Source organism: Semicossyphus pulcher, unplaced genomic scaffold (genome assembly GCF_022749685.1).
Source record: "Semicossyphus pulcher isolate SPU_LCO1_2020_fin unplaced genomic scaffold, fSemPul1.0.p SCAF_27, whole genome shotgun sequence".
NCBI lineage: Eukaryota > Metazoa > Chordata > Actinopteri > Labriformes > Labridae > Semicossyphus > Semicossyphus pulcher.
The window spans coordinates 2593089-2858906 of NW_027211701.1; the positions used below are offsets into that span (position 1 = coordinate 2593089).

Genomic DNA, 265818 nt, shown 5'->3' on the forward strand with positions numbered 1-265818 from the left:
TACAACTTTGTCAACTGTTCGGTGCTAAGCAGGTGGTTTAAAGTGTGTTTATCACAACTTTTTACTGAAAACACCTTCCTGCTGTTTGACTCAGTGCACAGACTATACAAGAAGTGAATGTAGCCACTGTAATATCTAGAATACGTTTTTTGGTCTCCTGTTTTAAAGCCTCATGTTGGCATTATGGCCGTAGCAGTCTTGGATTTTTGGTTCCAGATGATCAGATTGGAATAAGAGGGTGGAGCTGGAGAGGAACGAGGGGTTTGAAAGCAAAGTTATTAACAACAGCAGTAACTTCTTAAAGACCCCCTCCAGTGAAAATCCAGTGTTAAATCTTGTAAACATCTCCATGTGGTGTTCTTCATGCTACAAGGCATATCGGGGACAACATGAGCAGTCATCTCCATGGCTGGGCTTGTCTGCTTTTAAACTGCAGTGTACCAAGGACAGGCTGAACAACACGTGTTCAGATTGGCAGGTTTGAGACGTCACAAACCTAAGGAGCAAATCCCGTTAATGGACGGTGTGACGCTATGCATATCACTATGTACAACCCATGGCGACCACTTCGGTGATGTGCGAGCGAGCTGTAACCATCATCATAACTTTTGCAAACTCACTACTGACTACTAATGTTAACATTACTACTACTAATTACTACATTTCAAGCTAGCAGCACATTACTAGCTGACTGATAGTCATGCTGTCGCAGTTTTAACAGTAAAATTGTAACAAGTTAGAGCAATACATAAAATACATTGCCATTCTGATACGTCCACTTGTATGCAACCCTGTCCAATTTGCCCCTCTTCTTCTTCTGACTCTCTTTCCGGTTCGAACATGTATGGCTAAATTACCCCTGTATTACCACTTGCCATTTTGTAGCGTACAGAAGGTAGAACGTAGCAATCAGCTTTCTGAGTTTGATGGGCAGAGTCGAAGGTGAGCTACAGACTTACAACATAGGGGGTGGATAGAAATGTGCATAGTAGGTGGGGACTATGCAGATTCAGGAATTTTTAATGAGGGAGAAGGAGGAGATGCCTTGGTAGGATTTTTAGAAGGTAATTGAACATATTTTTCAAAAGACTTGAAACTGGAGATTGAGACCATAAACTTATTGGGAAATGTTTAGTGAGGGAATAAATTAAGAGAGAAGTAGGGTCTATAATATCAAACTTCTTTTTGCAAACAGTGGAGTCCCCCCCTGCTGGCCATTACAAAGAATACAAGTTGAAGTCACCCCTGCAGCTACGTTGACTTCTTACATAGTCTGTGGTAGACGGCTAGAAAACTAACATCAAAAAGAGGCTAAATGCTACAAGGCTAAATGTAGCGTCTATGTTTATGGGTTATTGTATTGTTTTAATATTAACTTCGGTTTGAAATATCTATTATGATTAGAGTTAACACATGAAACTCTTTCTTTTTCTCATATGCTGTAGGTGTCCGACAGCCCGCTGCATTCTCAGGGAAATGGGTTGTACCGCTCACAGCTGTCACTCAGACACAATGAGACCATCATGAGGTCCAGTGACTCAGGAGCATTTTCTATTGAACAATACACCTAACGCAGCAGACTGAGGAAGATGTTTGGTTTGGGGTTCTCTTAAAATTGTACGTAAACCATTGAATTGTTGCATTTTTACCCTGATGAATGTCAAAATAACTAAAGACAATGACAAATAAATATAAAAAGCACGAGTGTCTTTGCATGGCAGCACTACGGCAAGTGTTATTGGCTCATGATTTATCAAGAACTACGCTGAGGCAAATGGTAGTCACACCAGATACTGACTGGTTTTCTGACCCCCCCCCCCTTAGACACAATGAAGCATCAAAAACAGACCAAGCAGATGATGAGGGGAGAAGGAAGCTGATTTAATAAAGAAAGCAACACCATGTGTGTCCTCTCAAGTTCCTAATGGCGCCTCCAGTGATACCTCACATTATGATGATAGCCCTTTCCCACCAAAATTAGCAAGTTGAAGCAAGTTTTTCAGACCCACTAAAAAATGCAGATCGCTCTTTTCCCATTGCCATTGGCGTATACTCCTGTCGCTCTCTTTTCTGCTGCGTCACCGTCTGACATGCACCGGAAGATGTTACGGTGGTTAGGTCTTTATTGTATCTATTACTCATTCAGTCTATTTATCAAACTCAGCAGCGACAAATTTGGATCAATGCCGATCGGAGCGATAATAATCGGCGATTATTATTCAGGTCTACTGCAGACTCATTTGACCCGGGTCTGAATGCCGATTGTAACCTTTCCCACTTAAGGCTTAAGAGAAAATAAGGATGGTATATTGTACATAAAGATAGAGAAACGACACAGACAGGGTTCAGTAAAATGATCATGGAGGTCGGAAATTAGATTATTTTAAGTTCCTGTAAAAAAACGCATTCCTGTATGTGACTTTTTCTTTACTTCCTTTGGATTTTGAAACATCTTTAAGTTCTAGTTGAAACTTTTCAAATTTAAAAGGGTTTCAAACAAGACGTCAGCATGTTACAATACCATGTTGCTGTTTCATTTTCATCATCATAAAACACTTGTTTTGGATCATACCACTACTATTATGCTATAGCCTGGCTGCTTTTCAGTCTGTACTCTATATGACAATCATAAAATTGAATAAAGATTTTTGTGCTTGATAGATTTTCTTCAGATGCTGGTGTCAGATTCATGAAAAGCCTTCATCCCAGAGAGCATTTCTTGAGATGACAGCAAAAACATCATGTGAAAGCTGTCTGTAATCAATTAGCAAGCTCAAAAACTCGGAACACTCCGAATGATTTGATTTACATCACATTCTTTTGGTCACCTATGTGAGAAACATGTATGCCTCAACTGCAGCCCGGGAGAACAGAAAGTAGGTCAGCCACGCCTCCTGCCACACACACTGAAACACAAGGGGGGGTGGCAACAGGAGGAACACCGAGGAACATACAAAGACACCAAAACACAAAAACACCTATAGTAAACCTGCAGCTATTTTTGTTTGCCTTATTTTGTTTACTTCAATGTATTTTAATTTATATGTATATTCATATTTATATTTATGTTATACCTCGAACTGACGACCTCGTCTCTATTGTTGAAATATACTGTACATTCAATTTGTACACAAAGTTTTGGAGGAAAAAAGGGCTGTGACTTTGTGCGCATGCCTAATGATGGAGCTGACTCATCCTGGTCGTCAATGGGGGCGCTAATGCGCCAAAAAGTCGCCTGTCTTCTATTACGTCCTCAAAAATGTTTTAATCACTTTGAACCCAGAAGGCAGGACTATTCAGCGGTCGACAACTGACCTGAAACAATGAGTGGAAGAGGCAGGGGTGGGATTTATAGATGAGTCCTTTCCCTGCACTCTCTTTATTCTGCTGTTATGGCTCCCCTCAGACCTGCTCCTTATGCTGCTAAATTCCGACACTTATGAGTAAGCCTTAAATACACTGGTGATGGTGACGCACCCCCTCGTGATTTTGTAGCAGAGGAACTATTGTTTCAGACAAATTGGCTCAGTGCCAAAGACATTTACTCTTTCATTTTGTTACCAAACAAGAAAGATTATGAGTTGGTTTTCTGTCAAGAAGCTCCCCTCCGCCGTTTCTTGGAAGTAGTGTCAAAAAAATCACAAGACCCGAGATGGAAGGAGCGGTTAATTGAATCCTCCATAGAAATTGATGTCACCACAACTGTGGTCAAATTCTGGACAGGCAGAATCCCGGATGAGGACGTTGAACTTTACCTGAAAAGGTACTGTGACATTCTTCAGCCTCCATTCAAACCAGTGGACAGATTTGGGATTTGGTATGGGGTGAGGAAATTCAAAGTCAGAATGAAAAAAGACAGCAACGGCCACCTCGTCCAAATACCCAACTCCATATCACTCGGTCCTTACAACGGCAGATTTTTATCGACTGTGTTTCCACTGACCTCCAAAACAACCATGACCCTCAACAAACTATGTTCTAAACTTATTTGGGGAACAAATCGTGAAGTCACCAAAAGATTGTTAATGTATAAAAGTAAAGAACATGGAGGTTTGGGATCACCTGACCTTAACATCCTATTGAAAATCCTTTTTGTTAAAAATGTGACTAATGCACTGAGTAAAGGTGCTGCATGGTCTGGTGGAAATAAAAAGCTTTGGAGTAAATTAAATGCAGGAGCCAGAAGTAATGTCCCATATTATAAGTTGATTTTTGGTGATTTTATAACTACATTTAAATATCTAAATATAAATTGGACTGGCTCATTCACCAAAGACACATATAAAGTAAAAAATGGCCAGCGTGGGTTTTAATGTGATTAATGATTTCAAAGCTGTCATGTATGGATTGTTTACTGAATCAATAACTGACAATGAGAGACGCCTCTTTTGGCTCGTCATGTGTGTGATACACACCACAATATGGAAAACTAGAGCAGTATGTCGGCCAGGTCTCCTCCCCAGAGCGGTCCCACTGAGCCAGACCCACCCAGTCAGGCTGCCGAGAGCGAGCACGTGCCCTCTGCCACACTTGAGGCAATAACACATTAAAAGAAATGAACGCAACCCTAAAAAAGCCTTAATAAAATGTTTAAATGACTAAATGTTGTCCATTGTCAGTGTTTAGTATGCCTAGCCAATTTCACCTAGGATACTTCATCACATTACTGATTAAATACTGCAGTGCGTTTGCAAAAGTTTAAGGTAAACTTTACATTTTAAAAGCGATTAATGAGGTCCTGTCTCCTCCGTGTAGCCCCCAGTGGAGGCTGTGCTGCCACGGTTCCCTGGGCATTGGCTCCTCTGGTTGCACCGGCACATCAAAAGGCACTCCATTTACTAATGTAATGTTGTGCAAAACTGAACAGGCCAAAATAATGTCGCACACTTTCTCTGGGGTATACAGCAGCATTCCCCCGGCTGGTCCAAGACAGAGCCACCTGCCCTTGAGCAACCCGAAGCAGCGCTCCACTGTGACCCGTGTGCGTGTGTGCGCGCACTGTTGAACCTGCGCTCAAAAACAATTGCACAATTTTACCATAGGCTATTTTGAGTTCATTTGCAAAAACAGATTTCTGCTTGCATTTATTATTTCAAATTTTGATGTGCAATAATTAGTTGTCATGTTTAGGCTATTTAGCTAAGTTAAGTTAAGTTTTTAAGTTTGATAAGTTTTCCTTTCAGACTCAGCCAGATTTTGCTGTGCTGCACCGCAAATCCACAGACTCAGATTTGCGTACACAATGTCAGACCTGACGTGAGATCTGATCGTAGCTTCCACTCACGTCCAAATTGATAAATGCTGAGGCATGCGTGGAAATGGTTGTACGCACAGTTTTCTGCTGTACGTTCGTTTGATAAATGAGGGCCATGGTGTGTATCATGGTATGGTTGATGAGTACAGTGACATATTGCAGAATAAATAACAATTACACATGTGAAGTAATTGTACGGTATGGATGAGGTAATACAAATGCAGAAGTATATGTACCAAAATATGATATTGTACTATAATAATATGATACAGCAGATATGCATACATAGAAAAACTGCAAAGTAGCTGCCATGTAGTGACTGGTGGATGAGTTTTAGAGTGTTGTGATCAGACAGTGATGCTGATGATTTAAAGCCTGAAGGGGGAGGAGACTTAACATACATAAACAAAGCGACACTTCAACAGTACTTTCTCACAATGATACAATGATTTAGACTGAAAAAAATAGTAAAAAAAATAAAATACAGCAAAAAACTATAGTAAAAAGCAGCTTCATACAGAAGCATTTTAAAGAGGGATTTCAAATGGATCGCCTATTCAGAATGGGTTCAGTCAGAATTAAAACTGTGTGAACCATCCCAGACAGCTATCGTTGAATTATCAGTGTGCTCTCTCATTATTCGATAACTTAATCATTTATTTGTTTATTTAATTAATTATTGTGTTGTTATTACAGTGTTGTAGTTAGTTCTCTTATTTACGCTGAAGAAATGTCCACAGACACAGTGAACAGCTCTGACAGGAAGCCTGGCCTCAGCCATCATCAGTGTGTTTGCTGGGACCCGAAGAAGTTGATTTAATCACAAACTGATCATCAGCTCATTGTTGTTTTTACTCGGAGTCCCTGAACAAACATGTGGGCCAGCAGGAAAACCACTTTTCACGGAGCTCTGAGGGATTTTAAATCATTTTAGGAGATAAATGAGCGCAAAAAGCCGCTGAGCAGTGCTGCTCACGGCGGTGAATATGTGAGGTTTGGAGGCTCCACAAAGAAAAGGCAGTGAGCAGCAGAGCTCAACATGACTTCAATATGAAGAGACACAAGTCCGCTATCTGCTGCTTCACTGTCAGCCCTCAGCGCGGCTCCCACATTTAGTTTGGACTCTTTTATCGGGGAAGAGAAAACACAAGAGGCTCGGCATCCACACGACTCAGAGGAGGCACGCGATGGGTTGAGTCTCCACGGTTCTCATAGTATGGTTAAGTACAGCCTCCTGCGCATGACATTCTAACAGTTCAGTCACTCCGTGTTGTAAACGACGCTCCGAGAAAACAATGGCAGAAGAAGCTCCAGCTCCCGCCGCCGCTCCCGCCGCCCCGGCTAAAGTGGCCAAGAAGAAGGTCACCAAGCCGAAGACGGGCGGCCCCACCGTCAGCGAGCTCATCGTTACAATTGTGGCCGCGTTCAAGGAGCGGGGCGGCATGTCCGCGGCCGCCATCAAGAAGGCTCTGGCTGCCGGAGGCTACGATGTGGAGAAGAACAAGGCCCGCGTCAAGATCGCCATCAAGACCCTGGTGATCAAGGGGGTTCTGGTCCAGACCAAGGGCACCGGGGCCTCCGGCTCTTTCAAGATTAGCAAGACGGCTGAGGTGAAGGCCAAGAAGCCGGTCAAGAAAGCCGCTCCTAAAGCCAACAAGCCCGCAGCCAAGAAACCCGCCGCCAAGAAACCCGCAGCGGCCAAGAAGGCCAAGGCAGCGACAGCTAGGAAGGCAGTAGCCGCTAAGAAGTCCCCGAAGAAGGCCAAGCCCGCAGCAGTCAAAAAAGCGGCTAAGAAAGAAGCTAAGAGCCCCAAGAAGGCCACCAAGAGCAAGAAGGTGCCAAAAAAGACCCCTGCAGCCAAGAAAGCACCCGCAAAGAAGACTCCCAAGCCCAAAACCAAGAAGGCAGCACCCAAGAAGAAGTGAGCTGTCAGCGCCTGAACAAACACAAAAGGCTCTTTTAAGAGCCACACACAAGTTCATCTGAGTGAATTCCTGCTTCTTGATATCTGTTTTGATGCTTCAACGATGTGAAAACGGTAAAATGTTTCCCTTCTACTCTCGTCCTCGGGTGGTGTACATAGTGTAATTTTAACATAATCGATGCATTTTATTGTCTTGCACGTTTTTTAATCAATCACTTGTTTTAAACCCGTCCTTTACTTTGAGCTGTTGTAACAAGTGAAAAACTCCAAACAGGGGATCAATACAGTCTCTTATCTTATCTCCCTGGGTATGTTTTTACTATGAATCTATTTTTTATTAATTACCCTTCTGAGTGCCTCAGGTTCTTTCAGTAACCTTTAACTTGGATCCCCAAACTGAAGAGCACCAGAGAGATAACTTTTTTTCCACAACCTTTTTTTTTTTTTTTTTACACCCATGCAGCACTCCATGCATTGCTTTTTGCAAAGCATAAAGTCCCTCTTGTTTGGGAGAGCAATGAAGGAGTATACATCGGATGGGTTTATCCAGCATGATTGAAAAAGAATCACTTCACCTACATAGTCTCCCCATCGTTGGTAAATGTCAGCCGAACCCAATCTTGACCGAATTTAGAGGCATATTTCGGCAAACTGGATAGAGGAGCCATGCCGGCTTGCTGCCCAGTTTCCGTCTGCCAGATGGGATACAGGTGGGGCGCTTGTGGATGTCGTTTTGATAGCATCTTCTTCACTTGGTAACTGCATACGCTGAAGAAAAAAATGGGAGCAGACCTCCTGTCACACAGGTATACCTTACATACGGATGCAGGAGAGGCGAACCCTGTATGAAAAAGAACCTTACAAGAGACAAACCCTAAATCATGTTTGTTGCTAAACCACTTTCTTATGCTCTTGCTAAAATGTACACGATTCGTCATGAACATTTGGTACCACTTCATCAGTGAATTTGCACATTGACATCTCGGTACACTGTAATGCCACATTAAAACACTTGAACCACTGTATCTGCACATTAACAACCTATACACTGTAATTGCACAGTAAACTGAAGCATCACGCTCAGTGGTTACTGCGTCCTTCAGAGTTGTAGATTTCTGTTGTTTTTGGATGTTTTTAAGACTTTGTATCCAAAGGTTTGTGTCAAAGGGGAGTGATGCACATTTTGTATGAAGTGATACGGTGCATGGAAGAGGGAACTGGAGAAAATCAGAGCACACCCATTGATCGGAGGGAAAAACACCTCCTCTAATTAATTGGCAAAACATTGAGTTAGCAACCCAAACGGAGGTAGAGAGTACATGATCAGCTGAAAGGTGACAGTATGAAATCCCTTGTGATGAATTTGACATACAATCGCTGCATGAAATAAAAATACTTCATGAAAATGTATGATTAAATTACAAACACTACGAACTTATAACATAATATAGACAGGCAGCTTGGTATTTACTTAAAGGGATAACACACATGTATGTATGTCAATTAATTCTTCTACAAAGACAAAGTATTTGATGCGTGAGAGAAACTCATCACATCCACAACAGTCTGGAGCAAAAGCAGCATGAACTGTTGTTTAGTAGTTATATTCTATGAAATGCGAATCCCTTTACCTTGAAAGTTTTGTTGGTCATAATTATTTTAAATACGTGTTTTATTAGTTTCCTCCTTCATTTATTATTGTTCTCGAGTCTTAAAGTCAACTTTCTCAGAGGCAACTTTTCCTGGAAACAGAAACTTTTACAATAAACCCAACACTCCACCCACTGAGAGGCTCAACCAATCACAGGCGGGGGATGACACAGTTTTCAATTTGCATGCAGTCCCTATTAAACGAGTCGGCTCATGCATTCGTCTATCTGTGTTGCACTGTTGCATCTGAACACCGACATGTCAGACCAACTTAAAACATCACCAGTGTTGTCAACTCCTCAGTGAGGAAAGTAGCTATTGGCTGTCCTACAAGTCACTAGAAGTCGCTAAATGATGTCATCGCCTAATTTGCATGATTTTATAAATTAACTTACTTCTTTTGATTCTTGGTTTGTTTGTTTTCTATTTTGCCATTGAAATAGGCCATCGCTTCTCAAGATAACTTCATGACTAATGCTTTGTCTAGACCCCCATTACATAAATCAATTTTGTCCTGTATTGTTAAATGTTAGAATATCAAAATTTAGAAAATCATTTACATTTACATCCCACTCTGTAAGCCAGGGCGGGATTTGCGCACGCGCGATTCATTTGCAGTGTGGCGCGGAGTGATGTGGGTCTCCTCTCCGCTCTGACTGCAGCTGGGACTGCTGCATGAGGCTTCTGTGCGACTGACTGCCTGTGAGTGCTTTGGGACGGGGGTTCACAGTAACACCTGCTGCTCATTGAGGACAGTAACTGCAGAACGATACGTGCTTTCAAGTCAGAGTCTCCAAAACACCAGAAAAGTCTTCAATAACACAAGAAAAAGTCGCTAGTTTTTTTCACTAGTTGCTTTTGACAAAAAAAAAGCCGCCAAGAGGATTTGGAAAGTCGCCAGATTTAGCGAGAAAGTCTCCAAGTTGGCAACATTGAACAGCACCCAAGAAGGGATCAAAGAAAGCCGTCTCTAAGGGCGCTACCAAGAGTGGCAAGAAGAAGAGAAGGCCCAGGAGGGAGAGCTACGCCATCTACGTGTACAAGGTCCTGATGCAGGTCCACCCCGACCCCAGGATCTCCTCTAAGGCCATGGAGATCATGAACTCCTTTGTCAGCGACATCTTTGAGTGCATTGCCGATGAGGCCTCCCGTCTGGCTCACTACACCGTGTCTGAGGGAACCAAGGCGGTGACCAAGTACACCAGCTCCAAGTAAACTGCTGCTGTCCATTTAAACACAGCGGCTCTTTTAAGGGCCACCCAATTTAACTGAAGCTCAATTGTCCTTTAATATATTCTGTTATTTATTTTGTTTTATTTGATTGTAAAGTAGGATTTTCCTATGCTCCTTTTACAGGGCTAACAGCACAGCTCATTTGAACTTTAAGCCCCTGTGTAGCTTCCCATATGAATTCCCATCTATTTGTCAAGTCATGACTGCTAAATGAGGCAAAATGAATAAATGCTAAATTAAATGTCTTCAATCAAATCCATCAATCGAATTTCATTTGTATAGCGCCAAATCATAACCAGAGTTATCTTGAGACACTTTACAGAAAGAGCAGGTCTAGACCGACTCTTTGTTATGTTATTTAAAGAGAGGCCCAACATGAATCACCATGAGTAGCACTTAGCAATATTCGGCACATTGGCAGAAAAACTTCCTTTTAACAGGCAGAAACCTCGAGAAGAACCAGACTCATGTTGAACAGCCACCTGCCTCGACTGGATGGGCCGAAAATGGGATAAAAGGAGAAGCAGGATAGAGACAGGCAAAGAGAGCAACAACAACATATGTTCTTGTTACCACAACAACAACAACAACAACAACAACAACAACAACAACAACAACATCATATGTCCTTGTTACATGAACAACAACAGACACATACTTATGGTTACAATGCCAATAATAGTGGTAGACTAGGGTGAAGATTGGCTAAATAAATAAATAAATAAATAAATTAGCGAGAGAAGCAGAGTAATGATAAAGGCTGAGGTAATCGTAATTGTAACAGTTGAAGTCAACAGGTCTACTATTAGCATTAGCAGCAGCAATAAAGCCGCAAAGCTAATGTAGCACCTATGCTAGCTTACAATTATCCTCAAACATGCCATGAGCTTAATAAACCAAGCACTGTCATCTACTGCAGAAAAGCATAGGAGCATACTTATGAACCATTAGTTGTTTATTAAATCCTCATGAAATTTAATTGAGAAGCTAATTGGGAAATGCATCGGAAATCAGAGACGATGTGAATATTATAATTAATTGTACTTCCTTAATTGTTCCTAATGGGGGACTGTGTTTTACATTCTGGTGAGTAACAATAGAGACCAGAGTTGTCTTTCATTTAGAATCATTAACTCTGGGCTATACCCTACATAAAATATTAACTGTTTTACTTTCTATGTAGACCTTCTTTACACCATGTGTCCTGAGTGATTTGATGACAAGTGGAAGTACAGGTGTACAGCTCCCAGGATGCATTGAGATCGGATCAGTTAGAACACATTCAGTGTGATCTGGGACACATTTGTCTACATTGGTCTGACAGTGTGTACACATCTTGGGCTTCATTAAAGACGGCCTGGACTACAGTCTGAAGTTCATACACTAACTGATGAACAACACAATTGTAGGGGAACATTAGGTTTTTATTTCATGTCTTCACTTGAGTGCACAGTCAGCTGCTCCCTCTCTCAGTGAATCTGCATCAGCTGTCATTAAGGCCACGTGTTTGATAAAGTGTGGAGAAGATCTGATCACAAGTGGACACTGAAAGAGCATGTTAATGCCACGTGTGAACAGCCTCCTGGTTTCTACACGATTAGATTTGGATGACAAGGAAGCGTCTATAAGTGAGGAGTTGACATTGGGTTTAAACTGCTCACAGGCATGATTCATTGTTTTCCTTTCAAATTAATTAATTGTGAAACAGTTACAAGCTTATGGTGGTGGTTTATTAATGGGCTTTTGAAATGAGTCCTAAATCAATAGCTCCTAAACCTCCTTGTTTTTTACGTTTAAATAACAAAGCTCTTTTAGTGACTTCTCTGGTGGTTCCCCATACCATATTTACACTGTTTGTTTAGTCGAATGATCATTTTGTGAGAAAGAGGAAAAATGTTGGCCAGGAAAAGGAGTTTGGATAAGATGAACGTTTTAACAAGATTAATTCTTGTTTTGTAATTAGTACTTTTGTTCTCCCACTTCTTTACTTCTTCTTTCACCACACACACTTTATTCTCCCAGTTTCTTTCACTACATTCTCTGTTACAGAAGGTAAGACCAAGTATTTTAATTTCTTGTTTCACATTAATATTTATGTTTTGTACGTCTTCATCTGAGCCGATCCAAACTCCTTCTGTCTTATCCTGATTTAATTTGGCACCTGAGGCCTGTTCATACAAGTTTAAATGATTAGTTAAAACATCCATTTCCTGTTGATTTTTTATGATGATTGTGATGTCATCGGCGTAAGCCATGGCTGTGACCTTGTGCATGTGTCCTACCCTGGAGCCAGTTAAAAGGCTGTCATTATTCATCTTGTTTATTAAAGGACAGATAGCCAAGATGTAAAGGGCGGCGCTCAAGGGACAGCCCTGCTTCACACCTCTCTCTACTTGAAACGTTTCTGTTAAAACACCGTTAACATAAATACACACACTTGATTTAACATACAGACATTTAACCATGTTTATGAAAGCGTCTGGAAAACCATACGCTCTCATGACAGCCCAGAGATAATCTCTGGAGATGTAGTCGAAGGCTTTCCTTTGATCAAGTCTGATTATATAAAATCCTTTAGTTTCTTCTGGTTGGTTTATAATTTCTCTTAAAATACAGAGATTATCGCACATCAGCCTTCCTTTTATTGCACATGTTTGTTCTACATCTATAATTTCATCTAGGATATCATTTAATCTATTCATAATTATTTTAGCAAATATTTTATAATCCGTGTTCATAATGGTTAAATGTCTATAATTATTTATGTCAGTATCATCACCTTTTTTATATAATAAACACATAATACCTTGATAAAATGAATCACCCATAGAACCACTGTGGAGGCCTTCGTTGAACACAGAGGTGAGGAGGTTTATGACTCCATCAAGGTTCAGCTGATGAAATTCGGCAGGAAGGCCGTCAGGACCGGGACACTTCCCCGTGTTTAGCTGTTGGATGGCCTGCAGCACTTCGTCTGTCCTGATCTCTCCCAGGAGGGGAGTAAAGTTTAAGGAGTCGTGAGAGGAGATAGACTTTAAGAAGGACTCCACAGTGGCTGGATCGGTATCGATCTTATAACTATCTGCACATAAATCTCTAATAGTTTCTCTTTTCATCTTTTCATTAAAAACATTTTCACCTTCTTGTTTTTTTATAGAGTTTATGAATTTGCTTACACGTAAATTCCGTCAATACGTGTCTTTGTCTTGTTATCAAACCTTGTAAAATCTGTTCCGAAGGGATACACACTTCTGAATACATCAATAAGTTTAGTTTCTTCACACATTTCTTTTAAAAGTTTCCCTTCAGGTCATAATTTAAAAGGTACATCACTAATTCTGTCGGTTTCCTCAGTCACAGTATTAAAATCTCCACAAAGGATGAACTTATAACCAACAAATAACAGTTCTTTAAGTCCTTTAAATAATCTCATTTTGTTCGTTTCTCTGGTGCGGTGTAAACATTTATAATTCGGTATTTCTCACCACGATAAAAGCAATCAATCATCAGCAGTCTACCTGGAATGACTTCTCTCTTTCTGAAAATTTCAACGTCATGATTTTTGAAAAATATTCCTACTCCATCAGCACTGTTTTCTCCTATTGATACAACACATTTACCTTGGAACCACAGGTCACAAACATTTCCAACATCATCATATGTTTTTAGTCTTAATTCCTGGACACACAAGACATCAAAATCAGTTTTCAATAAATAATTGATTTTCTGCACTCTGTTTCCAGCTGACTGAACACCCGAGCATTCCAGGTAGCGATTTTTTGGGAGGCTGATGATGATAAGTGGTGACACAGCTATGGAGAACAGTTATCATTTAGACGTTTTGCTTCTCTGTTACGACTGAGCGGGTTTCTTTTTCTTCTTCTTTTTTTTAACCATTTCAAAGGGAGTCTCATTTTGTGTGTCAGGGACAGGAAATTCAGGTGTCGGAGAGAACGATCCAGAGTTGGAGTCGGATAGGTTGGACTCTGAATCGTATGGAGGAGGACGTGGGGTGCTGGCTCTCTGGCCAGCTGTTAACTTTTCAGAGCTGACGTCAGAGCTCGGGGTTTCACTTGCACTTTCATAATGTATGTTTTCATTTTCATCTTCAAAACTCTCAGCAATACTGTAAATGTCATCAGCATCGCTATCAATGGTTAAAGAACCCTCACCTGGAGACGAAGAGAGGTCATCAGGAGGTGGAGCTGGGGGCCGCGGCAGGGAAGCTGGCAGGGGCTGGTTGCTGCTTTGATCTTGACTTGTTGCCTTGTGACCCAACGTGCCACATCTCCAGCACTCGACAGTGGAGCATTGTTTAACCTAGTGGTCGTCAGAGATTAGGTCGGCGGTACATGATTCTCCCGTTATAGGGGCCCAAGAAATAGAGTTTGGAATTTGATTGACTTGTCCGTTTGAGTCTCTGTGTATTTTGACTTTAAATTTGCGCATGCCATACCAGATTCCGAACTTGTCAACAGGTTTAATGACTTAGAGGATTTCGCAGTATCTGCGCAGGTACAGTTCGATGTTGTGGTCAGGGATTCTGCCGGTCAAGAATTTTTTGGAGGCTTGAACCTCCAAGAAGCGGCGAAGCGGAGCTTCCTGAAGAAAACACAATTCAAAGTCTCTCTTGTTTGGGAGAGCAATGAAAGAGTACACATCGAAGGTGTTTATCCAGCATGATTGAAAGAGCAATTCTTCACCAACATAATCATGGTTGGGAGGATCCCCGTCGCCGGTATATTTCAGCCGAACCCAGAATTAATTTAGAGACAGTTGAGAGTTTTCTGTATTTTGATATAAGATTGACATGGAGATAGCATGTAGGCAATGTAGTCAATAAATGCCAAAAAGTTATGAATGTCATGAGATGTCTTGCAGGCTTGACACAGGGAGCTGATTTTGTATCTCTAAAATATGTAGCTTTAATAAGATCTTGATTGAAGTATGGAAGCATTAGATATGGATCTCAGCAGCAACATCTGTTTCAAAAGATCTCAATAGTATACACAATCTGGCTCTAAGAGTGCGCCTGGGTGCAGTTATGTCTTCACCAGCGTGTGCTCTCCAAGTGGAAGCAGGCAAAATGCCCCTGGCGCTACGAAGGAAACAGCTAGCAGCAAATTACTGGGTCAGCCTAAGAGGACAGGATTAGAGCCATAAAACAAAGAAGGTGCTGCAGACATGCTGGGAGAGGGAGAAGAAGAAAAAAGAAAGCATTGGCTGGACAGGGGAAAGAATAGCAAGAGACATGGGAGTCTTTGAGAGAGAGTTTTGTCAAACTGTGGTGTGGCCTGAGAGACCTCTGGGAGTATTGGAAAGTCCAGTAGTTGATTTTAAACACTAAACAATAAGAATATTCAGATTTAGGCCCAGAACACTGCAATTATAAGGAGAAGAAATATACTGACAGAATACAAATTGTTGTGCCAAAACTCAAGTTGAAAATGAGTAAGAGAACTTTAGATTATGTATGTTTGCAGTAGAACTGTATGCAACAGTGATGGCAGTGTAATGGAGTGAACACATTCATTCAAGGAAAATAGTTATATGAATTGATTCAGTAACAGCGCATCAAGACAGGGACAGTCAAATGTCACCAGGAGTTGCTTTATGAAATAGTGTTACAAACACAAGACTATCAAGACAAGGGAAGAATGTAAGGTTCATGTGGGTCCCAGCACACTCAGGGATACCAGGAAATGGGCAGACAAAATTGCAAAAGAAGCAGGAAGAAACGTAATTGTTGAAATCAATATCAAATCATAAAAAAACAGAGGGGAAAGGCACAATTTTGAGAGAAGTTAACCAGCAGTGGCAACAACAATGGAATAATAAAACTAAGGGCAGACATTTACATTCAATACAAACCAGTGTTGGTATATCAACAGATAGGGGGACAAGGCGGAGAGAACAGTGTCAAAAGTATTTTTGAAAGTGGAGACAGTTCACAAGGAAGAAAGTGGATTCTACTTTTTTGGATATTATACTTTTCAAGGGCGACTGGACTTGATAAGCGGATTTAAACGGTTAGAAAATGAAGAAAAGTAAAACCTGAAGGTGGCAGTAATGCAACGTTATGGATGTCGGCTGCCGTAAAACACCAAAGAAGAAGAATAGAAGCCGAACATGAAACTTCAGGGGTAAAAGAGACGAATCAAAGGTAACATCTGTGTGACTGTTGTATGTCTGTGTCTGAATGATTGTTTCATTGTAGCACACCGGCGTTAAAGCTTTCGGTACAGATGTACAAACAGCGGGTTCTGTCCGGCTTCCTCCTGCTAACTGTGTGTTATGCTAACTAGCACAGACACCATGCTAGGCTGCTATCTTGACCCGGGCTGTGGTGCTTTACATTATATATCCTCACTCGCGCCTCTTCCTTGTGTCTTAGATCCTCAGATCAAGGATGAGAGAGTGAGAAGTGAGGCAGAGACATAAGGACGGAGGAGAAGAAGAAGAAGATGCTAAATGAGAACATTTTGGTTCCACAACGTCTGGGCATACCTTTATACTTCAGACTCAGCTACGTATATTCTGTATGAGAGTATTAACACATTAAAGCTGTCATGGCACAAATATAAAAAAAGATAACATGAACAATGTTTAGTGCAGCATTGAACAGGTATCGACACAGTCACTTACATTAGACATCGTTTTAAACGGATTTGCAGGTTGGAGTTCCCTTAAACTGTGCAGCAAGATAACGTAGAAACTGAATTCAAGAGTTTTTGACAGTTACTTGTGGATACGTGTTTGTCATCTGTGCACGTCAGTGCTCTGGCATCATAAAAACGAGCTCTGAGCTCGCCTTTGCAACCACAGCCACACACAGCGGAACATCACAAGTTAATTCAAACTTTAGCTGACCAGTTAATGTGATCTTTTACACCACAGATGACTCATGCTTTAGATGTATTGAGTTTTAGTTATTGTGAAGCTTTTACCGATTTGACTCTCCTCTCTATTTACTCGATGTTTCCGTGGCATTACGGTATTTTTAAGAAAACAGAAGCATAGACGAGTTTGTAGCGATCGGCGATGGCGAGTGTAAGGTTCACTATTGTTATGTAATGTTGTCCACAGAAAAAATAATGTTCCAGCAAACTGTGTGTCTTACAATGTCTCAAAAGACACCGATTAATTGAGATAAAGCTGCGAAATGCAATCGAGTCGTTTATTTCCTCGTTTGTGGACAACGGACTCATAAGCCACGCCCACACACATCTGTGACCGCCACCAGTTTATTCAACACCAGTTAAACTGTGACAATTGTTACAGCTGTGCCGGTGTCTATCAGAACGGTAGAACCCTTATCTTGAGAAGCCCAGAGGCGTCGTTAGGATCTTGAAACATTGGGGGCTAAGCCCTGTCCAGAAACCTTTAGATTTCCCCCATAATTGAAAGATGTGAGACTCGGTAATGTGCTCTACCAAGAGGTTCCGATCTGGTGCGCTGGCTGGTGTTTACAACATGAAGTAAAACAACAAGTGATGCATTTATAAGACGTTCACTTTGAAATTATAAGTATCTCACACAAAGCACTTATTCCCTCTCATCATCCTTACCACAGCTCCTTCACTAATCTGAATCTAAGACATTGTGGTGCCAAAGAACACTGACTCAAGCTAATGTCTGCTTTCTAACAGAGAACAGAGGCTTTATTCAGCCCTGCATGTCCCACAGTTAGATGGGCAAACAGATGTGTAGAGCCAAAGTGATCACTTGGTAAGGGTTATTTATGGCACTGAACCAAAAACACAACATGAGGAAAACAAAATGAGTAGACTATGTTGAGGTGTATCTGCGGTATATCTGTTTCTGAGCAGCAGTGTGAGTCGTCTCTACTGACCCCAGGATTGTGTGGATGTGTGGGCTAGTTTTATTTGTGCTTCAGAACGAAAACAGCTGTGAAAATGTCTTGAGTTGTTTGAGAATGACTGGGGTAGAAAACACTCATCTAAAGGGTGAACATTTGTGGCTGTAACCCTGGATGCCCAGGTCTAACGACGCCATTGGAGAAGCCATAAATATTTTTAATTAACAAGACAAGATGTGTAAAGTATCATAACCATAACTTTTTACCTTCTGAACAGTGTAGAAATGTAATTTTAAACCTCCCAACCTCTATTTTAATGGTCTTATATAAACACATTTTAGAGTTTACTTAATTATTTACCCAAGTTGCTGGGTTTTGCTGCTGAATGCTTTTTGGTTACATATAATAACTGATTTTTGATTATTTCTTTGCAAATGATTCCTGGTTCCCTGCTTACTTTCATGCAAGTCTTTCATGGAAACATTTCCTCCAGTTGACCGACCCGAGCAGTTTCTGTCAGAGCAGGAAGGAAGCAGAGATGAGGGTTTCCACCAGTCACCTGCAGCAGCTCACCATCTTCACCACCGTGCTGACCGGTGGAGGGATCGGCACCATGTACTACCTTCAGCAGAGTGAGTACAGACGAGCACTGTGTGTTTATATTTGTGTTTGCTTATGTTAGTTTTTCTTTGCTTCTGGGAACTGTTGAGGTTTGAGTTAAGTTTTGAAATAATTCTGTCTAAACTTGGTTGAAATTGGTGACGAGAATGAAGGTTTACTTCCACCGTGAGACACCAATGCAGCTCATTTTAACTGCTCTTCGTCATTACACATAAGTGCACATGTCTAAAACAGTCCAAATGTGTATTATTAATATCTAACAAATTATTTTGTACCTCTTTTTTGCACCTTTCTGTGCGTGAACTAGAGAGATTCAGCGAGTCAGACTATCACCGACTGGCTCTGCAGAAGTTAGAAGATTGTCCGCTGGCCATGGAGAGTCTGGGGGCTCCGCCTTTAAAGGTCCACAACATCCATCTGAGTGACAGACACAACCGAGTAGATCCGCACACTTCACAGGTACTGTGGTCTACAGAGCAGTCCCTCCAGGATGCTTTTCCCGACCTCAACTTTACTGCAAATTTGACCGGTCATCCTATTTCTTTGCACGTGTGAAGTCTTGTATGTCACCAAACTGGCGTCTTTCATATTCAAAATATTGATCCCCTGAGGTCTGTAATGTTGTATAAACATCTGAGGGCATCTTTTCCTGTAATACTTACTTGTTATTGATGTTTGTACTATGTTTTTGGACTATTTGATATCAGCAATGACACAGTGTAATAATTATCCTCCTTCCTATTATCAGCAGCTGAAATAAAGCGAGCGGTGTAGTGTGTGGATTCTCTTTGCACATATAGACAGCATTGAATATGCACATGCGGTGCAAAATGAGCATTTCATGGCTATTGACTTCAGTATTTCTCAGTTTTTACACATTTTATTTGGCGTCTTGTCACAGAAATTGACCGGACGTGATGTCAGAAGACAAACAGCTCGCTCAGCCAATAGATGGCTTCATTGGAGCGTTTGTCCCAGTCGCTCACAGTGGACGTGTTACCCAAAAATAAAAAGCCTCAAAACATTTTTTTAAAAAGCTGCCATGGCAGCAACACTCACAGGAAATGCTGTGACATCCTGGAGGGACCGATAAAGTCAGCTGTTGTTCTGTGACTATTTGTAACTTTAAGCTGCCACGTTTGACTCACTGCAAATGTTAGTCTGACTCTTTGGCCTTGGACTTGTCCTAAAATTGTGCATGTGATCATCGCTGCTCGGAAACACAGGAAGCAATGTTTTAGTCTCACCTTACTGTTCTTTGATTCAGTGACTCGACCAATGTCTGAGTTCTCTTCAGGTAAAATGTCGATAAAAGTTCGGAGTAAATTCCCTAAAATGTTTCCTTAGATGTCTTGAAGTGGTTAGTTTCGCTGCGTTCAAAATTGAAAAATTGAAATTGAAAACCGCTGAAAAGTTTGTCTAAAGTCTGTGGCAGCTGAAAGCTGCAGACACCAAACAGACGTGCAGCAACTTGGGAAAAGTGTGTGACACTGGGAAAAAAAGGGGAATCGTTTTCTAATATTAGAAAAATGGACACAAAAAAGATGCAACAGGGTTTCACGTCACAAAAGATTTTTTTATATTTAATCTTAATATTTGGACTTCTACTTTCCCACAAGCGCACGAATGCAGTCACTAAATAAACAAATGAGGGAGCAAGAGAGAGGGATTCATAAAATATAATATAAATATAAATATAAAACTCTGAGTAGTCCTCTGCATGCAATTCAAAGAGCGGGATCGTGTGGAGGCACAGATCAAGAGATCGCTATAAATACCTTTCTATTGCATCAAAGGTTCGCAAGAGCTCAGCTGCCTCCTGATTCCTGAGCTGAAGAAACCCAAACAAACCTCAGTGGAGAGAGGTTCATGTAATCACTGAGTTTAAGGCTTGAGAAGTCTCGTGAGATTTTAGTGGCATTCAGATGATCAACATCTCTACCACACAGTCATGTACTTTAAGATCTTCCTGCACTTTAACAGTCTGAATGTTTGTTGTGTTGCAGATAAAGATTCCTGTGACCGGGTCAAAAAATGGAGGTTATCTGTTTACGTCGTCAGTCAGAGACCCCGATACAAAGAGGTGAGTACTTCCTGCTCTGTGTAGAGTTCAGTACCTTTCAGTTCAGTGTGTTGTTAAATAGTTATGTGTTATGTAAATGATTGTGTGAGGGGACTTAACTGTGCCCCTTGAAAATACAGTTATGACTTAGACACTTTATTTGGTATAAAAGAGCAACTTGTGCACAGATGAGATCAGAGAAACCAACAGGAGAGAGGTTCACCCACATGATGCACCTTCTGTAGATAATTGCATTTACAATCTATTAGCTATCACATTTCCTATTGTAATACTGTAGTGTACCTGTAAAGTAAAATCAGACTTGGCTGTTCAAAGCTTCAACTATTTGTTCCTGTTTCACAAATAAAAAGTTTTCCAGCTTAGCATTTAATATTCCACTTCTGTCTCAGTGTTTCAAAACATGTCGTTTCTAAATTTTAACATATAATTTAACTAGCTGAAGGATTGGAGTCAGCTAGGGAGCTAAAGTCTTCAGCAGCCCAGCTGGCAGCCCACAAACAGTGTTTGAGTAACACCGAGTTTAAATGTGAAACTGCTTTATGCATTTTTTTATTTAGAATCATCAGGTCGATTTGTTTTGCAGAGGAGGAGACCTCGGATCATTCGGCTCCCAATAAAAACCTTGTGAATGATGAACACTGAAGAATAGTAGACACATTTTTTCATTGTACTTTCACATTTGAAACAGAGCAACACTTTCATTCCCATGTTGTGCTAAATTTTGTATCAAACTTAGAATTAAAGGTATAATAAGGTTTTTAAGGATATAAGGATTTTTCCTTGCATTTTGTCAACACATTCAAACTGGGCCCCTCCTCCTGGGCTCTTTGTCACCAGAAGCTCACTCTCAGGCTGTGTTCGAAATGCTGTACTACATACTACATACTGCATACTGCATACTACATACTGCATACTCCATACTGCGTTGGCGGTAGTATGTAGTATGGAGGAGCTTTTCAAATTCATTTTGCAGTATGCTACGCCAGGCGGAAGTAAACCTTAGCTGTAAACCCCTTCTGCTGGAATGCTGCTGCTGTCCGTCATTTCACCTGCTGCTGTGACATTCCAGCGCTTTGCATTGTGGGTACAGTAGGCAAGGTAGACTGGTCTGATGCATACTGGAGATTTTTTCCGAATCATTAGGACATCCGGGTATTTTTGGCGTACTGCACATTTTGCTTTTGTTTGCATACTACAGACTACACTTTGGCCAAATCAGTACTAATGCTAGTATAGTATGACATTTCGAACACAGCATCACTATCTTTTGCGAGAACACGCCCAACCTGCCAAGCTAACACCGACAGCATCATGGTTACCTTTGCGCAAGCATGCTAACTGCCGGTTTGTCCTACCCGGTTTGAGCCATCTATCTGTCCAACAGAAAGAAGGCCAACTCTGCATCGCTCTTTTGCCATGTTTGCCGGTCTGAATGGGGCCTAGTTGCTCATTTGAACCACTCCCACACTCACCTGTACGCTATGATTGGGAATAGATGCAGAGGGAAGGGTCTCACAAGGGTCTGCACACACCCTCACCAACACACATGTATTGAGGCCTAGAAGTGATGATTTATATTATATTAAATTTGTGAAAGTCTATATTTTATTTTTCTAGGAAAATCCTACTTATTATACCTTTTAAAAATCAGGTTCTTTACCTGAATGTGGTGCACCATGGGTAATCTCAGTGTGCCTTTGGGAGTTGGGTGGATAGGGTGTCTCTGTACAGCGTCTCTCTTACGGATGTCCTACTTGAAGCTGGAGGATGGGGAGCAGCTCGTTCTTCCTCTCAGCCTTCACACACTCATCATGCTGCACTTTGTGCTGTTTTTCCAGCTGCTTGAACAAGTTAGTCATGTTGCTTTGCGGCTCCCCTGGAGGAGTGGCTGTTAGTTTAGGGAGCGCTTGATTTGATCTGCATTGAGTCTTCTACGCGCGGAGCATTTTAAACGTCAACATCACCGTCAGTCATGTTTGTTTAATTGTGAGAAGGCAAAATCGTGGTCAGGATTCATATTCGATTAACTGTGCAGCTCTAATTGGAATTATTGACATTAGGGGGAATCTTGTAAACTGTGCAAACTGAGTCTCAAAGTGCCCTTCAGTGTTGATCATTTACAAGGTTTGAATGTGAAGCAGAATCTTCCAGAGAGGCTTCCTCTCCAAAACCGGCCGACCTGATATTAAAACTGCTAAAAACACTGAATAAAGAATCTTTATACTGAAAAGTTGTGTTTCTTAGTATGTTGCTTTACTTTGAAAAAATAAACACTAGTCCAAGCTTACTTATTAAATGGCAAATGAGATTGACAAAATTCTGAGTCGGGTACAGCCTTAGGTTTTTCAAAATGCAACTTTGGATGTGTTGAAGGCATCCCTGAGCTGGGTTTGTCCCTCCCTGCAGGTGGAGTCTGAAGCAGGCGGTTCTGAGGCTCCGGGAAGGACAGATCATCGACCTGCTGAATCCTCCGTCACCTGCAGCAACTCTGCGTACAGAGGACTCACAGGGGCTGGACACAGGCCACTGGCACTGACTGACTCTGTGCAGTAATGAGAACAATATGATGGGAAGTCGTCCTGCTATATGTGTGTCTGTCAAAGGACAAATCCAGCTCCAGTACCTTGTTAAAGAGACACTCATGTTGCACAGCTCTGTGAGGCTTCAGACTGATCTGGATTGTTGCTGTTTGATTAAATAATGTGATTTTGACTTGTTGCACTGACTTCAGTACATTTCCTTTCAGAGTTTCAGATCAAAAGCAATTTGCCGTCTAACATTTTGGTTTGCTTATCCAGGTTAAAAGCAAGTTTACAACTTACCTCCTAGACATAAATACATATTTCAAACAAAGCAACAAAGAGAGGTAGGGAGAGTGTGTTTGTGTGACTTTGACCGCAACTTCCTATTTCCTGTGCAGGTGTAGATGACGGAAATGGGCCCAATCCCAATCTCCACCCTAAAGCCTAAGCACTGAACACTCACAGACTTTAATGGTGTCAGGCGTGCAGTGTGTGAGTGCGTGAGGGTTTGAGAACTGCATAAAAATGAGGAATAGAACACACTATCATGCCATCACACGTTGCCTAGAAACCAGATGGGCCATTAAATCTAATAAGTAAAAAAGTCGACCTGCAGCATGTGTTTGTGTGTCTTACAGTCAACAAGCCTGTGCCTCACAAACTTTCTTGGACAAATTTATAAAAGATGACATTTGAAATGCAATATGTGTAACTTGTATTCACATATACATGCTATACTTCTCTAAAAACATTTCAAATCCATTTCTGTTTTGGGGTTTTTTAAGCACAACATAACATCCAGTGACGTCAAATAACTGTCGGATATTGAAAGCTGAAGTAATCCTGGAAAAAGGGGCAAAAGCTCTGACTCAAAGCACTTCTTCTGACACTACAGCAAAAGAACTCCAGGCAGCCTGTTTGGACTTAGGTGTTAAAGGGGTCTAACCTGTTGATGATCCCATTATTGTGAACTTTCAGGTCTCTTTCTGATTAAACATTTGAGACAATAATGACTTAAAGCAATACATAGAAAATAGCTTCATGGGTCCTGAGAGTGACCATGTCAAGTCTTAGAGGTTTTAAGGTTAACAGGCGAGATGTCTCTTCCTGCTTTGAATTTACGACTTCCCACTCCTTCATGTCTGCCTTAATCGTGTAACACAGAAAGTAACATAAGCTAGAACCAGTATTGCCAAATATTTACTCGTGTACACGTCTCTACCATCACATGGCATAGACTGTGATATTGCTCAACCTCGCTGCTGGTTATGACAACAACACAAGGATATGACAGTTATAACGACCAGATAAAGAGATATTAAATTTGTGTGTTTGAGGCAACCACAGAAGAGGCGGGGATGTAAGGCTCGAGCGATTATACTAAAGAAGAGGATGAAGACTGACAGAGAGAGAGAGAGAGAGTAATGAAGGTCGGCAGCAGTTCGGCTCTCTTCAAGGTGAAGTAATTTCACCTGAGATAGGAGGTTCGAGTGCTTGTGCATTCAATCTTGACTCAGGTGTGACACTCAGTGTGATTTTACTTGCGACAGCGTGGACTTATAAGCTAAAGACAAGTGTTACACGTCCAGGTGCATTAGACAGTTTACTAGCTGATGGGAAACAAAATGTACTTTAACCAAATTTAACAGAGTTTAACCAAAATTAAATGTTTAATTCTAAATACCAGGTATTGTGGAGTACTAGGTTTTGAGCAATGTGTCTGTTTAATTAAATGTAGATTCTCGAGAAAAAAAAAGTCGTCTACAACAATCAAAATGAAACATTTCCTTATCCGGGATGTAAATCATAGGGGTAACTTTTACGATTGTGTTTTTTTAACGCGCCCCCAGTCACAAACCACAATCTGTCATTGACCTCTGCTACTTTCTCGAGTATTAATTATAATCAGTGTAACCCAGTACTTCTCAGTCTTTTTCGTACTGTATTGTGCAACAACAGATAAGTGTTTCTGAGAGTACATCACAGAATGAAAAACTTACTTCATCTAATAATAATTTGAAACATTTAATTAGAATTATAGAATAGATTAAGTTAATTAAGAAACTTCGATAACATTAAGTTCCACTAAGGTAACAATACAGAGATCAGAGACGACACCTGTCTAAAGAGCCTATGAATTGACTGAGGGGCCATGGGGCAAACTTTATTGTAAAACAGTAGATTATTATCGCGCTTAGTCTATGTCCGCATTTTTTTCTGTGGGTGACATATCGTGTTTTTGATCAGATAAGAACAGTTCCCTACCTTAAATTTCCTGTATTTGTGCATGTTGTACATTTTAATCAACAGGAATTTTTGGGGTAGAATAAACCGATCTGCTGGTAGCTTTAATAAAACTAACAGACGACGACAACAACAACAACAACAACAACAACAACAACAACAACAACAACAACAACAACAACAACAACAACAACAACAACAACAACAACATACACATTTACTTTGAATTAAGGTTCACTGTTGGTCATAGTTCAACCACATGTCTTCCTCTTGCTCGATCCGTCACGAGACAGCAAGGTTGCCATGGAAACAGGAGCTTTCACAGTAAGACCACCGCCAACCCAGAGAGCAGCTCAACCAATCACAAGCAGGGAACGACACAGTTTCTTTTGCATACAGCCTGTATAAACACAGTCGCTCCACCCCTGCGTCAACATCGTTACTAACGAGAATCGCTTCAGAATCATGCCTGAACCAGCGAAGACAGCGCCCAAGAAGGGCTCAAAGAAAGCCGTCGCTAAGAGCGTCAGCAAGAGCGGCAAGAAGAGGAGAAAGACCAGGAAGGAGAGCTACGCCATCTACGTGTACAAGGTCCTGAAGCAGGTCCACCCCGACACCGGGATCTCCTCTAAGGCCATGGGCATCATGAACTCCTTTGTGAGCGACATCTTTGAGCGCATCGCCGGTGAGGCCTCCCGTCTGGCTCACTACAACAAGCGCTCCACCATCACCTCCAGGGAGATCCAGACCGCCGTCCGCCTGCTGCTGCCCGGCGAGCTGGCCAAGCACGCCGTGTCTGAGGGAACCAAGGCGGTGACCAAGTACACCAGCTCCAAGTAAACTGCTGTAATCTATCTGAACACAACGGCTCTTTTAAGAGCCACCCACTTTAACGGAAGCTCATTTTGTCCTGTAGTGCGTTTGTGTTGACATCGCACCGTTCTTTGCTGTATTGTGCTGGTGGGGCTAACAAGCTTTACAAGCTCTGTGGTTGGGCTTGAACTGGACAGGCTGGAGTCAGTGAGTGAGAGGAGGATGAAGGACGAAACTAGAGTAATTTTGGACAACTCCTCTCGTCTTCTCCATGATAAGCTGTGGCAGACGGGCAGCTTGCTCAGCCACTGCATCATTCCACCAAGCTAAAGAGCACTTTGTAATGTTGTAATAGTCTATAGTCATATACTATACTGCACATTCTAAGCTTAGGCCAAAAGGCAACAGAACTTTGTAGTTCTTCAAGATGTGTCGGTTCTGAACTGACTGGTGGATGGAGCTAGAAATATAAGCCTATAAGACTTAATTTAAATTGTTTTTGTTAAAAACGTATCAGCTGCCATCTTAAGAAATGCTCTCTGGGTTGGTGATCGCTCCTTGTGGCAGAAGAGAAGGGGCAGATCAAGAAGTGGCCCCTTCTACAAGCTGCTGCACGGAGATTTTACATCTGATCACCAACACTTACAGATCAGTTGGCGTGGTACACCCAGTAAAAATATATTTAATATTATAAATGATTATACATATGGGGGATTGATAGAATATAAAAATATAACTGATAATTACACTAAGGTGATGTAAATTATATATATATCAGAGCATTAGAGATGTATGCTGGCTTATTTCTGTTGGTAGACTTCCTGTGAGAGCTGTGGTATCTTGGAGTTGCTATGTTACAACAACAAAATTATCCACTGATGAAACTCAAGAACACCACCTTATCGAGTGCTACAGATCACAGGGAGTCTGGAGCAAACTGAAAAGTATTGGGTTAGTGTTTGATTGGGTATTGGGTTAATGTATGTTATGTTTCTGTCATGTATGTTTGTTGGAGGAAAAATTCTCAACCAAACAAAGAGAACTGTTCCCGACTATCATAAGTGTTGTTTGTTATCATTTATGGAAAACACGGGGTGTGTGTGTGTGTGTGTGTGTGTGTGTGTGTGTGTGTGTGTGTGTGTGTGTGTGTGTGTGTGTGTGTGTGTGTGTGTGTGTGTGTGTGTGTGTGACCACCATACATCAGACTGTTTTTGGCTCCGATACTGTCATGAAACAACTCCTTGCAGACCTCCGGAGGAGGAGAACTCGAGATAAGGCTCAGCGCCTCCCCTGGCACAACTTTTAAGGGACATGAACTATTATTCGCACTATCTGCACTTTTATCATGATTGACCGTATGTTTTTGTATTTATGTTTTGTACTTGATTTGTAAACTGTAACAAATGTAACTTAATCTGTAACATTTAATCTTCAATAAAAGTATTTTTTTTAAAAAGAAAAATAAGCCTCTGTAGGACATTAGTACGCAAATAGATATGTAATCAAGAGTGAATCGTTGACCTAGTATCACTGAGAGTCATTAGCACCCTCTGGAGTTGACGGGCTCACATGAACCTGACTGTGAGAGTTGTTTGGGCAGAGAATTCAACACTGCATTGAAAGTGGGTTATAGGTGGTGTCTTAGACACTTCTAGATTTCATGGTCGTGGTCGTGTGCATGCTGACTGCCTGTCATGACTTTCTCAGACATCTGAATAGATCGGAACCATTGTTGAACTTATTATCAACACCTGTGCTTTCCCCCCTGTAAGAAGTCAAAATGTCCGCTGTGAAAAAAGCCTGTTACATTAGTATTATCATTATTATTGATAGCACCTATTTTATATTCTACTATATTATAGGCCTACTAGTATTCCATATTATTGCAATTTTACATCATTTTGCTTTGTTCGTTCTCCCTTAATATTCCATATCATGCTACATTATAGACAAATGCTTACTGTAATATACCATACTGTATTTTATTGCCACTTTTATAATGCACTTTATATTGTACTACGTTATACCTTATACCCCAGAACATACTGTTTTAATTCACACTGCCTAATGTTGCTGCTATTAACCATACTTGTCACTTTATGTTGTCACTTTTGCGTACCAGCTGTATACATCTCATTCTGTTCTTATTTCTATATGTATTTGCCTTCTTGCTACTTTGTCTTTTAGCTGCTGCAGCACCCGAATTTCCCTCCTGGGGATCAATAAAGAATCATCTTTTGATAGCATAGTGAGGATTTATTTGAATCTCATGTACATTGGTGAAGACCAGCTTACATAAGCTGCAGTAGTAGACATCAGCAAGTCATCTATCACAAAGGTTCAGGTTAGTAAGCACTAGCATGTGAATTAGCTCAATACACTAACCAAGCAGTTATGAAATTGTTTTATGGTGTTCAATACAGCTGGGATTCGATCTGTGCTTGGCTCAAACATGCAATATGAAATGTGCAAGTTGTCCTTCTGTTGTGTTGAGCTAAAGTAAATATACGTATTTTGTAGCTAATTAAACAAAATTGTAGATGCCCTCAAGTTGGTAATAATAATAATAATAATAATAATAATGAAATGAAGTAAGGTTGATTTCCCCTTTTCACTGCGTACAAGCCCAAATGAATCACAAACAAATCTAATGTTAAGAGAGAGGGGGAGAGCGAGCTGTATAGAGGCCAGACAGAGGTGTTCCCTCTGATGCGGGCCATTTTACTGGCCTCTTATATTGACAATTATTCATTTCAGGCTGATTTTAAATACAATGTTTTAATCCATTAGAGGCGTACATATACTCAGGCATCCCCAGGATTCACACAGCCTCATGAAGAAAGGCCATAATAGAACACAGTATCTAAAATAGTGGAGCTTTTTCATTAGGCCTATGTTCTGTATGTTTTGTTCTGTTGTTGTTGTTGTTGTTGTTGTTGTTGTTGTTGTCCCAATTCTGTAGAATGGCAATATATTTAATAATTAATTTCAAGCAGATATCACATTTCCAATTAAAAGGCTAATAATTAAAAGACCTAATTAAGCATTTGTATTGTTTTCTCACTGCACTGACCCTGTTCTCATGAGCTACTGGCCTGGTTATCCAGACTGTCAGTTCAGACCAAACAGAGTAAAGTAGGAATCATGTCTTCAGTCAGAGTGAGGTGACAAACTGATTTACACTGAACACACACTGGTCCAGACTGCTAAACAAAAGATCACATGATGCCCGTTTTTTTCAGACACTGAATATCTGGTCAATGTCTGACTGATTATATACCTTGCCTCCAATAACGGTCAAACTTCATGTGACATATCTGCAGCCTGATAACCCTGCTTGTCCTGAAAAAAAACAGAAGATAAGGGAGAAGATTGTGGTTGAAGGTAGTGAATACTTATTACATTAAAGATACAGGAAAGATGGCGCAGAGGGATACGGTTAAATGCAGCATTTATGGACTAAGTAGATGATCACGAGGGCTCGCTGTTGTGGAAGTTCTTAGTAAATCATTTGAGCTTGTCTTAATTTCATGATCAAACTTCAACTTCTCCTAAAAACGTGAATGTAGGAATTATCTCTTCAGTAAGAGTGAGGTGGCTCTTAAAAGAGCCGTTGTGGTTCGTTCGTGCAGCAGCAGACGACAGTTTAAGCTCGCTCTCCGCGGATGCGGCGGGCCAGCTGGATGTCTTTGGGCATGATGGTGACCCTCTTGGCGTGGATGGCGCACAGGTTGGTGTCCTCAAACAGGCCGACCAGGTAAGCCTCGCTGGACTCCTGCAGAGCCATGACAGCGGAGCTCTGGAAGCGCAGGTCGGTCTTGAAGTCCTGAGCGATCTCTCTGACCAGGCGCTGGAAGGGCAGCTTGCGGATCAGCAGCTCCGTGGACTTCTGGTAGCGACGGATCTCTCTCAGAGCCACGGTACCGGGCCTATAACGGTGAGGCTTCTTCACGCCGCCGGTGGCCGGGGCGCTCTTGCGGGCAGCCTTGGTAGCCAGCTGCTTCCTGGGGGCTTTGCCTCCGGTGGATTTACGAGCGGTCTGCTTGGTTCTTGCCATCGTCTCTTCTTTCTTTGAACAAGAGAAAAGTGTAGCAGAGAGAGGAGACGCGCTGCTCTTAAACTGGAGGAGCGGCTGTGAAAGGGTGACGCTGATTCAGACCTCCGGCCCCTGATTGGTGATGGGCTGCTGCTGGAGCTCAGCCCCGCCTGGAGGAGCGACTCACCACCTCAATCTCCGCCGCTTATTGGAGGAAAAAAATTACCGAAACTGGGCGCAGCCCCCCTCTCTGCTCCGCTGGAAGCCTCTCTTCTGGTTGGTCCGGCAGGAACCCTCCCGCGCTCCGCGACTTATAAAGGAGGGTTTTGTCCGTCGGAGGCATCATTTCTCTGAGTCCCGACTCTAGAAAGCTGACTGAACCATGAGCGGAAGAGGCAAGACCACCGGTAAAGCCAGAGCTAAGGCAAAGACCCGCTCATCCCGTGCCGGGCTCCAGTTCCCAGTCGGCCGTGTTCACAGGCTGCTGCGCAAAGGTAACTATGCCCAGCGTGTGGGTGCCGGCGCCCCCGTCTACCTGGCGGCTGTGCTGGAGTATCTGACCGCTGAGATTCTCGAGTTGGCCGGAAACGCTGCCCGCGACAACAAGAAGACCCGTATCATCCCCCGTCACCTGCAGCTGGCTGTCCGCAACGACGAGGAGCTCAACAAGCTGCTGGGCGGAGTGACCATCGCTCAGGGCGGCGTGCTGCCCAACATCCAGGCTGTCCTGCTCCCCAAGAAGACCGAGAAGGCCGCCAAGAAGTAGAAACCCACAACCGACTTTAAAACACACAACGGCTCTTTTAAGAGCCACACACACCGACAATGAAGAGCAGAGTTTCTCATGTGGAAAGTACAATTTGTAATTACACCAGTCATGTTCAAAGTTAAAATACATTGAATACCATAGAATTACGTTATAAAGATTCTAAGTAATGAAACTCTCTTGTAAAAATATATATATATATATATATATATATATATATATATATGCCCAGATTGTTGTCGGCGTCTGATGACGTAGTTATACAGTCAAATAAATGATTCGTATTCCAATATGAAGATTAGAGATGGCAGCTATCTACACTGCAGTAACCCGGATCTTCAGATCTCATTCAACTGCAAGATTCTTTCAATATACTCGTTGACCAGGTCGTTCAGTTTACCCGTAACTCACTCACTCCTCAGTCTCACTCCTTCATGAAAGATGTGTGTGTAAATAGAGAAGATGAAGATTTCCAGTGTTTAAAAAGAAGCTTCTTAAATATAACTGATGAGAAAAGAATAACCCAGCTTTGTGGATACCATACAGCGTCCTGGGAGGTTATGTGAAAAATGCAAATGGATGGAATGAAATTAATTTTAACCCCAGTGCTTCTGATAACTTATCCTATATTTCATACCAAACTTTATTAATTTGATTACATTCCCAAAATGAATGAATCAGTGAATCTGTTAATCCACATTTCAAACCCCTGAAACACTCCTATCATATTTATGTATTTTATCTCTTGTACAGTATGTTCTGTAAATATTTTTATTCTGAATTAACCGCAAGTTCTCATTGACTGTAATGTCTCTTGTAATATTCCAACACTCCCTCCATCTTAAATTAATGTCATTCCTATCCAAATCGATGGGTCGATCCATAAACGTATTCTAGATAAGTTATTACCTGTTTGTGATTCATATATGGTTTCATCTAGTTCAGGTGGATGGGTTCTGGAGAGGTGAAGTCTGCCCCTCCCATTAGTTCTATTTGTCTATATATAATTATTATTATCGTTATTATTATTATTATTATTATTATTATTATTGAGCATTTCTATATTGATCCCGGTTTGGGGGTAGGAAGGGTAGAGGGAAATTGGCAGGTATTTCTATTTTTTTTTTTTTTTTTAGAAAAACATGGACACGCAGGTTTAGGCAAAATGGGTGAAGAAGTGGAGTTTGAAGACCCTATAAAGGCAGTGGGCCTTCAAGTATCTGTACTTAATGTTTTGTTGTTTGTATGTCTTTTGTTAAATGTAAGCTCGACAATCTTATTTAAACGAGTAGAAGAACCACTTAGTTTTCTGTATAAACTGTATCGAGACACCTATATGATTGTATCTAATCTCAGTGTATGGTAGTGAATTTAGGACAGGGAAATTCTGACTCCCCATCTGTATTAATCAATTCAATACAGTGTATCACATGGAATGTACATGGTTTACACAATGGTATAAAAAAACACAAGGTCTTGGTACTTTAGCCTGTTTTTGACAATGCTTGTAACTGTTTCAGAATTAATTCATTAGAAAGGAAAACAATGAATCGTGCCTGTGAGCAGTTTAAACCCAAAACATGTAGATCAACATTGTTAGCTCCTCGCTAATAGATGCTTCTTTGTCATCCAAATCCAACAATGTCAAAACCAGGTGGGAGCCCCGGACTATGAACATAAGTGAAGTAGTGATATAAAAACCTAATGTTCCTCTACAGTTGTGTTGTCTATCAGTAAGAGCATGAATACACACTGCCAGACGAATGTTAACAAATGTGTCCCAGATCACCCTGAATGTGAGTGATCTCAATGCGTCCTGAGAGATTACTAAGGACACATGGTGTAAACAAGGCCTAAGTATACTGTCAATTTCACAATGAACACATTTTATCATTTTATAACTGAAAATGTAGCACTCCATTTTAGTTATTTATGCTCTAAAGCAAGGCATGACGTGGGAAGCATACAGGAGCTGAAATATAAATTTTTGGGCAGTATGCTCTACAACAAGGAGTGCTAAATAATTTCTGTTCTGGTAGAGATACTAATGAATGACATGCAATAACGAAAGTAACAGGCTACACCACAGGACAATTGTGCTTCAGCTAAAGTAGGTGGCTCTTAAAAGAGCCGTTGTGTTTAGGTGGACAGCAAAGAGCCGTTTACTTAGAGCTAGTGTACTTGGTCACCGCCTTGGTTCCCTCAGACACGGCGTGCTTGGCCAGCTCACCGGGCAGCAGCAGGCGGACGGCGGTCTGGATCTCCCTGGAGGTGATGGTGGAGCGCTTGTTGTAGTGAGCCAGACGGGAGGCCTCACCGGCGATGCGCTCAAAGATGTCGCTCACAAAGGAGTTCATGATGCCCATGGCCTTAGAGGAGATGCCTGTGTCGGGGTGGACCTGCTTCAGGACCTTGTACACGTAGATGGCGTAGCTTTCCTTCCTGGGTCTTCTCCTCTTCTTGCCGCTCTTGGTGGCGCTCTTAGAGACCGCTTTCTTTGAGCCCTTCTTCGGCGCAGTTTTTGCTGGATCTGGCATGCTTGCAGTTTGATGCGACAACGGTAAAGGAGTCTGTGAGCCGACTGGTTTAGTAGGGACGGCATGCAAATTAATGTGTTTCATCCCCCGCCTACGATTGGTTGAGCCGGTCACTGGGTGGTGCGCTGAGTTTACTGCAGAAGTTTCTGTTAGCATGAAAAGTTGCCTCCGAGAAAGTTGAAAGTCTCGAGACCAGTAATGAATAGAGGAGGAAACTAATAAAACACGTATTTAAAATAATAATGACAAACAAAACTCATATTTCATATTCATATTACATTCAATGTAAACGAATTTACATTTTATAGAATATAACTTGTAAACAACAATTCATGCTGCTTTTGCTGCAACCTGTTATGAGTTTCTCTCACACATCAAATACTTGACGTCTTTGTAGAAGAATTAAATATTGGTGTACACATACATGTGTGTTATCCCTTTAAGTAAGTACCAAGCTGCCTGTTTGTTTATATTATATTATTGGGTCATAGTGTTTGTAATTTTATCATCAATTTCCATAAAGTATAATTTATATTTCATACAGCGATGTCAGATTCATCACAAGGGATTTCATACTGTCACTGCCATACGGCCTCCGTTTGGGTTGCTAACTCAATGTTTTGCCAATAAATTAGAGGAGATGTTTCTCCCTCTGATCAATGGGTGAGCTCTGATTTTCTACAGTTCCCCTTCCATCCACCGTCATTTGCATTTCAAGTAAAATGCACATCAGTCCTCTTTGACACGAACCTTTGGATACAAAGTCATAAACATCCAAAACCAACAGAAATCTACAACTCTGAAGGATGCTAGTTAATCAGGAATAACTAAAAAAGAAAGTGGTCAGTATGATCGATTGACAGATAACTAATTAATTTAAGATCCAGCTGTCTGTCTTTAGGAACTCATTATCTCCAAAATAGTCCTTCATTAGGTATTATTACAGAAGACCTTATTAACTAATCAGCTGGTCTGTACATTGTTTGTTATGAGTTTCTCATAATGGATCAGTAACACTAGTTTATTTTTTAATTCCAGGTAGCAACTGTAAATGAATACTCAATATGGGCAGCTCATTGTGCAAAATTGCAGATTATGTTCAGTAAACTTTCTCAACACAAATTAAACACACTAGTTTCCCTCACTGTCTTTTTAATCATATCTCCATTTAAAACACGTTTTAACAATAATGGTAAATTTTGCCTGTATGCCTCTTACGAAGCCACATCTTCATACTGACATGAGCACATTTGATGAAACATTTCATCTGTTTGCAGTAGGCCTGATCGTTGTCGATTAAAGTGAGTGCTGACATAAATCAATCTTCAAAGAGGTTGATGTTTAATATGTATCATGTTGATCTCCTTTGCGCCAGAGCCAAAAGTGCATGTTCATATCTGATTCATCACAACATACGAGAGCGACTGCACATAGAGCATGCTTAAAATCAGGACACAATATTCCGTCATAACAATGTTTCCTGATATTCTCGTGGTTACACATTGATGCATCGAAACACAAATGTATTTTCTTGGCAGCTGTTGCGTCGTTCAGATTTCAGGAAAGGACCATTACACTTATATAGGATAAACACACCTATTTATTGAAATTGTTGAGAAAATATGATGCTTGTACAAGGACCTTTTCTGTTTGGCTCACTCCAGTCAGCACGCTGTTATCTGCACTCAACCGCCCAAAAAAGGATGCCCTTTCCTAATACAATAGTAGTTTTATAGGCTATGTGATATGCAAATTAGCAGTCGCAGCTAAGCTTTATTTTATTGGTCAAAACAGTTGGAGAGAAACGACGGTTTAAACTTCGTCCTCTCTTCGTTGGTGCACGGGCAAGTCCTTGCCCCTTGGCACAAGATCCATCCAACCAGAAGGGTCCTCGAGCTGTAAGAAGACCCTCTCTACCTGCATCTACACTCATCTGTCTCAAACTCCTTGACCTTCAAAGATGTAACTTCTCTCATTGCCTGCTCTGTCTTTGTCTCCCTAATAAGGAGCTATCTTTCCTGTTATTACTTTCTGCAGTCTCGTTATCAGTGTCTCCCAGGCAACCGTGTCAACTGTGTTCAATCACAAATCTGTTCCTCAACAGGATGTCTGCCTTCACTCAAAGGTGAAGGCCTTTTTGTGTAAGCGGCCTGGCTTAAACTCTCATATGTATTAATCCATCGTAACACGGGACTAATAATTACAACCTTCACATTATTCAACAAGTCACCTCATTCTGTAGGTTTTGTGGGCATATTTACAGAGGTGCTAACACAGCGCTCAAGGGGGTACATTTTAAAGTTTTCCAACCTAACACAGCTCAGACCATTTTACATCCCCTATGCTGAGCAGAGGACTATACCTGTATCTTTGCATTAAATCTGAAAGATTTCCCTATATTCATAGTGATTAAAGCTTGGGCTTATATAGTGGGGGGCTCCAACAGCTTTACTTTCACAGTTAAATTACAGGACCAATGTAAAGCACATACCAATACATTAAGTTCAAGATAAACATTTCATTGTCTAAGCTGGAACAGTAGTTTTGGCAAGAAAGTGGAATATGGGACATCTGCTCTTTTTGCACTTGTGTGTGTCGTAGATCAGACCGGAGATGCGCTTCACTCCACCACGGCGAGCCAGACGGCGGATAGCGGGCTTGATGATTCCGTGGATGTTATTACGGAGGACTTTATGGTGACGCTTAGCGCCTCCTTTACCAAGCCCTTTCCCGCTTTTTATTTTTTTTATTATTTTTTTTTTTCAAAGACTCCGATGCCTCACAGTTATTGTATCACTCATTGACTGCTTTTTAAAGTCACTCGAGATCATTTTCTGTCGAAGCACGACTTTCGCTGTAGTTTTCCATATTGTGGTGTTTATCACACACATGACGAGCCAAAAAAGGCGCCTCTCATTGTCAGTTATTGATTCAGTAAATAATCCATACACGACAGCTTTGAAATCATTAATCACGTTAAAACCCATGCTGGCCATTTTTAACCTCACCTGTTGAGTGCGGTGGCAGTGGAGCAGCAGGTGTTCTACACCTCGTCCTCATCACAGTGAATCATGGGACACTTTTTTGTTGTGACGAAGCAGCTCCACTGAACCACCGCCCTCACAGGAAGTCTGTTCACAGAGATCAGCCACGCTCTGTCACGGAGACTCTCACTAAATATTTTGTCTTGGATATTTTTATTGATCTGATTGCATTCACTGGGACGTACATTTTTATATTCAATTAAGCCTCCATTTGTCATGAGTTTCTAGTTTAGTTCTGGTTGTCTTGTATTTTGGTGTTCAGTTATTATTTCTTGTTTTACCTCATCACCTTGTCATGAATTCTCATCGTTTAGTTTTGTATTTAGTTTATTCTGTGTTCTTGTCAATTTAGTCTTGTTAAGTTAAGTATTCCACTTGTGTCACTTTGGTTCGATCATTTCCTGTTTTACTTTGTCACCTTGTCTTGTGGTCCACTTCCTGCCTTTGTGTTTCCCACTTGTTCTATTTCATCCCTGCTGACCTCCAGAGGCGGTGCTTAAAGCACTGAATATTCCCTTCGCGCATGCGCAGTTCGAGTATGTATACCAACAATGTCACTAGTGACCCCTGGATGACCCGAGAAAGGTTATATTTTCCGGTGACGTCCAGGGTTCTGTTCCTTTTTTTCTTCTCGCGTGCAGTTTGCATGTACTCCAGAGCATTAGCCGAAGCTAATCGTATGAAACTTACTAAGAAAAGGAATAACAACTTGGATTACTCAATAACAGTTGCTAGTAGCCTTGGGACCGTGTCGGTCAGAGCAATGAAGTGTTTCGCCCTCCAAGGGCTGCGACGGCCGTCTAGCCCTCTTCGGGAAACGGTTTGTTTGTTTTCTTTGTTTGTACCTGACACCGGTGTGGTGGCCTACACTCCCCTCCACGGATGTAAGGTACGTGTGTTTGCTTAATGAAATTCCTGGCAAATGGCTATGTTTCGCTGAAGCTAATTAGCCAAAGTTAAGTTGTGTTACAACCCTCGACGGTGAAGTCAGCTTTGTGCTTCCCGCTCCCGGTAACGGTGGGTATTTTGTTTATACTCTATAAGCCTCTGCGGTTTAGGCGGCGTGCTCATCTCTTCCTCCCGCTGAGGGTACGTATTATTACCCTAGCCAGCCGTGGCTTCACAGTGCTGGGTGAACGGGTGCATTATTTTTGTTCTTGCTAAATTTACTGCAATCTCCGCCGGTGTAGGCGACGTACGTGCCATCTTCTCCTGGCTTACAGTGCCGGAATTGCTTGGTTAGCCACAGCTAGCCGGTTACAGTGTACCGTTAGCTACTCTCTAACCCTAGATTATAATGAGAGGCTAAATTTCCTGTGGCATCCGCGCTAAGGCTGACTGGAATTAAACGTGCGTAAAGTTAAAGGAGCAATAACATAAACCTCTGCTGTTGTAGGCGGCGTCCGCACCCCCTTCCCTCAGCTTACTGTTATATTTGTCTAGTTCACGGTCGCATCTGAACCGACATCCAATCACTCCCACCTGTGCTGTTCAGGCGGCGTTTTACGCCCCCCTTCCCTCAGCTTAGGTAGCATCCGCCACACAATGGATGACTGTCATTATTGTGCTGGCTGCGGGGCTTCTCTTCAGGCTGATGATGGCCATGACCTCTGCCCGATGTGCCTCGGCCCTGACCACCTGCGAGAGGCTCTCTCAGAGAACCCATGCATGAACTGCAGTGATGACCAGAGGGACAGCGTCTCCCTAGCCTCTGAACCGGGCTGAAAGCGCCTTCTTCAGGCGCAGGCGGGCCTCCACTGCATTTGCTGTTCCCCCCTCCGAGAAATAGCTTAGGGAGCTACATGCCTGTTGGAGAGATACTGGGGCTCACTCCCGCCTGTCAGCTGATGGTCGAGCCCTGGCTGCCATGCATGATGCTGCAAGAGTGGGTCTTGATGGGATGCCAGCTGTGGAGCCTACCATCGCATCCCTCATTGTGTCTCCAGACGAGGCACTGCGGCCAGCTGTCAGGTGCCCTTGACGTCAGTGTTGGGTCACGGATGATCTCCTCACCAGGGCTTATAATGCCGGAGCGCGTGCCGGCCGCATCGGCAACTCATTGGCTCACCTCATGTTTGCCCTCTCTGCTTCACTGCACGGGGGCAGAGTCGAGGCTTCCTCCATCAGCCTCAGCGATGCATCTTTGCAGGCTTTTGCTTTGATGTCAAGGGAACTTGGAAGGATGATGTCCTTCCTGGTTCAAACTTGCCGCCAGGTATGGCTCGCTCAGTCACCCCTGACGGAGGCTTGTAGCAGTGCCCCCAGGAGCATTCCAGTGGCACCGGGGGAGCTGTTTGGTTCAGCAGCGCTAGAGGCGCTGGAGCGAACAGTTCAAGCTCGACAGACTAGGCAGCAGCTTTCGAGCCTCAGTAGAAGCATGCCTCCCCCCAGGCCTAGGGGCCCCTCGTCTGCCCCTCGAGCCCAACCACCACCACCACGGACTCAGAGGCCGGCCAGGGACTTTCGTGCCGGGGACTTTCGGGGCACTGGCCACTTGTCCCATAGACCACCTCGGGCCCCGGATCCTATCCGCCGCCCCTCCAGGGCTTCTAGGTGCCGGGGTGGCCGAGACTGAGGTCTCGGGGCCGGCTGTTGGGTATTTTTCCCACCAGCAGCTCAGGTATTGGGCTGCTCACTCTTCGGACCCCTGGGTGGTTTCCACCTTAACCCACGGGTACAAGATACAGTTCCGGTTCAGGCGGCTTTGCATATCAAGGCCGCCACTGGCAGTTCAGGGTACTCCCATTTAGGCTCTCCCGGTCTCCGAGAGTGTTCACCAGGTGTATGACGGCAGCTCTGGCACCTCTACAGTCTAAGGGCATGAAGATTCTGCCGTATCTGGACGACTGGCCGATCTGTGCCCCATCTCAGGCTCAGGCAGTCCGGGACACAGCTCATCTTCTCTCCCATGTTGCCAAGCTGGGCCTCAGGGTGAACCTGGATAAAAGTTGTTTAAACCCCTCCCAGACCACGACCTTCATCGGTGTTGCCTTGGACACGACAACCTTGAGGGAATGTCCTTCCCCTCACCGTGTGGACGACATTCTGCGCCTCCTTCTATCTTTTCAGAGGGGCAGGTTACTGCCCTATGTCACTTTCTCCTAGATGCTCCTAGTGTCACAGCAATGCATCCTGGCCCTGGCACCGTGGAGGGACAGGTCTTACATGTCCAGGGGCATCCCTATGGGCTCAGGCCTGTCCCGACGGAAGGTTGTCACCACAGATGCCTGCCCCTCAGGATGGGGTTCAGTGTGGCAAAGCAGGATAGCTCAGGGACAGTGGTCGGGGCGACACTGCACCGAGCACATAAATGTACTAGAGCTGAGAGCTGTGCATCTCACTCTCCAGCACTTCCTGCCTTACCTGAGTGGAAGGCATGTGCTCATACGGTCGGACAACACCTCGACAGTCTTCCATATCAACCATCAGGGCGGAACCAAGTCTGCACAGCTGCTGCAGGTATCCCAGGACCTCCTGACTTGGGAACCCCCCAGTCTGGCCAGCCTGCGGGCAATGTACTTACCGAGAGATCAGAATCAGCTTGCCGATTCCCTCTCCCGTCACAAGCCTCCACCCGGGGAGTGGCGCCTCCACCCAGAAGTGGCGCACACAATCTGGGGCCTCTTCGGCCGAGCAGAGGTGGATCTCTTTGCCTCAGAGATGTCGACCCACTGCCCCCTCTGGTTTTCCCTGGCAGAGGCAACCAGCCCCCTGGGCCAAGACGCACTGGCCTGAAGGTCTTCTGTATGCTTTTTCCGCCGCTTCCTCTGATTTGGCCAACACTTCAGAGAGTACTTCAAGAGGTTCTAAGGATGTTACTAGTGGCCCCATTCTGGCCAGCAAGGACATGGTTCCCTCTGCTGCACAGACTCTGTTGCAACACGCCGTGGTGCCTCCCCAAACGGATAGACCTGCTGTCTCAACTGGGTGGTCGGATCTGGCATCCCAACCCTCAGCGTCTCAAACTGTGGGTTTGGCCACTGGAGGGCCCGATCCGCTGCTGAGCAGCTGCGTGGACCATGTCAGGCAGACCATCATGAACACCAGAGCACCATCCACCCGTCTGCAGTATGACAACAGGTGGAAACTTTTCTCTGACTGGTGTATCGGCCGGAGGGAAGACCCAGTCCTCTACTCTGTGCCTACTGTCCTGGAGTTCCTACAGTCCCTCCTGGATGATGGGCAGTCTCCTTCTACTCTTAGAGTGTATGTGGCGGCAATATCATGTAGACACACTAGAATCGACAATGGCACAGTAGGGGGTCACAATCTAGTGTCACTCTTTCTTAGGGGGGCTCGAAGGTTGCATCCCCCGAGAGTTCCAAGAACTCCACCATGAGACCTACCTCTGGTGCTGGACGCCCTTTGCCAGCCTCCTTTTGAGCCCTTGGCACGGGCAGAATTGAAGTGGGTGTCATGTAAGACCGCATTCCTACTGGCCATTATTTCAGCTAAGCACGTCAGCGAGTTACACGCCCTGTCAGTAAGTACCTCATGCCTGAGGTGGAATTCGGTCGGTTCAGGTGTCACTCTGTGGTCGAACACAGCATTCCTTCCGAAAGTGCTGGCACGTTCACACCTCAACCAGCCTTAACGGCTGGCACAGTTTAGCCCCCCACCAGGAAAAGGCAGAGACAAGCCGGAACTGCTGTGCCCAGTCCAGTCCCTGAGAGCCTATATTGCAGCTACCGCTGGCATTCGGCAGTCAGAGCAGCTTTTTCTCTGCCATGGCGGCCCTAATAAGGGTTACGCTCTCTCAAAACAGCACCTCTCCCACTGGATTGTGGATGTGATTGGGCATGCATATGGGACTAGTAATCGTCCCCTGCCACCCAGCGTCAACTGCCACTCTACTAGCAACGTTTCCACGTCGTGGGCTGCCCTGAGGGAAGTACCCCTGGAAGCTATATGTGCCGCTGCCTCATGGGCATCGCCGAACACATTCTCCAGGTTCTACAGTGTAAATGTGGCCACTCCCCATCCACTGGGGGTGAACCTCCTGCCGAAGTCCTACAATCCTGCTCAATGAGGTAGGTAAGCAGGAGGATTCCTTGTGACTTTGCTAGTATAAGTCATTCAGTGCTTTAAGCACCGCCTCTGGCGGTCAGCAGGGATGAAATGAATGAATCTGCATCCCGCAAGAAGATTCTGTAGGAACAGAACCCTGGCCGTCACCGGAAAATATAACCGGGTCATCCAGGGGTCACTAGTGACATTGTTGGTATACATACTCGAACTGCGCATGTGCGAAGGGAATATTCAGTGCTTTAAGCATGGCCTCTGACGGTGATTCGGGATTCATAGAACCATAGTTACATCTGTAACTTTAGTTTGATTATGTGCCTTGCCCTGATTGTTTTCACCTGCCCCTTGATTGTCTCAGCTGTGTCTGATTAGCCTCACCTCCTAAGTTTATTTAGCCTCTTTGCTCCTTGTCTCGGTGGTGGTTCATTGTCTTTGGCTGTGTCCGAAACCACATACTAACGTACTGCCTACTACATACTCAAACAGTATGTACTGCATACTTCCTACTAACCTGACTATTAGGATGCCATTCGCATCATACTCAGAGCCGTCTTCTCCGTATCACGTGACTTAATCGTTTACGTATGTCCGGTCTGTTCTCCGGTCCATCTCCGCCATAGTAGAAGCTGAATAGCCGCAATGCACTTTGGGGTGGTTGAGTACAACCAGTGAGCTCCCGTCTCATACTCAAACATCCGGGCAGATCTAGTATACATCCGGGCATTTCTCACATACACAAAATTGCATACTATGAGATGGGAATGCACGACATACTCAATTTTACATCACGGTTAGTATGATTAGTATGATTAGTATGATAGTATGCGGTTTCGGACACACTCTTTGTCTGTGAAAACCCTACTTATGTCTTCCTGTGTTTGCCTATGTATTATTTAGGATTTTGAAATACCCGGCTCGTTGTGTTTTCGCCTGTTTTTGTTGGATCTTCAGTTGGATTTTTGTTTTATTAAATCATTTACGTCTGCATCAGGGTCCTCAACTTTTTGGGAACAATGAACCTTGACACCATTAACATTATCATTAATCACTTTATATGTATCTTTGGTGGATGAGCCAGTCCAATTTATGTTTAGATATTTAAATGTAGTCATAAAATCACCAAAAATCAACTTATAATATGGGACATTACTTCTGGCTCTTGCATTTAATTTATTCCAAAGCTTTTTGTTTCCACCAGACCATGCAGCACCTTTACTCAGTGCATTAGTCACATTTTTAATAAAAGTGATTTTCAATAGGATATTAAGGTCAGGTGATCCCAAACCTCCATGTTCTTTACTTTTATACATTAACAATCTTTTGTTGACTTCACGATTTGTTCCCCAAATAAGTTTAGCGCAGAGTTTGTTGAGGGTCATGGTTGTTTTGGAGGTCAGTGGAAACACAGTCGATAAAAATAAAAGTTTTGACACCAGGTGGGTTTTAACTATGTTTACACGATCTTTATAACAGGTGTTTTTATTTTCCCATTTCTGCACCTCCTCTTTAATCTCACTTTCTTTCTTACTCCAGTTTAATTGGCAGCAGTCCTTTCCATCCAGCCAAATACCAAGAACTTTAATTTCTTTCTTTACATGAATATTAATATTCTTCTTATTTTGTTCTGACCAGATCCACACGGCTTCACTTTTATCCTGGTTTAATTTGGCAAAATGATAAAACGTGTCACATAGTACACCGTTCCTAAAACCCGTATTAAACACTGAAGTTAAGAGGTCGGTGATGTCATCACAGGCCAGTTTATAAAACTCAGCGGACAGGCCGTCTGGACCTGGAGACTTACTGCTGTTTAACTGGTTGATGGCTGTGACGACTTCATCTCTCCTAAAATCACCTGACAGTGCAGTAAAGGTACACGGATCATAGGGCGTGATTACGTCTAAAACGGAACTGATGGCGTCATCATCGGGAGCTATTCTCCCATACATGGAGGAGCAGCTCTCGGCGACGGCACATCGTTTCTCCCTCTCATTAAAACACAGTTTTCCACTGAGATCTTTGACACATTTAATGAAGCTGCCGCTTGTTTTGTTCTGACTGACAGAGACAGTGTGAGTAACATTTCCCCTGTCATCACTTCCAATTAGCTTCTGCATATTAAATAATAACTCCGTATTTATTAGGTCTATTTGACTCTTCAGTTCACTCAACATATCATCCTCTAGTTCTGTACGATGTTTATTACATTTCAGCTCTATCTTTTTATATTATCATTATACTCAATGTTTTTAATCCTACTTAACTCGCGACATTTGAAATGAAAAAAATCTTTAACTCTGCTTTTCATTAATTCCCACAGTTCAATATCGGATCTTACAAGAACTCTTAAATCTATTATTTTACTCATTTCGATTTTTAATTCATTCAATAGGTCAGTATTATTTAAGAGCCACACACCTTTTACTCAAAGAGTGACTTTCTGTTCTTATTTTTTTCATATTTAATATACCTGCTTGAAGTGTTATTTTCAGCACACTGTTTTTATCTTCACATCAGTCCGATGAACAAACAAACCACAGCTTCACAATCATTTTCTAATGTTAATTTCTGACGTTACGAACACCAGGCCTGATTATTTCTTTAATCGTTGACACTTTCTAACTGTGTCAAAGTTTGATTCATGGATGCGTTTCCTTCTGCCAGTTTTATTCTTAGATTTCCCATGAGTGTTTTTGTGGCATAAGCAGGAATGTTTAAAAGGGGACACGTGTTGTCTTTCATTCTTAAAGACTTTTAAAAAGTTACTTTAACATTTTGTCATATCAATATTTTTCCCCTCAAAGAGAAATACCTTCTGTCTTTGAACAATCGCGACGTTTTAATTTACGTGACATTTATCATAATCAATCGTGATTAGAAAATATATTTCCTGATTTGTGAGGACTGTAACACAATGATCCATTACTTTTAGTATGTTTGTACGTTCAGGAAGTAACATTCAGCTGTAGTTGACCTTTGTACTGAAATCAAAGCTCATACGGTTTATGATTTGTGTATAGTTGATATAATGCAGTTATTTTAACAAAATGTAAATCTAATTCCATAGACCAGGGGTTCCCAAACTTTTCCATGCCAAGGCCCCCCAAACAGCATTAGCTTCTGGCTGGGGACCCCCAAACCCACAGACAACAGAGAGTGGGACAGCGTAGATTTTTTTGGCAGCATCCTCACCAAGCAATTCTTGGACAATGTCTTTGGTAGCTGGTAGAATCAAATCCTCTCCAATTGTGTGAGGTTTTTTAGCACGAGCAATGTGGTATGAGGCTAAAAATGATGCCTTCAGGGCCCGCTCGGGCACGGTAGCTTGCTGTGTGAATGCAGCAGATTGCCTGACCAAATGCTCTTCTTTACGTCTGAAGAAGTCTACTGTTTTATCGGCCTCTGCCGGATGTTTTTGCATCAAGTGACACTGAAGTTCCGAAGGTTTTAAACACTCGTTTGAGAGGGTCTCCAGACAGAGGACGCATTTTGGGCAATCATGGCCATTTTTCTGTATTGCTGTAAAGCCATACTTAATGTATGCTGCCTCATGAGAGTGAGTTCTGCTGAGTTCTTAGGTTTTTTTGCAGCAAAGTCCTCCATGGCAGGGCTGTTGGTCTGCTCCTTCGGTCTATTTGTTATCAAAAACCTGTCCATTTTGTGCTAGCTAGCTACACGCAAGCTTGAGGAGCAGAGCAGCTTGATAACAATCGCCAGGTCTACACAGATTATGACGTCGTCATGCCGAATTTGCAGCTGAATTTGAGAATCCGAGATTAAGGCGGTTTACGTGTTGTACGGTTCAGGACAAATGGTTATTAAAAAAAAAAAAAAAATGTTTTTCCTTTTTTTTCCTCCAATTTTCTGAGGCCCCCCTAGCGCCCCCTGGCGGCCCCCACTTTGAAAACCACTGCCATAGACATAGTCTTCTTGTTGTCGCGGGCAGCATTTACGGCAAACTCCAGGATCTCAGCGGTCAAGTACTCCAGCACAGCCGCCAGGTAGACGGGGGCGCCGGCACCCACACGCTCGGCATAGTTACCTTTGCGTAGCAGCCTGTGAACACGGCCGACTGGGAACTGGAGCCCGGCATGGGAGGAGCGGGTCTTTGCCTTAGCTCTGGCTTTACCGGTGGACTTTTATTGAAAACAACACAGATTAAGTTACATTAGTTTACAGTTTGCTATCAAGTACAATACATAAATACAAAAAAAACATACAGTCAAAACAAAGTGCAGATAGTGCGAAAAATAGTTTGTTTTCCTTAAAGGTTCAGAATGTGCCAGGGGAGGCGCTGAGCCTTATCTAGAGTTCTCCTCCTCCGGAGGTCTGCAAGTATTGTTTCACGACAGTTTTGGAGCCAACAAAAGTCTGATGTATGGTGGTCAAACATCTTGTTTTCCATAAATGATAACAAATAATACTGATGATGGTTTGGTAAAGTTCTCTTTGTTTGGTTGGGAATTCTTCCTCCAACAACCCATACATAACAGATACATACGATACATTAAACACTAAACCAATACCTTTCAGTTTGCTCCAGACTTCCTGTGATCTGTAGCACTCGATGAGAAGATGTTCCTGAGTTTCATCATTGTGGCAATAAATCATGGGGCATTTTTTTGTCGTCACATAGCAGCTTCAAGATACCACAGCTCTCACAGGAAGTCTGCCAACAGAAAACAGCTTACATCTCTAATGCTCTCTGATATATTTTTATTTTTTAAGATTTTTATCACCTCAGTGTAATTATTATCAGTTATACTTTTATACTCTATCAACCCCCCATATTTATAATTATTTATAATTTTAAATATATTTTTACTGGGTGTACCACTCCAACTGATCTGTAAGTGTTGATCGATAGCTCCTAAACCTCCTTGTTTTTTACATTTAAATAACAAAGCTCTTTTAGTGACTTCTCTGGTGGTTCCCCATACCATATTTACACTGTTTGTTTAGTCGAATGATCATTTTGTGAGAAGGAGGAAAAATGTTGGCCAGGAAAAGGAGTTTGGATAAGATGAACGTTTTAACAAGATGAATTCTTGTTTTGTAATTAGTAATTTTGTTCTCCCACTTCTTTATTTCTTCTTTCACCACACACACTTTATTCTCCCAGTTTCTTTCACTACATTCTCTGTTACAGAAGGTAAGACCAAGTATTTTAATTTCTTGTTTAACTTTAATATTTATGTTTTGTACGTCTTCATCTGAGCCGATCCAAACTCTTATCCTGATTTAATTTGGCACCTGAGGCCTGTTCATACAAGTTTAAATGATTAGTTAAAACATCCATTTCCTGTTGATTTTTTATGATGACTGTGATGTCATCTGTGTAAGCCATGGCTGTGACCTTGTGCATGTGTCCTACCCTGGAGCCAGTTAAAAGGCTGTCATTATTCATCTTGTTTATTAAAGGACAGATAGCCAAGATGTAAAGGGCGGCGCTCAAGGGACAGCCCTGCTTCACACCTCTCTCTACTTGAAACGTTTCTGTTAAAACACCGTTAACATTAATACACACACTTGATTTAACATACAGACATTTAACCATGTTTATGAAAGCGTCTGGAAAACCATACGCTCTCATGACAGCCCAGAGATAATCTCTGGAGATGTAGTCGAAGGCTTTCCTTTGATCAAGTCTGATTATATAAAATCCTTTAGTTTCTTCTGGTTGGTTTATAATTTCTCTTAAAATACAGAGATTATCGCACATCAGCCTTCCTTTTATTGCACATGTTTGTTCTACATCTATAATTTCATCTAGGATATCATTTAATCTATTCATAATTATTTTAGCAAATATTTTATAATCACTGTTCATAATGGTTAAATGTCTATAATTATTTATGTCAGTATCATCACCTTTTTTATATAATAAACACATAATACCTTGATAAAATGAATCACCCATAGAACCACTGTGGAGGCCTTCGTTGAACACAGAGGTGAGGAGGTTTATGACTCCATCAAGGTTCAGCTGATAAAATTCGGCAGGAAGGCCGTCAGGACCGGGACACTTCCCCGTGTTTAGCTGTTGGATGGCCTGCAGCACTTCGTCTGTCCTGATCTCTCCCAGGAGGGGAGTAAAGTTTAAGGAGTCGTGAGAGGAGATAGACTTTAAGAAGGACTCCACAGTGGCTGGATCGGTATCGATCTTCTTATAACTAACTGCACATAAATCTCTAATAGTTTCTCTTTTCATCTTTTCATTAAAAACATTTTCACCTTCCTGGTTTTTTATAGAGTTTATGAATTTGCTTTTAAGCTGCTTTTGTTCAGCGTTCAGAGCGTGGATTAGATTTCCTCTGTCGTCTACTTCTGATTGTTTATAAATATGATATAATAACTCATTATTCAATTTATCTAATTCTGTCTTTAAATTGGGCATAGTTTCTTCTTTAAACTTGAAAAAATCTTTAATTCTATATTTTAATGTTTCCCATAGTTTCATATCAGATTTGACAAGAACTTTTAAATCTATAATTTTATTGATTTCTTCTTTTAGCTCTGATATTATTTCTTTTTCTTTTAAGACCTGTGTGTTGAGCTTCCAGGAGCCTCTTTCTGTTTGGGTCACACAGGATATGGATGCTTTGACCAATAAATGGTACGAGAAATTATTTAATATCGTTTGATAATTGTTTTAAAATGAGAAGATGCGTAAATTCTTTCAATACGTGCCTTTGTCTTGTTATCAAACCTTGTAAAATCTGTTCCGAAGGGATACACACTTCTGAATACATCAATAAGTTTAGTTTCTTCACACATTTCTTTTAAAAGTTTCCCTTCAGGTCGTAATTTAAAAGGTACATCACTAATTCTGTCGGTTTCCTCAGTCACAGTATTAAAATCTCCACAAAGGATGAACTTATAACCAACAAATAACAGTTCTTTAAGTCCTTTAAATAATCTCATTTTGTTCGTTTCTCTGGTGCGGTGTAAACATTTATAATTCGGTATTTCTCACCACGATAAAAGCAATCAATCATCAGCAGTCTACCTGGAATGAATGGAATGGAATGTTTTCTCCTATTGATACAACACATTTACCTTTGAACCACAGGTCACAAACATTTCCAAATCAGTTTTCAATAAATAATTGATTTTCTGCACTCTGTTTCCAGCTGACTGAACACCCGAGCATTCCAGGAAGCAATTTTTAGGAAGCTCATAATGAGACATAAGTGGTGACACAGCTATGGAGAACTTTTTTTATTGAGACGTTTTGCTTCTCTGTCATATTGCGACTGAGCGGGTCTCTTTTTCTTCTTCATTTTTTTAACCATTTCAAAGGGAGTCTCACTTCGTGTGTCAGGGACAGGAAATTCAGGTGTCGGAGAAGGCTGCTGCTTCCCCTGCTGCAGCTGCTTGGAAGATGGTCGGAAAACAGGCTGCTGGTTCCCCTGCTGTCGCTGTTGCTGGGAGGTTGGCAGGGGCTCAGGTTGCTGCTGCTGCTGCTGTTGTCGCTGCTGCTGCTGCTGCTGCTGCTGCTTGAAGATAGGCAGGGGCTCAGGCTGCTGCTGCTGCTGCTGTTGTCGCTGCTGCTGCTGCTGCTGCTGCTGCTGCTTGAAGATAGGCAGGGGCTCAGGCTGCTGCCACCACTGTTGCTGGGAGGCTGGCAGGGGCTCAGGCTGCTGCTGCTGCTGCTGCTTGGACCCTGGCAGGGGCTCAGGCTGCTGCCTCTGCTGTTGTTTCTGCTGCTGATGAGAGGCTGGCAGGGGCTCAGGCTGCTGCTGCTGCCTGGAGATTGGCAAGGAGCCAGGCTGCTGCTGGTTGGGGGCTGGCAGGGAGGCATGTTGATTTGTCTGGGAGGCTGGTTGCTGCTTTGATCTTGACTTGTTGGCATAGCTGAAGAAAGTGTGGCCTTTTTCGCCAGACAGGCTGCACTGACACTCCATGGTGCACTCGTTTGCCTTGTGGCCCAACGTGCCACATCTCCAGCAGTTGACAGTGGGGCATTGTTTAACCTGGTGGTCGGTAGAGTGGCAAATGAAACATCGGACTGACTGGCCGGGGTACATGATTCTCCCGTTATAGGGGCCCAGAGAAATAGAGTTTGGAATTTGATTGATTTGTCCGTTTGAGTCTCTGTGCATTTTGACTTTAAATTTGCGCACGCTGTACCAGATTCCAAACTTGTCAACAGGTTTAATGACTTGGAGGATTTCGCAGTATCTGCGCAGGTACAGTTTGACGTCGTGGTCTGTCACGGTTACGAGTTAAACAAAAAGGTGAGGACCCAGATGCAGACTGAAATAATGGATTTAATAAACAAAAGGCAAAAATGCAAAAACAAAATCTAAAATCCAACAAAAGACAAAAAGGAAAATCAAAAGGCAGAGCAAAAAACTTACAACAAAACCAGGAACAGGTAATCCAAGAGACACGAGGGGTCAGGGGAAGCACAAAGAATATCCAGGGACATAGACTAACTCCAGAGAAGGACGACACAGGATAGACGACATAGACTCTTGCACGATGGATGACAAAGACTCACGCACAGTGGATGATACAGCATAGACGACAATGAACTGGCAACAAGGCAGGGGAGCACAAAGACTAAATAAACTTAGGAGGTGAGGCTAATCAGACACAGGTGAGACAATAAAGGGAGCAGGTGAAAACAATAAGGGCAGGGCACATAATCAAACAGGCGGGAAAACACACAAAGGCAGGAAGTAAAGCAAGACAAAACATACATAGGGCAAGAACTACAAAATAAAACAGGAAACACTAAAAACCAAACTCAGGACTGTGATAGCAGAACTCAAGCAGAAAATCTCTAGACAATGAAACACAAATGAATTACATAACTAAACAAGACCAGAACACAATATATTAAATACAAAATTAAACAAACTCATGACAGTGGTCAGAGATTCTGCCGGTCCAGAATTTTACAATCAATGTGTTGATCTCGAGTTGAATGGATGATTCAATAGACCAAGCTTTCCATTTAGTTTCAGAGTTTTTGGAGGCTTGAACCTCCAAGAAGCGGCGAAGCGGAGCTTCCTGAAGGAAACACAATTCAAAGTCTCTCTTGTTTGGGAGAGCAATGAAAGAGTACACATCGAAGGTGTTTATCCAGCATGATTGAAAAAGCAATTCTTCACCAACATAATCACGGTTGGGAGGATCCCCATCGTCGGTATATTTCAGCCGAACCCAGAATTGCCCGAATTTAGAGGCATAGGTCGGTGTACTGTTTTGCCTTTTCCACTCATGGTTAATGTCTGCTTTCTAGAGTCGGGACTCAGAGAAATTACAACACTCTTTCCTGTACCTATCATCATCATCATCATCATCATCATCATCATCATCAAAATAAATGGCTCAAGCTGCGCCCTTACTGCTGACTTCACTACCCACGGGACCCTGGAAACTGCAGTTCCAGCTCGGACTATGGGTGCCAGGTCCGGAGTCTAATTTTAACAAGTATTACAGTCTCTTATTCAGCAGATGTGCACGTTTATAAATAAATGAATAAATAAGTGAAATAATAGATATAATTTAGAATTGGATAAAATAAATATTCACGTCTGCAATTTGACAATTCAAAGAATATATGAGGGCCCGGCCAGGCTCAGCCCAAACGAGCAACTTGGAGCCGCCGCCTTGTGGGCCCACAACCTGCAAGGATAGGCATAGGGGTTGGGTGCATTGCAAACCGGGCAGCAGGCAAAGGCGGGGGCCTTGGCGTGCTGATAGGCAGCATAGACTGGTTGTTGGCACGTGGAATGTCACTTCTCTGGTGGGGAGGAACCAGAGCTGGTGCGGGAGGTGGAGCGTTACCAACTAGAGATAGTTGGGCTCACCTCCACGCACAGCTCTGGCTCTGGAACCAATATCCTGGAGAGGGGCTGGACTCTCGCCTTTTCCGGAGTTGCCCAGGGTGAGAGGCGTCGGGCAGGTGTGGGGATACTCACAAGCCCCCGGCTGAGCGCCGCTGTGTTGGAGTTCTCCCCGGTGAACGAGATGGTTGCCTCTGTGCGACTGCAAGTTGCGGAGAGGAAGGCTCTGACTGTTGTTTGTGCCTATGCACTGAACAGCAGTTCAAAGAACGTGGCCTTCTTGGAGTCACTGGGTGGGGTCCTGGAAGGGGTCCTGGAAGGGGTCCCATCTGGGGAGTCCATAGTTCTACTGGGGGACTTTAACGATCATGTGGGCTATGATGGAGAAACCTGGAGGGGGGTGATTGGGGGGAACGGCCTGCCCGATCTGAGCTCGAGTGGTGTCTGGTTATTGGACTTCTGTGCTCGTCATGGATTGGCCATAACAAACGCCATGTTCGAACATAGGGCTGCTCATAAGTGTACCTGGTACCAAAGCACCCTAGGCTGTACATCAATGATCAACGTTGTGGTTGTTTCATCAGACCTGCGGCCGCATGTTTTGGTCACTCAGGTGAAGAGAGGAGCAGAGCTGTCAACTGATCACCACCTGGTGGTGAGTTGGATCAGCTGGCGGGGGAGGCTGAGGGACAGACCTGGTAAACCGAAACGTGTAGTGAGGGTGAACTGGGAACGTCTGGTGGAGGCCCCTGTGCGCGAGGTCTTCAACTCCCACTTCCGGAAGAATTTCTCTTGCATCCTGGGGGAAGTTGGGGACATGGAATCTGAATGGGCCGTGTTCAAAGCCTCCATTGTGGAAGCGGCTACAAGGAGTTGTGGCCAGAAGGCTGTCGGTGCCTGTCGTGGCGGCAACCTGAGAACCCATTGGTGGACACCGACGGAGAGGGAAGCCGTCAGGCTGAAGAAGGAGGCCTTTCGGACTTGGTTAGCCCAGGGGTCTCCAGAGGCAGCAGATGGGTACCGAGTGGCCAGAAGTGCTGCAGCTTCTGTGGTTGCGGGAGCAAAAACCGGGGTGTGGGAGGAGTTCGGAAGGCTATGGAGAAGGACTTTCGATTGGCCGCAAAGAAGTTCTGGCAAACCGTTAGACGACTCAGGAAGGGGAAGCTGGGATTGGCTCAAGCTGTTTTTAGCCGGGGTCGAGAACTGCTGACCCGGACTGAGGATATGTCGAGCGGTGGAAGGAACACTTTGAGGAACTCCTGAACCCAGCCAAAACGTCCCCTAATGAGGCAGAGTCTGAAGGTCCAGGGTAAGCCTTATCTATATCCGTGGCAGAGGTCGCTGAGGTATTCAAGAAGCTCCTCGGTGGCAAGGCGCCAGGTGTAGATGAGATTCGCCCTGAGATGCTAAAGGCTCTGGACGTTGTTGGGCTGTCATGGCTGGCACGCCTCTTCAATGTCGCATGGAGGTCTGGGACAGTACCTGTGGAATGGCAGACCGGGGTGGTGGTTCCCATTTTTATAAAGGGGGACCAGAGGGTGTGTCCCAACTATCGGAGTATGACACTACTCAGCCTCCCGGGTAAAGTTTATTCCAGGGTGCTTGAAAGGAGGCTCCGGCCGATTGTCGAACCTCGGATACAGGAGGAACAATGCGGATTCCGACCTGGCCGCAGCCAGGGGGAGGAGGCGCAGCCAGTGGGAGGAGGGTTTCCAGTTTGGGGAGTCTGCTTTTTGCAGATGATGTTGTCCTGTTGGCTTAAACAAGCTGGGACCTCCAGCAGGCACTGGGGCGGTTTGCAGCCGAGTGTGACACGGTTGGGATGAGAGTCAGCACCTACAAGTCTGAGGCCATGGTTCTCTGCCGGAAACAGGTGGATTGCCCCCTCCGGGTGGGGAGTGAGTCTTAGCCTCAAGTGAAGGAGTTCAAGTATCTCAGGGTCTTGTTCACGAGTGAGGGTAAAATGGATCGTGAGATTGACAGGCGGATCAGTGCAGCATCAGCAGTAATGCAGGCATTGTACCAGACTGTGGTGGTGAAGAGGGAGCTGGGCCTTGTCAGATCTTGTCAGAAGCCTTTGCTGAATTCTGTTGAACATGTGCTAACTGCCCTTCTTCTTGCATCTTTAGAATGATTTTAGTAGTTGACTTAACTTCAGCTTACGAGCTCTAAGTTTCTTCTTACTTTAAGCCTTATAGAATTTGGCACGTTTAGGCAAGGATGTTGTTGCACAAAAAAAATGCTGAAGACAAGCTGTCTTGCTTCAGAAGAATCACATCTTGCTCTGTAGCTGCCATACAATAAATTAATTTTACTAATTATAATAATATAATATTATTTTTTTATTATAATATTATTATTATTTAAATAATACGTTAAAATAATACAATAATAAATAAAATAAAATAAATGTATGTTCTGTCATGTATTGCAATGGCACCACCTGTTGCAAAAGAACTCAAACAGGAAGTGCACTTTGTTTAGAGGAAACAGGAAGTGTGCACCCTATAAAAGGAACAGGAAGTTGGAGGTTCTTTCTTTTGTCCTCATCTGCAGCTTCACATGTACCAACTCCTGGAAAAGGCTCAACAACCTGACTTGAGTCGCTTAAGACGGCAACGGATGTGAGTTCTTTTATTGTTGATTGCAAGGTGGCTTGCCCTTAGTTGTTCTTCAGAATGTGTTTGCAGAATGTGCTATTTTTTGTGTTCTTTATTGTAACATGTGGCTTAGCATCTAACCTAGCGTTAATCTTAACATGTCGCTAATGCTAGGTTTAGCAGTAGCTTAGCTCAGCATGTAGCTCAGCATTTAGCTCAGCATATAGCTCTGCATTTAGCTTAGCATGTAGCATTAGCATGTAGCTTAGCATGTCGCTAGGTTTAGCTCATAGCTTAGGCTCTGCGTTTTGGCTTAGATTTTGGTTAGCATTAGCTTAGCATGTTATGTTGTATTACAAGCAAAGTTGTTAAATTATGTGATGTTATTTATAGCACCTTGGTAATCAGTGCATTTTCTTTGTTATAGTTTTCACTCCAAATTCAACTGAATGAATAGACAACATGAACCAAATACCTGACTCACTCATCTTTTGAATGGAGTTTGGCTGACTGTCAAACTGCGTAGCCACACACGTAGGGAGGACAGTTACATACATAAATTGCTATGCGTATCATCCCTCAATGTCTTTCGCTTGAATCGCGCTTGCTATTTAGCTAACTCTGCAAAAAATGCTGTCGCTCACATCTGCGGTTCTGGTTCATGCTATGTGATGAATAGGATGTCATTCCTTTCTACTCTAATGACTTATGGACTCTTCAGATTCACTCTAGTTTTTACTGACGTAGCCTTTTAGTTGGTTTTTGGGGGTTTTACAATACGTGGCTTGCAGATGAAAGGCTGCTCTATGAGCCCTACCAAATGCTTACCTGCTTTGGGGCGCCAGATCAACCAGGAAACAAATTCTGTTGTCCTACGACATCTCTTCAGAGATAATCATTAAAGGCCTCTCAAAAATACCAATAATGAATGGTCTTATATGATTAACTTGGTTCTCTGTTCTGTTTTAAATAACATCCTGCAAACTGCTTTCATCCTGAGCCTTGAAACTTTGTAGCTAAAGCTTTCTGAATTTTCCTTTGAATCCTGCCAACTTCAAATGCTAAGTACCACGCTTGTAGAAGGTATTTAGTTTTGCATACAGCCTTAAAGGTGCATCCTCTACACAGTGTTAAAGACTACTTTTCATTATCACTGGTGCATCACTTATTTCAAGGTTAAGGCAGGATTGTTTTACTCTATACATTAGTATTAGTAATACTAGTTGGAAGCACTTCTTTGGTATGGCATTCTAAGGGTTTCTCAGGGGTGGGGCATATATGACCAGGTCTTTCTTTCAATCCTCAGCATGATCTCACCTTTCTCGATTTAAACCAGAAGAGCACTTGGACACTTCTGAAACACTTAATGTCTTGTCAAGTTCTTTCAAGAATTGCCACTATGCAGGGTCCGAGGCCCACACTTAGCACCTTCACTAAGTAGTATACTCCTCATGTAGGCGCCATACTCATGGGGAATGGCGGGTTGCCTAGGCCAGCACATAACAGTTCACTAGGTAGTATATTCCTCATGTGGCCGTGGTGCTTATGGGGAATGGCCACAAGGCGGGGTGCCTAGGCCAGCACATAGAAGATCCTCCCAGCTTTAGCGTCAGGCTCCGCAAATGTGCAATTTTGGTGGGTTTAAGATATTATCTCATCACTCCTCTATTTCTGCATGTAAAATAAATCAGCGAGGAGTGATGAGGTCGGAGCCTAGACGCCAACACAAGCTATGCTCTGCTGCAGTAAACATTTCAAACTATAACAACGTGAGTTGTCTGCCTGAAATGTGTTTCATGGTTCTGAGAGGACTTGTTGTTATGAGCTGTGAGTGTGAATAATGATGGTGGAGTGATTTGAGTGCTGAGCTCTGACATGGAGAAGAGTCATGGACAGTTAGAGATCCTCATCTCACCTCTGAGCTTTGGTCTGGCTGTCATGTTCCCCACACAGAGTGGTTTTAGAGGGAGGGGCTCCCTCCTCTCTGTCCTCACACTGACTCATAGCAGAGCCCCCACCTTCACACAAACACAACAACATGCTCATTCATTACAACCAGCTTTACATCACAGAGACACACACTGCTCTCTACCACAGTGTCATTCCTGATTCTACCACCAGATGGCACCAAAGGAAGAAATGATTCAAAGATTTCCACTGTGGATAAATGGAGAAGAATATATTCCTTTTTATACAGCTGTACTTTTTGTCCACTAGAGAGCTCATATGGATTCATTTATAGTTCACTTCTGTTCAAAGTGAGGACATGCAAAATCTTCCAGTTTAACATGTGGCAGGAGAAAGAAAATACTCACCAGGTGACTTCAGATCCACGTTCTACCTTCACCTGTAGAGGAAACACAAAGAGAGAAACTGCTGCTGATCATTTTTCAGAAGTTCTTCTTCAACAATCTGAGGACGCTGTCACACTCCAATAACTTCACAGTCAAAGTCTAGAAACATGAACATGACAATAACTCAGTGTAACCTACAACCAGAGTCCAGGACAGCCACGCAGCCAGAACCTGCCAAGACTGACTATCAGGACATTAAATAAAAAACGAGCCAGAAATACACAAATTAAGTTCATCTTCTACCAGTGTGTTTTACCAAATGTGTTTCTTTGTCTCAAAAGAAACACAAATAGCCTGAGTTTGTCCAGCAACAAACTGCTTTTAAATAAAGGAAGGATTAAGTTTTTGCAGTAAAAGGTCAGAGGTCGGACGATAGATGCTGAATATTTAAAGCTGAAAATAAGGTTTAAACTCACTGTTGACTTTTACCAATTATTATCAAGCCCACCATCTTTGAGTGTTAGAGCAGAAGTTTGATTTGTTTCATGTTTGGATTAATTAAACCTCGATGTTACACATTAACTACATCAACTACAATGAAAAGACAGAATAAGAGTGAACAAGTTAAATCTGAACAATCACATAATGTAGACATGTTGTGATGAAGATGCTCCATTATTCCACAAACATCGTGTGCTTGATAACAGTTTATATAATGTAACATGTATTTTATATTAATAAACTATTAACATGTTGATGATGTTGGTTTGTTGTGTTTGTGTTACTGCAGCTGTCAGCTGGTTAACAAACAGAAAATTATATATTAAAATGATTTCAACTGTTTTTCTCAGGAAATTTTATTGTTTTATAATGTTCACAAAACTCTTACTGTAAAATATTTAATAACTTTTTATTACCTGTTATTCAGTAACCACACCACCTGTGAACAGGTTCAAACTCGTTCTGCAGTACAGTGGACAGTTAACGTCTCTCTGAGGCTGTTAAAATGTGTGCGTTTCAAAGGGCCTGAATGGGGGACTTCCGGTGGGCACGCAGACAAAATGGCAGGCTGACCTAACGCTCTCCCCAAATCCCAGGCTATTTCCCCAGATTCAAGTGCTTTGATACGGCAATTAGTGGTTATACTAAAGAAGGGGACAAAACCAGCAAAGCTGAAAGAAAAATGAACGAAAGGTCTGGAAAACATGATAGAGTATTCGCGGAGAGTGACGACGACGCTAATGCTAGCCCCGCTAGCCCGGTCGGACCTGATCCGGCTGAAGCTAGCATGCTAGCTAGCATTCACACTGAAATCAAAGCGATGCGCTCCGATGTAAAGAACGAGTTGCACTCATTCCAGTCTACGCTGAGAGAGGACGTGAAGAGGGAGCTAAGTGAACTTCGAGATGAGATTAATCTGGCCCTGGGAGATATCCGGGGGGACTTGAAAAGCACAACGACGAGAGTCGAGGAAGCTGAACAGCGTGTGGCCGAGCTGGAGGAGCGCAACCTCGACCTTGAGGACTCGCTCCGACAAATGCAGCAGAAACAAGAATGTATGCAAACAAAAATGACAGACATGGAGGCTCGGTCACGGCGAAACAATATCCGCATCTATGGAATAGCTGAAGGTGAGGAAGGAAATAACATGATGGACTTTGTGGTTAAACTACTGAAGTCAGAGCTGGCCACTCCCGGCGAGCTCGACCTGAAAATACAGCGCTGCCACAGAGCTCTGGGTCCGCGACCAGCACGGGAAGCTCCGCCGCGTTCCATAGTAATAAACTTTCAAGAGTATAAAACTAAAGAACTGATCCTGTCGTCTGCTTGGAAGAAGAAAGAGGTCTTTTTCAAAGGCACAAGAGTTTACTTTGACCATGATTATCCGACAGAGATAGTTAAGAAAAGAAGAGAGTATGCAGAAATAAGGAGAGTGCTCAAGGATAAGGGGATGCGGTTCCAGACCCCCCCGCCTGCCAAGCTCAAGGTGTTTTTCGAGGGTGGACCCAGGATTTACAGCGACGCAAGAGAAGCCGCTGACGACCTGCGGAAAAGGGGTTTTCCCATTGACAACAACGAGCCCGGACCAGCTCCAGCACCTCGCACCATAGCGTGGGAGAGAGCCGGGGACAAGCATCGTCAACGAGCATCCCACCCGGAGCAGATACGAGAGAAGCTGTGCGCTTTTCGCCACAATCCCCAGGAGACCTGACCCCAATGCCAGGGTCTGAATGTGTCTGATCCCCCACGGCATCGTCAGGTGAATTGATAATTAGTAAATGACTCTTAACAACTGTTTTCCTCTCCCCACCTCCCCCTTTTGTTTATGTTTCTCCCTCCCACGTTGACTTGAAGTCTGACTTTTAGCTTGAGATAAGCAAATTTGTTGATAAAGGGAGAGTGGACTGGTGGAAGCCTGCCATAGTAGAATACTATGTCAACTGAAGTAACTTTTGTAACTTCAAAGAGGGGCCCTTTTGCTAAATCAGGCTTTCCCCTCAGCTTTAAAGAGCATGTAAGTTCACTTGTTGTGGAAGCCAACTTGTTCTGTACATATTTTAGTTTCTACCCATGTTCAAGGGTAAGGTGTTACAGGTTGCAACAGGCCATTATTGACAAAAAGAAACAAAGCAAATGGACTATTAGGAATATAAGATAATAACACTTAATGTGAATGGGTTACATAATCCAGTAAAAAGGAGCAAAGTTATTGCTAAAATTAAAAGGGAAAACATTCATGTGGCTTTTTGGCAAGAGACACATCTCTCTAACTCAGAACATGAAAAATTAAAAAAGATGGGGTTTACTAACACGTTTTACTCCTCTCACAAATCTGGACGTAAAAGGGGAGTAGCAATTTTACTCTCAAACAAGATACACTTCCAATTAACTGCTCAAATTAAAGACAAGGAGGGTCGCTATATCTTAGTCAAAGGCAAGATTGACCACAAAGAAGTTACCCTGTTAAATATATATATACCACCAGGGCATGACAGATCATTTATTAAAATAATATTTGATTTATTAACCCAAGAGTCATCAGGAACATTAATCTGTGGGGGTGACTTAAACATGCAATTGCAACCCAAACTTGACACAACAAATTTACACAAAAGGAGAAACCAAAACTCAGTATTCATGCGGAAAATGCTAAGGGAATTTGGTATGATAGACATATGGAGGGATCTACACCCTACAGAAAAGCAATTTACCTACTACTCCCCTTGCCACGCAGAATATTCCAGATTGGATTATTTTTTTATCCCAGCTGCAGATAGACATAGAATAAGTGAATGTAAGATAGGTGTTAGAGATGTCTCAGACCATTCAGGAGTATACCTCTCTCTGCATCTAAATAACAAAAGGAAGAATACTCTATGGAGGCTCAATACTAGCTTGTTGAATGATAGAGTTTGTAAGGAATATATAAAAGAAGAATTAAAAGAATACTTGCAAAATAATGATAATGGAACAGTATCACCAAATGTCCTGTGGGATGCCTGGAAGGCCGTACTTAGGGGTAAACTTATAGCCTTTGCAGCCCACAGGAAAAAGGAGAAACATAAACATTTAGTGGAGCTTCAGGCAAAACTGAAAAACCTGGAAACTCAACATTCGACTCGAAGAGATCCACAAATTTGGGCCCAACTAAAGTGTACTAAACAAGAAATAAATCAGATTTATGATGAAGAAAATGAGAAAAAAATGAGGTTTACTAGGCAAAAATATTATGAAACCGGCCCAAAGGCGATGAAACTCCTGTCTTGGAGACTACGTAAGCAACAAGCAGAAAGAGCTGTTTACAAAATAAGAAACCCAAAAAACAACAAAGTCTGCCAAAAGCTAGAAGAAATTCAACAAGCCTTTGAAACCTACTACAAGGACTTATATACTCAACCTGACAAAGCTGATGACTCTGTAATTGACGAGTTCTTAAAATCTCTGGATCTTCCATCAATAGGAGAACATCAGAATAATGCATTCACAGCTGAAATTACAACTGCAGAACTGACTGGTGCTGTTTCCCGCTTAAAGACCAACAAAACACCAGGGTCAGATGGATTTGTTAGTGAATGGTACAAAACATTCAAACTTGAGTTAATGCCTCTTCTTCTCAGATGCTTTAACCTCACCCTTAAGGAAGGCCAGATGCCCCAATCATGGAGCGAGGCAGTAATATCAATTATACCTAAGGAAGGCAAGGATAAGGGAGAATGTAGTCCTTATAGGCCGATATCCATTTTGAATACGGACTATAAGCTATTTGCCTCAATTATGGCCAAAAGGATAGAAAACATAGTCTCTGAAATGATAGATCCAGACCAAACAGGGTTTGTCCGAGAAAGACGAACACAGGACAATATAAAACGAACACTCCATTTGGTCGGCTATGTGATTAAGGGAAATATTAGCACAACACTGATTAGTCTAGATGCTGAGAAAGCGTTTGATTCGGTTGGATGGGGCTTCCTCTACCAAGTGCTGCAACGTTTTGGCTTTAATGAAAAATCTGTTCAGTGTATTGGATCACTTTACTCGAATCCCACCGCCAGAATAAGAATTAATGGCCACCTAACTCAACCCATCAAGCTAGAGAGAGGTTGTCGCCAGGGCTGTCCACTAAGCCCCGCCCTCTTTGCGCTCTTCATAGAGCCCCTAGCTCAGGCAATTAGGGAAGATCCAGAGATTAAAGGCATTTCAATTGGAGACGATGAATACAAGATAAGTCTATTTGCAGACGACATTTTGCTCACTTTGACTGACGTACAGAGAAGTGCACCTAAATTGATGTCCCTTTTGAGACTGTTTGGCTCATATTCTGGGTATAAATTGAATACACACAAGACTCAGATACTCACATATAATCTCACGCCGAATATTGACTTGAAAAGCAGATTTGATTTTAAATGGGACGCCCCTGCTATTAAATATCTGGGGGTCTGGATTCCAAAAGACATCTCCAAAATATATAAGACAAATTATGATCCAGTTATTAAAACAATTAAAGCAGATCTAGATAGATGGACTGTACTGCCTCTAGACATGTCCAATAGAATTGAAACGATAAAAATGAATGTCCTCCCCCGACTCCTGTACCTATTCCAGTCACTTTCTGTAGAGGTCCCCCCTAAGGACTTTAGGGAATGGAATAGAATGATATCAAGATTTGTCTGGAACAGTAAGAAACCTCGAATTAAATATAAGACCTTGCAGCTAGCTAAAGACGAGGGTGGACTTTCTCTACCATGTGTGGAGGACTATTACATTGCTGCCCAGCTAAGACCTCTAGCTTGCTGGTGTAATCCAAACTATTCCGCTAAATGGAAAGATTTGGAGTTAAAGCAATCTGAAACACCAGCACAGTCTTTTTTAGGTAATTGTCAACACCGTGATGATCCTCAGCTGGAAAAATTAAATTGCTGGACCAGGGCTGCCCTTAAGGTGTGGTTTAACACCTGTAAAAAACTTCATCTCGAAAAACATGCAAAAATATTGAAATGGGTGACACACGACTCAGAGTTTATACCATCAGGTCTAGATAAACGATTCAAGCAGTGGGCACATAATGGTATTACAGCTTACTGTACCATAGCTGATAAGGATGGCCTACAGTCTTTTACCCATATCTCTGAATCAAACAGACTGGGAAGAGAGGATATGTTCAGATATTTCCAGGTCAGAGACTACTTCAACAAGGAAATCAAGCAAACAGACAACAGGGATTCAAATCTGATCAGTATATTTACGGACGCATATAAGGCTAAAGATAGCAAACATTTAATATCACAGATTTATAAAAAACTACAAAACTCAAAGAACCATTCTACTCTTCAGGTTAAGCAAAAATGGGAGGGGGAGGCTGACCTGGAGATATCTGAAGATGATTGGAGAACTGTCTGGGCAGGCCAAGTTAAAACCACCAACTCCAGAGCCTGGCGTGAATTCTGCTGGAAGAACTTAATAAGATTTTTTCTCACTCCTAAATTGAAATCTAAGCAGCAGGGTTGCCAGGGACAGGGCAAATGTTGGCGACAATGTGGACAGACCATGGCTGACCACTTCCATATATTTTGGGCCTGCCCCCTTATTCAACCATACTGGCACGATTTTGCTGGAGAAATTCATTCTATCTTTGGTTTGAGAGTTGATTTTTCTTTTATTACACTGTATTTGGGTAAAATCCCAGTTGGTCTTATGGCCCAGGACAACTATCTTTATAAAGTGCTCTTGGCTGCAAGCAAGAAGGCCATTACGTGGAAACGGCTACAGACAAATCTACCATCAAGGAAGGACTGGATCACCATTGTTAACGAAATACAATGCATGGAAAGATTGACCTTTACCCTAAGACTACGGACTGAACAGTACACAAAGTACTGGGAAAGGTGGACTTCATATTCTCTAAAACTCATTGCCTGTGTGAATATTCACTCCATTTTGCATTACTGTATGGCCTATTACATATGTCAACCTGTCTGTTCATTAATACTCTGTCTATGTTTGTTCTTTCTTTGTTTTTGTTTCTGTGTTTGTCTTTTACAGTTGGAAAAAAGAACTGAAAACTTAATAAAAATAAAGTTTCAAAAAAAACAAAGGGCCTGAATGGAGTGACCTTTGACACTGTCATGAAACTTCTGTTAGCACGGCTAACGGCTAACAGAAGCTACAATTAGCAGCGGTTACTTTAGCCAAGCTATCAGTTGATCAGGAGCCGTGTCTCAACAAAAGTTGTGAATTTTTGCTCATGTTTTAAAGTTGTCAGTAGAACATGACCAACAGAGACGCTCCGCTCCAGCAGCGTTTAACATAAGAAAGTCTGAGAAGTAATACATTCACTGTCTCGTCTCCCCCTCTCTCCTGTTAATAATTAACCTGTCACATCAAGCGCCCACTACAGGCCTGGAGCACTTCTGTTGTGAGGGCTGTATTTGCAGCGTTTTTCTTTGCATGTGTTTTCTGGGTTTGTGTGTTTTTGAATTTACATCGTTTCTGTATTTGCAGCGTGTTTGATGTTAATGTATTTGTTTTGGCTTTTTGCAGCAGGTTTTTTTATTTGCAGCGCGTTTCCGTTGTTGCATTTGTTTTGGACTTTTGCATGTGTTTTTGAATTTACATAGTTTCTGAGTTTGCAGCTCGTTTCTTCTAATCGAAATCGTTTGGGCTATTGCAGCGCGTTTGCCCTTGCCAGCCACCGTAGCTGAAAGTGCCTACAAAGGACCATCAAAAATGTTTAATGTAATTAATAGGAGTGAATGTTATAGTGCAATCTTTCCTGAAAACTAATTATTTCATCAAATGTTTTACAAGTTTGTTCTTTGAAAACACGTTGCACAAATTCACAGACGTTAAATATTTATATTTCTGTTATTCTTAAAGAGCGTCTGTGCATCATGTTTCTACATGTCATGTGTCTATGTGTCTAGTCGTGTCATATTTTCTGTGCTCTTGTTCTGAGTTTTACCCTTCAGTCAGTGTTTGATGATGAGAGTGTTAGAGCAGAAGTTTGATTTGTTTCATGTTTGGATGAATTAAACCTCGATGTTACACATTAACTACATCAACTACAATGAAAAGACAGAATAAGAGTGAACAAGTTAAATCTGAACAATCACATAATGTAGACATGTTGTGATGAAGATGCTCCATTATTCCACAAACATCGTGTGCTTGATAACAGTTTATATAATGTAACATGTATTTTATATTAATAAACTATTAACATGTTGATGATGTTGGTTTGTTGTGTTTGTGTTACTGCAGCTGTCAGCTGGTTAACAAACAGAAAATTATATATTAAAATGATTTCAACTGTTTTTCTCAGGAACTATTATTGTTTTCAAATGTTCACAGAACTCTTACTGTAAAATATTTAATAACTTTCTATAACCTGTTAATCAGTAACCACACCACCTGTGAACAGGTTCAAACTCGTTCTGCAGTACAGTGGACAGTTAACGTCTCTCTGAGGTGTGTTTGATGTGTCAGTTTCAAAGGGACTGAATGGAGTGACCTTTGACACTTTCATGAAACTTCTTAAACAGTAAAACTTCTTTGCACACAATTCCAAAAATCGTGTGAGCGCAGTTTTTACTGCATGCGTCATGCAAAGACCTGAGAAACAGAAGGACAAACCTTGACTCAGCAGCCTTTCCTGCCTGTCCATTCACGCAGAAAGAACTAAGGCCCTGGATGTCCTGAAGATGATGGACTCACTGACACTAAACCAACAACAGAAGCATTGTCCTTCTGTAGGAACGCTTCATGAGTTTTTCTGTAGTTGTAATAAACATTAATCCATTAAATGTGATGCGCAGCAGGGTACGTGTTTTTGTTTTAAGATTGTGATATTCATTTTGGTTTTTCGTCTGTGTGTGTGTGTGTGTGTGTGTGTGTGTGTGTGTGTGTGTGTGTGTGTGTGTGTGTGTGTGTGTGTGTGTGTGTGTGTGTGTGTGTGTGTGTGTGTGTGTGTGTGTGTGTGTGTGTGCAGATAATAGACGTAGGCGGTTTACACACACCGGCTGCACTTTGGACAGGCTATTATTTCATTAATTGTATTTCTGACATTGTGATAGATGTTTAATCCATTACATTTAATGCAAAGCGGGACACAGGTATTTTTTTTTTTAACAATGCAAATCTGATCAGCAAGATCGTGATGTTCATTTCAGTCCAAGTGTGTGCACAGTTAACGGGCTGTTTGCACTTCTTGTTGCGGCTGCACTTCTTCTCATTATTCATTTTATTCCTGACGTTGTGATAACCATTTCGTCTGAAACATTACCGATGCACAGCTGTCTGATTTTGCACAAGACATGCACTTGTCATGTTGGATGTATTGTGTTGTTGCTGCTGGGTGCTGTCCGGTGCTGCAGGAGGATGAAGTCTTCACCTTGACATGTGAAACTTTTCTGTCCTTTAGTCAGTTGTTTTAAGCTCTTAGCTATTTTGTTGAATATTCTTAGGACAAATTCAGTTAAAGACTACATATATATCGAATGTGCTTTGTACCAGAGCTGTTGTTATTGAAAACAACAAACTTGCTTATAAAGTCACTTTAATGTCACGAGAGGCGTTTATTTTCTTAGCACCCCGGCGTATTGGCACCCCCTTGGCTCCGGTGGAGAAAAAGTCCAGGCTCCGTGCCTGATCATACAGGTGTTTTTATTTTTCTGGTCAAAAATTGGCTTCAGTTAACAGTCATCTCGAGATTTTCTTATTTCTCCTACAGTTTTGTTCTTTCTACCAACTCAGCCCACAGAGCAACACAATGCAACAGTACATCCACCATCTCTACTGTTCTCAGATCAGTTTAACAGCCGCTCACACAAACATAAAAACTGTTGGTTACGTTACCTTCTGACGGAGAAAATAATCTGCATGAAGCCGATGAGTGAAGGTGAAATTAAAAAGCAGCTTCAACATGAAACCAAGCAGAGAAAGAACAAACATGTAAGTGACAGCAGGAGGTTTCCAAAGGTCTGTAGATTCACATACAGCCCCGCCTCTCTCTGCTCATCTTCACACTGAAGTGTTCTTTAAGGAAATGTGATCACAGAGCAGCCCTGAACTTTGGAACAAACCACCTGGAATAACTGCAGTCAAACTTTAAGAGACTGTATAAAACTTTACCAGTTAGATTATAAAGGTCTTCAATTACACTTTTATACTCACTTTTTTTTTTTACAACAAGGAAATAAAACGTAGAATGATGACCTTGTTTTTCTCTTTTTGTTTAACGTGACATACAGATCAACAACATATCTGTCGTGAACTGGAAAGATATTAAAAGCATAAAATGTCTTTTTCACACAGTCGTACACAGTGTGTTTACAATAACAGTGTGTTTACAATAACAGTGTGTGCATTTTATGTATGTGTTCTCTTGCATGTGTTCATGAGGACGGTGTGTTTATCAATCAATCAAGCAATCAAATTGTATTTGTATAGCCCTAAATCATAGTCATGAAGTTATCTCGAGACACTTTACAAAAAGAGCAGGGGGTACACTACGAAGCTGGTTCACTTCTTACCGGGGTAGATCACCATGGTAACTTGAGCTGAACACCTAACCTGCTCCGGAGCAGGTTATGTCCCAGATAAGAGATTTACCTGATCTAAGCACCACCTGCTGACCAATCAGGTCTCTTGATTCAGGAGCTCTGTGAGCAGATCGTGAGAGGGAGGAGAGAGAGAGAGAGAGCGGTAAAACACTTCCTCTTTACCGCATGAGTTTATGAAATATATTCATTGTGCTTTACTGATATACATCTACAACAGAGACTGAAAAAACACTGAAGCCTGAAGTACTTTTGTACTCATAAGATATGACAGTAAGCATTCATACTGCTTTAAATTGTGTTTTATAGGCTGTTTATTTTTGTGTCATTAACGCAATGAAAAAACATTTGTGCAACGTACTAATCTAATGTAACAGGCTACACGAGTGTTATAATATATGGTGCTCTAATGAGGGAGCAGTGATAGCTACTATTATATTTGCACATTCACACAGTCTGCTTCATTTATTTTGTTTAGCTGTTTGTCCTTCCTGCATCCAGCAGCTGCAGCTGAGCAGATTTCAGTCTGGATTATGTGAAACTTCTTCTTCTTCTTTCTAAAATCAGAGTTCGCTCTGAGTTTGTAAAATATGCCGATCAGCTGACGGCTGACTTGCCCGTGTTTAGATTGGTCATTTGCTCCAAACGACGCCCCTTTAATGTGAACGCGCTCATAGAAACCCTGGGTTGACTTATTGAGTTGATAACCAGCGTCGTGTGACCGTTGAGCACTATTGCCTTTGTCAGGTTAAGTGAAGCCAGATCAGGAAAAGAGACTCTGGGTATGTTGAACTCGCTTCGTAGTATAGGCACCAGGTCTAGACCGTACTCTTTGTTATTTAAAGAGAGAGGCCCAACATGAATCACCATGAGTAGCACTTAGCAACATTCAGCACATTGGCAGAAAAGCTTCCTTTTAACAGGCAGAAACCTCGAGCAGAACCAGACTAATGTTGAACAGACATCTTGACTGGATGGGCCGAAAAATGGGATAGAAGGAGATGCAGGATAGAGATAGGCGAAGAGAGCAACAACAACAGATGTTCTTGCTACATCAACAACAGCAGGCAATACATACTTATGGTTACAATGCCAATAATAGTGGTACACTAGTGTAAAGATTAGAAAGAACAGCAGAGTCATGATGAAAGGCTGATAATAATAAATTAGCAAGATAAGTAAAGTAGTGAAAAAGGCTGTAATAATAGTAATTGTAACAGTTGAAGTCAACAGGTCTACTATTAGCATTAGCAACAACAATAATGATACTGAGACTGATGTTTATAGTTGTTTATGAGGACAGTGTGTGTAAAGACCGTATGTATCAGCACCTTAAACGTTACATCCCTTTAAACTGTGTGTATATTTACTTAACAAAGGTCTGGTCATGTCAGACTTTTAAAGGTGCAGAGATTAAACTCTGCTGGAGCTGGTGCGGGAGGTGGAGCGTTACCAACTATATATAGTTGGGCTCACTTCCACGCACAGCTCTGGTTCTGGAACAAATATCCTGGAGAGGGGCTGAACTCTTGCCTTTTCCGGAGTTGCCCAGGAAGAGAGGTGCCGGGCGGGTGTGGGGATACTCACAAGCCCCCGGCTGAGTGCTGCTGTGTTGGAGTTTTCCCCAGAGAACGAGAGGGTCGCCTCTCTGCGACTGCAAGTTGCTGAGAGGAGGGCTCTGACTGTGGTTTGTGCTTATGCACCAAACAGCAGTTTGGAGTACGCGGCCTTCTTGGAGTCACTGGGCGGGGTCCTGGAAGGGGTCCCATCTGGGGACGCCTTAGTTCTCCCGAGGGACTTTGACACTCATGTGGGCAATGATGGAGAAACCTGGAGGGGGTGATTGGGAGGAACGGCCAGCTGGATCTGAACGCGAGGGGTGTCTTGTTATTGGACTTCTGTGCTCGTCATAACAAACACCATGTTCGAACATAGGTTTGGTGTACCTGGTACCAGAGCACCCTAGGCTGTAGATCAATGATCGACTTTGTGGTCGTTTCAGCAGACCTGCGGACGTATGTTTTGGACACACTGGTGAAGAGAGGAGCAGAGCTATCAACTGATCACCACCTGGTGGTGAGTTGGATCAGATGGCGGGGGAGGCTGCCAGACAGACCTGGTAAACCTAAACGTGTAGTGAGGGTGAGCTGGGAACGTCTGGCGGAGGCCCCTGTCCGCGAGGTCTTCAACTCCCACCTCCGGAAGAATTTCTCTTGCATCCCAGGTGACGTTGGGGACATGGAATCGGAATGGGCCATGTGCGAAGCCTCCATTGTGGAAGCGGCTACAAGGAGTTGTGGCCAGAAGGCTGTCGGTGTCTGTCGTGGCAGCAACCTGAGAACTCGTTGGTGGGCACCTAGGAGGAGGCCTTTCGGGCTTGGCTAGCACAGGGGTCTCCAGAGGCCTGCGTATATTGTCGGGCGGTGGAAGGAACACTTTGAAGAACTCCTGAACCCAGCCAAAACATCCTCTGATGAGGAGGCAGAGTCTGAATGTCCAGGGGAAGCCTTATCTATATCCGTGGCAGAGGTCGCTGAGGTATTCAAGAAGCATCTCAGTGGCAAGGCGCCAGGTGTAGATGAGATTCGCCCTGAGATGCTAAAGGCTCTGGATATAGTTGGGCTGTCGTGGCCGACACGCCTCTTCAATGTCGCGTGGAGGTCTGGAACAGTACCTGTAGAGTGGCAGACCGGGGTGGTGGTTCCCATTTTCAAAAAGGGGGACGGGAGGGTGTGTCCCAACTATCGTGGTATAACACAACTCAGCCTCCCGGGTGGGGGGGCATGGGAGTTTGCTTATTCAGTCTACATCTGCTTTGTGGACTTGGAGAGGGCCTATGATCGTGTCCCCTGGGGGGTCCTGTGGGGGGTACTGCGGGAGTATGGGGCACCAGGGCCATTGGTACGAGCCATCCGGTCACTGTATAACCAAAGTGAGAGCTGTGTCCGCATCCTCGGCACAAAGTGACATGTTCCCGGTGCGTGTGGGCCTCTGTCAGGGCTGTCCCTTGTCACCGATTCTGTTTGTGATTTTCATGGACAGGATCTCAAGGTGCAGCCGGAGGGAGGAGGGTTTCCAGTTTGGGGACCTCAGGATTTCATCTCTGCTTTTTGAAAATGATGTTGTCCTGTTGGCTTCATCAAACTGGGACCTCCAGCAGGCATTGGGGCGGTTTGCAGTCGAGTGTGATGCGGTTGGCATGAGAGTCAGCACCTCCAAGTCTGAGGGCATGGCTCTCTGCCTAAAAACGGTGGATTGCCCCCTCCGGGTCGGGAGTGAGTCACTGCCTCAAGCAAAGGAGTTTAAGTATCTCGGGGTCTTGTTCACGAATGAGGGTAAAATGGATCGTGAGATTGAAAGGCGAATCGATGCAGCATCAGCAGCAATGCAGGCGTTGTACCGGACCGTTGTGATGAAGAGGGAGCTGAGCCTGAAGGCAAATCTTTCGATTTACCAGTCGATCTACATTCGAACCCTCACCTGTGGTCATGAGATTTTGGTAGTGACCGAAAAGAACCGATGAGATTGTGGCCGAAATGAGTTTTCTTCAGAGGGTGTCTGGGCTCAGCCTTAGAGATAGGGTAAGGAGCTCGGAGATCTGGGGGGAGCTCGGAGTAGAGTAGCCTCTCCTTCGCATTGAAAGGAGCCAGTTGAGGTGGTTCGGGCATCTGGTTAGGATGCCTCCCGGGTGCCTCCCTTTGGAGGTTTTCCGGGCTTGTCCAACTGGGAGGAGACCCCGGGGCAGACCCAGAGCCCGCTGGAGGGATTATATATCCCGTCTGGCCTGGGAACGCCTCGGAATCCCCCAGGAGGAACTGGAAAATGTTGCTGGGGAGAGGGACGCCTGTGTCAGCTTGCTGAGGCTGCTGCCCCCGCGACCCGGCCCCGGATAAGCAGGAGATAATGGATGGATGGATGGACTTATTGATTAATCATTCAGCTCTGAATTAGTTTTTAAATTCTGGTTCAAACAGACTTTTTAAATGAACATTAAGTTGAACACCAACATCTAACATCTGATAACTGAATAGAATTATGATGAACAGGAAATGACTGCAAATAAAACATTACCATCACAAGAGATCCAGTGAGAACACGTAACATAAATGTATATATTTTATACATTATACACATATATAAAGTATAAAAGTTATATATTATAATATATGATATATTATTAAGATCAGGAGGTTCACAGAAGATTAATAAACAAAAACAAAATATTTAATTTATTTACAATTACAGCAACAATTTAACGTTTCTCCATCAACAGAGTTTCACTTTTAAAAAAAAAAGGTTTACTTCAGAATCAGAATCAGAAATACTTTATTAATCCTCGGGGGGAAATTCGGGCTTCACAGTTGCTCTGACGAGAAGCATAGAGAAATACTGTATATGGCATAAAATAGAAGTTAGAAAAATGTCAAATATGTGTATTATATAAACAGTAAACAAGAGATAAGATAAAGATTAAATGCTGAGATGTAACTCAAGCTTTACTTACTAACTCATGAGTTAAAGCAGAAAATCAGTGTTTGTTAATGTGTCATTAAATCAGCCCGTATGTTCCCTCTGAGCTTTGTCAGGCTGACGTGTTCACACAGGCAGACCCACTCAGCTGACTGGCTCTTATTTTAGTCTTCATGTCGACCTCCTTCCTCTCTTCTCTCCGTTCATCGCCAACATTCACACTGAAGCCGAGTGAGGGAGCTTTTATTTTGAAATTTCCTCTTGCTCATGTTGCTGTTGAAGAGTTTGTTGTCATGAAAACAATGTTACAGGATGAAAACAAAAATAAATTCACATTTCAAATTCATATTTAAATCACCACAGATCCACTTCTCAGCATTAGACTGCTTATTTTATAGAATGCACATATTTGACATTTCTTCTTACTTCTGTTTTATGACATATATTTCTCAACGCTTTCTCTGTGTCAGAGCAAACGTAACACCATAATATCCTCTCGGGGATTAATAAAGTATTTCTGATTCTGATAAATATAAAACCGTTCTGCTGTGCTCGTTTGACTCAAAACAGAAGCTCCACAATAGATATAGATAGATATTTATATCTGTGAGGGGAATTCTCCTCCTGAAGATAATTTGTGAAGAACAAGCAAACTCAATGTTATGAATCAAGTCTCTTTACATACATTTTACATGCAGCATGGAGAGAAGTACAGCAGTTCTCTCCCTTGCTGTTACAGTGTTCAAGCTTATATACAACATCAACAACCCCCTACCCCATCCCCACATGGTACTTCAATCGGTCACCTGGCCTTCATCAGCAAGATAAGATGATCCTTCTCTGCTCTCCAGGGGAAACCAGGGGAAACCAAGTAAACGTCATAAACTAAATTGCCACCCCATATAAATTTAAATTTAGAAGAGTTACCCCCTTGATGATCCCTGGAAAATTCCCACATTCCCTCCTTTTGACACAAAGTGTAAACAATCATTATTGGGAATTAAATTTCACATCACACACCATGTTATAGGGTAATCAAGTTAAAATTTCATGAATTTGCAAAAAATACAAAACAAAATCAAAACCACAATACACCAGAGGAAATTACAATTATGCTACAAATAATACCATAGGAAATGTACATTAACAATAACAACATATAACTTGAACAGTTCTTCTTTATCAATTTATATTTGTCTTCTTCTCGGGTCTCCGGACCCTGCGGTGGTGACATGCCAATGCCACTTCCCTCTGTGCCCTCTTACACCCTTAGTAACATTAGTCCTTTTCCGCCCTCCTTTGATGGGTCGGGTGTATGCGTATCAGTATAAATGAAATCAGTTTGGCTTTTGAATGCAAGTGGATCAGTTTGCAGTGTGGTGGGTGTACGTATATGAGGACGTTTGAAGTCCAATCCTTATTTGTCTGAGAGTAATAAAACTTTCTTAAGTCAGTCAATGCTGTTTCTGTCAAGTCAAGTCAGTTTTTTTTCCCATGAGTCATGTCATACATGGGTCAGGAGATCTCCACAAAATCAAAAGTCCATGGACGGCAATAGCCTGCTATGCCTAAAAAGAAAAGGTAACACACTGATCACGCAACAAACTGCAGCAACAACACTGTGTCAGCTTGATGATACTCTTGTGTAGGGAAAACACACCAAGAGGTCATCAACATACTGAACAAGTGTGCTGCCACACAATGGCTTTCAATATACAACACCTAGCATTGAATGTGGACGCAAACCAGAACTGTGAGTCAGGACCAACAGGAATGCTAAATATGCATTTGCCAAATCAATCACAGAAAACCACATGTGTTTGCTAACACCTGTGAAAGACAAGGATGTGAATTAGGGCATTCCACAATGGCACATTGATAAGCTACTTATAAACATGTTTATAAGTGTCACTGATGCTTGTGTGTGTGTATTCTGCTCAATGCTCTGACCTGCCTCCACTGTCTCCTATGGCTGTGTCAACAGCAATCCTGGGAGTGAACAACAAGTCCAATCATGTGACATGTGGCCAAAACCTTTACATCTGTACCACCTCAGCTTGCAGCCATACTTTCCTTGAAGTCTTTGATGTGGACCCCATCTCCTTCTGTCTCTCAGCATGCAGGACGTGTGTCCTAACAGTTGCTGCCATGGACTGTCCACCAACACTTCTGGATCCCAGTGGCTGTGTGCTTCTCCTCCTGTTGGCCTTGGCTTGAGATTTAGACACATCATCATGAGCAGTTGTTTGCACAGTCCCTTTGTCCCTTAGCTCCGCAACCAATAATCAAACAATCAAATGAAGTTTGGACAGGTCAGGTCATACTGTTGCCCCTTCCCCCTCCTGCTCAGGCTCATCATGAGTCTGATCAGCTGTTGGGGGATGTGTCTCGTTACCAGGAGGCCTGCAGGAATGGAAACAGCATATGGAGGCAGGAGAGCCCTATCTCTTACCCTACATTTGCTTTTCTCGCTCTGTTTTCTACATACCCTTTCATCTTCCATCTTTTGCTTTACCATCACACCAGCTACTGACTTAGCTTCCCTTATTTCTGCCCACTTTTGGAAACCTTGCCAATCCATCTGTTTCTTCCCCACTTTCTTTCCCTGTTCTCTTTCTTCTAAACATGCTCTACATCTTCTTTAACAATCATTACTCAATGTGCCTATTAAAGGAAAAAACCCTGTGTTATATAGTGCCAGAGTGAAACATCCTCAACCACATTTTTCCCCATTTGTCTACAATCAATTTAACAGGACCTGAAAGAAGGTCAGGTAACTGACTCAGTAGGACAGATATGCTTGCACATCCAATGGGCTTATCATCCATACAAGTATGGTTGGATCTTATCAAGCATACACTACCTTTGGGTAACTTATTCAGCCAGGTGGTTTGTACGACACATTCGTTCCGAGCAACGCACCCCTGTAGTACACATGAATATGTACTAGACACTGAATGAACAACCACAAAGTTTATTCTTTATATATTTCTTTGATTTTTCAATCTTACGCCCATTTTATCGCATGTGCTATACCCTTATAATGTGTTAAATTACTGTAATATCATTATGTTTCAACCAAACATATTTAACTTCTGTGAGGATTATCTAAAACTCCTCCACCCTTTTACCCTTTTTTTTGCTTTTCTTGATTCCCCTTGTCAGTTCTAACAACCTTTTTTCCGGAATTACATAGAACTGGTCTACAATAAGCATAAACATGATCTGTCATTGCGATGTTGCAACTCTCTCTCTCTATGGCTTTGAAAGTACCGTCAGTCAGTCAGACACATACAGACTCATGTGTAGGGCTGACCCCGGTGGTCAGCCAAAAATACACAGATGCATTTTGTGATGGTGACATTGTCTACACAGCTTTTTATATAGCTGTAGCTGAGCTTCAGGACTCCTGCGGTTTCTGCACTCCCTTAACAAAAAAAAGGTCTGTGTTTTTTGATGATAATAAAGAAAATGTTGACACTATCAGGAAGTAGGGGCCTTTATGTTTCTCAATGAGCAACATTTCTCTCTTGATTTGAATGTACAGTAAAACAATCTCGGTAACAGTATCTTATGATTTAAAGAAAAGGTATTTCATAGATAATTTAACTTAAAAAAAAAAAAAAAAAAAGAGGAGAGCAGAGCAAGAAAGTTTCAAATAAATGATGCAGATTGCATAAATGTGAAATAACAAAGCCCTAGATAAATTAAGAGAAACCAGAAGAACATGAATGTTGGATAATATAATCTTAAAGTTTAAAAACCTCACATGGTATTTTTATTATTTCCATCGTCAAGAACGATCTTTCATGTCCAGAATAAATGTTTGCTTTCATAGTTTATTTCTCAAAGGCTGCATCTGAACACAGTAATTCATGATCATTTAAAGACAAACAAACACAAAGTAGAAAAAAGGGAATCCTGCATCAAAGCTTTTCATGGTAACAGTCTCTCTATTTTGGTACCTTTTGGAAAGTAAGAACTCCTTCATGATGAGTTACCACAGCAGACGGATATGGTTCTATTTAGAAATTGGAGGCACCTGCAGTGTCTGAACTTTTGTTGTCTGTCCATACCTGAGCATGTCAGGTCTCCAGTGTGGATCCTCCAGTCCAGCAGACAGCAGCTTCACTCCTTGTTCTCCAGGATGATTGTAGCTCAGGTCAAGATCTCTCAGATGGGAGGGCTTGGAGTTCAGAGCTGAGACCAGAGACGCACAGCCTTCCTCTGTGATCAGACAGCCTGACAGACTGGAGATAAAATCATGTCATTAAAATTTTTTTTTACTGATTTTGAAAGAAAAGAATATCAACTGTGGTTCAATCAGCCTCATACTGACCTGAGAGTTTCCAGCAGACAATGTTCACTCTGCAGTCCAGCAGACAGCAGCTTCACTCCTGAATCCTGCAGGTCGTTGTTACTCAGGTCCAGCTCTCTCAGACTAGAGGACTGGGAGCTAAGGACTGAGGACAGAGCTTCACAGCTTCTCTCTGACAGATTACAGCCACTCAGCCTGAAGAAGAATCAACAGAGAGCAATCACAAACAATGTTGAATGTTTAATGAAAACCTTCATTGAACTTGTTTAGTTAGGCATGTACACACAGAGCTTTGTTGGAGGCCTTGACCACTGGCAGCAGCCTCAGAAGAGCCTCCTCTGAAGCAGAATATTTCTTCAGGTCAAACACGTCCAGATCTTTTTCTGATGACAGTAAGATGAAGACCAGAGCTGACCACTGAGCAGGAGACAGTTTATCTGTGGAGAGACATCCTGATCTCAGGGACTGTTGGATCTGCTCCACTAGAGAACGATCATTCAGTTCATTCAGACAGTGGAACAGATTGATGCTTTTCTCTGTGGAGAGATTCTCACTGATCTTTGTCTTGATGTACTGGACTGTTGTTTGATTGGTCTGTGAGGTACTTCCTGTGTGTGTCAGCAGACCTCTCATGAGAGTCTGATTGTTCTGCAGTAAAAGACCCAGGAGGAAGCGGAGGAACAAGTCCAGGTGTCCATTTGGACTCTGTAAGGCCTTATCCACAGCACTCTGGGAGAAGTGTGTCTCTGCAGAGTCATGATGAATTATTTGTTCTTCTGACATCAGGTTGACACCAGAGTTGATGAACGTCAGATGGATATGAAGAGCAGCCAGAAACTCCTGAACGCTCAGATGGACGAAGCAGAACACCTTGTCCTGGTACAGTCCTCTCTCCTCTTTAAAGATCTGTGTGAACACTCCTGAGTACACTGAGGCTGCTCTGATATCGATGCCACACTCTGTCAGGTCTGACTCATAGAAGATCAGGTTTCCTTTCTGCAGCTGCTCAAAAGCCAGTTTTCCCAGAGACTCAATCATCTTCCTGCTCTCTGGACTCCAGTGTTGACCTGTCTCTCCTCCTCCTCCATATTTGATGTTCTTCAGTTTGGACTGAACCACCAGGAAGTGGATGTACATCTCAGTCAGGGTCTTGGGCAGCTCTCCTCCCCCTCTGGTCTTCAACACATCCTCCAGAACTGTCGCAGTGATCCAGCAGAAGACTGGGATGTGGCACATGATGTGGAGGCTTCGTGATGTCTTGATGTGGGAGAGGATTCTGCTGGCCTGCTCCTCATCTCTGAATCTCTTCCTGAAGTACTCCTCCTTCTGAGGGTCAGTGAACCCTCTGACCTCTGTCACCATGTCGACACACTCAGGAGGGATCTGATTGGCTGCTGCAGGTCGTGTGGTTATCCAGAGGTGAGCAGAGGGAAGCAGGTTCTTTCTGATGAGGTTTGTCAGCAGCACATCCACTGAGCTGGACTCTGTGACATCAGTCAGGATGTCATTGTTGTGGAAGTCCAGAGGAAGTCGACACTCATCCAGACCGTCAAAGATGAACACAACCTGGAACTCTTCAAACCTGCAGATTCCTGCTTCTTTGGTTTCAGTGAAGAAGTGATGAACAAGTTCCACCAAGCTGAACTTTTTCTCTTTCAGCACATTCAGCTCTCTGAAGGTGAATGGAAATGTGAACTGTATGTCCTGGTTGGCTTTGTCTTCAGCCCAGTCCAGAGTGAACTTCTGTGTTAAGACAGTTTTCCCAATGCCAGCCACTCCCTTTGTCATCACTGTTCTGATTGGTCGATCTCTTCCAGGTGAGGCTTTAAAGATGTCTTCTTGTCTGATGGTTGTTTCTAGTCTGTCTGGTTTCCTGGATGCTGATTCAATCTGTCTGACCTCATGTTCATCATTGACCTCTCCAGTCCCTCCCTCTGTGATGTAGAGCTCTGTGTAGATCTGATTCAGAAGGGTTGGGTTTCCTGCTTTAGCAATCCCCTCAAACACACACTGGAACTTCTCCTTCAGGTTAGACTTGAGCTCACGCTGACAAACTGCAGGAAAAGTTCCTGAAAGAACAAACAAGAAATGTAATTAATAAGTTGAAGCTATAATCAATCTGATGATTTTAAACTTAAACACATCAGGGTGGTGTTTATTTCCCTCCTCTCTGAAATCTATTCAGCACATCAGGTGTGAACAGTTTCTCACAGTTCATAGATCTGATAAAATGTGTGCATCATATTAACAGCAGAGTTTTAAATGTGACCCTCTCCCATGTTGCCTCCATTTCCTCTTTCCATCATGTTAAATGTGTTAAAATCCTCTTACTGCTCTGCAGACAGTCAGCCAGCTCCTCCTGCTTCATTCTCCTCAGGAAGTGCAGTGTGATCTTCACAAATGCCTCTCTGCTGCTCCTCCTCTGCTCCTCCTCCTCACTGTCCAACACCTCCTCATCCTCCCTCTGACTCTCTAAGCATTCTGGGTAATCTGGACTCAGACCCCTCTTGATCTTCTTCAGCTCGTTCTTCACAAAACTGACAATGTTCTCCTCCAGCAGCTGGAACAGAACAAGAAGTGAACTTTGACTTGTAGAAGTCAACATCAGATCATCAGTGACAGACAGAAAGCCTGCTGGTCTGCAGAGTGCAGCATGGAGACTGGATCACAATGGTAGTTCAATATTTAGTCTGTGGATGGTCCTGTCTCCTAGAAATGAAGTTGATATAAAATGAGATTCATGTTGGAGAAATATCCTGGTCTGGTTTCACACAGAAAAGATCTGCAGTGACTTTGGACACGACGTGTTTATTAGAATGAAGCTGAAACCACAAACTGTCATTAACATGAACCAAAGTGTTTCTGTTGTTTCAAACACAAACTGGACTCAGTCTGTGAACTCTGCTCTCTGCTGCCAAAGTCTGTGTGAGACCACCATCCACCACGACCTCTGACCTCTGACCTCTGACTCTGTGCTGCTCAGCAATGTAACGCTTCATTCAGTCAATAAAACACTGACTGTGAACATCATTCAGACAGAGATGATGTTTGCAGTGTAATCAGGAAACAATTCAGTAACATAAAAATGTCATTTGAAGTCAACTTTGATTCTCAGTAGTAGCTGTGTTTGTTCATTTACACACCATAAATATGGAGTCCAGCTGTGTTTGATGCTGCTGGGCAGACTGACCAATGGGAACCTCTGATCTCTGCTGCTGAACTCTGTGGAACAAATATAATATAATATACTGTATATAATATAAAGACACAGTGTTACATGTGATAGATTCTATCAAGTGGATCCTGTTAGATCCTCCTACAAACACAGGACACACATGAAGGTACATGCTCAGTACAGTTATTGATGTGTAAAATAGTTTCCTGCTGTTGGATCCTGATAGAAACACAAACACTGATAAATGTTCAGGTTCAGACATAAAACACTGCTGACATGTTGCATTTTAAAGGGTTTTTTTAAACATATTTTTTAAAAGTTTTCTTTTAAGAACAATTGAAAGAAAATGATCAAACAGACATACATACAAAGTAGAGATGAGAACAAAAAGAAATAAACCTAAATATACTAAAAGGGTATGTGGTGTCTCTCCCCACCACTGTTGCTTCACCACCAGCAGAGGCCACCAGAGAGCAGGGCGGAGCCGGCACCAGCTGGGCACGATTTGTAATCAGACTTACCTACACTGACAGCTCACCCAAACCTGGAGGTGGCCCAGCTGAAGACAATTAGTGATAAGAGGCTGCTGGGAGAAGAGGAGAGGAGGAACAGACAGAAGCAGAGAAGCAGGGGAACTGAAAGGACTGGAAGAAAGTAAGGAGAAGAAACCCTGAAAGTGAAATGCTGTTGATCCTTCTCTTGTCATCTCCCCATCTCTACAGGAGGACCACCGCCCGACAAAGACAGGAAAGTGACTACCCCGATTAGGGAAGAACCTTAGTTTGTTTGCTCCCCTGCCCTTTTCCCTTGGATTAATAAACGCCTGTGACTTTTTTTGTTAAACAAACCCTGTGTGCCAGTCTGGTTTCTCCTCCATTGCTACAGGGTAGTTACACAAAAAAAGGAATTCAGACTTATTTCTACATGAAGGGTTTCAAAGACAGATGGATTAAGGGTGATATATCGATGTGACTTATCTCTTGTGAGAATGCATTTAGCTGGGTGGGGAGTTAAGCTTAACTTTAATATAGTCTACAAATGGTTTCCATGTTTTCAAAAAGTTATCAGAGGAGCACATGCAAAGTAAATCTAAAAAAACGCTTTGCACATCTGTTTCAAAACAGGTGTGTAGGAGAGGAACAGGTCAAACAAAAACAGTGTAAACTCCCACAGACTGTCTAACTTGCAGAAATTATATTTATTTGCAACGTTTCAGTACTAGACCTTCATCAGGCAAACAATTTGTCAAAAAGGGCAGGACAACTTAAATCGGGAGTGGCTACAAGCCTGCAACCAGTCCAACTCATCCTATCAGGTCAGAGTCGGTCAACACAAAAATTGAATAATAAATCCATTGCTGAGTTTAAAGACAGCAAAGAGTCATCTAAACGAAACAGAAAAAATGTCTCCTATTTTTTATATGCATACATTCAAAGTAAAGGGACATTTTGGGTCCTCGAGGTAAACATACACCTGATTATAAATGTGCATTTTCTATATGTAACCATGACGATGGTCGAAAAAGTGTGTAAATAACTGAAAATAAACGGGAGCTCTTGGGACTTACGACTGCATCATATCAAGGCATGTTTTAAATTCTTACCTTTGACAATCAGAGTTATTTACATCTTTGAAATAAATAGGTCGCCCCATAGACCGGTCACTCTTGAAGGACACACAGCTGGGCTCAGGTCCAGGAGAATCTGGTCTCTCATGTTCGATACTGAAAGAATCACAAACTCTGATGAACGTTCATAAACACTGAAAATCTTCCAGAATTATTGTTGCTGAAATGTATTAAAGTTTTAATGCTGATAATAAAAAAACTGAGATAAATTATTACTTCTCATCCTTAGTCTGCTGGCCATCTTTGAAATAAATAGGTCGACCCATAGACCGGTCACTCTTCAGTGACACACAGCTGGGCCCAGGTCCAGGTTCAGGTCCAGGTCCAGCAGAGTCTGGTCTGAGCTGCTGCTCTGGCCTTCAACACAACACACACAGAGCTGTGAGTGTGAATAATGATGGTGGAGCGATTTGAGTGCTGAGCTCTGACATGGAGAAGAGTCATGGACAGTTAGAGATCCTCATCTCACCTCTGAGCTTTGGTCTGGCTGTCATGTTCCCCACACAGAGTGGTTTTAGAGGGAGGGGCTCCCTCCTCTCTGTCCTCACACTGACTCATAGCAGAGCCCCCACCTTCACACAAACACAACAACATGCTCATTCATTACAACCAGCTTTACATCACAGAGACACACACTGCTCTCTACCACAGTGTCATTCCTGATTCTACCACCAGATGGCACCAAAGGAAGAAATGATTCAAAGATTTCCACTGTGGATAAATGGAGAAGAATATATTCCTTTTTATACAGCTGTACTTTTTGTCCACTAGAGAGCTCATATGGATTCATTTATAGTTCACTTCTGTTCAAAGTGAGGACATGCAAAATCTTCCAGTTTAACATGTGGCAGGAGAAAGAAAATACTCACCAGGTGACTTCAGATCCACGTTCTACCTTCACCTGTAGAGGAAACACAAAGAGAGAAACTGCTGCTGATCATTTTTCAGAAGTTCTTCTTCAACAATCTGAGGATGCTGTCACACTCCAATAACTTGACATTAAATCAGTGTAACCTACAACCAGAGTCCAGGACAGTCCAGTCAGGACATGAATGAATAAACTCAGAGGGACACAGGATAATATCTGATTTCACTGCAGTTCATACTTAATTACATCTTTCTCTTGTCTCATTTGTTCTAAAAGGAACAAAACACATCTGGAGATTTTATATAAAAAAGAAACACGGTCATAAAAACAAACTGTCCCATCATCAAAATCATTTTCTGTCAGCTTTAACTCAACACAAAATCACTAAACAAAGATAAAGTAGGTGTGGTGGAGTTATTAAATGAAGGATGAACATGTTTTCTAACCTTTGATAAAAACATATTTGAAAGATCTTTACAAACTCAGCTAAGAGCCTGTTGACTGACCGTTTGATAACAGACTGAAGTTATTCATCTACTACCTGTTTGTTTCTATGTCTCAAATGAAACACTTAGCTGAAAGGTCAGAGGTCAGATGGTCAGGTTTAAACTCACTGTTAACTTTTACATATTTGTATCCAGGACCACCATATTTCTTCATCTGAGCCAAGAGCTGAAAGTGCCTAAAATATTTTATATATTTGTGCAGTGTCATAATCAAAATGTTTAAAAAGACTTTAATCTATTGATACATATATTACATGTTCAGTTACATGTAAAGTTTTTTGCTAGCGGTCAGTAAAATGGGTAACGCTTCATAATACGGCCCGCAACTTACCGTGTAGTCCCATGTATCAGTGCTTAAATGTAGGTATGGTGGAACAAGGGAGTAACAGTTAGGAATGTTAGAGGCAAAGAGAAAAAGGTTATACTGTAAGTATTCTGTCAGTACTACACTGTAAGAAAGGATACCCTATATCTACTCAATATGGCAACAGATTGCAAACAATATTATTATTTTATTTATTCCTAATTATTTATTATTGTACCTACACTTTAAGTACCCTTAACATCATGTTATATTTTATCCTCCTTACTCTTACTCTGTAATTACCCAGTAATAGACAGGAAATAAAGGAGCGCAGTAAACACTGTCAAACATTACAGGGCCTATGCCCATTGTTATAATAACAGACCCAAGACTAGATGATTGGCACCTGGCACTCCCACCACAACAGGGCCCCAAGTCGCTAACTAGACTCTTCTCCTCAGTAGTCTCCCGGTGGTGGAACGAGCTACCAAACTCCACTCGGTCCGCAGAGTCCCTTTCACCTTCAAGAAGAAGCTAAAGACCCAGCTCTTTATGAACACCTCTGACCTTAAAGGATAACTTGGGGATTTTTCAACCTAGACCCTATTTTCCCATGTGTTTGTGTGTAAGTGACGAGTGGAGACAACAACATTGAATCGATCAAGTATTCAGGGAGGGAGCACCGGCCGGCAGCCGTGAAATGAGATACAAAGTAACTAAACGGGGCACCGGGCATACGCCAACACACAGCCACTAAAAGCGCTTGTTTTTGCTACTGACAGGCTCAGATCGTTATAATAAGTGTCTGACAACATTTTGTGTTTGTTGTGTTGGAGTACAGAAAGCGTCTTCTCGTCTGACTGCTGACTAGGATTTTCACGATGATGATTATGACTACACTGATCTTGTTGATGTTGCTGATCATTATTATAAAAAAAACCATTGTAACATTGTAACATTGTAACCCGTGAGTACCAAGTACTTATAGAATAATGAGTATAAATAATTTCTCATCTCTTTAAATTACACTGTAGGTACCCAGTACTGACAAAACACTTACAGTATAACCTTTTTCTCTTTGCCTCTAACATTCCTAACTGTTACTCTCTTGTTCCACCATAACTATGTGTAAGCACTGATACATGCGACGATATTACATTACAGGTCACAGATACTTACTTTAGATTACGGCCCACAACTTACAGCATCATTACTGCAGAGTTATGTTGTAATCTTTCGTACTAACGGTGCACCAGTAGCTTACAGTACGTACCAATACATGTGGGTAGGTACTGGGGAACAAACTGTGAAGTTATGGAATAAGGGTGTAAAGGACCTCAATACACAGTGCAGTATGTGTTTAATTCATGTGTTCATAATATGTAATTCATGGTTTTATTTTGATATTTGTGATTTTATTTTGGTATATTTCCTGTTATACCGGAAGTGAAGTGAAGCGGCGCAGTAGTGTAAACATAGACAAGGAGACAAGGAGAAAACGGGAGAGATAAAGTGATACACAAGTAAGACAAACCGATGAAAGTGTAAAGATAAATGAAACAGTATTAAGGACGAACGGGGAGAGAAAGGAAGGAGTTTAGCGCCAGTCGAGAGGGCAACAAGGTAACCATTTCATTTGTAATTGGTAAATTTGAGTTTAAAATGGTATCTTCCTGGTGCTAACAGTAATGTATTGTCTTCCTTTCTGCTTGTTTAATTTCTGTTTTAGCTCTTACGTTGGTCCAGGTATGTTGTTAAGAAGATTATCGCAAATAAACAGCATTAGACCATCAGTCCAGGCTTGCTTAATTCGGCTGGGAGCTACAAAGCGGGTAACAGCTCTGGATCTTATACTGTAGAGAAGAACTTATACTGTAGTTATTTAGCATTAGTTATTCTAGCTACCTATTCTATTATGATGAATAGCCTAATTACTATGTATGACCCAATGAGCAATAATCTGGACCTTTGGGAGGAACTGATACTGTAGTTATTATTTAACTACTGGGTACATTCTGTCGTGGACGATGGAGTGATGACTTCTGCATCACTTAATAAATCTGATGTGATTTTATTTCAAAATGTCCTTATTAGTGACAAAAAGGCAAACTACACTGTTCCTATTCCAAACTGAAAACCATTTGTACATTGTAAGTTAAATGTGCTCTAAGGTGCATCAAATATCAAAGTCAGTATATATTATGGTTATGGATGAATAAGAAGTTATTTAGCTGATAAAACATTTAACTGGATGATAATCAGTGTTTTTAAGGGTGTAAAGACTTTTCAAACACAGTCGGAGGTGAAGTCCCCCAAAAGGATAAAGGAACAATGCTCTATGGTCAGACTGTACCCTGTTATAGTCATAGAAAAGGTACTGTACCCAGTAGTTCCAAAGTAACTACAGTGTTAGTTCTTTGTAAGGTTACTCCCCTGCTCCATAACGTCACATCTTGTTCCCCAGTACCTACATATATGTGTTGGTATACTGTACCGGTACTGTACTTACTGTACTGGTCCACCATTAGTACAAAAGATTACACCGTAACTCCCGAGAAATGACGCTGTGCATTGTGGGCTGTAATCTAAAGCATCACTGTAATATCTCTAATTAGCTGCCTGCTCTCTCCCTCTCCCCACACAGCAGCAGACTAACCTACAAAAGTGTTTCCCAAACCTCTGTTGGAGCATGCGCCCCTCGTCCAGCATGTTGTCCATCCAGCCCTGCTTTACCACAGCTGTCTCAAATCAGTGCAGCTCTGAGCTCAGCACACCAGGTTAGCTAAGGCTGTTTCTCAGGTGGAGCAGGGTTGGATGGGATGAAACACATTTCGGTCAGGGGGTAGGCTGCTCCAGGAGCGCTTCGGGAAACACTGACCCAGAAGAACAGTAGAGGGAGTCAGCAGGCAGAGTTGGCAGCAAAGTTATCAGACTCTTCATTTCTATTGCAGACAAGAAACAAAAACAAAACGCAAAGTAGCCGACTTTATTGTGGGAATCAAAATGTTAGCCTAAAGTAAGGGATAGTTGGACAGTGAAGATTCTTAGTGCAAATTGTATTATTGATTCAAGGTTTTACTGGTAATGATCTTTTGGCAACATCAGAGAGCTGACAGAGCCGGCTCCCTGAAAAGAGCCAAAGTGGCCGTTACTAGCCTCTGATATGTTGTGTTCAATTCAGCTAACATCAGTCATGTTAGTCATTGGCCTCACCCTCGTGTGTAGAAGTGTGGTTCACTGCATGTAGTGTGCATTTCCTGAAGTCTGACGTGACGTGCTCTTATCATGACGTGTGTTTTTGCGTCTCTTGGTGGTGGTGTGTGAAACAAAGAAGAAGTGTTGCCAATTCTGGCGCCCCCAGCGGTGGTTGCTCTCCTCAAGTAAACCTAGAATCCCTGTTTTCAGTGACGTGGTGTATTACTAAAGATTGTCATTTTACGTCATTCTTTGTGATTGGTTGTGATTCTGACACTTCTCACACCTCTTATGGGTTTCTGACAGCCTTTCTGCCGGCCTACACACAGACGCAAAATTATTACATTATCAAACGTCCTATCAGGAGAATACGAGTACAAGCAGGGAAGAGGCAGGAGGAGAGACAGCTGGAGCTGCAGAGAGTGAAGTGAGCAGAGAGAACAGTGAAAACATAACCCAAATGTAAATGACTGACGGTTTGAAAATGCTGTCATATTCCCCTGAAATGAAAATCAGTCTCAGCAGACAGTGACCGAAGCATTTATGTTCAAATGCTGATATCTTTGGCTCCAGGTAGACCTGCATTAAAACATCTTGATAGTTCATCTTCAAGGCATCTCTGTGCTCATCAACATTGTTGCTGTCACTACATTCAGGAGGAGGACAGCACAGCAGAGCAGGGAGAGTCCAGTGGGACAGGGCCAAGTGAGATGCAGGGAATGGAAATATGACAGAAAGCTGGTAAGTGCAGGATAAGTGAAGTAGTCGAGGCTTCAGGCCCATTGTAGTTTAAGAAGTATGATCTCAGTTGCTCGGGTAAAAAAGCAGGACATTTGTTTTAAAATACAATTTTTATTGTGGGGAAGGACCCCACACCTCCCGCCACTGATGTATCTGTCCAAGTTTGCTCCCCATTCTGAAAGATAACCAGGCACCCATGGAGCTGTGGCCGGGTCAGTGTTCAATATTCATGTCTTTGTGTTGACTGTTGACTCGTTGCCCGCCCAGGTGTCACCCTGCCGTCTCACCAGGTGTGTGTTCATGTTTGTCTGGCTGCTGTTGAACTTTATCTCTTTTCTACAGAGAAAACAAACGGACAGACTTTTGTAAAGTTTCCAAATGACTTCATTCTGGATTTTAGATGTGGAGCTCTGTGAATCGCTCTGTGTTTACAGACATCCCAACACTAACGCTACTGTAATAAGAGGTCAAAGGTCAGCGTCAGAGTCTTGTGAGATCAAAGACGCTGAGCACAGTGTGCAGGATCAGCAGCAGCTCTTCAGTAAAACGATTTATAACTTTATAATGGGGCCATCGCCGGCTCGTCTTAACTTGTAACCCACCCAGAGCTCTGCGTACCGATGTAGTCGCATCTTTAACGTTAAAAAGTTGTTACTGATTCATATCAGAGAATCTTTACAGCCTTAGTGAATATATTTTAGTAGAAACTGTAATATATAAACCAGGGATGTTAATAATTAACCATTTAACCTTTAATACTATCAGTTAAACCTTTAAAGATAATAACTAAATAAAAATATATTAAGGACGACCAACTTTGCCTTCATGTTACACCTCAGTGTTTCCCACACAGACGGCTGCACTGCTGTATTTATGGCTGCACAAGTAAATTCTAACATATTTCAACCTTTTTAAATGTGTACCCATAAAACACATCAGAGATCGATTAAGTAGTTAACTATCTCCCCTCACTTCTTCCTGTCACCAGCAGAGAGAAACAGAAGGAGGGGCCTGAAGCACCGTGTGTATGAAGAGAGGAGAGGGGCAGCAGGTGTGTGTTGTCACATATGACTGAAAATGGGATGTTGTCAGTTGTCTTACTTTGTGTCTGAGGGTCCAGGTTCATTACTGAAGTTTCCAGCTTCTTCTTTGGACCGCTCACTCTTCAGAGACAGACAGCTGGACACAGGAGATGCTGCTCTGTCCTCTTCTGCTCTGAAGTCAGTGTGAAAGGTCAAACAGAAACACTCACTCACACAGTATAATAACATACTAATCCAACTGTTCAGTTCAGCTCCTCTACAGTTCACAGGGAGAAAAGTGACTCTGAGACTTTAGAAGTGAAATCATAAAAATGTTGGATTAACACTCACCCTCCTTCAGCCTTCAGATTTCCTCTCCTGCTCTGAACTCTTGCCTCTAAACGGAGTCTGAACTGACTGACTAAACACCTGTCCCACAGGTTCTACCTGTTCTCATGAGGCTGGATCACATGGTCACATGTTGCTCCTCCCTCCTCCATTTACAGGAAATCAGCTGGCTGTGTCTCTGTGTGAGTGTGTGTGCTGTGTGAATAAAATAAAACGTGTGGTTCCTGGTTTGGATCCTTTTTGGACTCTTTGGTGTGACAGAGCATTTAGTGAGGGTTGAATCTCCTCTGTGGAAAACTCTCAGGTTTCTCCTCATCAGGCTCACCTCAGAGCTGCCTGCAGTGAGGAAGAGTTTCCTTTGAGCCACGGCAGAGGTCGCTACATCCACGGAGGGAGAAAGACTGGAGGGCGGATTCTGGAGAGACAGAAACAGAGAACAGAGAGAGAGATGGATAAAGATGACTCTGAGCGAGAAGAGAAACATGATGAACATGTCAGGAGAAGTCATATCTGTAAAACCTGTTCAGGTAAAAAAGTTACCTGTTTTACACTCAGATAGAAGAAAATCAGCTTCTTGGATCCGTTCGCAGCAAAGAAATCCTCAATCAGACTGAACTAACCGTGGGTGAAGTTTCAAATCTGAGAGTAGGCTGTATGAGTGCCTTCACAGAGCACCAGTGTAAGAAACATGAGGAGTTTTTTACTGTAAATTATGCTAAACTATTCCACAGGTATCACAGAGTGAAATATGACGCTCCCAAACCCCCTTAATCCAAACATTGAGCACTGACTGGAGGAGAAGAGGTCAAAGGTCGTGTCTCTGAGTATGCAGATTTCTGTGATGTGACCTCATCCCATACACCTGGGGGAATCAGGTGCTTAAGATGCTGAACAGTGGGGGCGCTGGTTTGGCTCAGTTGGTAGAGCAGGTGCCCCATGTATAGAGGCTACAGTCCTCGTCGCACTGATCGCAAGCTCGACTCCCGGTCTGCCGATCCATTTGGTGCATGTCGTCCCCCACTCTCTGCTCCCCACATTTCCTGTCTCTCTTCAGCTATCCTATGAATAAAGGCAAAAAGCCAAAAAAATAATCTTAAAAAAAAAAAAAAAGATACTGAACAGTGTTTCCAGAGGTTTTATTTCTGATCCTGGTGATCAAAGCAAAGACGAGTTCACTCGATCAGCAGGGAAATGAATGAACCAGAAACAGACGTTACATCGCTCGTTCAAAGCCACCAGACTCCATTGAAGAAAACTGTCCTTCTACCTTGCAGTATAAGCGAGTTGCTGGTCTCCCGCTACATTAATCAGTTCGTTTTTTTGTGTTGTTTGTCGCACAAATATTCAGTGGACCCAAACTAACACCTTTGAAACACTAAAGTCAAACACTAACACAAAAAAATAATTTAACAAGGCAGAAGTTGACCGGACGCTTGTGTGGTCTGTGAGGCAAAATCACATGTGTTTTAAATGGAGTCTGGTGTGTTTGCAGAGAGCGATGTAACGTCTGTTACTGGTTAAAAAAATCTTCTTCCTCTGTAACAAAAAGGTCTATCTCTGCAGGGATCCTTTCTGTGATGATATCAGACACTTAGAACAACAATCTGAGCCTGTCAGTGGAAACAACAAGAACTTTAAGTGTTCGTACTTTGATCGCATAATATGTTAAAGCTTTTATTTTTAAATGTTTTTCTGTTGAAGAGTTTGTTGCCATGAAAACGACGTTACAGGATAAAAACAAAATTGAATATAAAATGGTTCTGAATCGACGTCTGCTGTGCTCGTTTGACTCATAACAGAAGCTCCACAGGAGAAGAAGTAATAATATTTTTATTATTCATATTTCAAAGAGCATATTTACAGCACATTTCATGAGACATTGACTCCTAGTTCTTCCAAATAAAGTAAAAAATAAAAAGGACAAAGATCAAACATGAACACGACACACAATGTAACATGTCGACGTGCAAAAATACACACACACAGAAAGTAATGGAAACTAAACTTAAACAGGGTCAAGTTGGCTACCAGTGAGTATTTAATAGTGAATAGTGATTTTATGTGTATGAATATAATTTTGTTCTCTTTTGTAATAAAGTAATATTTAGAGCAGGATGACCCGCACAGGGACAGTTGATTGACAGCTTGAGAGAAAGAATAAGAGAAATATAATAAAGGAAAAAATTGTAACGTATAAAGAAACAAATTAAATAATTAAATCAGAATTTCATCCACAAAATAGATAAACGTATTTTTTAAAAGTTGTAAATGATTTTATACATACGAATGAAATTAAACAAAAATGCTTTGATAATTATTTTCTATTTTTTTTATTTGTCTTTATATTCCTTCGGCTTTTATTCTTTTGATTTCCATTTGTATTTCCACATATTTTAATAACTTATTTTTCTTTCAATCACACCTCCTTATTATTCCACATTTATCTTATTTCACAGATTCATTATCTTATGGCTCTCTTATGTCTTCACATTATGAAACTCTAAAGAGCGATTTAATCACAGTAATAGTTCAAGTAAAAGTGTGTTTATAAGGGTTAGTGTGTGTGAGGAACACAAATGTTCACATTTGTTCTCTGACTTTTTTATATCAACTTTACTCTGCACATTTTTATTACAGACCTTCAAACAAACTTCTCTTCATGTGTTTCATGGTTCTGAGAGGACTTGTTGTTATGATTGAAGTTAAGTGTGTTTCTGCTCACAGCTCTTGTCTAATGTGCACACTGAGCTGGGTACACACTGTAATGTAAGTTTAATGTGTCTGTAAACACATGTTTATGAAACGCTGTAAATAAGGTCATTGTGTTTAATAGTAAGGGTGGACATCTTCATTTAGAGACAAATGTGTAAATCTCAGGAAGTTTGCTGAGCTTTTATTTTGGTAGTTCATTAGAGTTACTTCCTCTTTGTGTCAGGATTGTTCAGTGGAAAACATTTGTGACATTAAAAACACAATCAGCCAAATATGAACCAAAGTGAAGCCTCGTCCAGCAACATTTAGACCACAGGACTGAAAGGAGACTCTCCCTCCTGCAGAGAACACAGACACACTGAGGAACCATGAGACCAGGACATGAACCCAGGATAAAGAGGTTCAGTGAATGTGGTGTTGAAGGTGTGGAGGTGGATCAGTGTGTCAGACGAGACTCTGTAGAAGGACAGAGTGCCAGCAGGACAGTCCACATACACTGCTACTCTGTGAGAGACAGAGGAGGAGGAGAGAGGGAGGACTGTTTCTCTGTTATTATGACGGACAAAGTAACCATGATCATCAGAGCAGAACAGACTCCAGGACTGATCATTCTCTCCAAACACACAGTCATGACTGCCTCCTTTCCTTCTGACTCCTCTGTAACTCACTGATATATAAACCTCTCCTCTCCACTCGACCTCCCAGTAACAGTGACCAGTCAGACCATTACTACACAGCAGCTGAGGCCAGTAGTCAAATCTGTCTGGATGATCAGGATATGACTGATCCTCTCTCACACGTGTCACCTTCCTGTTGTTGTCAGACAGTTGGAGCTCTCTGTGTGCTGTGTTTGAGTCCAGAGTGAGTTCACAGAAATCTGATGGAGAGAAAAAAACACAACACAGCAGCAGTTTATCATCAGACACACCTGAAGGGTTTATTCTTTGTTAACTGACAGTCTGCTGTTTGGTCATCATGAGTCAAACTGATTCCACACTTACACTTCTTCACACCAGGCTTTAACCTCTGCTCTCCACCATGGTCCACCCTGGAGGAAGAAACACAGTCAGAATGATTTTCTATCCAACATGAGTCCTAACTGCTGTTCATCATGAAGCAGTGTTCCTCAGTTTGTCACTGTGACAGAGAAACAGGCTGAAACTCATCTGTGTCAACTGTCTGCATCAGTCTGTCACTTTATCTGAGAGAAGAAGAAGAAGAAGAAGAAGAAGAAGAAGAAGAAGAAGAAGAAGAAGAAGAAGAAGAATACAGTGTGATCTACAGATATTAGATTAATGTTCACAGGCAAGTTTAAACAGTTTTTATTGTGTAATGTATGTTTTTAAATCAGAGTGTCATGTGATGTACGGCTCGTCAAACCTTTAACAAATCTGGTTTGGGGCCTCACAAATCAAACTGACTAGAACAGAATATGTTTATTGTCATTGTACAGATACAACGAAATGATGAGGCACTGCCTGAGTGGAGCTGAAATATAAGATAAAAACCTTCAAATAAAGCTCAAGTTCAAATCACACACACAAGTTTAAAACATGCACACACAGTCCCTTCGTATACACAGACAGTGCAGCAGATACAGGTTTTGCACTTGTCTGAGATTCTGAAGTCACAGTGTTGTACAATGGTTTGTCTATGATGCCTTTAGTGCTGTGTTCAGTGTGGTGATGGCTTTGGGGTAAAAACTGTTCATGAGTCTGTTGGTGCGTGCTTTGATTGATCTGCAGCTCTTCCCTGAGGGCAGGGGGTCAGACAGGTGATGGGCAGGGTGAGACGGGTCTTTCAGGATGCAGGACGTCTTCTGTAGACAACGAGAGGTGTAGATGTCATCCAGGGCAGACAAACGTGTGTTTGTGACTTTCTGGGCTGTGTTGATGATCTTCTGCAGGGCCTTCCTGTCAGCCACAGAGCTGCTGTCGTACCACACCAGGATCCCATGTGTCAGTATGCTCTCAATGGAGCCGTGGTAGAAGGACACCAGCAGCCGCTCTGTGAGGAAGTCCTTTATCCAGAGGCAGATGTTTTTGTTGAAGCCGAGATCAGACAGCTCGGAGATCAGTCTGCTGGAGATGATTGTATTAATGCAGAACTGTAGTCTACAGACAGCAGCCGTGCACATGCTCCTCATTGTTCTAAGTGGAGCAGTACAGTGTGGAGGGCAGGAGAGATGGTGTCATCTGTTGACCTGATCTGCAGCCTTGATGTGCTTGAGGACCGATCTCTGCAGGCACTTCATGATAACAGGTGTTAATGCTGTTGGCCTGTAGTCATTTAGGCAGGTTATTGCTGTGTGCTTTGGAACTGGCACTATTGTGGCTGTCTTTAAACATGTAGGGACAGAGCACTGTGCCAGAGATGGTTGAAGTGTTTGTGAATACCTCAGTTAACTCAGCAGCACAGTCTCTGAGAACCCGACCTGGAACACTCAGGACAGTGTGTGTGTGTGTGTGTGTGTGTGTGTGTGTGTGACCTCAGCAGTCTGTAAGATGAGTTTTGTGATGGTGACATTGTCTACACAGCTTTTTATATAAAACAGAACAGTTCATGTGTCAGTCTCAACGTCCTCATCTTTAAATAGAGTCTCGTCTGTGCGGTTAAAGCAGTCCTGTAGCCGAGCTTCAGGAAGTAAGAGCCTTTGTGTTCCTCAATGAGCAACATTTCTCTCTTGATTTAAATGTACAGTAAAACAATCTCGGTAACAGTATCTTATGATTTAAAGAAAAGGTGTTTCATAGATAATATAGATAATAAAATGTGACATAATAAAGCCCTACATACATAAACTAAGAGAAACCAGAAGAACATGAATGTTGGATAATAAAATCTTAAAGTTTAAAAACCTCACATGGTATTTTTATTATTTCCATGGTCAAGAACGATCTTTCATGTCCAGAATAAATGTTTGCTTTCATAGTTTATTTCTCAAAGGCTGCATCTGAACACAGTAATTCATGATCATTTAAAGACCAACAAACACAAAGTAGAAAAAAGGGAATCCTGCATCAAAGCTTTTCATGGTAACAGTCTCTCTATTTTGGTACCTTTTGGAAAGTAAGAACTCCTTCATGATGAGTTACCACAGCAGAAGCACTGTTATATTTTTGGTGAACGGTGAACTGAACGGATCAATTTACAACATGAGCGTAGTTCACTCTGGAGGCAGTGAACGACCGCTCACCTTCAGAGCTAAAGTCGGACTTACGGCACCCAAGATGCATCTTCATTTCTCTCTGCTCCGCCCGCATTTACCGTCACTCTGCCGCTCTCGCTCTCTCTCTCTCTCTCTCTCTCTTACTTGCTTGACCACTCACTCACTGCACATCTCCCTACATAAATTACAACTCCTTTTTTTAATAGAGGGCAGGGTAAGAAGTTGGCCTCTGAAGCACCTTCTCAAAAACTGTCGATTTATGCTTTGATGTAGATATATTGAACGTTCTGTTGTTTAAGTAGCTTGCACTACTCGTCTAATCCCACAGCGTTTTATGAGATGAGACAGACAGAAAGGAGAGACAGCACAAATGATGGAGAGAAGAGAGAGTAGCAGATGATGAGTGGTAGAAGCACTACAAAGCATAAACTCTGTCTAAAAATGTGCAGTGAGTGTCTATGAACAAATAAAAAACATTTTAATGTCACAATAAACTTACAGTTTTTTTTACCCTCATAAATGTTTAATGATAGCAGTGGAGGTACTCATTTTAAAGTTGTCAGTGATTACTTTATGTGCTAATAAAGAGTGCATACCATCGCATCAAAATCTTTTTGTTTTTATCAACAAACACCCCCCCGACGCCCCTACTGGGGTCGAAGGCCCCACAATATCATCATATCCTCACAAATTGTAGAAAGCTCGATCTTCAATATATATTTCTGATCTGTGTTGCAAAATATCATGAAAATATTAAAATGATTCTGTCTATCAGAACAAACTGATATTATAACTTTTGAGGTGTGGGGTGCCAAATCCAAAACTGGCCAAAATGGCAGATCATTACTTCAGCTGAAAAAGAGCTCGGTGCAGCTAAAAAAAAACAATACAAAGTGAAAATGAACTAGTTCATTTTAATCTGTGTGAACTGAACTTTGAGCGCGCTCTTTTAAGTGTGAACTTGCAATACACTAAGCAAAAGAATATATATACAGTATCTATTTTAATTAGAGGCACCTGCAGTGTCTGAACTCTTGTTGTCTGTCCATACCTGAGCGTGTCAAGTCTCCGGTGTGGATCCTCAAGTCCAGCAGACAGCAGCTTCACTCCTTGTTCTCCTGGGTGATTGAAGCTCAGGTCAAGCTCTCTCAGATGGGAGGGGTTGGAGCTCAGAGCTGAGGCCAGAGACGCACAGCCTTCCTCTGTGATCAGACAGCCTGACAGACTGGAAATAAAATCATGTAATTAAAAAAATCTGACTGATTTTTAAAGAACAATATATCAAGTGTCGTTCAATCAGCCTCATACTGACCTGAGAGTTTCCAGTGTGCAATGTTCACTCTGCAGTCCAGCAGACAGCAGCTTCACTCCTGAATCCTGCAGGTCGTTGTTACTCAGGTCCAGCTCTCTCAGACTAGAGGACTGGGAGCTAAGGACTGAGGACAGAGCTTCACAGCTTCTCTCTGACAGATTACAGCCACTCAGTCTGAAGAAGAATTAGTGATTAGTGACTGATTTTTTTTACTTTCCTGACTTACTTTGATCTTATCTGATGACCTGAATAATAGTGGACTCATGAGGAACTTTATCTTTCCATGTCACTAACAATTACTTAAAGCTCAAACGAGGAATTTTTCGCTGTTTATGAAACAGACTGCAATTAAATCTAATTACTCTGTGTGACCTCAAAAAGCAAACAAGACCATCAGCAACAAGTTGATATAAAAGCTGAAACCGCTGACCGGGGTAGGTGTAAGACGAGGCAATTAATTGCATGCTGCCTTTGTTTCCAATTTACAGGGCACATATTCAAATTGAGTGATGCATATGACTGTTAAAGAAAGTAAGGGGACATTTTTTGTTAAAGGAAACACTTCTTACACATGTACAGGACTAAATCAGCAAAGAGATAAGAGGTACAGCTTTGTCCACAGGGGGCGCTAAAATCAACACAAACCAGAAATACCTCACAGCAGCTTTAAGTAAAATGTGTTGAGTGATACTTAACAATCAGCCTCATACTGACCTGAGAGTTTCCAGCAGACAATGTTCACTCTGCAGTCCAGCAGACAGCAGCTTCACTCCTGAATCCTGCAGGTTGTTGTTACTCAGGTCCAGCTCTCTCAGGCTAGAGGACTGGGAGCTAAGGACTGAGGACAGAGCTTCACAGCTTCTCTCTGACTGATTACAGCCACTCAGCCTGAAGAAGAATCAACAGAGAGCAATCACAAACAATGTTTGTTTTTTCTGAATAAAGAAAAGCTTCTTTAAACTTGTATAGTTAGGTGTGTACACACAGAGCTTTGTTGGAGGCCTTGACCACTGGCAGCAGCCTCAGAAGACCCTCCTCTGAAGCAGAATATTTCTTCAGGTCAAACACGTCCAGATCTTTTTCTGATGACAGTAAGATGAAGACCAGAGCTGACCACTGAGCAGGAGACAGTTTATCTGTGGAGAGACATCCTGATCTCAGGGACTGTTGGATCTGCTCCACTAGAGAACGATCATTCAGTTCATTCAGACAGTGGAACAGATTGATGCTTTTCTCTGTGGAGAGATTCTCACTGATCTTTGTCTTGATGTACTGGACTGTTGTTTGATTGGTCTGTGAGGTACTTCCTGTCTGTGTCAGCAGACCTCTCATGAGAGTCTGATTGTTCTGCAGTAAAAGACCCAGGAGGAAGCGGAGGAACAAGTCCAGGTGTCCATTTGGACTCTGTAAGGCCTTATCCACAGCACTCTGGTAGAAGTGTGTCTCTGCAGAGTCATGATGAATTGTTTGTTCTTCTGACATCAGATTGACACCAGAGTTGATGAACGTCAGATGGACATGAAGAGCAGCCAGAAACTCCTGAACACTCAGATGGACGAAGCAGAACACCTTGTCCTGGTACAGTCCTCTCTCCTCTTTAAAGACCTGTGTGAACACTCCTGAGTACACTGAGGCTGCTCTGATATCGATGCCACACTCTGTCAGGTCTGACTCATAGAAGATCAGGTTTCCTTTCTGCAGCTGCTCAAAAGCCAGTTTTCCCAGAGACTCAATCATCTTCCTGCTCTCTGGACTCCAGTGTTGATCCGTCTCAGCTCCTCCATCATACTTGATGTTCTTCAGTTTGGACTGAACCACCAGGAAGTGGATGTACATCTCAGTCAGGGTCTTGGGCAGCTCTCCTCCCCCTCTGGTCTTCAACACATCCTCCAGAACTGTCGCAGTGATCCAGCAGAAGACTGGGATGTGGCACATGATGTGGAGGCTTCGTGATGTCTTGATGTGGGAGATGATTCTGCTGGCCTGCTCCTCATCTCTGAATCTCTTCCTGAAGTACTCCTCCTTCTGTGGGTCAGTGAACCCTCTGACCTCTGTCACCATGTCGACACAATAAGGAGGGATCTGACTGGCTGCTGCAGGTCGTGTGGTTATCCAGAGGCGAGCAGAGGGAAGCAGGTTCTTCCTGATGAGGTTTGTCAGCAGCACATCCACTGAGCTGGACTCTGTGACATCAGTCAGGATCTCATTGTTGTGGAAGTCCAGAGGAAGTCGACACTCATCCAGACCGTCAAAGATGAACACAACCTGGAACTCTTCAAACCTGCAGATTCCTGCTTCTTTGGTTTCAGTGAAGAAGTGATGAACAAGTTCCACCAAGCTGAACTTTTTCTCTTTCAGCACATTCAGCTCTCTGAAGGTGAATGGAAATGTGAACTGTATGTCCTGGTTGTCTTTGTCTTCAGCCCAGTCCAGAGTGAACTTCTGTGTTAAGACAGTTTTCCCAATGCCAGCCACTCCCTTTGTCATCACTGTTCTGATTGGTCCATCTCTTCCAGGTGAGGCTCTAAAGATGTCTTCTTGTCTGATGGTTGTTTCTGGTCTGTGTGGTTTCCTGGATGCTGATTCAATCTGTCTGACCTCATGTTCATCATTGACCCCTCCAGTCCCTCCCTCTGTGATGTAGAGCTCTGTGTAGATCTGATTCAGAAGGGTTGGGTTTCCTGCTTTAGCAATCCCCTCAAACACACACTGGAACTTCTCCTTCAGGTTAGACTTCAGTTTACGTCTGTACTCTGCAGCAACAGCTCCTGAAAGAACAAACAGGAAATGTGATCAATAAGTTGAAGCTATAATCAATCAGATGATTTTAAACTTAAACACATCAGGGTGGTGTTTATTTCCCTCCTCTCTGAAATCTCTTCAGCACATCAGGTGTGAACAGTTTCTCACAGTTCATAGATCTGATTAAATGTGTGCATCATATTAACAGCAGAGTTTTAAATGTGACCCTCTCCCATGTTGCCTCCATTTCCTCTTTCCATCATGTTAAATGTGTTAAAATCCTCTTACTGCTCTGCAGACAGTCAGCCAGCTCCTCCTGCTTCATTCTCCTCAGGAAGTGCAGTGTGATCTTCACAAATGCCTCTCTGCTGCTCCTCCTCTGCTCTTCCTCCTCACTGTCCAACACCTCCTCATCCTCCCTCTGACTCTCTAAGCATTCTGGGTAATCTGGACTCAGACCCCTCTTGATCTCCTTCAGCTCGTTCTTCACGAAACTGACAATGTTCTCCTCCAGCAGCTGGAACAGAACAAGAAGTGAACTTTGACTTGTAGAAGTCAACATCAGATCATCAGTGACAGACAGAAAGCCTGCTGGTCTGCAGAGTGCAGCATGGAGACTGGATCACAATGGTAGTTCAGTATTTAGTCTGTGGATGGTCCTGTCTCCTAGAAATGAAGTTGATATAAAATGAGATTCATGTTGGAGAAATATCCTGGTCTGGTTTCACACAGAAAAGATCTGCAGTGACTTTGGACACGATGTGTTTATTAGAATGAAGCTGAAACCACAAACTGTCATTAACATGAACCAAAGTGTTTCTGTTGTTTCAAACACAAACTGGACTCAGTCTGTGAACTCTGCTCTCTGCTGCCAAAGTCTGTGTGACACCACCATCCACCACGACCTCTGACCTCTGACTCTGTGCTGCTCAGCAATGTAACGCTTCATTCAGTCAATAAAACACTGACTGTGAACATAATTCAGACAGAGATGATGTTTGCAGTGTAATCAGGAAACAATTCAGTAACATACAAATGTCATTTGAAGTCAACTTTGATTCTCAGTAGTAGCTGTGTTTGTTCATTTACACACCATAAATATGGAGTCCAGCTGTGTTTGATGCTGCTGGGCAGACTGACCAATGGGAACCTCTGATCTCTGCTGCTGAACTCTGTGGAACAAATATAATATAATATACTGTATATAATATAAAGACACAGTGTTACATGTGATAGATTCTATCAAGTGGATCCTGTTAGATCCTCCTACAAACACAGGACACACATGAAGGTACATGCTCAGTACAGTTATTAATGTGTAAAATAGTTTCCTGCTGTTGGATCCTGATAGAAACACAAACACTGATAAATGTTCAGGTTCAGACATAAAACACTGCTGACATGTTGGATTTTAAAGGTTTTAATACAGAACAACAGAAACATGTTCTGTTTTAAATTCTTACCTTTGACAATCAGAGTTATTTACATCTTTGAAATAAATAAGTTGATCCATAGACCGGTCACTCTTGAAGGACACACAGCTGGGCTCAGGTCCAGGAGAATCTGGTCTCTCATGTTCGATACTGAAAGAATCACAAACTCTGATGAACGTTCATAAACACTGAAAATCTTCCAGAATTATTGCTGCTGAAAATTATTAAAGTTTAAATACTGATAACAACAAACTGTGAGATAAATGATTACTTTTGATCCTCAGACTGCTGGCCATCTTTGAAATAAATACGTTGATCCATAGACTGGTCACTCTTTAAGGACACACAGCTGGGCTCAGGTCCAGATTCAGGTCCAGGTTCATATCTTCACACAGAAACAGGAAGTAGAAAAGTCCTTCAGAGTGACACTTTTAACTTTTGTATAAAATAAGTCTCATATTAAGAGAGTTTGATGACAGTGACAATGATATCAAACCTTTTAGATTCTTACATTTTATTAGCAGACTGTTGTCCATCTTTAAAGTCACAAGATTCAAACATTAACAGGAGTTTCTTGACAGACAACTTGCTCGGTCCAGGTTCAGGTCCAGGTCCAGGTCCAGCAGAGTCTGGTCTGAGCTGCTGCTCTGGCCTTCAACACAACACACACAGAGCTGTGAGTGTGAATAATGATGGTGGAGTGATTTGAGTGCTGAGCTCTGACATGGAGAAGAGTCATGGACAGTTAGAGATCCTCATCTCACCTCTGAGCTTTGGTCTGGCTGTCATGTTCCCCACACAGAGTGGTTTTAGAGGGAGGGGCTCCCTCCTCTCTGTCCTCACACTGACTCATAGCAGAGCCCCCACCTTCACACAAACACAACAACATGCTCATTCATTACAACCAGCTTTACATCACAGAGACACACACTGCTCTCTACCACAGTGTCATTCCTGATTCTACCACCAGATGGCACCAAAGGAAGAAATGATTCAAAGATTTCCACTGTGGATAAATGGAGAAGAATATATTCCTTTTTATACAGCTGTACTTTTTGTCCACTAGAGAGCTCATATGGATTCATTTATAGTTCACTTCTGTTCAAAGTGAGGACATGCAAAATCTTCCAGTTTAACATGTGGCAGGAGAAAGAAAATACTCACCAGGTGACTTCAGATCCACGTTCTACCTTCACCTGTAGAGGAAACACAAAGAGAGAAACTGCTGCTGATCATTTTTCATAAGTTCTTCTTCAACAATCTGAGGACGCTGTCACACTCCAATAACTTGACATTAAATCAGTGTAACCTACAACCAGAGTCCAGGACAGTCCAGTCAGGACATGAATGAATAAACTCAGAGGGACACAGGATAATATCTGATTTCACTGCAGTTCATACTTAATTACATCTTTCTCTTGTCTCATTTGTTCTAAAAGGAACAAAACACATCTGGAGATTTTATATAAAAAAGAAACACGGTCATAAAAACAAACTGTCCCATCATCAAAATCATTTTCTGTCAGCTTTAACTCAACACAAAATCAATAAAAAAAGATAAAGTAGGTGTGGTGGAGTTATTAAATGAAGGATGAACATTTTTTCTAACCTTTGATAAAAACATTTTTGTAAGATCAAACTCAGCTAAGAGCCTGTTGACTGACCGTTTGATAACAGACTGAATCTTTGAATCAGTTTAACTTTATTGATCAATAAAACTTAAATCGTCTTTAACACTCAGAGACATGATAGTACTCTAAATAATTTATTGATTATATTGATGCAATATTATTTATAAATCTGAGAGCAGACGGAAGTTGTTTTCAGCTTTCGTCACATAACTATTTTCTCTTTTATCTCAGAGGAGATTAGACAGCAAAGAAAACAACCAGAAATACACAAGTTAAGTTCATCTTCTACCAGTGTGTTTCACCAGATATGTTTCTATGTCTCAAAGGAAGCAAATACCCTGAGTCTGTCCGGCACCAAAAGTCTTTTAAATAAAGGAAGGATTCAGTTTTGTGCTCTGAAAGGTCAGATGATAGATGTTGGACATTTAAAGCTAAAACAAGGTTTAAACTCTGTTGACTTTTTATCTGAGACCACCATCTTTGTTCAGCCTTCACCAGCAGCTGAAAGTGCCTAAAAAGGACCATCATACATGTTTCATGTATTTAATAAGAGTGGATATTATAGTGCAATAGTGTCTGAAAACTGTTTCACAAGTTTGTTCTGTAAAAACATGTTGAGACGCTGCACAAATTCATAGATGATACATATTTATATTTCTGTTATTCTTAAAGAGCGTCTGTGCATCATGTTTCTACATGTCATGTGTCTGCTCTTTTATAGTCGCTATAGTCGTGTCATATTTTCTGTGCTCTTGTTCTGAGTTTTACCCTTCAGTCAGTGTTTGATGATGAGAGTGTTAGAGCAGAAGTTTGATTTGTTTCATGTTTGGATGAATTAAACCTCGATGTTACAGTTTAACTACATCAACTACAATGAAAAGACAGAATAAGAGTGAACAAGTTAAATCTGAACAATCACATAATGTAGACATGTTGTGATGAAGATGCTCCATTATTCCACAAACATCGTGTGCTTGATAACAGTTTATATAATGTAACATGTATTTTATATTAATAAACTATTAACATGTTGATGATGTTGGTTTGTTGTGTTTGTGTTTCAGCAGCTGTCAGCTGGTTAACAGACAGAAAACTGTTTTTCTCAGACACTGTTTTTGTTTTCAAATGTTCACAGAACTTTGACTGCAAAATGTTTCATCACTTTTTATTACCTGTGAATCAGTAACTACACCACCTGTGAACAGGTTCAAACTCTGTCTGCAGTGGACAGTTAACGTCTCTCTGAGGTGTGTTTGATGAGTCAGTTTCAAAGGGCCTGAATGAAGTGACCTTTGACACTGAAATTTGTTGAACCAGTGGTTCTCATAGTGGGGTCCTGGGACCCCTGGGGTCCATGAACCATAGCCTGGATGTCCTCGAAATAATTAAAATAAGTTTATAATAAATGATCAAATTGTTCTGTATCATTACAAACTGCATGTTTACAGGTGAGGACCATTTGTGCCAATCAAACAAGCATATTGTGTCCCGCCCACGTTAGCTTTGGACCAATAGAAACTGACATGATTGTGACACATCACGTCGATCTGTCATGAATCACTCGACTCACTCAGGTCGCAGCGAACCGTTCCTGCGGCTGTCTGCTGCTGTTAATTTTCTGAAAGCTTTTAAGATCAATCACTTGAAAAGTATAAATGCTGTCAAGTTAAGTCCACAACAATGAGATTAAAATGGGCCTCTGTTTTAAAGTATATAAGAGGTATTAACATGATTCAAAGTGAAATGTTTTTCTGTTTATCTCTATGAAACAGGTCTGAAGTATTTATGTTGACAAGTTTTACAATACAAATAGTTCCAACGGCATCTCAGAGTGCAAGTGGTGGAAAGCACAGCTTGATCGGTGTTACGATTATGACGGGGTCCTTGGAAAGTGTTCTGCCCTGTAAGGGGTCCCAGGCCCCAAAAGTTTGAGAACCCCTGTGTTCAACAATAAAACTTCACACACAATTCCAAACAACAAAAAGTTTCACAAAAACAATCTTTTTGAAAAGTTTGAGATAATTATTGTAAAATCTGTCGATATAGAGTCATGTTTCTGATCAAACAGCACAGTCAGTGTTGTGATGGAAACATGACGTGATACTCGATAATGAGTAGTCGCTATCCTTGCTAGCTAGTAGGTGTTGCTAAAGCAACTGAAGCAGATTGTTACTGTTTAAATGGACTGTACTTATATATCTTGCAACCACTCAAACACACTACATGTCACATTTGCCCACTCACACACACATTCACACACTGATGGCAATGGCCTGAGTGCCAATCTCCAATCAGATCTATGCACATTCAGACCCGATGGCTACGCCACCAGGAGCAATTTGGGTTCAGTGTCTTGCCCAAAGACACTTCGTCATGTGACTATAGCAGTCAGGGATCGAACCCCCAACCTTCTGATTGAGAGACAACCAACTCTACCACTGAGCCACAGCCGGCCCGTTTAATGTTCAACAAAATGACGACAAATAAAACAACTATCTTCTTTGAATGGTCACCTTTTAACAAAACTAACAAGCATATTTTTAATCTCTTTATTTAAATGTAGTAAATGATATTGCACTGTGAACCTTCACCACTAACATTCAATTAATCAATGTCGTATTTTATGATGTTACCAAACAAAATATAATTAAATATATTGAAAAATCAATAATCCTGTTTGTAATTCAATGAGAAAAAACAAAACTGCACCAGCTTAAAGTCGAGGCCTAAAATCAACCACAGAGTTAGTTTAATATCCAAACAACTCAAACACTCTCAGTGAAAGTCAACATTTCTGTTCTGTTCTGCACTGTGTTGCATTACGTCATACAGGTGTTCATGTTTTTGACTGACCAACAAACCAAATTCTAGCTTCAATTAAAGTAAGAGTTTCTTGTTTCCTCTGATGTTTTGTTCGTTCCACCAGTTCAACACAACACATCACTGCTTCCACCATCTCTACTGTTCTCAGGTCAGTTTAACAGCCGCTCACACAAACATGAAAACTGTTGGTTACGTTACCTTCTGATGGAGAAAATAATCTGCATGAAGCCGATGAGTGACGGTGAAATTAAAAAGCAGCTTCAAGCAGGAAACCAAGCAGAGAAAGAACAAACATGTAAGTGACAGCAGGAGGTTTCCAAAGGTCTGTAGATTCACATACAGCCCCGACTCTCTGTGCTCATCTTCACACTGAAGTGTTCTTTAAGGAAATGTGATCACAGAGCAGCTCTGAACTTTGGAACAACTGCAGTCAAACATTAATAGACACTATAAAACTTTATCAGCTAGATTATAAAGGTCTTAATTTACAGTTTCATGCTCAGTCTTTTATTTTACAACCAGGAAATAAAACGTAGAAAGATGGACTTTATTACTTCAGTCTAATTATTAATAATTAGAATTTATCCTTGTTTTTCTCATTGTTATTGTTCGTTATAACGTATCTGTGTTAAACTGGACGGACAATAATGGTGTTTTAAAAAGAGACAGTGTGTGTGTAAAAACTGTATGTATGAAGTAAGTCTGTTCATGAAGACAGTGTGTGCAAAGACTGTGGCCGAAGTAGTTCTGGATCCGTCACATTGACGATCACCTCAAAGCTCTTATCACTGCTCGGAGGAGAACCATATAGTGAAAACAATGGAGACTTCATCCAGATCCCTCATCCAGATACCCATCTGTTGAATATGCTTTATATTTAATAGCCTGAAGTTTAATCTATGAAACATGTTTTGATGTCTTTTAATATTTTAAGTGCATGTTTGTTGTGCATCAATGATGAAGATTCAGGGAAGTGTTACAGGTCATTAATTTCCTGTAGGATCCGACAGTAAACTTCACCTTTCAGTCTGACATTTGCAAAAGAAAAACAAACAAACTTAAAACTGCTTTCCCTTCCTGTACAGATGTGTCATGTGCTGGGTCTTTTCAGATAAGGTCCTGATGAGTTTTTATAAGGTTGAAAATCCCATCTGATGATGTCATTTTCCAGATCTGCTATCTTTGTTACATATGAATATGTATTTCACATATGTATTTCTGATTCTGCTTGTGTAAAATAAAAAATTTGAAATCTGGGTTTTCATAATTCTGTGTGTGTAACATCAAATATGTTGTCTTGCTTGAGTAAGATAAGATTAAGATGAGATAGTACTTTATTGAAATTCGGTTGTTGCAACAGTACAAAGACAAGCAAGAAGCAAGTAGCAAGAAGGCAAGTACAAATAGAAACAGGAATAGATAGAAATAAAATTACATAAGATACAACTGATACACAAAAGGAAGAGCGTACTAAATGAAGAGTTGAACAATTCATACCCAATAATTTAACTACATGTCAGCCAGAGTTCCTTTGCACAGCATTATTTCTAATACTTCCCTGGTTTTTAAAATGTAGACCATCAAAATCTAAGTTTGGCTTTCTCGATGAATTCTCTGAGCTGTCGCCCAAGGTCTCCACAGATTATGATTATTATTATAGGTGATTTTAATACACATGTCGAAAATCAGACAGACCCAGATGCTAGAAACATCATAAGCATACTGGAGGTGTAACCAGGTAGTCTGAGCAGTGATTAAAAAGACAAAGCCATGAGACCAAAACGAGCCTGTTAGAATAACTACTCAGTTATAATGGTCCATTGGCGCTCCCTAGTGGCGTAATTAAGAGAGTGAAGTGATATACCTGTGACGGGGTTTCCTCTCGCTTCTTTATCCAGAGAGAGAGTACAGACACGAGCACGACAGTAGCGTTAGCAGGTAGCTCTCGTGAGGGAAATAAAATTGATTCATGGCTTAAATTAAAGTACAACCTATTAACAGTAGATGAGTACAGATTCTCGGAAACTGGAAAACAAAGTTATCCAACAGCCACGGAGCTGCCGACCCATCCCAGCGGCGAGTGTATTAAATATCCCGGTGAGTTAGCTGCTAGCTAATGTAAACAGCTAATTAGCATTATTGGTGTTGCTAAATTAGGAGAACTGTACCTCTTTTATATGTTAAAAACCAGTCGGGTTAAGCTTATGACCAGATGCAAGTACAAAAAAATATTGTCTAATGTGAAATTATTGATGTTTATGCACTTCAAAAAGTTAAGTTAGTGGTTTATCAACAGTTAATTTTCTGTCCTTTTGTTATGGCTGTTATGCTTTATAGCCATTAATCTGTGCAGATAACAACAAGTTAAGTTAAAATGTGTAGACCGAATGTTTTGGCGTGTGTAGCTCTTACAATGAATGTGGTTAGTAACAATATTATATTACACTTTAACATGTACAACTCAGTGATCGCTCTGCACGTTTTGTGTAGGCTGTTTTTTTGTGTGTGTTGCTGCAGACATAAGTGGATTGCTCAGGTCTCTGCCATCACTGCCTCCTTGTCTCCATCTCCATTATCTCCATCTTCTCACCGCGCACTGGATCTTCACAGCAGTCATCATCTTCAGTTCTCATCTCCAACACTCATCAGACAACAATGGACAGTTTCTTGCTATGGGTGGTAGGAACTCGATTGTGTCTCTTAAAAAAACATTTCATGGAACAGTTCTGAACAAACATTAAAAGTCACATATTACAGGAAAAACACGTTTTTCCTTGCCCATATATAGATATATTTTTTTTGTCATCCTTCAGCCTAGCAAACCTCAGAATGTGGAAAGCAAAAGTTGCTGGGTTTTTTCCACAGCCTACCTACTGGGAAAGCATGTCCTTAAACACGCCGTTTTGATTTGGCTTCCCTTTCTATCTAGGAAGGGGAGTCATTTGCTTAATGCCCACCTCCACAGTGGATAACAACGCCCACTCCCCTCTGCTGTCTGTGCACGACAGCCGCCATTGTTGTTCTTCGCTGCCGCAGACTCTGAGATGTTGGAGGTTAGCGCGAGACACGCCAACTGTTCTGTTATTGGCTGCAGGAACCAACCATGTCTTTATGCCCTCTCAGCATCGGAGGATAAAAAGAAACAGTGGTTAGTGTTTAGAATGTTCAAGCTGCAGCTGCTGTTAACTTGTTCGTCTGTGCTAACCACTTTACGTCAGACTGCTTCAACAACGAGGGTCAGTACAAGGCTGGCTTTGCCTCCAAACTGACCCTTAAAGATGGATCCATACCAACTGTACTTGACCCAACAACAGCTGTGCAATCGGTAAGTGTCCCCACTTTGTGATGATATTTACGGTTAATTCCAAGTAACATGTCGCACTTTGCTAACAAGTGTTAGTTTATTAGAGGCATTGTTTGGTTAGATTTTTATGTAGTCTAAGGCGCTTTGTTGATAAATTAGCTGCCTTGTGTGGAGAGAAAGAGAAACCGATATTAACGGGTATTTTATGGTGATTAACCTATTAACCAGCGAGCGGGTCACAAAAAGAGCAGGTCTAGACCGGCTTTTTGTTATATATACAGTGATGTGTATATGTTTTTGTTCATGCGCCCGTACGCCTGCACTTCACCCCGGCTCTGAAGCTGTGTGAGCGGTGGAGACGGCACGGTGGTCCCTGGGACCTTATATTTAATTGTATTTAGGCTCATGAAATGTACCCGTATTCACGAATATGCAGTATATTACTACAGACATTCCTGTAAACTTATGTTGCGACGTCTGCTGTAATAACCATCTGTTTACTCCATGTTTATGTGCATTGTCCCGGCTTGTCTCTGGCAGAGCTCTGCTTTGCGACACAGCTGCTGCTGAACGGGGAGACACTTTCTGTTTGTTGCGGGCATCCAAAGTACTGATAACACAGTTGTATTTTAATTTTAATTTTGGTTGAGAGCTGGTGTGTTATCCATCTGTACACTTACAAGTCACTTACAGACTTGTACATTTCATTAGAGTAGAACATGAATTATGATTGATATGATATGATTTAATATTATGATGATCATTAATTACGGGCCTAACACTTCCATATGTCTTCTGTTCTTTCAGGGACCCCTGCTTTCTATAAGCTGGTGAACAGAGTCTTGAAAGATGTGGCAAAGCTGAGCCCTCACCCTCAGACCTCATCGCTCCACAGCGTTATTCTTCGCTTTGCTCCCAAGAATGTGGTTTTCCCATTTATTGGAATGCTGTGCAGGTAAATAAGAAACACGTCTGTCTGAATCTTAATCAATGTGTTTTTCTAATGTGTTGTTATTATCAGTAATTTACTTTTCTTTATTTCCCCAGTAGCCCTGTATTTCAATATAAATGATAACCGCCCCTGTTACTGTTGGCATTATATCTGCACAAAGTTTTCTGAGTGATATCGTTTCTCGTATTATAAATCTTTAGCGAAAGCGGAAGACTTTTATTTTGAAAGCCTCAGTGGGGATGCAGGATGCTCGAGCGTAACGTTGATAGATATGATGCTAGCTGGTTTGATCAAAGGCAGAAGCTAAAGCAAAGCTACTTTCCTGGCATGCAGCCAACGAGGTAATTTGAGTGTATTTCCTTTCGTTTATTGGTATTTTCTTTATCACGTTCGCTTAGTGTGAGCTGACGTGTTGTATGCTTAATAATGTGTATTTGTTTTATTAGTTTTCACGGTTGGTGGTGGAGACCGAGTCTTCATTAAACCCGTCAAAAGAAAACCCACTTGTGTCTGATTGTGTTGGGAGGGGACGTGAAGATTCGCCCTTTAAAGCCCCCAAAAGACAGCTGAAGGTGAACCGCTCCCCAAGAAGGGCGTGTGCACAGCCAAGCCAGTCAAAAGCAGACCTTCAGTATGTTTACCAACACACATTTTTAATGCACACACAAAACTTTGCAAATATAAAATTAACATACATATTTAAATGTCAGGACAATTAATAAAATCTAATACGAAATAATCTATAAAACAATTAAACATTTTGGTATTTGACGGTGTTGGTACACGCCTGAATGTGATGCATTCTTTTGTAATGGATGATATAGTGACATTTGTTTGTGTTGCTGTGGTTACGTAGATGATTTGATGGACCTCATCTTCTCTCAGACCTTCCTGGATCCTGCACCTTGTTGAAAAGAAGGCCTGTGCGCTCAGTTTGAGAAGCCAGCCGAGGAGGAATCTTTATACCAGGTTTATTGTTCTTGTGTGTGTAAAAAGTCTCCCTTTTGAAAATCCTGCTTTAGCCGTTGCTGCAACACTTCAGCCGCTGCCTCCTCCTCCTGTTCGGGATCAGATTCACGATCAGTCATGTACGGTCTTACTAGATTTCCTCCCGCAAGTGGTTTGCCAGAAGTGGCCGCCATGTTTGTAGTGTTTTCTGCGTCTGCGACCTCCCCCGGAACCCAAGCGATCAGGTAGCCAGTCAGAGCAGCGCCTCATTGCAGGCTCTCTCAGAGCCAGGATGTGTGTGTTTTTTTGGAACAGAATTCATAACCGTGTTTATTGGAGTAGTATGTGTATGCAGAGCCGGAGGCTGCAGATGCAGGACCGCAATTCTGGGAGCGCATTTTATCAACATGGCTGACAACCGTAGTGTGAGTATTGTATGTGAATCAAATTATTTGTTCAATGTCATAAAAAAAATATTTTATGTTGAATTTGACAGCGAAATTAATGTTTTACTGTGATTCGTTCAATATGATATGACTATATTTACTACTATGATCAGTCTGAAAGGCACTACAAACATTCATCTGATAGCTAATGATAGCTTGGTGGAAACAAACTGTTTGGTGGGAAAGGGGAATTTGCTACTTCTAATGAAACTGAAGTGTGAAGACCAACTAAGTGATGACTTAATTACTATGAAAAATAATTTTAGTCTGTGCATTTAAATACACTTAAAAAGAGGATGAAAGCAATAGTCTGGATGATGTGGGAAAAACATTACGTTTTCATTAAAGCCTGTTTTTATTGTATTGATGTCTTACCATTTTAGTTAAGTTTAAATATGCTCATAATTTGACTGCTTACTGTCTGTTTACCCCACAATTAGTATTATCAGACAGTTTACTTCATTTTTAATAGGATTTATGTCGGCCTTTTCTGCAGGTCTACAGCCTGTTAGATCATGTCATTTACTGTTTAGCTGAGACTATATGAAGTGATTTTGTGGACTCAAATTACCAATACAATCTTGATAAGCTATCTACCAATAGTAGTTCAATTAAGAAGTAGTAATGTTTTTGAAGTGTAACTGATATTTCTGTTATCCCAGCATTGATTATGTTGTCTTTTTACTGCTCTAGTGAAGTGGAGGAATTCTATAGGCAATTAAGGAAGGGGAAGCATTAAATGGTAGGTAGTGCTGTTTCCTACTTCACAATTTGAACTTTGAAGATTAATGGGTCTGGAAAAGTCAGACATCAATAACATGTTCTTTCTGTTCCTTCCTTTCGGTCTCTGCGTCTTTGTCTCTCTGCCTGTTTGTTGGGGTGACAGAGAAGAATGCCTGATGTCCTCACTGACCACCTGTCATGCTCAGTGTGTATTTTATGACCTTTTGTTTTTCTGTTCAGAAAAATGTTTTTCATTGTTTGTTCTGTTTTTGTACTTTAATAAAGATTCTATTTCAATATCTCAAGAATCTGTGTATGTTATATTTACATTTATACAAACAATATATATTTGGGTGTAAAAACGTCTTTATTTGCTTTTACAGTTGTCCAATAGGGGGCACTGTCGCAAAAACACAAGGGTCCTAGAAATGCTGTCCCAGAATTACGGTCCTGAATCTGCAGCCTCCGGCTCTGCAGACACATAGTATTGGGGTTAAATGGCGGAGAGCAACAGTTTTCCAACACATTGCAGATTAATCACGTTAAATCCTGTGTTTCATTATGTTTTGTTTTTCTTCAAAGTCAACCAGAGTTTATCCTCAATAAACTGTTTCAGTTTTTGCTGCCGATATCTTCGTGCATGCTTTATGAAAAGTGTGTGTGTGTGTGTGTGTGTGTGTGTGTGTGTGTGTGTGTGTGTGTGTGTGAGATCCCAATTCATTCACAAGAGCACATTCACAAGATACACTCTGATGCACTCCAAACCTGCAGAGGACGACCACACACAAAAGAGGTTGGTGGAACCAAAACTCTCTGCAAGTGCTCAGAGGGACCATATTCACCTGCGCACTCACTGGAAAGGCATGGCATGAAATGTTTGGATGTAGCTCAGTTAGCCCTTTCACCTGCTCCTGGAAACAAGGCAGGACCACAGCTCCTGATCAATCAGAAGACGCAACTGGTAGGAAAGAACAACTTTGAATGTGGATGATGTGTTGAAGTTGTGCTTCTCCATGACTGTTTGGTTGAATTAGTGAGTAAAATGCAGTTTAAGTTGGATAATTTTGGTTATGCTAATTTAAGTTTATGTACTTTGTTGAAACTTTATGTGAACTTAATAGTTAAGCATGATGTTACTTTAAGTATTGTTACCTTAATCATTAACTGGTTTGAGGTCCTAGGTTAATTTGAATGACTTTGTTTGTTTTGATAATCAAGTAACGGTAACATTTATTCTTTAGGAGAACTTTGAGGCAAAATGTTTATTGGAATTTATTTGAGACTAATGCACGTCTTTTCTGTTTGTCTTGAAGGTTATCAACCTATTCTATTCTATTCTATTCTATTCCATCATTCATTATGTCCATTGAAACCATCAAACCCCAAACAATCTTCAAGATAAGATCAAAATAAAGTCAAAGAATAAGAAGAATTGAGTTGTCCTTTGCATCATTCAACAGTTGATCAAGTAGTTTTCAAGTTTGGGCAGAGTTGTGGTCACAAAAACACACAAAACTTGACAGTGTGTGTGTGTGTGTGACTCAGGTGGCTAAATGAAGATGTCTGATGAACCATTTCACTGCTTTTACACCGTCTTTGTAGGTTTAGGTTTTTAGAAAATGACGTCTCTGTTAGGAAGCAGAGTGTCGAGGTCGTGTCCAGTCTTCTTCTCTCCACATAACAAAGGAAGCTCCTTGTGGTTAAAAGTTTGGACCGGTGTTATTCAACTTGTGTAAATGATATCACACTTCACTGTACAATCACATTTTCCATCTTTATGCCTTTACCTTTACATTTTATCAATGTTCCTCGTTGAACCTCGTTGTGTTCTTTCCTTATAGCTCCCCCTGGGCTTCTAAGATGATGATGTTGATGATTACCATAATTACGATGAGGAAGATGACATGACAAACATGAGGACGAGCTAATACAACGATTACAACATGTACAGATTTGGAAGAGATCAAGTGGAACTTATGACACGTCACTGAAAGAATAAGGTTCTTTTTTAGTTTAATACAATTCAAAACTTTTCCAGCTTTTCTAGTTTATTTGTTGAAATGTTTTAGTCATAAAATCATTTAAGTATGAAATAAAATAAGAAACGAGCTGAGCTGCATGGACATGAACAGGCCAATTATCGCATAATAGTTAATGTTGCAACCTTCTGCATTTTACACAACGAGACAAGTCAGCTGTTCTACACAGACTCCAAGTTAATCCCCTCCTGAGACCCAAATTAAACTTTGAGAATTTCACTGAAGATAAATTAAGTCTTTGTGATGAAACAAACATGTTACAGTGAACATTTGTCAACAACACTTTGTTTATATTTTACAGGACGTTCATTATTTTTCATATTTATTGTTTCCTTCAGCATCAGATCAAAACCCTGCTGCAACATCAGCACCATCTAAAACAATCATGGAGCTAATTGAAATCACAAGTGAGTTAGTTTGAACAGTGTGAACCTTTCTGACAGCATTCGGACAATTTCCCACTTTTAGCAGTTTCACTGGTGCTTAGCAGACACACTGGATATCAACTAGGAACACAGGTTCGTTCTCAGGAAAAAGAATGACCTCATTACAACAGGCGTCACTCACTTTGACAACGGATACAAACTTATTTCTCAAACATGTGTACCCTGATCCAGGTGTCACAATGTTTTTTAGCCACACGAGCTAAACTTGTGTCCGTCAGTCCAAAATGTTTGAAGCCAAAGTTTCAGAATTTCCACGGGAGGTACCGAACATAACACCACGTCAGCTGAATCCCCACCAGCCTTAGCAGTGTTTTTGGTCCTGTGTCCTACACTCTCCACTGCACCACACTCTGCTTCTTCATTTCCTCATCATCTGAACGCTCAGAGTCTCCATCCACAATCCTGAGCAAAATGTTGTCTGTGTCAGTCAAATTCCTGTCGCCTGTGATTCCGTGAACTTCATATAAAAACAGATTGTTAGTACAAATGTTCACCACGGAGGACATCAGAAAAGTTATGGGGTTAAACTTTTGTGCATTTGAGTAGAAAGCTTTGCTTTGTCAGTCAGTTGAAACCCTTTCCTGTCTAAAACACATCAACTATGTGCTGTAGAAACATCATACATGTGTATTTTTCACTATTTACCTCTTGCTCCAGTAAAATGTGGCTGCTGAGATGGCAGCCAGTTTGAAAAGGCAGAACTCCTGTTGTGAATGACACACCCCAACAAATGATAGCTCATTGGAAAGGCCAGGATGTCCTCTACATGGCACAACAGGTTTCAGCACAATAGCTTTTAAGGGTGTAGAAATGTCCTTTGGACACTCATGTGCCCCACAGAGGACAACAATGTATTGCTGGCTCTCAGGAGGATATAGTAAGATCATGTAAAGTACATCTCCATCACAGCTCTCGGTGCCTTTTTAGTGTTATAAAAAAAAGTCCTAATATCCACTCTTTCATTACCAAACTCATGTAGATGAATGGAAGTTGTGGGTTTCCTGATGGAATAGACTTTATTATTGTCTGTGAAGGTTCTCAGTCCTCCTGGTCATGGCAATCCGAAGCTTCATCCAAAAGGCAACTGGACTCGGTCGAAGCTCTTGAAGACGTTTCACCTCTCATCAGAAAGGCTTCTTCAGTTCTGAACTGACTGGTGGACGGAGCTAGAAATATAAGCCTCTGTAGGTCATTAGTGTGCTAATAGATGTGTAATCAGGGGAGAGTCGTTAACCTGGGCTGTTGACCTAATGGCAACGAGCGTCGTGAGCACCCTCTGGTGTTGACGGGTGGTCACATGATCCTGAGTGTGAGTGTGATCTCCGCTGTTTGGGCAGAGAATTCAACACTGCGTTGTAAGTGGGTGATAGGTGGTGTTTTAGGCCACCACCTCTGTTAAGGGAGAGAGATGGCTTCTTTGACGCCTCTTTCAAACCAGGACCAGAACCTTGCTGTCTTCAAAGGAGTGTGCTTTGTCCTTTAGATGTAGGTGGACAGCTGAGCTGCTCTCCTATGCTGGGCCGTGTGTTGAAGTGTACAGGAATATTGTGTTTGTTTAAAATCCTCCTGAGTTTCTCAGATTCTGCAGACAGGTCGGGAATAACAACGCTGTGGCGTTTGTTCTCTTCCTTCCTGTCGGAGTTGTGTTTCAGGAACATCTCAAGGATCAGGAACATCTGACAGCTCTGTGTGTTCTTGCTCTCTCTCACTCTGTTTGTGTTGCGGGTCAGCCGAGCCCTCCTGCTCCCAGTTTGCCACACCTCTGAGCCGAGATCTCACACTCCTCACACCTGAGACTCACCTGTCATCAGTGGAGCTGAGGATGTAATAAATCCCAGTGTTGAGGGCTGGCAAGATGGCGGCGTGACAAGTTGAACTTTTACGAGCTCTCAGCACAAAACCTAAAGTAGCTGCTTTTTTAACGTAGTTACTGAAGTTTTGTTGGTGAAGTCAAAAAACGAAAGCTCTGTTTTTTCATCCAGACCCGAGTTTTGAACCTGCGCCACGAAAAAATGCCAAAATCTGCTCGAAGAAGTGATGTTAGCAAGGAGAAGGAAAGGACGTTAGCGTCTTTACTAGCGACCATGACTATGGCAACGGGATGGATTGCAACCTACAGTTGGCATGTGATGAAGAATTCCCACCGCTGCCTGTAACGCCAAGTAAGCCTCCACCTGCCAAGAAATCCACTATTTCCCAAATCCACACTGCCGACAGTGCTTTTAAGTCTGATGATGCTGTCCGCACGCTGGCTAACCTTATTAACTCCAGAAGTGACGTGCTTGAGAAAATGATGGACACTGTCCGCACTGAGATAAAAGTTATTAATGAGAAGATGGTTCTGCATGGCTTGTGTGGCAGACTTGGAGAGCTACGGTCGACGGTGGAATTTGAGGCTTTACGGTGTGCCAGAGGCGGAAAAAGAAAACGTGCGCACAGAGGTGATAAATGTGTGCCAAAAAGTGCTACCCTCTGAAAGGGAAAAGCTGCCCGACGCCATAGATGTTCATCGAGTGGGAAAACGGTGCCAAGACGACCCGAAGCCCCGCGGCGTTATCATCAGGTTCGTCTCCTGGCGTCTCGAGGAGGATATATGGCTTTTCTTCAAACCGCAGGACTGCGCTTCACTGAGGACTTGATGAAGGAGGACAGAGAAAATAGACAAAATCTGTGGCCAAAGATCAGAAGAGCACGAGGTGAAGGAACGACAGCCTACTTTGTGGGAGGAAGAGGATTCGTCAATGGTTCAGAAATCCATCCATGAGCAGGACCACAATCTTGGTTCTCTGTTTTCTCAGGTTCATTTAAGGTATTGAATTAATCTGGAAGATGCATACATGTTCCTATTAAGAGGAACTCAATATTATTTTTACTTCCTCATTCTCTAAAGAAATGTGGCACAAGAATGTTTATTTGAGGGAGAAAATGGAAGTTTTTCATTTAGTAATAGTTTTATATAAATGTTTTTCTCATTACTTCCAGAATGAGGATACAACCGACTTAACTTTTGTTAAAGTGTTAAGCCAGTTTGCCGAGTTATGTTATACTGGTGCTGAGCTCGTTGAGGTGCTTCTAGTTCTTTAGAGCTCAAAGTTTACACAAAGCATAATCTTTGCGTGTTTACTACTGTTTGTCTTAATATGTCAACTTTATCATTTGTATCACTTAATGCTCGGGGGTTACGCAACAATATTAAACGTAAAGCTTTAATTCTTTTTGCTGTTTAGGTCAGATTTTTTTTATGTACAAGAATCTCACTCTGTTTTAGATGATGCCAACGTTTGGAAATCTCAATGGGGTAATTCCATATGGCTCTCTCATGGTGCAGAACGCTCAGCTGGGGTGGCTACCTTAAAGAACAGGTTTAATGGGAATGTGCTACTTACAGAATGTGATCCAGCTGGTCATTTTATCTGCCAAGCGATTCAGTTCAATGATCTAATTCTCATAATAACCAATAGTGATGGATTCAACACAAAAAAGGAGAATGATAATCTTATCTTATCAACAGAGAACACATTGTTACGTTGGTTAGATACATTTCCAAATGCCACTCTGTTGTTAGGAGGTGACTTTAATATTATTCTGGATAGCACTATTGATAAATGGCCTCCTGGTCTAACGAAGAGAACAAACACCAATCTCAAAGCATTCATGGATAGGTTTAATCTTGAATATATCTGGAGAGAAAAGCATCCCAATAATAGAGCATTTACATGGAGTAATAAAACAGGCTCCAATCAATCAAGAATTGATTTTTGGCTGATTTCAAAGAGCTTTAACAGAAATGATATTGATGTGGAGATATGCCCCACCCCTCTTACAGATCATAAGGCTATACATATTAAGATGAATCTATCCACCTCTAAAACATGTGCTGCTCGTCTGTATATTGGACACTTAATAACTCTTTATTATTTAATGATGTGGTGAAAAAAGAGGTGACAGATCTGATTTCATATTTTTGGTCGAAAGCTAGAAAAGAAAAACAATTTGGTATTAACTGGGAACTTCTCAAGTTTGAGGTCGGTACATTTCTCAGAAAATTCGGTAGTGATAAAGCTAAATCCAGAAGAGCTGAAGAAATAAATGTGGTAACAAGGATCACTTTCTTATCTCACAGAGCCCCAGATACATTATCAGAACAGGAGAAACTACAACTGTCTCATTTGCAAATTAAACTAGATGAACTTAACAAACAAAAGGCAAAGGGTGCTTTTATCAGGTCCAGAACGAGATGGCTGGAAGAAGGTGAACAAAAGTCCCACTATTTTTTGAATCTAGAAAAACATCACTCCAGTATGAATAATATTAATAAGCTATATAGATCTGAGTTTTGCCAGGCATCAGTGGACGCCTTTTTGAACTCTCTAACAGTCAAAACTATTGGCGAAAAGGAAAGGCAGGTATGTGATCATTCTTTCACACTTGAGGAGGTTAAGAATGCAATGAATCTTTTGAAAGACAATAAGTCACCCGGTACTGATGGACTAGTTTCAGAATTTTACAAGTCTTTTGCTGATGAACTGGCCCCTTTTTTATTTGAAGTCTTTTTAGAAAGCATAGAAAAAGAACATCTCCCAACCACCGTGACTCAAGGATTGACAACTTTAATTCCCAAACCAACAAAGACACTTAATTTATTGATAATTGGCGGCCAATATCTTTGCTCAACAATGATTACAAGATATATGCTCTAATATTGGCCAAGAGACTTAAGATGGTTCTGGACTCAATCATTGAAGAAACGCAGTCAGGGTTCAGGCCCAAAAGACGCATAATAAACAACATTAAGCTAGTAATGGACATTTTGGATTACTCAGAAATGATTCATGACGATGGCTTTATTTTATTTTTAGACTTCTACAAGGCCTTCGACACAGTGGAGCATCAGTTTATTTTACAATCTTTGAAGACATTTGGCTTGGGTGAATATTTCTCTTCAGCTATAAAAACACTTAATATTAATAGTAATAGTTCCATTAAACTATTGGGAGGTACATCCCCTAGATTTAACCTGTCTAGAGGCATTAGGCAAGGTTGTCCTGCCTCCCCATATCTCTTTCTGATAGTGGCTCAGCTCTTGGCAGACCATATCAAATCTAGTGCGGTAAAAGGTATTTCTCTTCTTGGTAAAGAATGAATCATAACTCAGCTGGCGGACGACACCACACTATTTTGACAAAATGAAAACCAAGTATCTGTCGCCATTAAAGTAATCGGGGAGTTCTCAAAGGCGTCTGGTCTGTGCTTGAATATTAAAAAATGTGAACTTATGGCGATCAAAGAATGCGCTAAATCTGCACTTTACAACATTTAGTTAAAAAATGAGATGCAGTACTTAGGAATTCAAATCACTAAAAATCAATACAGGAGAAGCACCTTAAACTTTAATCCTATTATACAAAAAACTCAAAGAAAACTAAACCAGTGGCTCTTAAGGGATTTGTCACTAAGAGGTAGAATCTTACTTACTAAGGCAGAGGGAATCTCTCCACTGACATATGCAGCTTTGGCTCTGCATCTTGACCACAGACTACTAAAAGAGATTGACAAAATGCTGTTCAACTTTGGATGGAAAAATAGGACCCATTACTTAAAGACAACAGTTCTGATGAATTCATATGAAAATGGTGGGCTTAACTTTTTGGATTTTCACTGACGCATACATGTTTTCCTTGTTTGTAACTATAACATTGAAAAGATTCCTGTTAAAATGTCTGCTTTTCATCGCCAGGCCTTCTTATCATGGTCTCTAATCTACAAACACAACTTTTCACCTCACAACTGTTTTATATGGAATAACAAGGACATTTTGTATAAACATAAATCCCTCTTTGTGGAATATTGGTTTCAAAACAATATTATGTTGGTTGATCAGTTATTTAGTAGGGAGGGTCTTCTTTCTACATGTGAAGAGTTTCTCTCAGAATATAAGATCCCTGTAACACCTGGGGATTATGCCAAAGTGTTTGGGGCCATACCCTCTGGAGTGTGTATGCTCTTTAAATGTCCACCGAGGCTTGATGACCAACCACTTCCCTTGTTATCTCCAACAGACACGCCAATAGGGAAAGTGTGTTTGTCCAGACATCCTATTAATAACAATAAGTCTGTAAGAGCAATGTTTCAAAAACATGTCACAACTTGACCCTGTGTCATTTCATACTGGAATAGATCTGTGGATGGTGTGGCATGGAAGAAGGCTTGGTTTATACCAAATCAATATTTGATTACGAACAAAGTCAAGGAAATGTCCTTTAAACTCATTCATACATTTTATCCAGCTAAAAATTATATTAGAAATAGATTTCAGATAGATATTGATGTGAATTGTAGTTTTTGTAAAGAATTCCCTGAAACTGTTGTGCATCTATTTTGGTATTGCCCGACTGTTAAGCTGCTCTGGCAAAAACTTTGTGGCTTCATCCAGGATAGAATTGATGGACATTTTGCTTTGTATTGGAAGAATGTATTGTTTGGTCTCGTGGTAAATGATACCCACAATAACACCTGTGTGTACATGATAAATCTTATTATTATAATGGCCAAATTTCACATCCATAAATACAAATTCACAGGTAAAAAAACATGCTTCATTGCCTTTTGTAACGAGTTCAAGCAATACATCCAGTCAATTAAAGACTCTGAGAAACCCAAAGCAATTAAAAGTGTTTCAGCTCGTGATACTTTAAAAACATTGACATAGACTGTGACCCCCCCAGCATAATCTGAGATATTTTTGGGATCTTTGTTTTTTGTTTATGTCCTTTACTTTCTCTTTTCTTTATTCTGCTTTAAAGGCAGATAATATATACTTTCATAATATCTGTATACTTCATTTCCTGTTCGTTAATTGCTGGTCCCTGTATTGTTTACAGATAAACTTGTGAATGTTTTTCTTTTTTGTTATAAATAAAGTTCCAAAAACAAACACAAAGAATCCCAGAGTTTCTGCCTTTAACTTGTGCTTCAGACGCCAAGCTGTACGGTGCTACTTGTTGTATCTGTGCCTGTTGAAATCCTGTTCTGTAGATGTTTTATGTATTCTTTTAACTACACCTCCTTATTATTCCACATGTATCTTATTTCACAGATTCATTATCTTATGGCTCTCTTATGTCTTCACATTATGAAACTCTAAAGAGCGATTTAATCACAGTAATAGTTCAAGTAAAAGTGTGTTTATAAGGGTTAGTGTGTGTGAGGAACACAAATGTTCACATTTGTTCTCTGACTTTTTTATATCAACTTTACTCTGCACATTTTTATTACAGACCTTCAAACAAACTTCTCTTCATGTGTTTCATGGTTCTGAGAGGACTTGTTGTTATGATTGAAGTTAAGTGTGTTTCTGCTCACAGCTCTTGTCTAATGTGCACACTGAGTTGGGTACACACTGTAATGTAAGTTGAATGTGTCTGTAAACACATGTGTATGAAATGCTGTAAATAAGCTCATTGTGTTTAATAGTAAGGGTGGACATCTTCATTTAGAGACAAATGTGTAAATCTCAGGAAGTTTGCTGAGCTTTTATTTTGGTAGTTCATTAGAGTTACTTCCTCTTTGTGTCAGGATTGTTCAGTGGAAAACATTTGTGACATTAAAAACACAATCAGCCAAATATGAACCAAAGTGAAGCCTCGTCCAGGAACATTTAGACCACAGGACTGAAAGGAGACTCTCCCTCCTGCAGAGAACACAGAGACACTGAGGAACCATGAGACCAGGACATAAACCCAGGATAAAGAGGTTCAGTGAATGTGGTGTTGAAGGTGTGGAGGTGGATCAGTGTGTCAGAGGAGACTCTGTAGAAGGACAGAGTGCCAGCAGGACAGTCCACATACACTGCTACTCTGTGAGAGACAGAGGGGGAGGAGAGAGGGAGGACTGTTTTTCTGTTATTGTGACGGACAAAGTAACCACCATCATAGCAGCTCAGACTCCAGGACTGATCATTCCCTCCAAACACACAGTCATTACTGATTCCTTTCCTTCTGACTCCTCTGTAACTCACTGATATAAAAACATGTCCTCTCCACTCGACCTCCCAGTAACAGCGACCAGTCAGACCATTACTACACAGCAGCTGAGGCCAGTAGTCAAATCTGTCTGGATGATCAGGATATGACTGATCCTCTCCCACATATGTCACCTTCCTGTTGTTGTCAGACAGTCTGAGGTTTCTGTGTGCTGTGTTTGAGTCCAGAGTGAGTTCACAGAAATCTGATGGAGAGAAAAAGACACAACACAGCAGCAGTTTATCATCAGACACACCTGAAGGGTTTATTCTTTGTTAACTGACAGTCTGCTGTTTGGTCATCATGAGTCAAACTGATTCCACACTTACACTTCTTCACACCAGGCTTTAACCTCTGCTCTCCACCATGGTCCACCCTGGAGGAAGAAACACAGTCAGAATGATTTTCTATCCAACATGAGTCCTAACTGATGTTCAACATGAAGCAGTGTTCCTCAGTTTGTCACTGTGACAGAGAAACAGGCTGAAACTCATCTGTGTCAACTGTCTGCATCAGTCTGTCACTTTATCTGAGAGAAGAAGAAGAAGAAGAAGAAGAAGAAGAAGAAGAAGAAGAAGAAGACAGTGTGATCTACAGATATTAGATTAATGTTCACAGGCAAGTTTAAACAGTTTTTATTGTGTAATGTATGTTTTTAAATCAGAGTGTCATGTGATGTACGGCTCGTCAAACCTTTAACAAATCTGGTTTGGGGCCTCACAAATCAAACTGACTAGAACAGAATATGTTTATTGTCATTGTACAGATACAACGAAATTATGAGGCACTGCCTGAGTGGAGCTGAAATATAAGATAAAAACCTTCAAATAAAGCTAAAGTTAAAATCACACACACAAGTTTAAAACATGCACACACAGTCCCTTCGTATACGTAGACAGTGCAGCAGATACAGGTTTTGCACTTGTCTGAGATTCTGAAGTCACAGTGTTGTACAATGGTTTGTCTATGATGCCTTTAGTGCTGTGTTCAGTGTGGTGATGGCTTTGGGGTAAAAACTGTTCATGAGTCTGTTGGTGCGTGCTTTGATTGATCTGCAGCTCTTCCCTGAGGGCAGGGGGTCAGACAGGTGATGGGCAGGGTGAGACGGGTCTTTCAGGATGCAGGACGTCTTCTGTAAACAACGAGAGGTGTAGATGTCATCCAGGGCAGACAAACGTGTGTTTGTGACTTTCTGGGCTGTGTTGATGATCTTCTGCAGGGCCTTCCTGTCAGCCACAGAGCTGCTGTCGTACCACACCAGGATCCCATGTGTCAGTATGCTCTCAATGGAGCCGTGGTAGAAGGACACCAGCAGCCGCTCTGTGAGGAAGTCCTTTATCCAGAGGCAGATGTTTTTGTTGAAGCCGAGATCAGACAGCTTGGAGACCAGTCTGCTGGAGATGATTGTATTAATGCAGAACTGTAGTCTACAGACAGCAGCCGTGCACATGCTCCTCATTGTTCTAAGTGGAGCAGTACAGTGTGGAGGGCAGGAGAGATGGTGTCATCTGTTGACCTGATCTGCAGCCTTGATGTGCTTGAGGACCGATCTCTGCAGGCACTTCATGATAACAGGTGTTAATGCTGTTGGCCTGTAGTCATTTAGGCAGGTTATTGCTGTGTGCTTTGGAACTGGCACTATTGTGGCTGTCTTTAAACATGTAGGGACAGAGCACTGTGCCAGAGATGGTTGAAGTGTTTGTGAATACCTCAGTTAACTCAGCAGCACAGTCTCTGAGAACCCGACCTGGAACACTCAGGACAGTGTGTGTGTGTGTGTGTGTGTGTGTGTGTGTGTGTGTGTGTGTGTGTGTGTGTGTGTGTGTGTGTGTGTGTGTGTGTGTGTGTGTGTGTGTGTGTGACCTCAGCAGTCTGTATGATGAGTTTTGTGATGGTGACATTGCCTACACAGCTTTTGATATAAAACAGAACAGTTCGTGTTTCAGTCTCAATGTCCTCATCTTTAAATAGAGTCTCGTCTGTGCGGTTAAAGCAGTCCTGTAGCTGAGCTTCAGGAAGTAAGAGCCTTTGTGTTCCTCAATGAGCAACATTTCTCTCTTGATTTAAATGTACAGTAAAACAATCTCGGTAACAGTATCTTATGATTTAAAGAAAAGGTGTTTCATAGATAATATAGATAATAAAATGTGACATAATAAAGCCCTACATACATAAACTAAGAGAAACCAGAAGAACATGAATGTTGGATAATAAAATCTTAAAGTTTAAAAACCTCACATGGTATTTTTATTATTTCCATCGTCAAGAACGATCTTTCATGTCCAGAATAAATGTTTGCTTTCATAGTTTATTTCTCAAAGGCTGCATCTGAACACAGTAATTCATGATCATTTAAAGACCAACAAACACAAAGTAGAAAAAAGGGAATCCTGCATCAAAGCTTTTCATGGTAACAGTCTCTCTATTTTGGTACCTTTTGGAAAGTAAGAACTCCTTCATGATGAGTTACCACAGCAGAAGCACTGTTATATTTTTGGTGAACGGTGAACTGAACGGATCAATTTACAACGTGAGCGTAGTTCACTCTGGAGGCAGTGAACGACCGCTCACCTTCAGAGCTAAAGTCGGACTTACGGCACCCAAGATGCATCTTCATTTCTCTCTGCTCCGCCCGCATTTACCATCACTCTGCCGCTCTCGCTCTCTCGCTCTCTCTCTCTCTCTCTCTCTCTTACTTGCTTGACCACTCACTCACTGCACATCTCCCTACATAAATTACAACTCCTTTTTTTAATAGAGGGCAGGGTAAGAAGTTGGCCTCTGTAGCACCTTCTCAAAAATTGTCGATTTATGCTTTGATGTAGATATATTGAACGTTCTGTTGTTTAAGTAGCTTGCACTACTCGTCTAATCCCACAGCGTTTTATGAGATGCAGACAGACAGAAAGGAGAGACAGCACAAATGATGGAGAGAAGAGAGAGTAGCAGATGATGAGTGGTAGAAGCACTACAAAGCATAAACTCTGTCTAAAAATGTGCAGTGAGTGTCTATGAACAAATAAAAAACATTTCAATATCACAATAAACTAAAGTTTTTTTGACCCTCATAAATGTTTAATGATAGCAGTGGAGGTACTCATTTTAAAGTTGTCAGTGTTATGTGCTAATAAAGAGTGCATACCATCGCATCAAAATCTTTGTGTTTTTATCAACAAACACCCCCCCGACGCCCCTACTGGGGTCGAAGGCCCCACAATATCATCATATCCTCACAAATTGTAGAAAGCTCGATCTTCAATATATATCTGATCTGTGTTGCAAAATATCATGAAAATATTAAAATGATTCTGTCTATCAGAACAAACTGATATTATAACTTTTGAGGTGTGGGGTGCCAAATCCAAAACTGGCCAAAATGGCTGATCATTACTTCAGCTGAAAAAGAGCTCAGTGCAGCTAAAAAAAACCAATACAAAGTGAAAATGAACTAGTTCATTTTAATCTGTGTGAACTGAACTTTGAGCGAGCTCTTTTAAGTGTGAACTTGCAATACACTAAGCAAAAGAATATATATACAGTATCTATTTTAATTAGAGGCACCTGCAGTGTCTAAACTCTTGTTCTCTGTTCATACCTGAGCGTGTCAAGTCTCCAGTGTGGATCCTCAAGTCCAGCAGACAGCAGCTTCACTCCTTGTTCTCCTGGATGATTGTAGCAAAGGTCAAGCTCTCTCAGATGGGAGGGGTTGGAGCTCAGAGCTGAGGCCAGAGACGCACAGCCTTCCTCTGTGATCAGACTGCCTGACAGACTGGAGATAAAATCATGTCATTAAATAAATCTTACTGATTTTGAAAGAAAAATACATCAACTGTCGTTCAATCAGCCTCATACTGACCTGAGAGTTTCCAGCAAACAATGTTCACTCTGCAGTCCAGCAGACAGCAGCTTCACTCCTGAATCCTGCAGGTCGTTGTTACTCAGGTCCAGCTCTCTAAGACTAGAGGACTGGGAGCTAAGGACTGAGGACAGAGCTTCACAGCTTCTCTCTGACAGATTACAGCCACTCAGCCTGAAGAAGAATTAGTGATTAGTGACTGATTTCTTTTACTTTCCTGACTTACTTTGATCTTATCTGATGACCTGAATAATAGTGGACTCATGAGGAACTTTATGTTTCCATGTCACTAACAATTACTTAAAGCTCAAACGAGGAGTTTTTCGCTGTTTATGAAACAGACTGCAATTCATTCTAATTACTCTGTGTGACCTCAAAAAGCAAACAAGACCATCAGCAACAAGTTGATATAAAAGCTGAAACCGCTGACTGGGGTAGGTGTCAGACGAGGCAATTAACTGCACGCTGCCTTTGTTTCCAATTTACAGGGCACAAATTCAAATTGAGTGATGCATATGACTGTTAAAGAAAGCAAGGGAACATTTTTTGTTAAAGGAAACACTTCTTACACATGTACAGGACTAAATCAGCAAAGAGATAAGAGGTACAGCTTTGTCCACAGGGGGCGCTAAAATCAACACAAACCAGAAATACCTCACAGCAGCTTTAAGTAAAATGTCTTTAGACTGAGTGATACTTAACAATCAGCCTCATACTGACCTGAGAGTTTCCAGCAGACAATGTTCACTCTGCAGTCCAGCAGACAGCAGCTTCACTCCTGAATCCTGCAGGTTGTTATTACTCAGGTCCAGCTCTCTCACACTAGAGGACTGGGAGCTAAGGACTGAGGACAGAGCTTCACAGCTTCTCTCTGACAGATTACAGCCACTCAGCCTGAAGAAGAATCAACAGAGAGCAATCACAAACAATGTTTGTTTTTTTCTGAATAAAGAAAAGCTTCTTTAAACTTGTATAGTTAGGTGTGTACACACAGAGCTTTGTTGGAGGCCTTGACCACTGGCAGCAGCCTCAGAAGACCCTCCTCTGAAGCAGAATATTTCTTCAGGTCAAACACGTCCAGATCTTTTTCTGATGACAGTAAGATGAAGACCAGAGCTGACCACTGAGCAGGAGACAGTTCATCTGTGGAGAGACGTCCTGATCTCAGGGACTGTTGGATCTGCTCCACTAGAGAACTATCATTCAGTTCATTCAGACAGTGGAACAGATTGATGCTTTTCTCTGTGGAGAGATTCTCACTGATCTTTGTCTTGATGTATTGGACTGTTGTTTGATTGGTCTGTGAGGTATTTCCTGTCTGTGTCAGCAGACCTCTCATGAGAGTCTGATTGGTCTGCAGTGAAAGACCCAGGAGGAAGCGGAGGAACAAGTCCAGGTGTCCATTTGGACTCTGTAAGGCCTTATCAACAGCACTCTGGTAGAAGTGTGTCTCTGCAGAGTCATGATGAATTGTTTGTTCTTCTGACATCAGGTTGACACCAGAGTTGATGAACGTCAGATGGACATGAAGAGCAGCCAGAAACTCCTGGACACTCAGATGGACGAAGCAGAACACCGTGTCCTGGTACAGTCCTCTCTCCTCTTTAAAGATCTGTGTGAACACTCCTGAGTACACTGAGGCTGCTCTGATATCGATGCCACACTCTGTCAGGTCTGACTCATAGAAGATCAGGTTTCCTTTCTGCAGCTGCTCAAAAGCCAGTTTTCCCAGAGACTCAATCATCTTCCTGCTCTCTGGACTCCAGTGTTGATCCGTCTCAGCTCCTCCATCATACTTGATGTTCTTCAGTTTGGACTGAACCACCAGGAAGTGGATGTACATCTCAGTCAGGGTCTTGGGCAGCTCTCCTCGCCCTCTGGTCTTCAACACATCCTCCAGAACTGTCGCAGTGATCCAGCAGAAGACTGGGATGTGGCACATGATGTGGAGGCTTCGTGATGTCTTGATGTGGGAGATGATTCTGCTGGCCTGCTCCTCATCTCTGAATCTCTTCCTGAAGTACTCGTCCTTCTGTGGGTCAGTGAACCCTCTGACCTCTGTCACCATGTCAACACAATAAGGAGGGATCTGATTGGCTGCTGCAGGTCGTGTGGTTATCCAGAGGTGAGCAGAGGGAAGCAGGTTCTTCCTGATGAGGTTTGTCAGCAGCACATCCACTGAGCTGGACTCTGTAACATCAGTCAGGATCTCATTGTTGTGGAAGTCCAGAGGAAGTCGACACTCATCCAGACCGTCAAAGATGAACACAACCTGGAACTCTTCAAACCTGCAGATTCCTGCTTCTTTGGTTTCAGTGAAGAAGTGATGAACAAGTTCCACCAAGCTGAACTTCTTCTCTTTCAGCACATTCAGCTCTCTGAAGGTGAAGGGAAATGTGAACTGTATGTCCTGGTTGGCTTTGTCTTCAGCCCAGTCCAGAGTGAACTTCTGTGTTAAGACAGTTTTCCCAATGCCAGCCACTCCCTTTGTCATCACTGTTCTGATTGGTCCATCTCTTCCAGGTTTGGCTCTAAAGATGTCTTCTTGTCTGATGGTTGTTTCTGGTCTGTGTGGTTTCCTGGATGCTGATTCAATCTGTCTGACCTCATGTTCATCATTGACCTCTCCAGTCCCTCCCTCTGTGATGTAGAGCTCTGTGTAGATCTGATTCAGACGGGTTGGGTTTCCTGCTTTAGCAATCCCCTCAAACACACACTGGAACTTCTCCTTCAGGTTAGACTTGAGCTCACGCTGACAAACTGCAGGAAAAGTTCCTGAAAGAACAAACAGGAAATGTGATCAATAAGTTGAAGCTATAATCAATCTGATGATTTTCAACTTAAACACATCAGGGTGGTGTTTATTTCCCTCCTCTCTGAAATCTCTTCAGCACATCAGGTGTGAACAGTTTCTCACAGTTCATAGATCTGATAAAATGTGTGCATCATATTAACAGCAGAGTTTTAAATGTGACCCTCTCCCATGTTGCCTCCATTTCCTCTTTCCATCATGTTAAATGTGTTAAAATCCTCTTACTGCTCTGCAGACAGTCGGCCAGCTCCTCCTGCTTCATTCTCCTCAGGAAGTGCAGTGTGATCTTCACAAATGCCTCTCTGCTGCTCCTCCTCTGCTCCTCCTCCTCACTGTCCAACACCTCCTCATCCTCCCTCTGACTCTCTAAGCATTCTGGGTAATCTGGACTCAGACCCCTCTTGATCTCCTTCAGCTCGTTCTTCACAAAACTGACAATGTTCTCCTCCAGCAGCTGGAACAGAACAAGAAGTGAACTTTGACTTGTAGAAGTCAACATCAGATCATCAGTGACAGACAGAAAGCCTGCTGGTCTGCAGAGTGCAGCATGGAGACTGGATCACAATGGTAGTTCAGTATTTAGTCTGTGGATGGTCCTGTCTCCTAGAAATGAAGTTGATATAAAATGAGATTCATGTTGGAGAAATATCCTGGTCTGGTTTCACACAGAAAAGATCTGCAGTGACTTTGGACACGATGTGTTTATTAGAATGAAGCTGAAACCACAAACTGTCATTAACATGAACCAAAGTGTTTCTGTTGTTTCAAACACAAACTGGACTCAGTCTGTGAACTCTGCTCTCTGCTGCCAAAGTCTGTGTGAGACCACCATCCACCACGACCTCTGACCTCTGACTCTGTGCTGCTCAGCAATGTAACGCTTCATTCAGTCAATAAAACACTGACTGTGAACATCATTCAGACAGAGATGATGTTTGCAGTGTAATCAGGAAACAATTCAGTAACATAAAAATGTCATTTGAAGTCAACTTTGATTCTCAGTAGTAGCTGTGTTTGTTCATTTACACACCATAAATATGGAGTCCAGCTGTGTTTGATGCTGCTGGGCAGACTGACCAATGGGAACCTCTGATCTCTGCTGCTGAACTCTGTGGAACAAATATAATATAATATACTGTATATAATATAAAGACACAGTGTTACATGTGATAGATTCTATCAAGTGGATCCTGTTAGATCCTCCTACAAACACAGGACACACATGAAGGTACATGCTCAGTACAGTTATTGATGTGTAAAATAGTTTCCTGCTGTTGGATCCTGATAGAAACACAAACACTGATAAATGTTCAGGTTCAGACATAAAACACTGCTGACATGTTGGATTTTAAAGGTTTTAATACAGAACAACAGAAACATGTTCTGTTTTAAATTCTTACCTTTGACAATCAGAGTTATTTAGATCTTTGAAAACAATAATTTGATCCATAGACCGGTCACTCTTGAAGGACACACAGCTGGGCTCAGGTCCAGGAGAATCTGGTCTCTCATGTTCGATACTGAAAGAATCACAAACTCTGATGAACGTTCATAAACACTGAAAATCTTCCAGAATTATTGCTGCTGAAAATTATTAAGTTTAAATACTGATAACAACAAACTTTGAGATAAATGATTACTTTTGATCCTCAGACTGCTGGCCATGTTTGAAATGAATAAGTCCACCCATAGACTGGTCACTCTTGAAGGACACACAGCTGGGCTCAGGTCCAGGTCCAGGTCCAGCAGAGTCTGGTCTGAGCTGCTGCTCTGGCCTTCAACACAACACACACAGAGCTGTGAGTGTGAATAATGATGGTGGAGTGATTTGAGTGCTGAGCTCTGACATGGAGAAGAGTCATGGACAGTTAGAGATCCTCATCTCACCTCTGAGCTTTGGTCTGGCTGTCATGTTCCCCACACAGAGTGGTTTTAGAGGGAGGGGCTCCCTCCTCTCTGTCCTCACACTGACTCATAGCAGAGCCCCCACCTTCACACAAACACAACAACATGCTCATTCATTACAACCAGCTTTACATCACAGAGACACACACTGCTCTCTACCACAGTGTCATTCCTGATTCTACCACCAGATGGCACCAAAGGAAGAAATGATTCAAAGATTTCCACTGTGGATAAATGGAGAAGAATATATTCCTTTTTATACAGCTGTACTTTTTGTCCACTAGAGAGCTCATATGGATTCATTTATAGTTCACTTCTGTTCAAAGTGAGGACATGCAAAATCTTCCAGTTTAACATGTGGCAGGAGAAAGAAAATACTCACCAGGTGACTTCAGATCCACGTTCTACCTTCACCTGTAGAGGAAACACAAAGAGAGAAACTGCTGCTGATCATTTTTCATAAGTTCTTCTTCAACAATCTGAGGACGCTGTCACACTCCAATAACTTCACAGTCAAAGTCTAGAAACATGAACATGACATTAAATCAGTGTAACCTACAACCAGAGTCCAGGACAGTCCAGTCGGGACATGAATGAATAAACTCAGAGGGACACAGGATAATATCTGATTTCACTGCAGTTCATACTTAATTACATCTTTCTCTTGTCTCATTTGTTCTAAAAGGAACAAAACACATCTGGAGATTTTATATAAAAAAGAAACACGGTCATAAAAACAAACTGTCCCATCATCAAAATCATTTTCTGTCAGCTTTAACTCAACACAAAATCACTACACAAAGATAAAGTAGGTGTGGTGGAGTTATTCATATTAATACAATAATCTTCTTAAATCTGAGAGCAGACAAAGAATGTTGTCAGCTTTTGTCACATAACAATTATTTTCTCTTTTACCTGAGAGGAGATTCGACAGCAAAGAAAACAACCAGAAATGCACAAATTCATTGTGTTTTACCAAATATGTTTCTATGTCTCAAAACAAACAAAAACCCTGTCCAGCACCAAAACGCATTTGAAGCTGAAAACAAGGTTTAAACTCACTGTTGACTTTCACCAATTTTATCCAAGAGCTCCATCTTTTTCCTCAACCTGAACAAATAATTGAACGTGCCTCAAAAGGACCATCAAAGATGTTTGTTACTAATCAAACAGATATTATAGAAAATATTGTCTGAAAACAAATTAAAAATGTAAATGTTTTACAAGTGTGTTCCTTAAAAACATGTTGAGACTCTGCACAAATCCACAGTGCTGAACAATTAATTGAAATTCAGCCGAAATCTCAATATGGGCTCCTGCCATTTTAAATCACAGGAGGCGCATTTTCATTCTAATATTGTGTTGCAGAGATGCTCTGGCCTACACATCACACAGAGACGAAAGGATCAGATATCATGGCTTTGTACAGATCCCTGCAAAAATCACACATTGATCACTAATTCAGATTTTTCACTGACAATGAGAATAATGATGTAAAAATGATCATTCCCTTTAATATCGCAAATCATATCGGAATCACAATATAAGTCAAAATAATCGCACTTTGATATTTTTTCAAGGAAGTGATGGTGACCTCGTGTGAAGTGATGATTTAGTAATGATGAACTCAATTAGCAAATACTCCCTTTTAGTGATGTTCATTAAGTCATCATTTACAAGTATTACGACGTGAGGAACGCAACAGCATCCACCGCAGACAGAACTCAGTTTGTATTCTAACTCCAACGTTTTCTAACATGCTATCCAATGTTAGCATGTAAAGCTAGCTAACGTTAACCCAGTAGAGAAGGTTTGCTGGGTAGCCTATGTGTTGTGTCATTGTGTCGTATTTGCGGTGGACACTTGTTGTGTTGTGAAGCATATGACAAATAACCTCAAACTTGTTCTACCACAAATACGACACAATGTTGCTGTAAATTTCAGCGTGCAACACTTTACAATCAGCGCCCCGTGTTGCTCAGCCTCTCTGATTTAAAAAGGCCCGTCGCCCTGACGTCTGTCATGGAATCCTTTAGAGACAGGTGTTGAGCCACCTGAAGGACATCACAGCCCCCCTGCTGGACCCCCTGCAGTTTGCCTACCGGACAAACAGGTCGCTGGATGATGCAGTCAACATGAGACTGAACTACATCCTGCATAACCTCGACTCTCCAGGGAACTACACAAGGATCCTGTTGGTGGACTTCAGCTCAGCCTTCAACACCACCATCCCTGAAATCCTTCACCACAAACTCACCCAGCTCACAGTGCCAGCACCCACCTGTCAGTGGATCACCAACTTCCTGACTGACAGGAGGCAGTTGATTCGTCCACCTGCCAATGAAACGCTGAGACTTCTTGCAATCCATAACAACGTTAGGCTTATAAGTAACAATAGCGTATGTGCACACATATCAAATATAAAACAAACAATAAAAATAAGAAAGAAAGCGGCGAAAGAGTGACGCTATGATACAGTAGGCCTGTTTAATATGCGCATGTGTAACACGTAGAGATGAATGTTTAGATGAAATATCTCAAATGATTTGTATTTGTCGGTTAATGAAGAGGTTCAATTCCCTGCTGCCCAAAAGGATGTGGTACAATTATGGTGGCAGATTGCCACAACTCTTCTTCAGGAGTCTGCCAAGTTAAATAATGACACTACCAACAAGTTTTAATGAACATGTACTGTGGTTGTGATCTCTGATAATTACAGAAAATACTAATAATTCTCAGTGGATTTGGCTTGAAAGAAAGATTCTTATCCTCACAAATGTTGCACTCTTTCAAATGTTTGATTTTCTCAGATGATCTGACGAGCCTTTGTTTCCACTGTGGGGGGGCGAATGCAGATGATGGTGAAGAGTTGACATGGGTATTTTATTTTATGTTCATTTATTCAGCCTTGGGTATTTTACAGCAAATGACATTTAATAAACTTGGGGATATCTTCACTCTTGTACCATAAATAGTCCCCCCAAGAGTCAGCTTAAAAAAAAGACTATTATCCCCCCAGCTTATATTAGTGAAGGAATGAACATCGATGTTTACATTATAACACGATGGCTTAAATGTTTTTAGACTTCAGATTTCCTGTGATGGCTGTGGAAGTCATATGTGACTTACAGCTGTTATTTATTCATCATTTGCTGTTCACTTCTGTTAACTAAGAAATGCTGCTGGGAGCTCTCTGCACGTTCTGTTTTTAAGATCATCATGAAAAGTTATCTTGTAATAAAACACGCTTCAAGGCATTCCAACGACATGTCGTGTTTGAGTTTTCTTTTTCTACATTTTAACATAGAGGTTTTCATTATTACTGCCAATGTAAATCAGTTCAAAGTGTCGCTAATCAGTCTCATGGTTACACACTTTTCTGGCCAGTCAGCACCGTCACTCAGAAACAGAAGAGGAGATTGTGACCATATTTCACATTTGGATACTGGATTGGCGACACTAACCGGATAGATCTTCTATGATGGCCGGTTAAAGATTTGTGTCAAGCATCTACGTTTTCTAATGTGTAGCTACTCTGCAGTAACATCCATATTTTAGTTTCTGCTAGTTTTCAGAGTGGGTTTGCTGGTCTATAGTTTTAGTAGCCTTTAGGTTTTATTTGTCAGGGGCGTTATTCATGATACAATAACAGTATTTATGTCGAGTTTTCAACAGTAACAGTCGTTATTTATAATTGTATTATCAAAGACATTCAAAAACGCAGCAAATACTTTCTGTTACCCCATTTTCTACATATAACTAGAGAGTGACAAAGTTTGCCTTTCACTTCAAGAATTCGACACCCTACAGATAGCCTGCAGCTCGCTCAATACAACTTAGTTTGGAGCCTCGGCGTTCGGACGGGGCGGGGTTAGGGGGGAAACACACCGGGAAGAAAAAGACCTGCAGGACGCAAGACGACAGTGCTGCAAGAAATGTTGACTTCTGCTGATTTTATTTTAGCAAACGCAGCAAACATGGGTTCTCAGATCAGTTTAACAGCCACTCACACAAACATTATGAAAACTGTTGGTTACGTTACCTTCTGATGGAGAGAAGAATCTGCGTGAGGCCGAGGAGTGAAGTGAAACTAAAAAGCAGCTTCAACCAGGAAACCAACCAGAGAAAGAACAAACATGTAACTGACAGAAGGAGGTTTTCAACATTGTTACTTTCGTCAACGAAAATTAAGACGATAAATGTTAGTCAACGATCATTTTTCCATCATGAAGACGAGACGTTGTCGAGTTAAAAATAGATCTTTGACAGTAAAAACTCCGACGGCACGAATGTTTTGTTTTCGTTAACGAGACGAGACTCAAATGTTAGCGGTGGCTGTCGGACATTCAAAATCCAATTTAAATCCTCAAGCACCAGTTAGAGATAACGGGTATCACGAAGGAGGTGAGAAACTTTCTCTGTTCACTCAGGCCTCCTGCTTCAGGCTCTGTTCCCGCTCACAGAATAAGGGGAAGTTTTACGGGTCATGTGACGCTTCTTCCGCACTAAAAGGAGCGATCACCAACTGTCTGCTTCAGTCAGACACCTGATGAGGAAATGTGATCACAGAGCAGCTCTGAACTTTGGAAAAACTGCAGTCAAACATGAATAGACACTATGAAACTTCATTAGTTAGATTATAAAGGTCTTAATATTCAGCTTCATGCTCCGTCTTATTTTACAGCGAGGAAATAAAACGTAGAAAGATGGACTTTATTACTTCAGTCTGTTGTAACTTCATGATACGTGGGAAAAATAATTAATAATTACTCCTAATTATAATTCATCCTTTTTTCCTCATTATTGTTGTTTGATATGATAACATATCTGTGTTAAACTGGACGGACAATAATGGTGTTTTACACACAGACATAACAGCGTGTGTAAAGGTTGTATGTATGAAGACCGTGTGTTTAAGAGAACTGTGTGCTGTGGTGGCAATTTTCTGATGACGGGACCAATAAAGTTCTCAGGGAAACAAAGATGTCTTTTGATGTCATTTAATTGAAGAATATTAAAAGATGAGTAAAAGCAATTAACAACTCGAGCTGGGTCAGACCAGTACTACACAGAACGCAGCTGTCTAGCTGACTGACACAGACTCAAGGTTCACAGTGTGTGTTATACATTACAGAAAGAACTCCCTCTCACAGAGACAAAGTAAGGTGTTATTGTTATGACTTTAGCTGAGGCGCCTGTCTATCTAGAGTTTACCCCTTGCCCTGGAGCTCTCAGCCCAGACAAGGCCACCAACTATCTCTCTAAGACAGAAGGAGCAACAGTAAATCATGCACAACACCCTGGAGAGGAGCAGACAACCTCAGCTGATTATACCATGATTATTGACTCTATAATATTAAAGAAATTTAAACACATGAGCAAACAGGTTAACATAAAAAATCCTTCACAACTCCCCACTTTTTATCATTAACTGATAATTACATTTGAGTATATGAGTATATAAGCCTTCAGCAACATCAGAATGTAAACCCTGTTTCACAGTTTAATTACACTCGTCACACAGAAGGGGAGTAAAAGAATCATGGTAAGAATCATTGTAATATCTGCTGTCCTGTGAGAATTGTCAATACTTACCCATGTGTGATATAATTTCTGTGTCATAGTTGGGGAAAGGGCAAAGGTCAGGTGAGCGGGGGTCATCAGGGAGGTCAGAGTCACTTTGGATCAGTGCTTTAAATGTCAGCTGTTTAGTCAAACTCACGTGTTAGTCTGGTGTGTTTTATTAGTCAGGTCATGTGTGTGCGTCACACTAGTAGTCAGGTTATCAACTCTGGTTGTCTGCTGTTGCATGTCAAACCATAACAAAGGAAAAATGACGATCGATGTTACTAAAGTTAAACAACATCTCCAGGCTGCCGGAATGGTCACCACGGTCGTTGACCAAGGCCAATGATGACATGGAGTTTGGCACGCTGCTGTTGGAGGAGGGCGCTTATTTCACCCCTGCCTCTGACTTTAGGTTCCAACGCAGCTGTAGGGGAGGGTGGCGCTAGGCTCACTTCCCAGTTGTTTTCCTCAGCGTCTCAAATTTTGGCTTTTCAGCCTTTTTATTTCTTTCAGGTTCTCCCCAAAGGGAGAAAGAGGCAATGATATTTCCAAAGGTTCCCCCCTGATGGGAGACAAAACTTGTATATTCCAAAGGTTGTAAATCATTTCCTCAGAGGCTCCCCTGTTGGAGAAGGAGCCAGTTTGCAGTGGCTGGTGTGGACCCAAGTGGCCCTCCCTTGGACTTTGAGAGGGTTGTGTGGTGTTAGGAGGACCTGGAAATGGCCGGTGAAACGCCTTTGCTTCCATTGCTTCCTCCTGAAATCTTTGAGCACCCAGTCACCAGGCTGGGTGTTGTGTTGAGGACCAGTGGCCTGTTTAGGCAGTGCAGCCTTCACTTGGAGGTGAAGGGCTGAAAGGGAAGCTGTTGAGTGTACCCAGTAATATCTGGAAAGGGCTCAGCCCGCGTTTATCTCACATGCGCGTCTGCATGTGAAACAGCACGAGCAGATACATCTTTACCCATATAAGTTCAGCATCCTTAGCTTTAGCATTTAGCTTTAGCTTTAAAGGAACCATTTTCACGCTCTGATGCACCTGCACTCTGTGGCTGATAGGAGCAGTGGTGTTTTAAATCAAACCCCCAAAACTTCAGACATTTCTTTGATGTTAGTTAGTTGGTTAGTAAATTAGTTAGTTAGATACTTTACTAATCCTTTACAGGAAATGTCACTGCTACAGCAGCTTCAATCACAGTCAAGACACCACATGTAACACTGCAACACAATCAGGCACATAAAAATACCAAAATCAGTTTCTAAACAAAACTAAAAATCACAACTGACACATTAAAAGATATTAATATACATTGTGGATGGAGATGGACGCAGATGGCTTGATGAATGAAAGCAGCTTATCTTACCAGGGATCCCCCACCGGGGCATCACTTCCATGAGCAGTGCTTTTGCCACTGCTGTTGAATCCTGTTTGCTGGAGAGGAAAACTTCAACCCATGTACTGAACATGTCCACCATGACCAAACAGCACTTTTTACCTTCACAGACTGAGAGTTCAATGAAATCCATCATCCAATGTTGTCCTGGGCCTGTAGGGGCGGATGACTGTGCTGTGGGACTTTTGGAGCGCCCACTGCTGAGCTGCACAGATAACAGTTTTTGCAGAAATGTTTCGCAACAACAGAAAAACCTTGTGTATACCAGCATGAATTAATGGCAGCACGCATCCCCCTTCACCCACGTGATCTGTTCTGTGAGCCAGGCGCACATACAAAGTGAAAAGAGCACGTGGTAAACCAACCAATTTTGACCAAAGTGTTTTTCAGATTGTGTAGCCATGTGAGTGAAGGCTGTTCGATCAGGTGGAGTGTCAGACAAATGTGAGGATGAGAACATGTTAAATACATCACCAGAGCGGGCTGCTGCCTTTGCAGCTGCGTCCGCTGACGCATTTCCACGAGAAGCAGCATCATCACGTCGTGTGTGTGCTTCACACTTAATTACAGAAACTGCTGAGGGGAGCAAAACAGCATCAAGGAGTGATGAGACCAATAAATGGTTAGAAACAGGTTTACCTGAGGATTTTCAAATCCTCTGTGTCTCCAGAGAGCACCAAAGTCATGCACTATTCCAAATGCGTATCGAGAGTCAGTGTAGATGTTAACAGATTTACCAGCAGCTTGTTTACAGGCTTCTGCGAGGGCGAAGTTCAGCTGCTTGAGCAGTATAGTGCGAGGGTAATTTACCTGATATCAAAACTTCATGTTGTGTAACGACCGCAAACCCTGTTTGATTCTTCCCTTTTTCATCACGTGAGGCAGAGCCATCAACGAAAAACTCGAGGTCAGCATTTGGAATGGGTACATCTTTCAGATCCACTCTGGGAGAGCAAACGTCCTGTAAAACTTGAACACAATCATGTGAGTCATCAGCCTCTCCATCCTCCTCAGTGGGCAGGAGGGAGGCGGGGTTAAGAACAGAACATTTTTCAAACCTGTTGGGCTTCAGGTGTCCACGTGATCTTATCATGGGCAGAGAGTTGTTGTCATGAATCAAAGATGAGAGAGGAGCTTGTTGTTCAGAGTAGTTAGGGATCCATTGTCGGGAATATGACGTCATGCAAAGGAAACTCGTCATTTGTTTGTTTGTTGCCGGTTTGGGAGCTCCGATACAGCCTGAACACGTTTGGGAGAGAGGGATTTGCCCTCTGCTGTGATCACATGTCCCAGATAGGTTTCTTTAGTTTGAGCAAACTGCAGTTTTGTGAGACTTGCTATGTGGCCATTTCCTGCTAGGAACATCAGCAGTGCGAGTGTGTCTTCTTGACAGGCTTCAGCTGAAGGGCTACACACCTTTAGATCGAATGTACTGAATGAGGGTGGAGCCTGATGGAAAAGTTTAGCAAATTTTGAGTCAGCTGTTGATGGAGGTGCGCGTGAGACTCAGAATAAACTTGGACGCAACGTGTCCATGTAGATGTTTTACCTTTAAACGAGAACGCAAACCAGTACTGGCTATCGGGGTGTACTGGGACCGAAACAACAACGCATTAGTGAGGTCGACAACCGAAAAATGAGTAGTGGTGGTACTTACAGCAAGATTGTGTGTGGATTCGGTACCTCGGGAACTCTTAGGTGAACTGCAGCATTTACTGCTTGCAGATCTTGGTTTCTAACTGCACCCTGGTTTCTAACTTTCTTTACAGGAGAGATAGGAGTCCTGACTGGAGATGTTTCACAAAGTATAATGATCCCTCTTTTAAAGGGACTCAAAAAGTGGCATAGTGCCGTTAACTGCTTCTTATTTTACTTCTTTATTTATTTATTTCAGAGCATATTGTTTTGAACAACACCTGTAGTCTGATTTTGGTTGAATGATTAAAGGTTCTGAATTCTTCATGAGACCTACATCATATTTATGTTGGGCCCAGAGACACTCTGGGACTGTCGACAGATAAGGTGGAATTTCAGGTGAAGCCATGGTTACATAGGCATCAGTAAGCAAACCACGTGGTGTGTCCTCAACTAATTGGACATTTCTTTGCACATGTACAGCTGTTGTCAGTCTTGTATGATATACATCACCTTGCGCGCTGTATTCTCTTAGGATCCTCGGTGGCAAACAAAGTCATGACAAGCGGCCCTCTAACGAACCCAGTGTCCCAGTTCCTGACTATACTACTGAAAGCATGTCCCAGGGAGCATTGCTCTGTGGAGACGTTAAAACTGGTTCAAAAGTGACGTTTATTCACCGACTATTTAAAGACGTTGATTAAATGTTTATGTTAAGAAATCTGCTTCTGTCACAAGATCACACATTCACACACAGATTAAGAGCAACTTTCACGTCGTATTTCATTTAGCAGCTAAAAGAAGTGAGCAGTGCATCACAGTCAACAGTTAGCTTCGTTCTCACAAGAGCTGCATTCAAGTCCAACACTCGCCTCCAACGCCCTCTGAGGCCTCTTCTGACTCGCCTTCCCGCCAGCATCCAGCAGTCGTTCTGCCTTCACAGTCAGAGCTGCACAGCCGAAGTTTCTGCACATGCTCAGTCTTCTTTCTTCTTTCAAACTGCCCCCGTAACAGATGGCATCCGTCCACGTGATGATTACACTGACATTGACAGTCAGTATTGTGACCAAACAGTGACCAAGACCTTTAATGTACAAGGACACGCTGCTTCACCAATAATATTGTCGGTGTTTAACAATGATGATAACATCTTTAGTGCTGTACATGAATAGAAGAGAGTGAATGTAAAAACAATACAGAAACGCAAACAGTCAAAAATAAGCCGTAAGATTTCAGATCTAATGAGTGTTTGTGTTTTACGTATACTGGGTCTCATTCATGAAACGTGAGCAGAACGAATTTGTGTGTAAACTGTTCGCAGACGGAAATTTACGTGCATCTCCGCATTCGTCAATATTTTAGTAGCTCCGATCTTTTCGTAGCTACTAACAAAATCTACACATGCTGCTGACCACGCGTAGTGCTTGTGTAAATTTAAGAATGCACATAAATAATGCTGGTCACTATTGGAAATTACAATTTTAATTCATATTGCGCTCTGTTATGTACACAATACGCAGATGCCTTTGAAACACGTGATATAGCCTAAACATGACAAACGATTAAAAATACAACACATTTAGTTCAACATGAAACGAAATTGGTTGTTTCAGTAGGCTACATCAGTTCATTTTAATGTCATGCTCTTGAAAATGTATACTAATAGGCTATATTTAATTATCAGAACCAAAGAGAGCAGCTTGATTATCTTGTTTCAAGTGTTTTCCCAGGATAACCACAGACATCACACAATACTGACAAGATAACACTTTATTTTTGAGGGCGCAAACGTGCCTCGCAGATTCCCTTCAAGCTGGTGTTCATTTCTTGGAGGGATGTGTTAATTTGGTTAACTGCTGTAAGTAAAGCCTCTTGATTCCTCAGGACCTCATCCGTAAGGACAGCCGGATCACCTCTTCGGCCTCGGTACCTGGGTGCAGCAGGAGCAGCAGGGGCAGAAGGTGGTGGAGCCACATCATGGGAGGAGCACTCGCCAGCTACAAAATTATTTGAGACAACACGTTTTTTTTTTTGTGGCTCTTTGATCATTTGTAAGAAACCTTTAATAATCTGATTTGATTTGTTTAATTTACGTTGGCTGCAGACTGACTTATTTGGAGCTGTATGAAACAGAGCTTTAGGCTGTTAAGATTCAAATAATTTGAATATGATGCCTCTTATATTAATTGGTTTAAAAAATGGGAAAAAATACAACTGTCTGGTATCGTTCATTATTTTTTTTAATACAGCAGTGTTGGGGGAGACTCTGATTAAATATATTACACCCTAAGGCCCTGTGATATACAAGGAGCCTCATTCACCTCCATTAGACTTTAAAAACAACATAGAATAAAAACGGTGACGCAGACTCGCAGCGCTGAGAGGGAGAGAGCACCTGCTCAGAGGGAGGGAGGGAGCGGGTCATCGCGGACTGAAGTGATATAAAAGTTTGATCATGAAGCCTGATAATCATCTACAGCTCTGTGTAAAATATATGTAGTACACAGCAGACAGGCAGACAGATCTGAACACAGGTCCACGTTATTAAACGTCTGTGCTACAAACTATGATGAACTGATCGCAGGTTACAGCTCCTGCTCGTGTCATTCCAGCATGTGGAGAGACGGACTTTATTTTTTATAATTGTGTGCGGAAAATAAAGACAGAACGCGACCTTATTGTGGCAACAAATCAAGATCAGTCATTGTTATTGATTGTTAAATTGTAAAGAGCTATTATGGTCCAACCTTATCTGGCCCGTTTTAGCTGACCTCACCACTCCCCTTGGTGTTGATGGGTCATTAGGCTCACATGATCCTGAGTGTGAGTCTTTCAGCTGAACGAGATCCGAAGATCCGGGTCACTGAAGTGAACGAGAGCTGCCATCTCGAACACAAACCCTTTACCAGGTAGCTTAATCACACACTCCACGTTTTGTCTCTCCAAACAAAATATTTTCACACTACATGTGCTCTTTAACAGTTTCATATACAAATGAACATAAAATAGATTTCCCTCCAATCTCATCCAGTCTGCTGCTTACAGCTTTAATAACTGCAGCAGAAGTTGCATATTAGACTCCAGATAAACTGGTTGTATATATTAAAACAATAGCAAGGCTGGCGGGAGACATTACACTCGTTTTACTTGAACCTCAAACATTTACAATTTAGAAGTTACTTCAAAACATACACATGCGTACTACACAGTTTTTAACGTGACAGATGCCTTACTAGATGGTTTATTAACGTGAGCCTTATAAAGAGACAAAGTAACGAAAATAAAATACACACTCCCTGTGCGTGGAGCTAGCTTACATTGCTTTAGCTAATTGCTTTAGCCTTATCATTTCGACACAGTTATAAACAAGAATGTGACCACACATTTGCTGAGCGTCACAACTACAACAGAAACTCTGCTCTTTATTGTCGGTGTGTGTGGCTCTTAAAAGAGCCGTTGTGTGTTGTAAAGTCGGTTGTGGGTCTCTACTTCTTGGCGGCCTTCTCGGTCTTCTTGGGCAGCAGGACAGCCTGGATGTTGGGCAGCACGCCGCCCTGAGCGATGGTCACTCCGCCCAGCAGCTTGTTGAGCTCCTCGTCGTTGCGGACAGCCAGCTGCAGGTGACGGGGGATGATACGGGTCTTCTTGTTGTCGCGGGCAGCGTTTCCGGCCAACTCCAGGATCTCAGCGGTCAGGTACTCCAGCACAGCCGCCAGGTAGACGGGGGCACCGGCACCCACACGCTGGGCATAGTTACCTTTGCGCAGCAGCCTGTGAACACGGCCGACTGGGAACTGGAGCCCGGCACGGGATGAGCGGGTCTTTGCCTTAGCTCTGGCTTTTCCGCCGGTTTTGCCTCTTCCACTCATGGTTCAGTCTGTTTGCTAGGGTCGGGACTCAGAGAAATGTTGCCTCCGACGGACAAAACCCTCCCTTATAAGTCGCGGAGCGCGGGAGGGTTCCTGCCGGACCAACCAGAAGAGAGGCATCGAGCGGAGCAGAGAGGGGGGTCTCGCGCCCAGTTTCGGTACATTTTTCCGCCAATAAGCGGCGGGGATTGAGGCGGTGAGTCGCTCCTCCAGGCGGGGCTGAGCTCCACCAGCAGCCCATCACCAATCAGGGGCTGCAGGTCTGAACCAGCGTCACCCTTTCGCCGCTCCTCCAGTTTAAGAGCAGCGCGTCTCCTCTCTCTGCTACACTTTTCTTCTGTTTAGAGAAAGAAGAGACGATGGCAAGAACCAAGCAGACCGCTCGTAAATCCACCGGAGGCAAAGCCCCCAGGAAGCAGCTGGCCACCAAGGCTGCTCGTAAGAGCGCCCCGGCCACCGGCGGCGTGAAGAAGCCTCATCGTTACAGGCCCGGTACCGTGGCTCTGAGAGAGATCCGTCGCTACCAGAAATCCACGGAGCTGCTGATCCGCAAGCTGCCCTTCCAGCGTCTGGTCAGAGAGATCGCTCAGGACTTCAAGACCGACCTGCGCTTCCAGAGCTCCGCTGTCATGGCTCTGCAGGAGTCCAGCGAGGCTTACCTGGTCGGCCTGTTTGAGGACACCAACCTGTGCGCCATCCACGCCAAGAGGGTCACCATCATGCCCAAAGACATCCAGCTGGCCCGCCGCATCCGCGGAGAGCGTGCATAAACTGTCTGCTGCACGAACCACAACGGCTCTTTTAAGAGCCACCTCACTCTGACTCAAGAGATCATTCCTCTGCTGCGTGTGTTCAACATTTCAGCACTTTTATCAATTTAAACTGCACTTTAAACAGTATTTTAATATCACTACTGAATATTTAAGTTAACAGCCTTCATGGAGTCAGTTCATGCACGATGGCCTACCCTGACTGGGCACAACACATGGAAGAGTTTATACCATATGTTTGTTGTAAGTGCAGGCTGTGCTCGTATTCAGGGCTAATGTCTCAGTGATTCTCCGGGTTGGCTGCCCTATTTTTATTAAGACTTTGTCAACACATGCATACAGAAAGCAGACGTCTAATTTACAACAAGAGTCCGTCTGGTTTGTTATCATAATAAAGGGAAGCTCATGAAGAAGTCCTGGATCAGTGACATGTAGGCTGTTTAAGGCAGAGTTGAAATACTACAAAGGAGGAAACATTGTGAGGATAAACAATCAGACTGACTGAGTTACTGTTGTCTTTAAGAAAAAAACACGAACAGATATTTTTTAGGAAAAATAAATGTGATATATTTTGCAGCAGTGGTTCTTACAGGGTTAAGAGTAAGTGTTAGCGAACATTTTTTTTAGGATAGATATGATTATGATATGATATATTATTATATATGTATGACTCTATCTAGAATAATTAAGGTTTAATAACGTTGTAGAAAGATAATACCTACAGGCAGTAGCTGATTTTCAGGGCTCGTTCGGGGTACCTAAAGTTAAATCTAACCGCTAACCCAAACCTCCACGTTATAGCACAACTATTTTCCTTCTGTAGTCATGTCTCCCCCAAAACACTTTGTTGTTGAGTTGGCTCAATAGTGACACAGACACAACTGAATGGTCAGGATTATTATAGGACGATTACAGGCAGTGTGCTTCTGATTATCTTGCTCTTCTGCAACTGTTCACATTACGTGAAACTTAATCATAAGGGTGACACTACTTTGGACCATAACTGTTTCACTGTAGTAGTATAATAATAATAATAATAATAATAATAATAATAATAATAATAATAATAATAATAATGATGATGTGTGAATGATAATAAAGCATGTATTTAGTGAATTGTATATAACATTATGAATAAAGATTGAATTGACAGAAGGACAGGATTGAGAGAAAAGGCACAATTATTAATCCCTCTGCAACTTCAGCACCAAGGACAGAGGCATGGATTTGACCAATCAATCCATTTCCTGTTAATTTATTGACAAAATATTGCAAATAATGTTTTGATATAAAGCAGGTCTGTAAGGAGGAGGATCGGGGCCAGACGATAAGTTCTGAATTTAAACTCAGGTTTCTTAAAGACAAAAAAGCAAGTCAGGAAATACAAAATAAGAATAGATGAAATAAATCAAATCAAATAAGAGATATATACAGCTGTTATACAAGTAGGAGTAAGTGACGAGTTAAAGTGGCAGTTATAGGATACAGTGACATGAATGGGTAATAGCAGCAACATTTTAGCAGTATGAGATAATACAGTATGATATGAGGAATATTTTAACGAAGCGTTCGGGACCGAAACATCTCTGATATAAAGCTCGATTGATCAGGAGAGTTGTAAAAGGATTTTGTCCTGGATTGTAAACACTCTAGAATGAAGAGAAGTGTTTATCATAAAGCCCAAGAAGCCCACATCACCTTTATACAAGAGACTCACTTGTTTGATTCAGATGCTGACAGGTTGATGAGAGACTCGCTCCGTCAGATAGATCCTAAATCATTCTCTGGTTAAACACGGAGTCATCTTTGTCTCGTCATGAACCAGCCACAACACGAGGAAGCACTAATGACATGTCTGGAGGCCTAAATTAATGTAACTCAAATTAATGTTTGTCATATTTATGTTTCAAATGTGGAACATTCAAGCATGTCTCATCTAGTCAGTAGGGAGCATAGTAAAGGGACATACAACAATAGCTTGATCCACCTTCTCTTATAATGTACCTAAAGACAGAACGGTGACCGAAGTCTCGACTAGTCCAGGCGAGTCTAGTACAAGGACTGAAACAAACAGACAAAAGAAAGAATTTTCTCCATTTCAGGAGCCAGAATTCAAAAGTTTTATAGACAAAGACCTCAACATTTTTATTAGAGAACAAAGAAACAATGAAATGAGTTGGGTCAGTCTAAGGCCGACATGATGGGGAAACATTAGCCTGCTTCAATAGGAAAAAGGGATCAAACACAAAGGGTTAAAACCTTGAATCTTAAGTAAGAGAATGAAATCAAAGAAAACTTTCCATTAAAAATGATTTCGGCAAATGTCAGAAGTGAACTGAAGTTTGTTCTTTCTAAATGTTAGCTAAATCTGGTGCAATCGTAAGTTGTCTCTAATATCGTTCACTATCCTGCTCCTCACTCGCTAGTTTGGGAGTTCAGAGGAGAAGACCAAAGAGCTCTTCAACAAATACAAACACGTCCGGACATTTCCCGGCTTATTTTCTCGGTGCTGTTAATCATCACTGCTGTTTGTTTGTTTGTTTGTTTGTTTGTTTGTTTGTTTGTTTGTTTGTTTGTTTGTTTGTTTCAGCGCGATGCAGGGTGCTGTGTTGAGCTTGATGAGTGACCATCAGGCATCACTACACTGGGGATTATTATATTGACTGAAGACTTTGACAGACATGCAAAATAATAAACTCACTGTACGGTGGGCGGGAAATGATTTCGGACACAGCCTCCTCTCCCCCTCTGGGTGCTCAGACTGAGCTCACACATCTCAGCCAATCCTGCGAGAGCGAGAGCACGAGCTTATTTGCATCAGGCACATACATAAAGAGCGCCCCGAGACTGATGACTCTATCAGTTCCAGTGAACTACACCACGCAAACATGCCAGAAACAGTTAAGGCGCCCAAGAAGGGCTCAAAGAAAGCCGTGTCGAAGGCCACCAAGACCGGCAAGAAGAGGAGAAAGACCAGGAGGGAGAGCTACGCCATCTACGTGTACAAGGTCCTGAAGCAGGTCCACCCCGACACCGGGATTTCCTCTAAGGCCATGGGCATCATGAACTCCTTTGTGAGCGACATCTTTGAGCGCATCGCCGGTGAGGCCTCCCGTCTGGCTCACTACAACAAGCGCTCCACCATCACCTCCAGGGAGATCCAGACCGCCGTCCGCCTGCTGCTGCCCGGCGAGCTGGCCAAGCACGCCGTGTCTGAGGGAACAAAGGCGGTGACCAAGTACACCAGCTCCAAGTAAACCCGCTGATATCAGCTACATCCCAACGGTCCTTTTCAGGACCACCCACTAGTTCCACTATGAGCTATCATTCTATCGCTTACGTATTTCCTGGTGCAATTTGGATACAGTGATAAATTTAATGTCAAAAGTGATGCTCGAGCTGGGCTTCAGCCCTGTCTGTCCTGTACGTGAGTTTTACCTTCATAAAGGCCACAAAAAATGTGACTGTTCGTTTCATAAATGTCATGTAGATTTATTATACAGGAACGATGAAGGTTAGTGTGCAGACACTAATAATAATGAGGCCTGTAAACACGCATTAATCACAGTTCACTTTACCTGCCTGCCATGCTGTCCGTTGTTCTTTATGTATTTACGTTGATTAATGTAAAGCTTATAATGCAAGATGTCATAGTACCTAAACTTGGTTGGTAAGTTAAGCCTCCTAGTTTGTTATACTCCGTATTCAAAGCTGCACCATTCCTATAAAGTAAAAAAAAAAGAAGAAAACACACACACACACACACACACACACACACACACACACACACACACACACACACACACACACACACACACACACACACAGAGAGAGAGAAAACACGATACAAACTAAACTTAAACAGGGTTCATAAAAACCACAAGCAATCTGAATATGTTCGCCTCATAAATTTTTTATATATGTGTAACTCGGACAGAACATACATTACATGCATGAATCACCTGGCTGTTTGCCATATCCTGGGGTAGCTCCGGGTTGTTTCACAGGTTTGGTCTGAACAAAACAAGTTACTTTAGAAACGAGACCTTAATTAACATATGGCGACAGAAGGCTCTTTATTGCGGTTCCTGCTGAAATTTGCTTTCAATAAATTGTCGTAAGTCTCATGTAGGCCATGAGTAGGCCTACATCATGTTAGTGAACATGAGCGTCTCATACGGTTGTTTTCGCCATATGTGAATTAAGGTCCCGTTTCTAATGTAAATAAAGTAACTTGTTTTGTTTACAGGACCCACAGGGGAAACTCTGCTACTCCAATAAAAGTGCTGATAATGTAAAATGTGTCTTTATCATTATTAAGCGTTCTGTAGTGACATTCAGAATCGTGAGCATTTAGTCAGTGGACGGTCCTGTGCTGTTACGTTTGTCCAAGTCATCTGTAAGTTACTTTAGTGTTAGCGATGAAAAGAATTCCCCTCACATGAATCTTAATGTACTTGACTCTGTGCATGGACTTAATACTACTGTACTAAAGCACGATACATTGATGCTGTGTTTAGACTGACTTCATCATCAGGAAGTTTACTGTCTCTTTTGACTCAGTGTACAGTGTGCATCTCATATTCTCTTGACGACAACAACAACAACAACAACAACAACAACAACAACAACAACAACAACAACAACAACAACAACAACAACAACAACAACAACAACACAAAGGCTCTTTTAAGAGCCGCACACTGAATCCATAAGAGCTGATTTCCACGTTTTAAAACAAAAGACATTTCTCACTGCTATCTAAAATTATAAGAGGCACGAAAATGAGGTGAAGTGAGCCTCATTATCAAAACATACATCTGCCAACTTTTCTGAATTTAATTAAAGTTTTCTCGAGTCAAAAAACGGGCAACTCAAGGTCCTCTTCAGTGCTTTTACTTGATCTCACATCTTTGTAACTTTAACTTTATGTAAGAAAGAAGTGTTAAAATGATTGAATGTCAAACTTGTTTTTCTTAAACTGCTGTTATGAAACTTTTACTGAAGTCAAATATCTAAAGACTTCTTCCATCACTGGACGATGTGGAGCTCAGTCACTTTGACAGGAGACATGCTGTCCCTGATTCAAGCTGCTGGTCAGCGGGGGCGCTAATGCTCTGAAGAGAGAATCAGCGACTGTCATGAAGAGAAGAAGAAGAAGAAGAAGAAGAAGAAGAAGAAGAAGAAGAAGAAGAAGAAGAAGAAGAAGAGGCGGACCATGTCTTCTATTAGGTCCTCAGACAAGATATATGTAGCTGTGACTCGTTCAGAGAGACCCATTCGACTTTTAACTATCAACCAGTGACAATGAGTGGAAGAGGAAAGGGCGGCAAAGGACTCGGTAAAGGAGGCGCTAAGCGTCACCGTAAAGTCCTCCGTGATAACATCCAGGGAATCACCAAGCCCGCTATCCGCCGTCTGGCTCGCCGTGGTGGAGTGAAGCGCATCTCCGGTCTGATCTACGAGGAGACCCGCGGTGTGTTGAAGGTGTTCCTGGAGAACGTCATCCGTGATGCCGTCACCTACACCGAGCACGCCAAGAGAAAGACCGTGACCGCCATGGATGTGGTGTACGCTCTGAAGAGACAGGGACGCACTCTGTACGGCTTCGGAGGTTAAACATTCACTGTCCTACAACAACACAAAGGCTCTTTTAAGAGCCACACACTCGATCAACAAGAGCTGACTTTCCAGTGTCTTTTCCACGAATCTCTAATCGCCATGATTGAGGAAATGGGCCAACTTTTTAAGCACAATTGGCAAAACAAACTGCTGTTTAGTCATTTCTGTGTGACTGTAAAACAATGAGCGGGAAACTTGAACAGACTGCTGCGAGAGAAAGCTAAGGCAAAAAGCAGTCATTCTGTATATTTAAGCGGATCATGATTCTTGAAAGACATTGTTCTAATATTAGAAACACCAGAGCGTTTAGAAGAATAAAATATGTTCGCCACGGTTGAGGGTACAGGTTATTTCTTTCCAGTCTGAAGTGTAGCCTAATTCCTTGTTGTGGGAAGAGATGCATAGCGCATATACTGAGGACCTAGATGAAGGATAAAAATGCTTAGGACTATTACAATCTAAAAAGGCAGATGTCCCTATTCACATTCCCAGTGAGTATTTCAGTTGAACAGATGTTCAAAACTATGGGTCGCCGATTGTGAAGTGTTTCTCACTGAGATTTCCAGAAACATTGAGCTCCAAACACATTTTTTTCAAGTCAACATTTACAGCTATATGAATTTATTTTCTTTTAAAAATATATAAATGAGCACTTTGACTGCTACAATTGAAATACTGTCTGAATATTATATCTTAATGTTGAACATTTAGTACCTACGTGTTAAATGAGCTTTGATTATCTAGATGTGAGCCATACTGTAATTTTTCATCGGTGCACGACGGAATTTCATACAACGTAATTGCAGACACACCGTGTTACCCACAGTCACATCACGAACACAAAACAACTGAACAATCACGCTTCAGTTCTAGTGGGTGGCTCTTAAAAGAGCCGTTGTGTTTAGATTAACAGTAGAGCCGTTTACTTGGAGCTGGTGTACTTGGTCACCGCCTTGGTTCCCTCAGACACGGCGTGCTTGGCCAGCTCGCCGGGCAGCAGCAGGCGGACGGCGGTCTGGATCTCCCTGGAGGTGATGGTGGAGCGCTTGTTGTAGTGAGCCAGACGGGAGGCCTCACCGGCGATGCGCTCAAAGATGTCGCTCACAAAGGAGTTCATGATGCCCATGGCCTTAGAGGAAATCCCGGTGTCGGGGTGGACCTGCTTCAGGACCTTGTACACGTAGATGGCGTAGCTCTCCCTCCTGGTCTTTCTCCTTTTCTTGCCGGTCTTGGTGGCCTTCGACACGGCTTTCTTTGAGCCCTTCTTGGGCGCCTTGACTGTTTCCGGCATGTTTGCGTGGTGTAGTTCACTGGAACTGGTAGAGTCAACAGTCTCGGGGCGCTCTCTATGTATGTGCCTGATGCAAATAAGCTCGTGCTCTCGCTCTCGCAGGATTGGCTGAGATGTGTGAGCTCAGTCTGAGCACCCAGAGGGGGAGAGGAGGCTGTGTCCGAAATCATTTCCCGCCCACCGTACAGTGAGTTTATTATTTTGCATGTCTGTCAAAGTCTTCAGTCAATATAATAATCCCCAGTGTAGTGATGCCTGATGGTCACTCATCAAGCTCAACACAGCACCCTGCATCGCGCTGAAACAAACAAACAAACAAACAAACAAACAAACAAACAAACAAACAAACAAACAAACAAACAAACAGCAGTGATGATTAACAGCACCGAGAAAATAAGCCGGGAAATGTCCGGACGTGTTTGTATTTGTTGAAGAGCTCTTTGGTCTTCTCCTCTGAACTCCCAAACTAGCGAGTGAGGAGCAGGATAGTGAACGATATTAGAGACAACTTACGATTGCACCAGATTTAGCTAACATTTAGAAAGAACAAACTTCAGTTCACTTCTGACATTTGCCGAAATCATTTTTAATGGAAAGTTTTCCTTGAGACAAACAAAACAAAAGAGGCTAATTATCTTCTCATGCCAAGCTTTTATATTTCAACATGTCGGGGATGTCATGTCACTTATTTAAAGCTAAAGTTTTGTGTCTTTACTGTGATCCAAATGTGACATTTCATCATTTGGTACTTGAAGATAACTTTTCTATAAAAGGCCGAGTCTCGCTCTCAGTGACGATCCTGCCTGCTGATTTGATCAAACATTTAGAAAGAACAAACTTCAGTTCACTTCTGACATTTGCTGAAATCATTGTCAATTGAAAGTTTTCTTTTATATAATTGTCTAAGCTGAGGTCGTGGTTCGGCTGAAATATACCGGCGACGGGGATCCTCCAAACCGTGACTATGTTGGTGAAGAATTACTCTTTCAGTCATGCTGGATAAACACCTTTGATGTAAACTCTTTCATTGCTCTCCCAAACAAGAGAGACTTTGAACTGTGTTTCCTTCAGGAAGCTCCGCGTCGCCGCTTCTTGGAGGTTCAAGCCTCCAAAAACTACGAACCAAATGGAAAGATTGGACTATTGAATCATCCATTCAACTGGATATTAACACGTTGATTGTAAAATTCTGGACCGGCAGAATCCCTGACCACCACGTCGAACTGTACCTGCACAGATACTGCGAACTTCTGCGAAAGCATCCTGAGGTCCTACCATCCTCCAAGCAGCAGAGGAAGCAGCGGCCTGAGCCCCTGCCAGCTTCCCTGCCGCTGCCCCCAGCTCCACCTCCTGATGACCTCTCCTTGTCTCCAGGTGAGGGTTGTTTAACAATTGATAGCGATGCTGATGACGTTTACAGTATTGCAGAGAGTGTTGAAGATGAAAATGAAAACATACATTATGAAAGTGCAAGTGAAACCCCGAGCTCTGACGTCAGCTCTGAAAAGTTAACAGCTGGCCAGAGAGCCAGCACCCCACGTCCTCCTCCATACGATTCAGAGTCCAACCTATCTGACTCCAACTCTGGATCGTTCTCTCCGACACCTGGATTTCCTGTCCCTGACACACAAAGTGAGACTCCCTTTGAAATGGTTAAAAAAGAAGAAGAAAAAAAGAAACCCGCTCAGTCGCAATATGACAGAGAAGCAAAACGTCTCAATGATAACTGTTCTCCATAGCTGTGTCACCACTTATGTCTCATTATAAGCTTCCTAAAAATCGCTACCTGGAATGCTCGGGGTGTTCAGTCAGCTGGAAACTGATTGCCAACCAGAAGACTCTAAAGGATTTTATATAATCGGACTTGATCAAAGGAAAGCCTTCGACTACATCTCCAGAGATTATCTCTGGGCTGTCATGAGAGCGTATGGTTTTCCAGACGCTTTCATAAATATGGTTAAATGTCTGTATGTTAAATCAAGTGTGTGTATTAATGTTAACGGTGTTTTAACAGAAACGTTTCAAGTAGAGAGAGGTGTGAAGCAGGGCTGTCCCTTGAGCGCCGCCCTTTACATCTTGGCTATCTGTCCTTTAATAAACAAGATGAATAATGACAGCCTTTTAACTGGCTCCAGGGTAGGACACATGCACAAGGTCACAGCCATGGCTTACACAGATGACATCACAGTCATCATAAAAAATCAACAGGAAATGGATGTTTTAACTAATCATTTAAACTTGTATGAACAGGCCTCAGGTGCCAAATGAAATCAGGATAAGACAGAAGGAGTTTGGATCGGCTCAGATGAAGACGTACAAAACATAAATATTAAAGTTAAACAAGAGATTAAAATACTTGGTCTTACCTTCTGTAACAGAGAATGTAGTGAAAGAAACTGGGAGAATAAAGTGTGTGTGGTGAAAGAAGAAGTAAAGAAGTGGGAGAACAAAAGTACTAATTACAAAACAAGAATTCATCTTGTTAAAACGTTCATCTTATCCAAACTCCTTTTCCTGGCCAACATTTTTCCTCCTTCTCACAAAATGATCATTCGACTAAACAAACAGTGTAAATATGGTATGGGGAACCACCAGAGAAGTCACTAAAAGAGCTTTGTTATTTAAACGTAAAAAACAAGGAGGTTTAGGAGCTGTTGATTTGGGACTTATGTTAAATATTGCCTTTGTTAAAAACGTATCAGCTGCCATCTGAAGAAATGCTCTCTGGGTTGGTGATCGCTCCTTGTGGCAGAAGAGAAGGGGCAGATCAAGAAGTGGCCCCTTCTACAAGCTGCTGCACGGAGATTTTACATCTGATCACCAACACTTACAGATCAGTTGGAGTGGTACACCCAGTAAAAATATATTTAATATTATAAATAATTATAAATATGGGGGGTTGATAGGGTATAAAAATATAACTGATAATAATTACACTGAGGTGATAAAAATCTTCAAAAATAAAAATATATCAGAGAGCATTAGAGATGCACGCTGGCTCATTTCTGTTGGCAGACTTCCTGTGAGAGCTGTGGTATCTTGGAGCTGCTATTGTCACGTGTTCTGAATTCCAGGAAAGGACTACCACGATTCAGTAAACACATCTATTTATTGAAATTGCTGAGAAAATTGATGCTTGTACAAGGACCTTTTCTGTTTGGCTCGCTGCAGTCTGCACGCAGTTATCTGCACTCAGCCGCCCAAAAAAGGATGCCCTTTCCTAATACATTGGTAAGTTATATACTCTGTGTGTGATGCATGTGATGCAAATTAGCCTTAGCAACTAAGCTTCAATCATTGGTTAAAGCTGATGGAAGGAAGCAACGGTTTAGACTTCCGCTCCCTCGTCGTTGGTCGTCCTTGCCCCTTGGCACACGATCCATCCAACCAGAAGGGTCCTCGAGCTGTAAGAAGACCCTCTCTACCTGCATCTACACTCATCTGTCGCAAACTCCTTGACCTTCAAAGATGTAACTTCTCTCATTGCCTGCTCTGTCTTTGTCTCCCTAATAAGAAGCTGTCTTTCCTGTTGTTACTTCCTGCAGTCTCGTTATCAGTGTCTCCCAGGCAACCGTGGCAACCGTGTTCAATCACAAATCTGTTCCTCAACAGGATGTTGCATTCAGTCAAGAGTGTGAGCAACTCCCTCACTCAAAGGTGAAGGCCTTTTTGTGTAAGCGCATGTACAGCAATATAGTTCATCTGAGCGGCCTGGCTTAAACTCTCATATGTATTAATCCATCGTAACACGGGACTAAGGATTCCAACCATCTCATTATTCAACAGGTCACTTCATTCTGTAGGTTTTGTGGGCATAATTACAGATGTGTTAACACAGCGCTCAAGGGGGTACATTGTTTTTCATTTTCCGACCTAACACTATGTGACGACAACAAAATGTCCAATGATTCATTGCAACGTTGATGAAACTCAGGAACACCTTCTCATCGAGTGCTACAGATCACAGCAAGTCTGGAGCAAACTGAAAAGTATTGGGTTGTTGTTCAATGTATGTTATGTTTCTGTCATGTATGTTTGTTGGAGGAAAAATTCCCAACCAAACAAAGAGAACTGTTCCCGACCATCATAAGTGTTGTTTGTTATCATTTATGGAAAACACGGTGTGTGACCACCATACATCAGACTGTTGTTGACTCCGATACTGTCATGAAACAACTCCTTGCAGACCTCCGGAGGAGGAGAACTCCAGATAAGGCTCAGCGCCTCCCCTGGCACTTTCTGAACTTTTAAGGAACATGGACTGTTATTCGCACTATCTGCCCTTTATGTTTTGATTGTATGTTTTTGTATTTATGTTTTGTACTTGATTACAAACTGTAAACAAATGTAACTTAATCTGTAACGTGACATTTTTCATTTAAAGTCTAAAAAGAAAGTAAGTATTTATCAGCGTGTTATAGCTCAGACTCTGGACTTGGGAGGATACATATATTCTATCTATTCTAGTTTTAGTTTTAGTATCAAATCGGGTGAAGTGTGTCCCCGTTGGGTTTAAAACTCCGTACAGATCATTCAGACATTTTTACAGATATCAAGTAATTTTCCTTCCCCGAGTCATTTTGAAAGGAGTGGCAGCAAGTCTATCCTTCTCATCAGTGACAGTATTAAAATCACCACATAATATTATATTAAATCCAACATTGACTATTTCTTTTAACTTTTTAAATAACTGCATGTTACTTTTTCTGTCAGGCGCAGTATATACATTAATGAATTGAAATTTCTGACCCATATAAAAACAATCGATCAGAAGAAGTCTACCAGGTATTATATCTCTTCTCTTTATAATATCTAAGGTATGATTTTTAAAGAAAATACCCACTCCGTCAGCGTTATCTTCGCCTATAGAGATCACACAGAGTCCTTTATGCCAAAGACGACACACATCATCGACATCAGCGCTGCTTTTAAGACGGAGCTCGTGCAGACACAAGAAGTCAAGATCGGTGTTCAGCAGAAGATTCATTTTCCCACATCTCAGCTCAGAGGACTGCAGACCTCTCACATTCCCGTCATCGTCATCTCCTTCACTTCTCTCCGGCGGGGTCGAGCGGGAAACGGGGTCGTTGTGGATTTCTGCCTGTGTTACGCCCTGAAAAGGCGAGACATTAATAATGATGCTCAGACACGAAGCTCCCTCTCTGGCAGCAGGACCGAAAACATCTGCAGTAGTGTCTCTTCTTTGTGCTCCTTATCACAGTAACACACTTTAACAATGAGCACACTCTCTTCAAAACACACAAACTTATTAAAAATGATCCACACACTAACACTAGCAACCTTAATGCTCTAAATGTGTGTCTCACTAAGTCAAGCACAATTAAACAGCGCACATATGTGTTGTAGCGGTGCTAATCACGTGTCTTCCTGTGCTAGCCGCTGCAGAAACGGAAATTAGCTGCCTGCTTGCACTATCTCAATCATCAGTCAAACGGTATAAATAATGTTTTTAACACACTCAAACTTGAGTCAGGATCCTAAGGGAACATCAATAAAACATGTCAGCAAACATATCTCACAGTGCAGGAGGATTAACACTCATTGTTTTACCTGAAAAGGCGAGACATTAATAATGACGCTCAGACACGAAGCTCCCTCTCTGGCAGCAGGACCGAGAATGCGGCATCGTGGCGAGAGCTCCCCCTTTCGGAATTTGCAGACATGAATAATCAATCACAGATTTTTAATCTCAAAGAATCAACAAGTCGATCGTGGATTTACTCCTGTCAGGTAGGTATATCTAAAACCTTGCAGGCATGACTAATCAACCACCGATTTCTCATTTCAAAGGATCAACCAGTTATCATAGATTAGCTCATTACAGGTAGGTATGTTTACACCTTTTTAAATGTTTTTGAAATCCATATTTACTGTTTTTAAGCATTTTAACCCCTTTTGCAGGATTTTTACATTTTTAACCATTTCCACTTTTTCCACATGACTTCGTTTGTTTAAAGACATTTTTACTTTTATAGCCATCAACTATTATTAATGAATTTTTCTCTGTCACTGTCTGTTTTGATGACATTTTAAATAACAGTTTTAAATGCTTAATGAGCTTACTTACTCACAGAATTGACAATCAAAAAATGATTAAAATGGAATTTATCAAACCTGCACCTCCTCTGCAGCCTGCGGCTCAGCAGGTGGGATCTCCTCACCCTGATACTGGCTGTCTGTCTGCAGCTGTGGTGGAGGCTGATCTGGAGCCTGCTGATCGACAGGCTGTGTTTGGGGGGCCACGATCAGCTGCTCAGGCTGAGGCTGAGCTGGAACAGACGTCTGAAGAGGAGCAGGTTCGTCCTGCGGAGGAGGCAGGGGAGCCGGCTGTGGGAGAGCTTGAGCTGTATTGTGTGTCTGAATGTTGGGTGCTTTGACTTTCTTTGTTTTATTGGCATATGACAGCGGACAGTTGAAGAAGGTGTGACCCTTCTGTCGGCAAAGGGAACATTTACTTGTTCCCTGACAACTTTTGGCCTTGTGACCTAGTTTCCCACAGCGCCAGCATTTTACAGTAGGGCGCTCCTTCACCTGATGGTCGGATGCCTGACAGATAGAGCACCTGTCTGCTTGCCTGTTGTAGACGACTCGGCCATTGTAAGGACCGAGTGATATGGAGTTGGGTATTTGGACGAGGTGGCCGTTGCTGTCTTTCTTCATTCTGACTTTGAATTTCCTCACCCCATACCAAATCCCAAATCTGTCCACTGGTTTGAATGGAGGCTGAAGAATGTCACAGTACCTTTTCAGGTAAAGTTCAACGTCCTCATCCGGGATTCTGCCTGTCCAGAATTTGACCACAATTGTGGTGACATCAATTTCTATGGAGGATTCAATTAACCACTCCTTCCATTTCGGGTCTTGTGATTGTTTGGATGCTACTTCCAAGAAACGGCGGAGGGGAGCCTCTTGGCAGAAAATCAACTCATAATCTTTCTTGTTTGGTAACAAAATGAAAGAGTAAATGTCTTTGGCACTGAGCCAATTTGTCTGAAACAATAGCTCCTCTGCTACATAATCACGAGGGGGTGCTTCACCATCACCAGTGTATTTAAGCCTTACCCATAAGTGTCCCAATTTAGCAGCATAAGGAGCAGGTCTGAGGGGAGCCATAACAGTAGAATAAAGAGAGTGGAAGGAAAGGACTCATTCATTAATCCCACCTTTCCTCTTCCACTCATGGTCACTGGTCGGTGGTTTAAAGTCGAATGATGCGCTCTGAACGAGTCACAGCTACATATATCTTGTCTGAGGACCTAATAGAAGACATGGTCCGCCTCTTCTTCTTCTCTTCATGGCAGTCGATGATTCTCTCTTCAGAGCATTAGCGCCCCCACTGACCAGCCGCTTGAATCAGGGACAGCATGTCTCCTGTCAAAGTGACTGAGCTCCACATCGTCCAGTGGTGGAAGAAGTCTTTAGATATTTGACTTCAGTAAAAGTTTCATAACAGCAGTTTAAGAAAAACAAGTTTGACATTCAATCATTTTAAAACTTCTTTAATACATAAAGTTAAAGTTAAAAAGATGTGAGGCACTCAGAGGGGATAAGGCCTTAATGGCTGAAACACATAGGCATGTTTTTACTGAGTCTGTAACCATGAAGACAGACAGGCTTTGTATTAATTAGAGCCTCAGATCTTTTCAATCACTTCAAACTTGGATCCCCACACTGAAGAGCGCAAGAGCAACACCTTCTTCACACCCATGCCACACTCCATGTATCTATTTTATTGACCAATTTAAAACACCTCTTGCTAACCTCATACACAGCTGCCTCCCTATCGTCATCCTCAGTTCAGGATCTTACAATTTAGTGATGCTAACATCGCGTCCCCACAAACATCCAAGTTCTACTGAGCTGTCTTTAGCAATAATGTTTTTAGAAGAGTAAAATGTAATTTGTAGATCTACTTTCTGACAGTTTGTGCAGAAATTCTTTGGTCATGCAAACCGATTGTTGCAGCAGCTGTCTGGGTGGCTGGTCTCAGACGATCTTGGAGGTGAAGATGCTGGATGTGGAGGTCCTGGGCGGGTGTGGTTACACGTGCTCTGCGGTTGTGAGGCCGGTTGGATGTACTGCCAACTTCTATGAAACGCTTTGGAGACGGCTTATGGTAGAGAAAGAACATTCAATTCACGGGCAACAGCTCTGGTGGACATTCCTGCAGTCAGCATGCCAATTGCATGCTCCCTCAAAACATGCGACATCTGTGGCATTGTGCTGTGTGATAAAACTGCACATTTCAGAGTGGCCTTTTATTGTGGCCAGCCTAAGGCACACCTGTGCAATGATCATGCTGTCTAATCAGCATCTTGATATGCCACACCTGTGAGGTGGATGGATTATGTCGGCAAAGGAGAAGTGCTCACTAACACAGATTTAGACAAATTTGTGATCAATATTTGAGAGCAATAGGCCTTTTGTGTACATAGAAAAAGTCTTAGATCTTTGAGTTCAGCTCATGAAAAATGGAGCAAAAACAAAAGTGTTGTGTTTATATTTTTGTTCAGTGTAGTTGTACGTACTTACTGTATTCCTATCTATTTATTTATTTGATTTATGATCTCTTTCAACCCAGTTCTCACGGGTTGGTCCTTGAAATAAACCCTGTTCTTTAACTATTACCTCGGGCCTCATGTCTACTACTTGGAGGAGCTACAATCAGTTTAATCAGTTTAATTTTCTGATATTTGAAGTTGTAAAACCTTTCAAGGTCATAAACCGTCTTATTTGAAGCTAACAGCAACACAGCAACTTGTGCTGCTAACAAGATTATTCTTCTGGAGTGAGAACCTTAATAAAGCCTCTGAGTGAGGCCATTTGCAGTATCGGAGTGGAGCCTTAAAATCCCTCATGCAGACACCGTCCTTTTAAAAATGCATTTAATAACCTGAAAATGAATCAATGAAACATGTTTTTATATCTTTTAATATTTTAAGTGCATGTTTGTTGTGCATCAATGATGAAGTTTCAGGGAAGTTTTACAGGTCATTCATTTCCTGTAGGATCCGACAGTAAACTTCACCTTTCAGTCTGACATTTGCAGAAGAAAAACAAACAAACTTAAAACTGCTTTCCCTTCCTGTACAGATGTGTCATGTGCTGGGTCTTTTCAGATAAGGTCCTGATGAGTTTTTATAAGGTTGAAAATCCCATCTGATGATGTCATTTTCCAGATCTGCTATCGTTGAAACATACGACCTGATATGTTGAAGGATATGTTACAAAAATCATAGAAGACGACATCATTTTAAAACTGTGAAGGATCACATCTCTCTGTATTGTCTCTGCTTACTGCATTGAATTGTGATATATCCATAAACTTGTTCACCAGTGCATCATTGTTAAAGGACATCAGTCTAACACTGAACTACTGAGATGTTGATCCAGGAGCGACCTGGCTGACGCGGTTGACCGTGGTTTGCAGTTACCTGTAGCAGATGATGTATTGAGTTCATTGAGTTCAAACAGATGGCAGCCAGACCGGATTGCGGATAAACGTGTTTATTGGCTCTTATTGGGTCCAAGGCAGATACAGTCCAACAACAGTGACACAATCCTCGCGGTACAGCGGTCAAAACCCGTATGCCCTTCCGGGATCACACACCTAACCCGACAGTGCTTTCCCTTACCATTAATGCTTGTAGCAGTGGCCTCACAGCGACACCCTCAGTACAAACAAAAAATTACACCACCAACACTTGAAAATGGCTCTTACAATCATGGTGCATCACAAACGGTCTGTTCTGCTGCGACTCTGCTCTGATGATTGTATTTGTTGATAACTTCTGGAAACTATGGAGAGATTCAACAATCTGCCAATGGATCACATCAGAACAAAATGACTCGACACACTCTTAACGTGGCTCCGTCCCAGCTGAGTGCAGGTGGAGCTTCCTGTCCTCTTCTCCTGCGAGTCTTGAACAGAGGAAGGCACTACCTGCTCTGTTGCCGTCAGTTCAGCACCTCGGACAGCGACGGCCACACAAGACTCCCAGGAGAAGAGACCAGGAAACTCACAATCTCAGACATCTCACATCTCTTTAACCTTGATATCTGTATTTTAAATAGTCTGTATCCTCACATTAATTAATTAATTAATGTGAGGATATATAGATAATATATATATTTAAAATATATTTTTTAAAAAGCGTTAAGATCAACATGGATTTGTTGTTTACGGGCAGTTGGACATTTTGCTCTCTGCATGTTTTGATACAGAAGGCCTCTGGTTTGATGGAGGGAGATCTTAACTGCTCTCATCATTTATCAAATCGCTCTGTGTCACTGTAAAGGTGGAAAACTCACCTGCTGAATCTCATCATCAGGACAATACCTGTTTTGACCAGTAGGTGTCCGTAGCAGCTTATGTTCGTGGCAGGCCTGGTTTAAAACATAAGACAGTCAGGATATCAGCAAATGAGCAGTTACCTGATGTGTGTGTGATGTGTGCCCTCGTCCTGGATTCTGCGTCCTGACAACGCTGATAGGTGGCCTTTAAATAAGGTGTGTTTGTTTTCTTTTTGCCAACACACAAGACAGAACCCCCCCAAAGCAGCCGGACCGGACTCTGTCTCCCCCTCCACCCTGAAACACTGTGCCGATCAGCTGTCTCCGGTGTTCACAGACATCTTCAACACCTCATTAGAGACCTGCCACGTGCCAGCCTGCTTCGAGGCCTCCACCATCATTCCTGTCCCCAAAAAGCCAAGGACCACAGGACTTAATGACTACAGACCCGTCGCCCTGACCTCTGTGGTAATGAAGTCCTTCGAAGGCCTGGTGCTCTCACACCTCAAGGACATCACAGACCCTCTCCTGGACCCCCTGCAGTTCGCCTACAGAGCCAACAGGTCCGTAGACGATGCAGTCAACACGACCCTCCACTTCATCCTCCAGCATCTGGACTCAGCAGGAACCTATGCCAGGATCCTGTTTGTGGATTTCAGCTCTGCCTTCAACACGTTCATCCCGGCTCTGCTTCAGGACAAGCTCTCCCAGCTGAACGTGCCCGACTCCACCTGCAGGTGGATCACAGACTTCCTGTCTGACAGGAGGCAGCACGTGAAGTTGGGGAAACACGTCTCTGACCCCAGGACCATCAGCACCGGCTCCCCTCAAGGCTGCGTTCTTTCCCTCTGCTCTTCTCCCTGTACACCAACAGCTGCACCTCCAGTCATCAGTCCGTCAAGCTCCTGAAGTTCGCGGACGACACCACCCTCATTGGACTCCCTGGTGGGGACGAGTCTGCCTACAGGTGGGAGATTGACCATCTGGTGACCTGGTGTGGTGAGAACAACCTGGAGCTTAATGCTCTGAAGACAGTGGAGATGGTTGTGGATTTTAGAAAGACAGCAGCCACATCCGCCCCCATCACCATCAGCGACTCCACTGTTTACACTGTGGAGTCTTTCCGCTTCCTGGGGACCATCATCAGCCAGGACCTCAGGTGGGAGCTGAACATCGGCTCCCTCATCAGAAAGGGACAGCAGAGGATGTACTTCCTGCGGCAGCTGAAGAAGTTCAACCTGCCAAAGACAATGATGGTACACTTCTACACCGCCATCGTTGAGTCCATCCTCACCTGCTCCATCACCGTCTGGTAAGCAGCTGCTACTGCCAGGGACAAGGGCAGGCTGCAGCGTATCATCCGCTCCGCAGAGAGGGTGATTAGCTGCAATCTTTCATCTCTCGAGGACCTGTCCTCGAGAAACACCGATTCTGATTCTGATTCTGACATTGCAGATTAATCACATTAAATCCTGTGTTTCATTATGTTTTGTTTTGCTTCAAAGTCAAAAGTTTATCCTCAATAAATCGTGTTTCAATTCTCGCTGCCGATATCTCTGTGCATGCTTGATGAAAAGTGTGTGTGTGTGTGTGTGTGTGTGTGTGTGTGTGTGTGTGTGTGTGTGTGTGTGTGTGTGTGTGTGTGTGTGTGTTTTCTTCTTTTTTTTTTTTTTACTTTATAGGAATGGTGCAGCTTTGAATACGGAGTATAACAAACTAGGAGGCTTAACTTACCAACCAAGTTTAGGTACTATGACATCTTGCATTATAAGCTTTACATTAATCAACGTAAATACATAAAGAACAACGGACAGCATGGCAGTCAGGTAAAGTGAACTGTGATTAATGCGTGTTTACAGGCCTCATTATTATTAGTGTCTGCACACTAACCTTCATCGTTCCTGTATAATAAATCTACATGACATTTATGAAACGAACAGTCACATTTTTTGTGGCCTTTATGAAGGTAAAACTCACGTACAGGACAGACAGGGCTGAAGCCCAGCTCGAGCATCACTTTTGACATTAAATTTATCACTGTATCCAAATTGCACCAGGAAATACGTAAGCGATAGAATGATAGCTCATAGTGGAACTAGTGGGTGGTCCTGAAAAGGACCGTTGGGATGTAGCTGATATCAGCGGGTTTACTTGGAGCTGGTGTACTTGGTCACCGCCTTGGTTCCCTCAGACACGGCGTGCTTGGCCAGCTCGCCGGGCAGCAGCAGGCGGACGGCGGTCTGGATCTCTCTGGAGGTGATGGTGGAGCGCTTGTTGTAGTGAGCCAGACGGGAGGCCTCACCGGCGATGCGCTCAAAGATGTCGCTCACAAAGGAGTTCATGATGCCCATGGCCTTAGAGGAGATCCCGGTGTCGGGGTGGACCTGCTTCAGGACCTTGTACACGTAGATGGCGTAGCTCTCCCTCCTGGTCTTTCTCCTTTTCTTGCCGGTCTTGGTGGCCTTTACGATTCGTTCAAAAAGAACGAATCTTTTCAGTGAACGGAATGATCCGTTCACTTTCAAGCATCAAAGTCGTTCCTTTCGTTCACTTGGCTCCCCACTTCTTCTTTTAGGAAACCAGACTGATTGATGTTAGCACGAGCCAATTGCGTTTCAGAGGAGGGCTGTTTGTATCACATCTAATGTATCAAATCACCATCATTGGTTAGGAGAACGACTGAACGTATCATCGTTCATGAACGAGTGACAGTGACTGAACGTATCGCTTGACCGAATGTCTCTCTCTCTCTCTCTCTCTCTCTCTCGTTCACTGAACGAAGCGACCTGATTAGGTGCATCTGTACATACAAGTCAATTCACAGACTCAGACTCTGATTAAATATATTACATCATCAGGCCCTGTGAATATATAAGGAGCCTCATTCACCTCCGTTAAACTTTAAAAACAACATATCATAAAAACGGTGATGCAGACTCGCAGCGCTGAGAGGGAGAGAGCATCTGCACAGAGGGAGGGGGGGAGCGGGTCATCGCGGACTGAAGTGATGACGAGATATAAAAGTTTGATCATAAAGCCTGATCATCTACAGCTCTGTGTAAAATATATGTAGTACACAGCGGACTGCAGTCTCTGTTGACAGACAGATCTGAACACAGGTCCACGTTATTAAACGTCTGTGTTCTCCCCGCGCTGCGTTATAAACTATGATGAACTGATCGCACAATGAAGTTGTAGTCTTCGTATTTTATTTTATGTATTGTGTTTTGTACAGATATGGACGTATGTGTCTGAAATAAAGTAAAGTACAATACTAGAAACGATATTACAACAGCTCAAAAATAAACTGACACAACAGCAAGATGAGATAACACATGAATGTTTATTTTTATATAAATATAATATTTTCTTTTTAATATAGTTGGGCCAAGTAACTGTTATTTTGTGATGATTGAACAAGAAGACCAGTAATGCAATGGGAGCCGTATTGTTCGTGAACGAGTGAGAGTGAGTTACGGGTAAACCGGAAATGTCACTGAACGACCTGGTGAACGAATGTAATGAACGAATCGTTCAGCTGAACGAGATCCGAAGATCCGGGTCACTGAAGTGAACGAGAGTTGACATCTCTAGTGGCCTTCGACACGGCTTTCTTTGAGCCCTTCTTGGGCGCCTTGACTGTTTCCGGCATGCTTGGGTGGTGTAGTTCACTGGAACTGATAGAGTCAACAGTCTCGGGGCGCTCTTTATGTATGTGCCTGATGCAAATAAGCTCGTGCTCTCGCTCTCGCAGGATTGGCTGAGATGTGTGAGCTCAGTCTGAGCACCCGGAGGGGGAGAGGAGGCTGTGTCCGAAATCATTTCCCGCCCACCGTACAGTGAGTTTATTATTTTGCATGTCTGTCAAAGTCTTCAGTCAATATAATAATCCCCAGTGTAGTGATGCCTGATGGTCACTCATCAAGCTCAACACAGCACCCTGCATCGCGCTGAAAGAAACAAACAGCAGTGATGATTAACAGCACCGAGAAAATAAGCCGGGAAATGTCCGGACGTGTTTGTATTTGTTGAAGAGCTCTTTGGTCTTCTCCTCTGAACTCCCAAACTAGCGAGTGAGGAGCAGGATAGTGAACGATATTAGAGACAACTTACGATTGCACCAGATTTAGCTAACATTTAGAAAGAACAAACTTCAGTTCACTTCTGACATTTGCCGAAATAATTTTTAATGGGATTTTTTCTTTGATTTCATTCTCTTACTTAAGATTCAAGGTTTTAACCCTTTGTGTTTGATCCCTTTTTCCTATTGAAGCAGGCTAATGTTTCCCCATCATGTCGGCCTTAGACTGACCCAACTCATTTCATTGTTTCTTTGTTCTCTAATAAAAATGTTGAGGTCTTTGTCTATAAAACTTTTGAATTCTGGCTCCTGAAATGGAGAAAATTCTTTCTTTTGTCTGTTTGTTTCAGTCCTTGTACTAGACTAGCCTGGACTAGTCGAGACTTCGGTCACCGTTCTGTCTTTAGGTACATTATAAGAGAAGGTGGATCAAGCTATTGTTGTATGTCCCTTTACTATGCTCCCTACTGACTAGATGAGACATGCTTGAATGTTCCACATTTGAAACATAAATATGACAAACATTAATTTGAGTTACATTAATTTAGGCCTCCAGACATGTCATTAGTGCTTCCTCGTGTTGTGGCTGGTTCATGACGAGACAAAGACGACTCCGTGTTTAACCAGAGAATGATTTAGGATCTATCTGACGGAGCGAGTCTCTCATCAACCTGTCAGCATCTGAATCAAACAAGTGAGTCTCTTGTATAAAGGTGATGTGGGCTTCTTGGGCTTTATGATAAACACTTCTCTTCATTCTAGAGTGTTTACAATCCAGGACAAAATCCTTTTACAACTCTCCTGATCAATCGAGCTTTATATCAGAGATGTTTCGGTCCCGAACGCTTCGTTAAAATATTCCTCATATCATACTGTATTATCTCATACTGCTAAAATGTTGCTGCTATTACCCATTCATGTCACTGTATCCTATAACTGCCACTTTAACTCGTCACTTACTCCTACTTGTATAACAGCTGTATATATCTCTTATTTGATTTGATTTATTTCATCTATTCTTATTTTGTATTTCCTGACTTGCTTTTTTGTCTTTAAGAAACCTGAGTTTAAATTCAGAACTTATCGTCTGGCCCCGATCCTCCTCCTTACAGACCTGCTTTATATCAAAACATTATTTGCAATATTTTGTCAATAAATTAACAGGAAATGGATTGATTGGTCAAATCCATGCCTCTGTCCTTGGTGCTGAAGTTGCAGAGGGATTAATAATTGTGCCTTTTCTCTCAATCCTGTCCTTCTGTCAATTCAATCTTTATTCATAATGTTATATACAATTCACTAAATACATGCTTTATTATCATTCACACATCATCATTATTATTATTATTATTATTATTATTATTATTATTATTATTATTATTATTATTATACTACTACTACAGTGAAACAGTTATGGTCCAAAGTAGTGTCACCCTTATGATTAAGTTTCACGTAATGTGAACAGTTGCAGAAGAGCAAGATAATCAGAAGCACACTGCCTGTAATCGTCCTATAATAATCCTGACCATTCAGTTGTGTCTGTGTCACTATTGAGCCAACTCAACAACAAAGTGTTTTGGGGGAGACATGACTACAGAAGGAAAATAGTTGTGCTATAACCTGGAGGTTTGGGTTAGCGGTTAGATTTAACTTTAGGTACCCCGAACGAGCCCTGAAAATCAGCTACTGCCTGTAGGTATTATCTTTCTACAACGTTATTAAACCTTAATTATTCTAGATAGAGTCATACATATATAATAATATATCATATCATAATCATATCTATCCTAAAAAAAATGTTCGCTAACACTTACTCTTAACCCTGTAAGAACCACTGCTGCAAAATATATCACATTTATTTTTCCTAAAAAATATCTGTTCGTGTTTTTTTCTTAGAGACAACAGTAACTCAGTCAGTCTGATTGTTTATCCTCACAATGTTTCCTCCTTTGTAGTATTTCAACTCTGCCTTAAACAGCCTACATGTCACTGATCCAGGACTTCTTCATGAGCTTCCCTTTATTATGATAACAAACCAGACGGACTCTTGTTGTAAATTAGACGTCTGCTTTCTGTATGCATGTGTTGACAAAGTCTTAATAAAAATAGGGCAGCCAACCCGGAGAATCACTGAGACATTAGCCCTGAATACGAGCACAGCCTGCACTTACAACAAACATATGGTATAAACTCTTCCATGTGTTGTGCCCAGTCAGGGTAGGCCATCGTGCATGAACTGACTCCATGAAGGCTGTTAACTTAAATATTCAGTAGTGATATTAAAATACTGTTTAAAGTGCAGTTTAAATTGATAAAAGTGCTGAAATGTTGAACACACGCAGCAGAGGAATGATCTCTTGAGTCAGAGTGAGGTGGCTCTTAAAAGAGCCGTTGTGGTTCGTACAGCAGCAGACGACAGTTTAAGCTCGCTCTCCGCGGATGCGGCGGGCCAGCTGGATGTCTTTGGGCATGATGGTGACCCTCTTGGCGTGGATGGCACACAGGTTGGTGTCCTCAAACAGGCCGACCAGGTAAGCCTCGCTGGACTCCTGCAGAGCCATGACAGCGGAGCTCTGGAAGCGCAGGTCGGTCTTGAAGTCCTGAGCGATCTCTCTGACCAGGCGCTGGAAGGGCAGCTTGCGGATCAGCAGCTCCGTGGATTTCTGGTAGCGACGGATCTCTCTCAGAGCCACGGTACCGGGCCTGTAACGATGAGGCTTCTTCACGCCGCCGGTGGCCGGGGCGCTCTTACGAGCAGCCTTGGTGGCCAGCTGCTTCCTGGGGGCTTTGCCTCCGGTGGATTTACGAGCGGTCTGCTTGGTTCTTGCCATCGTCTCTTCTTTCTCTAAACAGAAGAAAAGTGTAGCAGAGAGAGGAGACGCGCTGCTCTTAAACTGGAGGAGCGGCGAAAGGGTGACGCTGGTTCAGACCTGCAGCCCCTGATTGGTGATGGGCTGCTGGTGGAGCTCAGCCCCGCCTGGAGGAGCGACTCACCGCCTCAATCCCCGCCGCTTATTGGCGGAAAAATGTACCGAAACTGGGCGCGAGACCCCCCTCTCTGCTCCGCTCGATGCCTCTCTTCTGGTTGGTCCGGCAGGAACCCTCCCGCGCTCCGCGACTTATAAAGGAGGGTTTTGTCCGTCGGAGGCAACATTTCTCTGAGTCCCGACCCTAGCAAACAGACTGAACCATGAGTGGAAGAGGCAAAACCGGCGGAAAAGCCAGAGCTAAGGCAAAGACCCGCTCATCCCGTGCCGGGCTCCAGTTCCCAGTCGGCCGTGTTCACAGGCTGCTGCGCAAAGGTAACTATGCCCAGCGTGTGGGTGCCGGTGCCCCCGTCTACCTGGCGGCTGTGCTGGAGTACCTGACCGCTGAGATCCTGGAGTTGGCCGGAAACGCTGCCCGCGACAACAAGAAGACCCGTATCATCCCCCGTCACCTGCAGCTGGCTGTCCGCAACGACGAGGAGCTCAACAAGCTGCTGGGCGGAGTGACCATCGCTCAGGGCGGCGTGCTGCCCAACATCCAGGCTGTCCTGCTCCCCAAGAAGACCGAGAAGGCCGCCAAGAAGTAGAGACCCACAACCGACTTTACAACACACAACGGCTCTTTTAAGAGCCACACACACCGACAATAAAGAGCAGAGTTTCTGTTGTAGTTGTGACGCTCAGCAAATGTGTGGTCACATTCTTGTTTATAACTGTGTCGAAATGATAAGGCTAAAGCAATTAGCTAAGGCAATGTAAGCTAGCTCCACGCACAGGGAGTGTGTATTTTATTTTCGTTACTTTGTCTCTTTATAAGGCTCACGTTAATAAACCATCTAGTAAGGCATCTGTCACGTTAAAAACTGTGTAGTACGCATGTGTATGTTTTGAAGTAACTTCTAAATTGTAAATGTTTGAGGTTCAAGTAAAACGAGTGTAATGTCTCCCGCCAGCCTTGCTATTGTTTTAATATATACAACCAGTTTATCTGGAGTCTAATATGCAACTTCTGCTGCAGTTATTAAAGCTGTAAGCAGCAGACTGGATGAGATTGGAGGGAAATCTATTTTATGTTCATTTGTATATGAAACTGTTAAAGAGCACATGTAGTGTGAAAATATTTTGTTTGGAGAGACAAAACGTGGAGTGTGTGATTAAGCTACCTGGTAAAGGGTTTGTGTTCGAGATGGCAGCTCTCGTTCACTTCAGTGACCCGGATCTTCGGATCTCGTTCAGCTGAAAGATTCACACTCAGGATCATGTGAGCCTAATCTTGACCCATCAACACCAAGGGGAGTGGTGAGGTCAGCTAAAACGGGCCAGATAAGGTTGGACCATAATAGCTCTTTACAATTTAACAATCAATAACAATGACTGATCTTGATTTGTTGCCACAATAAGGTCGCGTTCTGTCTTTATTTTCCGCACACAATTATAAAAAATAAAGTCCGTCTCTCCACATGCTAGAATGACACGAGCAGGAGCTGTAACCTGCGATCAGTTCATCATAGTTTGTAGCACAGACGTTTAATAACGTGGACCTGTGTTCAGATCTGTCTGCCTGTCTGCTGTGTACTACATATATTTTACACAGAGCTGTAGATGATTATCAGGCTTCATGATCAAACTTTTATATCACGTCATCACTTCAGTCCGCGATGACCCGCTCCCTCTCTCCCTCTCAGCGCTGCGAGTCTGCGTCACCGTTTTTATTCTATGTTGTTTTTAAAGTCTAATGGAGGTGAATGAGGCTCCTTGTATATCACAGGGCCTTAGGGTGTAATATATTTAATCAGAGTCTCCCCCAACACTGCTGTATTAAAAAAAAATAATGAACGATACCAGACAGTTGTATTTTTTCCCATTTTTTAAACCAATTAATATAAGAGGCATCATATTCAAATTATTTGAATCTTAACAGCCTAAAGCTCTGTTTCATACAGCTCCAAATAAGTCAGTCTGCAGCCAACGTAAATTAAACAAATCAAATCAGATTATTAAAGGTTTCTTACAAATGATCAAAGAGCCACAAAAAAAAAAACAAAAAAAAAAAACGTGTTGTCTCAAATAATTTTGTAGCTGGCGAGTGCTCCTCCCATGATGTGGCTCCACCACCTTCTGCCCCTGCTACTCCTGCTGCACCCAGGTACCGAGGCCGAAGAGGTGATCCGGCTGTCCTTACGGATGAGGTCCTGAGGAATCAAGAGGCTTTACTTACAGCAGTTAACCAAATTAACACATCCCTCCAAGAAATGAACACCAGCTTGAAGGGAATCTGCGAGGCACGTTTGCGCCCTCAAAAATAAAGTGTTATCTTGTCAGTATTGTGTGATGTCTGTGGTTATCCTGGGAAAACACTTGAAACAAGATAATCAAGCTGCTCTCTTTGGTTCTGATAATTAAATATAGCCTATTAGTATACATTTTCAAGAGCATGACATTAAAATGAACTGATGTAGCCTACTGAAACAACCAATTTCGTTTCATGTTGAACTAAATGTGTTATATTTTTAATCGTTTGTCATGTTTAGGCTATATCACGTGTTTCAAAGGCATCTGCGTATTGTGTACATAACAGAGCGCAATATGAATTAAAATTGTAATTTCCAATAGTGACCAGCATTATTTATGTGCATTCTTAAATTTACACAAGCACTACGCGTGGTCAGCAGCATGTGTAGATTTTGTTAGTAGCTACGAAAAGATCGGAGCTACTAAAATATTGACGAATGCGGAGATGCACGTAAATTTCCGTCTGCGAACAGTTTACACACAAATTCGTTCTGCTCACGTTTCATGAATGAGACCCAGTATACGTAAAACACAAACACTCATTAGATCTGAAATCTTACGGCTTATTTTTGACTGTTTGCGTTTCTGTATTGTTTTTACATTCACTCTCTTCTATTCATGTACAGCACTAAAGATGTTATCATCATTGTTAAACACCGACAATATTATTGGTGAAGCAGCGTGTCCTTGTACATTAAAGGTCTTGGTCACTGTTTGGTCACAATACTGACTGTCAATGTCAGTGTAATCATCACGTGGACGGATGCCATCTGTTACGGGGGCAGTTTGAAAGAAGAAAGAAGACTGAGCATGTGCAGAAACTTCGGCTGTGCAGCTCTGACTGTGAAGGCAGAACGACTGCTGGATGCTGGCGGGAAGGCGAGTCAGAAGAGGCCTCAGAGGGCGTTGGAGGCGAGTGTTGGACTTGAATGCAGCTCTTGTGAGAACGAAGCTAACTGTTGACTGTGATGCACTGCTCACTTCTTTTAGCTGCTAAATGAAATACGACGTGAAAGTTGCTCTTAATCTGTGTGTGAATGTGTGATCTTGTGACAGAAGCAGATTTCTTAACATAAACATTTAATCAACGTCTTTAAATAGTCGGTGAATAAACGTCACTTTTGAACCAGTTTTAACGTCTCCACAGAGCAATGCTCCCTGGGACATGCTTTCAGTAGTATAGTCAGGAACTGGGACACTGGGTTCGTTAGAGGGCCGCTTGTCATGACTTTGTTTGCCACCGAGGATCCTAAGAGAATACAGCGCGCAAGGTGATGTATATCATACAAGACTGACAACAGCTGTACATGTGCAAAGAAATGTCCAATTAGTTGAGGACACACCACGTGGTTTGCTTACTGATGCCTATGTAACCATGGCTTCACCTGAAATTCCACCTTATCTGTCGACAGTCCCAGAGTGTCTCTGGGCCCAACATAAATATGATGTAGGTCTCATGAAGAATTCAGAACCTTTAATCATTCAACCAAAATCAGACTACAGGTGTTGTTCAAAACAATATGCTCTGAAATAAATAAATAAAGAAGTAAAATAAGAAGCAGTTAACGGCACTATGCCACTTTTTGAGTCCCTTTAAAAGAGGGATCATTATACTTTGTGAAACATCTCCAGTCAGGACTCCTATCTCTCCTGTAAAGAAAGTTAGAAACCAGGGTGCAGTTAGAAACCAAGATCTGCAAGCAGTAAATGCTGCAGTTCACCTAAGAGTTCCCGAGGTACCGAATCCACACACAATCTTGCTGCAAGTACCACCACTACTCATTTTTCGGTTGTCGACCTCACTAATGCGTTGTTGTTTCGGTCCCAGTACACCCCGATAGCCAGTACTGGTTTGCGTTCTCGTTTAAAGGTAAAACATCTACATGGACACGTTGCGTCCAAGTTTATTCTGAGTCTCACGCGCACCTCCATCAACAGCTGACTCAAAATTTGCTAAACTTTTCCATCAGGCTCCACCCTCATTCAGTACATTCGATCTAAAGGTGTGTAGCCCTTCAGCTGAAGCCTGTCAAGAAGACACACTCGCACTGCTGATGTTCCTAGCAGGAAATGGCCACATAGCAAGTCTCACAAAACTGCAGTTTGCTCAAACTAAAGAAACCTATCTGGGACATGTGATCACAGCAGAGGGCAAATCCCTCTCTCCCAAACGTGTTCAGGCTGTATCGGAGCTCCCAAACCGGCAACAAACAAACAAATGACGAGTTTCCTTTGCATGACGTCATATTCCCGACAATGGATCCCTAACTACTCTGAACAACAAGCTCCTCTCTCATCTTTGATTCATGACAACAACTCTCTGCCCATGATAAGATCACGTGGACACCTGAAGCCCAACAGGTTTGAAAAATGTTCTGTTCTTAACCCCGCCTCCCTCCTGCCCACTGAGGAGGATGGAGAGGCTGATGACTCACATGATTGTGTTCAAGTTTTACAGGACGTTTGCTCTCCCAGAGTGGATCTGAAAGATGTACCCATTCCAAATGCTGACCTCGAGTTTTTCGTTGATGGCTCTGCCTCACGTGATGAAAAAGGGAAGAATCAAACAGGGTTTGCGGTCGTTACACAACATGAAGTTTTGATATCAGGTAAATTACCCTCGCACTATACTGCTCAAGCAGCTGAACTTCGCCCTCGCAGAAGCCTGTAAACAAGCTGCTGGTAAATCTGTTAACATCTACACTGACTCTCGATACGCATTTGGAATAGTGCATGACTTTGGTGCTCTCTGGAGACACAGAGGATTTGAAAATCCTCAGGTAAACCTGTTTCTAACCATTTATTGGTCTCATCACTCCTTGATGCTGTTTTGCTCCCCTCAGCAGTTTCTGTAATTAAGTGTGAAGCACACACACGACGTGATGATGCTGCTTCTCGTGGAAATGCGTCAGCGGACGCAGCTGCAAAGGCAGCAGCCCGCTCTGGTGATGTATTTAACATGTTCTCATCCTCACATTTGTCTGACACTCCACCTGATCGAACAGCCTTCACTCACATGGCTACACAATCTGAAAAACACTTTGGTCAAAATTGGTTGGTTTACCACGTGCTCTTTTCACTTTGTATGTGCGCCTGGCTCACAGAACAGATCACGTGGGTGAAGGGGGATGCGTGCTGCCATTAATTCATGCTGGTATACACAAGGTTTTTCTGTTGTTGCGAAACATTTCTGCAAAAACTGTTATCTGTGCAGCTCAGCAGTGGGCGCTCCAAAAGTCCCACAGCACAGTCATCCGCCCCTACAAGCCCAGGACAACATTGGATGATGGATTTCATTGAACTCTCAGTCTGTGAAGGTAAAAAGTGCTGTTTGGTCATGGTGGACATGTTCAGTACATGGGTTGAAGTTTTCCTCTCCAGCAAACAGGATTCAACAGCAGTGGCAAAAGCACTGCTCATGGAAGTGATGCCCCGGTGGGGGATCCCTGGTAAGATAAGCTGCTTTCATTCATCAAGCCATCTGCGTCCATCTCCATCCACAATGTGTATTAATATCTTTTAATGTGTCAGTTGTGATTTTTAGTTTTGTTTAGAAACTGATTTTGGTATTTTTATGTGCCTGATTGTGTTGCAGTGTTACATGTGGTGTCTTGACGGTGATTGAAGCTGCTGTAGCAGTGACATTTCCTGTAAAGGATTAGTAAAGTATCTAACTAACTAATTTACTAACCAACTAACTAACATCAAAGAAATGTCTGAAGTTTTGGGGGTTTGATTTAAAACACCACTGCTCCTATCAGCCACAGAGTGCAGGTGCAGTAGAGCGTGAAAATGGTTCCTTTAAAGCTAAAGCTAAATGCTAAAGCTAAGGATGCTGAACTTATATGGGTAAAGATGTATCTGCTCGTGCTGTTTCACATGCAGACGCGCATGTGAGATAAACGCGGGCTGAGCCCTTTCCAGATATTACTGGGTACACTCAACAGCTTCCCTTTCAGCCCTTCACCTCCAAGTGAAGGCTGCACTGCCTAAACAGGCCACTGGTCCTCAACACAACACCCAGCCTGGTGACTGGGTGCTCAAAGATTTCAGGAGGAAGCAATGGAAGCAAAGGCGTTTCACCGGCCATTTCCAGGTCCTCCTAACACCACACAACCCTCTCAAAGTCCAAGGGAGGGCCACTTGGGTCCACACCAGCCACTGCAAACTGGCTCCTTCTCCAACAGGGGAGCCTCTGAGGAAATGATTTACAACCTTTGGAATATACAAGTTTTGTTCTCCCATCGGGGGGGAACCTTTGGAAATATCATTGCCTCTTTCTCCCTTTGGGGAGAACCTGAAAGAAATAAAACGGCTGAAAAGCCAAAATTTGAGACGCTGAGGAAAACAACTGGGAAGTGAGCCTAGCGCCACCCTCCCCTACAGCTGCGTTGGAACCTAAAGTCAGAGGCAGGGGTGAAATAAGCGCCCTCCTCCAACAGCAGCGTGCCAAACTCCATGTCATCATTGGCCTTGGTCAACGACCGTGGTGACCACTCCGGCAGCCTGGAGATGTTGTTTAACTTTAGTAACATCGATCGTCATTTTTCCTTTGTTATGGTTTGACATGCAACAGCAGACAACCAGAGTTGATAACCTGACTACTAGTGTGACGCACACACATGACCTGACTAATAAAACACACCAGACTAACACGTGAGTTTGACTAAACAGCTGACGTTTAAAGCACTGATCCAAAGTGACTCTGACCTCCCTGATGACCCCCGCTCACCTGACCTTTGCCCTTTCCCCAACTATGACACAGAAATGATATCACACATGGGTAAGTATTGACAATTCTCACAGGACAGCAGATATTACAATGATTCTTACCATGATTCTTTTACTCCCCTTCTGTGTGACGAGTGTAATTAAACTGTGAAACAGGGTTTACATTCTGATGTTGCTGAAGGCTTATATACTCATATACTCAAATGTAATTATCAGTTCATGATAAAAAGTGGGGAGTTGTGAAGGATTTTTTATGTTAACCTGTTTGCTCATGTGTTTAAATTTCTTTAATATTACAGAGTCAATAATCATGGTATAATCAGCTGAGGTTGTCTGCTCCTCTCCAGGGTCTTGTGCATGATTTACTGTTGCTCCTTCTGTCTTAGAGAGATAGTTGGTGGCCTTGTCTGGGCTGAGAGCTCGAGGGCAAGGGGTAAACTCTAGATAGACAGGCGCCTCAGCTGAAGTCATAACAATAACACCTTACTTTGTCTCTGTGAGAGGGAGTTCTTTCTGTAATGTATAACACACACTGTGAACCTTGAGTCTGTGTCAGTCAGCTAGACAGCTGCGTTCTGTGTAGTACTGGTCTGACCCAGCTCGAGTTGTTAATTGCTTTTACTCATCTTTTAATATTCTTCAATTAAATGACATCAAAAGACATCTTTGTTTCCCTGAGAACTTTATTGGTCCCGTCATCAGAAAATTGCCACCACAGCACACAGTTCTCTTAAACACACGGTCTTCATACATACAACCTTTACACACGCTGTTATGTCTGTGTGTAAAACACCATTATTGTCCGTCCAGTTTAACACAGATATGTTATCATATCAAACAACAATAATGAGGAAAAAAGGATGAATTATAATTAGGAGTAATTATTAATTATTTTTCCCACGTATCATGAAGTTACAACAGACTGAAGTAATAAAGTCCATCTTTCCACGTTTTATTTCCTCGCTGTAAAATAAGACGGAGCATGAAGCTGAATATTAAGACCTTTATAATCTAACTAATGAAGTTTCATAGTGTCTATTCATGTTTGACTGCAGTTTTTCCAAAGTTCAGAGCTGCTCTGTGATCACATTTCCTCATCAGGTGTCTGACTGAAGCAGACAGTCGGTGATCGCTCCTTTTAGTGCGGAAGAAGCGTCACATGACCCGAAAACTTCCCCTTATTCTGTGAGCGGGAACAGAGCCTGAAGCAGGAGGCCTGAGTGAACAGAGAAAGTTTCTCACCTCCTTCGTGATACCCGTTATCTCTAACTGGTGCTTGAGGATTTAAATTGGATTTTGAATGTCCGACAGCCACCGCTAACATTTGAGTCTCGTCTCGTTAACGAAAACAAAACATTCGTGCCGTCGGAGTTTTTACTGTCAAAGATCTATTTTTAACTCGACAACGTCTCGTCTTCATGATGGAAAAATGATCGTTGACTAACATTTATCGTCTTAATTTTCGTTGACGAAAGTAACACTATTGAAAACCTCCTTCTGTCAGTTACATGTTTGTTCTTTCTCTGGTTGGTTTCCTGGTTGAAGCTGCTTTTTAGTTCACTTCACTCCTCGGCCTCACGCAGATTCTTCTCTCCATCAGAAGGTAACGTAACCAACAGTTATCATAATGTTTGTGTGAGTGGCTGTTAAACTGATCTGAGAACCCATGTTTGCTGCGTTTGCTAAAATAAAATCAGCAGAAGTCAACATTTCTTGCAGCACTGTCGTCTTGCGTCCTGCAGGTCTTTATCTTCCCGGTGTGTTTCCCCCCTAACCCCGCCCCGTCCGAACGCCGAGGCTCCAAACTAAGTTGTATTGAGCGAGCTGCAGGCTATCTGTAGGGTGTCGAATTCTTGAAGTGAAAGGCAAACTTTGTCACTCTCTAGTTATATGTAGAAAATGGGGTAACAGAAAGTATTTGCTGCGTTTTTGAATGTGTTTGATAATACAATTATAAATAACGACGGTTACTGTTGAAAACTCGACATAAATACTGTTATTGTATCATGAATAACGCCCCTGACAAATAAAAACTAAAGGCTACTAAAACTATAGACCAGCAAACCCACTCTGAAAACTAGCAGAAACTAAAATATGGATGTTACTGCAGAGTAGCTACACATTAGAAAACGTAGATGCTTGACACAAATCTTTAACCGGCCATCATAGAAGATCTATCCGGTTAGTGTCGCCAATCCAGTATCCAAATGTGAAATATGGTCACAATCTCCTCTTCTGTTTCTGAGTGACGGTGCTGACTGGCCAGAAAAGTGTGTAACCATGAGACTGATTAGCGACACTTTGAACTGATTTACATTGGCAGTAATAATGAAAACCTCTATGTTAAAATGTAGAAAAAGAAAACTCAAACACGACATGTCGTTGGAATGCCTTGAAGCGTGTTTTATTACAAGATAACTTTTCATGATGATCTTAAAAACAGAACGTGCAGAGAGCTCCCAGCAGCATTTCTTAGTTAACAGAAGTGAACAGCAAATGATGAATAAATAACAGCTGTAAGTCACATATGACTTCCACAGCCATCACAGGAAATCTGAAGTCTAAAAACATTTAAGCCATCGTGTTATAATGTAAACATCGATGTTCATTCCTTCACTAATATAAGCTGGGGGGATAATAGTCTTTTTTTTAAGCTGACTCTTGGGGGGACTATTTATGGTACAAGAGTGAAGATATCCCCAAGTTTATTAAATGTCATTTGCTGTAAGATACCCAAGGCTGAATAAATGAACATAAAATAAAATACCCATGTCAACTCTTCACCATCATCTGCATTCGCCCCCCCACAGTGGAAACAAAGGCTCGTCAGATCATCTGAGAAAATCAAACATTTGAAAGAGTGCAACATTTGTGAGGATAAGAATCTTTCTTTCAAGCCAAATCCACTGAGAATTATTAGTATTTTCTGTAATTATCAGAGATCACAACCACAGTACATGTTCATTAAAACTTGTTGGTAGTGTCATTATTTAACTTGGCAGACTCCTGAAGAAGAGTTGTGGCAATCTGCCACCATAATTGTACCACATCCTTTTGGGCAGCAGGGAATTGAACCTCTTCATTAACCGACAAATACAAATCATTTGAGATATTTCATCTAAACATTCATCTCTACGTGTTACACATGCGCATATTAAACAGGCCTACTGTATCATAGCGTCACTCTTTCGCCGCTTTCTTTCTTATTTTTATTGTCTGTTTTATATTTGATATGTGTGCACATACGCTATTGTTACTTATAAGCCTAACGTTGTTATGGATTGCAAGAAGTCTCAGCGTTTCATTGGCAGGTGGACGAATCAACTGCCTCCTGTCAGTCAGGAAGTTGGTGATCCACTGACAGGTGGGTGCTGGCACTGTGAGCTGGGTGAGTTTGTGGTGAAGGATTTCAGGGATGGTGGTGTTGAAGGCTGAGCTGAAGTCCACCAACAGGATCCTTGTGTAGTTCCCTGGAGAGTCGAGGTTATGCAGGATGTAGTTCAGTCTCATGTTGACTGCATCATCCAGCGACCTGTTTGTCCGGTAGGCAAACTGCAGGGGGTCCAGCAGGGGGGCTGTGATGTCCTTCAGGTGGCTCAACACCTGTCTCTAAAGGATTCCATGACAGACGTCAGGGCGACGGGCCTTTTTAAATCAGAGAGGCTGAGCAACACGGGGCGCTGATTGTAAAGTGTTGCACGCTGAAATTTACAGCAACATTGTGTCGTATTTGTGGTAGAACAAGTTTGAGGTTATTTGTCATATGCTTCACAACACAACAAGTGTCCACCGCAAATACCACACAATGACACAACACATAGGCTACCCAGCAAACCTTCTCTACTGGGTTAACGTTAGCTAGCTTTACATGCTAACATTGGATAGCATGTTAGAAAACGTTGGAGTAAGAATACAAACTGAGTTCTGTCTGCGGTGGATGCTGTTGCGTTCCTCACGTCGTAATACTTGTAAATGATGACTTAATGAACATCACTAAAAGGGAGTATTTGCTAATTGAGTTCATCATTACTAAATCATCACTTCACACGAGGTCACCATCACTTCCTTGAAAAAATATCAAAGTGCGATTATTTTGACTTATATTGTGATTCCGATATGATTTGCGATATTAAAGGGAATGATCATTTTTACATCATTATTCTCATTGTCAGTGAAAAATCTGAATTAGTGATCAATGTGTGATTTTTGCAGGGATCTGTACAAAGCCATGATATGTGATCCTTTCGTCTGTGTGTGATGTGTAGGCCAGAGCATCTCTGCAACACAATATTAGAATGAAAATGCGCCTCCTGTGATTTAAAATGGCAGGAGCCCATATTGCGATTTCGGCTGAATTTCAATTAATTGTTCAGCACTGTGGATTTGTGCAGAGTCTCAACATGTTTTTAAGGAACACACTTGTAAAACATTTACATTTTTAATTTGTTTTCAGACAATATTTTCTATAATATCCGTTTGATTAGTAACAAACATCTTTGATGGTCCTTTTGAGGCACGTTCAATTATTTGTTCAGGTTGAGGAAAAAGATGGAGGTCTTGGATAAAATTGGTCAAAGTCAACAGTGAGTTTAAACCTTGTTTTCAGCTTCAAATGCGTTTTGGTGCTGGACAGGGTTTTTGTTTGTTTTGAGACATAGAAACATATTTGGTAAAACACAATGAATTTGTGCATTTCTGGTTGTTTTCTTTGCTGTCGAATCTCCTCTCAGGTAAAAGAGAAAATAATTGTTATGTGACAAAAGCTGACAACATTCTTTGTCTGCTCTCAGATTTAAGAAGATTATTGTATTAATATGAATAACTCCACCACACCTACTTTATCTTTGTGTAGTGATTTTGTGTTGAGTTAAAGCTGACAGAAAATGATTTTGATGATGGGACAGTTTGTTTTTATGACCGTGTTTCTTTTTTATATAAAATCTCCAGATGTGTTTTGTTCCTTTTAGAACAAATGAGACAAGAGAAAGATGTAATTAAGTATGAACTGCAGTGAAATCAGATATTATCCTGTGTCCCTCTGAGTTTATTCATTCATGTCCCGACTGGACTGTCCTGGACTCTGGTTGTAGGTTACACTGATTTAATGTCATGTTCATGTTTCTAGACTTTGACTGTGAAGTTATTGGAGTGTGACAGCGTCCTCAGATTGTTGAAGAAGAACTTGTGAAAAATGATCAGCAGCAGTTTCTCTCTTTGTGTTTCCTCTACAGGTGAAGGTAGAACGTGGATCTGAAGTCACCTGGTGAGTATTTTCTTTCTCCTGCCACATGTTAAACTGGAAGATTTTGCATGTCCTCACTTTGAACAGAAGTGAACTATAAATGAATCCATATGAGCTCTCTAGTGGACAAAAAGTACAGCTGTATAAAAAGGAATATATTCTTCTCCATTTATCCACAGTGGAAATCTTTGAATCATTTCTTCCTTTGGTGCCATCTGGTGGTAGAATCAGGAATGACACTGTGGTAGAGAGCAGTGTGTGTCTCTGTGATGTAAAGCTGGTTGTAATGAATGAGCATGTTGTTGTGTTTGTGTGAAGGTGGGGGCTCTGCTATGAGTCAGTGTGAGGACAGAGAGGAGGGAGCCCCTCCCTCTAAAATAACTCGGTATGGGGAACATGACAGCCAGACCAAAGCTCAGAGGTGAGATGAGGATCTCTAACTGTCCATGACTCTTCTCCATGTCAGAGCTCAGCACTCAAATCACTCCACCATCATTATTCACACTCACAGCTCTGTGTGTGTTGTGTTGAAGGCCAGAGCAGCAGCTCAGACCAGACTCTGCTGGACCTGGACCTGGACCTGGACCTGGACCTGGACCTGAGCCCAGCTGTGTGTCCTTAAAGAGTGACCGGTCTAAGGATCCACCTATTCATTTCAAAGATGGCCAGCAGTCTGAGGATCAAAAGTAATCATTTATCTCACAGTTTGTTGTTATCAGTATTTAAACTTTAATAATTTTCAGCAGCAATAATTCTGGAAGATTTTCAGTGTTTATGAACGTTCATCAGAGTTTGTGATTCTTTCAGTATCGAACATGAGAGACCAGATTCTCCTGGACCTGAGCCCAGCTGTGTGTCCTTCAAGAGTGACCGGTCTAAGGATCAAATTATTGTTTTCAAAGATGTAAATAACTCTGATTGTCAAAGGTAAGAATTTAAAACAGAACATGTTTCTGTTGTTCTGTATTAAAACCTTTAAAATCCAACATGTCAGCAGTGTTTTATGTCTGAACCTGAACATTTATCAGTGTTTGTGTTTCTATCAGGATCCAACAGCAGGAAACTATTTTACACATCAATAACTGTACTGAGCATGTACCTTCATGTGTGTCCTGTGTTTGTAGGAGGATCTAACAGGATCCACTTGATAGAATCTATCACATGTAACACTGTGTCTTTATATTATATACAGTATATTATATTATATTTGTTCCACAGAGTTCAGCAGCAGAGATCAGAGGTTCCCATTGGTCAGTCTGCCCAGCAGCATCAAACACAGCTGGACTCCATATTTATGGTGTGTAAATGAACAAACACAGCTACTACTGAGAATCAAAGTTGACTTCAAATGACATTTTTATGTTACTGAATTGTTTCCTGATTACACTGCAAACATCATCTCTGTCTGAATTATGTTCACAGTCAGTGTTTTATTGACTGAATGAAGCGTTACATTGCTGAGCAGCACAGAGTCAGAGGTCAGAGGTCGTGGTGGATGGTGGTCTCACACAGACTTTGGCAGCAGAGAGCAGAGTTCACAGACTGAGTCCAGTTTGTGTTTGAAACAACAGAAACACTTTGGTTCATGTTAATGACAGTTTGTGGTTTCAGCTTCATTCTAATAAACACATCGTGTCCAAAGTCACTGCAGATCTTTTCTGTGTGAAACCAGACCAGGATATTTCTCCAACATGAATCTCATTTTATATCAACTTCATTTCTAGGAGACAGGACCATCCACAGACTAAATACTGAACTACCATTGTGATCCAGTCTCCATGCTGCACTCTGCAGACCAGCAGGCTTTCTGTCTGTCACTGATGATCTGATGTTGACTTCTACAGGTCAAAGTTCACTTCTTGTTCTGTTCCAGCTGCTGGAGGAGAACATTGTCAGTTTTGTGAAGAACGAGCTGAAGGAGATCAAGAGGGGTCTGAGTCCAGATTACCCAGAATGCTTAGAGAGTCAGAGGGAGGAAGAGGAGGTGTTGGACAGTGAGGAGGAGGAGCAGAGGAGGAGCAGCAGAGAGGCATTTGTGAAGATCACACTGCACTTCCTGAGGAGAATGAAGCAGGAGGAGCTGGCTGACTGTCTGCAGAGCAGTAAGAGGATTTTAACACATTTAACATGATGGAAAGAGGAAATGGAGGCAACATGGGAGAGGGTCACATTTAAAACTCTGCTGTTAATATGATGCACACATTTAATCAGATCTATGAACTGTGAGAAACTGTTCACACCTGATGTGCTGAAGAGATTTCAGAGAGGAGGGAAATAAACACCACCCTGATGTGTTTAAGTTTAAAATCATCTGATTGATTATAGCTTCAACTTATTGATCACATTTCCTGTTTGTTCTTTCAGGAGCTGTTGCTGCAGAGTGCAGACGTAAACTGAAGTCTAACCTGAAGCAGAAGTTCCAGTGTGTGTTTGAGGGGATTGCTAAAGCAGGAAACCCAACCCTTCTGAATCAGATCTACACAGAGCTCTACATCACAGAGGGAGGGACTGGAGAGGTCAATGATGAACATGAGGTCAGACAGATTGAATCAGCATCCAGGAAACCACACAGACCAGAAACAACCATCAGACAAGAAGACATCTTTAAAGCCTCACCTGGAAGAGATGGACCAATCAGAACAGTGATGACAAAGGGAGTGGCTGGCATTGGGAAAACTGTCTTAACACAGAAGTTCACTCTGGACTGGGCTGAAGACAAAGCCAACCAGGACATACAGTTCACATTTCCATTCACCTTCAGAGAGCTGAATGTGCTGAAAGAGAAGAAGTTCAGCTTGGTGGAACTTGTTCATCACTTCTTCACTGAAACCAAAGAAGCAGGAATCTGCAGGTTTGAAGAGTTCCAGGTTGTGTTCATCTTTGACGGTCTGGATGAGTGTCGACTTCCTCTGGACTTCCACAACAATGAGATCCTGACTGATGTTACAGAGTCCAGCTCAGTGGATGTGCTGCTGACAAACCTCATCAGGAAGAACCTGCTTCCCTCTGCTCACCTCTGGATAACCACACGACCTGCAGCAGCCAATCAGATCCCTGCTTATTGTGTTGACATGGTGACAGAGGTCAGAGGGTTCACTGACCCTCAGAAGGAGGAGTACTTCAGGAAGAGATTCAGAGATGAGAAGCAGGCCAGCAGAATCATCTCCCACATCAAGACATCACGAAGCCTCCACATCATGTGCCACATCCCAGTCTTCTGCTGGATCACTGCGACAGTTCTGGAGGATGTGTTGAAGACCAGAGGGGGAGGAGAGCTGCCCAAGACCCTGACTGAGATGTACATCCACTTCCTGGTGGTTCAGTCCAAACTGAAGAACATCAAGTATGATGGAGGAGCTGAGACAGATCAACACTGGAGTCCAGAGAGCAGGAAGATGATTGAGTCTCTGGGAAAACTGGCTTTTGAGCAGCTGCAGAAAGGAAACCTGATCTTCTATGAGTCAGACCTGACAGAGTGTGGCATCGATATCAGAGCAGCCTCAGTGTACTCAGGAGTGTTCACACAGATCTTTAAAGAGGAGAGAGGACTGTACCAGGACAAGGTGTTCTGCTTCGTCCATCTGAGTGTTCAGGAGTTTCTGGCTGCTCTTCATGTCCATCTGACATTCATCAACTCTGGTGTCAACCTGATGTCAGAAGAACAAACAATTCATCAGGACTCTGCAGAGACACACTTCTACCAGAGTGCTGTGGATAAGGCCTTACAGAGTCCAAATGGACACCTGGACTTGTTCCTCCGCTTCCTCCTGGGTCTTTCACTGCAGACCAATCAGACTCTCATGAGAGGTCTGCTGACACAGACAGGAAGTACCTCACAGACCAATCAAACAACAGTCCAATACATCAAGACAAAGATCAGTGAGAATCTCTCCACAGAGAAAAGCATCAATCTGTTCCACTGTCTGAATGAACTGAATGATCGTTCTCTAGTGGAGCAGATCCAACAGTCCCTGAGATCAGGACGTCTCTCCACAGATGAACTGTCTCCTGCTCAGTGGTCAGCTCTGGTCTTCATCTTACTGTCATCAGAAAAAGATCTGGACGTGTTTGACCTGAAGAAATATTCTGCTTCAGAGGAGGCTCTTCTGAGGCTGCTGCCAGTGGTCAAGGCCTCCAACAAAGCTCTGTGTGTACACACCTAACTATACAAGTTTAAAGAAGCATTTCTTTGTTCAGAAAAAACAAACATTGTTTGTGATTGCTCTCTGTTGATTCTTCTTCAGGCTGAGTGGCTGTAATCTGTCAGAGAGAAGCTGTGAAGCTCTGTCCTCAGTCTTTAGCTCCCAGTCCTCTAGTGTGAGAGAGCTGGACCTGAGTAACAACAACCTGCAGGAGTCAGGAGTGAAGCTGCTGTCTGCTGGACTGCAGAGTGAACATTGTCTGCTGGAAACTCTCAGGTCAGTATGAGGCAGATTGTTAAGTATCACTCAGTCTAAAGACATTTTACTTAAAGCTGCTGTGAGGTATTTCTGGTTTGTGTTGATTTTAGCGCCCCCTGTGCACAAAGCTCTTATCTCTTTGCTGATTTAGTCCTGTACATGTGTAAGAAGTGTTTCCTTTAACAAAAAATGTTCCCTTGCTTTCTTTAACAGTCATATGCATCACTCAATTTGAAATTGTGCCCTGTAAATTGGAAACAAAGGCAGCGTGCAGTTAATTGCCTCGTCTGACACCTTCCCCAGTCAGCGGTTTCAGCTTTTATATCAACTTGTTGCTGATGGTCTTGTTTGCTTTTTGAGGTCACACAGAGTAATTAGAATGAATTGCAGTCTGTTTCATAAACAGCGAAAAACTCCTCGTTTGAGCTTTAAGTAATTGTTAGTGACATGGAAACATAAAGTTCCTCATGAGTCCACTAATATTCAGGTCATCAGATAAGATCAAAGTAAGTCAGGAAAGTAAAAAAAATCAGTCACTAATCACTAATTCTTCTTCAGGCTGAGTGGCTGTAATCTGTCAGAGAGAAGCTGTGAAGCTCTGTCCTCAGTCCTTAGCTCCCAGTCCTCTAGCCTGAGAGAGCTGGACCTGAGTAACAACGACCTGCAGGATTCAGGAGTGAAGCTGCTGTCTGCTGGACTGCAGAGTGAACATTGCACACTGGAAACTCTCAGGTCAGTATGAGGCTGATTGAACAACACTTGATATATTGTTCTTTAAAAATCAGTCAGATTTTATTTAATGACATGATTTTATTTCCAGTCTGTCAGGCTGTCTGATCACAGAGGAAGGCTGTGCGTCTCTGGCCTCAGCTCTGAGCTCCAACCCCTCCCATATGAGAAAGCTTGACCTGAGCTACAATCATCCAGGAGAACAAGGAGTGAAGCTGCTGTCTGCTGGACTTGAGGATCCACACTGGAGACTTGACACGCTCAGGTATGAACAGAGAACAAGAGTTTAGACACTGCAGGTCCCTCTAATTAAAATAGATACTGTATATATATTCTTTTGCTTAGTGTATTGCAAGTTCACACTTAAAAGAGCTCGCTCAAAGTTCAGTTCACACAGATTAAAATGAACTAGTTCATTTTCACTTTGTATTGTTTGGTTTTAGCTGCACCGAGCTCTTTTTCAGCTGAAGTAATGATCAGCCATTTTAGCCAGTTTTGGATTTGGCACCCCACACCTCAAAAGTTATAATATCAGTTTGTTCTGATAGACAGAATCATTTTAATATTTTCATGATATTTTGCAACACAGATCAGATATATATTGAAGATCGAGCTTTCTACAATTTGTGAGGATATGATGATATTGTGGGGCCTTCGACCCCAGTAGGGGCGTCGGGGGGGTGTTTGTTGATAAAAACACAAAGATTTTGATGCGATGGTATGCACTCTTTATTAGCACATAAAGTAATCACTGACAACTTTAAAATGAGTACCTCCACTGCTATCATTAAACATTTATGAGGGTCAAAAAAACTTTAGTTTATTGTGATATTGAAATGTTTTTTATTTGTTCATAGACACTCACTGCACATTTTTAGACAGAGTTTATGCTTTGTAGTGCTTCTACCACTCATCATCTGCTACTCTCTCTTCTCTCCATCATTTGTGCTGTCTCTCCTTTCTGTCTGTCTGCATCTCATAAAACGCTGTGGGATTAGACGAGTAGTGCAAGCTACTTAAACAACAGAACGTTCAATATATCTACATCAAAGCATAAATCGACAATTTTTGAGAAGGTGCTACAGAGGCCAACTTCTTACCCTGCCCTCTATTAAAAAAAGGAGTTGTAATTTATGTAGGGAGATGTGCAGTGAGTGAGTGGTCAAGCAAGTAAGAGAGAGAGAGAGAGAGAGAGAGCGAGAGAGCGAGAGCGGCAGAGTGATGGTAAATGCGGGCGGAGCAGAGAGAAATGAAGATGCATCTTGGGTGCCGTAAGTCCGACTTTAGCTCTGAAGGTGAGCGGTCGTTCACTGCCTCCAGAGTGAACTACGCTCACGTTGTAAATTGATCCGTTCAGTTCACCGTTCACCAAAAATATAACAGTGCTTCTGCTGTGGTAACTCATCATGAAGGAGTTCTTACTTTCCAAAAGGTACCAAAATAGAGAGACTGTTACCATGAAAAGCTTTGATGCAGGATTCCCTTTTTTCTACTTTGTGTTTGTTGGTCTTTAAATGATCATGAATTACTGTGTTCAGATGCAGCCTTTGAGAAATAAACTATGAAAGCAAACATTTATTCTGGACATGAAAGATCGTTCTTGACGATGGAAATAATAAAAATACCATGTGAGGTTTTTAAACTTTAAGATTTTATTATCCAACATTCATGTTCTTCTGGTTTCTCTTAGTTTATGTATGTAGGGCTTTATTATGTCACATTTTATTATCTATATTATCTATGAAACACCTTTTCTTTAAATCATAAGATACTGTTACCGAGATTGTTTTACTGTACATTTAAATCAAGAGAGAAATGTTGCTCATTGAGGAACACAAAGGCTCTTACTTCCTGAAGCTCGGCTACAGGACTGCTTTAACCGCACAGACGAGACTCTATTTAAAGATGAGGACATTGAGACTGAAACACGAACTGTTCTGTTTTATATCAAAAGCTGTGTAGGCAATGTCACCATCACAAAACTCATCATACAGACTGCTGAGGTCACACACACACACACACACACACACACACACACACACACACACACACACACACACACACACACACACACACACACACACACACACACACACACACACACACACACACACACTGTCCTGAGTGTTCCAGGTCGGGTTCTCAGAGACTGTGCTGCTGAGTTAACTGAGGTATTCACAAACACTTCAACCATCTCTGGCACAGTGCTCTGTCCCTACATGTTTAAAGACAGCCACAATAGTGCCAGTTCCAAAGCACACAGCAATAACCTGCCTAAATGACTACAGGCCAACAGCATTAACACCTGTTATCATGAAGTGCCTGCAGAGATCGGTCCTCAAGCACATCAAGGCTGCAGATCAGGTCAACAGATGACACCATCTCTCCTGCCCTCCACACTGTACTGCTCCACTTAGAACAATGAGGAGCATGTGCACGGCTGCTGTCTGTAGACTACAGTTCTGCATTAATACAATCATCTCCAGCAGACTGGTCTCCAAGCTGTCTGATCTCGGCTTCAACAAAAACATCTGCCTCTGGATAAAGGACTTCCTCACAGAGCGGCTGCTGGTGTCCTTCTACCACGGCTCCATTGAGAGCATACTGACACATGGGATCCTGGTGTGGTACGACAGCAGCTCTGTGGCTGACAGGAAGGCCCTGCAGAAGATCATCAACACAGCCCAGAAAGTCACAAACACACGTTTGTCTGCCCTGGATGACATCTACACCTCTCGTTGTTTACAGAGTTTCAGCCTGTTTCTCTGTCACAGTGACAAACTGAGGAACACTGCTTCATGTTGAACAGCAGTTAGGACTCATGTTGGATAGAAAATCATTGTGACTGTGTTTCTTCCTCCAGGGTGGACCATGGTGGAGAGCTGAGGTTAAAGCCTGGTGTGAAGAAGTGTAAGTGTGGAATCAGTTTGACTCATGATGACCAAACAGCAGACTGTCAGTTAACAAAGAATAAACCCTTCAGGTGTGTCTGATGATAAACTGCTGCTGTGTTGTGTCTTTTTCTCTCCATCAGATTTCTGTGAACTCACTCTGGACTCAAACACAGCAAACAGAAAGCTCAAACTGTCTGACAACAACAGGAAGGTGACACGTGTGAGAGAGGATCAGTCATATCCTGATCATCCAGACAGATTTGACTACTGGCCTCAGCTGCTGTGTAGTAATGGTCTGACTGGTCGCTGTTACTGGGAGGTCGAGTGGAGAGGACTTGTTTATATATCAGTGAGTTACAGAGGAGTCAGAAGGAAAGAAGGCAGTCATTACTGTGTGTTTGGATGGAATGATCAGTCCTGGAGTCTGATCTGCTCTGATGGTGGTTACTCTGTCAGTCACAATAACAAAAGCACAGTCCTCCCTCTCTCCTCCTCCTCTGTCTCTCACAGAGTAGCAGTGTATGTGGACTGTCCTGCTGGCACTCTGTCCTTCTACAGAGTCTCCTCTGACACACTGATCCACCTCCACACCTTCAACACCACATCCACTGAACCTCTTTATCCTGGGTTCTGGCTCTGGTCTCCTGGTTCCTCAGTGTGTCTGTGTTCTCTGCAGGAGGGAGAGTCTCCTTTCAGTCCTGTGGTCTAAATGTTGCTGGACAAGGCTTCACTTTGGTTCATATTTGGCTGATTGTGTTTTTAATGTCACAAATGTTTTCCACTGAACAATCCTGACACAAAGAGGAAGTAACTCTAATGAACTACCAAAATAAAAGCTCAGCAAACTTCCTGAGATTTACACATTTGTCTCTAAATGAAGATGTCCACCCTTACTATTAAACACAATGAGCTTATTTACAGCATTTCATAAACATGTGTTTACAGACACATTCAACTTACATTACAGTGTGTACCCAACTCAGTGTGCACATTAGACAAGAGCTGTGAGCAGAAACACACTTAACTTCAATCATAACAACAAGTCCTCTCAGAACCATGAAACACATGAAGAGAAGTTTGTTTGAAGGTCTGTAATAAAAATGTGCAGAGTAAAGTTGATATAAAAAAGTCAGAGAACAAATGTGAACATTTGTGTTCCTCACACACACTAACCCTTATAAACACACTTTTACTTGAACTATTACTGTGATTAAATCGCTCTTTAGAGTTTCATAATGTGAAGACATAAGAGAGCCATAAGATAATGAATCTGTGAAATAAGATAAATGTGGAATAATAAGGAGGTGTAGTTAAAAGAATACATAAAACATCTACAGAACAGGATTTCAACAGGCACAGATACAACAAGTAGCACCGTACAGCTTGGCGTCTGAAGCACAAGTTAAAGGCAGAAACTCTGGGATTCTTTGTATTTGTTTTTGGAACTTTATTTATAACAAAAAAGAAAAACATTCACAAGTTTATCTGTAAACAATACAGGGACCAGCAATTAACGAACAGGAAATGAAGTATACAGATATTATGAAAGTATATATTATCTGCCTTTAAAGCAGAATAAATAAAAGAGAAAGTAAAGGACATAAACAAAAAACAAAGATCCCAAAAATATCTCAGATTATGCTGGGGGGGTCACAGTCTATGTCAATGTTTTTAAAGTATCACGAGCTGAAACACTTTTAATTGCTTTGGGTTTCTCAGAGTCTTTAATTGACTGGATGTATTGCTTGAACTCGTTACAAAAGGCAATGAAGCATGTTTTTTTACCTGTGAATTTGTATTTATGGATGTGAAATTTGGCCATTATAATAATAAGATTTATCATGTACACACAGGTGTTATTGTGGGTATCATTTACCACGAGACCAAACAATACATTCTTCCAATACAAAGCAAAATGTCCATCAATTCTATCCTGGATGAAGCCACAAAGTTTTTGCCAGAGCAGCTTAACAGTCGGGCAATACCAAAATAGATGCACAACAGTTTCAGGGAATTCTTTACAAAAACTACAATTCACATCAATATCTATCTGAAATCTATTTCTAATATAATTTTTAGCTGGATAAAATGTATGAATGAGTTTAAAGGACATTTCCTTGACTTTGTTCGTAATCAAATATTGATTTGGTATAAACCAAGCCTTCTTCCATGCCACACCATCCACAGATCTATTCCAGTATGAAATGACACAGGGTCAAGTTGTGACATGTTTTTGAAACATTGCTCTTACAGACTTATTGTTATTAATAGGATGTCTGGACAAACACACTTTCCCTATTGGCGTGTCTGTTGGAGATAACAAGGGAAGTGGTTGGTCATCAAGCCTCGGTGGACATTTAAAGAGCATACACACTCCAGAGGGTATGGCCCCAAACACTTTGGCATAATCCCCAGGTGTTACAGGGATCTTATATTCTGAGAGAAACTCTTCACATGTAGAAAGAAGACCCTCCCTACTAAATAACTGATCAACCAACATAATATTGTTTTGAAACCAATATTCCACAAAGAGGATTTATGTTTATACAAAATGTCCTTGTTATTCCATATAAAATAGTTGTGAGGTGAAAAGTTGTGTTTGTAGATTAGAGACCATGATAAGAAGGCCTGGCGATGAAAAGCAGACATTTTAACAGGAATCTTTTCAATGTTATAGTTACAAACAAGGAAAACATGTATGCGTCAGTGAAAATCCAAAAAGTTAAGCCCACCATTTTCATATGAATTCATCAGAACTGTTGTCTTTAAGTAATGGGTCCTATTTTTCCATCCAAAGTTGAACAGCATTTTGTCAATCTCTTTTAGTAGTCTGTGGTCAAGATGCAGAGCCAAAGCTGCATATGTCAGTGGAGAGATTCCCTCTGCCTTAGTAAGTAAGATTCTACCTCTTAGTGACAAATCCCTTAAGAGCCACTGGTTTAGTTTTCTTTGAGTTTTTTGTATAATAGGATTAAAGTTTAAGGTGCTTCTCCTGTATTGATTTTTAGTGATTTGAATTCCGCATTCTTTGATCGCCATAAGTTCACATTTTTTAATATTCAAGCACAGACCAGACGCCTTTGAGAACTCCCCGATTACTTTAATGGCGACAGATACTTGGTTTTCATTTTGTCAAAATAGTGTGGTGTCGTCCGCCAGCTGAGTTATGATTCATTCTTTACCAAGAAGAGAAATACCTTTTACCGCACTAGATTTGATATGGTCTGCCAAGAGCTGAGCCACTATCAGAAAGAGATATGGGGAGGCAGGACAACCTTGCCTAATGCCTCTAGACAGGTTAAATCTAGGGGATGTACCTCCCAATAGTTTAATGGAACTATTACTATTAATATTAAGTGTTTTTATAGCTGAAGAGAAATATTCACCCAAGCCAAATGTCTTCAAAGATTGTAAAATAAACTGATGCTCCACTGTGTCGAAGGCCTTGTAGAAGTCTAAAAATAAAATAAAGCCATCGTCATGAATCATTTCTGAGTAATCCAAAATGTCCATTACTAGCTTAATGTTGTTTATTATGCGTCTTTTGGGCCTGAACCCTGACTGCGTTTCTTCAATGATTGAGTCCAGAACCATCTTAAGTCTCTTGGCCAATATTAGAGCATATATCTTGTAATCATTGTTGAGCAAAGATATTGGCCGCCAATTATCAATAAATTAAGTGTCTTTGTTGGTTTGGGAATTAAAGTTGTCAATCCTTGAGTCACGGTGGTTGGGAGATGTTCTTTTTCTTTGCTTTCTAAAAAGACTTCAAATAAAAAAGGGGCCAGTTCATCAGCAAAAGACTTGTAAAATTCTGAAACTAGTCCATCAGTACCGGGTGACTTTTTGTCTTTCAAAAGATTCATTGCATTCTTAACCTCCTCAAGTGTGAAAGAATGATCACATACCTGCCTTTCCTTTTCGCCAATAGTTTTGACTGTTAGAGAGTTCAAAAAGGCGTCCGCTGATGCCTGGCAAAACTCAGATCTATATAGCTTATTAATATTATTCATACTGGAGTGATGTTTTTCTAGATTCAAAAAATAGTGGGACTTTTGTTCACCTTCTTCCAGCCATCTCGTTCTGGACCTGATAAAAGCACCCTTTGCCTTTTGTTTGTTAAGTTCATCTAGTTTAATTTGCAAATGAGACAGTTGTAGTTTCTCCTGTTCTGATAATGTATCTGGGGCTCTATGAGATAAGAAAGTGATCCTTGTTACCACATTTATTTCTTCAGCTCTTCTGGATTTAGCTTTATCACTACCGAATTTTCTGAGAAATGTACCGACCTCAAATTTGAAAGTTCCCAGTTAATACCAAATTGTTTTTCTTTTCTAGCTTTCGACCAAAAATATGAAATCAGATCTGTCACCTTTTTTTTCACCACATCATTAAATAATAAAGAGCTATTAAGTGTCCAATATACAGACGAGCAGCACATGTTTTAGAGGTGGATAGATTCATCTTAATATGTATAGCCTTATGATCTGTAAGAGGGGTGGGGCATATCTCCACATCAATATCATTTCTGTTAAAGCTCTTTGAAATCAGCCAAAAATCAATTCTTGATTGATTGGACCCTGTTTTATTACTCCATGTAAATGCTCTATTATTGGGATGCTTTTCTCTCCAGATATATTCAAGATTAAACCTATCCATGAATGCTTTGAGATTGGTGTTTGTTCTCTTCGGTAGACCAGGAGGCCATTTATCAATAGTGCTATCCAGAATAATATTAAAGTCACCTCCTAACAACAGAGTGGCATTTGGAAATGTATCTAACCAACGTAACAATGTGTTCTCTGTTGATAAGATAAGATTATCATTCTCCTTGTTTGTGTTGAATCCATCACTATTGGTTATTATGAGAATTAGATCATTGAACTGAATCGCTTGGCAGATAAAATGACCAGCTGGATCACATTCTGTAAGTAGCACATTCCCATTAAACCTGTTCTTTAAGGTAGCCACCCCAGCTGAGCGTTCTGCACCATGAGAGAGCCATATGGAATTACCCCATTGAGATTTCCAAACGTTGGCATCATCTAAAACAGAGTGAGATTCTTGTACATAAAAAAAATCTGACCTAAACAGCAAAAAGAATTAAAGCTTTACGTTTAATATTGTTGCGTAACCCCCGAGCATTAAGTGATACAAATGATAAAGTTGACATATTAAGACAAACAGTAGTAAACACGCAAAGATTATGCTTTGTGTAAACTTTGAGCTCTAAAGAACTAGAAGCACCTCAACGAGCTCAGCACCAGTATAACATAACTCGGCAAACTGGCTTAACACTTTAACAAAAGTTAAGTCGGTTGTATCCTCATTCTGGAAGTAATGAGAAAAACGTTTATATAAAACTATTACTAAATGATGGATAAATAAATAGTGGATTTCTTGGCAGGTGGAGACTTACTTGGCGTTACAGGCAGCGGTGGGAATTCTTCATCACATGCCAACTGTAGGTTGCAATCCATCCCGTTGCCATAGTCATGGTCGCTAGCAAAGAAGCTAACCTCCTTTCCTTCTCCTTGCTAACATCACTTCTTCGAGCAGATTTTGGCATTTTTTCGTGGCGCAGGTTCAAAACTCGGGTCAGGATGAAAAAACAGAGCTTTCGTTTTTTGACTTCACCAACAAAACTTCAGTAACTACGTTAAAAAAGCATCTACTTTAGGTTTTGTGCTGAGAGCTCGTAAAAGTTCAACTTGTCACGCCGCCATCTTGCCAGCCCTCAACACTGGGAGTGATTACATCCTCAGCTCCACTGATGACAGGTGAGTCTCAGGTGTGAGGAGTGTGAGATCTCAGCTCAGAGGTGTGGCAAACTGGGAGCAGGAGGGCTCGGCTGACCCGCAACACAAACAGAGTGAGAGAGAGCAAGAACACACAGAGCTGTCAGATGTTCCTGATCCTTGAGATGTTCCTGAAACACAACTCCGAGAGAACAAACGCCACAGCGTTGTTATTCCCGACCTGTCTGCAGAATCTGAGAAACTCAGGAGGATTTTAAACAAACACAATATTCCTGTACACTTCAACGCACGGCCCAGCATAGGAGAGCAGCTCAGCTGTCCACCTACATCTAAAGGACAAAGGACACTCCTTTGAAGACAGCAAGGTTCTGGTCCTGGTTTGAAAGAGGCGTCAAAGAAGCCATCTCTCTCCCTTAACAGAGGTGGTGGCCTAAGACACCACCTATCACCCACTTACAACGCAGTGTTGAATTCTCTGCCCAAACAGCGGAGATCACACTCACACTCAGGATCATGTGACCACCCATCAACACCAGAGGGTGCTCACGACGCTCGTTGCCATTAGGTCAACAGCCCAGGTTAACGACTCTCCCCTGATTACACATCTATTAGCACACTAATGACCTACAGAGGCTTATATTTCTAGCTCCGTCCACCAGTCAGTTCAGAACTGAAGAAGCCTTTCTGATGAGAGGTGAAACGTCTTCAAGAGCTTCGACCGAGTCCAGTTGCCTTTTGGATGAAGCTTCGGATTGCCATGACCAGGAGGACTGAGAACCTTCACAGACAATAATAAAGTCTATTCCATCAGGAAACCCACAACTTCCATTCATCTACATGAGTTTGGTAATGAAAGAGTGGATATTAGGACTTTTGTTTATAACACTAAAAAGGTACCGAGAGCTGTGATGGAGATGTACTTTACATGATCTTACTATATCCTCCTGAGAGCCAGCAATGACTTGTTGTCCTCTGTGGGGCACATGAGTGTCCAAAGGATATTTCTACACCCTTAAAAGCTATTGTGCTGAAACCTGTTGTGCCATGTAGAGGACATCCTGGCCTTTCCAATGAGCTATCATTTGTTGGGGTGTGTCATTCACAACAGGAGTTCTGCCTTTCAAACTGGCTGCCATCTCAGCAGCCACATTTTACTGGAGCAAGAGGTAAATAGTGAAAAATACACATGTATGATGTTTCTACAGCACATAGTTGATGTGTTTTAGACAGGAAAGGGTTTCAACTGACTGACAAAGCAAAGCTTTCTACTCAAATGCACAAAAGTTTAACCCCCTAACAGTGTACTTTTCTGATGTCCTCCGTGGTGGACATTTGTACGAACAATCTGTTTTTATATGAAGTTCATGGAATCACAGGCGACAGGAATTTGACTGACACAGACAACATTTTGCTCAGGATTGTGGATGGAGACTCTGAGCGTTCAGATGATGAGGAAATGAAGAAGCAGAGTGTGGTGCAGTGGAGAGTGTAGGACACAAAAGCACTGCTAAGGCTGGTGGGGATTCAGCTGACGTGGTGTTATGTTCGGTACCTCCCGTGGAAATTCTGAAACTTTGGCTTCAAACATTTTGGACTGACGGACACAAGTTTAGCTCGTGTGGCTAAAAAACATTGTGACGCCTGGATCAGGGTACACATGTTTGAGAAATAAGTTTGTATCCATTGTCAAAGTGAGTGACGCCTGTTGTAACGAGGTCATTCTTTTTCCTGAAAACGAACCTGTGTTCCTAGTTGATATCCAGTGTGTCTGCTAAGCACCAGTGAAACTGCTAAAAGTGGGAAATTGTCCGAATGCTGTCAGAAAGGTTCACACTGTTCAAACTAACTCACTTGTGATTTCAATTAGCTCCATGATTGTTTTAGATGGTGCTGATGTTGCAGCAGGGTTTTGATCTGATGCTGAAGGAAACAATAAATATGAAAAATAATGAACGTCCTGTAAAATATAAACAAAGTGTCGTTGACAAATGTTCACTGTAACATGTTTGTTTCATCACAAAGACTTAATTTATCTTCAGTGAAATTCTCAAAGTTTAATTTGGGTCTCAGGAGGGGATTAACCTGTTGGGGATGGGGACATGGCCTGTTCATGTCCGTGCAGCCCAGCTCGTTTCTTATTTTATTTCATACTTAAATGATTTTATGACTAAAACATTTCAACAAATAAACTAGAAAAGCTGGAAAAGTTTTGAATTGTATTAAACTAAAAAAGAACCTTATTCTTTCAGTCACGTGTCATAAGTTCCACTTGATCTCTTCCAAATCTGTACATGTTGTAATCGTTGTCTTAGCTCGTACAGTGAAGTGTGATATGATTTACACAAGTTGAATAACACCGGTCCAAACTTTTAACCACAAGGAGCTTCCTTTGTTATGTGGAGAGAAGAAGACTGGACACGACCTCGACACTCTGCTTCCTAACAGAGACGTCATTTTCTAAAAACCTAAACCTACAAAGACGGTGTAAAAGCAGTGAAATGGTTCATCAGACATCTTCATTTAGCCACCTGAGTCTCACACACACACACACACACACACACACACACACACACACACACACACACACACACACACACACACACACACACACACACACACACACACACACACACACACTTTTCATCAAGCATGCACGGAGATATCGGCAGCGAGAACTGAAACACAATTTATTGAGGATAAACTTTTGACTTTGAAGCAAAACAAAACATAATGAAACTCAGGATTTAATGTGATTAATCTGCAATGTCAGAATCAGAATCAGAATCGGTGTTTATTGCCAAGTAGGTTTACACATACAAGGAATTTGTTTTGGTGATTTTGGTGCAGAACAATTAACACAGAACTAGAATAAAATTAAGTAAAAGACTTAAATAGAACAAGATAAAAAATAGGAATAGGAATACAAATATAAAAGCAATACGTATAATAAATATATGTACAACAGGTGTGATTAAAAACTGTACAGGTGTGCAGGATATTGAACAGTGCAAAGAGCTTACAGTATTAAATTAAAAATAGTGCAGCGTATAGACAATATTAGTCCAGTGTGCATTAATGTAACGCATAGTCTGAATTACAGACTTAACACTCGTTAAGTGTTGAGTGACTGAGGGGCTGGATGAGAGTCACGTGGGGGGGTGGGGGCCTTGTTGACGAGGCTGGCAGCAGAGGGGAAGAAACTGTTCCTGTGTCGGGAGGTTTTGGTCCTGAGGCACCGCAGCCTCTCGCCAGAGGGGAGGGTCTCAAAGAGTCTGTGACCGGGGGTGAGATGGCAGATTGCAGCCAATCACCCTCTCTGTGGAGCGGATGATACGCTGCAGCCTGCCCTTGTCCCTGGCAGTAGCAGCAGCGTACCAGATGGTGATGGAGCAGGTGAGGATGGACTCAACGATGGCGGTGTAGAAGTGTACCATCATTGTCTTTGGCAGGTTGAACTTCTTCAGCTGCCGCAGGAAGTACATCCTCTGCTGTCCCTTTCTGATGAGGGAGCCGATGTTCAGCTCCCACCTGAGGTCCTGGCTGATGATGGTCCCCAGGAAGCGGAAAGACTCCACAGTGTAAACAGTGGAGTCGCTGATGGTGATGGGGGCGGATGCGGCTGCTGTCTTTCTAAAATCCACAACCATCTCCACTGTCTTCAGAGCATTAAGCTCCAGGTTGTTCTCACCACACCAGGTCACCAGATGGTCAATCTCCCACCTGTAGGCAGACTCGTCCCCACCAGGGAGTCCAATGAGGGTGGTGTCGTCCGCAAACTTCAGGAGCTTGACGGACTGATGACTGGAGGTGCAGCTGTTGGTGTACAGGGAGAAGAGCAGAGGGGAAAGAACGCAGCCTTGAGGGGAGCCGGTGCTGATGGTCCTGGAGTCAGAGACGTGTTTCCCCAACTTCACGTGCTGCCTCCTGTCAGACAGGCAAGGCAAGGCAAGGCAAGTTTATTTATATAGCACATTTCAGCAGCAAGACAATTCAAAGTGCTTTACATAGAACAACAAAGGCAAAGAAACACATTAAAAAGCAAAGTGAAGAAGAACAGCTAAAATAGAAGCTAAAATTTAAAAATAAAATAAAATAAAATAAAAATAAAGAATAAGGGTAAAAGCTACAGTGCAGATATAAATAATTTAGAATAGTTATTAAAATAAAAGTATTAAAATAGTTTAATAAAAGGCAGCTGTGAACAGGTGAGTCTTCAGGCTTGATTTAAAAGAAGAAAGTGTTTCAGCAGACCTGCATGTTTCTGGGAGTTTGTTCCAGATATACGGAGCATAGAAACTGAATGCTGCTTCTCCATGTTTGGTTCTGACTCTGGGGACAGAAAGCAGACCTGTCCCTGACGACCTGAGGGGTCTGGATGGTTCGTACTGTGTCAGGAGATCACAAATATATTTTGGCCCTTGACCGTTCAGCGCTTTGTAAACCAGCAGTAGTACTTTGAAGTCTATTCTCTGACAGACAGGGAGCCAGTGTAAAGACCTCAGAGCTGGAGTGATGTGATCTACTTTCTTGGTCTTAGTGAGGACTCGAGCAGCAGCGTTCTGAATCAGCTGCAGTTGTCTGATTGATTTTTTAGGGAGACCTGTAAAGACACTGTTACAGTAATCAAGTCGACTGAAGATAAATACATGGACCAGTTTTTCTAGATCCTGCTGAGACATAAGTCCTTTAATCCTGGATATTTTCTTGAGGCGATAGTAGGCCGACTTTGTAATTGTTTTAATGTGGCTTTGAAAGTTCAGGTCTGAGTCCATAACTACACCCAGATTTCTGGCTTGGTCAGTGGTTTTCAACACTAATGACTGAAGCTGTGCGCTGACCTTTAATCGCTCCTCCTTAGCTCCAAAAATAACTACCTCAGTTTTGTCTTTGTTTAATTGAAGAAAATTATGGCACATCCACTCATTGATTTGTTCAATGCATTTAACGCTTGTATGGGGCCATGGTCCCCTGGTGACACTGTGATGTAGATCTGTGTGTCGTCTGCGTAGTTATGGTAACTAACTTTGTTGTTTTCCATTATCTGAGCCAGTGGAAGCATGTAGATGTTAAACAGAAGAGGCCCAAGAATGGAGCCTTGGGGAACTCCACATGTAATCTTTGTCTGCTCAGATGTAAAGTTACCTATAGACACAAAGTAGTCCCTGTCCTTTAAATAAGAACCAAACCAGTTTAGTACTGTGCCAGAAAGTCCAACCCAGTTTTCCAGACGGTCGAGTAATATCTTATGGTCAACTGTGTCGAATGCAGCACTAAGATCGAGTAGTACTAAGACTGAAACTCTACCATTGTCTGTGTTTAAGCGGATGTCATTAATCACTTTGACAAGAGCCGTCTCAGTGCTGTGGTGTGGTCGAAAGCCTGACTGAAAGACATCAAAGTAGTTGTTCACTGTCAGAAAGTGGTTCAACTGTTGAAAGACAGCCTTTTCGATTATCTTACTTAAAAATGGTAGATTGGATATAGGCCTTAGTTCTTCATCAGTGACTTGTCTAGGTTGTTCTTTTTTAACAGTGGCTTGATGACTGCTGTTTTCAGGGCCTGTGGGAAGACACCTGAGAGAAGAGACAAGTTCACAATCTGTATCAGATCTGATGCCATGACTTTTGAGACCTTTTGGAAAAAATCTGTAGGCATAATATCCATGCAGCAGTGGGAGGATTTTAGGTGTTGTATAATGTCCTCCAGGTCTGTATTGTTCATCAGATAAAATTGTGTCATGGTGTTTAAATAGGTTTTAGTTGAACACAGCACATAATCTGAACCTAAAACTGAGTTACTGACTGCTTGTCTGATTTTCAGTATTTTTTCTGTAAAGAAGGAGGCAAATTCATTGCAGGCCCTGGCTGAATGAAGTTCAGGTGCTACTGACACAGGGGGGTTTGTTAGCCTGTCAACAGTAGCAAACAAGGCACATGTGTTATTACTGTTCTTGTTGATGATGTCAGAGAAGAACGAATGCCTTGCATTCCTCAGTTGTGAATTATACAGGCGAAGTTTCTCTTTATAGATGTCATAATGAATCTGAAGATTTGTTTTTCGCCACCTGCGTTCAGCTTTCCGACACTCTCTTTTTTCAGCTTTTACCAGTGTGACAGGAAGTCTGAGATCCACCTGCAGGTGGACTCGGGCACGTTCAGCTGGGAGAGCTTGTCCTGAAGCAGAGCCGGGATGAACGTGTTGAAGGCAGAGCTGAAATCCACAAACAGGATCCTGGCATAGGTTCCTGCTGAGTCCAGATGCTGGAGGATGAAGTGGAGGGTCGTGTTGACTGCATCGTCTACGGACCTGTTGGCTCTGTAGGCGAACTGCAGGGGGTCCAGGAGAGGGTCTGTGATGGCCTTGAGGTGTGAGAGCACCAGGCCCTCGAAGGACTTCATTACCACAGAGGTCAGGGCGACGGGTCTGTAGTCATTAAGTCCTGTGGTCCCTGGCTTTTTGGGGACAGGAATGATGGTGGAGGCCTTGAAGCAGGCTGGCACGTGGCAGGTCTCTAATGAGGTGTTGAAGATGTCTGTGAACACCGGAGACAGCTGATCGGCACAGTGTTTCAGGGTGGAGGGGGAGACAGAGTCCGGTCCGGCTGCTTTGGGGGGGTTCTGTCTTGTGTGTTGGCAAAAAGACAACAAACACACCTTTATTTAAAGGCCACCTATCAGCGTGGTCAGGACGCAGAATCCAGGACGAGCGCACACGTCACACACACATCAGGTAACTGCTCATTTGCTGATATCCTGACTGTCTTATGCTTTAAACCAGGCCTGCCACGAACATAAGCTGCTACGGACACCTACTGGTGAAAACAGGTATTGTCCTGATGATGAGATTCAGCAGGTGAGTTTTCCACCTTTACAGTGACACAGAGCGATTTGATAAATGATGAGAGCAGTTAAGATCTCTCTCCATCAAACCAGAGGCCTTCTGTATCAAAACATGCAGAGAGCAAAATGTCCAACTGCCCGTAAACAACAAATCCATGTTGATCTTAACGCTTTAAAAAAAATATATTTTAAATATATATATTATCTATATATCCTCACATTAATTAATCAATTAATTAATGTGAGGATACAGACTATTTAAAATACAGATATCAAGGTTAAAGAGATGTGAGATGTCTGAGATTGTGCCTCAGCTCTTCCAGGTGAGTGCAGGTGGAGTTTCCTGGTCTCTTCTCCTGGGAGTCTTGTGTGGCCGTCGCTGTCCGAGGTGCTGAACTGACAGCAACAGAGCAGGTAGTGCCTTCCTCTGTTCAAGACTCTCAGGAGAAGAGGACAGGAAGCTCCACCTGCACTCAGCTGGGACGGAGCCACGTTAAGAGTGTGTCGAGTCATTTTGTTCTGATGTGATCCATTGGCAGATTGTTGAATCTCTCCGTAGTTTCCAGAAGTTATCAACAAATACAATCATCAGAGCAGAGTCGCAGCAGAACAGACCGTTTGTGATGCACCATGATTGTAAGAGCCATTTTCAAGTGTTGGTGGTGTAATTTTTTGTTTGTACTGAGGGTGTCGCTGTGAGGCCACTGCTACAAGCATTAATGGTAAGGGAAAGCACTGTCGGGTTAGGTGTGTGATCCCGGAAGGGCATACGGGTTTTGACCGCTGTACCGCGAGGATTGTGTCACTGTTGTTGGACTGTATCTGCCTTGGACCCGATGAGAGCCAATAAACACGTTTATCCGCAATCCGGTCTGGCTGCCATCTGTTTGAACTCAATGAATTCAATACATCATCTGCTACAGGTAACTGCAAACCACGGTCAAGCGCGTCAGCCAGGTCGCTCCTGGATCAACATCTCAGTAGTTCAGTGTTAGACTGATGTCCTTTAACAATGATGCACTGGTGAACAAGTTTATGGATATATCACAATTCAATGCAGTAAGCAGAGACAATACAGAGAGATGTGATCCTTCACAGTTTTAAAATGATGTCGTCTTCTATGATTTTTGTAACATATCCTTCAACATATCAGGTCGTATGTTTCAACGATAGCAGATCTGGAAAATGACATCATCAGATGGGATTTTCAACCTTATAAAAACTCATCAGGACCTTATCTGAAAAGACCCAGCACATGACACATCTGTACAGGAAGGGAAAGCAGTTTTAAGTTTGTTTGTTTTTCTTCTGCAAATGTCAGACTGAAAGGTGAAGTTTACTGTCGGATCCTACAGGAAATGAATGACCTGTAAAACTTCCCTGAAACTTCATCATTGATGCACAACAAACATGCACTTAAAATATTAAAAGATATAAAAACATGTTTCATTGATTCATTTTCAGGTTATTAAATGCATTTTTAAAAGGACGGTGTCTGCATGAGGGATTTTAAGGCTCCACTCCGATACTGCAAATGGCCTCACTCAGAGGCTTTATTAAGGTTCTCACTCCAGAAGAATAATCTTGTTAGCAGCACAAGTTGCTGTGTTGCTGTTAGCTTCAAATAAGACGGTTTATGACCTTGAAAGGTTTTACAACTTCAAATATCAGAAAATTAAACTGATTAAACTGATTGTAGCTCCTCCAAGTAGTAGACATGAGGCCCGAGGTAATAGTTAAAGAACAGGGTTTATTTCAAGGACCAACCCGTGAGAACTGGGTTGAAAGAGATCATAAATCAAATAAATAAATAGATAGGAATACAGTAAGTACGTACAACTACACTGAACAAAAATATAAACACAACACTTTTGTTTTTGCTCCATTTTTCATGAGCTGAACTCAAAGATCTAAGACTTTTTCTATGTACACAAAAGGCCTATTGCTCTCAAATATTGATCACAAATTTGTCTAAATCTGTGTTAGTGAGCACTTCTCCTTTGCCGACATAATCCATCCACCTCACAGGTGTGGCATATCAAGATGCTGATTAGACAGCATGATCATTGCACAGGTGTGCCTTAGGCTGGCCACAATAAAAGGCCACTCTGAAATGTGCAGTTTTATCACACAGCACAATGCCACAGATGTCGCATGTTTTGAGGGAGCATGCAATTGGCATGCTGACTGCAGGAATGTCCACCAGAGCTGTTGCCCGTGAATTGAATGTTCTTTCTCTACCATAAGCCGTCTCCAAAGCGTTTCATAGAAGTTGGCAGTACATCCAACCGGCCTCACAACCGCAGAGCACGTGTAACCACACCCGCCCAGGACCTCCACATCCAGCATCTTCACCTCCAAGATCGTCTGAGACCAGCCACCCAGACAGCTGCTGCAACAATCGGTTTGCATGACCAAAGAATTTCTGCACAAACTGTCAGAAAGTAGATCTACAAATGACATTTTACTCTTCTAAAAACATTATTGCTAAAGACAGCTCAGTAGAACTTGGATGTTTGTGGGGACGCGATGTTAGCATCACTAAATTGTAAGATCCTGAACTGAGGATGACGATAGGGAGGCAGCTGTGTATGAGGTTAGCAAGAGGTGTTTTAAATTGGTCAATAAAATAGATACATGGAGTGTGGCATGGGTGTGAAGAAGGTGTTGCTCTTGCGCTCTTCAGTGTGGGGATCCAAGTTTGAAGTGATTGAAAAGATCTGAGGCTCTAATTAATACAAAGCCTGTCTGTCTTCATGGTTACAGACTCAGTAAAAACATGCCTATGTGTTTCAGCCATTAAGGCCTTATCCCCTCTGAGTGCCTCACATCTTTTTAACTTTAACTTTATGTATTAAAGAAGTTTTAAAATGATTGAATGTCAAACTTGTTTTTCTTAAACTGCTGTTATGAAACTTTTACTGAAGTCAAATATCTAAAGACTTCTTCCACCACTGGACGATGTGGAGCTCAGTCACTTTGACAGGAGACATGCTGTCCCTGATTCAAGCGGCTGGTCAGTGGGGGCGCTAATGCTCTGAAGAGAGAATCATCGACTGCCATGAAGAGAAGAAGAAGAGGCGGACCATGTCTTCTATTAGGTCCTCAGACAAGATATATGTAGCTGTGACTCGTTCAGAGCGCATCATTCGACTTTAAACCACCGACCAGTGACCATGAGTGGAAGAGGAAAGGTGGGATTAATGAATGAGTCCTTTCCTTCCACTCTCTTTATTCTACTGTTATGGCTCCCCTCAGACCTGCTCCTTATGCTGCTAAATTGGGACACTTATGGGTAAGGCTTAAATACACTGGTGATGGTGACGCACCCCCTCGTGATTATGTAGCAGAGGAGCTATTGTTTCAGACAAATTGGCTCAGTGCCAAAGACATTTACTCTTTCATTTTGTTACCAAACAAGAAAGATTATGAGTTGATTTTCTGTCAAGAGGCTCCCCTCCGCCGTTTCTTGGAAGTAGCATCCAAACAATCACAAGACCCGAAATGGAAGGAGTGGTTAATTGAATCCTCCATAGAAATTGATGTCACCACAATTGTGGTCAAATTCTGGACAGGCAGAATCCCGGATGAGGACGTTGAACTTTACCTGAAAAGGTACTGTGACATTCTTCAGCCTCCATTCAAACCAGTGGACAGATTTGGGATTTGGTATGGGGTGAGGAAATTCAAAGTCAGAATGAAGAAAGACAGCAACGGCCACCTCGTCCAAATACCCAACTCCATATCACTCGGTCCTTACAATGGCCGAGTCGTCTACAACAGGCAAGCAGACAGGTGCTCTATCTGTCAGGCATCCGACCATCAGGTGAAGGAGCGCCCTACTGTAAAATGCTGGCGCTGTGGGAAACTAGGTCACAAGGCCAAAAGTTGTCAGGGAACAAGTAAATGTTCCCTTTGCCGACAGAAGGGTCAAACCTTCTTCAACTGTCCGCTGTCATATGCCAATAAAACAAAGAAAGTCAAAGCACCCAACATTCAGACACACAATACAGCTCAAGCTCTCCCACAGCCGGCTCCCCTGCCTCCTCCGCAGGACGAACCTGCTCCTCTTCAGACGTCTGTTCCAGCTCAGCCTCAGCCTGAGCAGCTGATCGTGGCCCCCCAAACACAGCCTGTCGATCAGCAGGCTCCAGATCAGCCTCCACCACAGCTGCAGACAGACAGCCAGTATCAGGGTGAGGAGATCCCACCTGCTGAGCCGCAGGCTGCAGAGGAGGTGCAGGTTTGATAAATTCCATTTTAATCATTTTTTGATTGTCAATTCTGTGAGTAAGTAAGCTCATTAAGCATTTAAAACTGTTATTTAAAATGTCATCAAAACAGACAGTGACAGAGAAAAATTCATTAATAATAGTTGATGGCTATAAAAGTAAAAATGTCTTTAAACAAACGAAGTCATGTGGAAAAAGTGGAAATGGTTAAAAATGTAAAAATCCTGCAAAAGGGGTTAAAATGCTTAAAAACAGTAAATATGGATTTCAAAAACATTTAAAAAGGTGTAAACATACCTACCTGTAATGAGCTAATCTATGATAACTGGTTGATCCTTTGAAATGAGAAATCGGTGGTTGATTAGTCATGCCTGCAAGGTTTTAGATATACCTACCTGACAGGAGTAAATCCACGATCGACTTGTTGATTCTTTGAGATTAAAAATCTGTGATTGATTATTCATGTCTGCAAATTCCGAAAGGGGGAGCTCTCGCCACGATGCCGCATTCTCGGTCCTGCTGCCAGAGAGGGAGCTTCGTGTCTGAGCGTCATTATTAATGTCTCGCCTTTTCAGGTAAAACAATGAGTGTTAATCCTCCTGCACTGTGAGATATGTTTGCTGACATGTTTTATTGATGTTCCCTTAGGATCCTGACTCAAGTTTGAGTGTGTTAAAAACATTATTTATACCGTTTGACTGATGATTGAGATAGTGCAAGCAGGCAGCTAATTTCCGTTTCTGCAGCGGCTAGCACAGGAAGACACGTGATTAGCACCGCTACAACACATATGTGCGCTGTTTAATTGTGCTTGACTTAGTGAGACACACATTTAGAGCATTAAGGTTGCTAGTGTTAGTGTGTGGATCATTTTTAATAAGTTTGTGTGTTTTGAAGAGAGTGTGCTCATTGTTAAAGTGTGTTACTGTGATAAGGAGCACAAAGAAGAGACACTACTGCAGATGTTTTCGGTCCTGCTGCCAGAGAGGGAGCTTCGTGTCTGAGCGTCATTATTAATGTCTCGCCTTTTCAGGGCGTAACACAGGCAGAAATCCACAACGACCCCGTTTCCCGCTCGACCCCGCCGGAGAGAAGTGAAGGAGATGACGATGACGGGAATGTGAGAGGTCTGCAGTCCTCTGAGCTGAGATGTGGGAAAATGAATCTTCTGCTGAACACCGATCTTGACTTCTTGTGTCTGCACGAGCTCCGTCTTAAAAGCAGCGCTGATGTCGATGATGTGTGTCGTCTTTGGCATAAAGGACTCTGTGTGATCTCTATAGGCGAAGATAACGCTGACGGAGTGGGTATTTTCTTTAAAAACCATACCTTAGATATTATAAAGAGAAGAGATATAATACCTGGTAGACTTCTTCTGATCGATTGTTTTTATATGGGTCAGAAATTTCAATTCATTAATGTATATACTGCGCCTGACAGAAAAAGTAACATGCAGTTATTTAAAAAGTTAAAAGAAATAGTCAATGTTGGATTTAATATAATATTATGTGGTGATTTTAATACTGTCACTGATGAGAAGGATAGACTTGCTGCCACTCCTTTCAAAATGACTCGGGGAAGGAAAATTACTTGATATCTGTAAAAATGTCTGAATGATCTGTACAGAGTTTTAAACCCAACGGGGACACACTTCACCCGATTTGATACTAAAACTAAAACTAGAATAGATAGAATATATGTATCCTCCCAAGTCCAGAGTCTGAGCTATAACACGCTGATAAATACTTACTTTCTTTTTAGACTTTAAATGAAAAATGTCACGTTACAGATTAAGTTACATTTGTTACAGTTTGTAATCAAGTACAAAACATAAATACAAAAACATACAATCAAAACATAAAGGGCAGATAGTGCGAATAACAGTCCATGTTCCTCAAAAGTTCAGAAAGTGCCAGGGGAGGCGCTGAGCCTTATCTGGAGTTCTCCTCCTCCGGAGGTCTGCAAGGAGTTGTTTCATGACAGTATCGGAGTCAACAACAGTCTGATGTGTGGTGGTCACACACCGTGTTTTCCATAAATGATAACAAACAACACTTATGATGGTCGGGAACAGTTCTCTTTGTTTGGTTGGGAATTTTTCCTCCAACAAACATACATGACAGAAACATAACATACATTGAACAACAACAACCCAATACTTTTCAGTTTGCTCCAGACTTGCTGTGATCTGTAGCACTCGATGAGAAGGTGTTCCTGAGTTTCATCAACGTCGCAATAAATCGTTGGACATTTTGTTGTCGTCACATAGTGTTAGGTCGGAAAATGAAAAACAATGTACCCCCTTGAGCGCTGTGTTAACACATCTGTAATTATGCCCACAAAACCTACAGAATGAAGTGACCTGTTGAATAATGAGATGGTTGGAATCCTTAGTCCCGTGTTACGATGGATTAATACATATGAGAGTTTAAGCCAGGCCGCTCAGATGAACTATATTGCTGTACATGCGCTTACACAAAAAGGCCTTCACCTTTGAGTGAGGGAGTTGCTCACACTCTTGACTGAATGCAACATCCTGTTGAGGAACAGATTTGTGATTGAACACGGTTGACACGGTTGCCTGGGAGACACTGATAACGAGACTGCTGAAAGTAACAACAGGAAAGACAGCTTCTTATTAGGGAGACAAAGACAGAGCAGGCAATGAGAGAAGTTACATCTTTGAAGGTCAAGGAGTTTGCGACAGATGAGTGTAGATGCAGGTAGAGAGGGTCTTCTTACAGCTCGAGGACCCTTCTGGTTGGATGGATCGTGTGCCAAGGGGCAAGGACGACCAACGACGAGGGAGCGGAAGTCTAAACCGTTGCTTCCTTCCATCAGCTTTAACCAATGATTGAAGCTTAGTTGCTAAGGCTAATTTGCATCACATGCATCACACACAGAGTATATAACTTACCAATGTATTAGGAAAGGGCATCCTTTTTTGGGCGGCTGAGTGCAGATAACTGCGTGCAGACTGCAGCGAGCCAAACAGAAAAGGTCCTTGTACAAGCATCAATTTTCTCAGCAATTTCAATAAATAGATGTGTTTACTGAATCGTGGTAGTCCTTTCCTGGAATTCAGAACACGTGACAATAGCAGCTCCAAGATACCACAGCTCTCACAGGAAGTCTGCCAACAGAAATGAGCCAGCGTGCATCTCTAATGCTCTCTGATATATTTTTATTTTTGAAGATTTTTATCACCTCAGTGTAATTATTATCAGTTATATTTTTATACCCTATCAACCCCCCATATTTATAATTATTTATAATATTAAATATATTTTTACTGGGTGTACCACTCCAACTGATCTGTAAGTGTTGGTGATCAGATGTAAAATCTCCGTGCAGCAGCTTGTAGAAGGGGCCACTTCTTGATCTGCCCCTTCTCTTCTGCCACAAGGAGCGATCACCAACCCAGAGAGCATTTCTTCAGATGGCAGCTGATACGTTTTTAACAAAGGCAATATTTAACATAAGTCCCAAATCAACAGCTCCTAAACCTCCTTGTTTTTTTACGTTTAAATAACAAAGCTCTTTTAGTGACTTCTCTGGTGGTTCCCCATACCATATTTACACTGTTTGTTTAGTCGAATGATCATTGTGTGAGAAGGAGGAAAAATGTTGGCCAGGAAAAGGAGTTTGGATAAGATGAACGTTTTAACAAGATGAATTCTTGTTTTGTAATTAGTACTTTTGTTCTCCCACTTCTTTACTTCTTCTTTCACCACACACACTTTATTCTCCCAGTTTCTTTCACTACATTCTCTGTTACAGAAGGTAAGACCAAGTATTTTAATCTCTTGTTTAACTTTAATATTTATGTTTTGTACGTCTTCATCTGAGCCGATCCAAACTCCTTCTGTCTTATCCTGATTTCATTTGGCACCTGAGGCCTGTTCATACAAGTTTAAATGATTAGTTAAAACATCCATTTCCTGTTGATTTTTTATGATGACTGTGATGTCATCTGTGTAAGCCATGGCTGTGACCTTGTGCATGTGTCCTACCCTGGAGCCAGTTAAAAGGCTGTCATTATTAATCTTGTTTATTAAAGGACAGATAGCCAAGATGTAAAGGGCGGCGCTCAAGGGACAGCCCTGCTTCACACCTCTCTCTACTTGAAACGTTTCTGTTAAAACACCGTTAACATAAATACACACACTTGATTTAACATACAGACATTTAACCATGTTTATGAAAGCGTCTGGAAAACCATACGCTCTCATGACAGCCCAGAGATAATCTCTGGAGATGTAGTCGAAGGCTTTCCTTTGATCAAGTCTGATTATATAAAATCCTTTAGAGTCTTCTGGTTGGCAATCAGTTTCCAGCTGACTGAACACCCCGAGCATTCCAGGTAGCGATTTTTAGGAAGCTTATAATGAGACATAAGTGGTGACACAACTATGGAGAACAGTTATCATTGAGACGTTTTGCTTCTCTGTCATATTGCGACTGAGCGGGTTTCTTTTTTTCTTCTTCTTTTTTAACCATTTCAAAGGGAGTCTCACTTTGTGTGTCAGGGACAGGAAATCCAGGTGTCGGAGAGAACGATCCAGAGTTGGAGTCAGATAGGTTGGACTCTGAATCGTATGGAGGAGGACGTGGGGTGCTGGCTCTCTGGCCAGCTGTTAACTTTTCAGAGCTGACGTCAGAGCTCGGGGTTTCACTTGCACTTTCATAATGTATGTTTTCATTTTCATCTTCAACACTCTCTGCAATACTGTAAACGTCATCAGCATCGCTATCAATTGTTAAACAACCCTCACCTGGAGACAAGGAGAGGTCATCAGGAGGTGGAGCTGGGGGCAGCGGCAGGGAAGCTGGCAGGGGCTCAGGCCGCTGCTTCCTCTGCTGCTTGGAGGATGGTAGGACCTCAGGATGCTTTCGCAGAAGTTCGCAGTATCTGTGCAGGTACAGTTCGACGTGGTGGTCAGGGATTCTGCCGGTCCAGAATTTTACAATCAACGTGTTAATATCCAGTTGAATGGATGATTCAATAGTCCAATCTTTCCATTTGGTTCGTAGTTTTTGGAGGCTTGAACCTCCAAGAAGCGGCGACGCGGAGCTTCCTGAAGGAAACACAGTTCAAAGTCTCTCTTGTTTGGGAGAGCAATGAAAGAGTTTACATCAAAGGTGTTTATCCAGCATGACTGAAAGAGTAATTCTTCACCAACATAGTCACGGTTTGGAGGATCCCCGTCGCCGGTATATTTCAGCCGAACCACGACCTCAGCTTAGACAATTATATAAAAGAAAACTTTCAATTGACAATGATTTCAGCAAATGTCAGAAGTGAACTGAAGTTTGTTCTTTCTAAATGTTTGATCAAATGAGCAGGCAGGATCGTCACTGAGAGCGAGACTCGGCCTTTTATAGAAAAGTTATCTTCAAGTACCAAATGATGAAATGTCACATTTGGATCACAGTAAAGACACAAAACTTTAACTTTAAATAAGTGACATGACATCCCCGACATGTTGAAATATAAAAGCTTGGCATGAGAAGATAATTAGCCTCTTTTGTTTGTCTGCTTCTAAAATATAAGTTGTCTCTGATATCGTTCACTATCCTGTTCAGAGGAGAAGACCAAAGAGCTCTTCAACAAATACAAACACGTCCGGACATTTCTCGGCTTATTTTCTCGGTGCTGTTAATCATCACTGCTGTTTGTTTCTTTCAGCGCGATGCAGGGTGCTGTGTTGAGCTCGATGAGTGACCATCAGGCATCACTACACTGGGGATTATTATATTGACTGAAGACTTTGACAGACATGCAAAATAATAAACTCACTGTACGGTGGGCGGGAAATGATTTCGGACACAGCCTCCTCTCCCCCTCTGGGTGCTCAGACTGAGCTCACACATCTCAGCCAATCCTGCGAGAGCGAGAGCACGAGCTTATTTGCATCAGGCACATACATAGAGAGCGCCCCGAGACTGTAATTCCTATCTGTCTCTGTTAGAACTATACCGAGTAATCATGCCAGAAACCGTCAAGGCGCCCAAGAAGGGCTCAAAGAAAGCCGTGTCGAAGGCCACCAAGACCGGCAAGAAGAGGAGAAAGACCAGGAGGGAGAGCTACGCCATCTACGTGTACAAGGTCCTGAAGCAGGTCCACCCCGACACCGGGATCTCCTCTAAGGCCATGGGCATCATGAACTCCTTTGTGAGCGACATCTTTGAGCGCATCGCCGGTGAGGCCTCCCGTCTGGCTCACTACAACAAGCGCTCCACCATCACCTCCAGGGAGATCCAGACCGCCGTCCGCCTGCTGCTGCCCGGCGAGCTGGCCAAGCACGCCGTGTCTGAGGGAACCAAGGCGGTGACCAAGTACACCAGCTCCAAGTAAACGGCTCTGCTGTTAATCTAAACACAACGGCTCTTTTAAGAGCCACCCACTAGAACTGAAGCGTGATTGTTCAGTTGTTTTGTGTTCGTGATGTGACTGTGGGTAACACGGTGTGTCTGCAATTACATTGTATGAAATTCTGTCATGCACCGATGAAAAATTACAGTATGGCTCACATCTAGATAATAAAAGCTCCTATATTTCTTACCATTAAGATATTCAGACAGTATTTAAATCGTAGCAGTCAAAGTCCTCTTTTATATATTTTTAAAAGAAAATAAATTCATATAGCTGTAAATGTTGACTTGAAAAATGTGTTTGGAGCTCAATGTTTCTGGAAATCTCAGTGAGAAACTCTTCACAATCGGCGACCCATAGTTGTGAACATCTGTTCAACTGAAATACTCACTGGGAAAGTGAACATCTGCCTTTGTAGATTGTAATAGTCCTAAGCATTTTTATCCTTCATCTAGGTCCTCAGTATATGCGCTATGCATCTCTTCCCACAACAAGGAATTAGGCTACACTTCAGACTGGAAAGAAATAACCTGTACCCTCAACCGTAGCGAATATATTTTATTCTTCTAAACGCTCTGGTGTTTTTAATATTAGAACAATGTCTTTCAAGAATCATGATCCGCTTAAATATACAGTGACTGCTTTTTGCCTTAACTTTCTCTCTCAGCGCAGCAGTCTGTTCAAGTTTCCCGCTCATTGTTTTACAGTCACTCAGAAATGTCTCTAACCAGCAGTTTGTTTTGCCAATTGTGCTTAAAAACTTCGACCATTTCCTCAATCATGGCGATTAGAGATTCGTGGAAAAGACACTGGAAAGTCAGCTCTTGTTGATCGAGTGTGTGGCTCTTAAAAGAGCCTTTGTGTTGCTGTAGGACAGTGAATGTTTAACCTCCGAAGCCGTACAGAGTGCGTCCCTGTCTCTTCAGAGCGTACACCACATCCATGGCGGTCACGGTCTTTCTCTTGGCGTGCTCGGTGTAGGTGACGGCATCACGGATGACGTTCTCCAGGAACACCTTCAACACACCGCGGGTCTCCTCGTAGATCAGACCGGAGATGCGCTTCACTCCACCACGGCGAGCAAGGCGGCGGATAGCGGGCTTGGTGATTCCCTGGATGTTATCACGGAGGACTTTACGGTGACGCTTAGCGCCTCCTTTACCGAGTCCTTTGCCGCCCTTTCCTCTTCCACTCATTGTCACTGGTTGATAGTTTAAAGTCGAATGGGTCTCTCTGAACGAGTCACAGCTACATATATCTTGTCTGAGGACCTAATAGAAGACATGGTCCGCCTCTTCTTCTTCTTCTTCTTCTTCTTCTTCTTCTTCTTCTTCTTCTCTTCATGGCAGTCGCTGATTCTCTCTTCAGAGCATTAGCGCCCCCGCTGACCAGCAGCTTGAATCAGGGACAGCATGTCTCCTGTCAAAGTGACTGAGCTCCACATCGTCCAGTGGTGGAAGAAGTCTTTAGATATTTGACTTCAGTAAAAGTTTCATAACAGCAGTTTAAGAAAAACAAGTTTGACATTCAATCATTTTAACACTTCTTTCTTACATAAAGTTAAAGTTACAAAGATGTGAGATCAAGTAAAAGCACTGAAGAGGACCTTGAGTTGCCCGTTTTTTGACTCGAGAAAACTTTAATTAAATTCAGAAAAGTTGGCAGATGTATGTTTTGATAATGAGGCTCACTTCACCTCATTTTCGTGCCTCTTATAATTTTAGATAGCAGTGAGAAATGTCTTTTGTTTTAAAACGTGGAAATCAGCTCTTATTGATTCAGTGTGCGGCTCTTAAAAGAGCCTTTGTGTTGTTGTTGTTGTTGTTGTTGTTGTTGTTGTTGTTGTTGTTGTCGTCAAGAGAATATGAGATGCACACTGTACACTGAGTCAAAAGAGACAGTAAACTTCCTGATGATGAAGTCAGTCTAAACACAGCATCAATGTATCGTGCTTTTGTACAGTAGTATTAAGTCCATGCACAGAGTCAAGTACATTAAGATTCATGTGAGGGGAATTCTTTTCATCGCTAACACTAAAGTAACTTACAGATGACTTGGACAAACGTAACAGCACAGGACCGTCCACTGACTAAATGCTCACGATTCTGAATGTCACTACAGAACGCTTAATAATGATAAAGACACATTTTACATTATCAGCACTTTTATTGGAGTAGCAGAGTTTCCCCTGTGGGTCCTGTAAACAAAACAAGTTACTTTATTTACATTAGAAACGGGACCTTAATTCACATATGGCGAAAACAACCGTATGAGCCGTTCATGTTCACTAACATGATGTAGGCCTACTCATGGCCTACATGAGACTTACGACAATTTATTGAAAGCAAATTTCAGCAGGAACCGCAATAAAGAGCCTTCTGTCGCCATATGTTAATTAAGGTCTCGTTTCTAAAGTAACTTGTTTTGTTCAGACCAAACCTGTGAAACAACCCGGAGCTACCCCAGGATATGGCAAACAGCCAGGTGATTCATGCATGTAATGTATGTTCTGTCCGAGTTACACATATATAAAAAATTTATGAGGCGAACATATTCAGATTGCTTGTGGTTTTTATGAACCCTGTTTAAGTTTAGTTTGTATCGTTTTCTGTGTGTGTGTGTGTGTGTGTGTGTGTGTGTGTGTGTGTGTGTGTGTGTGTGTGTGTGTGTGTGTGTGTGTGTGTGACTCAGGTGGCTAAATGAAGATGTCTGATGAACCATTTCACTGCTTTTACACCGTCTTTGTAGGTTTAGGTTTTTAGAAAATGACGTCTCTGTTAGGAAGCAGAGTGTCGAGGTCGTGTCCAGTCTTCTTCTCTCCACATAACAAAGGAAGCTCCTTGTGGTTAAAAGTTTGGACCGGTGTTATTCAACTTGTGTAAATGATATCACACTTCACTGTACAATCACATTTTCCATCTTTATGCCTTTACCTTTACATTTTATCAATGTTCCTCGTTGAACCTCGTTGTGTTCTTTCCTTATAGCTCCCCCTGGGCTTCTAAGATGATGATGTTGATGATTACCATAATTACGATGAGGAAGATGACATGACAAACATGAGGACGAGCTAATACAACGATTACAACATGTACAGATTTGGAAGAGATCAAGTGGAACTTATGACACGTCACTGAAAGAATAAGGTTCTTTTTTAGTTTAATACAATTCAAAACTTTTCCAGCTTTTCTAGTTTATTTTGTTGAAATGTTTTAGTCATAAAATCATTTAAGTATGAAATAAAATAAGAAACGAGCTGAGCTGCACGGACATGAACAGGCCAATTATCGCATAATAGTTAATGTTGCAACCTTCTGCATTTTACACAACGAGACAAGTCAGCTGTTCTACACAGACTCCAAGTTAATCCCCTCCTGAGACCCAAATTAAACTTTGAGAATTTCACTGAAGATAAATTAAGTCTTTGTGATGAAACAAACATGTTACAGTGAACTATATATTTTACAGCATGTCCTTTATAGTGGACAACAGGACGTTCATTATTTTTCATATTTATTGTTTCCTTCAGCATCAGATCAAAACCCTGCTGCAACATCAGCACCATCTAAAACAATCATGGAGCTAATTGAAATCACAAGTGAGTTAGTTTGAACAGTGTGAACCTTTCTGACAGCATTCGGACAATTTCCCACTTTTAGCAGTTTCACTGGTGCTTAGCAGACACACTGGATATCAACTAGGAACACAGGTTCGTTTTCAGGAAAAAGAATGACCTCGTTACAACAGGCGTCACTCACTTTGACAATGGATACAAACTTATTTCTCAAACATGTGTACCCTGATCCAGGCGTCACAATGTTTTTTAGCCACACGAGCTAAACTTGTGTCCGTCAGTCCAAAATGTTTGAAGCCAAAGTTTCAGAATTTCCACGGGAGGTACCGAACATAACACCACGTCAGCTGAATCCCCACCAGCCTTAGCAGTGCTTTTGTGTCCTACACTCTCCACTGCACCACACTCTGCTTCTTCATTTCCTCATCATCTGAACGCTCAGAGTCTCCATCCACAATCCTGAGCAAAATGTTGTCTGTGTCAGTCAAATTCCTGTCGCCTGTGATTCCATGAACTTCATATAAAAACAGATTGTTCGTACAAATGTCCACCACGGAGGACATCAGAAAAGTACACTGTTAGGGGGTTAAACTTTTGTGCATTTGAGTAGAAAGCTTTGCTTTGTCAGTCAGTTGAAACCCTTTCCTGTCTAAAACACATCAACTATGTTCTGTAGAAACATCATACATGTGTATTTTTCACTATTTACCTCTTGCTCCAGTAAAATGTGGCTGCTGAGATGGCAGCCAGTTTGAAAGGCAGAACTCCTGTTGTGAATGACACACCCCAACAAATGATAGCTCATTGGAAAGGCCAGGATGTCCTCTACATGGCACAACAGGTTTCAGCACAATAGCTTTTAAGGGTGTAGAAATATCCTTTGGACACTCATGTGCCCCACAGAGGACAACAAGTCATTGCTGGCTCTCAGGAGGATATAGTAAGATCATGTAAAGTACATCTCCATCACAGCTCTCGGTACCTTTTTAGTGTTATAAACAAAAGTCCTAATATCCACTCTTTCATTACCAAACTCATGTAGATGAATGGAAGTTGTGGGTTTCCTGATGGAATAGACTTTATTATTGTCTGTGAAGGTTCTCAGTCCTCCTGGTCATGGCAATCCGAAGCTTCATCCAAAAGGCAACTGGACTCGGTCGAAGCTCTTGAAGACGTTTCACCTCTCATCAGAAAGGCTTCTTCAGTTCTGAACTGACTGGTGGACGGAGCTAGAAATATAAGCCTCTGTAGGTCATTAGTGTGCTAATAGATGTGTAATCAGGGGAGAGTCGTTAACCTGGGCTGTTGACCTAATGGCAACGAGCGTCGTGAGCACCCTCTGGTGTTGATGGGTGGTCACATGATCCTGAGTGTGAGTGTGATCTCCGCTGTTTGGGCAGAGAATTCAACACTGCTTTGTAAGTGGGTGATAGGTGGTGTCTTAGGCCACCACCTCTGTTAAGGGAGAGAGATGGCTTCTTTGACGCCTCTTTCAAACCAGGACCAGAACCTTGCTGTCTTCAAAGGAGTGTCCTTTGTCCTTTAGATGTAGGTGGACAGCTGAGCTGCTCTCCTATGCTGGGCCGTGCGTTGAAGTGTACAGGAATATTGTGTTTGTTTAAAATCCTCCTGAGTTTCTCAGATTCTGCAGACAGGTCGGGAATAACAACGCTGTGGCGTTTGTTCTCTCGGAGTTGTGTTTCAGGAACATCTCAAGGATCAGGAACATCTGACAGCTCTGTGTGTTCTTGCTCTCTCTCACTCTGTTTGTGTTGCGGGTCAGCCGAGCCCTCCTGCTCCCAGTTTGCCACACCTCTGAGCTGAGATCTCACACTCCTCACACCTGAGACTCACCTGTCATCAGTGGAGCTGAGGATGTAATCACTCCCAGTGTTGAGGGCTGGCAAGATGGCGGCGTGACAAGTTGAACTTTTACGAGCTCTCAGCACAAAACCTAAAGTAGATGCTTTTTTAACGTAGTTACTGAAGTTTTGTTGGTGAAGTCAAAAAACGAAAGCTCTGTTTTTTCATCCTGACCCGAGTTTTGAACCTGCGCCACGAAAAAATGCCAAAATCTGCTCGAAGAAGTGATGTTAGCAAGGAGAAGGAAAGGAGGTTAGCTTCTTTGCTAGCGACCATGACTATGGCAACGGGATGGATTGCAACCTACAGTTGGCATGTGATGAAGAATTCCCACCGCTGCCTGTAACGCCAAGTAAGTCTCCACCTGCCAAGAAATCCACTATTTATTTATCCATCATTTAGTAATAGTTTTATATAAACGTTTTTCTCATTACTTCCAGAATGAGGATACAACCGACTTAACTTTTGTTAAAGTGTTAAGCCAGTTTGCCGAGTTATGTTATACTGGTGCTGAGCTCGTTGAGGTGCTTCTAGTTCTTTAGAGCTCAAAGTTTACACAAAGCATAATCTTTGCGTGTTTACTACTGTTTGTCTTAATATGTCAACTTTATCATTTGTATCACTTAATGCTCGGGGGTTACGCAACAATATTAAACGTAAAGCTTTAATTCTTTTTGCTGTTTAGGTCAGATTTTTTTTATGTACAAGAATCTCACTCTGTTTTAGATGATGCCAACGTTTGGAAATCTCAATGGGGTAATTCCATATGGCTCTCTCATGGTGCAGAACGCTCAGCTGGGGTGGCTACCTTAAAGAACAGGTTTAATGGGAATGTGCTACTTACAGAATGTGATCCAGCTGGTCATTTTATCTGCCAAGCGATTCAGTTCAATGATCTAATTCTCATAATAACCAATAGTGATGGATTCAACACAAACAAGGAGAATGATAATCTTATCTTATCAATAGAGAACACATTGTTACGTTGGTTAGATACATTTCCAAATGCCACTCTGTTGTTAGGAGGTGACTTTAATATTACTCTGGATAGCACTATTGATAAATGGCCTCCTGGTCTACCGAAGAGAACAAACACCAATCTCAAAGCATTCATGGATAGGTTTAATCTTGAATATATCTGGAGAGAAAAGCATCCCAATAATAGAGCATTTACATGGAGTAATAAAACAGGGTCCAATCAATCAAGAATTGATTTTTGGCTGATTTCAAAGAGCTTTAACAGAAATGATATTGATGTGGAGATATGCCCCACCCCTCTTACAGATCATAAGGCTATACATATTAAGATGAATCTATCCACCTCTAAAACATGTGCTGCTCGTCTGTATATTGGACACTTAATAACTCTTTATTATTTAATGATGTGGTGAAAAAAAAGGTGACAGATCTGATTTCATATTTTTGGTCGAAAGCTAGAAAAGAAAAACAATTTGGTATTAACTGGGAACTTTCAAATTTGAGGTCGGTACATTTCTCAGAAAATTCGGTAGTGATAAAGCTAAATCCAGAAGAGCTGAAGAAATAAATGTGGTAACAAGGATCACTTTCTTATCTCATAGAGCCCCAGATACATTATCAGAACAGGAGAAACTACAACTGTCTCATTTGCAAATTAAACTAGATGAACTTTACAAACAAAAGGCAAAGGGTGCTTTTATCAGGTCCAGAACGAGATGGCTGGAAGAAGGTGAACAAAAGTCCCACTATTTTTTGAATCTAGAAAAACATCACTCCAGTATGAATAATATTAATAAGCTATATAGATCTGAGTTTTGCCAGGCATCAGCGGACGCCTTTTTGAACTCTCTAACAGTCAAAACTATTGGCGAAAAGGAAAGGCAGGTATGTGATCATTCTTTCACACTTGAGGAGGTTAAGAATGCAATGAATCTTTTGAAAGACAAAAAGTCACCCGGTACTGATGGACTAGTTTCAGAATTTTACAAGTCTTTTGCTGATGAACCCCTTTTTTATTTGAAGTCTTTTTAGAAAGCAAAGAAAAAGAACATCTCCCAACCACCGTGACTCAAGGATTGACAACTTTAATTCCCAAACCAACAAAGACACTTAATTTATTGATAATTGGCGGCCGATATCTTTGCTCAAAAATGATTACAAGATATATGCTCTAATATTGGCCAAGAGACTTAAGATGGTTCTGGACTCAATCATTGAAGAAACGCAGTCAGGGTTCAGGCCCAAAAGACGCATAATAAACAACATTAAGCTAGTAATGGACATTTTGGATTACTCAGAAATGATTCATGACGATGGCTTTATTTTATTTTTAGACTTCTACAAGGCCTTCGACACAGTGGAGCATCAGTTTATTTTACAATCTTTGAAGACATTTGGCTTGGGTGAATATTTCTCTTCAGCTATAAAAACACTTAATATTAATAGTAATAGTTCCATTAAACTATTGGGAGGTACATCCCCTAGATTTAACCTGTCTAGAGGCATTAGGCAAGGTTGTCCTGCCTCCCCATATCTCTTTCTGATAGTGGCTCAGCTCTTGGCAGACCATATCAAATCTAGTGTGGTAAAAGGTATTTCTCTTCTTGGTAAAGAATGAATCATAACTCAGCTGGCGGACGACACCACACTATTTTGACAAAATGAAAACCAAGTATCTGTCGCCATTAAAGTAATCGGGGAGTTCTCAAAGGCGTCTGGTCTGTGCTTGAATATTAAAAAATGTGAACTTATGGCGATCAAAGAATGCGGAATTCAAATCACTAAAAATCAATACAGGAGAAGCACCTTAAACTTTAATCCTATTATACAAAAAACTCAAAGAAAACTGAACCAGTGGCTCTTAAGGGATTTGTCACTAAGAGGTAGAATCTTACTTACTAAGGCAGAGGGAATCTCTCCACTGACATATGCAGCTTTGGCTCTGCATCTTGACCACAGACTACTAAAAGAGATTGACAAAATGCTGTTCAACTTTGGATGGAAAAATAGGACCCATTACTTAAAGACAACAGTTCTGATGAATTCATATGAAAATGGTGGGCTTAACTTTTTGGATTTTCACTGACACATACATGTTTTCCTTGTTTGTAACTATAACATTGAAAAGATTCCTGTTAAAATGTCTGCTTTTCATCGCCAGGCCTTCTTATCATGGTCTCTAATCTACAAACACAACTTTTCACCTCACAACTATTTTATATGGAATAACAAGGACATTTTGTATAAACATAAATCCCCCATTGTGGAATATTGGTTTCAAAACAATATTATGTTGGTTGATCAGTTATTTAGTAGGGAGGGTCTTCTTTCTACATGTGAAGAGTTTCTCTCAGAATATAAGATCCCTGTAACACCTGGGGATTATGCCAAAGTGTTTGGGGCCATACCCTCTGGAGTGTGTATGCTCTTTAAATGTCCACCGAGGCTTGATGACCAACCACTTCCCTTGTTATCTCCAACAGACACGCCAATAGGGAAAGTGTGTTTGTCCAGACATCCTATTAATAACAATAAGTCTGTAAGAGCAATGTTTCAAAAACATGTCACAACTTGACCCTGTGTCATTTCATACTGGAATAGATCTGTGGATGGTGTGGCATGGAAGAAGGCTTGGTTTATACCAAATCAATATTTGATTACGAACAAAGTCAAGGAAATGTCCTTTAAACTCATTCATACATTTTATCCAGCTAAAAATTATATTAGAAATAGATTTCAGATAGATATTGATGTGAATTGTAGTTTTTGTAAAGAATTCCCTGAAACTGTTGTGCATCTATTTTGGTATTGCCCGACTGTTAAGCTGCTCTGGCAAAAACTTTGTGGCTTCATCCAGGATAGAATTGATGGACATTTTGCTTTGTATTGGAAGAATGTATTGTTTGGTCTCGTGGTAAATGATACCCACAATAACACCTGTGTGTACATGATAAATCTTATTATTATAATGGCCAAATTTCACATCCATAAATACAAATTCACAGGTAAAAAAACATGCTTCATTGCCTTTTGTAACGAGTTCAAGCAATACATCCAGTCAATTAAAGACTCTGAGAAACCCAAAGCAATTAAAAGTGTTTCAGCTCGTGATACTTTAAAAACATTGACATAGACTGTGACCCCCCCAGCATAATCTGAGATATTTTTGGGATCTTTGTTTTTTGTTTATGTCCTTTACTTTCTCTTTTATTTATTCTGCTTTAAAGGCAGATAATATATACTTTCATAATATCTGTATACTTCATTTCCTGTTCGTTAATTGCTGGTCCCTGTATTGTTTACAGATAAACTTGTGAATGTTTTTCTTTTTTGTTATAAATAAAGTTCCAAAAACAAATACAAAGAATCCCAGAGTTTCTGCCTTTAACTTGTGCTTCAGACGCCAAGCTGTACGGTGCTACTTGTTGTATCTGTGCCTGTTGAAATCCTGTTCTGTAGATGTTTTATGTATTCTTTTAACTACACCTCCTTATTATTCCACATTTATCTTATTTCACAGATTCATTATCTTATGGCTCTCTTATGTCTTCACATTATGAAACTCTAAAGAGCGATTTAATCACAGTAATAGTTCAAGTAAAAGTGTGTTTATGAGGGTTAGTGTGTGTGAGGAACACAAATGTTCACATTTGTTCTCTGACTTTTTTATATCAACTTTACTCTGCACATTTTTATTACAGACCTTCAAACAAACTTCTCTTCATGTGTTTCATGGTTCTGAGAGGACTTGTTGTTATGATTGAAGTTAAGTGTGTTTCTGCTCACAGCTCTTGTCTAATGTGCACACTGAGTTGGGTACACACTGTAATGTAAGTTGAATGTGTCTGTAAACACATGTTTATGAAATGCTGTAAATAAGCTCATTGTGTTTAATAGTAAGGGTGGACATCTTCATTTAGAGACAAATGTGTAAATCTCAGGAAGTTTGCTGAGCTTTTATTTTGGTAGTTCATTAGAGTTACTTCCTCTTTGTGTCAGGATTGTTCAGTGGAAAACATTTGTGACATTAAAAACACAATCAGCCAAATATGAACCAAAGTGAAGCCTTGTCCAGCAACATTTAGACCACAGGACTGAAAGGAGACTCTCCCTCCTGCAGAGAACACAGACACACTGAGGAACCAGGAGACCAGGACATAAACCCAGGATAAAGAGGTTCAGTGGATGTGGTGTTGAAGGTGTGGAGGTGGATCAGTGTGTCAGAGGAGACTCTGTAGAAGGACAGAGTGCCAGCAGGACAGTCCACATACACTGCTACTCTGTGAGAGACAGAGGAGGAGGAGAGAGGGAGGACTGTGCTTTTGTTATTGTGACTGACAGAGTAACCACCATCAGAGCAGATCAGACTCCAGGACTGATCATTCCATCCAAACACACAGTAATGACTGCCTTCTTTCCTTCTGACTCCTCTGTAACTCACTGATATATAAACAAGTCCTCTCCACTCGACCTCCCAGTAACAGCGACCAGTCAGACCATTACTACACAGCAGCTGAGGCCAGTAGTCAAATCTGTCTGGATGATCAGGATATGACTGATCCTCTCTCACACGTGTCACCTTCCTGTTGTTGTCAGACAGTTTGAGCTTTCTGTTTGCTGTGTTTGAGTCCAGAGTGAGTTCACAGAAATCTGATGGAGAGAAAAAGACACAACACAGCAGCAGTTTATCATCAGACACACCTGAAGGGTTTATTCTTTGTTAACTGACAGTCTGCTGTTTGGTCATCATGAGTCAAACTGATTCCACACTTACACTTCTTCACACCAGGCTTTAACCTCAGCTCTCCACCATGGTCCACCCTGGAGGAAGAAACACAGTCACAATGATTTTCTATCCAACATGAGTCCTAACTGCTGTTCAACATGAAGCAGTGTTCCTCAGTTTGTCACTGTGACAGAGAAACAGGCTGAAACTCTGTAAACAACGAGAGGTGTAGATGTCATCCAGGGCAGACAAACGTGTGTTTGTGACTTTCTGGGCTGTGTTGATGATCTTCTGCAGGGCCTTCCTGTCAGCCACAGAGCTGCTGTCGTACCACACCAGGATCCCATGTGTCAGTATGCTCTCAATGGAGCCGTGGTAGAAGGACACCAGCAGCCGCTCTGTGAGGAAGTCCTTTATCCAGAGGCAGCTGTTTTTGTTGAAGCCGAGATCAGACAGCTTGGAGACCAGTCTGCTGGAGATGATTGTATTAATGCAGAACTGCAGTCTACAGACAGCAGCCGTGCACATGCTCCTCATTGTTCTAAGTGGAGCAGTACAGTGTGGAGGGCAGGAGAGATGGTGTCATCTGTTGACCTGATCTGCAGCCTTGATGTGCTTGAGGACCGATCTCTGCAGGCACTTCATGATAACAGGTGTTAATGCTGTTGGCCTGTAGTCATTTAGGCAGGTTATTGCTGTGTGCTTTGGAACTGGCACTATTGTGGCTGTCTTTAAACATGTAGGGACAGAGCACTGTGCCAGAGATGGTTGAAGTGTTTGTGAATACCTCAGTTAACTCAGCAGCACAGTCTCTGAGAACCCGACCTGGAACACTCAGGACAGTGTGTGTGTGTGTGTGTGTGTGTGTGTGTGTGTGTGTGTGTGTGTGTGTGTGTGTGTGTGTGTGTGTGTGTGTGTGTGTGTGACCTCAGAAGTCTGTAAGATGAGTTTTGTGATGGTGACATTGCCTACACAGCTTTTTATATAAAACAGAACAGTTCATGTGTCAGTCTCAATGTCCTCATCTTTAAATAGAGTCTCGTCTGTGCGGTTAAAGCAGTCCTGTAGCTGAGCTTCAGGAAGTAAGAGCCTTTGTGTTCCTCAATGAGCAACATTTCTCTCTTGATTTAAATGTACAGTAAAACAATCTTGGTAACAGTATCTTATGATTTAAAGAAAAGGTGTTTCATAGATAATATAGATAATAAAATGTGACATAATAAAGCCCTACATACATAAACTAAGAGAAACCAGAAGAACATGAATGTTGGATAATAAAATCTTAAAGTTTAAAAACCTCACATGGTATTTTTATTATTTCCATCGTCAAGAACGATCTTTCATGTCCAGAATAAATGTTTGCTTTCATAGTTTATTTCTCAAAGGCTGCATCTGAACACAGTAATTCATGATCATTTAAAGACCAACAAACACAAAGTAGAAAAAAGGGAATCCTGCATCAAAGCTTTTCATGGTAACAGTCTCTCTATTTTGGTACCTTTTGGAAAGTAAGAACTCCTTCATGATGAGTTACCACAGCAGAAGCACTGTTATATTTTTGGTGAACGGTGAACTGAACGGATCAATTTACAACGTGAGCGTAGTTCACTCTGGAGGCAGTGAACGACCGCTCACCTTCAGAGCTAAAGTCGGACTTACGGCACCCAAGATGCATCTTCATTTCTCTCTGCTCCGCTCGCATTTACCGTCACTCTGCCGCTCTCTCTCTCTCACTTGCTTGCTTGACCACTCACTCACTGCACATCTCCCTACATAAACTACAACTCCATCTTTTAATAGAGGGCAGGGTAAGAAGTTGGCCTCTGTAGCACCTTCTCAAAAATTGTCGATTTATGCTTTGATGTAGATATATTGAACGTTCTGTTGTTTAAGTAGCTTGCACTACTCGTCTAATCCCACAGCGTTTTATGAGATGCAGACAGACAGAAAGGAGAGACAGCACAAATGATGGAGAGAAGAGAGAGTAGCAGATGATGAGTGGTAGAAGCACTACAAAGCATAAACTCTGTCTAAAAATGTGCAGTGAGTGTCTATGAACAAATAAAAAACATTTTAATGTCACAATAAACTAAAGTTTTTTTGACCCTCATGAATGTTTAATGATAGCAGTGGAGGTACTCATTTTAAAGTTGTCAGTGATTACTTTATGTGCTAATAAAGAGTGCATACCATCGCATCAAAATCTTTTTGTTTTTATCAACAAACACCCCCCCGACGCCCCTACTGTGGTCGAAGGCCCCACAATATCATCATATCCTCACGAATTGTAGAAAGCTCGATCTTCAATATATATCTGATCTGTGTTGCAAAATATCATGAAAATATTAAAATGATTCTGTCTATCAGAACAAACTGATATTATAACTTTTGAGGTGTGGGGTGCCAAATCCAAAACTGGCTAAAATGGCTGATCATTACTTCAGCTGAAAAAGAGCTCGGTGCAGCTAAAACCAAACAATACAAAGTGAAAATGAACTAGTTCATTTTAATCTGTGTGAACTGAACTTTGAGCGAGCTCTTTTAAGTGTGAACTTGCAATACACTAAGCAAAAGAAAATATATACAGTATCTATTTTAATTAGAGGGACCTGCAGTGTCTAAACTCTTGTTGTCTGTCCATACCTGAGCGTGTCAAGTCTCCGGTGTGGATCCTCCAGTCCAGCAGACAGCAGCTTCACTCCTTGTCCTCCTGGATGATTGTAGCTCAGGTCAAGCTTTCTCAGATGGGAGGGGTTGGAGCTCAGAGCTGAGGCCAGAGACGCACAGCCTTCCTCTGTGATCAGACAGCCTGACAGACTGGAGATAAAATCATGTCATTAAATCAAATCTGACTGATTTTTAAAGAACAATATATCAAGTGTCATTCAATCATCCTCATACTGACCTGAGAGTTTCCAGTGTACAATGTTGACTCCGCAGACCAGCAGACAGCAGCTTCACTCCTGAATCCTGCAGGTCGTTGTTACTCAGGTCCAGCTCTCTCAGGCTAGAGGACTGGGAGCTAAGGACTGAGGACAGAGCTTCACAGCTTCTCTCTGACAGATTACAGCCACTCAGCCTGAAGAAGAATCAACAGAGAGCAATCACAAACAATGTTTGTTTTTTCTGAATAAAGAAAAGCTTCTTTAAACTTGTATAGTTAGGTGTGTACACACAGAGCTTTGTTGGAGGCCTTGACCACTGGCAGCAGCCTCAGAAGAGCCTCCTCTGAAGCAGAACATTTCTTCAGGTCAAACACGTCCAGATCTTTTTCTGATGACAGTAAGATGAAGACCAGAGCTGACCACTGAGCAGGAGACAGATTATATGTGGAGAGACGTCCTGATCTAAGGGACTGTTGGATCTGCTCCACTAGAGAACGATCATTCAGTTCATTCAGACAGTGGAACAGATTGATGCTTTTCTCTGAGGAGAGATTCTCACTGATCTTTGTCTTGATGTACTGGACTGTTGTTTGATTGGTCTGTGAGGTACTTCCTGTCTGTGTCAGCAGACCTCTCATGAGAGTCTGATTGGTCTGCAGTGAAAGACCCAGGAGGAAGCGGAGGAACAAGTCCAGGTGTCCGTTTGGACTCTGTAAGGCCTTATCCACAGCACTCTGGTAGAAGTGTGTCTCTGCAGAGTCATGATGAATTGTTTGTTCTTCTGACATCAGATTGACACCAGAGTTGATGGACGTCAGATAGACATGAAGAGCAGCCAGAAACTCCTGAACGCTCAGATGGACGAAGCAGAACACCTTGTCCTGGTACAGTCCTCTCTCCTCTTTAAAGATCTGTGTGAACACTCCTGAGTACACTGAGGCTGCTCTGATATCGATGCCACACTCTGTCAGGTCTGACTCATAGAAGATCAGGTTTCCTTTCTGCAGCTGCTCAAAAGCCAGTTTTCCCAGAGACTCAATCATCTTCCTGCTCTCTGGACTCCAGTGTTGATCTGTCTCAGCTCCTCCATCATACTTGATGTTCTTCAGTTTGGACTGAACCACCAGGAAGTGGATGTACATCTCAGTCAGGGTCTTGGGCAGCTCTCCTCCCCCTCTGGTCTTCAACACATCCTCCAGAACAGTCGCAGTGATCCAGCAGAAGACTGGGATGTGGCACATGATGTGGAGGCTTCGTGATGTCTTGATGTGGGAGATGATTCTGCTGGCCTGCTTCTCATCTCTGAATCTCTTCCTGAAGTACTCCTCCTTCTGAGGGTCAGTGAACCCTCTGACCTCTGTCACCATGTCAACACAATAAGGAGGGATCTGATTGGCTGCTGCAGGTCGTGTGGTTATCCAGAGGTGAGCAGAGGGAAGCAGGTTCTTCCTGATGAGGTTTGTCAGCAGCACATCCACTGAGCTGGACTCTGTGACATCAGTCAGGATCTCATTGTTGTGGAAGTCCAGAGGAAGTCGACACTCATCCAGACCGTCAAAGATGAACACAACCTGGAACTCTTCAAACCTGCAGATTCCTGCTTCTTTGGTTTCAGTGAAGAAGTGATGAACAAGTTCCACCAAGCTGAACTTCTTCTCTTTCAGCACATTCAGCTCTCTGAAGGTGAATGGAAATGTGAACTGTATGTCCTGGTTGGCTTTGTCTTCAGCCCAGTCCAGAGTGAACTTCTGTGTTAAGACAGTTTTCCCAATGCCAGCCACTCCCTTTGTCATCACTGTTCTGATTGGTCCATCTCTTCCAGGTGAGGCTTTAAAGATGTCTTCTTGTCTGATGGTTGTTTCTGGTCTGTGTGGTTTCCTGGATGCTGATTCAATCTGTCTGACCTCATGTTCATCATTGACCTCTCCAGTCCCTCCCTCTGTGATGTAGAGCTCTGTGTAGATCTGATTCAGAAGGGTTGGGTTTCCTGCTTTAGCGATCCCCTCAAACACACACTGGAACTTCTCCTTCAGGTTAGACTTCAGTTTACGTCTGCACTCTGGAGCAAAACTTCCTGAAAGAACAAACAAGAAATGTGATCAATAAGTTGAAGCTATAATCAATCTGATGATTTTAAACTTAAACACATCAGGGTGGTGTTTATTTCCCTCCTCTCTGAAATCTCTTCAGCACATCAGGTGTGAACAGTTTCTCACAGTTCATAGATCTGATAAAATGTGTGCATCATATTAACAGCAGAGTTTTAAATGTGACCCTCTCCCATGTTGCCTCCATTTCCTCTTTCCATCATGTTAAATGTGTTAAAATCCTCTTACTGCTCTGCAGACAGTCAGCCAGCTCCTCCTGCTTCATTCTCCTCAGGAAGTGCAGTGTGATCTTCACAAATGCCTCTCTGCTGCTCCTCCTCTGCTCCTCCTCCTCGCTGTCCAACACCTCCTCATCCTCCCTCTGACTCTCTAAGCATTCTGGGTAATCTGGACTCAGACCCCTCTTGATCTCCTTCAGCTCGTTCTTCACAAAACTGACAATGTTCTCCTCCAGCAGCTGGAACAGAACAAGAAGTGAACTTTGACTTGTAGAAGTCAACATCAGATCATCAGTGACAGACAGAAAGTCTGCTGGTCTGCAGAGTGCAGCATGGAGACTGGATCACAATGGTAGTTCAGTATTTAGTCTGTGGATGGTCCTGTCTCCTAGAAATGAAGTTGATATAAAATGAGATTCATGTTGGAGAAATATCCTGGTCTGGTTTCACACAGAAAAGATCTGCAGTGACTTTGGACACGATGTGTTTGTTAGAATGAAGCTGAAACCACAAACTGTCATTAACATGAACCAAAGTGTTTCTGTTGTTTCAAACACAAACTGGACTCAGTCTGTGAACTCTGCTCTCTGCTGCCAAAGTCTGTGTGAGACCACCATCCACCACGACCTCTGACCTCTGACTCTGTGCTGCTCAGCAATGTAACGCTTCATTCAGTCAATAAAACACTGACTGTGAACATAATTCAGACAGAGATGATGTTTGCAGTGTAATCAGGAAACAATTCAGTAACATAAAAATGTCATTTGAAGTCAACTTTGATTCTCAGTAGTAGCTGTGTTTGTTCATTTACACACCATAAATATGGAGTCCAGCTGTGTTTGATGCTGCTGGGCAGACTGACCAATGGGAACCTCTGATCTCTGCTGCTGAACTCTGTGGAACAAATATAATATAATATACTGTATATAATATAAAGACACAGTGTTACATGTGATAGATTCTATCAAGTGGATCCTGTTAGATCCTCCTACAAACACAGGACACACATGAAGGTACATGCTCAGTACAGTTATTGATGTGTAAAATAGTTTCCTGCTGTTGGATCCTGATAGAAACACAAACACTGATAAATGTTCAGGTTCAGACATAAAACACTGCTGACATGTTGGATTTTAAAGGGTTTTTTTAAACATTTTTTTTAAAAGTTTTCTTTTAAGAACAATTGAAAGAAAATGATCAAACAGACATACATACAAAGTAGAGATGAGAACAAAAAGAAATAAACCTAAATATACTAAAAGGGTATGTGGTGTCTCTCCCCACCACTGTTGCTTCACCACCAGCAGAGGCCACCAGAGAGCAGGTCGGAGCCGGCACCAGCTGGGCACGATTTGTAATCAGACTTACCTACACTGACAGCTCACCCAAACCTGGAGGTGGCCCAGCTGAAGACAATTAGTGATAAGAGGCTGCTGGGAGAAGAGGAGAGGAGGAACAGACAGAAGCAGAGAAGCAGGGGAACTGAAAGGACTGGAAGAAAGTAAGGAGAAGAAACCCTGAAAGTGAAATGCTGTTGACCCTTCTCTTGTCATCTCCCCATCTCTACAGGAGGACCACCGCCCGACAAAGATAGGAAAGTGACTACCCCGATTAGGGAAGAACCTTAGTTTGTTTGCTCCCCTGCCCTTTTCCCTTGGATTAATAAACGCCTGTGACTTTTTTTGTTAAACAAACCCTGTGTGCCAGTCTGGTTTCTCCTCCATTGCTACAGGGTAGTTACACAAAATAAGGAATTCAGACTTATTTCTACATGAAGGGTTTCAAAGACAGATGGATTAAGGGTGATATATCGATGTGACTTATCTCTTGTGAGAATGCATTTAGCTGGGTGGGGAGTTAAGCTTAACTTTAATATAGTCTACAAATGGTTTCCATGTTTTCAAAAAGTTATCAGAGGAGCACATGCAAAGTAAATCTAAAAAAACACTTTGCACATCTGTTTCAAAACAGGTGTGTAGGAGAGGAACAGGTCAAACAAAAACAGTGTAAACTCCCACAGACTGTCTAACTTGCAGAAATTATATTTATTTGCAACGTTTCAGTACTAGACCTTCATCAGGCAAACAATTTGTCAAAAAGGGCAGGACAACTTAAATCGGGAGTGGCTACAAGCCTGCAACCAGTCCAACTCATCCTATCAGGTCAGAGTCGGTCAACACAAAAATTGAATAATAAATCCATTGCTGAGTTTAAAGACAGCAAAGAGTCATCTAAACGAAACAGAAAAAATGTCTCCTATTTTTTATATGCATACATTCAAAGTAAAGGGACATTTTGGGTCCTCGAGGTAAACATACACCTGATTATAAATGTGCATTTTCTATATGTAACCATGACGATGGTCGAAAAAGTGTGTAAATAACTGAAAATAAACGGGAGCTCTTGGGACTTACGACTGCATCATATCAAGGCATGTTTTAAATTCTTACCTTTGACAATCAGAGTTATTTACATCTTTGAAATAAATAGGTCGCCCCATAGACCGGTCACTCTTGAAGGACACACAGCTGGGCTCAGGTCCAGGAGAATCTGGTCTCTCATGTTCGATACTGAAAGAATCACAAACTCTGATGAACGTTCATAAACACTGAAAATCTTCCAGAATTATTGTTGCTGAAATGTATTAAAGTTTTAATGCTGATAATAAAAAAACTGAGATAAATTATTACTTTTCATCCTTAGTCTGCTGGCCATCTTTGAAATAAATAGGTCGACCCATAGACCGGTCACTCTTCAGTGACACACAGCTGGGCCCAGGTCCAGGTTCAGGTCCAGGTCCAGCAGAGTCTGGTCTGAGCTGCTGCTCTGGCCTTCAACACAACACACACAGAGCTGTGAGTGTGAATAATGATGGTGGAGTGATTTGAGTGCTGAGCTCTGACATGGAGAAGAGTCATGGACAGTTAGAGATCCTCATCTCACCTCTGAGCTTTGGTCTGGCTGTCATGTTCCCCACACAGAGTGGTTTTAGAGGGAGGGGCTCCCTCCTCTCTGTCCTCACACTGACTCATAGCAGAGCCCCCACCTTCACACAAACACAACAACATGCTCATTCATTACAACCAGCTTTACATCACAGAGACACACACTGCTCTCTACCACAGTGTCATTCCTGATTCTACCACCAGATGGCACCAAAGGAAGAAATGATTCAAAGATTTCCACTGTGGATAAATGGAGAAGAATATATTCCTTTTTATACAGCTGTACTTTTTGTCCACTAGAGAGCTCATATGGATTCATTTATAGTTCACTTCTGTTCAAAGTGAGGACATGCAAAATCTTCCAGTTTAACATGTGGCAGGAGAAAGAAAATACTCACCAGGTGACTTCAGATCCACGTTCTACCTTCACCTGTAGAGGAAACACAAAGAGAGAAACTGCTGCTGATCATTTTTCATAAGCTCTTCTTCAACAATCTGAGGACGCTGTCACACTCCAATAACTTCACAGTCAAAGTCTAGAAACATGAACATGACATTAAATCAGTGTAACCTACAACCAGAGTCCAGGACAGTCCAGTCAGGACATGAATGAATAAACTCAGAGGGACACAGGATAATATCTGATTTCACTGCAGTTCATACTTAATTACATCTTTCTCTTGTCTCATTTGTTCTAAAAGGAACAAAACACATCTGGAGATTTTATATAAAAAAGAAACACGGTCATAAAAACAAACTGTCCCATCATCAAAATCATTTTCTGTCAGCTTTAACTCAACACAAAATCACTAAACAAAGATAAAGTAGGTGTGGTGGAGTTATTAAATGAAGGATGAACATGTTTTCTAACCTTTGATAAAAACATATTTGAAAGATCTTTACAAACTCAGCTAAGAGCCTGTTGACTGACCGTTTGATAACAGACTGAAGTTATTCATCTACTACCTGTTTGTTTCTATGTCTCAAATGAAACACTTAGCTGAAAGGTCAGAGGTCAGATGGTCAGGTTTAAACTCACTGTTAACTTTTACATATTTGTATCCAGGACCACCATATTTCTTCATCTGAGCCAAGAGCTGAAAGTTCCTAAAATATTTTATATATTTGTGCAGTGTCATAATCAAAATGTTTAAAAAGACTTTAATCTATTGATACATATATTACATGTTCAGTTACATGTAACGTTTTTTGCTAGCGGTCAGTAAAATGGGTAACGCTTCATAATACGGCCCGCAACTTACCGTGTAGTCCCATGTATCAGTGCTTAAATGTAGGTATGGTGGAACAAGGGAGTAACAGTTAGGAATGTTAGAGGCAAAGAGAAAAAGGTTATACTGTAAGTATTCTGTCAGTACTACACTGTAAGAAAGGATACCCTATATCTACTCAATATGGCAACAGATTGCAAACAATATTATTATTTTATTTATTCCTAATTATTTATTATTGTACCTACACTTTAAGTACCCTTAACATCATGTTATATTTTATCCTCCTTACTCTTACTCTGTAATTACCCAGTAATAGACAGGAAATAAAGGAGCGCAGTAAACACTGTCAAACATTACAGGGCCTATGCCCATTGTTATAATAACAGACCCAAGACTAGATGATTGGCACCTGGCACTCCCACCACAACAGGGCCCCAAGTCGCTAACTAGACTCTTCTCCTCAGTAGTCTCCCGGTGGTGGAACGAGCTACCAAACTCCACTCGGTCCGCAGAGTCCCTTTCACCTTCAAGAAGAAGCTAAAGACCCAGCTCTTTATGAACACCTCTGACCTTAAAGGATAACTTCGGGATTTTTCAACCTAGACCCTATTTTCCCATGTGTTTGTGTGTAAGTGACGAGTGGAGACAACAACATTGAATCGATCAAGTATTCAGGGAGGGAGCACCGGCCGGCAGCCGTGAAATGAGATACAAAGTAACTAAACGGGGCACCGGGCATACGCCAACACACAGCCACTAAAAGCGCTTGTTTTTGCTACTGACAGGCTCAGATCGTTATAATAAGTGTCTGACAACATTTTGTGTTTGTTGTGTTGGAGTACAGAAAGCGTCTTCTCGTCTGACTGCTGACTAGGATTTTCACGATGATGATTATGACTACACTGATCTTGTTGATGTTGCTGATCATTATTATAAAAAAAACCATTGTAACATTGTAACATTGTAACCCGTGAGTACCAAGTACTTACAGAATAATGAGTATAAATAATTTCTCATCTCTTTAAATTACACTGTAGGTACCCAGTACTGACAAAACACTTACAGTATAACCTTTTTCTCTTTGCCTCTAACATTCCTAACTGTTACTCTCTTGTTCCACCATATCTACGTTTAAGCACTGATACATGCGACGATATTACATTACAGGTCACAGATACTTACTTTAGATTACGGCCCACAACTTACAGCATCATTACTGCAGAGTTATGTTGTAATCTTTCGTACTAACGGTGCACCTGTAGCTTACAGTACGTACCAATACATGTGGGTAGGTACTGGGGAACAAACTGTGAAGTTATGGAATAAGGGTGTAAAGGACCTCAATACACAGTGCAGTATGTGTTTAATTCATGTGTTCATAATATGTAATTCATGGTTTTATTTTGATATTTGTGATTTTATTTTGGTATATTTCCTGTTATACCGGAAGTGAAGTGAAGCGGCGCAGTAGTGTAAACATAGACAAGGAGACAAGGAGAAAACGGGAGAGATAAAGTGATACACAAGTAAGACAAACCGATGAAAGTGTAAAGATAAATGAAACAGTATTAAGGACGAACGGGGAGAGAAAGGAAGGAGTTTAGCGCCAGTCGAGAGGGCAACAAGGTAACCATTTCATTTGTAATTGGTAAATTTGAGTTTAAAATGGTATCTTCCTGGTGCTAACAGTAATGTATTGTCTTCCTTTCTGCTTGTTTAATTTCTGTTTTAGCTCTTACGTTGGTCCAGGTATGTTGTTAAGAAGATTATCGCAAATAAACAGCATTAGACCATCAGTCCAGGCTTGCTTAATTCGGCTGGGAGCTACAAAGGGGGTAACAGCTCTGGATCTTATACTGTAGAGAAGAACTTATACTGTAGTTATTTAGCATTAGTTATTCTAGCTACCTATTCTATTATGATGAATAGCCTAATTACTATGTATGACCCACTGAGCAATAATCTGGACCTTTGGGAGGAACTGATACTGTAGTTATTATTTAACTACTGGGTACATTCTGTAGTGGACGATGGAGTGATGACTTCTGCATCACTTAATAAATCTGATGTGATTTTATTTCAAAATGTCCTTATTAGTGACAAAAAGGCAAACTACACTGTTCCTATTCTAAACTGAAAACCATTTGTACATTGTAAGTTAAATGTGCTCTAAGGTGCATCAAATATCAAAGTCAGTATATATTATGGTTATGGATGAATAAGAAGTTATTTAGCTGATAAAACATTTAACTGGATGATAATCAGTGTTTTTAAGGGTGTAAAGACTTTTCAAACACAGTCGGAGGTGAAGTCCCCCAAAAGGATAAAGGAACAATGCTCTATGGTCAGACTGTACCCTGTTATAGTCATAGAAAAGGTACTGTACCCAGTAGTTCCAAAGTAACTACAGTGTTAGTTCTTTGTAAGGTTACTCCCCTGCTCCATAACGTCACATCTTGTTCCCCAGTACCTACATATATGTATTGGTATACTGTACCGGTACTGTACTTACTGTACTGGTCCACCATTAGTACAAAAGATTACACCGTAACTCCCGAGAAATGACGCTGTGCATTGTGGGCTGTAATCTAAAGCATCACCGTAATATCTCTAATTAGCTGCCTGCTCTCTCCCTCTCCCCACACAGCAGCAGACTAACCTACAAAAGTGTTTCCCAAACCTCTGTTGGAGCATGCGCCCCTCGTCCAGCATGTTGTCCATCCAGCCCTGCTTTACCACAGCTGTCTCAAATCAGTGCAGCTCTGAGCTCAGCACACCAGGTTAGCTAAGGCTGTTTCTCAGGTGGAGCAGGGTTGGATGGGATGAAACACATTTTGGTCAGGGGGTAGGCTGCTCCAGGAGCGCTTTGGGAAACACTGACCCAGAAGAACAGTAGAGGGAGTCAGCAGGCAGAGTTGGCAGCAAAGTTATCAGACTCTTCATTTCTATTGCAGACAAGAAACAAAAACAAAACGCAAAGTAGCCGACTTTATTGTGGGAATCAAAATGTTAGCCTAAAGTAAGGGATAGTTGGACAGTGAAGATTCTTAGTGCAAATTGTATTATTGATTCAAGGTTTTACTGGTAATGATCTTTTGGCAACATCAGAGAGCTGACAGAGCCGGCTCCCTGAAAAGAGCCAAAGTGGCCGTTACTAGCCTCTGATATGTTGTGTTCAATTCAGCTAACATCAGTCATGTTAGTCATTGGCCTCACCCTCGTGTGTAGAAGTGTGGTTCACTGCGTGTAGTGTGCATTTCCTGAAGTCTGACGTGACGTGCTCTTATCATGATGTGTGTTTTTGCGTCTCTTGGTGGTGGTGTGTGAAACAAAGAAGAAGTGTTGCCAATTCTGGCGCCCCCGGCGGTGGTTGCTCTCCTCAAGTAAACCTAGAATCCCTGTTTTCAGTGACGTGGTGTATTACTAAAGATTGTCATTTTACGTCATTCTTTGTGATTGGTTGTGATTCTGACACTTTCACACACCTCTTATGGGTTTCTGACAGCCTTTCTGCCGGCCTACACACAGACGCAAAATTATTACATTATCAAACGTCCTATCAGGAGAATACGAGTACAAGCAGGGAAGAGGCAGGAGGAGAGACAGCTGGAGCTGCAGAGAGTGAAGTGAGCAGAGAGAACAGTGAAAACATAACCCAAATGTAAATGACTGACGGTTTGAAAATGCTGTCATATTCCCCTGAAATGAAAATCAGTCTCAGCAGACAGTGACCGAAGCATTTATGTTCAAATGCTGATATCTTTGGCTCCAGGTAGACCTGCATTAAAACACCTTGATAGTTCATCTTCAAGGCATCTCTGTGCTCATCAACATTGTTGCTGTCACTACATTCAGGAGGAGGACAGCACAGCAGAGCAGGGAGAGTCCAGTGGGACAGGGCCAAGTGAGATGCAGGGAATGGAAATATGACAGAAAGCTGGTAAGTGCAGGATAAGTGAAGTAGTCGAGGCTTCAGGCCCATTGTAGTTTAAGAAGTATGATCTCAGTTGCTCGGGTAAAAAAGCAGGAAATTTGTTTTAAAATACAATTTTTATTGTGGGGAAGGACCCCACACCTCCCGCCACTGATGTATCTGTCCAAGCTTGCTCCCCATTCTGAAAGATAACCAGGCACCCATGGAGCTGTGGCTGGGTCAGTGTTCAATATTCATGTCTTTGTGTTGACTGTTGACTCCTTGCCCGGCCAGGTGTCACCCTGCCGTCTCACCAGGTGTGTGTTCATGTTTGTCTGGCTGCTGTTGAACTTTATCTCTTTTCTACAGAGAAAACAAACGGACAGACTTTTGTAAAGTTTCCAAATGACGTCATTCTGGATTTTAGATGTGGAGCTCTGTGAATCGCTCTGTGTTTACAGACATCCCAACACTAACGCTACTGTAATAAGAGGTCAAAGGTCAGTGTCAGAGTCTCGTGAGATCAAAGACACTGAGCACAGTGTGCAGGATCAGCAGCAGCTCTTCAGTAAAACGATTTATAACTTTATAATGGGGCCATCGCCGGCTCGTCTTAACTTGTAACCCACCCAGAGCTCTGCGTACCGATGTAGTCGCATCTTTAACGTTAAAAAGTTGTTACTGATTCATATCAGAGAATCTTTACAGCCTTAGTGAATATATTTTAGTAGAAACTGTAATATATAAACCAGGGATGTTAATAATTAACCATTTAACCTTTAATACTATCAGTTAAACCTTTAAAGATAATAACTAAATAAAAATATATTAAGGACGACCAACTTTGCCTTCCATGTTACACCTCAGTGTTTCCCACACAGACGGCTGCACTGCTGTATTTATGGCTGCACAAGTAAATTCTAACATATTTCAACCTTTTTAAATGTGTACCCATAAAACACATCAGAGATCGATTAAGTAGTTAACTATCTCCCCTCACTTCTTCCTGTCACCAGCAGAGAGAAACAGAAGGAGGGGCCTGAAGCACCGTGTGTATGAAGAGAGGAGAGGGGCAGCAGGTGTGTGTTGTCACATATGACTGAAAATGGGATGTTGTCAGTTGTCTTACTATGTGTCTGAGGGTCCAGGTTCATTACTGAAGTTTCCAGCTTCTTCTTTGGACCGCTCACTCTTCAGAGACAGACAGCTGGACACAGGAGATGCTGCTCTGTCCTCTTCTGCTCTGAAGTCAGTGTGAAAGGTCAAACAGAAACACTCACTCACACAGTATAATAACATACTAATCCAACTGTTCAGTTCAGCTCCTCTACAGTTCACAGGGAGAAAAGTGACTCTGAGACTTTAGAAGTGAAATCATAAAAATGTTGGATTAACACTCACCCTCCTTCAGCCTTCAGATTTCCTCTCCTGCTCTGAACTCTTGCCTCTAAACGGAGTCTGAACTGACTGACTAAACACCTGTTCCACAGGTTCTACCTGTTCTCATGAGGCTGGATCACATGGTCACATGTTGCTCCTCCCTCCTCCATTTACAGGAAATCAGCTGGGTGTGTCTCTGTGTGAGTGTGTGTGCTGTGTGAATAAAATAAAACGTGTGGTTCCTGGTTTGGATCCTTTTTGGACTCTTTGGTGTGACAGAGCATTTAGTGAGGGTTGAATCTCCTCTGTGGAAAACTCTCAGGTTTCTCCTCATCAGGCTCACCTCAGAGCTGCCTGCAGTGAGGAAGAGTTTCCTTTGAGCCACGGCAGAGGTCGCTACATCCACGGAGGGAGAAAGACTGGAGGGCGGATTCTGGAGAGACAGAAACAGAGAACAGAGAGAGAGATGGATAAAGATGACTCCGAGCGAGAAGAGAAACATGATAAACATGTCAGGAGAAGTCATATCTGTAAAACCTGTTCAGGTAAAAAAGTTACCTGTTTTACACTCAGATAGAAGAAAATCAGCTTCTTGGATCCGTTCGCAGCAAAGAAATCCTCAATCAGACTGAACTAACCGTGGGTGAAGTTTCAAATCTGAGAGTAGGCTGTATGAGTGCCTTCACAGAGCACCAGTGTAAGAAACGAGGAGTTTTTTACTGTAAATTATGCTAAACTATTCCACAGGTATCACAGAGTGAAATATGACGCTCCCAAACCCCCTTAATCCAAACATTGAGCACTGACTGGAGGAGAAGAGGTCAAAGGTCGTGTCTCTGAGTATGCAGATTTCTGTGATGTGACCTCATCCCATACACCTGGGGGAATCAGGTGCTTAAGATACTGAACAGTGGGGGCGCTGGTTTGGCTCGGTTGGTAGAGCAGGTGCCCCATGTATAGAGGCTACAGTCCTCGTCGCACTGATCGCAAGCTCGACTCCCGGTCTGCCGATCCATTTGGTGCATGTCGTCCCCCACTCTCTGCTCCCCACATTTCCTGTCTCTCTTCAGCTATCCTATGAATAAAGGCAAAAAGCCAAAAAAATAATCTTAAAAAAAAAAAAAAAGATACTGAACAGTGTTTCCAGAGGTTTTATTTCTGATCCTGGTGATCAAAGCAAAGACGAGTTCACTCGATCAGCAGGGAAATGAATGAACCAGAAACAGACGTTACATCGCTCGTTCAAAGCCACCAGACTCCATTGAAGAAAACTGTCCTTCTACCTTGCAGTATAAGCGAGTTGCTGGTCTCCCGCTACATTAATCAGTTCGTTTTTTTGTGTTGTTTGTCGCACAAATATTCAGTGGACCCAAACTAACACCTTTGAAACACTAAAGTCAAACACTAACACAAAAAAATAATTTAACAAGGCAGAAGTTGACCGGACTCTTGTGTGGTCTGTGAGGCAAAATCACATATGTTTTAAATGGAGTCTGGCGTGTTTGCAGAGAGCGATGTAACGTCTGTTACTGGTTAAAAAAATCTTCTTCCTCTGTAACAAAAAGGTCTATCTCTGCAAGGATTCCTTTCTGTGATATCAGACACTTAGAACAACAATCTGAGCCTGTCAGTGGAAACAACAAGAACTTTAAGTGTTCGTACTTTGATCGCATAATATGTTAAAGCTTTTATTTTTAAATGTTTTTCTGTTGAAGAGTTTGTTGCCATGAAAACGACGTTACAGGATAAAAACAAAATTGAATATAAAATGGTTCTGAATCGACGTCTGCTGTGCTCGTTTGACTCATAACAGAAGCTCCACAGGAGAAGAAGTAATAATATTTTTATTATTCATATTTCAAAGAGCATATTTACAGCACATTTCATGAGACATTGACTCCTAGTTCTTCCAAATAAAGTAAAAAATAAAAAGGACAAAGATCAAACATGAACACGACACACAATGTAACATGTCGACGTGCAAAAATACACACACACAGAAAGTAATGGAAACTAAACTTAAACAGGGTCAAGTTGGCTACCAGTGAGTATTTAATAGTGAATAGTGATTTTATGTGTATGAATATAATTTTGTTCTCTTTTGTAATAAAGTAATATTTAGAGCAGGATGACCCGCACAGGGACAGTTGATTGACAGCTTGAGAGAAAGAATAAGAGAAATATAATAAAGGAAAAAATTGTAACGTATAAAGAAACAAATTAAATAATTAAATCAGAATTTCATCCACAAAATAGATAAACGTATTTTTTAAAAGTTGTAAATGATTTTATACATACGAATGAAATTAAACAAAAATGCTTTGATAATTATTTTCTTTATATTCCTTCGGCTTTTTTTCTTTTGATTTCCATTTGTATTTCCACATATTTTAATAACTTATCTTTCTTTCAATCACACCTCCTTATTATTCCACATTTATCTTATTTCACAGATTCATTATCTTATGGCTCTCTTATGTCTTCACATTATGAAACTCTAAAGAGCGATTTAATCACAGTAATAGTGAAAGTAAAAGTGTGTTTATAAGGGTTAGTGTGTGTGAGGAACACAAATGTTCACATTTGTTCTCTGACTTTTTTATATCAACTTTACTCTGCACATTTTTATTACAGACCTTCAAACAAACTTCTCTTCATGTGTTTCATGGTTCTGAGAGGACTTGTTGTTATGATTGAAGTTAAGTGTGTTTCTGCTCACAGCTCTTGTCTAATGTGCACACTGAGCTGGGTACACACTGTAATGTAAGTTTAATGTGTCTGTAAACACATGTTTATGAAATGCTGTAAATAAGCTCATTGTGTTTAATAGTAAGGGTGGACATCTTCATTTAGAGACAAATGTGTAAATCTCAGGAAGTTTGCTGAGCTTTTATTTTGGTAGTTCATTAGAGTTACTTCCTCTTTGTGTCAGGATTGTTCAGTGGAAAACATTTGTGACATTAAAAACACAATCAGCCAAATATGAACCAAAGTGAAGCCTCGTCCAGGAACATTTAGACCACAGGACTGAAAGGAGACTCTCCCTCCTGCAGGGAACACAGAGACACTGAGGAACCATGAGACCAGGACATGAACCCAGGATAAAGAGGTTCAGTGAATGTGGTGTTGAAGGTGTGGAGGTGGATCAGTGTGTCAGAGGAGACTCTGTAGAAGGACAGAGTGCCAGCAGGACAGTCCACATACACTGCTACTCTGTGAGAGACAGAGGAGGAGGAGAGAGGGAGGACTGTTTCTCTGTTATTGTGACGGACAAAGTAACCATGATCATCAGAGCAGAACAGACTCCAGGACTGATCATTCCCTCCAAACACACAGTCATTACTGATTCCTTTCCTTCTGATTCCTCTGTAACTCACTGATATATAAACCCTTCCTCTCGACTCGACCTCCCAGTAACAGCGACCAGTCAGACCATTACTACACAGCAGCTGACGCCAGAAGTCAAATCTGTCTGGATGATCAGGATATGACTGATCCTCTTCCACACGTGTCACCTTCCTGTTGTTGTCAGACAGTTTGAGCTCTCTGTGTGCTGTGTTTGAGTCCAGAGTGAGTTCACAGAAATCTGATGGAGAGAAAAAGACACAACACAGCAGCAGTTTATCATCAGACACACCTGAAGGGTTTATTCTTTGTTAACTGACAGTCTGCTGTTTGGTCATCATGAGTCAAACTGATTCCACACTTACACTTCTTCACACCAGGCTTTAACCTCTGCTCTCCACCATGGTCCACCCTGGAGGAAGAAACACAGTCAGAATGATTTTCTATCCAACATGAGTCCTAACTGCTGTTCAACATGAAGCAGTGTTCCTCAGTTTGTCACTGTGACAGAGAAACAGGCTGAAACTCATCTGTGTCAACTGTCTGCATCAGTCTGTCACTTTATCTGAGAGGAGAAGAAGAAGAAGAAGAAGACAGTGTGATCTACAGATATTAGATTAATGTTCACAGACAAGTTTAAACAGTTGTTATTGTGTAATGTATGTTTTTAAATCATAATTTCGTTGTACAGATACAACGAAATTATGAGGCACTGCCTGAGTGGAGCTGAAATATAAGATAAAAACCTTCAAATAAAGCTAAAGTTAAAATCACACACACAAGTTTAAAACATGCACACACAGTCCCTTCGTATACACAGACAGTGCAGCAGATACAGGTTTTGCACTTGTCTGAGATTCTGAAGTCACAGTGTTGTACAATGGTTTGTCTATGATGCCTTTAGTGCTGTGTTCAGTGTGGTGATGGCTTTGGGGTAAAAACTGTTCATGAGTCTGTTGGTGCGTGCTTTGATTGATCTGCAGCTCTTCCCTGAGGGCAGGGGGTCAGACAGGTGATGGGCAGGGTGAGACGGGTCTTTCAGGATGCAGGACGTCTTCTGTAAACAACGAGAGGTGTAGATGTCATCCAGGGCAGACAAACGTGTGTTTGTGACTTTCTGGGCTGTGTTGATGATCTTCTGCAGGGCCTTCCTGTCAGCCACAGAGCTGCTGTCGTACCACACCAGGATCCCATGTGTCAGTATGCTCTCAATGGAGCCGTGGTAGAAGGACACCAGCAGTCGCTCTGTGAGGAAGTCCTTTATCCAGAGGCAGATGTTTTTGTTGAAGCCGAGATCAGACAGCTCGGAGACCAGTCTGCTGGAGATGATTGTATTAATGCAGAACTGCAGTCTACAGACAGCAGCCGTGCACATGCTCCTCATTGTTCTAAGTGGAGCAGTACAGTGTGGAGGGCAGGAGAGATGGTGTCATCTGTTGACCTGATCTGCAGCCTTGATGTGCTTGAGGACCGATCTCTGCAGGCACTTCATGATAACAGGTGTTAATGCTGTTGGCCTGTAGTCATTTAGGCAGGTTATTGCTGTGTGCTTTGGAACTGGCACTATTGTGGCTGTCTTTAAACATGTAGGGACAGAGCACTGTGCCAGAGATGGTTGAAGTGTTTGTGAATACCTCAGTTAACTCAGCAGCACAACAAATAAGTACTTGCGCAAAATCACCGTCGGATTTATGACACGTGCGTACCGGCCAATTTTGTTCTCACCACCGTGCGTATGTTAGTAAATCAGAACCATTCTACATTGACAGGCGCGTGTCCGCGATCTGCCATCAGCATACTGCCACGCCTCTATTTCTCTATATAAGGACATCTGTTTGGTGCCGCATGAAGAGAGCGGTGTTACGGAGAAGCTGAAAGAACGTGAACGATGGCCTCAAAAGGTAAAAAGAAAAATTTCACATCAGCAGAAATAGAAACACTTGTAACAAAAGTGTTACATTTTAATATGAACATTTTCATATGGTCTACTCTATTGTACACTTAATAAACTAACTCAATTGCTATAATTGAAGATTTTAATTATATGACAATAAATTATGAGGATGACCCCGGCATTTACGTTTGGTCCATACATTAGTAAATTCAATTATTGTTGTCTATTAAAGCCTTTTTTTCAATAAATTAAGTTGTAATATAGTATGCATTTAGTTAAAAGGGTGTGTGTTAACATTCCCTAGGACATTTCTTTCATCATTTGTGCGTACGCATGGTCAGAGGGAGTTCTACATTTGTTCGCAGAGTACAAAGAAATTTAGGTAAGAACAAATTGATGAATCCAAGATTTGTGCGTCAAACGTGCGTACGCACAGTTCAAGCACAGATTCGTGCGTACGCACTGTTCGTAAATGAGGCCCATTGTGTACTCAGCTTTTTATATAAAACAGAACAGTTCATGTGTCAGTCTCAATGTCCTCATCTTTAAATAGAGTCTCGTCTGTGCGGTTAAAGCAGTCCTGTAGCTGAGCTTCAGGAAGTAAGAGCCTTTGTGTTCCTCAATGAGCAACATTTCTCTCTTGATTTAAATGTACAGTAAAACAATCTCGGTAACAGTATCTTATGATTTAAAGAAAAGGTGTTTCATAGATAATATAGATAATAAAATGTGACATAATAAAGCCCTACATACATAAACTAAGAGAATCCAGAAGAACATGAATGTTGGATAATATCATCTTAAAGTTTAAAAACCTCACATGGTATTTTTATCATTTCCATCATCAAGAACGATCTTTCATGTCCAGAATAAATGTTTGCTTTCATAGTTTATTTCTCAAAGGCTGCATCTGAACACAGTAATTCATGATCATTTAAAGACCAACAAACACAAAGTAGAAAAAAGGGAATCCTGCATCAAAGCTTTTCATGGTAACAGTCTCTCTATTTTGGTACCTTTTGGAAAGTAAGAACTCCTTCATGATGAGTTACCACAGCAGAAGCACTGTTATATTTTTGGTGAACGGTGAACTGAACGGATCAATTTACAACGTGAGCGTAGTTCACTCTGGAGGCAGTGAACGACCGCTCACCTTCAGAGCTAAAGTCGGACTTACGGCACCCAAGATGCATCTTCATTTCTCTCTGCTCCGCTCGCATTTACCGTCACTCTGCCGCTCTCTCTCTCTCACTTGCTTGCTTGACCACTCACTCACTGCACATCTCCCTACATAAACTACAACTCCATCTTTTAATAGAGGGCAGGGTAAGAAGTTGGCCTCTGTAGCACCTTCTCAAAAATTGTCGATTTATGCTTTGATGTAGATATATTGAACGTTCTGTTGTTTAAGTAGCTTGCACTACTCGTCTAATCCCACAGCGTTTTATGAGATGCAGACAGACAGAAAGGAGAGACAGCACAAATGATGGAGAGAAGAGAGAGTAGCAGATGATGAGTGGTAGAAGCACTACAAAGCATAAACTCTGTCTAAAAATGTGCAGTGAGTGTCTATGAACAAATAAAAAACATTTTAATGTCACAATAAACTAAAGTTTTTTTGACCCTCATAAATGTTTAATGATAGCAGTGGAGGTACTCATTTTAAAGTTGTCAGTGATTACTTTATGTGCTAATAAAGAGTGCATACCATCACATCAAATATATAAATATATATCTGATCTGTGTTGTAAAATATCATGAAAATATTAAAATGATTCTGTCTATCAGAACAAACTGATATTATAACTTTTGAGGTGTGGGGTGCCAAATCCAAAACTGGCCAAAATGGCTGATCATTACTTAAGCTGAAAAAGAGCTCGGTGCAGCTAAAAAAAACAATACAAAGTGAAAATGAACTAGTTCATTTTAATCTGTGTGAACTGAACTTTGAGCGAGCTCTTTTAAGTGGAACTTGCAATACACTAAGCAAAAGAATATATATACAGTATCTATTTTAATTAGAGGCACCTGCAGTGTCTGAACTCTTGTTGTCTGTCCATACCTGAGCGTGTCAAGTCTCCGGTGTGGATCCTCAAGTCCAGCAGACAGCAGCTTCACTCCTTGTTCTCCTGGGTGATTGAAGCTCAGGTCAAGCTCTCTCAGATGGGAGGGGTTGGAGCTCAGAGCTGAGGCCAGAGATGCACAGCCTTCCTCTGTGATCAGACAGCCTGACAGACTGGAAGTAAAATCATGTCATAAAATAAAATCTGACTGATTTTTAAAGAACAATATATCAAGTGTCGTTCAATCAGCCTCATACTGACCTGAGAGTTTCCAGCAGACAATGTTCACTCTGCAGTCCAGCAGACAGCAGCTTCACTCCTGAATCCTGCAGGTTGTTGTTACTCAGGTCCAGCTCTCTCAGGCTAGAGGACTGGGAGCTAAGGACTGAGGACAGAGCTTCATAGCTTCTCTCTGACAGATTACAGCCACTCAGCCTGAAGAAGAATTAGTGATTAGTGACTGATTTTTTTTACTTTCCTGACTTACTTTGATCTTATCTGATAACCTGAATTATAGTGGACTCATGAGGAACTTTATGTTTCCATGTCACTAACAATTACTTAAAGCTCAAACGAGGAATTTTTCGCTGTTTATGAAACAGACTGCAATTCATTCTAATTACTCTGTGTGACCTCAAAAAGCAAACAAGACCATCAGCAACAAGTTGATATAAAAGCTGAAACCGCTGACCGGGGTAGGTGTCAGACGAGGCAATTAACTGCATGCTGCCTTTGTTTCCAATTTACAGGGCACAAATTCAAATTGAGTGATGCATATGACTGTTAAAGAAAGCAAGGGAACATTTTTTGTTTAAGGAAACACTTCTTACACATGTACAGGACTAAATCAGCAAAGAGATAAGAGGTATAGCTTTGTCCACAGGGGGCGCTAAAATCAACACAAACCAGAAATACCTCACAGCAGCTTTAAGTAAAATGTCTTTAGACTGAGTGATACTTAACAATCAGCCTCATACTGACCTGAGAGTTTCCAGCAGACAATGTTCACTCTGCAGTCCAGCAGACAGCAGCTTCACTCCTGAATCCTGCAGGTCGTTGTTACTCAGGTCCAGCTCTCTCAGGCTAGAGGACTGGGAGCTAAGGACTGAGGACAGAGCTTCACAGCTTCTCTCTGACAGATTACAGCCACTCAGCCTGAAGAAGAATCAACAGAGAGCAATCACAAACAATGTTTGTTTTTTTCTGAACAAAGAAAAGCTTCTTTAAACTTGTATAGTTAGGTGTGTACACACAGAGCTTTGTTGGAGGCCTTGACCACTGGCAGCAGCCTCAGAAGAGCCTCCTCTGAAGCAGAATATTTCTTCAGGTCAAACACGTCCAGATCTTTTTCTGATGACAGTAAGATGAAGACCAGAGCTGACCACTGAGCAGGAGACAGTTCATCTGTAGAGAGACGTCCTGATCTCAGGGACTGTTGGATCTGCTCCACTAGAGAACGATCATTCAGTTCATTCAGACAGTGGAACAGATTGATGCTTTTCTCTGAGGAGAGATTCTCACTGATCTTTGTTTTGATGTACTGGACTGTTGTTTTATTGGTCTGTGAGGTACTTCCTGTCTGTGTCAGCAGACCTCTCATGAGAGTCTGATTGGTCTGCAGTGAAAGACCCAGGAGGAAGCGGAGGAACAAGTCCAGGTGTCCGTTTGGACTCTGTAAGGCCTTATCCACAGCACTCTGGTAGAAGTGTGTCTCTGCAGAGTCCTGATGAATTGTTTGTTCTTCTGACATCAGGTTGACACCAGAGTTGATGAACGTCAGATGGACATGAAGAGCAGCCAGAAACTCCTGAACACTCAGATGGACGAAGCAGAACACCTTGTCCTGGTACAGTCCTCTCTCCTCTTTAAAGATCTGTGTGAACACTCCTGAGTACACTGAGGCTGCTCTGATATCGATGCCACACTCTGTCAGGTCTGACTCATAGAAGATCAGGTTTCCTTTCTGCAGCTGCTCAAAAGCCAGTTTTCCCAGAGACTCAATCATCTTCCTGCTCTCTGGACTCCAGTGTTGATCTGTCTCAGCTCCTCCATCATACTTGATGTTCTTCAGTTTGGACTGAACCACCAGGAAGTGGATGTACAGCTCAGTCAGGGTCTTGGGCAGCTCTCCTCCCCCTCTGGTCTTCAACACATCCTCCAGAACTGTCGCAGTGATCCAGCAGAAGACTGGGATGTGGCACATGATGTGGAGGCTTCGTGATGTCTTGATGTGGGAGATGATTCTGCTGGCCTGCTTCTCATCTCTGAATCTCTTCCTGAAGTACTCCTCCTTCTGAGGGTCAGTGAACCCTCTGACCTCTGTCACCATGTCAACACAATAAGGAGGGATCTGATTGGCTGCTGCAGGTCGTGTGGTTATCCAGAGGCGAGCAGAAGGAAGCAGGTTCTTCCTGATGAGGTTTGTCAGCAGCACATCCACTGAGCTGGACTCTGTAACATCAGTCAGGATCTCATTGTTGTGGAAGTCCAGAGGAAGTCGACACTCATCCAGACCGTCAAAGATGAACACAACCTGGAACTCTTCAAACCTGCAGATTCCTGCTTCTTTGGTTTCAGTGAAGAAGTGATGAACAAGTTCCACCAAGCTGAACTTCTTCTCTTTCAGCACATTCAGCTCTCTGAAGGTGAAGGGAAACATGAACTGTATGTCCTGGTTGGCTTTGTCTTCAGCCCAGTCCAGAGTGAACTTCTGTGTTAAGACAGTTTTCCCAATGCCAGCCACTCCCTTTGTCATCACTGTTCTGATTGGTCCATCTCTTCCAGGTGAGGCTTTAAAGATGTCTTCTTGTCTGATGGTTGTTTCTGGTCTGTGTGGTTTCCTGGATGCTGATTCAATCTGTCTGACCTCATGTTCATCATTGACCTCTCCAGTCCCTCCCTCTGTGATGTAGAGCTCTGTGTAGATCTGATTCAGACGGGTTGGGTTTCCTGCTTTAGCAATCCCCTCAAACACACACTGGAACTTCTCCTTCAGGTTAGACTTGAGCTCACGTCTGCACTCTGGAATAACAGTTCCTGAAAGAACAAACAAGAAATGTGATCAATAAGTTGAAGCTATAATCAATCTGATGATTTTAAACTTAAACACATCAGGGTGGTGTTTATTTCCCTCCTCTCTGAAATCTCTTCAGCACATCAGGTGTGAACAGTTTCTCACAGTTCATAGATCTGATTAAATGTGTGCATCATATTAACAGCAGAGTTTTAAATGTGACCCTCTCCCATGTTGCCTCCATTTCCTCTTTCCATCATGTTAAATGTGTTAAAATCCTCTTACTGCTCTGCAGACAGTCAGCCAGCTCCTCCTGCTTCATTCTCCTCAGGAAGTGCAGTGTGATCTTCACAAATGCCTCTCTGCTGCTGCTCCTCCTCTGCTCTTCCTCCTCACTGTCCAACACCTCCTCATCCTCCCTCTGACTCTCTAAGCATTCTGGGTAATCTGGACTCAGACCCCTCTTGATCTCCTTCAGCTCGTTCTTCACAAAACTGACAATGTTTTCCTCCAGCAGCTGGAACAGAACAAGAAGTGAACTTTGACTTGTAGAAGTCAACATCAGATCATCAGTGACAGACAGAAAGCCTGCTGGTCTGCAGAGTGCAGCATGGAGACTGGATCACAATGGTAGTTCAGTATTTAGTCTGTGGATGGTCCTGTCTCCTAGAAATGAAGTTGATATAAAATGAGATTCATGTTGGAGAAATATCCTGGTCTGGTTTCACACAGAAAAGATCTGCAGTGACTTTGGACACGATGTGTTTATTAGAATGAAGCTGAAACCACAAACTGTCATTAACATGAACCAAAGTGTTTCTGTTGTTTCAAACACAAACTGGACTCAGTCTGTGAACTCTGCTCTCTGCTGCCAAAGTCTGTGTGAGACCACCATCCACCACGACCTCTGACCTCTGACTCTGTGCTGCTCAGCAATGTAACGCTTCATTCAGTCAATAAAACACTGACTGTGAACATCATTCAGACAGAGATGATGTTTGCAGTGTAATCAGGAAACAATTCAGTAACATAAAAATGTCATTTGAAGTCAACTTTGATTCTCAGTAGTAGCTGTGTTTGTTCATTTACACACCATAAATATGGAGTCCAGCTGTGTTTGATGCTGCTGGGCAGACTGACCAATGGGAACCTCTGATCTCTGCTGCTGAACTCTGTGGAACAAATATAATATAATATACTGTATATAATATAAAGACACAGTGTTACATGTGATAGATTCTATCAAGTGGATCCTGTTAGATCCTCCTACAAACACAGGACACACATGAAGGTACATGCTCAGTACAGTTATTGATGTGTAAAATAGTTTCCTGCTGTTGGATCCTGATAGAAACACAAACACTGATAAATGTTCAGGTTCAGACATAAAACACTGCTGACATGTTGGATTTTAAAGGTTTTAATACAGAACAACAGAAACATGTTCTGTTTTAAATTCTTACCTTTGACAATCAGAGTTATTTACATCTTTGAAAACAATAAGTTGATCCTTAGACCGGTCACTCTTGAAGGACACACAGCTGGGCTCAGGTCCAGGAGAATCTGGTCTCTCATGTTCGATACTGAAAGAATCACAAACTCTGATGAACGTTCATAAACACTGAAAATCTTCCAGAATTATTTCTGCTGAAAATTATTAAAGTTTAAATACTGATAACAAAAAACTGTGAGATAAATGATTACTTTTGATCCTCAGACTGCTGTCCATCTTTGAAATGAATAATTGCATCCTTAGACCGGTCACTCTTTAGGGACACACAGCTGGGCTCAGGTCCAGATCCAGGTCCAGGTCCAGGTCCAGGTCCAGGTCCAGCAGAGTCTGGTCTGAGCTGCTGCTCTGGCCTTCAACACAACACACACAGAGCTGTGAGTGTGAATAATGATGGTGGAGTGATTTGAGTGCTGAGCTCTGACATGGAGAAGAGTCATGGACAGTTAGAGATCCTCATCTCACCTCTGAGCTTTGGTCTGGCTGTCATGTTCCCCACACAGAGTGGTTTTAGAGGGAGGGGCTCCCTCCTCTCTGTCCTCACACTGACTCATAGCAGAGCCCCCACCTTCACACAAACACAACAACATGCTCATTCATTACAACCAGCTTTACATCACAGAGACACACACTGCTCTCTACCACAGTGTCATTCCTGATTCTACCACCAGATGGCACCAAAGGAAGAAATGATTCAAAGATTTCCACTGTGGATAAATGGAGAAGAATATATTCCTTTTTATACAGCTGTACTTTTTGTCCACTAGAGAGCTCATATGGATTCATTTATAGTTCACTTCTGTTCAAAGTGAGGACATGCAAAATCTTCCAGTTTAACATGTGGCAGGAGAAAGAAAATACTCACCAGGTGACTTCAGATCCACGTTCTACCTTCACCTGTAGAGGAAACACAAAGAGAGAAACTGCTGCTGATCATTTTTCATAAGTTCTTCTTCAACAATCTGAGGACGCTGTCACACTCCAATAACTTCACAGTCAAAGTCTAGAAACATGAACATGACATTAAATCAGTGTAACCTACAACCAGAGTCCAGGACAGTCCAGTCAGGACATGAATGAATAAACTCAGAGGGACACAGGATAATATCTGATTTCACTGCAGTTCATACTTAATTACATCTTTCTCTCGTCTCATTTGTTCTAAAAGGAACAAAACACATCTGGAGATTTTATATAAAAAAGAAACACGCTCATAAAAACAAACTGTCCCATCATCAAAATCATTTTCTGTCAGCTTTAACTCAACACAAAATCACTACACAAAGATAAAGTAGGTGTGGTGGAGTTATTCATATTAATACAATAATCTTCTTAAATCTGAGAGCAGACAAAGAATGTTGTCAGCTTTTGTCACATAACAATTATTTTCTCTTTTACCTGAGAGGAGATTCGACAGCAAAGAAAACAACCAGAAATGCACAAATTCATTGTGTTTTACCAAATATGTTTCTATGTCTCAAAACAAACAAAAACCCTGTCCAGCACCAAAACGCATTTGAAGCTGAAAACAAGGTTTAAACTCACTGTTGACTTTCACCAATTTTATCCAAGACCTCCATCTTTTTCCTCAACCTGAACAAATAATTGAACGTGCCTCAAAAGGACCATCAAAGATGTTTGTTACTAATCAAACGGATATTATAGAAAATATTGTCTGAAAACAAATTAAAAATGTAAATGTTTTACAAGTGTGTTCCTTAAAAACATGTTGAGACTCTGCACAAATCCACAGTGCTGAACAATTAATTGAAATTCAGCCGAAATCTCAATATGGGCTCCTGCCATTTTAAATCACAGGAGGCGCATTTTCATTCTAATATTGTGTTGCAGAGATGCTCTGGCCTACACATCACACAGAGACGAAAGGATCAGATATCATGGCTTTGTACAGATCCCTGCAAAAATCACACATTGATCACTAATTCAGATTTTTCACTGACAATGAGAATAATGATGTAAAAATGATCATTCCCTTTAATATCGCAAATCATATCGGAATCACAATATAAGTCAAAATAATCGCACTTTGATATTTTTTCAAGGAAGTGATGGTGACCTCGTGTGAAGTGATGATTTAGTAATGATGAACTCAATTAGCAAATACTCCCTTTTAGTGATGTTCATTAAGTCATCATTTACAAGTATTACGACGTGAGGAACGCAACAGCATCCACCGCAGACAGAACTCAGTTTGTATTCTTACTCCAACGTTTTCTAACATGCTATCCAATGTTAGCATGTAAAGCTAGCTAACGTTAACCCAGTAGAGAAGGTTTGCTGGGTAGCCTATGTGTTGTGTCATTGTGTCGTATTTGCGGTGGACACTTGTTGTGTTGTGAAGCATATGACAAATAACCTCAAACTTGTTCTACCACAAATACGACACAATGTTGCTGTAAATTTCAGCGTGCAACACTTTACAATCAGCGCCCCGTGTTGCTCAGCCTCTCTGATTTAAAAAGGCCCGTCGCCCTGACGTCTGTCATGGAATCCTTTAGAGACAGGTGTTGAGCCACCTGAAGGACATCACAGCCCCCCTGCTGGACCCCCTGCAGTTTGCCTACCGGACAAACAGGTCGCTGGATGATGCAGTCAACATGAGACTGAACTACATCCTGCATAACCTCGACTCTCCAGGGAACTACACAAGGATCCTGTTGGTGGACTTCAGCTCAGCCTTCAACACCACCATCCCTGAAATCCTTCACCACAAACTCACCCAGCTCACAGTGCCAGCACCCACCTGTCAGTGGATCACCAACTTCCTGACTGACAGGAGGCAGTTGATTCGTCCACCTGCCAATGAAACGCTGAGACTTCTTGCAATCCATAACAACGTTAGGCTTATAAGTAACAATAGCGTATGTGCACACATATCAAATATAAAACAAACAATAAAAATAAGAAAGAAAGCGGCGAAAGAGTGACGCTATGATACAGTAGGCCTGTTTAATATGCGCATGTGTAACACGTAGAGATGAATGTTTAGATGAAATATCTCAAATGATTTGTATTTGTTGGTTAATGAAGAGGTTCAATTCCCTGCTGCCCAAAAGGATGTGGTACAATTATGGTGGCAGATTGCCACAACTCTTCTTCAGGAGTCTGCCAAGTTAAATAATGACACTACCAACAAGTTTTAATGAACATGTACTGTGGTTGTGATCTCTGATAATTACAGAAAATACTAATAATTCTCAGTGGATTTGGCTTGAAAGAAAGATTCTTATCCTCCGCAGATGATGGTGAAGAGTTGACATGGGTATTTTATTTTATGTTCATTTATTCAGCCTTGGGTATCTTACAGCAAATGACATTTAATAAACTTGGGGATATCTTCACTCTTGTACCATAAATAGTCCCCCCAAGAGTCAGCTTAAAAAAAAGACTATTATCCCCCCAGCTTATATTAGTGAAGGAATGAACATCGATGTTTACATTATAACACGATGGCTTAAATGTTTTTAGACTTCAGATTTCCTGTGATGGCTGTGGAAGTCATATGTGACTTACAGCTGTTATTTATTCATCATTTGCTGTTCACTTCTGTTAACTAAGAAATGCTGCTGGGAGCTCTCTGCACGTTCTGTTTTTAAGATCATCATGAAAAGTTATCTTGTAATAAAACACGCTTCAAGGCATTCCAACGACATGTCGTGTTTGAGTTTTCTTTTTCTACATTTTAACATAGAGGTTTTCATTATTACTGCCAATGTAAATCAGTTCAAAGTGTCGCTAATCAGTCTCATGGTTACACACTTTTCTGGCCAGTCAGCACCGTCACTCAGAAACAGAAGAGGAGATTGTGACCATATTTCACATTTGGATACTGGATTGGCGACACTAACCGGATAGATCTTCTATGATGGCCGGTTAAAGATTTGTGTCAAGCATCTACGTTTTCTAATGTGTAGCTACTCTGCAGTAACATCCATATTTCAGTTTCTGCTAGTTTTCAGAGTGGGTTTGCTGGTCTATAGTTTTAGTAGCCTTTAGGTTTTATTTGTCAGGGGCGTTATTCATGATACAATAACAGTATTTATGTCGAGTTTTCAACAGTAACAGTCGTTATTTATAATTGTATTATCAAAGACATTCAAAAACGCAGCAAATACTTTCTGTTACCCCATTTTCTACATATAACTAGAGAGTGACAAAGTTTGCCTTTCACTTCAAGAATTCGACACCCTACAGATAGCCTGCAGCTCGCTCAATACAACTTAGTTTGGAGCCTCAGCGTTCGGACGGGGCGGGGTTAGGGGGGAAACACACCGGGAAGATAAAGACCTGCAGGACGCAAGACGACAGTGCTGCAAGAAATGTTGACTTCTGCTGATTTTATTTTAGCAAACGCAGCAAACATGGGTTCTCAGATCAGTTTAACAGCCACTCACACAAACATTATGATAACTGTTGGTTACGTTACCTTCTGATGGAGAGAAGAATCTGCATGAGGCCGAGGAGTGAAGTGAAACTAAAAAGCAGCTTCAACCAGGAAACCAACCAGAGAAAGAACAAACATGTAACTGACAGAAGGAGGTTTTCAACAGTGTTACTTTCGTAAACGAAAATTAAGACGATAAATGTTTGTCAACGATATTTTTTACACGACGAAGACGAGACGTTGTCGAGTTAAAAATGGATCTTTGACAGTAAAAACTCCGACGGCACGAATGTTTTGTTTTCGTTAACGAGACGAGACTCAAATGTTAGCGGTGGCTGTCGGACATTCAAAATCCAATTTAAATCCTCAAGCACCAGTTAGAGATAACGGGTATCACGAAGGAGGTGAGAAACTTTCTCTGTTCACTCAGGCCTCCTGGTTCAGGCTCTGTGCGCGCTCACAGAAAAAGGGGGAGTTTTACGGGTCATGTGACGCTTCTTCTATGGCGTCATTTCAGTGCCAAAAATCCGCGCGCAAAAAGACCACTCTCTGCGCGCTCGTGGTCTCTGTGTATACGCTCGCCGTCACTCTCTGCGCGCTCGCCGTCAATCTGCGCGCTCGTGGTCTCTGTGTATACGCTCGCTGTCACTCTCTGGGTTTTCTACTCGCTCAGCTTGGCTGAGTTTTGGCACTTTGGGGACGGGCATTGAATAGACGGCCCCGCAACCCCCCCCCCTCCTTTCTGATTGGTCACTTTAAACGCCTACTGTCTCCAGGTCAGAGCCAATCCGAGGCAGAGTAGGGCGGGTCATCATTGCGGTTGGCAGAATTTGATTGCTCGAGATGTCAGAGAAAAAAAGAGGTAAGTTGAGGAACAGACAGATATACAATGCTAGCCTGTAACAGCAGTGGCTACGTTTAAAGTTGCTACGAAAAATTGCTGACCCAATACATAACATTCTCATAACCTTCCGTTATAGTGGTCTGATCACAGTGGAGGAGACCTGGCAGTTTCCTGGGGGGAAAAAAAACATTTTCATGGGGCTATCATGGCTGAGCAAGTAAGTCTCACACAGTTAGCCTATCTCTCAGATTTCATTTGGATATCATTTGATTTTATGCCGGGACCAGTGGGGTAGTAGGATTTTTTTTAGTGGGAGGTATGTTTATGAGTTTCACATAAGTCACCAAAGTAAACAGTGTTTGATTGTATGCATTGTCACACGTGTTGTTTACCCTGGTTGCTATGGAAATTTGGTGACAAAAACCATAAGAGTGTCTAAAATATCAGTTTCCCATTGTTAAAGTCTCCAGCAACCATGTAGAAAGCTTCCTGGCACCCGTTCTCACCTGATACAAGCAGAGTCACCGCACGCCCCCCTTGACAGCAAAATTGCGGTTAAAAGTGGGCGGACGGCGTCCCCTAACTACAACCCTGACACACTCATGATGGGGCTGTGCCAGATAAACTGGGACGTCTGGTCAACCCTTAATTTACTTTAATCTGGGTTGTTCACAGTAACGTAAATCTGTTCTTTTAAATCCTATTAAAATCCTATTAATTAATTCTATTGATATTCTGTCATTAATTATAGTTCTACTAAATTGAAATTATACTTGCAATTATAACATCAACAATTAGGCCCACATGATAATCCTGCAGTCCTGATATGAAGTAAGCATACAGAAGCGGGTTCAGGTGGGTCTACTCTTGTGTAAAGGAGCACAACAGCAGATGGGGGAAAGAGAATAAATAGTTCCACATTGCTGCATGCATTCTATATTTACATATACAACTTTTCAATAAATGATTAAAAAAAAAGTTTTTAAAAATAGACAAACAAGGAAAGAAAAAATATTTAAAAGATTTAATTTGCATGATTGACTGACATCTGTTGAATGGTTGTATGTGTATCACAAGAGAGACATTGATCTTGACACTTCATTAACTATACTATGTTTTCTTAACAGCTGAGACATCAACTTCTGGAAAGACTTTTGGATAAAATACAATTGGCATTCACCGCAACCCCACTAAATTTGGATTACATGGAATTTGTTTGTCGCCAGGAGCTGTATCTTCTGCAGGCCCTCTCCAACCACATACAAGTACCAGCTGCTATCACCCAGGCTTTGCAGGAACTCTTTGAACTTGTGAGAGCACAACTGGAACATCCAGCCCCATGTGTCACAGTGGAGATCACAGGCACCCAAGGACGGCCCAAAATTTTGGTCGACGAACAGCGTTTGAAGGAAATGCTTGATCTCCACCTTCCTGTGCCTTGCATAGCCACACTGATGGGTGTGTCAAGAAGGACAATCTATCGATGAATGAAAGAGAATGACCTCTCTCAGGGAAATGTATAGTCCCATTACTGATGCTGAACTTGACAATTTGGTTTCTTCCATCAAGAGTGATTTACCAAATGCAGGAAAGGCAGACTGGAATCTCTGGGACACAGAGTTCAGTGCAGACGAGTTGCAGCCTGCATGCACAGAGTTGATTCTATGGGCATCATCTCAAGACTGTCAAGTCTTGGCTGTGTGGTACGCAGAGTCTACTCTGTACCAGGGCCCTTGTCCCTGGTACATGTGGACACAAATCACAAGTTGATCAGGTTTGTATTGAAGATTTTATTTTTTAAATTTAACCTGGTAAGTGAATTGACAACCAGTTCTCATTTGTACAATGACTATCAGTCATGGAGGTAAAGGTGATGTGGTATTTCATTTTACATATGAAATACATAGCATATATTTATTGTATCGATTGTTTTTCTTAGTACTTTTGCACTGTTCTGGAGCCACTGAAACAGAATGTCACTCTGTTTGTACACTGTAGTGCACAAATCCTAAATGACAGTAAAGTCTAAGTCATATGTTGCTTCCTAGATACAACATTGTCATATTTGGAGGAGTCGATGGTTTTTTCAGAAAGGTAACTTGACTGTTGTTAGATTTCCTCTGCACCGGCTATACCAGCATAGACCTGTGTCTTGATAAACATTGTGTAGTCTGTAACACTTAGAAGCTTTAATTAACCATCCAGAAAATGACAATAGAATAATTTGTTTTTCTGTGGTTTGTTTCAACATGTTATTTTTTGAGGTTATAATAGTGCCTTTACAGTACTTAAGTGCCACCCCCAGGTCAAACATTTAACTTGACCTGGACTTTGACCTTTAACATAACATCTGATGGTAATGAGTCAAGAGCCATTTGCTCCATGTACTCATGCTTCCCGGGAAGGAACCTTGTAATTTTTAATTTCACCATCACATTCCGTGTAGTGCCACCCTTTGGCCAATATGTCAGATTTGTCTCGTGATCTAAGCACATTTATGCCCCAACTATTTGTATTAAAGCCAAGAAGGCAGCAGCGGTGGATGGCTGTACAGTATGAGGAGGCAGAGGGTAACTATGCGAAAGGACTGAAAAAATGGTTCAAATTTAGCAGTTGCCTACAAGTTATAATCAACCAGCCATCTTGTTTATTTTACTAGTTTTTTGTGCAGTTTGCGAGTGTTCTCTTGGTGCAGACACACACGCATGCCTTTTAACTGGTTTGACTGATTTGACTTTTGTAGATACTGTACTTGAATGCAGCGACAAACAACTGTGCTTCAACAGCATTTCACTTCTTCCTGGAGGCCACTCAGCAGCATGGTTTACCCTCAAGGTAGTGTGATTCAGATTGTTACAAAGCAACATATATTGTCAAATTTACATAGAATACTGTGTACATGTCCTTTGCCAGAATAACAGCATTGAGTATTTTCCTATAAAAGTTGATGAAAAGTGAAAAGACATGGGAACATATTTTATGCCATTTCTCCATACAGACACACTTCACAGACATTCTTCACTCATAGTCCTTACTTGTGGAATTTTTTTTGCCTCACACTACATGTTTTTAGCTGTAACTAAACTAGAAAAGGGGACTTTAAAGAAATCAACACAAAATTAGATTATTGGGCACATTTATCAATATTGACAATACTTAGTAGTGTAGTGTAATAGGTTACAAAACCTTCAAAGCCTGACAAAGAAAAATCAATTGTTCTGTTAATTCCTCCATAACTGTGACTTCAGAGTACGAGCTGACCAGGGAGTGGAGAATGTGGAAGTTGCCCGGTTTATGTTCACTGTCCATAGCAACGATCAGGGAAGTTTCATCTCAGGAGAAAGTGTCCACGATCAAAGGTACAATCACTCTGTCTTTCACATATTAACACAATATCTTGGTTCCATTCCTTCATGGAAATGCAATTTTTGGATCTCTGTATCATCAAAATATTACAACCTTCTACACTCTCTTGAAGAAAATGACTTCCTGGACATCTCGTGTACAGACGACATATTCTGTGTCCATTACGCATTTCTTCAAAGACTCAAAAAAGACTTGGAGATCTTCACTGAAGGCTGGAACCACCATCCACTCCGCACTGCGGGAAACTGCAGTCCGATACAGATGTGGGAAACTGGACAGATGCTAAACAACAGCAATGTCCATTCTGAGAACCTTGCAGTAAGTGTTTTCTCTACAGTACGTTTCTGGATAAAAAACACCCAAAACACAAGGATTGAATGCACGTTTAATAGGCAAAGATACCTTGAATGTACAGTAAATAACATAACCACATAATCTGTAGTGATCTTGTGTAAACTGAAATACTTTCTTTTGATACATTTATAGGACCTTCAAGAGCCAGACATTGATTGGGAGACTGCGGTTGACTACAATGGCAATGACTCTGAAACTGGCGTTGTTGTGCCTGAATACGAGGGCCCTTTGACGGAGGAGAAGATGGATGAACTCCAAACTTTAATTGATCCTACTGACCCAAATTTTACTGATGAACAGCTATACATTGTCTGCTATGAACATATAAAACGATTGCGGACACAAACTTAACCATCTTAACAGCGGCTAAATTCTCTCTCTAAAAAAAGAGAGAGTATTGTTACTTGTCAATTCTTTTCAATCAAATTACAGTTCCTTTTTTGATGTAGAAACAGGAAGTGTTATGATTGCATTAATGATAAAAAAAAACACATCATAGCTTAAGCAACACCACAGCTAATACGATTATCATCTAAATATTGATGATGATTGATAAGTAAAGGACTATATAAAACATTACATATAAAATATATGTAATCCCCCATTTATTTGCTTTATCTCCAAGAACAAATAACTTCTAATAAACTGCACTTTGTAAGTTAAAGGTGAAGCAACAACATTTTTAATTTTAACAAATTATTCAGCTTCATCCTCCATGTCCTGTACAAAGTCCTGCAGAAAGTTGACCACTGTGGACTCTCTCTGATGCCTCATTGTACCCATCTCACTGAAGACAGGTGACAGTGACTTCACTAGAAAGTCAGCATCCACCTTAAGTTTTCAAAAAAGAAGAAAGTCATGAAAGTTTAATTTTGAAAAATGTTTCTTAAATGATCCAATGCAGCTTATCTTTTAATGGACATTATTTATTATTTGCCTTGCAAAAAGATCCAGGAACAAAGAGCTGTCTGCAGATGTCCTTTTCTTGCTGGACCAAGCTGAGGAGGTCATTTAGTTTCATTCCAGAGGACATTTGTTGCAGCATGGGAAGTAACCTCACTGTAGAGTGTAGGACTACCGAGCTGTAACAAAAATAGTAAATTGAATAAAGTTTAAAAAAGTACAGTCGTAGAAGTTGAACTTACACTGAAGGAAATATCCTACCGCACAATGTCTTCCTTTCTGTGGAGGGACACAGGCCCTGTGTATCCACATAATAAGATCCTGTCTGTGCACTCCATCAGGGTTTCATTGCCAGCTGCCTCAATCTTTGAAAAGTACATAAGTAATAATGATATCACAACAATATACAAAACCTTAACATGAAATGATTCAGAATGCATTTTTCCCACATTTAAATGAGCTACCTCTTTTATTAGTTCCTTCAGCTCAGGGTCCGCGACGTCCTTTTCAGTTATTGATCCCTGGTCAAGTTCTCCAGTGGATATGTACCCGTAACACCACTGCATTAAAAAGTTTGGTGGTGGTCCACCCTGTGCAAGACTGACGACAAATATCTCTCCAACAGTCCTGTGATCCCAAAACAAAAAAACAACAACATACTATTAGTTATACAATAATACTTTTTTTGCAAAATAAAAACTGCCTGATTTGTTCCTAGAGACAAATAATGGCTCCTTCCCAAAAACTGCTATAAAAATAGTATATATTAATATTTTATTCTACTTTAAACACATCAGTCTTTTAGAACTACTTCAGCCTGAAATATACATATCAAATATTAATTCTATATATATATTTTTTAACCCTTTAAATGCCAGTATGTTTACATAACTCCGCTGTTTTTTATCCACAAAAAACAAAAAAACTAAAATAATTTCCATTAAATACATTTCAATGAGTACACACACACACACACACACACACACACACACACACACACACACACACACACACACCATTATCCAACATCAATAGCACACACACTTCCCTTGCAGACAACAGTAAAAAGTGTGAAACTTTGCTGCTTGCTTTGAATGGGTAAAAGTGGCGCCACCTGATGGACAAATATAAATATTACAAATTGAAAGCCAGTGGTCCAAAATGAAATCTTAACATAAAGGAATGCATTAGTTTATGTTAAGATAAACGTGGGATCAAAAATAGTGGTTTTAGTGGGTTTCAATGGGGCAGTTTTGGCGCTAGGAACTATTAAGGCAGTTTTTGTGTAGCTTAGCCATTTTAGGCTTAATTAAAGTACTGAGATGACAATTCTAAAAAAAATGTAAAATGAATATCTTCTGGCAAATTTGAGCTATATTCATTCAACACAGCCAAAATGGCTTAAAAAATAAACGGTGGCTGGAAATATCCCCAAGAACACTTAAGGGTTAATCTTTTTGAAATAATATATTTCTTATAACATGAGTATCCGTGTGCATGTGAAAAGACTGGGTGTATAGAAAAGCATTGCTGTAGTTTCACTTTATAGGCCTCTTTTTTACAACCTACTTGAAGTTGTATTTTTCAAAGTCTGTCATTGAGTACTTTGGTACTTTGCCACTGATGCCTCCCTCAAAGAACCTCCTCTCTATCCCTGCCAGCATTTCTTTTCAGAAAAGGGAGATACAAATTGGTCAGCATAGAATACGGAAGTAACAATCATCTACATGACCAATATAACCAAAATTTGTTAAGACTGATGACATGTCACCACACATTTATTTTGAAGGTCAAAAAAGAAAAACATACCAGTTAAAAATTCCTTTCTCAGAGCCCCACTGTCAATACCAGCCTCTCCTATATATGAAACTCTGAGGGGATTTTTGGGAGAAGATTTCTTTTGTCGCTGCCACTGTTTCATGCCTCTATCCAGCATCTGGTCCCTGGTAATGCAGATGCTGAAAACTGCTGCTTCATCCACCCTTTAACTATGCTTTGGATGACGTCAGCAATGCTTATAATATTGGGAAAAAAGAAAAAAATACATTTCAGTCAGACAACTCTAGATTAAGTTATATTATAGCATTAATAATTATATAATAATACAAAATAATTATAGCATGGCTGAAGCAGGTTTGGCATCTGGCTCTGTCTCAAGTTATTCATTTCCTGAAAAATGATCACAATGATTGCAGGGAATGAATAGCAGAGCCCTGTAGGGGATGTAGGGAATTTTAGAAACAGAGCTACTGGGGAGGTGTTGAGATTAAAACACCTCATGGGAAGCCAGAGCAGCAGCAATGAGCAGTAGCAGCAGTGGCAACAGAGCGGCAGTGATAGCAGCAGCAGAGTGACAGTGACAGCAGAGTAGTAGTAGTCATGAACAGGTAAGCAGAGGGTTTAAATATCCCACCCTAATCAGATGAGGAGAGTATGTGACTGATCAGCTGATCAGGATTGGCACAGCTTGTGTTGTCTGCCTGATCTAGCATCATTCAACAGTTTATTAACAATTAACAATTACTTGAACTTTTAGAAGGATTTTTTTGAGGTACCTTTTAATCTCTTGGTGTCTGCGTCGTTTTGGGGATATCTCTGTCCCATCGGTGTCCTCATCATCTGAAACTAAATTGATGGCCTTGGATGCTCTGTAGGGACACATGTGACAAGGTTTAGTCATACTAAGATCTGAGATACAGATACAAAAAGAACTGTCCAACATTTGAAATTTTGCTTTAGAAAATGCATGGGAAAACGGAGAAATACCTTTCACCACAGAAGCTTGCGTGAACTTCAACATATTCGGTGGGATACAACTGCTGACAAATAGGGCAGGCTGTCTAGAATAGCATTAGTAAATATATTAATACTGTATTGTATGGGGCGGCTGTGGCTCAGTGGTAGAGTCGGTCATCCTTCATTCGGAAGGTCAGAGGTTTAATCCCCAGCTCCCTCAGGCTACATGTCGAAGTGTCCTTGCAAGACACTGAACCCCAAATTGCTCCCATGTGTTAATGATGTCTGATTGACATTTGGGCACTTTACGTAGCAGCCAGTGTGTGAATGTTTGTGTGAATGGGTGAATGTGATATGTAGTGTAAAAGCAGCTTTGAGTGGTCGCAAAGACTAGAAAAGCACAAATCCATTTACCATTTATTCACACAAAACAAAACATTTGTTAATTAATAACTTAATAAAAACAATACTGAAAAGGAAGCTTAAGGTTCAGTTGAAAGTAAAATTGCATGCATGCCCTGGACAGTTTTGTTCTTACTTTGACATTAGGAACATTGGAACGCGAAGGAAGATCTGTGGAGTCCTTTACATGTAAGATTAATGGCAAAAATGTTTTAGAGTGTAAACATGTGTAAATGTGAATAACAGCAAACATAACTGACTTTATATTTGCATCTTTCACACACAATACACAATTTTCTTTGACCAGATCCACCTACAGGAAAATCTGTTTAATGTATGTACACAACCTGAAGTCAATCAAATTTACCATTGGACAACATACATAAGACAGTAAATAAAGCCAGAAAGCTTGAATATCTGACCAACAGCCTTGTACAACATCCATGCCCCTTTCAAAGTGGCCATTTTGGTGAAGGTCTCCTCAAGTTTTCTGGACAACTGTGTACAATTTATATAATGTAAATCTTTTGTTAAAGAGAAGCCTGTATATAATGTGTATTCCTTAATTACATTACTTTTATTATCATTCTATCTCTCAGGGGTTATATACTAAGCTTTAATGGCATCATCATTTTTAATCAAGGAAGATTATTCACATTTCAGTACGTGTGTGAGTGACCACTGCAATTAAACATGTTACAACTTACCCATAAATGATCAGCATCTTCTGTTACATTGATGGTCCTCCGACCCATCCCTGCCTGTAAAAGTCTTAGTTCATCTCCTGCTTTTGGAGTCTTCTCCATATATTTGTTGACAAGGTAAAACTGTATTGCAAAAGACTTTATATTGTGCCCTCTTTTGATGTCTGAAGAAAAATAACATGGTGTCATTTTTTTTTACAAATAGTGCTGGGAAGGATTTATAAAAGAGTAAAATAAGACAAAAAGACACCATGAGAAAAGCATGATAAGGTAAACAATGTTAAGCACTTCAAACTACAAACAAAATATATATATTTTAAATGATTAATGATGAACTGTCAAAAAAACTGTCAAACTTTATTGCCTGCATATGACAAACCTGGCCATGTTCTGCTCTACTGAGCTACTGGCCCGCTGTGGGACTCCCTGTCCACCATTGTGATGTTGGTTTTCCAAATCTGCAAAATTTTCATAATTTCAAACACAGCAAAAACACATTTGTCATTCTTACAAGGACTATCTTTTGAATAATTAAGTGCTATTACCAAAATGATACTGATTTAGCTCCCACTGGTAATATTGTGTTAATTCATCATGAAATGCATTTAAACATGCTAATAGACAATATTAAGGCGATAATAACAACAATCCTCACTGTTTCTAGGTGCTGGCTCAGACAGGGCACTCTGCAGCAAGGACACCAGCCGCTGCGCAGTATCCTGCAACTCTCCCTATCATAACAGTCCACATGGAGTAACATTAATATATGAATGGGCCTACCATAAGCAGATCGTTTTGCTGAGCGCAACATTAAATAAAAGTTACCAAGACGACAACAACAACAACAACAACAACAACAACAACAACAACAACAACAACAACAACACACATTAGGCCTAATGGTTAACAGCAGGGAGGCTGTTTAACCCTGACCTGTATATACCGGGTGCAACTTATGGAAGCGAAATATTAGTCACGGTTCGCTTCCATAGCAACTATGGGAACTATGCAAGTCCAGTCGCTGTTTTGCTAACCCATGTGCTTTGACTTCAACGAAGCCGATTGCGGTGGAGGAAGAGAGCCTCCATTCTCCCTTGTAGCAAGTCAATAAACTATCACAATTACTCCCAAGCTGTTCAATACATTTAAATTTAAATATCTGTCTGTTCCTCAACTTACCTCTTTTTTCTCTGACATCTCGATCCGCAATCAAATTCTGCCGCCAACCGCAATGATGACCCGCCCTACTCTGCCTCGGATTGGCTCTGACCTGGAGACAGTAGGCGTTTAAAGTGACCAATCAGTTAGGGGGGGGCGGGGCCGTCTATTCAATGCCCGCCGTCAAAGTGCCAAAACTCAGCCAAGCCGAGAGAGTAGAAGACACAGAGAGTGACAGCGAGCGTATACACAGAGACCACGCGCACGCAGAGAGTGACGGTGAGCGCGCAAAGAGTGGTCTTTATGCGCGCTGATTATGGTTTTTATGCGCGCAGATTTTTGGCACTGAAATGGTTACATTTAGCAGAGAAGTATGGCGAGTATTAATATTCACAAAAACCTTCGTATTTGGGTCCCAGGACACGTTTGGTAAATTTCCTGTCATTAAGAACTGCGAGGTGTTAAAGTAGGTTACATTCAAGCCTCGCAGCTGCATTTCCTGAATCATATGTTGTATGTACTCAGTCATATTTGTTTCTAAGCATCGTGTCCGGTTTTCACAGTCTACTAAGGCGCTTGTGCAAGGTATTTTATGCACATTACGAACCCCATGGAGCTGTGAGGCTAGTTTTGTTTCCAATTCTACCTGCCACACAGTCCACCTCCTCAATGAACATGTTGTGGTCTCTGCATATGCCATTAAGGTTATAATTACAGCTAAAGCCAAAATAATTACATATGTACAACATAAACTACTGGACTTTTTAATTTATGACGCCTCTTCCTTCTAGTTTCTAAAGTTTTCTGTTCAATAGTCGAATCATCTGGCCTTTGTGGCTCAATCTCTGGTTGTCCGGTATCCTCGTCCATCCCGATCCTCTCCCTCTCTTGACCCTGTAGAGTCAGAGAAGAGGAGGATGAGGTCAACTACATGAGGACCGGCTATGACACCAGATTATGCAAAGTTTTGTTTAATTTTGAGTCACCTTCTCCACCACTTCTTCTCTACAGTCTCTTCCTTTTTCACCTCTATCAGCTTTCTAGAGATTGTCACTCCAGCTGTTCTCACTTGACCTTGATCACCTTTTACCATGATCAACCTGACTGTCAGCATCATGGTCGGAGCCTTGGTGAGGGCAGGTGAAATAGTACATGGTAATGTAACCTCATTAACCCAGTATGTTGGATTCTTATCTTTTTTCTGTGAGAGTGGGGTCACCCAGTCTAACTCCTTCTCTGTAGGTCTTTGGCCCAGATCTGCACTGGCGTGTTCTACAAACTTCCCCTCTAACATCTGAAGCAGTAAATTTTGAAATTCTACCTCATAAGGTTTTCTAGTCTCCATGAATGGGAACAATAAATCACGCAAGGCATCTGGATGCAAAGTGACTCTTAAATCACCTTTTCTACCAACAGAGAGGCTTGGTCGTGTTGATCCAAAGACAGGAAGGTGGATCCTAATCATGTCCTGTAATGGAGATAAGTTTGGTCTTAAATCAGGTGTGGATGTATACATCCCCGAGTTTTTATCTTTGCCTAGTCCCTTTCTGAATCCCAATTTCTCAGAATCAAATGGGTGAAGATCTTCCTGCCCCCTTAACAGAGACAAACCAGAGCAGAGGCCTATTTTAACGGTGTCTGCACATGGAAGCACTCCCTCAGCAAAAGCTGAACAAGAGCAGTTGCCTCTAAATCCCACAGGATGATCATAGCGACCAAATGTCATCCTGAGGGAAACATCCCAAAACAGGTGTCACAAAAATTAACCTACAAGAGGGAAGGCCCTCCCTAGGAAGATTCTGTATACGATCTCTCTGCTGAGTTGTAGGAAACACAGAAGGGCGGTCTGCAGCGGCACCCTGCCAAAGGGACTTTTATGGCAACATGCACACATTCCCAGTGTGTACTTGTGCCATTCCAATCTGTTTGTCCTTTCCCATTTAGCCGGAATTGTACCTCTAAGTGCTCATTTTAGATTTCTAAGACTCTCTCCTAGCCAAATTTTGTCCCCCGAGCAGCTCAGGATCCACACGGCTTGTGAAGTGTAGATAAAGAGGTCATGGGGGTCAACATCTGGGTCAGGTGTAATAGGGTGGAGACGCCATCTTATTTTATTTTTCTAATTTGTTTAGGATGAGTTTGTCCAAATTTTTCTAGATGAACTACGTTACCTTCCTGAAAAAGAACCACGTCTTGTCCCTCGAGTTTAATCTTCAAATTTCCTTCTTTAGGGCTAATTTTGCATCTTGTCACCCAAACTTTGTCACCTGGAGAGAAAGTAGGGACAGGATTAACAGGATCCTTGAAAATTGGATCTCTCAATTTTGGTTCTTTCAGGAATAAATTTAATTGAGTCAATTGTAATGGCTCGTCCCAATTTGTGGGTGCATTTTTAATGATCCACTCCTTTGCAGCTCTGACTGCTCTCTCAGCTACACCATTTGTATAGGGAGCATAAGGTATGGACCAAACTTGTTGTACTGAATGTTCTGTCAGCACTGCATCCACCCATTTATTTTTGAAATGTGTACCGTTGCGTCCATGCGTATTGATTTTGTTTCAGGCATTTTGCAAAGGTGGTCCCCCATGCACACAACCACTATTCCACCTGTAGCATCTCTCAACGGATACACATGCTTATAGCTAGAGCCATTATCAGCTATTATCAAGAAATATTTGTTTCCTTGTTTTGTTCTGTGGGGAAAAGGGCCCGCAATATCTGCACTGAAGTGCATTCCTGAGTCCTTACACAGAATTTTGAGCTCTTCTGGCGAGGCTTTCCCAAACCCATCAACCATCGCACACTGTTGACACCTTGACCTCACTTGTGTTGTGTACATTCTAAGATTAGGTATGTGGACTAGGTTCTGCTTCAAAAACCTATTGATTTTCTCATGTCCAACATGTCCTAAACCTTCGTGCACCTTGGTGACAACTTGAGAGGCTTGGTCAAGTGGCACCTCGGTGAGTGCATTCTTTCCCATCCATTCCGGTGGAAGTATCAGGAAAAGACCTGCCATTTTAGGCCTGGCTCGGGCCATACCATCTACTTCTCTATTCCCATCACGATCAAAGTCTCTTACATTAGTGTGACTATTCACATTAATCCATTCTATGTACATTGATCTGGTTATTTCTGAAATTAACCCCCACAAATGCACATGTGCTAGCGGTTCGCCTTTCACAGAAGTGAATTCTCTCTGTTTCCAGTACTCCAATTCCTGGATACCCGCCTTATATCAATAATCGCTATCAGTCACAATCCTAAGTCCTAAAATATTTTTCTTTTTAGCAGCGAGGAGACCCTCTAAAACAGCTGTTACTTCTGCTGTCTGTGCAGTTCCTTTACATGTTCCTGATGTTTTAGTGATTATCCCGCCTGTTGCATCTTTTAATATGAACGCCCAGACTGCCTTTTTATCTTTTCCTTGAAAACTGCCATCAGTGAACAGACTTATTTTTAGTTACACTAATTTTTTCTTCTTCCTTTTCCTGCTAACCAGGGGGAAAGTCAGGTCTAGCATCTGTCATTGTTGCATAAGCTGACCATTTCCTATTTTTATTAAAATCTCCTAAATAACTTCCCATATCACGGTATCCTCTCGGATCCGGATATAAAGAATGAACCTCCCGATAAGGAGGTGCATTGGAGATGTCTCTTGTCTGAGATCATCGCCAGTTCCTGAGCTAAACTCAGTCTGTGTTTCACCCATTTTTGTAGGGTGGTAATTGGAAGAGTTTTGCCGTTTTTCGTCTCTTCAGTCCCTAGGTCTTTTTAATGCTGAATGATCAGTTCAACTTGACCGTCACTGTGTTCCAGGTTACTCTATCGGATACATCTGGTGTCGACGGGGGAGTCTGCTATACCTCTTTTTATGCTTAAATTAGAATGCCACTCGCCAGGCGTATTTTTTCAACAAGCTAGGTACCCATTAAACCTAATGCGCAGCAATATGTTTAATTCTCCACTAAATTCACTTAAACGCCCTCCTGTGAAGTACTCTTAGTTTAAGTGGTTTTCTACCTATGGCCTGGCTTTTTAACTCTTAAGGTCTATCTCCCTCCCATTTTAAACAGACAGGGCCCTTTCCTATGAAAGGGGTGGCC

At 41.9% G+C, this 265818-nt stretch overlaps 21 protein-coding genes and 3 long non-coding RNA genes across 26 annotated transcripts in view; 13 read left to right on the forward strand and 11 right to left on the reverse strand.

Moving 5' to 3' along the window:
- The window catches only part of p2rx3b (purinergic receptor P2X, ligand-gated ion channel, 3b), a 15065-nt gene extending 13494 nt beyond the window's left edge, over nucleotides 1–1571 (forward strand). The window contains exon 12 of the mRNA XM_069676932.1: nucleotides 1446–1571. Coding sequence (XP_069533033.1) covers nucleotides 1446–1571 — 126 coding nt within the window. The remainder of the gene's footprint in view (nucleotides 1–1445) is intronic.
- A 4966-nt stretch (nucleotides 1572–6537) lies between these two features.
- On the forward strand, nucleotides 6538–7267 carry LOC138604904 (histone H1-like). Its single transcript, XM_069676939.1, has one exon. It carries the CDS (start codon nucleotides 6550–6552, stop codon nucleotides 7177–7179), a length of 630 nt encoding a protein of 209 aa, XP_069533040.1. The 5' UTR covers nucleotides 6538–6549; the 3' UTR covers nucleotides 7180–7267.
- Nucleotides 7268–7729: 462 nt separating this feature from the next.
- On the forward strand, nucleotides 7730–10043 carry LOC138604777 (histone H2B 1/2-like). The gene is made up of 2 exons (XM_069676766.1): nucleotides 7730–7775; nucleotides 9769–10043. Exons 1-2 carry the CDS (start codon nucleotides 7730–7732, stop codon nucleotides 10041–10043), a joined length of 321 nt encoding a protein of 106 aa, XP_069532867.1.
- Nucleotides 10044–16146: 6103 nt separating this feature from the next.
- coa1 (cytochrome C oxidase assembly factor 1) lies at nucleotides 16147–23301 on the forward strand. 3 transcript variants are annotated; one of them, XM_069676940.1, is made up of 6 exons: nucleotides 16147–16224; nucleotides 16456–16600; nucleotides 18374–18512; nucleotides 18809–18960; nucleotides 20508–20584; nucleotides 22991–23301. In XM_069676940.1, the coding sequence occupies exons 2-6, from the start codon at nucleotides 16526–16528 to the stop codon at nucleotides 23118–23120; spliced, it is 573 nt and encodes a 190-aa protein (XP_069533041.1). In that variant the 5' UTR covers nucleotides 16147–16224; nucleotides 16456–16525; the 3' UTR covers nucleotides 23121–23301. The 3 variants fall into 3 exon arrangements, with proteins under 3 accessions (XP_069533041.1, XP_069533042.1, XP_069533043.1); XM_069676941.1 differs by lacking the exon at nucleotides 16456–16600; XM_069676942.1 differs by lacking the exon at nucleotides 16456–16600 and having other exon boundaries at nucleotides 16168–16224; nucleotides 18349–18512.
- A 2507-nt stretch (nucleotides 23302–25808) lies between these two features.
- Nucleotides 25809–26379, forward strand: LOC138604916 (histone H2B 1/2). Its single transcript, XM_069676953.1, has one exon. The coding sequence runs from the start codon at nucleotides 25816–25818 to the stop codon at nucleotides 26188–26190; it is 375 nt and encodes a 124-aa protein (XP_069533054.1). The 5' UTR covers nucleotides 25809–25815; the 3' UTR covers nucleotides 26191–26379.
- Nucleotides 26380–29809: 3430 nt separating this feature from the next.
- On the reverse strand, nucleotides 29810–30220 carry LOC138604907 (histone H3). Its single transcript, XM_069676945.1, has one exon. The coding sequence runs from the start codon at nucleotides 30218–30220 to the stop codon at nucleotides 29810–29812; it is 411 nt and encodes a 136-aa protein (XP_069533046.1).
- Nucleotides 30221–30581: 361 nt separating this feature from the next.
- LOC138604899 (histone H2AX-like) lies at nucleotides 30582–166292 on the forward strand. The gene is made up of 3 exons (XM_069676935.1): nucleotides 30582–30961; nucleotides 104911–104937; nucleotides 165907–166292. Exons 1-3 carry the CDS (start codon nucleotides 30582–30584, stop codon nucleotides 166283–166285), a joined length of 786 nt encoding a protein of 261 aa, XP_069533036.1. The 3' UTR covers nucleotides 166286–166292.
- Nucleotides 33128–33517, reverse strand: LOC138604933 (histone H2B 1/2-like). Its single transcript, XM_069676971.1, has one exon. It carries the CDS (start codon nucleotides 33500–33502, stop codon nucleotides 33128–33130), a length of 375 nt encoding a protein of 124 aa, XP_069533072.1. The 5' UTR covers nucleotides 33503–33517.
- Nucleotides 80388–86940, reverse strand: LOC138604937 (uncharacterized). The gene is made up of 3 exons (XR_011309305.1): nucleotides 86901–86940; nucleotides 80783–80814; nucleotides 80388–80485 (listed from the first exon to the last, which is right to left on the reverse strand). It is a non-coding gene; the product is annotated as an uncharacterized lncRNA (long non-coding RNA).
- LOC138604757 (NLR family CARD domain-containing protein 3-like) lies at nucleotides 89915–99258 on the reverse strand. Its single transcript, XM_069676745.1, has 10 exons — nucleotides 99030–99258; nucleotides 98296–98415; nucleotides 97926–98004; nucleotides 97121–97349; nucleotides 95076–96858; nucleotides 94805–94978; nucleotides 94091–94264; nucleotides 93830–94003; nucleotides 90611–90657; nucleotides 89915–90486 (listed from the first exon to the last, which is right to left on the reverse strand). Exons 1-10 carry the CDS (start codon nucleotides 99158–99160, stop codon nucleotides 89915–89917), a joined length of 3483 nt encoding a protein of 1160 aa, XP_069532846.1. The 5' UTR covers nucleotides 99161–99258.
- LOC138604934 (protein NLRC3-like) lies at nucleotides 118744–128382 on the reverse strand. Its single transcript, XM_069676973.1, has 11 exons — nucleotides 128154–128382; nucleotides 127907–128041; nucleotides 127667–127786; nucleotides 127297–127375; nucleotides 126492–126720; nucleotides 124447–126229; nucleotides 124175–124348; nucleotides 123455–123628; nucleotides 123194–123367; nucleotides 119928–119974; nucleotides 118744–119803 (listed from the first exon to the last, which is right to left on the reverse strand). The coding sequence occupies exons 1-11, from the start codon at nucleotides 128282–128284 to the stop codon at nucleotides 119235–119237; spliced, it is 3615 nt and encodes a 1204-aa protein (XP_069533074.1). The 5' UTR covers nucleotides 128285–128382; the 3' UTR covers nucleotides 118744–119234.
- On the reverse strand, nucleotides 140250–140633 carry LOC138604914 (histone H2A-like). The gene has a single exon (XM_069676951.1). It carries the CDS (start codon nucleotides 140631–140633, stop codon nucleotides 140250–140252), a length of 384 nt encoding a protein of 127 aa, XP_069533052.1.
- LOC138604908 (histone H3) lies at nucleotides 140993–141403 on the forward strand. The gene has a single exon (XM_069676946.1). It carries the CDS (start codon nucleotides 140993–140995, stop codon nucleotides 141401–141403), a length of 411 nt encoding a protein of 136 aa, XP_069533047.1.
- LOC138604921 (histone H2B 3-like) lies at nucleotides 144292–144660 on the forward strand. The gene has a single exon (XM_069676959.1). The coding sequence runs from the start codon at nucleotides 144292–144294 to the stop codon at nucleotides 144658–144660; it is 369 nt and encodes a 122-aa protein (XP_069533060.1).
- On the forward strand, nucleotides 146711–147022 carry LOC138604928 (histone H4). Its single transcript, XM_069676966.1, has one exon. The coding sequence runs from the start codon at nucleotides 146711–146713 to the stop codon at nucleotides 147020–147022; it is 312 nt and encodes a 103-aa protein (XP_069533067.1).
- Nucleotides 147948–148328, reverse strand: LOC138604920 (histone H2B 3-like). The gene has a single exon (XM_069676958.1). The coding sequence runs from the start codon at nucleotides 148314–148316 to the stop codon at nucleotides 147948–147950; it is 369 nt and encodes a 122-aa protein (XP_069533059.1). The 5' UTR covers nucleotides 148317–148328.
- On the reverse strand, nucleotides 160778–162282 carry LOC138604926 (histone H2B 1/2-like). Its single transcript, XM_069676963.1, has 2 exons — nucleotides 162217–162282; nucleotides 160778–161083 (listed from the first exon to the last, which is right to left on the reverse strand). The coding sequence occupies exons 1-2, from the start codon at nucleotides 162280–162282 to the stop codon at nucleotides 160778–160780; spliced, it is 372 nt and encodes a 123-aa protein (XP_069533064.1).
- On the reverse strand, nucleotides 165132–165542 carry LOC138604909 (histone H3). The gene has a single exon (XM_069676947.1). The coding sequence runs from the start codon at nucleotides 165540–165542 to the stop codon at nucleotides 165132–165134; it is 411 nt and encodes a 136-aa protein (XP_069533048.1).
- A 7631-nt stretch (nucleotides 166293–173923) lies between the features above and the next one.
- On the forward strand, nucleotides 173924–178371 carry LOC138604935 (uncharacterized). The gene is made up of 3 exons (XR_011309303.1): nucleotides 173924–174324; nucleotides 177953–177984; nucleotides 178282–178371. It is a non-coding gene; the product is annotated as an uncharacterized lncRNA (long non-coding RNA).
- Nucleotides 178372–178389: 18 nt separating this feature from the next.
- LOC138604778 (protein NLRC3-like) lies at nucleotides 178390–189657 on the forward strand. Its single transcript, XM_069676767.1, has 9 exons — nucleotides 178390–178405; nucleotides 178497–178573; nucleotides 179837–180065; nucleotides 180328–182110; nucleotides 182208–182381; nucleotides 182922–183095; nucleotides 183184–183357; nucleotides 185956–186002; nucleotides 186127–189657. The coding sequence occupies exons 1-9, from the start codon at nucleotides 178390–178392 to the stop codon at nucleotides 186693–186695; spliced, it is 3243 nt and encodes a 1080-aa protein (XP_069532868.1). The 3' UTR covers nucleotides 186696–189657.
- Nucleotides 189658–208805: 19148 nt separating this feature from the next.
- On the forward strand, nucleotides 208806–209174 carry LOC138604918 (histone H2B 3-like). Its single transcript, XM_069676956.1, has one exon. It carries the CDS (start codon nucleotides 208806–208808, stop codon nucleotides 209172–209174), a length of 369 nt encoding a protein of 122 aa, XP_069533057.1.
- A 902-nt stretch (nucleotides 209175–210076) lies between these two features.
- Nucleotides 210077–210388, reverse strand: LOC138604931 (histone H4). The gene has a single exon (XM_069676969.1). It carries the CDS (start codon nucleotides 210386–210388, stop codon nucleotides 210077–210079), a length of 312 nt encoding a protein of 103 aa, XP_069533070.1.
- An 8840-nt stretch (nucleotides 210389–219228) lies between these two features.
- Nucleotides 219229–247533, reverse strand: LOC138604890 (NLR family CARD domain-containing protein 3-like). The gene is made up of 12 exons (XM_069676926.1): nucleotides 247305–247533; nucleotides 247034–247192; nucleotides 246793–246912; nucleotides 246423–246501; nucleotides 245615–245846; nucleotides 243570–245352; nucleotides 243298–243471; nucleotides 242578–242751; nucleotides 223239–223412; nucleotides 222977–223150; nucleotides 220382–220428; nucleotides 219229–220257 (listed from the first exon to the last, which is right to left on the reverse strand). Exons 1-12 carry the CDS (start codon nucleotides 247433–247435, stop codon nucleotides 219689–219691), a joined length of 3816 nt encoding a protein of 1271 aa, XP_069533027.1. The 5' UTR covers nucleotides 247436–247533; the 3' UTR covers nucleotides 219229–219688.
- Nucleotides 247534–252035: 4502 nt separating this feature from the next.
- On the forward strand, nucleotides 252036–253324 carry LOC138604936 (uncharacterized). The gene is made up of 3 exons (XR_011309304.1): nucleotides 252036–252106; nucleotides 252225–252305; nucleotides 253216–253324. It is a non-coding gene; the product is annotated as an uncharacterized lncRNA (long non-coding RNA).
- Nucleotides 253325–265818: the final 12494 nt, after the last annotated feature.

Bases quoted from the DNA above. Each gene is read 5' to 3' on its own strand.
- LOC138604904 (XM_069676939.1), top strand. From the start codon at position 6,550: ATGGCAGAAGAAGCTCCAGCTCCCGCCGCCGCTCCCGCCGCCCCGGCT.
- LOC138604928 (XM_069676966.1), top strand. From the start codon at position 146,711: ATGAGTGGAAGAGGAAAGGGCGGCAAAGGACTCGGTAAAGGAGGCGCT.
- LOC138604908 (XM_069676946.1), top strand. From the start codon at position 140,993: ATGGCAAGAACCAAGCAGACCGCTCGTAAATCCACCGGAGGCAAAGCC.
- LOC138604934 (XM_069676973.1), bottom strand. From the start codon at position 128,284: ATGAGCATGTTGTTGTGTTTGTGTGAAGGTGGGGGCTCTGCTATGAGT. The intron at 127,787-127,906 runs GTAATCATTTAT...TGATTCTTTCAG, and splicing joins CAGCAGTCTGAGGATCAAAA to TATCGAACATGAGAGACCAG. The intron at 119,975-123,193 runs GTATGAACAGAG...TTCTTCCTCCAG, and splicing joins TGGAGACTTGACACGCTCAG to GGTGGACCATGGTGGAGAGC.
- coa1 (XM_069676940.1), top strand. From the start codon at position 16,526: ATGCTAAATGAGAACATTTTGGTTCCACAACGTCTGGGCATACCTTTA. The intron at 16,601-18,373 runs GTATGAGAGTAT...CATTTCCTCCAG, and splicing joins GACTCAGCTACGTATATTCT to TTGACCGACCCGAGCAGTTT. The intron at 18,961-20,507 runs GTACTGTGGTCT...GTTGTGTTGCAG, and splicing joins TAGATCCGCACACTTCACAG to ATAAAGATTCCTGTGACCGG.
- LOC138604933 (XM_069676971.1), bottom strand. From the start codon at position 33,502: ATGCCAGATCCAGCAAAAACTGCGCCGAAGAAGGGCTCAAAGAAAGCG.
- LOC138604757 (XM_069676745.1), bottom strand. From the start codon at position 99,160: ATGAGCATGTTGTTGTGTTTGTGTGAAGGTGGGGGCTCTGCTATGAGT. The intron at 94,265-94,804 runs GTCAGTATGAGG...ATTCTTCTTCAG, and splicing joins TGTCTGCTGGAAACTCTCAG to ACTGAGTGGCTGTAATCTGT. The intron at 94,004-94,090 runs GTCAGTATGAGG...TTTTATTTCCAG, and splicing joins TGCACACTGGAAACTCTCAG to TCTGTCAGGCTGTCTGATCA.
- LOC138604909 (XM_069676947.1), bottom strand. From the start codon at position 165,542: ATGGCAAGAACCAAGCAGACCGCTCGTAAATCCACCGGAGGCAAAGCC.
- LOC138604926 (XM_069676963.1), bottom strand. From the start codon at position 162,282: ATGCCGGAAACAGTCAAGGCGCCCAAGAAGGGCTCAAAGAAAGCCGTG. The intron at 161,084-162,216 runs GTCAACTCTCGT...AAGGCCACCAAG, and splicing joins TGTCGAAGGCCACTAGAGAT to ACCGGCAAGAAAAGGAGAAA.
- LOC138604918 (XM_069676956.1), top strand. From the start codon at position 208,806: ATGCCAGAAACCGTCAAGGCGCCCAAGAAGGGCTCAAAGAAAGCCGTG.
- LOC138604920 (XM_069676958.1), bottom strand. From the start codon at position 148,316: ATGCCGGAAACAGTCAAGGCGCCCAAGAAGGGCTCAAAGAAAGCCGTG.
- LOC138604914 (XM_069676951.1), bottom strand. From the start codon at position 140,633: ATGAGTGGAAGAGGCAAAACCGGCGGAAAAGCCAGAGCTAAGGCAAAG.
- LOC138604916 (XM_069676953.1), top strand. From the start codon at position 25,816: ATGCCTGAACCAGCGAAGACAGCGCCCAAGAAGGGCTCAAAGAAAGCC.
- LOC138604890 (XM_069676926.1), bottom strand. From the start codon at position 247,435: ATGAGCATGTTGTTGTGTTTGTGTGAAGGTGGGGGCTCTGCTATGAGT. The intron at 242,752-243,297 runs GTCAGTATGAGG...ATTCTTCTTCAG, and splicing joins TGTCTGCTGGAAACTCTCAG to GCTGAGTGGCTGTAATCTGT. The intron at 223,413-242,577 runs GTCAGTATGAGG...ATTCTTCTTCAG, and splicing joins TGTCTGCTGGAAACTCTCAG to GCTGAGTGGCTGTAATCTGT.
- LOC138604778 (XM_069676767.1), top strand. The intron at 180,066-180,327 runs GTAAGAGGATTT...TTGTTCTTTCAG, and splicing joins GGCTGACTGTCTGCAGAGCA to GAGCTGTTGCTGCAGAGTGC. The intron at 182,382-182,921 runs GTCAGTATGAGG...ATTCTTCTTCAG, and splicing joins TGTCTGCTGGAAACTCTCAG to GCTGAGTGGCTGTAATCTGT.
- LOC138604921 (XM_069676959.1), top strand. From the start codon at position 144,292: ATGCCAGAAACAGTTAAGGCGCCCAAGAAGGGCTCAAAGAAAGCCGTG.
- LOC138604931 (XM_069676969.1), bottom strand. From the start codon at position 210,388: ATGAGTGGAAGAGGAAAGGGCGGCAAAGGACTCGGTAAAGGAGGCGCT.
- LOC138604907 (XM_069676945.1), bottom strand. From the start codon at position 30,220: ATGGCAAGAACCAAGCAGACCGCTCGTAAATCCACCGGAGGCAAAGCC.
- LOC138604777 (XM_069676766.1), top strand. From the start codon at position 7,730: ATGATTGAAAAAGAATCACTTCACCTACATAGTCTCCCCATCGTTG. The intron at 7,776-9,768 runs GTAAATGTCAGC...AACATTGAACAG, and splicing joins ACATAGTCTCCCCATCGTTG to CACCCAAGAAGGGATCAAAG.
- LOC138604899 (XM_069676935.1), top strand. From the start codon at position 30,582: ATGAGCGGAAGAGGCAAGACCACCGGTAAAGCCAGAGCTAAGGCAAAG. The intron at 30,962-104,910 runs GTAGAAACCCAC...GTTAAAAACCAG, and splicing joins ACCGAGAAGGCCGCCAAGAA to TCGGGTTAAGCTTATGACCA. The intron at 104,938-165,906 runs GTACAAAAAAAT...CTGAACCATGAG, and splicing joins AAGCTTATGACCAGATGCAA to TGGAAGAGGCAAAACCGGCG.